This window comes from Phocoena phocoena, chromosome 13 (assembly GCF_963924675.1).
Source record: "Phocoena phocoena chromosome 13, mPhoPho1.1, whole genome shotgun sequence".
NCBI classification, from domain to species: Eukaryota; Metazoa; Chordata; class Mammalia; order Artiodactyla; family Phocoenidae; genus Phocoena; species Phocoena phocoena.
The window spans coordinates 27,685,819-27,974,176 of record NC_089231.1 but is presented as its reverse complement, the minus strand read 5'-3'; the positions used below and the strand labels follow the sequence as shown (position 1 = coordinate 27,974,176).

Sequence of the window (288,358 nt, the reverse complement as noted above, 5' to 3'; positions counted from 1 at the left end):
AACTTAACCCAGTGAAAAGAAGTAGTTGTTTTTCAGGTTTGGTTTCCAGGGGAGGACTTTGGTAACTATGTCTTTCAAAGGTTTCCTGGGAAGTGAGGGTAGTGCCCAGGGCAGAGAGAATTGGCCTCTCTCACCCTCGCTGTGCAGTTTCAGGTCCTGCCCACTCCCACCCTCAGCTCTACGGTGGATCTGGTGAAGGGTTAATGGAAAGTGAGGGTGTCTTTGGCCCTGGCACCTCCCCTGCAGTGTCTACTACTCCTGCTCCCAACCTCTCCTGTCTTGACTTCTGTTCCCATAATTCCCCCTCTGGTGAGTGCCTATAAGGGGGAGAGGCCCTTCCATGGTGATTCATGGAATCAGAAGATTCCTTCAGGTACATTTAATCCATGGCCATGGTTTTACAGAGGAGAAAAGGGAGTCACAGAGAACCAAAGGTATAACAAATGATGGCACTGCTCTTTGAGACTCAGGTCCTTCCCAACAAACACCCCATTTTTCCAAGGAAGGGAGAGGATAAGCAGGGCCCAGTAGTTCCTGTTGCCACTAACCTCTCCCCACATGGTCCTAGCACCTACCCTCCCCTTCTATCCCATGCCTGCCCTGCGTGACTGAATGACTTAGTACAATTGCACTTGCTTACTCATTTCTAATCACATCCTAGGATCTCATGTCCTCATGATGGTAAATAAAAGTGAACAGAAGAAGTCGCCTAATGACCTGGAACATCAAGTTTATACATTTCCCAAATCAGAATTAATTTGTTCTAAATCTAATCAAGTCAGAACCAAGCATTAGCAGATGGCCTGTCCACTTGGCCATTTTCCCCAGTCCCTTAAGGCATAGTAAGTCATTCTCAGGGGCTGGCTTAGCCAAGATGAGTCAGCATCTCCTGTTTGTGTACATGGTCATTATTTTCTCTTTAGAAAAAAAGCCCTTGTCTATAGGTGCAATGGGCATTTCAAGTTGAAAAGCATTGATTAAAAATTCCTTCTCTTCAAAAGACATCACCAGTTTTATACAGTGTCTGAAAACCCACCATTCAAGATATTTCTCAAATGAATGACCCTTTATAGAATGTTAGATGAGGCCAGAATAGCATTTTATTAAGTGATAGTCAATACATCTCAGTGGTTAAGAATTCAGTTTCTGGACTGAGTTCCAATTCTGCTAAGATGAGTTAGCTCTTACTATACCAACATTACTAAAGACAACAACTATAAACTCGGAACCAAAAAAAAAAAAAAAATAGCAAAAACAAAAAAGCCTACCTGAAGGCCCTGGAGAATATACAAAGCAGGCAGAGGGAAAGTGATACTTGAAAGAAGGGAATCATATGAGGTGAGTCTCCTGTTTTTAATGACTTAGCCTGAAAGCAAGCTGCAGTCAATATCCTGAGGGGTGGCTAAGCCTGGTAGAAAACCCACAGTCCTTCTGATCTGAAGAACCAGGGAACAGAGTTTATGGCAACCATAGCTGCTGGAGAATTAGGCGGAAAGGAGAGAAACACAGAGAAGTTTCAAATTTCATGTGTAAACTCTGCCCAATTTTCTGCCTGACCCCTAATCACCCACATACAGGACAGAATTTAAGCAGCCCAGCTAAGGATAAGACAACTGAACTGAAATTAGAGATGGCCCCCAAAAAAACAGAGTTTACAGTTTGAGTCCAACCAAGTTAATTATATGTTAAAGCAAAAATTTTAAACTCTTTGGGAATACAACAAATCCAGCCTCCACAACATAAGAATCACAATATCTGGGACACAACTCAAAATCTCTTGGCATATGAAGAAACAGGAAAATATGACTCATTCTCAAGGGAAAAGAAAATCAACAAAAACCAATCTCAAGGCAAAGATGTTTAGATAATTAGAAAATTACTTTAAAGCAGCAATTTTTACTATGCTAAATGATGAAAATATTATAAGTCTCAGCAGATAAATAAAAACTAGTTTAAAAAGAATCAATGATAACCATCACATCAAAAAGAGTAAAATACCTAGAAATAAATCTACCTATGGAGGCAAAAGACCTGTACTCCGAAAACTATAAGATGCTGATGAGAGGAATCAAAGATGGCAAAAACAGATGGAAAGATATACCAAGTTCTTGGATTGGAAGACTCAATACTTTCAAAATGACTATACTACCCAAAGCAATTTACAGTTTCAATGCAATCCCTATCAAATTACCAATGACATTTTTCACAGAATTAGAATAAAAAATCTTAAAATCTGTATGGAAACACAAAAGACCCTGAATAGCCAAAGCAATCTTGAGAAAGAAAAACAGAGCTGGAGAAATCAGGCTCCCTGACTTCAGACTGTATATTAAGCTACAGTAATCAAAACAGTGTGGTACTGGCACAAAGACAGACTTATACATCAATGGAGTAGAAATCCCAGAAATAAACCCATGCACATGTGGTCAATTAATTTATGACAAAGGAAGCAAGAACATACAATGGAGAAAAAACAGTCTCTTCAATAAATGGTGCTGGGAAAACTGGACAGCTAATGTAAAAAAAATGAAATTAGAACATTGTCTAACATCACACATGAAAATAAACTCAAAATGGATTAAAGACCTAAATGTAAGGCCAGATACTATAAAACACCTACAGCAAAACATAGGCAGAACACTCTTTGACATAAATTACAGTAATAGCTTTTTGGATCCACCTCCTAGAGTAATGAAAATAAAAATAAACAAATGGGACCTAATGAAACTTAAAAGCTTTTGCACAGCAAAGGAAACCATAAATAAAATGAAAAGAGAACCTGAAAGAATGGGAGAAAATATTTGCAAATGATGCTACCAACAAATGATTAATCTCCAAAATATACAAACAGCTCATGCAGCTCAATATCAAAAAAACAAACAACCCAATCAAAAAAAAAAAAATGGGAGGAAGATCTAAATAGAGATTTCTCCAAAGATGACATACAGATGGCCAAAAAACACAGGAAAAGATGCTCAACATCACTAATTATTAGAGAAATGCAAATTAAAACTACAAAGAGGTATCACTTCACATTGGTCAGAAAGGCCATCAACAAAAAGTCTACAAACAATAAATGCTGGAGAGAGAGTGGAGAAAAGGGAGCCCTTCTACACTGTTGATAGGAATGTAAATTCGTACAGCCATTATGGAGAACGGTATGGAGTTTCCTTAAAAAAACTAAAATTAGAGCTGCCATATAATCCAGCAATTCCACTCTTGGGCATATATCCAGAAAAGATGAAAGCTCTAATTTGAAAAGATACATACTTTGGAGGAGGAACCAAGATGGTGGAGTAGAAGGACATGCTCTCACTCCCTCTTGCAAGAACACCAGAATCACAACTAGCTGCTGGACAATCATCAACAGGAAGACACTGGAACTCACCAAAAAAGATACCCCACATCCAGAGACAAAGGAGAAGCCACAATGAGACCGTAGGAGGGGGGCAATCACAGTAAAATCAAATCCTAAAACTGGAGGGTGGGAAACTCACAGACTGGCAAACACTTATGCCACAGAAGTCCACTGGAGTGAAGGTTCTGAGCCCCATGTCAGGCTTTAAACATGGAGGTCCAACAACGGGAGGAGGAATTCCTAGAGAATCAGACTTTGAAGGCTAGTGGAAATTGATTGTAGGACTTCGACAGGACTGGGGGAAACAGAGACTCCACTCTTGGAGGTCACACACAAAGTAGTGTGTGCATCAGGACCCAGGGGAAGGAGCAGTGACCCCAGGGGAGACTGAACCAGACCTACCTGCTAGTGTTGGAGGGTCTTCTGCAGAGGCGGGGTGTGGCTCCGTTTCACTGTGGAGACAAGGACACTGGCAGCAGAAGTTCTGGGAAGTACTCCTTGGCATGAGCCCTCTCAGAGTCTGTCATTAGACCCACCAAAGAGTCCAGGTAGGCTCCAGTGTTGGGTTGCCTCAGGACAAACAACCAATAGGGAGGGAACCCAGCCCCACCCATCAACAGTCAAGTGAATTAAAGTTTTATGGAGCTCTGCCCACCAGCAACAGTCAGCTCTACCCACCACCATTTCCTCCCATAAAGCATCGTAGATAGCCTCATCCACCAGAGGGCAGACAGCAGAAGCAAGAAGAACTACAATCCTGCAGTCTGTAGAACTAAAACCATATTCACAGAAAGATAGACAAGACGAAAAGGCAAAGAGCTATACACCAGATGAAGGAATAAGATAAAACTCCAGAAAAACAACTAAATGAAGTGAAGATAGGCAACCTTCCAGAAAAAGAATTCAGAATAATGATAGTGAAGGTGATCCAGGAACTCAGAAAAAGAATGGAGGCAAAGATCAAGAAGATGCAAGAAATGTTTAACAAAGACCTAGAAGAATTAAATAACAAACAAACAGAGATGAACAATACAATAACTGAAATGAAAATTATACTAGAAGGAATCAATAGCAGAATAACTGAGATAGAAGAACGGATAAGTGACCTGGAAGACAGAATTGTGGAATTCACTGCCACAGAACAGAATAAAGAAAAAAGAATGAAAAGAAATGAAGACAGCCTAAGCGACTTCTGGGACAACATTAAACGCAACAATATTCGCATTATAGGGGTCCCAGAAGGAGAAGAGAGAGAGAAAGGACCAGAGAAAATATTTGAAGAGACTATAGTTGAAAACTTCCCTAACATGGGAAACGAAATAGCCACCTAATTCCAGGAAGCACAGTGAGCCCCATACAGGATAAACCCAAGGAGAAACATGCTGATACACATAGTAATCAAATTGACAAAAATTAAAGACAAAGAAAAATTATTGAAAGCAGCAAGGGAAAAATGATAAATAACATAAAAGGGAACTCCCATAAGGTTAACAGATGATTTCTCAGCAGAAATTCTACAAGCCAGAAGGGAGTGGCATGATATACTTAAAGTGATGAAAGGTAAGAAACTACAAGCAAGATTACTCTACCTGGCAAGGATCTCATTCAGATTCGATGGAGAAATCAAAAGCTTTACAGAAAGCAAAAGCTAAGAGAATTCAGCACCACCAAACCAGCTTTACAACAAATGCTAAAGGAACTTCTCTAGGCAAGAAACACAAGAGAAGGAAAAGACCTACAATAACGAACCCAAAACAATTAAGAAAATGGTCATAGGAGCATAAATATTGATAATTATGTTAAACTTGAATGGATTAAATGCTCCAACCAAAAGACACAGGCTTGATGAATGGATACAAAAACAAGACCCATATATATGCTGTCTACAAGAGACCCACTTCAGACCCAGGGACACATACAGACTGAAACTGAGGGGATGGAAAAAGATATTCCATGCAAATGGAAATCAAAAGAAAGCTGGAGTAGCAATTCTCATAACAGAGAAGATAGACTTTAAAACAAAGACTATTACAAGAGACAAAGAAGGACACTACATAATGATCAAGGGATCGATCCAAGAAGAAATAACAATTGTAAATATTTATGCACCCAACATAGGGGCACCTCAATATATAAGGCAAATACTAACAGCCATAAAAGGGAAAATCGACAGTAACACAATCATAGTAGGGGACTTTAACACCCCACTTTCACCAATGGACCGATCATCCAAAATGAAAATAAATAAGGAAACACAAGCTTGAAATGACACATTAAAGAAGATGGACTTAGTTGATATTTATAGAACATTCCATCCAAAGACAACAGAATACACATTCTTCTCAAGTGCTCATGGAACATTCTCCAACATAGATCATATCTTGGGTGACAAATCAAGCCTCGGTAAATTTAAGAAAATTGATATCATTTCAAGTATCTTTTCCAACCACAATGCTATGAGACTAGATATAAATTACAGGAAAAGATCTGTAAAAAATACAAACACATGGAGGCTAAACAATACACTACTTAATAACGAAGTGATCACTGAAGAAATCAAACAGGAAAACAAAAGATACCTAGAAACAAATGACAACGGAGACATGATGACCCAAAACCTATGGGATGCAGCAAAAGCAGTTCTAAGAGGAAAGTTGATAGCAATACAATCCTACCTTAAGAAACAAGAAACATCTCAAATAAACAAGCTAATTTGAACCTAAAGCAATTAGAGAAAGAAGAACAAAAAAAACCCAAAGTTAGCAGAAGAAAAGAAATCATAAAGATCAGATCCAAAATAAATGAAAAAGAAATGAAGGAAATGATAGCAAAGATCAATAAAACTAAAAGCTGGTTCTTTCAGAAGATAAACAAAATTGATAAACCATTAGCCACACTCATCAAGAAAAAAAGGGAGAAGACTCAAATCAATAGAGTTAGAAATGAAACAGGAGAAGTAACAACTGGCACTGCAGAAATACAAAGGATCATGAGAGATTACTACAAGCAACTATATGCCAATAAAATGCACAACCTGGAAGAAATGGACAAATTCTTAGAAATGCACAACGTGCCGAGACTGAAACAGGAAGAAATAGAACATATGAACAGACCAATCACAAGCACTGAAATTGAAACTGTGATTAAAAATCTTCCAACAAAAAAAAGCCCAGGACCAGATGGCTTCAGAAGCGAATTCTATCAAACATTTAGAGAAGAGCTAACACCTATCTTTCTCAAACTCTTCCAAAATATAGCAGAGGGAGGAACACTCACAAACTCATTCTACAAGGCCACCATCACCTTAATACCAAAACCAGACAAAGGTGTCAAAAGAAAGAAAACTACAGGCCAATATCACTGATGAACATAGATGCAAAGATCCTCAACAAAATACTAGCAAACAGAATCCAACAGCATATTAAAAGGATCATACACCATGATCAAGTGGGGTTTAGTCCAGGAATGCAAGGATTCTTTGATATACATAAATCAATCAACATGATACACCATATTAACAAATTGAAGGAGAAAAAACACATGATCATCTCAATAGATGCCGAGAAAGATTTCGACAAAATTCAACACCCATTTATGATAAAAACCCTGCAGAAAGTAGGCATAGAGGGAACTTTCCTCAACATAATAAAGGCCATATATGACAAACCCACAGCCAACATCGTCCTCAATGGTAAAAAACTGAAAGCATTTCCACTAAGATCAGGATCAAGACATGGTTGCCCACTCTCACCACTCTTATTCAACATAGTTTTGGAAGTTTTAGCCACAGCAATCAGAGAAGAAAAAGAAATAAAAGGAATCCAAATTGGAAAATAAGAATTTAAGCTGTCACTCTTTGCAGATGACATGATACTCTACATAGAGAATCCTAAAGATGCTACCAGAAAACTGCTAGAGCTAATCAATGAATTTGGTAGAGTAGCAGCATACAAAATTAATGCACGGAAATCTCTGGCATTCTTATACACTAATGATGAAAAATCTGAAAGTGAAATCAAGAAAACACTCCCATTTACCATTGCAACAAAAAGAATAAAATATCTAGGAATAAACCTACCTAAGGAGACATAAGACCTGTATGCAGAAAATTATAAGACACTGATGAAAGAAGTTAAAGATAATACAAATAGATGGAGAGATATACCATGTTCTTGGATTGGAAGAATCAACATTGTGAAAATGACTCTACTACCCGAAGTAATCTACAGATTCAATGCATCCCTGTCAAACTACCACTGGCATTTTTCACAGAGCTAGAACAAAAAATTTCACAATTTGTATAGAAACACAAAACACCCCGAATAGCCAAAACAATCTTGAGAACGAAAAACGGAGCTGGAGGAATCAGGCTCCCTGACTTCAGACTATACTACAAAGCTACAGTAATCAAGACAGTATGGTACTGGAACAAAAACAGAAACATAGATCAATGGAACAGGATAGAAAACCCAGAGATACACCCATGCACATATGGTCACCTTATTTTTGATAAAGGAGGCAAGAATATACAGTAGAGAAAAGACAGCCTCTTCAATAAGTGGTGCTGGGAAAATTGGACAGCTACATGCAAAGGAATGAAATTAGAACACTCCCTAACACCATACACAAAGAGAAACTCAAAATGGATTTGAGACCTAAATGTAAGACCAGACACTATGAAACTCTTGGAGGAAACATAGGAAGAACACTCTTTGACATAAGTGACAGCAAGATCTTTTTTGACCCACTTCCTAGAGTAATGAAAATAAAAAACAAAAATAAACTAATGGGACCTAATGAAACTTCAAAGCTTTTGCACAGCAAAGGAAACCATAAACAAGATGAAAAGACAACCCTCAGAATGAGAGAAAATATTTGCGAACGAATCAACGGACAAAGGTTTAATACAAGATGAAACAAGATGAACAAGATGAAAGGACAAGATGAAACACAAGATGAAAAGACAACCCTCAGAATGTGAGAAAATATTTGCAAATGAATCAACGGACAAAGGTTTAATACCCAAAATATATAAACAGCTCATGCAGCTCAATATTAAAGAAACAAAAAACCCAATCCAAAACTGGACAGAAGATCTAAATAGGTATTTCTCCAAAGAAGATATACAAATGGCCAAGAAGCACATTGAAAGCGGCTCAACATCACTAATTATTAGAGAAATGCAAATCAAAACTACAATGAGGTATCACCTCACACCAGTTAGAATGGGCATCATCAGAAACTCTACAAACAACAAATGCTGGAAAGGGTGCGGAGAAAAGGGAACCCTCCTGCACTGTTGGTGGGAATGTAAATTGATACAGACACTATGGAGAATAGTATGGAGGGTCCTTAAAAAACTAAAACTAGAATTACCATATGATCCAGCAATCCCATTACTGGGCATATACCCAGGGAAAACCATAATTGAAAAAGACACATGCACCCCAGTGTTCATTGCAACACTCTTTACAATATCCAGGTCATGGAAGCAACCTCAATGCCCAACGACAGACGAATGGATAAAGAAGATGTAGCATATATATACAATGGAATATTATTCAGCCATAAAAAGGAATGAAATTGAGTCATTTGTTGAGACGTGGACAGATCTAGAGACTGTCATACAGAGTAAAGTTAGTCAGAAAGAGAAAAACAAATATTGTATATTAACTCATGTATGTGGAACCTAGAAAAATGGTACAGAAGAGCCAGTTTGCAGGGAAGAAGTTGAGACACAGATGTAGAGAACAGATGTATGGACACCAAGGGGGGAAAACCGCGGTGGGGTGGGGATGGTGGTGTGCTGAATTGGGCGATTGAGATTGACATGTATACACTGATGATTATAAAATTGATGGCTAATAAGAACCTGCAGTATAAACAAACAAACAAAACAACTAATACTAAACTTTCTTTGGGTTATTTGTATGGAAATATGTTAATATAAATGTTTCAGACATTACATGAAATTTCTAAAAATCTTATATGTTCTGGTATAATGTTATGTCATAATTCTAGTTATTACTTTAAAATGTATATCTCAGAAATAACTAAATTTCCTTGTCAATTGAATCATTATAAACTTTCATCAAATCTTTAACTGTTGTCATTTTTAAGTCTTTTGTCATTTACAGACAGTTCTGTGTGTACTCTGATGCTTTTGCAAAAATGTTCCTATAAAAATGTTTCATCTTCAAGGAATTCATGGAAAAGACTCTGACAATTACAGGTTTCTGGTAACTGACTATACTGCTGAACTGAATGAATAAGCATTTTCAGAACTCTAATGGGAAACTGATGAACTCATTAAATTGTTAACAAAAGATCAAGATAAAAAAATTAATTACATGGGACTGAGTGAACTGATGAGGATGATTATAATTTTTGTGACTGTCTGTTTGAATAAAAAAAATCCCACAAGGACTCAGAGGCAAAAAATATACAAATCAATTTTCACTGCAAAGTAAAGGAGCTGTTACAGTGAAGAATAAAAAAAGAAAAGATACATGTACCCCAATGTTCATAGCAGCACTATTTACGATAGCCAAGACATGGAAGCAACCTAAATGTCCATCAACAGATGAATGGATAAAGAAGATGTGGTACATATATACAATGGAACATTACTCAGCCATAAAAAAAATGAAATAATGCCATTTGGAGCAACATGGATGGACCTAGAGATTATCATACTAAGAGAAGTAAGTCAGAGAAAGACAAATATCATATGATATCACTTATATGTGGAATGTAAAAAAGTGATTCCACATATGAACTTATTTACAAAACAGAAACGGACCCACAGAAAAAGAAAATAAACTTACAGTTACCAAAGGGGGAGAGGGATAAATTGGGAGTTTGGGATTAAAACATATACACTAGTATATGTAAATAGATAATCAACAAGGACCTACTCTGTAGCACAGGGAGCTCTACTCAATATTCTGTAACAACCTATATCAAAAAGGAATCTGAAGAATAGATATATAACTGAAAAAAATAAAAACAGTGTAAACAGAAAAAATAAAACCTCTGTTCTTAAAATAAAAGAATCAATGGAAATTCTAGAACTGAAAAATGCAATATCTAAAATTTTTAAATTAATTTTATGGGCTTATCAACAGAATGAAGAAAACAGAGGAAAGAGTCAGTGAATTTAAAGAGAGATCAACATAAAATATCCAATGTGAAGAGTAGAGAGAAAAGTGATAGAGCCTGTAGGATAATATCAAGAGACTTAACACACATGCAATTGGAGTCCTATAAAGAGAAGAGAGATGAAATAGGGTAGAAGAAAATATTTGAAGAAATAATGACCAAATAATCCCCAAATTTGGTGAAGGACATAAATTTGCACACCTAAGAAACTTACAAACCTCAAGCAGGTTAACTAAAATAAAACCATGTCAAAGAACATTAGAGTCAACCTGCTGGAAATCAGTGATAAAGAGAAAATCTTGAAAGCACACAGAGAAAAGCAACATATTACAAAGAGGGCAATAATGATTCAAATGACTACTGATATCTCATGTCAGAAAGAGTGGAGACCAGTAGACACTGGATGAACATCTTGAAAGTGCTGAAAGAAAAAAAAAACTGTCAGCCCGGAATTCTATATCCAGCAAAAAACATACATCAAATATTCAGACAAAATCAAGATTTTTTCATATAAAAGAAAACTAAAAGAATTTGTCACCAGCAGAGCTTCACTAAAGAAATGCTAAAGGAAGTTTTTCAGGCTGAAGAGAAATTATACCAGATGAAAATATGGATCTTTAGGAAGGAATTAAGGGCATCAAAAATCACGAATATCAATAAAAGACTTCTAAAACTTTCTTTCAAACATATTTGACTATTCAAAGCAAAAATTATAACACTGCCTTGTATTTATAACTTTTGTAGCTGTCATATGTCAGATGTCATATAAAAGAAATGGGGGGGGGCTTCTCTGGTGGCACAGTGGTTGAGAGTCCACCTGCCGATGCAGGGGACACAGGTTCGTGCTCCGGTCTGGGAAGATCCCACATGCCGCGGAGCGGCTGGGTCTGTGAGCCACGGCCGCTGAGCCTGCGCGTCTGGAGCCTGTGCTCCACAAAGGGAGAGACCACAACAGTGAGAGGCCCATGTACCGAAAAAAAAAAAAAGAAAGAAAAGAAATGGGGGGGGGGATAATTGTTGTTTACTACAACAAAATAATTCTGAAAGGAAGAGACTTGTATGTATATTTTTGTAGGAACATCTAAAAAATGTAGAATTGCTGGATAAGAGAATATACACAATTGCCATCTTGACTGATTATGTCAAACTGTCTCCCAAAAGATGACTGGTTGATATATCTACCAGTATTATTGATAGCCCATTTACCTACCCTCAATAACCAAAGGTTTTAATCTAGCTTTAAAATGTTTGCCAATCTATCAAACTCTTAGAGGAAAACATAGGCAGAACACTCTATGACATAAATCACAGCAAGATCCTTTCTGACCCACTTCCTAGAGTAATGGAAATAAAAACAAAAATAAACAAATGGGACCTAATGAAACTTCAAAGCTTTTGCACAGCAAAGAAAACCATAATCAAGACCAAAAGACAACCCTCAGAATGGGAGAAAACATTTGCAAATGAAGCAACTGACAAAGGATTAATCTCCAAAATTTACAAGCAGCTCATGCAGCTCAATAACAAAAAAACAAACAACCCCATCCAAAAATGGGCAGAAGACCTAAATAGACATTTCTCCAAAGAAGATATACAGAATGCCAACAAACACATGAAAGAATGCTCAACATCATTAATCATTAGAGAAATGCAAATCAAAACTACAATGAGATATCATCTCACACCAGTCAGAATGGCCATCATCAAAAAATCTAGAAACAATAAATGCTGGAGAGGGTGTGGAGAAAAGGGGACACTCTTGCACTGCTGGTGGGAATGTGAATTGGTTCAGCCACTATGGAGAACAGTATGGAGGTTCCTTAAAAAACTACAAATAGAATTACCATATGACCCAGCTATCCCACTACTGGGCATATACCCTGAGAAAACCAAAATTCAAAAAGAGTCATGTACCAAAATGTTCATTGCAGCTCTATTTACAATAGCCCGGAGATGGAAACAACCTAAGCGCCCATCATCAGATGAATGGATAAAGAAGATGTGGCACATATACACAATGGAATATTACTCAGCCATAAAAAGAAATGAAATTGAGCTATTTGTAATGAGATGGATAGACCTAGAGTCTGTCATACAGAGTGAAGTAAGTCAGAAAGAAAAAGACAAATACCGTATGCTAACACATATATATGGAATTTAAGGGGAAAAAATGTCATGAAGAACCTAGGGGTAAGACAGGAATAAAGACGCAGACCTACTGGAGAACAGACTTGAGGATATGGGGAGGGGGAAGGGTGAGTTTTGACAGGGCGAGAGAGAGTCATGGACATATACACACTAACAAACGTAGTAAGGTAGATAGCTAGGGGGAAGCAGCCGCAAGGCACAGGGATATTAGCTCAGTGCTTTGTGACAGCCTGGAGGGGTGGGATGGGGAGAGTGGGAGGGAGGGAGACGCAAGAGGGAAGACATATGGGAACATATGTATATGTATAGCTGATTCACTTTGTTATAAAGCAGAAACTAACACACCATTGTAAAGCAATTATACCCCAATAAAGATGTTTAAAAAAAAAAATGTTTGCCAATCTAATAGGTGAAACATGGTAACTCATTTTTGATTTAATCTCTTATCTTTTAGTTACCATTAAGTTTGTCAGCCATTTTTATTTCTTTTCTGAGAACTGTCCTATATCTTATTAATATGTGAAACAAAGGAAACTAGTCTTTATCTACATATGCGCTGCAAATATTTCCCCTCACACTGTCATCTGCCTTTTGACCTTTTTTTCATACAAAATATTTAAATTTTCAGATAGTCAAGGTTAAAGTGAAGTTCTTAAAAGGTCAAATTTATGAAAATTTCATTTTATGGTTTCTAAGGTTTTGTCCAAACTTAGAAAGATCTCTACTTCATGACTCATTTTGAAATCACCCATGTTTCCTTCTAACATATTGATTATTTCAATTTTTACCTTTAGGTAATTGTACTAAGAGGAATATAGATTAAGAATTAAGGACAATAAATGAAATAGAGGGTAAAAAAATAGAAATAATCAATGAAACTAAGAGCTGGTTCTTTGAAAAGATAAACAAAATTGATAAACCTTTAGCCAGATTTATCAAGATAAAAAGAGAGAGGGCTTAAATCAATAAAATCAGAAATTAAAAAGACGTTACAACTGACACCACAGAAATATAAATGATCACAAGCAACTATCACAAACAACTATACACCAACAAAATGGGCAATGTAAAAGAAACAAATTCTAAGACAAATTCCTAGAAATGTATGATCTCCCAAGACTGAACCAGGAAGAAATAGAAAATATGAACAGACCAATTAGCAGTAATGAAATTGAATCAGTCATTGTTTTTTTAAAAAAAAACTCCCAGTAAACAAAAGTCCAGGACCAGACAGTTTCACAGTTGAATTCTACCAAATATTTAGAGAAGAGTTAACATCTGTCCTTCTCAAACTATTCAAAAATACTGCAGAGGAAGGAACACTTTTAAATTCATTCTGCAAGGCCAGCATCACCCCAATACCAAAACCAGACAAAGATATCACAAAAAACAGAAGTTACAGGCCAATAATACTGATGAATATAGATGCAAAAGTTCTCAACAAAATATTAGCAAACCAAATCCAACAATACATTAAAAGGATCATACACCATGATCAAGTGGGATTTATCACAGGGATGCAATGATTTTTCAATATATGCAAATCAATCAATGTGATACACCACATCAATATTCTTCAGTGAAGAATAAAAGAATAAAAATAAAAGAAGAATAAAAACTATATGATCATTTCAATAGATGCAAAGAAAGATAAAAAGCTTTTGAGTGGATAAATTCAGCATCCATTTATGATAAAAACTCTCCAGAAAGTGGGCATAGAGTGAACATACCTCAATATAATAAAGGCCATATATGACAAACCCACAGCTAACACCATACTCAATGGTGAAAAGCTAAAAGCATTTCCTCTTAGATCAGGAACAAGACAAAGATGCCCACTCTGGCCACTTCTATTCAAAATAGTATTGGAAGTCCTAGCCAGAGCAATCAGATAAGAAAAAGAAATGAAAGGAATCCAAATTTGAAAAGAAGAAGTAAAACTGTCATTGCTTGCAGATGACATGATACTATACATAGAAAATCCTAAAGACGCAACCAGAAAACTACTAGATCTTATCAATGAACTTGGTAATGTTGCAGGATAAAAAATTAATATACAGAAATCTGTTGCATTTCTATACACTAACAATGAACTATCAGAAAGAGAAATTAAGGAAACAATCCCACTTACCATTGCATCAAAAAGAATTAAATACCTAGGAATAAACGTACCTAGAGAGACAAAAGACCTGTATGCAGAAAACTATAAGACACTGATGAAAGAAATTAAAGATGATACAAACAGATGGAGAGATATACCATGTTCTTCGATTGGAAGAGTCAATATTATGAAAATGACTCTACTACCCAAAGCAATCTACAGATTCAATGCAATCCCTATCAAATTACCTATGGCATTTTTTACAGAACTAGAACAAAAATCTTAAAATTTGTATGGAGACACAAAAGACCCCAAGTAGGGCTCCCTGGTGGCGCAGTGGTTGAGAGTCTGCCTGCTGATGCAGGGGACACGGGTTCATGCTCCATTCCGGGAAGATTCCACATGCCACAGAGTGGCTAGGCCCATGAGCCACGGCCACTGAGCTTGTGCGTCCGGAGCCTGTGCTCCGCAATGGGAGAGGCCACAACAGTGAGAGGCCCGTGTACCACAACAAAAACAAAAAATTTTTAAAAAGACCCCGAGTAGCCAAAGCAGTCTTGAGAGGAAAAAACTGAGCTGGAGGAATCAGACTCCATGATTTCAGACTACATTACAAAGCTACAGTAATCAAGTCAATATGGTACTGGCACAAAAACAGAAATATAGATCAATGGAACAGGATAGAAAGCCCAGAGATAGGGCTTCCCTGGTGGTGCAGTGGTTGAGAGTCCGCCTGCCGATGCAGGGGACACAGGTTCATGTCCCGATCCAGGAGGATCCCACATGCCACAGAGCAGCTGGGCCCGTGAGCCATGGCTGCTGAACCTGTGCGTCCGGAGCCTGTGCTCCGCAGTGAGAGAAGCCACAACAGTGAGAGGCCCGCATACCACCAAAAAAAAAAAAAAAAAAGAGAAAGCCCAGAGATAAACCCACACACCTATGGTCAACTAACCTATGACAAAGGAGGCAAGGCTATAAAATGGAGAAAAGACAGTCTCTTCAATAAGTGGTGCTGGGGAAACTGGACAGCTACATGTAAAAGAATGAAATTGGAACACTCCCTAACACCATACACAAAAATAAACTCAAAATGGATTAGAGACCTAAATATAAGACTGGACACTATAAAACTCTTAGAGGAAAACATAGGAAGAACACTCTTTGACATAAATCACAGCAATATCTTTTTTGATCCACCTCCTAGAGTAATGGAATTAAAAACAAACAAACAAAAAACAAAACAAAACAAAAAAAGTGAAGAACCATTCAAATGAGAAGCTACTATGTGTATGTACATCTATAAGTTATGCATATATATATATGTGTTATCATATATACATATGCATAGCTATAACGTGTGTGCATGTGTGTGTATACAGTCCTCCTGCTCCTCCTCAAGCCCTGTTGTGATGTGTGGATGGACAACAGCTCTTCCTGCACCATCTGCCCACACTTGGCCCTGATTTACGTCTTTCTGTTCCTGAGGCACTGGGGCCTGACACAGGGCAACAGGAGAGGGTCCCATCGGGCTTCCAGCTGCTGCTGCCCCATCTGCCTCTTTGGAAACTCCTTTCCCAGATCTCCTACTCTCTCTTGCCTGCTTCCAACCACCCTGGGCCTTGTCCGCCCCCCCCCCCACATCAATCAGCCCTCTAATTAGCCCTTGAGCCAAGCTCTGCCGCCCCCTTTGGCCTTTGAGGTTGGGCTGGGAGGCTCACTGGCCAGCCTCTCATGGAGCAGAGTCACATCTTGTCACAATAGGTCCTTGACAGAGGACTTGTGTCAGCATCCTGGCCCATGATCATGGGCAGAGACTCAGTAGGACTTTGCAAGCAACTGATTTTGAAGTCTTTGGAGACCTGAAGACTCCTGGCTTTGAGCTCAGCCATGAACAGGAAAGCTGATGACTCCAATGAGGGGAGAAACCAAAGTCCAAAGATAGGCTATATTTTCACTTGTTCAGACACTTTAGCTTAGGCACTCAGCTCTTCAGAAAGTGTGAACGATAGATTAAAATCTAAACCTGTTCTTTGAGAGCAAGGAGCTCACACTACCAGAGGATGGGCATCCCACAAGCATTTTCTGAGTGTACCATGTCTTGTAAAAATAACAAGGGAAAACAGGTGTATTTTATATTAAGTAATTAGATAACCATGGTCTTGAGGTCCTGTGTGCTAGATGTTGAAGAAGAAAAAAAATGAAAAAAGATGACCTCTGCTTTTGGGGAGTATCATAAAATGGGGCAGACAGGCTAAAAAAAAAAAAAAAAAAGGTTTGCAGCACCATAGATGGACCTAGAAAATATTATACTTAGTGAAGTCAGACAGATACTATGATACCACTTATATGTGGAATCTAAAAAATAATATAAATGAATCTGTATACAAAACAAAAAAAAACTCACAGACATAGAGAACAAATTTATGGTTACCAAAGGGGAGAGGGAGGGTGGGAGTGACAAATGAGGAGTATGGTATTAACAGACACAAACTAATATACATAAAATAGATAAGAAACAAGGATTTACTGATAGCACAGGGAATTATATCAATATCTTATAATAACCTATATTGGAATATAATCTGAAAACAATAACTGAATCACCATGCTGTACACCTGAAACTAACACAATATTATAAATTAACTACACTTCAATTTTTAAATATTTTTTTTAAAAATTTAAAAACTGTGCTGGTTTAAAATTATTTCTGCCTTTTCATATCATTATGAAACCAATCACAGGTGTTCAGAAAACAAAATGCCCATAGAAAGATAAAGCAAAAATTTTAATCCCAAAGACACAAAGAAATATTCTAATATTCATTTGGCTAGCCTAAATAATAAATATTAGATTGAAAAAAGGAGAATATGTCAAACCAGGGAGATAAGAGCTCTTATAAGGAAAGCAAAGGGTGCTAAGAAAGGGGCACAAAGGAGGGGCTGTAAACTATGGTTGAGATAATAAGACCCACACAGACACAGACAAAAATAGTGTTACGATAGAGGGTAAAATGTATGATTCAATTAAGCAAGCACTTATGATGCACTGGTATGCAGACATTGTGAAAATCAATCTGAAATACAATAAAAAATCCAAATGTCATCAAAGACTCAGGTCTTTTCTATCCTTCCACTTTGTTCTCCACATGTTGGCTTTTCATGCTAGTAGTTAGGGCCTTATAATCACAAAGTGGCTACCACAGCTCCAGACATCACATCCTAATACTAGGAAAAAAACAGATGAGGGTTAAAGACTTTCTCTTCACCAGTTTTTCTCTTTTTATCCAGGAATCAAAAACTTTCCCAGAAGTTCCTCAGCAGACTTTCTGTTGTGTTTCATTTGTCAGAAATGGGATATGATGCAAAAGCAGAGGGAGGAGAAAGGATGATAAATATCTAGTAAAGTAGTTTAGAATTGCCATGGGCTAGGCATATTGTCAACTGAAAAAAAAATGGGATTCTATTGGTAGAATACTAACATTCATCTGGTCCAGCCCTCCTTCTGGGTACATGAAAGACTGTAGTCTCCTGCCTTCTTGAAGTTACGTGTGGCCAGATGACAGTTCTTGCCAATGAAGTGAAGAATTTAATTTCTAGAACTTGGGTCTCTGTTCCTCTGTATCGGGGAACCCTGAAGCCTAGTGTTGAGGTGTAGGCATCATAAGACGGTTGACTCTGTCAACCTCATCTCTGAGTGATGTCTATGCCAGGCAGAGTACCCCACCACCAGCTCACAGTGGTCAATAGGGTAGAGTGAGCGGGAAGTAAACATTCGTTGCTTTAAGCCCCTGAGATGCAGGGACTATTAGTTACCACATATAACCTAGCTCATCTTTGAGGCAGGATTGATGCAGAAATTGATACTAGAAGTGGGGAGCTTCCTTTAAAAAAAAAAATTAATCCTAATATTATGTGCCATTGGCTTAGCAGTTTGGTGGTAAATAGGCTGAAAAACTGATATTGGAGACTGGAAAGATGGTCAGTTTTTAACGGTGATAACTTGGTAGACAGATCATATACCTAATATACTTGTTGCTCTAGGAAAAGCGGTTCTAAAAAATTAGAGCATTAGTAGAGTGTGTGTTCATTGTCAAGGTCAAGGTATTACTAGGAAGATATGAACTCAGGAAAGAACTGGCCAGATTACAAGCAGAAGTGAAAGGAAATGAGAAAGTCCCAAATCAGGTCTTTGCAGGGTTGGAGAGGACAGCTTCTCACTTCTCACTCCAAAGAGCAAAAGATAAGGATGAGAGAACTTTTTAATATATAGTTATTCAATTGTTCACTTATATCAGTATAGACTCATATTTATTCTACTCTATGGATCATAACCTAATACTATTGTTATTTATTTTGTTCAAATTTATTTTAGCTTTGGACATTAAGAGTTCCTTCAATTTGTCCCCATCCTTTATTTTAGCACTTCCTTAGTTTCTGGTACTACCAGATGACCCAGACACACCTTGTATTTCCCCTGCCCTGGAATCAACTGCTTCTCTCAAGGATCCCTGATTCCTTATATTGGAGAGTTTTATTTAGAAACCAAGATATGGACACTAGGTGTGCCTGTTGATTCAGGGGTATCATGGTGTCTAGACCGCTACTATCCCAGGCACACACACACATTCATTTTTATCTATATATCTGTATATATACATTTTAAACCAAGATTTCGTACTGATACCTCCAATTCCAATCCAATGTTATAAGGTTCATTCTAGCATTCCCCCTTTCTTAATTATAACTTTTTTCTCCAGCAGAGAGAAATCTGGCTCTCATTATCTACATTAAATCTACTTATTTGTTCAATCTTAGTGTACACATAAGTAGTTTCAGAATCTCTAACCCATATCCCTATGGGAAATTTACTAACTGGAGTACAGTATCTATGTAGAGTTCTTTGTCTTTAACCTTATTGAGTCAAAACTGTTTTCCAAAGTAATTTAAGCTAGTTCTTTATTCTCTCCAGCGGGTTAGGTTATTCTTCTGTAACATATTTAGATGCCTTTTTGTGACTTATATTCCATTTTGGGTTCTGCCTCCATATCCTCATTGACTTCTTAAATTACATACAGTAAAATTCATTCTTTGCAGTGTATAATTCTATGCATTTTGTCAAATGCATAGAGTCACGTGTTCACCACCACAGTCACTATACAAACCGGTTCCATCATCATGAAATCCCCCCATGCAGTTCCATTGTAGTCAACCACTTCCTGAACACCTACCCTTGGCAACCACTGATCTGTTTTCCATTCCTATAGTTTTGCCTATTCCAGAATATCATATAAATGGAATCATTCAATATGTACCCTTTTGAGTCTGTCTTCTTTCACTTAGCAAAATGCATTTAATCCATCCATGCTGTTGTGTGAATCAGTAGTTTGTTCCTTGTTACCTCTGAGTAGCACTCTCTTGTATGCATGTGCAATACTTTATCATTCACTGACTGAAGGACATCTGGTTGTTTATAGTTTGGGGTGAGTATGAATACAGGTGCTATAAACGTTTTCACACAGGCTTTTTGTAAACATAAATTTTCATCCCATTTGGGTGAATACCTAGTAGTGGAATTGCTGGGTCATATGGTAAGTGTATTTTTAACCTTTTAAGAAACTGACAAACTGCCAAAGTGGCCTTACCATTTTGCATTCCCACCAGTGAAGTATAAGTGTCCAGCTGTTCTTCTGATCATCAGCATCTGGTATTGTCAGTTTTGTTTATTTTAGTGATTCTAAAAGATGTGTAGTGCTAACTCATTATGAATTTAATTTGCCTTTCCCTAATGACTAATGATGTTGAGCATAACCTCATGTACTTACTGGCCATGTGTGTATCTTCTTTGGTGAAGTATCCGTTCAAATCTTCTCATGTGGGGTTGATGGTGATGATCATCATCTTCTTATTGTTGACCTTTGAGAGTTCTCTGTGCATTCTGGCTATAGAGCCTCTGTTAGAGATGTGCTTTCCAAATATTTTCTCCTAGTCTGTAGCTTATCTTTTCATCCCCTTGACAGTGTCTTTTGGAGAGCAAATGTTTTTAATTTTAACAAAATCCAATTTATCAATTTTTTAACATATCCTTTTGGTGTTGCACCTAAATACTCTTTGCCTAACCCAAAGTTACAGAGACTTTTCTCTATGTTTCCTCATAGAAATTTTACAGTTTTACATTTAGATCTATGACGTATTTTTAGTTAATTTTTGTATAAGGTGTGAGCTATGGGTCAAGGTTCTATTTACATGTGTATGTATGTATGCAGACATACAACTGTTCCAACAGCATTTGCTGAAAAGACTATCCTCTCTCCATTAAATTACCTTATCACTTTTGTCAAAAATCAGTTGCCTATTTACTTTTCTGGACTCTCTACCCTGTTTCGTTGATCTTTGTAGCTATCATTACACCAGTACCACATTATCTTAATTTCTACAGTTTTATATTTGGTCTTGAACTCAGATAATGATAGTCCTTATAACTTGTTCTCTTTTTCAAAACAAAACCTTGGCTATTCTAGTTCTTTTGTCTTTCCATATAAATTTTAGAATCTGCTTATAGAGATCTACCAAAAAGAGCCCATTGATATTTTGATTAAGATTGTGTTGAATTTATAGATTAATTTGGGGAGAATTGACCTGACTTCTTAACAATAATGAAACTTTTGAACAATGAACACAGTATACCTCTCCACGTATTTAAGTCTTGTTTGAAACACTCTGATCAGTGTGTCATCGTTTTCAGCATACAGATCTGGCATGTGTTTGGGTTTTTTTAGGTTTTTATGTAAGTACTTGTTGGGGGTTCTTTTATGTTATTGTAAATGATTCTGGAATTTTTTAATTTAAAATTCCAACTATTCATTGTTACTATATATAAGTACAATTGACTTCAGTATATTGGCCTTTTATACTGTGACCTTTCTAATCTCACTTATTAGTTTTGGGAGGGGTTTTTTGGTCCACTTTTAAAAATTTTTCTATGTAAGTAACCATGTTTTTTGCTAATAGAGACAGTTTATTTCTTCCTTTCCAACTTGTGTATCTTTTATTTCTTTTTCTTGTCTTATTAGACTGACCAGGACTTGTAGTATAAGGTTGAGCAGGAGTGGTTAAAAGACATGCTTGCCTTCTTCCAGTCTCAGGGGGAAAGCATTCAGTCTTTCACTATTAAGTATGATGTTAGCAATAGTTCTTTTGTAGATGCTCTTTATCAGGTTAGGGAACTTTCCTTCTATTCTTAGTTTGCTGAAAGTTATCATGAATTAGTGTCGAATTTTGTCAAAAGCTTTTTCTGCATTTATTGAAATAATCATATGATTTTTCCTCTTTAGTCTGTTACTTTAGTGAGTAACATTGATTGATTTTTCAAAGTTGAACAAGCCTTGCATTCCTAAAATAAACCACACTTGGTTGTGATGTATTATCCCTTTTGTATATCGCTGAGTTCAATTTGCTAACACTTTTGTTTTAGAATTGTTTGTGCATGAGGGATATCGATCTGTAGTTTTTGTTTCTTGTGGTGTCTTTTTCTGGCATTAGAGTAATACTGACCTCATAAAATGAGCTGGGAAATGTGTGCTCCTCTTCCATTTTCTGAAAGAGATTATGAATTGGGATTAGCTCTTTGTTAAATATTGGTAGAATTCACCAAACCATCTGCGCCTAGAGTTTTCTTTGTTGGAAAGTTTTAAACTATGAATCTAATTAGCTTGATATAGTATTATTCAGATTATCTATTTCTTCTAAAGTAAGTTTTGATAGTTCATGTATTTCAAGAAATTGGTTCATTTCATCCAAGTTGTTGAATTTACAGGCATAGAATTATTCATAATATCCTCTTGTTTTTTTTGTTTTTTTTTTTAAACATCTTTATTGGGGTATAATTGCCTTACAATGGTGTGTCCGTTTCTGCTTTATAACAAAGTGAATCAGCTATACATATACATATGTTCCCATATGTCTTCCCTCTTGCGTCTCCCTCCCTCCCACTCTCCCCATCCCACCCCTCCAGGCTGTCACAAAGCACCGAGCTAATATCCCTGTGCCTTGCAGCTGCTTCCCCCCAGCTATCTACCTTACTACGTTTGTTAGTGTGTATATGTCCATGACTCTCTCTCGCCCTGTCAAAACTCACCCTTCCCCCTCCCCATATCCTCCAGTCCATTCTCCAGTAGTCTCCGTCTTTATTCCTGTCTTACCCCTAGGTTCTTCATGACATTTTTTTCCCCTTAAATTCCATATATATGTGTTAGCATACGGTGTTTGTCTTTTTCTTTCTGACTTACTTCACTCTGTATGACAGACTCTAGGTCTATCCATCTCATTACAAATAGCTCAATTTCATTTCTTTTTATGGCTGAGTAATATTCCATTGTGTATATGTGCCACATCTTCTTTATCCATTCATCCGATGATGGGCGCTTAGGTTGTTTCCATCTCCGGGCTATTGTAAATAGAGCTGCAATGAACATTTTGGTACATGACTCTTTTTGAATTTTGGTTTTCTCAGGGTATATGCCCAGTAGTGGGATAGCTGGGTCATATGGTAATTCTATTTGTAGTTTTTTAAGGAACCTCCATACTGTTCTCCATAGTGGCTGAACCAATTCACATTCCCACCAGCAGTGCAAGAGTGTCCCCTTTTCTCCACACCCTCTCCAGCATTTATTGTTTCTAGATTTTTTGATGATGGCCATTCTGACTGGTGTGAGATGATATCTCATTGTAGTTTTGATTTGCATTTCTCTAATGATTAATGATGTTGAGCATTCTTTCATGTGTTTGTTGGCATTCTGTATATCTTCTTTGGAGAAATGTCTATTTAGGTCTTCTGCCCATTTTTGGATGGGGTTGTTTGTTTTTTTGTTATTGAGCTGCATGAGCTGCTTGTAAATTTTGGAGATTAATCCTTTGTCAGTTGCTTCATTTACAAATGTTTTCTCCCATTCTGAGGGTTGTCTTTTGGTCTTGATTATGGTTTCCTTTGCTGTGCAAAAGCTTTGAAGTTTCATTAGGTCCCATTTGTTTATTTTTGTTTTTATTTCCATTACTCTAGGAGGTGGGTTAGAAAGGATCTTGCTGTGATTTATGTCATAGAATGTTCTTCCTATGTTTTCCTCTAAGAGTTTGATAGTTTCTGGCCTTACATTTAGGTCTTTAATCCATTTTGAGCTTATTTTTGTGTATGGTGTTAGGGAGTGATCTAATCTCATACTTTTACATGTACCTGTCCAGTTTTCCCAGCACCAATTATTGAAGAGGCTGTCCTTTCTCCACTGTACATTCCTGCCTCCTTTATCAAAGATAAGGTGTCCATATGTGCGTGAGTTTATCTCTGGGCTTTCTATCCTGTTCCACTGATCTATCTTTCTGTTTTTGTGCCAGTACCATACTGCCTTGATTACTGTTGCTTTGTAATATAGTCTGAAGTCAGGGAGCCTGATTCCTCCAGCTCCTTTTTTCGTTCTCAAGATTGCTTTGGCTATTCAGGGTCTTTTGTGTTTCCATACAAATTGCGAAATTTTTTTGTTCTAGTTCTGTGAAAAATGCCAGTGGTAGTTTGATAGGGATTGCATTGAATCTGTAGATTGCTTTGGGTAGTAGAGTCATTTTCACAATGTTGATTCTTCCCAACCAAGAACATGGTATATCTCTCCATCTATTTGTATCATCTTTAATTTCTTTCATCAGTGTCTTATAATTTTCTGCATACAGGTCTTTCGTCTCCTTAGGTAGGTTTATTCCTAGATATTTTATTCTTTTTGTTGCAATGGTAAATGGGAGTGCTTTCTTGATTTCACTTTCAGATTTTTCATCATTAGTATATAGGAATGCCAGAGATTTCTGTGCATTAATTTTGTATCCTGCTACTTTACCAAATTCATTGATTAGCTCTAGTAGTTTTCTGGTAGCATCTTTAGGATTCTCTATGTATAGTATCATGTCATCTGCAAACAGTGACAGCTTTACTTCTTCTTTTCCGATTTGGATTCCTTTTATTTCCTTTTCTTCTCTGATTGCTGTGGCTAAAACTTCCAAAACTATGTTGAATAAGAGTGGTGAGAGTGGGCAACCTTGTCTTGTTCCTGATCTTAGTGGAAATGCTTTCAGTTTTTCACCATTGAGGATGATGTTTGCTGTGGGCTTCTCATATATGGCCCTTATTATGTTGAGGAAAGTTCCCTCTATGCCTACTTTCTGGAGGGTTTTTATCATAAATGGGTGTTGAATTTTGTTGAAAGCTTTCTCTGCATCTATTGAGATGATCATATGGTTTTTCTCCTTCAATTTGTTAATATGGTTTATCACATTGATAGATTTGCATATATTGAAGAATCCTTGCATTCCTGGAATAAACCCCACTTGATCATGGTGTATGATCCTTTTAATGTGCTGTTGGATTCTGTTTGCTAGTATTTTGTTGAGGATTATTGCATCTATGTTCATCAGTGATATTGGCCTGTAGTTTTCTTTCTTTGTGACATCCTTGTCTGGTTTTGGTATCAAGGTGATGGTGGCCTCGTAGAAGGAATTTGGGAGTGTTCCTCCCTCTGCTATATTTTGGAAGAGTTCGAGAAGGATAGGTGTTAGCTCTTCTCTAAACGTTTGATAGAATTCACCTGTGAAGCCATCTGGTCCTGGGCTTTTGTTTGTTGGAAGATTTTTAATCACAGTTTCAATTTCAGTGCTTGTGATTGGTCTGTTCATATTTTCTATTTCTTCCTGATTCAGTCTTGGCAGGTTGTGCATTTCTAAGAATTCGTCCATTTCTTCCAGATTGTCCTTTTTATTGGCATAGAGTTGCTTGTAGTAATCTCTCATGATTTTTTTTATTTCTGCAGTGTCAGTTGTTACTTCTCCTTTGTCATTTCTAATTCTACTGATTTGAGTCTTCTCCCTTTTTTCTTGATGAGTCTGGCTAGTGGTTTATCTATTTTGTTTATCTTCTCAAAGAACCAGCTCTTAGTTTTATTGATCTTTGCTATCGTTTCCTTCATTTCTTTTTCATTTATTTCTGATCTGATTTTTATGATTTCTTTCCTTCTGCTAGCTTTGGGGTTTTTTTGTTCTTCTTTCTCTAATTGCTTGAGGTGCAAGGTTAAGTTGTTTATTCGAGATGTTTCCTGCTTCTTAAGGTGGGCTTGTATTGCTATAAACTTCCCCCTTAGAACTGCTTTTGCTGCATCCCATAGGTTCTGGGTCGTTGTATCTCCATTGTCATTTGTTTCTAGGTATTTTTTTATTTCCCCTTTGATTTCTTCAGTGATCACTTCATTATTAAGTAGTGTATTGTTTAGCCTCCATGTGTTTGTATTTTTTACAGATCTTTTCCTGTAATTGATATCTAGTCTCATGGCGTTGTGGTCAGAAAAGATACTTGATACAATTTCAGTTTTCTTAAATTTACCAAGGCTTGATTTGTGACCCAAGATATGATCTATCCTGGAGAATGTTCCATGAGCACTTGAGAAAAATGTGTATTCTGTTGTTTTTGGATGGAGTGTCCTATAAATATCAATTAAGTCCATCTTGTTTAATGTATCATTTAAAGCTTGTGTTTCCTTATTTATTTTCATTTTGGATGATCTGTCCATGGGTGAAAGTGGGGTGTTAAAGTCCCCTACTATGAATGTGTTACTGTCGATCTCCCCTTTTATGGCTGTTAGTATTTGCCTTATGTATTGAGGTGCTCCTATGTTGGGTGCATAAATATTTACAATTGATATATCTTCTTCTTGGATCGATCCCTTGATCATTATGTAGTGTCCTACTTTGTCCCTTTTAATAGTCCTTATTTTAAAGTCTATTTTGTCTGATATGAGAATTGCTACTCCAGCTTTCTTTTGGTTTCCATTTGCATGGAATATCTTTTTCCATCCCCTTACTTTCAGTCTGTATGTGTCTCTAGGTCTGAAGTGGGTCTCTTGTAGACAGCATATATAAGGGTCTTGTTTTTGTATCCATTCAGCCAATCTGTGTCTTTTGGTGGGAGCATTTAGTCCATTTACATTTAAGGTAATTATCGATATGTATGTTCCTATTCCCATTTTCTATATTATTTTGGGTTCGTTACTATAGGTCGTTTCCTTCTCTTGTGTTTCTTGTCTAGAGAAGTTCCTTTAGCATTTGTTGTAAAGCTGGTTTGGTGGTGCTGAACTCTCTCAGCTTTTGCTTGTCTGTAAAGGTTTTAATTTCTCCATCAAATCTGAATGAGATCCTTGCTGGGTAGAGTAGTCATGGTTGCAGGCTTTTCTCCTTCATCACTTTCAGTATGTCCTGCCACTCCCTTCTGGCTTGTAGGGTTTCTGCTGAGAGATCAGCTGTTAACCTTATGGGGATTCCCTTGTGTGTTATTTGTTGTTTTTCCCTTGCTGCTTTTAATATGCTTTCTTTGTATTTAATTTTTGACAGTTTGATTAATATGTGTTTTGGCGTATTTCTCCTTGTATTTATCCTGTATGGGACTCTCTGTGCTTCCTGGACTTGATTAACTATTTCCTTTCCCATATTAGGGAAGCTTTCAACTATAATCTCTTCAAAGATTTTCTCAGTCCCTTTCTTTCTTCTTCTTCTGGAACCCCTATAATTCGAATGTTGGTTCGTTTAATGTTGTCCCAGAGGTCTCTGAGACTGTCCTCAGTTCTTTTCATTCTTTTTTCTTTATTCTGCTCTGCAGTAGTTATTTCCACTACTTTATCTTCCAGGTCACTTATCCGTTCTTCTGCCTCAGTTATTCTGCTATTGATCCTATCTAGAGTACTTTTAATTTCATTTATTGCATTGTTCATCGTTGCTTGTTTCATCTTTAGTTCTTGTAGGTCCTTGTTAACTGTTTCTTGCATTTTGTCCATTCTACTTCCAAGATTTCGGATCATCCTTACTATCATTATTCTGAATTCTTTTTCAGGTAGATTGCCTATTTCCTCTTCATTTGTTAGGTCTGGTGGGTTTTTATCTTGCTCCTTCATCTGCTGTGTGTTTTTCTGTCTTCTCATTTTGCTTATCTTACTGTGTTTGGGGTCTCCTTTTTGCAGGCTGCACGTTCGTAGTTCCCGTTGTTTTTGATGTCTGTCTCCAGTGGCTAAGGTTGTTTCAGTGGGTTGTGTAGGCTTCCTGGTGGAGGGGACTAGTGCCTGTGTTGTGCTGGATGAGGCTGGATCTTGTCTCTCTAGTGGGCAGGTTCACGTCTGGTGGTGTGTTTTGGGGTGTCTGTGGCCTTATTATGATTTTAGGCAGCCTCTCTGCTAATGGGTGGGGTTGTGTTCCTGTTTTGCTAGTTGTTTGGCATAGGTTGTCCAGCACTGTGGCTTGCTGTTCGTTGAGTGAAGCTGGGTGCTGGTGTTAAGATGGAGGTCTCTGGGAGATTTCCACCGTTTAATATTATGTGGAGCTGGGAGGTCTCTTGTTGACCAGTGTCCTGAAGTTGGCTCTCCTACCTCAGAGGCAGAGCCCTGACTCCTGGGCTGGAGCACCAAGAGCCTTTCATCCACACGGCTCAGAATAAAAGGGAGAAAAAGTAGAGAGAATTGGTAGAAGTATGAGGAAAGAAAGAGGGAAAGGAGGAAAGGAAGGAAGAAAGAAAGAAGCAAAGAAGGAAAGAAAGGAGGGAGGGAGGGTGGGAGGAAGGAAGGAAGGAGGGAAAGAAGGAAAAAAGACAGAAAGAAAGATGATACAGTAAAAATAAAATAAAGTATAATATAGTTATTGAATTAAAAAATATTTAGAAAAAAAAAAGGGACGGATAGAACCTTAGGACAAATGTTGGAAGCAAAGCTATACAGAGAAAATCTTACACAGAAGCATACACATACACCTTCACAAAAAGAGGTAAAGGGGGAAAAAATCATAAATCTTGCTCTCAGATACCACCTCCTCAATTTGGGGTGATTCGTTGTCTAAAGGAGGGAAGGAAGGAAGGAAGGAAAGAAAGAAAGAACGAAGGTAAAGTATAATAAATTTATTACAATTGAAATTAATTATTAAGAAAAAAAAATTTTTTTTAAACCATGGACGGATAGAGCCCTAGGACAAATGGTGGAAGCAAGAGTATACAGACAAGATCTCACACAGAAGCATACACGTACACATTCACAAAAAGAGGAAAAGGGAAAAAAATCATAGATCTCGCTCCTAAATTCCACCTCTTCAATTTGGGATCATTCCTTGTCTATTCAGGTATTCCACAGATGCAGGGTATATCAAGTTGATTGTGGAGCTTTAATCCGCTGCTTCTGTGGCTGCTGGGAGAGATTTCCCTTTCTATTCTTTGTTCTCACAGCTCACAGGAGCTCAGGTTTGGATTTGGCCCTGCCTCTGCGTGTAGGTCGCTGGAGGGCGTCTGTTTTTTGCTCAGACAGGACGGGGTTAAAGGAGCCGCTGATTCGGGGCCTCCGGCTCACTCAGGCCGGGGGTTGGGGGATGGGGGAAGGAGGGGCACTGCGTGCAGGGCGGGCCTGCGGCGGCAGAGGCGGCGTGACGTTGCGGCAGAGGCCGGCGTGACGTTTCACCAGCCTGAGGCCCTCCGTGCGTTGTCCCGGGGAAGTTGTCCCTGGATCCCGGGAACCTGGCAGTGGAGGGCTGCACAGGCTCCGCGGAAGAGGGGTGTGGAGAGTGACCTGTGCTCGCACACAGGCCCCTTGGTGGCGGCAGCAGCAGCCTTAGCGTCTCCCGCCCGTCTCTGGGGTCCGCGGTTTTAGCCGCGGCTCGCGCCCGTCTCTGGGGTTTGCGCTTTCAGCCGTGGCTCGCGCCCGTCGCTGGGGTTCGCGCTTTTAGCCGCGGCTCGCGCCTGTCTCTGGAGTTCCTTTAAGCAGCGCTCTTAAACCCCTCTCCTCGCGCACCAGGAAACAAAGAGGGAAGAAAAAGTCTCTTGCCTCTTCGGCAGGTGCAGGCTTTTCCCCGAACTCCCTCCCGGCTAGTCGTGGTGCACTAACCCCTTCAGGCTATGTTCAAGCCGCCAACCCCAGTCCTCTCCCTGAGCTCCGTCCAAAACCGAAATCCGAGCCTCAGCTCGCATCCCCGCCCGCCCCTTCGGGTGAGCAGACAAGCCTCTCGGGTTGGTGAGTGCCGGTCGGCACCGATCGTTTGTGCAGGAATCTCCCCGCTTTGCCCTCTGCACCCGTCGCTGTGCACTACTCCGCGGTCCCGAAACTCCCCCCTCCGCCTCCCGCAGTCTCCGCCCGCGGAGGGGCTTCCTAGTGTATGGAAACTTTTCCTCCTTCACAGCTCCCTCCCACTGGTGCAGGTGCCGTCCTTATTCTTTTATCTCTGTTTTTTCTTTTTTTCTTTTGCCCTACCCAGGTATGTGGGGAGTTTCTTGCCTTTTGGGAGGTCTGAGGTCTTCTGCCAGCCTTCAGTAGGAGTTCTGTAGGAGTTGTTCCACGTGTGGATGTATTTCTGGTGTATCCGTGGGGAGGAAGGCGATTTCCGCGTCTTACTCTTCCGCCATCTTCAAGGTCCCTGCCTTTTTTTTTTTTTTAACATCTGTGAATTCTCTCGTAAGGTCCCTTTTTCATTCCTGAATTAACTAAACAGTACTTTCAACAGCTCAAATTAAAATAATTTTGAACCCATATCATGTGCCAGGAGCTATGCTAGACACTGCCCCAGATATATGGAAGAAAGGTTTCCAGGAAGGGTTTACAGTCCAGTTGAGTACTGTGTATTTACACCTCGGCTCTCGGCCTCAAGCCTACATTTCTACACTCTGCTCTAGGTGCTGAGGCTGGGACTCTGCAAACCACATTTCTCAGACACACTTGCTAGCTGATGGAAGGCACTAGAGAGAGGTTAGAAGATGGGAGGAGGGCTTCCAGTTCCTGTTAGTATTGCTCCAGCGCCTTGCAAAATCTCTAGGTCCAGCCTTCAGCTTCTTTTGGCAATCCAACCTGCGGAACCCCCTCAGAGGTATAGCATCAGCCAGCCGTGTCTCTGCCGCTCCTCAGCCTGTAGTCTGAGCATCAGGCACACGGTGCCCCCTTCATGCATCTGACCAGCAGCTGTGCAGGGGCCCTGCTTCTAAGCTCCGACTGCTCAGTAACCTCACCTCTTCCTTTCTCCCCACCCGGCCCCCCCAAGCTTAGGAGTGGTAGCTACTTCCTGTAGTTACTAATATCTGGGCTATGTCAGAATCTCCTATTTTCTCTTTCATCCTTCAATTTTCTGTATTACCAGCTACCTATATCCAGTCCCCCTCCATGTTCAGCACTTAGCAGGAGTTTCATTTTTCTGGCTGGATCCTTACGTTAAGGAAACAAGAGGTACACAGGAAGTGACAAGTGGCCATGGAAGGGGAACATATCAGGTGGTCAGAGGTTAGCCAAGAGAGTCAAAGAGGAAGGCAAAGGAGAGACTCTCACAAAGGCCCCACTCCCCACAGGAGCCTCTCGTTTCAATCCCTGCTACCATCTGTATGCCTGGCCTCCATCTAAAACCTTGGCCTAAGCATAGATGTGCCTCTTTCTTATGGCTCCTCTCAGCATAGGGAAATAGGCTGGCCTTTTCTTATTGAGACTGTATTATCAAAAAATACAAATAGCTAAAAATGAATTATATTCATCAATTCTAGGATGTACTTGTTTTTACACTTTAACATTTCTGAGATCAGGATACATATTGCACTCAGTGGCATCTTATAAAAAGCTAGAAATTTTTTTCTCTCTTAGTGGTATATAAAACAAAGGTGCATCTTTCAATGACATTTTAGAGTTTATGGAATAAATTATTCTGCAAAGTTTAGTCTTCTGGAGTCATAGCAAATATCTGTGGCAGAGATAGGTAACTATCCATCAACATCTGTTCCCTCTTCCCTGGTAATAAAATTTTAACTTGACCATATGGTTACCACATTTCCAGGCCTCCCTTGCAGTAGGTGTGGTTGTATGACTAAGTTTGGGCCAATGGGATGTGAGTGGATGTGATGTGTACAATCTTTGGATCCTGGATAAAGAAAAGACGAGCCTTAGACAAGACTTAGAGTTTCTATCTTTCCCCTTCACACAAGCTAGACCTTGAACAAGCCAGCTTCAACCTTGAAGGCATTAACAACCCCCTGGGGGAAAGGCTAGCAGAGTGATGATATGAAGGGACCTAGATCCCTGAATGACCATGAGAAGTAAGGCCACCTGCCAGTGTAAACAGCTCACCTTGGGACTAATACATGGGAGAGAAGTCACCTTCTATTTTTTTTTAATCCATTATATTTGGGAATTGCTTTTTTTCCCCAGTTGATTAACCTTTATCTGAACTAAAACACCTCCTCCTACTCAAGGATTGGCTCATCCTTGCCAGCCCCCAACTGGCCACTTTTTTGTTCAGTTTCCCGATTATCTCCTTGCAACAGATACTGAGATTCTGCCCCTGTAGCAGGATATTTTAATCTGGCATTTTGATGTTCTGAGCATTTTGACATGCTTGTCTGGGTTGATTTGCTTAATAATTTTACTATTTCCCATTTATGCTGCTTGGTAATGTAACCATTGTCAATAATGATTACATTTTGGAGACGATTTTTTCCTTCCATCAATAATCACCACTTCAAAACCTATATGGCCACAGTAAAACAGCTTCACCAGGATGAAAACCCATCCTGGCACACTAAACATGTGGGAAGGGAAAGAGAGAGGGAAGGAAAGATAGAAGGAGGGAGGGAGAGGGGAGGAGGGAGAGAGAGAGTGAAGGAAGCAAAAGAACAGCAGATTTTTCAAAGGGACAGCGGCCACAGGAAAGGGTCCTGCATCTTCCCTGTCTACTTCTCTGTTTCCCATCCTGGAGAATCATCCGAGTGGTTCCTCTCTTGGTTTTCCACATGACTAAACCCCACGGGTCTCATCTAATCATACTTAGAGCCGCCTGGCTGCCTCTCCCCAGTTCCTCCATCATCCGCAGAGCCCGGCAGGGGTGCAGACCTGGGCACACCACCCACCCCCTCTCACCTTCCTTCCTCCACACCCACGCCAAGCAGGGGTCTCACCAGTGGCCTGGCTAAGTGCAGGGCTGCCTGGTGGCTCCATACCTCACAGCATGGAAGGTTCCTTCCAACTCCTGGCCTCCTTGATGTGCATCATCCTGATGGGTGAGTCTCCCACTCTGCTCTCTGGTGCATTTTCAGAACAGAATAGATTCTCACAAAATTTTAGGTACGGTCTTCTCTCCCTGAGCTCGGGGCAGCTGGGTTGCCAGGGCCTCCAGGCCTGTGGGGAAGGGAGAGCTGCACTTTGGGAGGCTGTGGTGACAGAAGCCAGAAGTTCAAGTCCAGGCTTTGCCTTGGGATCCTGGTGACTTGAGGCAGTGCCTGGACTCCTCTGGGCCTCAGTGTCCCTACCTGTAGAAAGGCCTCCTGCCCAGGCCTTTGCTGTGAGGATCTAGGGGCATAACGGGCCAGCTCTGGGGAGGGCAGCGCAGGCTCTGACAGACTGGGGGTGGTGTTGTCATCCAAGTGCTTTGCTTCTTCACGGGCACAGCCCCGGGAATGGGGGGAGAGCACATGGCTGTTTGGGGTAAGGGTGGGGTGACTTCACTTGGGGAGTAGGGCAAGTGATCGAGGGCACCCTGACCGTCCAGCAGGAACCCCAAGAAGTGAGTGGGAGCCCTTTGCTGCAGGCTTAAGTATCAATGTCACTTCACTTAAGGTCACTTAGCTCAAGGAGTCGGTGTCCCTGGGAACAGTATTTCTCAAAAGGTGGTCATGGACCATCTGCATCAGAATCCCTGGAGTGGCGTGCATTTGTTAACACGTTCTGGGACTTCCCTGGTGGTCCAGTTGTTAAGTCTTTGCCTTCCAATGCAGGGATTGCGGGTTCGATGCCTGGTCGGGGAGCTAAGACCCCACATGCCTCGCGGGGAAAAAACCAAAACTTAAAACAGAAGCAGTATTGTAACAAATTCAATAAAGACTTTAAAAATGGTCCACATCAAGAAAAAAAAAAAAAAAGCAGGTTCTTCATCTCCACCCCAGATCTGCAGAATCAGAATATGTCAGGAGCGGGGCCCAGGAATCTGCATGTTCAACCATCTTGGGTGATTCTTATGCACGATGCAGTTGAGGGCCACTGGGATGATGACAGACAACCCTCATGAGCCCCTCTGTCCAGGCCCCAATCCGCTCCTCGACCCCGCTCAGCCTGAGACATCCTCATGACTGTGTTCCTGGACTTGGCATCCAGGCCTCCATGTGCACAGCCATTGGCCATCACGTGCCACATGGTGACAGCACTGACATCATGGTGTTCCAAGCTGTTAGTCAATCTTCCTTGGGTGGGGTCCTATCTCCACGACTGGATTATAAACTCCCACTTCTCAGGCCTTTGATCCTTCCTCTCTAGCATTCAACACAGAGTAGAGTTCTGTTTGGGATTGAATACTAACAGCAAGTGCCTACAGAGCTCTTATTAAGTGCAGGGCATTGAATTAGTAATTCACGTAAGCATCGTAATCCTATGAGAAAAGAACTATTATATTCCCTTTTCACAGATGAGAAAACTGAGGCACAAAGTGGTTCAGTGGGCGGTGCAGGGTGAGACTGGGATTTGAACTTGGGGGTGTGTGGCTCAAGACGGGAACACGCCACCACCTCCTGACCCCATACTGCCCACTGTGCCACCCACAGAGCCCTGTGGTGGGGGCTGATAGGGGAGGGGTTTCCTTTTCCCAAGTTGACTTAACTCAGCCATCTTTCTGGATGATTTCGGGTTGGGTCCCACGTAGAGGGTGGGGCTGGAAGAGGTGACCCTGCCCACACCTGGGGCAGACAGGAGAACAGGTCAGACAAGGCTGTAAATCCTGGCTCTGCTATTTCCTAACTCTGTGGCCCTGAGCAGGTTACCTAACTTCTCTGAGCCTCGGGAAATGCGGGTCCCCATCACCTCGTGGCTGCTTGAAGGAGAATTAGATCATGGGCGGAAGGCCCCCAGCACAGTCCTGGCGCTCAGCGGTTGTGCAGTAAATGGTAATGAAACGTTGCTCAAGTCACATAACTTCAAGGGACACTAGGTTTGGGGTTTTTTTGTTTTCGTTTGGTTTATTTCTCCTGCTAAGAGTCAGCAGCTATGAATCAGTGAAAGACAAAAAAAAACTTACAGGAAGCCGGAGCAGTCACATGTTCAAGTACAAAACCCAGACCACACAAACGCTCCAGCTGCGTGCCACGGCTCCCCGGGGAGGTGGGCACACATGGGGGCTATGCAGCCGGGTCGGCGAGGGGACCCCTCTTCTCGTGGCCGGCAGCTGCTTCACCGCTGAGACCAAGGGCTCTTAAACTAGGGTGAGCAGCGTCCCTCTTCCTGAAATCCCTCTGTAGCCTCTCCATGTGGCAGCGGGCCTGGAAGCGGCCGGAGCCCAAGGGGCCTGAGAGCAAGGTGGCCACAGGTCGCAGTCCTATCCCTATCACGCCTCTGAGCACAGGGCCCAGGGCTGGCCTTTGGCAAAAGTGAAGTGGAGGAATTCATCCAGGAAACCCCCCTCTTCCACTTTCCATGACTTCTCCCTCACACAGGCGTCCCCCCTGCCCAGCACCCTGGGGCAGCCCCTCATCTCCCAGGGGCCCTCACACTCTCTTTTGTCTTTCCTTTCTGTCTCCCCCCAGATCTGCTTTTAGAAAGCGGGAGGTGAGGGGTGGTGGGAAGAGCAGTAGTCTGGGAACTCTGGCCACTTAGTGACCTTGGTCCCCACATCTCTGATGAGCTGGCGCAGCAATCACAGAAGCTGTCATCCTCGAGGACTGTCGTGCCCGGCTTTTAACGCCCAGCTCATTTACTCTTCCCCACAGCCCTGCAAAGTGGGGGCCCTTTTCCCTGTTTCAGGGAGGCTCGGCGAGGTCAGGGCACTTCTGGGTGTCACAGGCTGGATATGAACTGGAGTCTCCTGAGTGCCAGCCCAGCCCTTGCCATCGCCTACACCTACGTGCAGTGGGTGGTGAGCCTGGTGCAAAGCTTGGGGCTCAGAGGAACTTACTTGGCTAGCTCTGAACCACTGCAAAAAAACAAACTGAGGAGGCAAGACAATTCACAGCAGTCACCCAAGGACATGGGGCGCTTATCTGGGACACGGGGAAAGGTCAGGGACTGCTGCCGTGGGCCCAAAAGGAAATGGAGGCTGAACGAGCCGGGACACTTCTGCCCCTGCTGACTCCTGCGGCCAGCAGCTGGGACCCAGAAGTCCTACCGGGGAGGAGGAGGGGTGCAGGGAGCTAGAGCACGGCAGGGACAGGTGGAATCAGAACTCCCAAGAGCAGCGCACTGCGCAGACACTGCCCCGGGGCAGGCTCCACCCTCGGCTCTGCATCTCTGTCAGCCCCGGCGACAGGGGCCAGCTCCACAACCAAGTGGCCAGAGAGGCAAGGGTTAAAGGGGAAACAGGACAACCCGAGGGCAGAAGGGGAACAATCAGGCCTTTCACTGACTTGCGTCTCCCAGCTCCCTGGAGCCTGTGGGGTCTGCTTCACACCGATGGATGGAATTCCTGGTTCCGCTTCCTCCTCTCCCCTCTGGTCTCTGCCCCATTCTCACTTTTTCGCCCCCTGATAACCTGTCTGGACTATATGCAGGCCCAGAAGGAAGAATTACTGAGAGCAAACAGGTGCGGGAGGGAATCGGATGAAAGGCAACTGCCCAGCTCGAGCCACACACCTAACTGGGGAGGTCCGGTGGCCAAGATGAACATCTGTCTTTGCCCCAAAACACCCTCTCCTGACCCTTCAGGCGCCGCAATGCCCAAGAAGCCACCCCTGGAGTCATTCGCTGAGAACACCCCTACTAACGTGTCCAGGTATCCCCAAGGAGGGTAGCCCCTTACAGACAGCTGGGCTCATCAGACTGGCTGCCCGTCAGCTGATAATGTCAGCCCTCCTAGGGGGTGGGGAGCAGATCTCTGAGGGGCTCCACCTCTGAGGGCCACAAGTCTAGCCCTCCACGAGGCATCGTCTGTCCGTGGTGAGCACCTGCCTGGCATCATCCTTCTCCCCCTCAATGTCCATGCTTGTTTCCTCCAGAAACCTGTCACAAAAATCCCACCCCAGCAGACCTAATTCTTGTTAAAGCACCACTCCCTGAGGACACCCCCATTGGCCATTATCCCATCACAGCTGCCACCACTGGCTTGCTTTCCTATCTGTGGTCCATGGACAGCGGCTGCCGTATGCTCAGATACAAAATCATAAACAGTTTTCTCGCTAGTTAACATAAATGCGATCACACAGAACGCACTGCACATGAGCTACAGAGAGGCTCCCATGCACATCCCTGCCTCCTTCCTCACCAAGGAACTGGTGGGAATCTGGTTTAGCTGCAGGCAAAACCAAGGCCTCTATTTCTGATCCATCCAGATGCCACTTCTGCCCATCCAGGTTCTGCAGATGTTTCTACTGCCGAGTTCTCGTCCCACCCTGACGCCACTGGCACAGGGCTTTGGGATAATAGGTCCAGGGTGAGTTAACTACCCCTCCGTTGACTCGTGATTATGACTACGTGGAAGCTGGTACCCAGTGCTACAGCCCCAGCCCTCCCTCAAGGTGCATCATCACCACAGAGGGCACGAGGGAGCGATGTGGAGAGTTTAGTAAACGGCTGCACAGGACCATCAAGAGTGGGTGCCTCTTTCCGCGTAGCTGAGTTTTCTCAACAGCCAATGGCTTACTTTAAGTACCTAAAAGCCTCTCAGTTAATTTTATATTGACATATTTCTCAAATGCTTGCCAGGCTTCCTTGTCATTTTTATCCACATATCATTTTTGGACACAGACTTTTAGGTTTAAAATTCTCCTTAGTAAGCGTCTAGAGGCATCATCTGACAAGATGAGCCCACTGAGGCCAGAGAGCTATGCGGACTCATGGTCACGAAGTCAGGGCCCGTCTAGCCAGGGCTACAACCCCAGACAGACGCCTGAGACCCCATGCGAGGGGCACGCCTCTCATGGCAATGAACCTTTCCAAGGTGACTCAGGTCATCCCCGCGAGCAATGTTTCACTAGCCTGCTGCAGTGTCATGATGCCTCAAGGCCCTCTGCACTTACCCCTCCTCTAAAGGGTCCCTTTTGCGCTGTACTTTTATCATTTCTGTCCTGATCGTCACTTTATTTTTATTGAAACTGCCTCCCTGACTGAATGCTGATTATATCACCCCTTGCTGCTTTCAATGGACTACAAACAGAAGACACTTTCTAGCTTTTCAACCTGTATTTCTCAAATCTGGGAAGCTACTTAAACAAACTCGTTAGAATCACGTATAAATGAAAAACAAACAATGGCTGCGCAACGGACAGGCTGTAAACACACTGAGGCAGCCACTGATTGTCACCATAGCTGTATCCCCAACACTCAACACAGTATTGAGCACAAGACAGACCCTCAATAAACATCTATTGAGTGAATAAGTACACGAGTCAATGACTAGCTTTCAGGTGAGTTAAGGGCAAGGCCTGCACTATTGCATGATGTGTGGTCTAAGGTGCCAAGTTGAGCCACGGATGGTGCAGTTTCCGGCATCAATTTCCTGACCCGCCCCACCCCCACCCCGTATGGCCTTGAGCTGTCCGTCCAGAGCCCTTCTCCTTCCCCACCACTGGTTAGCACCACCCCCATGCTCCCTCCTGGTCCCACTCTCTTTGCACGGCCAGTGAAGGAGGGAACTAACATCACTGAGCATTTGCTGAGTGTCAGCACTGTCCGGTTGACCTTCACGTGTGACTTCATTCCATCCTCAATCCTCAATCCTATGAGGAAAGTACTATGTACCCCGTTCTGCGGCAGAGGAGCCTGAGACCTGGGACATTAAGCAACTCGCCCAAAGATCTCCCTGTAAGTGGATGAGTCTAGAAGAGTGCCAGGCACAGACTGGGTGCTTGATACAAGTGAGAATGTCACCCATGTCCAGCCGTACCAAAGCTGGAATGCTCTTCACCGTGCCCAGTGGCCCACCATTGAGAGGAGGAATTTCGGACAAGGGGAAGAATGTGGGCCTCCTGTTGACCCCCGGAGGTTGATAGACATGAAGCAGGAAGAGTAGAGACCCTATCAAAAGGAGCTGTGGTTCCAGTTCAGGGGGCTATCCCTGCCCTGTCCTAAGAGACATGCAGGAGCTACCAGAGGGAATAGTAAATGTCCCAGGAGGCTGGGGAGCTTGGATTCCTACCAAAGCACATGCATTTGCTCCCTGGGTAATTCCTATTGGGACTCCCCACATTCACCTCAAGTCCCCTGGGTGAACTCAAGCAAAGGTCTCTGTGTAAAAGCGAGTCCAGGTGCCCACGTCTTGGAACACCATATGCAGCAGACAAACAGGAAACACAAATCTCCCCCTAATGGGGGCCAAGACCGTCACACTTGGTGAAAGGGCCTCTGTGCACCCTCTCTCCTCCCAGAGCAGAACCCAGCCAGGGAGGGAAGGGCCCTGACCTGTCATCTGTACCACACATCAGATGCTCCCAATCTAGGCTGTCATCCTTGAGCAGCAGAGTCCAGGGACAAGGTCTGAACATGACCCACCTATTGTCGAAATTCAGCCTCTGTTCACTGGTGCCGGATTAAACCTCCCTGGGGGGCTCTGCTCTAGGAGACAGGGTTTTGAGTGAAGTAGAAAGAAATAGCATTATTGCTTTGCCAGGCAAAGGGGGCCACAGTGGGCTAATGCCCTCAAAACTGTGTGTCCCGCCCTGGAGGGGCTAGTGAGGAGTCTTACAGTGTTCAAGGAGCAGTGTTCAAGGATCAGCTCGTGGACACTCTTCTGATTGGCTGGTGGTGAGGTCATCAGGAGTCAGCATCATCGACCTTCCAGCTGGTCTGGGGTCTCCCTGCTTGTGGGCAGCATAAGTTAACTTCTCCCACCTGGTGGCAGTTTCAGTATCTGCAAAACAGCTCGAAGGACTTGGCTCAGAATACTACCTATGGTATTTGAGGAAGAACTAGAGGCCCTTGAATTTGTTTCCTGGCTGAAGTATAATTATTCTGTGTTGCTTGACTGTTTTCCTTTCTTTCTGCATTTTCTCACTTTTCTGATTAAATTGATTCTTTGACTACGGTTTTTCTACAGACGAAAGGCAGGCGGAGGACATGGGTGGGGATCTGTTCCGGGAAGACCTCATAGGGTCCTGCTCAGTTACGCTCCGAGGGGAAGCCTTCCTGCCAGCCCGGGCACCCTCCCTTCTGCTCGCTCTCGGCAATTCAACGTCAACTACTATGTGGCAGGCACGTGCTAGGCAACAGCTGCACAAGTATGACCCCCACACATGTTCCCTGCCCTCCCAGAGCTTCCGGGTGCCTGGACGAGACATACGGTTGAACAGGCAATGCCCATACAGAGGAAGCACTTCTGCCAGCCCTGGGGCACGGGGAAGGGGTGCCAGACCCAGGCTTAGGGCTCAGTGAAGGCCTCCCGCTGTAGGATGACTCAGCTGAGGCCCGGGGACGACTAGGAGGGAGCTGGTGAGTGAAAGGGGCCAGGAACCGTGTTCAGACAGAGGGAACATTGTTCATGTCCCTCATTAGAGCACCTGGCAGGCTTTAGCGTAACTACGGGTTCCCAGATCTGTCACCCTCACTGAGCTGTGAGCTCCAACAGGCTGATAAATTATTCTCTTGCTCTTTGTAGCCCTGGCTCTAATCCCAGTGCCTGGCTTCCAGTGGGGAATGTGTCCGATCAATGATGGCCAATTGATGAATGCACAACAGTAAACAATCCCTGGGGAGTCAGTGCCTGGCTCTGTGATGCCTGAAAAATGCAGGAGGTCAGAGGAGGCTGAGGTCACAGAGGGTGGGAACGCAGGAAAACTGAGGCAGGGGCTGAGCCTCCAGACTGGGAGATGATTTCTGCAGCTAGAAGTACTGACTGAACGAGAAAAACCTTCAGGAAGGGTTTCTCAAATTTGGAACTAGGCCCTTTGATTATTAACAACTGAACAAATGAGCTCTTACTAGGGAAATATGTCAAGTCCCCTGCTTGGGTTCAAAAGCATACTTCCACTTGTCCAGAAGAAAGGAGATTTGGCTTAGAAGCAGACTGTGTGGGAAAAAAAAAAAAAACACCTTGTGGTTTTATTTCATTGCAAGCGCGGCACGATCCCAAATTGAGGTTTCCTATGAGGCACAGCTCACACAACCCGATTCATACCCCACTCTACCTGGCCTGGAACACACACCTGGAGCCCCCGGGGTCAGGACACTATACTGCAAGGAAAGTACCAAGCGGGTAGTGAGGATGGAGAGGGGCAGGTGAAGGACTAGGACCTCTGCCAGAGAAGGGAAGGCTTACTGGGTCCAGGATAGCTATGATGGGATCCCGGGAGGGCCGTCACAGGGAAGGAAGGCGAAGGCTCCAAAGCGCGATGGGCCGTCACGTGAGGGGCAGGAAACATTGGTTCTGAGCAGAAGGAGTGCCTTGACCTGTACATTACTCATAGATGGTATGGGTTCCCTGGAGGATGGTCTGCCAGCTGTGGGCTGCGAAGATTCCTGCCCAAGAAACAAGTGTGGCTACCCCACAGAGCAAAGAACACTGGACTTGGAGTCATGTGATGTGAAGCACGTGAAAGAACCTGGTGAATTGCAAAGCCCTTTGGAAATATAGGGGCTGGTATATTATTCCCTGTAAAGATCCCTTTCCTGAACTGTACCTGGGCACTAGAGGCTAAGCCTGTCCCTCCCTTCTGGAGGAGGCTCCCAGGCCCCCTGACCTGATCCTCCCAGCACTGACACCCATCCACCCACCCCGTTCACCCCACCCCCATAGAAGCACACATCTGCAACAAGACAGGCAGTGACTCTCTAGCCCTCCGTAAGCTGCAGGCAGAGTGCAGCTTCCAGACCTTAGCTCCACCATACTTCAGAGCCTCACAACATGGGAGGTGAGGAAAGTTGAGCCCGGAGGCACTTGTGCAAAGCAAGGAGGCAACATAACAGTCCACCCCTCCCTCAGCTCCCTGTCTGGGCACTGGCCTTTTGGGAAACCCACTTGGGTTGACTGTAGAGGAATCTCAGCCACCAATTCAACACACGAGCTTCAAAACATACCACCGCCTCCCAAGGCCTCAGTTTCCCCTCTGTCAATGGGAGTGTTGCTCTGCTTGGATAAGCCCCAAGTTTTCATGCCCTAGTGCACTAGAGTGCCACAGTGAGGTCAGGCAGTCCTGAGGTTGAACATCAGCTTTGCCTCATCCTAGCTGTGTGACCTCAGGCCTCAAACTCTCTGTGCCTCGGTTTATAACATGTAACCCGGGAATAACTCTGCTTACCTCTAGGATCATTTGTGAGAACTAAAAGAGATACCACCAGGAACTTGCTCAACACAGAGCTGCACAGTAAGTGCCTTTATTATTGTCGCCATCTGGGGCAGGGGTGGGGGGGTGGTCTTGGGACTGTACTGTAACCATGGGATCCCAGGGCTTTTCTGCAGCAGGGCAAGTTTTTTTTTTTTTATTTTGCGGTACACTGGCCTCTCACTGTTGTGGCCTCTCCCGTTGTGGAGCACAGGCTCCGGATGCGCAGGCTCAGCGGCCATGGCTCACGGGCCTTAGCCGCTCCGCGGCATGTGGGATCTTCCCGGACCGGGGCACGAACCCGTGTCCCCTGCATCGGCTGGCGGACTCAACCACTGCGCCACCAGGGAAGCCCCAGGGCAAGTTTTGATGGGAAAGAGGTTGGGGTCACTGGGCCTGTAAGTGAGGTGGGACCACCCTGAGTGAGGCAAATAGTCCCAGGGAAATGGGGGGAGAGTCCAGGCACCTACAAAGTCACGGCAGTCAAAGTCCCAAGAGATGCTTCTCGAGTCCTGCGGTGGTTTTCCAGACTCCCCCCACCCCCGAGGGCAGGGAGGGCGCTTCCCAAGTCCTGAGGTTTCCAGGCCCCCCGAGGGCACGGGCAGGGTCGCTGCATGTCGCCTGCCTCTCGCCCGCCCGCCCGCAGGTGCGCCGGCACAGCGCTGGTCCATGAAGTTGCCGGCCGAGGTGAGTGCGGCGGCGGGCGAGGCGGCAGTGCTGCCCTGCACCTTCACACACCCGCACCGCCACTACGACGGGCCGCTCACGGCCATCTGGCGCGCGGGCGAGCCATACACGGGCCCTCCGGTGTTCCGGTGCGCGGCGGCGCGGAGCAGCGAGCTCTGCCAGACGGCGCTCAGCCTGCACGGCCGCTTCCGGCTGCTCGGCAACCCGCGCCGCAACGACCTGTCGCTGCGCGTCGAGCGCCTAGCGCTGGCCGACGACGGCCGCTACTTCTGCCGCGTCGAGTTTGCCGGCGACGTCCACGAGCGCTACGAGAGCCGCCACGGCGTCCGGCTCCGCGTGACCGGTGAGCGCGCCGCCCGCCTCCCCGCCGCGTCCGAGGGCTCCCTAGGTGCGGGCTCTGTGCTGGGATGGGAAGGGGTACAACAGGCACACCCCTTTCTCTAGAGCAGGGGGTCTCACACCTGGCGATGGCTACGGGCCACCCGGGAAGTTGTTAAAAATTGCCGCCGAATCCTGGCCCCAGGAAGGGCTGGGGGCGGCCTGGGTTGGGCCTTGTAATGAAGCTCGTAGAGAGTGAATATGCCCGAACAGCTCTCAGACTAGGGGGGAGAAAAACAAGGAACGGTCACCTTAAATATGGCAAGGACTGCAGTGGGCTGTGTGCACAGAGGGGGTGCACAGGGAGCCCACCAAGTGCCCGGCACTTCTCTAGACCCTGTGGTATAAAGATGTGGGAATCAGGATCCTAGAGCCGTGGTTCTCAACCCTGGCTGAGCATTGGAATGACCTAAGGAGCTTTGTAAAAATCCCGGAGCCCCCCTGTGGGGGACCCAGGCGTTCTGGGTTGAGTTTGACGCTGCCAAGAACCTCCCATGTGCCCTTGGGCTGGCTGGGCCGCCTCTCTGAGTGCATTTCAGTTTCTTTGCCCTTGTCCGCCCCAGTCCCACAGTCCCAACAATTCAGTGAATCGTCTCAAGTCTAGGTCCTGGTGAGGCTGTCTGGGAGTGAGAGGTGCCCTTGAAATCACTCCAGCTGACTGCCCCCAGTCGTGTGCTACCGCAATAGTAACGATGTTTAGCGAGCACTTGCCCAGGCACCCCACTTGTCGAATCTTCTCAACAGCCCCGTAATGTAAGTGATCCCCATTTTACATGTGAAGAAACTAAGGCACAGAGCGGCAGAATAACTTGCCTAAGGTCACACCGGTACTGGGACACAGGCATAGTGGCGCCGAGTGCCTCTTCCTTCCTCTCCGTATCACCTGCTCCCCCCTGCCTCCCTTCTCCAACGCTCTGGGCCAAGGGGACGGGGAGGCTGCCCCTTGCGCTTGCCTTGCCCTTTGCCTGCCGCTGCTCTGACCGCACTTCGCTTCCTCCCGCTCCTCCTGGGCCGTCGCCCGCAGCCGCCCCACGGATCGTCAACATCTCGGTGCTACCCGGCCCAGCGCACGCCTTCCACGCGCTCTGCACGGCTGAAGGGGAGCCGCCACCCACCCTCGCCTGGTCCGGCCCAGCGCTGGGCAACGGCTCGGCCTCTGTGCCGAGCCCAGGTCAAGATCACGGCCATCAGGTGACCGCAGAGCTGCCCGCGCTGGCCCACGACGGCCGCTACACGTGCGCGGCCTCCAACAGCCTGGGCCGCGCCGAAGCCAGTGTCTACTTGTTCCGTTTCCACGGTGCCTCCAGGGCCTCAGCAATCGCCCTCCCGCTCGGCGCGCTTGGCCTCAAGGTGCTTCTGCTGCTCGGCGTTCTGGCCGCCCGCGCCGTAGCCCGCCGCCGCCTAGGTGGGTGCGCCCCAGGCCAGGATGGGTGCGAGGGGCGGCCGGGGCTCTCCTCCAGGCTGACCACCTGGCATGACACAAGCAGAACATCACTTATGCACCTGTGCATCATCTCACTTTCCTCTCCCTGCATCAAGCCCAGGAGGTGGGAACCAACGTGAGCCCATTTTACAATCAGGAAGCTGAGGCCAGAGAGGTTAGGGAACTTACCTCTAGCCTAGAGTCAGAGAGATGTAGACCCAGACGATATAGCTCTGAGCCCATCTCTTTACCAGCACCCCATTAATGACTCATCCGGAAGGGTTCCGACCAGGCACAGCCTTTCCCAAATAGTACCATTTCATTCGGTCACAACAAGCAACCTGAGCAGCTACTATGTGCTGCAAGGTGCTGGGAATACAGAGATGAATAGGACATGGCTCCCTGCTGGGTGTGTGCTCAGGAGTCAGCAGATAATCGGCATAGGTGCTGGGAATACAGAGATGAATAGGACACGGTTCCCTGATGAATGTGTGCTGAGGAGTCAGCAGATAATTGCAGTCTGCATAGAGTGCTACCAGCCCACGTACTACGGAAGCCCAGAGAGTGTGGGCCTCTCTCTGATGGGGCATCCAGATGGGGGCTGGGAGGGAAAGCTTTACACAAGTAAGGGGAGGCTAAATCGAAAGCTATAAGCAGGTGTGAGCTAGGAAAACAAGGAGCTAATAGTACTCCTAGCAGACGGAACAGCACGTATAAAAGAGTGGAAGCTCGAACTAGCAGGCCGTCTTCAGAAAGCTGCCATCACCCCTCCCTACTGTCACTAAGCAGGATGGGAAATTTGCTCTAGGCCCCAGAGAGGAGACTTCCCAGAGCCTCTCAGACCACCCAGGTGAGTAGCACCAGCCTCAAACTCTCCTGGGATGAAATCCAAAATTTGTCACAGTTGCTCTGGCTACCATCTTTGCTGGGGCCACACTGGCTTTCCGGCAGCGTCTTCAAACCCACCAAGCGTTCTGTGCTTTAGGGGCCTCAGAGAAGCAGGTCTTCCTGCTAAGTCGGCTCCTCACTCCCTGTCCTCCCCGGTAATTCATCATCTTTCAGGTCACTTCTTCGCATCCTGCTGGCTAGCTGTTCCCTCCAGACCACTCTCCTCAGTGGGGCGGGCTGGACAGCGGGGCTTGTAGCCCAGAGGCTACCATGGAGATTCATGCCTCCTCTCTCTCTGTCCCTCACACAGAGTACCCAGTCACCCAGGACGCCTCACCGCGGTAAGTAAGCTCGCCCACCCCCACCCTGCCCCCCTGTAGTCCACCCCTGGCCAAGGGGTGCAGGCTCCTCATGGAGGACAGCCTGAGAAGGAAGAATGGGCAAAGGGCTGGGGCTGGGGTCCCAGCCCTGATCAGGGTCCAGGCCCTCCCTGCAGCCTTCCCCCCTACTTTAGTCCACCAAGCCTGGCAGCCAGACCGGGCCACGCTGACCTGCTCCCCACGTTCCCAGCACTGACTGTGGGCCTCACACTGGCCTATCTTCCGGACCAGCTGCCTGGTGTCCGTGGTGCTGAAGGGTCATTTTTCTGGGTCTGCCTTATCTCTGCACCTAGCTGTGATCCCTGGAGGCTGCATTTCCTCTCATAGTGCCCAGCATTCTAGAACAGATCCACACAAAAGCCACCATTAGGCAATCATTCTCCCAGACACCCTGCTGAAGGCTTTGCAAGCAAAATGTCATTAGAGGTTCTGAGGGCTTGGTTGAGGGCTCACAGACTCAGCTAGGAAGCATTGACCCTGCCCCCCTCTTGGTGTCTGTCCAAGTGAAGGCCTGTGTAGGAGACGAAAGCATCCAATTCCAAGACCTTGTCCGAGATGCTTGGGGGAGGCAGGCGGGGGATGAAAGCCTTCTCTAGGACCCTTTAGACAAGCCTGGGCACTCCCGTAGCGCCGTTCCCACCCAGGCACAGGTCAGCGAATGGTTTAAGCAGACGAGTGGCCCCATCTGAACAGGAGTGGAGGCCAGGAGACCTTTAAGGGCTGTTGACCAAGGCTGCAGCTGGCTAGGTTTCTTGGCTGAAGATGGCAATAGAGAGGGCGGGGAGATGGGGCAGACAGAGGCAGGGATGGCCAGAGTGGGCAGCACAAGCAAGGGAGGGAGCCAGCAGGTCTGGAGCTGGCGCCCCGGGTGCCACCTACTGAGCTGAAGATGGGGGGTGGTGTGTGGTGAGGATCGCACGAGCTCTGTGGACTGTTTATGTTTGAGAGGCCACAAGGATGTCCCGGAAGTCAGGAAAGCGGTTAGGGTTAGCAGGAGGCCCGGCCCGGAGGTCAGGACCCCAGAGATGGTTTTTGAAGCCACAGATGAGATCCCTTTGAGAAGACAGAGACTCTAGGATGCTGTCACCCAGGTGGTCCCCTCCCTGGTCTGCAAGTTCTGCCGCTGCCCTGCCTCCAACCTTCGGTTAATCTCCAGGCCTTGTTGGATGCAGGCCCCCGAATCCCCTCTGGTCCCTCCTTCCGCCCCTTCCTGGGCTGTGGTTTGGGCAGTCAGAGACCCCTTCTGTTTGGGTGGTCAGCCAACTTTCTCCTGTCCACAGGCCCCAAGCTCAGGAGTCCAATTATGAAAATTTGGGCCAGATGAGTCCTCAGGGTCCACCAGCAGCCGTGTGTTCACCTTGAGGAGCCCATTGGCCACCGGCATCCCCTGGACACCATGAGGAATGAAAGCCAACATGTGGCTTGGCTGGGATGGCCCTTCCTGGCTCCCAGGCACCTTGGAAGCCCTAGCCTGGCGGCGCCCTGAGGTCAGGACCCTACTCACAGAGGCTCAGAGGTCTCCTACGTGGACTTCTGTCTCCGAGTCCCAGAGATATTTCTGTCAACGCAGCAGCATTTTACGCGCATGCGCGCGCGCGTGTGTGTGTGTGTGTGTGTGTGTGTGTGTGTGTGTGTGCCTGCACTCGCACATGAGGCCAGGTGACACTTCTGCAAAGCTCGTCTTGCCTTTGCTTACCTAGAACACTATAGTAAAGGAGGCAGGACCCTGGTCAGAGGGGTCTCCAGGCCCAGGCTCCATCCTCGTTCTGTCACCGACTTGCTGTGTGGACCAAGGCACTTTTTTCCATTCTTTGGGTCTCTGTTCGTCCACTGTTGAACACCAACAGTAACAGTCTTCTCTGCTGGCTTCGGGCTGTCAAGGTCTGAGGAAGTAGTGGATGTGAAGGGACTTGGGGCAGTACAAAGCTGTCTACAGGTGTGAGCGGTGTTACAGGCTCCTCCTTGCAGAGCGACCCTGGGACATCTAAACTTGGACAAGCATAGCATCCACACCGGCCTCGCTGGGAGTAAGGATTCCAGAGGGCAAGTCTGGGTCTGGGCTGTGCCACCCTGTGGTCCCAGGAACATCAAATCAGCAACAAGGAGAAGCCCGGTATCCCTGGCCCCTGGGGTCTCCTCTGTGACTGTCCCACACTCTGCCCTCCTCTTACCCCATCGGCTCTCTGCACAGCCTTCAGCTGGGAACTCTGGGAAAAAGGAACAAAACACCCATCATCTCAAAGCATGTGGAATCCACTGTTCTTAAGGACCAAACTCTGGGAGGTGTGAGGGCAAGTCTGGGCCAAGGGTGTCCATGGATAAAGCAGCTGCAGCCCTGACCTCTCTACCACCTGCCTCTTCTCTGGATGTGCACTGGCCAAAAGCACCGGCCATTTCCCATTTGCCCGAGTGTTGCCAGGCTGACTGCAGGGTGCTGCCTTCCATCCTCACACTTGATTGGTTTAGCTCCTGCAGTCTTTGGGGGCAGGGAGAGGGGGAGGAGGCATGCTTGGGACCCAGGCGAGCTGGAAAAAGGGCCACAGAGATATGGGCCTTCAATGGGAACAGACTTCCTTCCCTCCACAACTTTTCCAGACGCTGCAGTGGTAAATTGGAGTCACCTACAGTGAGCATGGGGTCCTCTCTGCTGCTTTCCGGGGAGATGGCATGAAGGCTGAAGGATCTTCACAAGTTAATAAGCAGGGTGGTGGGTTACAAGGCTCCTCACTGGAGCCTTCGCCAGAGCAAAGGGGTGATGGCGGCTCATGGTTAACTTGGGATCCATCCAGGAGGCTGTGTGAGTTGTTAAGAGGTCAGTGGAGTTGGCATTTGTACCTCTTTGTGCAGGGATACTTTGGGCACCTCCATCAAGAGTCCTGTATCGTCAGGGAAGGGCACGGGTGATGTGTCTTATACCATCCGCTTGGTCTTTGAGGCCAGTTCCACAGCCAAGAAAAAGTGATAGGAATTACTTTTTTTTTTTTTTTTGCGGTACGCGGGCCTCTTACTGCTGTGGTCTCTCCAGACGCACAGGCTCAGCAGCCATGGCTCACGGGCCCAGCCGCTCCGCGGCATGTGGGATCTTCCTGGACCGGGGCACGAACCCATGTCCCCTGCATTAGCAGGCAGACTCTCAATCACTGCGCCACCAGGGAAGCCCCAGGAATTACTTCTTATGCATCATTTTGTGCTAGCAGTTGGCCAGGTGTTTGGGGATATAGAAATGAATAAGGCTGGCCTAGGTCGTGCTGCAGTAACAAAGCCAAATCACAGTGGCCGAGAACAATTAGGGTTTCTTCTCTCCATAGCTGCATGTCCGGCACAGATGGGCAAAGAGCTGTGCGCATTATCCTTACTCAGGGACCCAGGCTCCCGGGGATCCACCCTCTCTAATGTGGATTGCTGGGTTGAAGATACAAAGAAAGCTCTAGAGGGTCTTCCACTTGGGGTCATAGTTCACTGGCCAGAACTAGCCACATGCCCCACTCTCCTGGAGGGGCTGGGCAGTGTGACCCTTCACTGCACCTGGAAGAAGGGAAGCCGGAGCATTTGGGAACAGCCCTGACAACTCCACAGGAGGACCCTCCAGGGGTACTCACGCTCGTGAGCAACACAGACTAGTAAGTGGGAAATCACGTGAGGGCATCAGTCTGCTGGTGGTGCTGTGGAGCACGTACAAAGGGGTGAGTGACCCAGTCTTCGGAAGGCTTCCTGGAGGAGGGGACATGGAGATGGTACACACTGGCCACAAAAATGGGGGAGAATGGAGGTTGGGCGGTAAGAAAAAAAAGTCATTCTAAGCAGAAGGGTCGTTCTGAGTAAAGACCAGGAGGTGGGACACAGGGTGCTGTCTAAGCAGTTGAAAGTTGCTGGGGCACCAGGGCAGAGACAGGTGTGGCTGGAGCCGAGGCCACAGCATGGAGGCTCCTGGGTGTGGAGGGCTCGGCCCCAGCAGGGACGAGCAGCTGGAGGGAGTCAGGGCGCCTGCACTGCCTGCACGGCTGCTTTCACTGTCTGACCACTGCTCTGCTCCAAACCCACAACACCTTGGGGCTGGGGTTTCCACCTTCCGACCCTGGGCTCTCAGAGCAGCGTTTCCCAGGTGAGTTCCAAGGATCGCCTGTGTCAGGAACACCTGGGATGCTTGCTCAACTCCCCATCCTCAGCACCACCTGGACCACCTGAACCACAGGCTCTGAGGGCAGGGTCTTTAGACAAATTATCCAGGGGATTTTGTCCCTAACTTTGTATTATGATCATTTTTCAAATACACACACACAGCTGAAAAAGCAAGATAATCACCCAGGTACCCACCACCTACATTCAACACTTACTAACATTTTGCCCTATTAGCTTAATGCACAAGTGTGTGTATATGTTTGTGTGTGTGCGTTTGGCTGAACCACTGAGAGAAAACTGCAGACATCACAGTACTTTACCCTTAAATACCACAGCTGTGTCTCCTGACAAGCGCATTCTCCTGCATAACCTCAAGGCCATTATCACATTTGAGAAAATTAACAATTATTCAATAATATCATCGTACAGCCCACATTCATATTTCCCCAACTGTCCTTTTTTTAGCTTGTTGTTTCCAACCAGGGTCCAGTCGACTCCAGGCGATTTTTAAGCAAGATAGGTTGGAGACTCCCTCTGAGTCAGCCTGACTTGTAAGGGTGCTGGCTGCCAACCCGGTGGTCCTTCCTGCGGTGTTTGCACTCTGGAATAGGGCTTCCTGCGGGCTGAAGCAGCAGCATTCCTCTCTGCTGCAGGGTTTCGGACACAGAGATGGGCCGTGGGGAGGCACAGTTCAGGAGGGACAGGCACAGTTCCTCTACCGATTTGCTCACAGTGCCCAGGCAGCCTCCTGCTCAGCCTCCGGATAAAGCAACTGCTAGGGGGAGAAGGGGAAGGTGGTGAGGGGACTGCACTTGACCATCATCAGACCCCCTGGGCTCACCTCAGAGCCAGGGAGTCCTTCCCAACTCTCCCCTCTCAGAGCACCCAGATGCCATCGGTGGCAAGCAAGGACCAAGCCACAGGCAGCAGGCTCGGTCAGCAGTGTCCTGGGCCTGAGAAGTGACCTAGGAGATTTGGTGTTTTGGAGACAGGACTTGGCAGTGTGGTGCAGGGGAGAGTGCTCTGCGGACATGAGAGGGGCTTCTGACACCCTGCAGCTTCCCTCTGTTCCCAGCCGCCCACCAGGCTGCTCCTGGAGGTAAGCAGCAAGAGGAAGGGCGACTACTGCCCAGGTCCACCAAGAGCCTAGCACACCTTCCCTGCCCTCAAGGAGCTCATGTCCTAAATTTTAAATTGAGATGTATCTCCATGAGAACCGTCCACGAGATAATATACAATGAAGGTAGGCCTGCCTTGGGACAGAAATGACACTGAGTGGGGCTGAGTTTTTACATATATACATATGCCCCCTCACCAGACTGGATGACAGAGCCAGGTGAAGGCAGGGCTCAGCCAGCCACAGGGCCTTCAGGCCAGGGACCTTACAGAACCATGAGTTGGGGTCCTGAGCTTTGTCCCACCTCCAGCCTGGCACTTAGGTCCAGTTCCATGCCCTCCACAACAATACCCCTCATTTTCTGGGGGTCCCTGTGATCGTCAAAGTTCCTTCCCTTCCATGATCCCAGGCAGTTCTCACTAAAAACCCAGGAGACAGGCAAGGCTGCAATTATCCTCATTTTAAAATGAGGCAAAAGTCTCAGGGAGGAAAGTGACCTGGCCAGGGTCACACGTGCTTGTGACAGAACAGCTCTGGTCCCAGCTCCTTCCACACACATGCCTCCTTCTTCCCAGGTTCTCACATGCCTTTCCTCCTCTCCTGTGCCCCTTCCTCTTTGTCATAGTTTATGAGCTAAAGGGAGAAAACACGGTCTGCCAATACAAGGATACAGAATTATTTGGGATTGGAACTCCCTGGTTTTCCAGGGTTTGGGCCGCCAGACCTTCTCTGTCCCCAACTCCCACATGCCAGTGAACTCAGAGGGGCCACAGGGCTAAAGATTTCCCCGGGAGAGGCCCTGTGGGGACACTCACCTCCACACCTCCGCTAGAGGCTGCTGGCTGGGACCTCAGGTGGAAGAGCAGAGAGATGGGGCGGGGAAGGGGAAGGAGGAGGAAGAGGAAGTGAAGGGAGGGAAGGTACAGAGAGGGGCCTTAAGAAAGGTTAAGGAGGACATGTCAGGGAGCAGGTCAACTAGAGCAGGCTGAGAGAGTCCAAGGTAAGTCTGGTCCAAGCCACAAATTTAGGCCATTATTAAAATATGGTGTCCAGGAGAGAGATCAGGTTGGCCCCTCTGACCAATAGGCGGGGAATGTGGGTCTGTCTCCTAAAAGGGTTTAGGCTAGCAAAGGAAGACCAAGAGGGAAAAGGGCTGTCTTCAGAAGAGAAGCAGGTTTTGGAGGAAGATCTTGGCTCCCTATCCTTAGGCGAAGGACTCTCATTTGCCCCATGGTGACATGGACCACTTTGGAGCTGCATTTCTTTGGGCGTTTCCCAGCAAGGAAGCCCACCTGTCTAGAGACAGGTGATTCCTACACTAGTAGGAGGTGGGACAACTTGCCTCTAAGCCACTTTCCAAAATCCTGTGATTCTGTCTGGAGAAGGAAGCCAAACCCAGACAAGGGCGCAAGGGTTGGGGAGACACACAGGGCGCTGTCCCAGGGAAATCCCAAATTTATGTAATCCCAAATCAAATGTGCAGGCCCTCTCACCATACTTTGGCCCATTCAAGATGTGTCTTAATGTAATGGAAATGAACACTAAGGAAGAACTCCCTGGCATTCCAACATGAAGTGATTTCTGGAGCAGACTGACCAAGCTCAGGTTGCACTGACCTCCCTGGCAGCTTGGCTGCCCTCCCAGAGGCGCCCTGCCCCCACCCAGGAACTCAGGCAGTGGAAGCCTTTGTGCAGCTTCATGTACCTTCTCCTACTAGGATCACAAGCACATTACAGACCTCAGGGCTCTCCTGAACTCTCTGGGGTCACCAGGTGGTCCCCGTCTATGCCAATTCTTAAACCCCCAAGTTTTAAGTTCTCTTTGAAACTAGAGGCCTCACCAATTGTGGTGAAATGTCACAGAATATAGATTCTACCCATTACAAGCTTTATAATTTCACATTTTTCTTTTTGTGATTTTTGGATGAAAAGACCTGCCAACCAACTTGCCCAAAATGAGATGTCTACCACACGTAAATTAAATTTGAATCTAGTTTATTTGCAGAATTTTACTTAACCAATTCTCATTTCTTCCTGTGTTCATCACTATATAAAAACTCATCCTTTGTACAAGCAAGTAAAATGCCAACAATGAATAAGAAGTGAATATTGCACATTTAATGACCAAAATAGCTTGTTTTTAAAGGCCACACTAGGCATGTGGGTAGGAAAAAAGAGTTGAACACATTTAAGATGTATTTGCTGCCACTTGAGTAATATAAGCCATTGAAAGAAAAATAAATCCTAAACCTCAGTGCTTGGGAGATATTACATCAGTACATTAAAAGATAAAGTTATAATGAACAACATTCCTTAGTGGTTTCATTACCCCAAAATAGGGTCAGTAGTTTTTTTCTCAAGTTATTGTCATCAGAAATCAGGAACCTATCTAGACTGAAGGAAACTTCAACTACCGCTTCTATAGGACACGTGATGCCTCTATAATGTGAGAGGGTCACCACGGACCAGGATCATCACAGACCAGGACAAGGTCAGCGTTAGTGCCTGGCTGGATGCCAAGAACTTTACCCAGCACAACCCAGATGCAAATGGAAGATGACAGGAGGGAACTTTTTTTTTTAAAGCATCATGCTTATTTGCAGCATCGTACTCTCCACTTTGCTTAATAAGACAAAGTTAACTAAGCAGAAAATTTTTCAGCTCTAAATAAAATTTTACTAGCTCAGAATAAGGAGTAAAGTTGGTCCAAAATGCAGAGCAGACAGTTTTGAAGGATAAGTGCAAAGTGCCTTGTTGTTAGACCTGCAACTGATGATAAACCGAGCTCTGGAGCTTGACTCACCACTGATTGAACGTGCCAACCAGAGGGCACAGCTGCTGAGAGCTGATGCTGCCCACATGTCCAGGGGAGCAAGCTTTGCTGCGTGACCCACACTAGTGTGGCCAACCCCCAAAGCAGAGACCAGGCTGAGGGCACATAACCTAAGGAGGCACACTCTCTCGGAGCCAGCAGGCAAGTGCCACCTTATATGTGTGCCCTGGGTGCCTCATTTGTTTTACCCAAGTCCTGACCCTACTGTTTCTGGGCATGGCCCTCTTCTAATAACGTGGACTAATTTGGGCAGTTTTCCCAAAGGGCAGCCCTGGCAGACATCATGGGGGCAAAGGACTAACTAAAGGCACTAGGCATTTCGTTTGACAAAGGCTGAGGGCTGGGCGGATGGGCAGGGTCAGAGGTGTGATGAGGTATGAAAATTTCCAAAGGTCTGAAGGTCTGTCAGGAGGGGGCAGGAGAACAGCTCCAGCACAACTATGGCCAGAGTTACCAGGAGGCCAGTTTTAGCCCAGTATAAAGCAGAACTACAACCAAGCTCACCAATGGCCACTTGGGCTTGTCCATGAGGAGCAGAACTAGTGACCACAGGAAAGGGCAGAGGAGAGGCTGGAGGATCAGGGCTGGGATCCCTGCTGAGTGGGAGCTGGGACCAGATGAGCTTTAATGCCTCTACTGACTTCAAAAGTCATGATTCTATAACATCTGCTTCGTGCTCCAGAAATTATTCATTTCAGGTTTAAAAATCCAATAGACGGACTTCCCTGGTGGCGCAATGGTTAAGAATCCGCCTGCCAATGCAGGGGACACAGGTTCGAGCCCTGGCCCAGGAAGATCCCACATGCCGCGGAGCAACTAAGCCCGTGAGCCACAACTACTGAGCCTGTGCTCTAGAGACCGTGTGCCGCAACTACTGAGCCCGTGCTCCGCAACAAGAGAAGCCTCCACAATGAGAAGGCCACGCACCGCAACGAAGAGTAGCCCCCATTCGCCACAACCAGAGAAAGACCGTGCGTGGCAACGAGGACCCAAGGCAGCCAAAAATTAATTAAGTTTAAAAAATCCAGTAGAAAACTGTGTCTCACCTTCACTCGAAAGGAAGAAAGGCCATGGACACTCTCACTTGCACAACGTGGATACACTGACTGGGAGGAAGGGGGTTGGCACTTGGTTAAAGAGAGGGTGGGCTGCTCAAGGGTTTTCATTTTCTGGACCCAGCTTCCCCCACCTCGAAGAACTGAGAGACTCAGGCAACCTCGAGGAGGCAGACGTGACTGTGCCAACAGGCTGATCGTGAAACCACCAGCGACTCGTGCCAGGAGCTTCAGGAACATGGAGGGTGGGCCCTGGCCCCATTAAGCTGGGCAGACGCATCAGCAGAACCTCCCTCCCTGGCATCTGTGCCTGCAGCTTTCTGCAGAGTTAGGAAGGGGAGCCAGGAGATCAGGGGGTCGAGTGTGCCTCTCTGGCCCGCCCTGTGTGAACTGCAGAAAGAAGAGTGGAGAAGAGCCCAGGAAGCTGCTCTGCATCCCCATCTGAACCGGAAGCCACTGCTGGCCACGTATGGGCAAAGTCTGCACTAGTGCACCTTCAACGAAGCTCCAGCACATAGGTGCCTTGGTCTTACTGACCCAGGTATCAACATGCAGCACTGCTAACTGTCTCTGAAACATGCCCTGCGCTCTCTGGAGGTGACTATTTTGCCAACAAAAGCTCATTATTCCTGAAAGCCAGTGGGCAGACCGGTCTATTCTTTCCCAGGAGGCTACAGCAACATTGCCACCTTCTGAACTATCTTAGTGTCATTAAAGCAATTTCTTAGCCCAGAGCCTCTCATAGGAACCTATGTGGTAAGTAAACCTTCCACTGTTAAGCGTGAGAGGAAGTACTTTTACCGACCATCTCTGATGATCAAGTTACAGTGTCAAAAAAAACAGATGACATCAGGCATAAAAAAATCTGCATCAACTTTAACAACTGAAATACTTTACAAGATAGTGTGATATCCCTAAAAATCGGATTCTTACCAGCTACAACCAAAGATTGATTTATTTTTTATAATTTTTACAGAGCAAATACATTATAAATATTATAAACCTTCAAAAATTAAGATTAAACATAATTTTCTTTAAATGTATGTACTGTCACTCAAAAATTTCATTCTAGGATACCAATAATTACATCCTCCTCAAAGAAAACAGCACACAGAATATTTCCTCTCATAAAATCTTTGTTGCCAAATCAGCCATGGAACTGTCCACAGCTTCTAAAACGTGTTAACAAGGAAAGCTCTAAGATGCATCCCTCGGAGATGGACACTTAGTGGCCTACAGAACTTGAAGGCTAACAGGGATGATCTTTACCAGAGCATTTCCGTGGGGCACAACTGTTCTGTCCAACTAAAAAGATTCAAAATAAAGAACAGCTCCTACACACTTCCAAATGTTGGGGGAAGCACCGCAAAACGATATTTGTAAAGAGATTATCACTCAGTTAATCTATACCCCAAATCCCCCTGCTAAAAGCTCTCAGTGACTAAGACATTTTTATGTAAATAGCCTCGGGCTATAGATAGCCTACAAGCAAAAGACACGTTAGGCCAGCTGGACAAACAAATCAATTTTGAGCCAACAGAATTATGAATATGATGACAGAAGTCAAGGTGCGAATTCCGGGGGGTGGGGGGGGGACATGACAAGAGCATGCAGATGGCAGCAAAACACGGCAACACTGCAGACAGGCTTTGGTAAAGAACGAACTGTTAACAACAGAAGGCACGTGACGATTAAAAAAAAGCCAAATTTCAGTCAAGTCTCCTGACCTGACCCAGTTTCCACCGACCAGTGTTTCAGCAGGTTTGCTAGCTTCATTTGAGTTTAAATCTGGAGTGATAAAACAAGCAGGAAACAGACAGTCAAGTTCTCTGTCTCTGTCTCTCAACAGCAGGACCTTCAGATATCAAACTTGCTGTCTGCAAAGAGCTGCAAATTTACATGTCTACAGGGGCCAAATAAGACGTGAATGAAGGAGCGGGCTGGGGTATGACCAAAGGGAATGTACATCTACAGTGCACTGGAGAGAGGAAGCCCTGTCTACACTCTCAGCCATGGAGATCAAACAAAACACATCTGTGCACGACATGCTCCCCACAGACCACCAGCATGCGCCCCCAATGTAGACAAATGGCTCCTTCTCTATGAGGACACATGGCTGGATGGAAATGGACTTGTCACCATCTCTACTGTCCACTATAATCAGGATCAAGTGGTCACATTTTACACAACGACTCACTTTGATTCAGCATTCTTATCTCCCTTCTGAGAGAAAAATATAATAATTTAAGCTGGTATATTTCCCCACGTTTGAGAAATGCAGAAATTTTCAAAGCTTTTTTACTTTGAAGGAACACAATTGGGATTCAAAAGTGAGGGTTCAACCCGATTCCCAAAGTAGTTATATCTGGCACAGGAGTCTTGACATTTAAATGAGACAGGAAAAGACAGAAGTGGAGACATACGAAAGCACCCCACCTGGGGTCTCATGAGATGACTGGATATTCGGCAACTGAGAGTGGCTCTCTACCCAAGGAGAGCTTCGTAAGTTCTCTTGCTGGATGAACATAAAAATTACAAAGTCCCTGGAATATTTGAAGAGCTAAGGACACACACATACACATGTGCACATGCACACTTATCTAGCGCCCACCAACTCGCATCTCAGTCAACTAATTCATTGGCCAAGCTGCAGTGAAACTGAGCAAAGTTAAATGTAAACATAAACAGCAACAGGTTTATCAAGAGCCTCAGTGTTACTATCGTATGTTGTCCAAATAATGCACTTCTGGATAGAGACAGTTCACAAGAAGAGCCAGGAAGCTTTTCCCATCTTGGAGGCAATGGCCAGGACGCTTTATAAATTGTGCGGCTTGCAATATCTGATCCTGGTATTCAACGTACTGCTTACTTGACGTCAAGGATTCAAGAGCATTCAGAGCCTAAAAGACACGGAAGGCAAGAGGGTTAACCACATGGATGCATATAACATGATTCCCGCAGGTGTAGCACACCTGCTGACGTCATCAGGTGCAACTGTGAGCCTCCAGGGAAGCCTACAGAACTGGAACTAGATGTCTCAAAGGCGGCACTGATCAACCACAATTAGAAGGAGGCCGGCAACCCAAGCTTCTCTGGCGTCTGCCGCCTTCCACATCCAGCCTTCCCTCTTCCTGGCCTGTGCTGTTTCCCAACCCCTCCCCGCAGAGTGTCACTGCTGCAGCCAGGCTGTCTTCCTGCTTTGTCCTCCCTGCCCCAGTGCCAGCACTGCAGCCCTCCCCGCCAGATCATCTACTGCCTCTCTTCCTGGAGACTCAACCGGAAACCACGGGCATCAGCTTTAATTTGCAGTTGGGTTTGTTCTCAGATTACAAAGTAATGTCGTACTAAACCGTGTAACTAGAAATTCAGAAGAAACCAGTGGCTAAGTGCTGCCAAGGGTGAATGATAAGGTTGTTCTATCAGCCAACAAACACAACGGACAGATCAAGTTCCTCTGGCTTCCGCCCAACAGAATTGACATATTCCCATGCTTCTCTTCGGGAATAAAGAAAAACATTCTTTACTTCCATAATTTTAATTTTTCCTCCCTTCATACTGGGAGAAGACAAGAGAAAAAGACTGTATTTAGAGAAAACAAACAAAAAATCAGAACAACGGTTCTTGGCGGGTAGGGAGTTTTGTTTTCCAGCTATACGAGCTCACCCACCCCTAGCATTCTGAGTGTGAACTGTGAAGTGCCACTCTCCTGCCTCTCTCATTTATGGGGACCACTGCACTAGAGGATATAGATTAAAAGATGGAATTTGCTTGGCTCAGTATATAGGGAGGGAGAAGATTTTTTGAGGATGGTAAATGAACAGGCAGCTTAGAAATAAATTACCAAGTGGTTTAAGACAGAAGTTTTGGGGTTGAAAATCAACAATGGAAGGGATTTTGGTACCAAGCTAACTGCTGTATGAACGGAGTTAATCTAAGAACAAGAATCAGTGGGAACAGGCACTCCCACTAACCATAGCGTCCGTATGTCTCTCTCTTTCTCTCTCTCCCCTTTCTTTTTTAAAAAGAACGGTCTACTTTGACAGTTTGCCTAAGAATAATCATTTTATACAAAGTTGACTTCTTTCCAGTCTGAAAACCCTGATGACAAGTATGTCATCACTTAAGTCTAAAGGAAGGCCGGCAAAGGCTGGCAAGGACTGGGCGACCTGCTGGCCACAGCTAAAGCAAAGCTATGCTCCAGGTGCTGGCGGGCACAGGAGAGCAGACTTCTCAAATGCAGACTGAAATGCATGGCACTGACTTCACAACCGCCCCCTGGGACACTCATCTGCCCACTTGTGACAGCTCTTATACAACATTAGGGATGCAAATGGTGGTTGTCTAATCAGCCGGTGACAAGTATCGGGTACTGTACAAACCAAGATGCCTGTGAAGAACCTGCTGATTTTTTCGCTTCATCTTTGCTCTTAATACCGAGATATCACACTGTACATGGCTGGCTCAGACATGACAATGCCGCAAAAGACAAGAGCTGAGGGGTCTAAGCATTTACCGTGTACAGAGACAGTACTGCAGAGCAACAAGAGCGTGACACTGGACCCAGACAGGCCCAGTGAATCCCAGCCCCAGCCCTCAGGGGCTGTGTGATTTGGGACAAATTACTTAGTCTCCTTCTGTCTCCATTTCCTCATCCACAAAACCAGGATAATAAAAGTTCGTATTGTATAGGGTTGTTATGAGAATCAGAAGAGTTAAAATTTAAACTCGTTAACATCAAGTGAGTTAAAACTTACAACAGTGCCTGGCATGCAGTAAGCACTCAAGAATGCCAGCCATCGTTTTATATTATATACCTTTGTACCTGGCCAGCCTGCTTATGGGTGAAAATAGTTATGGGGATGGGGGACCACTGCCATGTAGCCTTCCATGTTTTCAGAACAAACTATTTTTCACAGCTACCATTTTGTCCATGTCAGCCAACACTGGTCAACCCCCAGACTCACAAAACAGAACCACCGCCTTGGCTCCAAGTTAAAGCCCAGCTAACCTCTATCGGTCTCAACCGTAGTCTCATCTTCTGTGCCTGTCCCCAGCCCCAGCTTGTGACGGGTCAGCACACAGTCATGTCATCAGAACCAAATTCGATCCTAGATTGGCTTGCCCATGGCCTTGCTACTTCTACAAGGGTAGTAATAGGGCTCTGGGCAAGTGCCTACAAAAACTGGTTGAAAATCCGAGGCAGATACACGTTAACCATTTTCCAGTTAGGAGAGCCCGCCAGACAGTATGCTGTGCTGCTGCCGATCATCATCACCAGGTCGTCACGTGTAAAGACTACAGGTACCACCCCCCTCCTCCTGTGGAAAACTTCTAGCCCTTAACCACAAAGCTTTTTACTGACCTGCTGAGCTTTCAGGGTCAGATGTAATTCAGAGCTCGGCTTCAAACGGATCTGATCCTTGGCGGGAACCTGAACTGAAAGAAAGGCAGCCATGCCTCGGGCAGCCACTCGGAACCTTAAGTGTTAGGGAGGGATTAGAAGAAGTAAATGACTATTAAAGTAAGCATTTTAAAATAAATACCATATTTTCTATTAAAAAATAAGATGAACACATCTCCAGACCTACTGTGCTTGTTAGCCTCTTCAGGAAAACTGTAAATATGATCAAGGAGTCTTTATCTGCCCTTCCGTTATCACCACTCAAACAATGAAAACATAATCCAGTCTCAGGAATGAAAGTGCTGGCAGATACAGAGTAACTGGAACTCTCAGCCACGGCTGGTGGGAATGTTAAAAATGGTGCAGGTGCCATGGAGAACAGTTTGGCAGCTCCTCAAGAAGTTAAATGTAGGGTAACCATGTGACCCAACGATTCCACAAGAACCGAGAACAGGTGTTCTAACAAAAACTTGTAAATAACTTTCACAGCAGCACTATTCACAATAGCCAAAGAGTGGATACAACCCAAATGTCTATCAACTGATGAATGGAAAAACAAAATGTGGTGTGTCCATACAATGGAACATTATTCAATCATAAGAAGGAAATAAGTACCAGTGCATGCTAAAATATGGATGAGGCTTGAAACTTTATGGGAAGTGCAAGAAGCCAGACACAAGAGGCCACGTATTACATGATTCCATTTATATGAGATGCCCAGAACAGGATATACATAAAGTCAGGAATCCATCAGTGGTTGCCAGAGACTTGGGGAAGAGGGGAATAGGGAGTGATTGCTTAGTAGCTTAGTAGCTATTTCCCCGTGGTGATGGTTGCACCAACATTGTGAATGTACTAAATGCCACTGAACTGTACATTTTATCATTTTTTTTTCTGGCCACACCGCGCGGCATGCGGGATCTTAGTTCCCCGACTAGGGAACGAACCCACGCCTCCTGCAGTGCAAGCACGGAGTCTTAACCACTGGACTGCCAGGAAAGTCCCTGAATTGTATATTTTAAAAGGGTTAGCATGAAAATTTTATGTGACGTGTATTTTACAATTTAAGTGAATCAAATCACAGTCCTGCTAAATTCTACCACAAACAAAGGAGTATGATGTTAACTGGTTTGGATTGGGTGGCTCCCAAAGTTGCAGCAGGCTATTCCATAAGAATGCTGACATCAGAATAGTAAGAATTCCTTTCAAACCAGATAAGGCCTTTAAAAGAAAACCATGATGCAAATAGTCTTAGGAGATAAACTGGGGCTAGTAGCAAATTCTTTCACACCTTGGAATTTTTAGCGACAAAAACCTGAACGTATTTCTCATTACTTATCCTTCTAATCAGTTAACTTCTACTCATCTTGACTTAACAATTCTGCTAGACGGAGTCCCTCATGGGACCTGGGTTTCCCTGACAAAGTGCTGGCAGTGAAGCAGCTGACCGGGGTATTTTAACCTAACCTTGCACACCGTCACTGGCTCAAAGACAAAAAGTAATGTGTAGTGTGGTCAGGTTACCAAGTCAAAATACAATGAGATACTGCTAAAAAAAAGTCTTTGAACATAAAAGTTGTTTTAAAACGGAAAAAATAAACACCCTTTTTCAAATATAAAGATGTAACCAGGCTCTGATTGTTTTCTTCTTAATCTCTGGGAGGACCCTAGCTCAGCTCCTAAATAGAAAATCTACCAAGTATCGCACCCCCTAGGTACGTGCAGGTGTCTGTGACCCGTTTAGAAAAGCAAGAGCAGGTGCTTCCTCACCTGTTAGACAAGGGCGACTTCCGGCCCAGCCCAATTGCCCTGAGAATCCCTGAACTGAGCCTCTCCTCGGCCAGCAGGCTCTGACGGGCCTGAAGCAGGAGCAGAATTCGAATGACAGACTCCGTCAAGACCGAGTCATTCTGCTCGGTCTGAACCAGGGACAGCTGCAGGACTTGGTGCCACCACAAAAACAGCTTTGCTTCTTCCTGCATAGAGCTGGGGGCGGAGAGGGGGGAGGAAAATCAAATTCAGAGTAGATTCTTTCCACTCTCATTTAACTGAAAGTCCACACATGAGTCTTAAGTGTAAGGGACGTTTAGTACTTTAAAAGCTTAGGCTGACAGGTAATGCTGTTAATAAAGTATTTGGACAATAAAAGAACAGCTGACATTTATTGCCCCTTCTACATGCCAGACAGCATATATGAGCTCGACGTCCTTTCACTTAATCAAGTGAGCTAAACGTTGTTGCCCCTACTTAACGGATATGGAAGCTAAAGGTGGTGTTTCAAAATACCCGTCTTAGGAAATAAAACGCCTGCTCAGAAAATCGGCCCATGCAAGGAAAATCTTCCTAAAATAGGTGTCACTGTACCTCATAGCCTTGTTTGTTTCTTATGTATCACTTGGGTCTGTGCACTTAAGTGGACATTAACTTAAACCCAAATTCAAGCTATCCCAATCCCATGGGTCGGTCGGCTGTAGGCAACCGGAGGGCCAATATACCTTGGATACACCTGTTCCAACCACTGGCTTAAGAGAAGCAGCACTTTCATTTCGTTCCTTAGCGTCTGCTCACTATTTAGACACTGAAGCAAGTAGACATAGAGAGTCAAGTAGCTGCCGAGGGACAGGCACTCCTGCAGAAACTCTTCAATGGTGAGCTCGGGAACTTGAAGGGACACCAGAATGGGGCCCCAACCTAAATTCTGATTGAGGGAGCCTAAGAAAAGAACACCAAGAGGTAGAGAAAGGTAAGAGCAAGAATCAAACTATTTAACTACTCTAATGAACCTTTTCACTTTAAAAGCTTCAGTTCGAGAAAACACCACTCACATTGACCCTGGAGGGCCTGACAATGCCTCATGGCTTAGACTGGAAGCCCTCACTCTAAATGCCTTTGTCCTGGCTGCCAGTGCAGAGGGTATCATGAAGTCAGGTATCATGGCTGCATTTTCATAAATCACCTCTTTCACCATATTATGATCATTAAAATCTCATGCAGACACCGCCTCTCCCAGTTATCTAAGAGTTTTAACTTTACCTGATACCATTTTTAAGTATGCTATGAATACTTATGCTTTTCCGAGGGGTATTATTATTACTCTATCCTTCATAAGCATTTTTTAATTATCAAAGTTTAGTTTGACTAGTATCTTGACAGAAATTCTTGAAAATGTTTCACAAATTGAAAAAACAAATTTGATTTTAGCAACAAACAGTAAATAAATTTGGAGCATGAGTGTTATCCTAATGGTTCTCAATTCTTTGGGGGGAATGGGAGCAGGGTGACATGGTGACACACATAGCACCTTCCACAGGGGGACATGGGAACATGGATTATTCACGTGTTGTCAAGAAAGGGCGTGGGCAGGTTGCAGGCACTTCCTAGCATTCTCACTCCAGTACCCTTCGTTCTCCCCTACTGTGTGCACGATGATGTATATCTGGGTAACAGAGTCGAGAAGTACTGCTCTGAGCAATTCTTTTTAACCAGATCAGGCTGTTTCCAGAATCTGAGAGTTTAGAGGTAGGAAATAAGAAGACAAAGCGGGAGTGGGGGGCGGGAGGGGAGGTGGGAAGAGAACTCCGTAATAGTTTAAAACACATGACAAAATGCAATAAGAGGACATATGAAAAACTTTAACAAGTGACAAAATAGAGAAAATTAATACAGTGGATCATTATTATAAAGATTCTGGTATATAGCATTTGTTTTTAGGACTATGACTAGGCCTATGACATACACAATTTGACTACCATAAAAGGATTGGTCTGACACTCCAAAACCCACATAAAATGAATTAGAGGTTCCCTCCCTTGAAACATGATGGTACCAACATGGGCCAAAATTTCTCATGCTAACTGCACATCTTTATGAAGAAAACAAACTATATTCTGAAACATCAACAACATTTACAGAGATATTAGAACAGTACAATCCCTCAACAGGAAGGGTCTTGAAAGGTATCTCCTTCAGATAAAGCTTTAATCTTCCTTGGAAAAATGGGTCTACTGAGAGCCTGACATGACGGTCCTCTTACCCTCTTTGAAGTAAGCAGTGATGCAGGCTTCCGTCGTCTCAGCCATGTGGCGGACGGAAGCCAGGCTCTGGCAGGCGGCTGTTAACAGGGGCAGAACCACCAGCCCATGCACTTTCTGCCCAATCCAGGTCTGGATACTGCCTCGGAGGAACTCTGCTGTTGGGATAGTCGCGTTGTTCATCATCATTAGGACTTCCATAAAGAGGCTGCTGAGGGCCATGTGGCGGGTCTGGCTGTCCAGATCTGAAGGGGAACATAGCCAACATGTTTGCAAAAGGCTGCTGGTATGACGATGTGAATGTGATAAAGGGAACAATGGTGCTTCAAACTAGCTGCTCTCCAGGGGCCAGAAGGAAAATCCTTCTGTGTTTAGCTTTTAAGGATAGGATGTGGCACATACATACTTTGTAAGAGCAAAGCAGGAACTACTGCGAGATCCTTGGTTACAGCGTGTGACCAAGTGATATTTTAATAAATAGACAAAATACATAGATGTCAGGAGTCATTTGGTAAACTAATTAGAAACAGTACCTCCACCCCTACCAATGCCAAAGTTGTAAATAATTCTAGAATGATTTACACAGAATGAAGGTTATTATTTAAAACTAAATATAAAAAAGTAAGGAAAGGAAAAAACTTTTTACAGACTCCTAACAGAAGCTCTTTTATTTCTTTGTTTTTTAAATAAGAAAAATGGACAGACTGGGTCTTTCCAAAATATTAAAAGGTGAAAAAAAGAATACAACACAAGAAAAAGAGCAAATTCATTTTAAAAGAGAACTGCAAATAAGTGACTGAGGTAGATTCCTTCTTCACATCCAAGAACAGAAAATATTTTTCACTGAGGGTGTGTTGAGGTAACTATTCATCAGGCATAATTTTTGAATTGTACACTTTATTTTTATTTGTTTTTTCTTTTTCGGCTGTGCCGTGCAGCTTGCGGGATTTTAGTTTCCCGACCAGGGATTGAACCCGCGGCCCTCGGCAGTCAAACTGCAGGGCCTTAGCCACTGGACAGCCAGGGAATTCCCTTCATCAGGCATAATTTTTGCCAACTATTTCTAATTCTCCTTGAGTTGGGTTCATTGTTTTAAGGGAATAGAATTGTGGCTTTCTCACCTCAAGTCTTTGGTATTTATGTCAACGCGAGTGGGGAGGTCTTATCACACCCATCAAACCAAATTCACCCACTTACACAGTGTACAATAAACCCTAACTTAATGTTATCATAAGATATACTGATTATCAAGCAAGGAATTTTTAAAGCACTATATGTGTGTGAATCTACTTTTTTATGTATAAATATTCTTGGTAATAAAGGCCTTATCTCTGAATTCCAGGTGAATAAATTTTTTTTCTGATTTTTAAAAAAATTTTATTTTGTTATTGAAGTACAGTTGATTTACAATGTTGTGTTAATTACTGCCATACAGCAAAGTAACTCAGTTATACATATATACATATATATATATACTTTTTTCATAGTCTTTTCCATTATGGTTTGCCACAGGATATTGAATTTAGTTCCCTGTACTATAGAGTAGGACCTTGTTGTTTATCCATTCTATATATAACAGTTTGCATCTGTGAATAGTGATTTTAATCTATCTTTTAGTTATGATTCATGGGAACAAAAAATGATTGCAATAAGCCTCCTAATAGAGCGCAGCCTCTCCCCTTCCCATTCATCATCAACACAGCCAACAAATGTTGTTCTTAAAAACCAGAACTGATCCCATCACTCTTCTGATTAAGGTCTTTCTAGAACGCCCTTCACTCCTTTGCCTGGCTATTATTCAATCTTCATGGCCCAGTTACATATGACCAACTCTAAATCAATTTCTCCAGTATTGCCTGCTAATTCTTCTTTCTTTTTTTTAACTAGTTTGCATATCCCAAGCCGAGGGATATGCAAACTAGTAGATGATGTCAAACATTTAAAAATGGTTGTACCAATTTACTCTGCGATCAGCAGTATATGAGAGTTAACACTGATCCACATCCTCACCAACATCTGGTACTGAAAACTTTTTAATTTTAGCTATTCTGGTGGATGTGATACAGTATGCCATCAAGTTCTTAATTTGCATTTCCCTAAATATTAACAAGGTTTAGCATGTTTTCATATGTTTATTGGTTATTTGAATATTCTCTTTTGTAGAATGTCAATTTAAGGGTCTTGTTCATTTTTTTTACTGGATTGTCTTTTTCTTCCTTATTTTACCCAGTGTGACAATCTTAGTCATTCATAGTTAATGTAATTACTGATGTGAGTGGGTCTAAATCTACTATCTTACTATATGCTTCCAATTTGTCCCTCCAATTCTACATTCCTTTTTCTCTCTTCAAATATTCTTTTAACATTTTCATAGTGGTTATCTTACAAATTACAACATGCATTCTTGATTTTTCAAAGTCTGATGTTAACTGGTTCCCAGACAATGCTAATTTCCTATTACCTTCCCTACTGTTACCATAACCCAACAACACATTACTATTACTGTTTTATAGAGTCAGATTTCATTTAGATTTTCCTATACATTTACCAGTTTCATTGTTCACCCTTAGTCTCCTCCTATTTATCTTCTCTTTATTATCTCTTTCTTTCTAAGCAGATTTTGGTTATATTTTGTGGTTCTTTTTATAATTTCTTAAGCTCAGTGTTTATCTAATTAATTTTCAGCTTTTAGAAATTTTAATATAAACATTTAAGGCCATGAAATTAAGTTTCACTTTAGCTGAATCCCACAAGTTTTGATGCTCTGTTTTTTTAATACAGTTCTAAATATTTTAAATTTCTGTTGCTATTGTTCCTTTGGTCATCAGTTATTTAAAAATTTGCTTCTTAATTTCCAATGTATAGTTTTTTCCCTCCTGGTTATATTTTGTTACTGATTTTTAAGTTCATTGCACTGTGGTTAGAATGTGTGGTCTATCTGATACCAGTCGTCTGGGATTGATTGAGATGTGCTTTAACCCTAGTAATGGGTCAAGTTTCTTAACTGCTCAATGTGAGACTGATACGGTGTGCATTCTGGACTTACAGGGTATATTATTCTCTACATACTCATTACATCCAGCTGTGCTATTCAGACATCCTATAGTCTTACTGATTTTCTGTCTACCTGATCCATCAGTTACTGTGAGACATGGGTCAAAATCCCTCACTGTAAGCAAATTTGACATTTCTCTTCCTAGTTCTGTCAATTTTCACCTTATGCATATTCTTCCTGGTGAATTGAACCTTGTATCAATTTCCAACGACTCTCTTCATTTTTAATAATGCTTTTTTCTTATTTATTTAAGTAATATATGTTTTTTATGTATATATGTGTTTTTCATGCAACTTCAGGGCAGGAACACACACAAGAGATTGTCTGGCTTGGTAATGCTTTCTGCCTTACAGTCCTATCTGTCTCATACTGATAGAGCTGTACCAGCTTTCTATTTTAATATCTAATGTGACTGCCTTGTAGAAAGCTTTCTATATCCTATGCTTTAGATATACTTCTTATAAACAGCTTAAAACTGGATGTTGGGGCTTCCCTTGTGGTGCAGTGGTTGGGACACCACCTGCCAGTGCAGGGGACACAGGTTCGAGCCCTGGACCGGGAGGATCCCACAGGCCACGGAGCAACTAAGCCTGTGCACCACAACTAAAATAAAATTAAAAAAAAAAAATACATAAAAAACTGGATGTTGTTGATTATTAATCCAGTCTGACAATCTTCATCTTTTAACCTGAGCATCTGTCCATTTACATTTACTGATATATTTAAATTTTATCTTTTTATTTTGGCTATTTTTCTTACCTTCTCCACGTTTCTTGCCTTCTTTGGATTGAATAAAATTTGGCCAATCCTTTTTTTTTTTAATTTAATTAATTTATTTATTTTTTGGCTGCAATGGGTCCTCATTGCTGTGTGCGGGCTTTCTCTAGTTGCGGAGAGCGGGGGCTACTCTTCATTGCGGTGCATGGGCTTCTCATTGTGGTGGCCTCTCTTGCTGCAGAGCATGGGCTCTAGGCGCGCAGACTTCAGTAGTTGTGGCACATGGGCTCAGTAGTTGTGGCTCGCAGGCTCTAGAGCACAGGCTCACTAGTTGTGGCACATGGGCTTAGCTGCTCCGTGGCATGTGGGATCTTCCTGGACCAAGGATCAAACCCGTGTCCCCTGCATTAGCAGATGGATTCTTAACCACTGTGCCACCAGGGAAGTCCTGGCCAATCCTTATCTCCTTCTACTAACTTAGAACTTACATATTTTATTTCTATTCTTTTGGTGAATTGCTTAGAATTTTTACCATTCATATTCTATGAAGACATAAATTTATTCAATCTCTTGACCCCCTCAAACAATATTAAAACCTTAGAATGCTTTTAACTCAACCTCCTTCTTAACTTACATATATTTGTGGTCATATAATTTAATGTTAGCTTTTGCTTTTTTAAACCCCTAAATGATGATTACTGTAGTTTTATACAGGCAGTTTTTATTTATATTTACCCACATTTCACTACTTTCTCTGCTTACTTTTCCTTCTTGCAATTCAAGCCTTTCACTTGTGATCACTCTTCTTCTACCTAAAGAACATGCTTTATTTAGTACTTTCTTTAGTGATGTCCACTGGGACAAACACGCTCAGGTTTCAAGGAAAACATCTTTATTTCATCCTCATCTTTGAAAGATGGTTCTTCTTAGTTTACAATCCCAGGTTACAAGTCATCTCCTCACAGCACATTGAAGGTGTTATTCCACTATCTTACAGCTTCCTCTGTTGCCAATGAGAAGCCGGCTGTCCTTGTAAATGTTAAATGTTGTTCCTTTGACCCCGGCGCATCTGCAGTTTCACTACAGTATGTACAGGGGTGAATTTCTTTCTATCTACCCTGCTTCGGATTTGCTGGGTTTAATGAATCTAAGGACTGTTGTCTTCCTTTCTCAGGGCAGGTTCATTTCTAACTCATCCTTACCCTGAGTATGCCACCCTGTGTGGTAATGCACAGGAGGTCCTTTCAGGCTACCATCTTAGGCAGGCCCTGGGCTTTATCATCTCCCCTAATCTAAGGAGTGTCATCAAAAGCCTTCAAGGTAAAAGCCAGCCTCAGTACTCCATCTACTTTTATGGGTTCCTCCTTTTACTTAGTTTCTGACTTCTGAGATTTTCTGCCACCTTGTCAATATGTTTAATTTTTGGTTTCTTAAAAACATTTTATCCAGCATCCTTAGTTGTTTTCAGCAGGAGAGGCAATCAGGATGTCCAGTCCACCAAACTGCTAGGAGCACAGGTTCTCATATGAAGTTTCTTTACAAGCCTACAGGTGATTCTGAAGTGCCCTCCCAGTTAGGAGCCAAAACATCCAGGAATGCTGCTCGATGGATGGTCTCTGGTTATCTCCTAATCACTATATCTAGTCATCTAACTTAGCCCTCAGTCCAGTTAACCTCACACCAGCAACTGACAGTGTCTATGCCTCCTCAAGTTCTTACCACTCATGCCACCCCACCCTGGCCAGTGCTGAGATGACAAGTGTCCCTATGGTCCAGTCATCTCTCTGACCACTGCTTCTCTGTAAACAGGAATGACAGTGTCCCGACCATCTTCCTGATCTCAAGATGCCTTATACACAGCAGGAATTCATTTACTGAGTGAATACATGACTCCACCATAGTCACTTACCAGGTGGTTTAAAAACAATGATATCATCCAAGAGCTTACACATTTCCTGTTCAAGGACTGCTAACGTGATTTTTCCATTTTGTTCCAGGGAGCTGAGGAATTGTACCATCTGGTGAGTGAAGGCTCGGCATTTTGGAACTGCATCCTGACAATAAAAAAAGGATCATTCAAATGAATCCATGCATGCAGTGTTAACTGGATATTCCCTGGGAGCACAGCACTGCACTGCGAGAGGACAGAGCAGTGAGTCATATGAGGAAAGACCCTGTGCTGGGGAAATAAAAATCTTTGGTAATACTTAGCCCAGAACCCACGTTCTCCCAAATCCCAGCAGTAGTTTTTACTACATTAATAACAACATTAACTACACACTAAGTACTTGCCAGGAACTTTTCCAAAAACTTCTATGTTCATTTTCTGATCTAATCCTCACAACACTTTGAAGGCAAGGTATTATTATTTCCAACTCAGGTGAGAAAACCAAGGTCAGAATGGCAGTGAGTTGAGGATTTGAGTTTGTCAGACCTCAAACTCATGCTCATAACTTGCTGCCATTCTGCTGCCAATGACATTCAAATCAGTAAACCCACAGCTCACTGTCGGCCCTCAATCCTTTTCACCTCTTGTTAGCATGTGACACTGCTAGTAGGTAAAGGCTTACCAGAAGAAATAAACGAAACTGAAAGACCCAAGTGGCCAAAATGATATACATCCTCCAATTTTTTCTATTGAGCCATCGCAGGATTCGAGACAGTCCTCAGTAGCACTTATACTACTAGCAGCCCTGAAGAACACTCTGCCTTCTAAAGGACCCACTTAACTTACAAGATGTTTCTGGCTGTCAGTAGGAACGGAAAGACCTGCAGACACTTTTAGGAGCTTCACAATTAACTCAGCAGAAGATTCCTTTGCCAAGATGATGGATGGCTGGTAATGGCTGCTGAAATAACCTAGCACACTCTGATATGACACAATATCCACAAGATGCCACGAGAGTGAGCTTGTCTGTCCAAGGAGAGTAAGTAGAGGAGAATCCTAAAAATGAAACACACATTCCTTTAGTTCCAGAGCTCCCATTTTTTCCAGAAATATGCATCTCTCAAGTTAGGAGTACTCGTGAAAATAATAACCAAAGTTTTGGCAAAACACATTAAGATTTATAAGTATTCAGAACCCAATTTTCAAAGGAACTCTATGATCTGGTGGTAGAACAAGCAATTAAGGAGATGTAAATTGAAACTGATTTTTATATTTGGTGTGGTTCCCTTAGACTATGAACTATATAAGAAAATCAGACACCGGGCTTCCCTGGTGGCACAGTGGTTGAGAGTCCGCCTGCCGATGCAGGGGACACGGGTTCGTGCCCCAGTCCGGGAAGATCCCACATGCCACGGAGCGGCTGGGCCTGTGAGCCATGGCCTCTGAGCCCGCGTGTCTGGAGCCTGTGCTCCGCAACGGGAGAGCCCACAACAGTGAGAGGCCCGCGTACCGCAAAAAAAAAGAAAATCAGACACCTAGTTGAAGGCACATCCCGTATGCCATGCATATATTCACACTGAAAGAGGCACGAGGGAAACAAAAACCACAACTTCATACAGAGTGAGGATCTAGAGAGCCCTGCCAAGTCTTCATCACAGGCTCTCCAAACTTACTGTTTGATCCACCAGTTGATCTTCCTTTGCCAATAAAATCATCATGAAAAGGAGGCAGACAATCATGCTCCGGGTCTCTGGGTGGGGACTGGGATTCCAGGCATCAGAGAGCACACTGACCCAGTTGACCTCACAGAGGACAGACCCCAAAAACAAGAAGCAGCTCTTGGGGCTTCCTCGTTCCACCTAAAAGGAAACAATGTTTTTAGCTATATATCCTAAAAATGTATAGAAATCAATGTTTTCTAAATTATATATCTTTTAAATTATACTTTTTTCCCAGATTATAAAAATCATTCATAACCCTTCTGCCCTCAGAGATTTAGATTATAATATTTTTCCTTCCATGTTCAATGTATGGCACACCTTTCAGCTTGTTTGGAGTTCATTATTTATTCCACCAATTCTTTTTTTTTTTTTTTTAATTTTTATTTTTGGCTGCATTGGGTCTTTGTGGCTCCGTGCGGGCTTTCTCTAGTTGCGGTGAGTGGGGGCTACTCTTCGTCACCGTGCATGGGCTGTTCATTGCGGTGTCTTCTCTTGTTGCAGAGCACGGGCTCTAGGCGCACAGACTTCAGTAGTTGTGGCACACAGGCTCAGGAGCTGTGGCTCGCGGGCTCTAGAACACTGGCTCAGTAGTTGTGGAGCATGGGCTTAGCTGCTCCGCAGCATGTGGGATCTTCCCAGACCAGGGATCGAACCTGTGTCCTGTGCATTGGCAGGTGATTCTTAACCACTGCACCACCAGGGAAGTCCCTATTCCACTAATTCTTAACAGGAAAGGAATGATCTTCCCTAGCTCCAGCCAGGGTGGCAAATCCCTGCCACAGTAAGTCACTGGTGCTCAAGGGAGCCTACCACAGTCCTCAGATGTGCTGGGCAAGACAAAGGTGATATATCTACTAGTCACTGGTTCCCAAAGCCGAGCGTGCATCAGAACCACCTGGAGGACTTGCGTGGGATGAGGGTTCGGGGGGGTGCCCATAGAATTTTTAATGCCCTGCATCTGGAGTAGGAACAGGAATTTGTCTTCCTAACAAGTTCCCAGGTGGTACTGATGTTGCTGGCCCTAGGACCATACTTTGAGACCTACTATATTAGCACATATAATTTTTATATGGCCTTTTTCGTATAATGTTGTGTTATAAATATATCCCCATATCATTAGTCTTTATAATTTTTGATGACCACATAATGTTTAATTATCCAATTTAAAATATAGCGGGGATGGGGGGCAAATGTATTTTAAAGTATATAATCAATATCAAAGTTATCTCTTATAAGCCTATTTCAAGTCTGTTTAAAATAAAACATGGCTAGCTATAAATTTTTCCTTTAAAAAGAAGATTAAAAAGCTCAACTCCATTTATAAAATCGCAATCAGTGGAATTTGATGATTCATGTCTTCCAATTAGTACCATCATTATATCATGCTATTTGCTCGTTTTCCCTTTTAGAAAATGATTCTTCATCCTCCTTTATAATTTGTTCTCTATCTTCACCCTCAACCCCCTCACAAACATACTTTACTATGCCAGCAAGACTCATGCAACAGAAAGGTTCCCAGCTTCTGGGCCGGGCAAAGTCATCTATCATTAGACTAAAACTCCTAGAGATACAAAGTCTATAGCATCCCTTTATAGACCATTCTATTTAATCTGTCATACAGCTAAAGCTGTGCTCTTACTTAAACACTCTCTTACAGCTCGTTAAACAAAGATTCAATTCCATATTCATAATGATGATGAATACCTACTTTGTGCCTGTCTCATAGTCTAAACCTAGCTATAAAATCATTCTTAACTTTGTATTTCACTAAGATGACTGTCCTCAGCTTTCCTTAGAGCTCAGCTACAGAGGAGTGGCTGACAAGAGCAGCAGTGGGTGGGGTCTCCACTTACAGCACTAAAAGATTGCAGTACATTTTACTAATTGTCATAAATAACTATGGATTTGCAGTAATTAAAGCACTTAGGGACTTCCCTGGTGGCTCAGTGGTTGGGAATCCGCCTGCCAATGCAGGGGACACGGGTTTGAGCCCTGGTCCGGGAAGATCCCACATGCCGCGGAGCAACTAAGCCCATGCACCACAACTACTGAGCCAGCACTCTAGAGCCCACGTGCCACAACTACTGAAGCCCATGTTCCTAGAGCCCGTGCTCTGCAACAAGAGAAGCCACTGCAATGAGAAGCCCGTGCACCACAATGAAGAGTAGCCCCCGCTCGCATCAACTGGAGAAAGCCCACACACTGCAACAAAGACCCAATGCAGCCAAAAATAAACAAATAAATATAATTTTTTTTAAAAAAAGCGCTTAAAGTGTCTCAATAATAAATGTGAATTAGGTTATGAGTAAACACAAATGAACTGGTGACTATGAACAAATAAACTGAAATGATCATAAAAAGCTAAGACAAGATTAAAGGGTTTTTTAAAACAAAAACTTAAGAACAACAGAAATGCCTGACTGGTATGCAAGTGACACTACTGTACCCGTTTTCTGACTATTGCTTCTACTGCAAAAACTCCCGCACACTTAGTGGGACTTTTTCCAGGCCATTTCAGGTCTTTTATATGATTATGATGCATTACTGGTTGTTACAATGTACTTCTGTCTCCTACAGCCTAATATCCCCTTACATAACTGCTTAAAGAAACTAATGGTTTGAGTACCGATTTACATCCTACTTTAATAGAACATTTAACAAGAAGCAGTTTTAATGATACTATCCTAGAAAAACATGCATTCACAGAAACGCCAAGATTGAGTGTGACAAAGTGATTAAACTATGTATTCACATGACAATATCACCGAAGACTAGGGGATGACTGTCATATTACAGACAAAAATCTTTCTCTGCGTTTTCTGTAAATGCTGTCCAGTCATCTACCAACACAGTGAAATGATGTCCATAGGATGCTGCTTTACACAAGCACTGTCTGGGCGATACAGAATTCGGGCAGGGTCCACATCGTCATCCACTGCAACTGGGCCTAAAACCCACAGTGAACAGGTTGCTCCCAAAAAGCCAGGCTGTGACATAGAGAGTGAAGGGTTCACCTTGAAGAAGGCCTCCATGAGCATCTGGTCAGGATGCAGGTCCCTCCATGGGAGTTTCTGGTAGGCACTGTGAAAAGCATACAGAATGAACTCTGGCATTTTGGGTGCTGTACATGCTTCACAATAATGTATCAGGTGTAACTGAAGGGCTCCGTCATCACCGGGCAAGAGCTTATCTAAAATTGAAAAAGAAAATATAGCTGAAGACCTTTTGGTTTATCTTTAAAACAAGTAAAAAATTAACACAAAACACAAATTTGAACTAAAAGTCTAAAAACCTAACATTCTCAATAATTACCCAGTTTCAAAGATTTTCACGTACCAGGGAAAAAAGTGATGGCAGAGCAATAATAAAGAATGGTAATTTATTTACCAGGGCAACTGGAAGGAGCAGCTGGTGTGAGGGAGATAGCAGGCGTGAACAGTTTTTCTCTAAAACTCCTAAATATATGACTTTTTAACTCAAATACACTTCCACAACCAACTCTAGGCATCCCTTCAGTCTGTTGCCTTCAGCATAAATTCAGTCTCATGCATTTGACACCTCATTCATTTGGCACCTTGGAGAAATCGAATGTTCCTCAAAAGGAAATGTTCCAGGGACTTCCCTGGTGGTGCAGTGGTTAAGAATCCACCAGCCGGGCTTCCCTGGTGGCGCAGTGGTTGAGAGTCCGCCTGCCAATTCAGGGGACGCGGGTTCGTGCCCCGGTCCGGGAAGATCCCACATGGCACAGAGCAGCTAGGCCCGTGAGCCATGGCCACTGAGCCTGCGCGTCTGGAGCCTGTGCTCCGCAATGGGAGAGGCCACAACAGTGACAGGCCCGCATACCACAAAAAAAGAATCCGCGTGCCAATGCAGGAGACACAGGTTCAATCCCTGGTCCGGGAAGATCCCACATGCCGCGGATCAACTAAGCCAGTGTGCCACAACTACTGAGGCTGCGCTCTAGAGCCCGCGAGCCACAACTACTGAAGCCCACATGCCTAGAGCCCGTGCTCCGCAACGAGAGAAGCCACCGCAGTGAGAAGCCCATGCGCCGCAACGAAGAGTAGCCCCCACTCGCCGCAAGTACAGAAAGCTCACGCACAACAACGAAGACCCAACACAGCCTAAATAAATAAATTTATTTAAAAAAAAAAAAAAGGAAATGTTCCAAATGACTAAATCTTAACCCTTGGTGCAGTAAAACTAGACTGTTAACTGTTATTCAAGTAAGTCACTCTAAAACAAATTTCACACTCTTCTGTGACCTGAATCACTCAGTATTATCCTCACGAGTATCAATTACTTTAGTGCCCTCAGGAGCATTTAGTCTGAAACAAATTTTTTCAGACTTTCTGGCTCTAAGCAAAGGAATGGAATTTGGTCAAAGAAGAGAGAGCCACATACAACGAGAGCAGAAACCTGATGGGAGTTTCTCAACACTGACTTTTGAAAAATGACTAATGAGCATCAACACACGATAAGTCGACTTATCACTGCTAACATTCCTGTGCCCTCAATCCCCAGTCCTCAGGAAACAGTAACGTATGCTTTTAACAACCTTTTAAGACAGGGGTGAAGAGTCGCATTTGTTTAAATATGGATAAAAAAGATAGTTTTGTTTAAATTAGGATGGATACGTAGGAGATGTCTAGGAGGTAATCTCTTAGGACCAGACCGAGCGTCTCTAGTCCCAGCCCAGACACAAATAAGTTCTGTGACCTCAGATGAATTCATTTTGCTTTCCAGGTCCTCATTTTTTCTCATCAATAAAAACAGAGAGCTGAATCAGACGATCTCACTAAAAGGCTATAATTTAATACTTCTTCATCTTGCTGTACACAGTTCTTCTGTTTCCTCTCTCTGAATTGAGTTGCCAATTCTTACTGTTATCTGTGTACTCTCCTATTCCTGGGACACTTTTTTATTTGATATACATGGGCCCGTGAGAGTGCCTGCCCTTTTATACTAAGAAACTAAATAATAGCCTTTGTGACAATAATTTTATGCTGAAATATTTGTCTCACTATAAATATGTTGTGGATGGTAATATGCAGCTAGAAGTCTACCTTTCCAAAAAAAGTGAGTGCTATTAGGATTTCATGTGTTACTCACTGAACCAATACTTTTATCAAGTAGACAACTCAGAGTACGGCACTGTCCTAAGTCTTGGGTTGGGGAGAGATAAAAAGAAGAATGTTTCTGTGCCTAGAGTTTATATCTTATAACAGCGGCGGAGGGGGGAGGGGGAACCGAGAGGAGATCAGATATGTAAAAAGTCAATCAAAAATACTAGATGGGGGGCTTCCCTGGTGGCGCAGTGGTTGAGAGTCCGCCTGGCGATGCAGGGGACACAGGTTCGTGCCTCGGTCTGGGAGGATCCCACATGCTGCAGAACAGCTGGGCCCGTGAGCCATGGCCGCTGGGCCTGCGTGTCCGGAGCCTGTGCTCCGCGACGGGAGAGGCCACAGCAGTGAGGAGGCCCGCGTACCACCAAAAAAAAAAAAACAACAACAAATACTAGATGGGGACTTCCCTGGTGGTCCAGTGGTAAAGAATCCACCTTCCAATCAGGGGACGTGGGTTCGATCCCTGGTCAGGGAACTAAGATCCCACATGCCGCGGGGCAACTGGAGAGCAACTAAGCCCGTGTGCTCTAGAGCCCGTGCGCCACAACTAGAGAGCCCATGAGCACTGCAGCTACCGAGCCCATGTGCTCTGGAGCCCGTGCGCCTCAACTAGTGAGAAGCCCACACACCGCAACAAAAGATCCCGCATGGTTCAACTAAGACCCGACGCAGCCAAATAAATAAATAAATATTTAAAAAAAAAAAAAAAAAAACAACGCTGGATGAGGTACATCCAGACAACGGTATATTATTCAGCACTAAGAAGAAATGAGCGATCAAGTCATGAAAGACATGGAGGAACCTAAGTGCATATGCTAAGCAAAAGAAGCCCATCTGGAAAGCTGCATAATGAATGATTCTAACTATATGACATTCTAGAAAAGCTAAGACTATGCAGAAAGTAAAAGAAATCAGTGGTTGCCAAAGCCTGGGGTGGGGGAGGGATGAACAGACAGAGCACAAAGGATATTTAGGGCAGTGAAACTACTCTGTATGATACTGTATGAAACTACTCTGTATGATACTGTACTACTCTGTAGGATACTCTGTAGACACACATCATTATACATTTATCCAAACCCAGAGAATGTACAAGCCCCAGCATGAATCCTAGTGTAAACATGGACTTTGGGTAATAATGTGTCAGTGTAGGTTCATCAGCTATAACAAATGTACCACTCTGGTGGGGGATGGTGATAGTGGGTGGGGAGAGGGTTATGCATGTGGAGCAGGGAGGAAAGGGTATACGGAAACTCTCTGTGCTTTCTGCTCAGTTTTGCTGTGAACCTAAAACTACACTAAAAAAAGTCCATTTTTGTATATATATAAAATATTGGATGATATACTGTTTTATATTATAACATATATATTATTGCTATATATATTTATACATATTATTATAATATATAGTCTATTATCTGATATGCTATCTACTATATACATTGTATATAAAATACTGGATGACATATTGTTAACTCCAGGACTCAGTGCCACATAAACACATGGTAGCCACGGGGGTGCATCACTCAGATCTCCCTTCAAACAGAACTTGCCACAGATCAGGGCACAGCACCTTTAGCACCTGAGTCGAGGCCATCCTCCTCCCAGGTAGCCCTCAGCCAACAACTAGGCACTGACCTGGCTGCTTCCGCCCAAGGTAGGATCCTCAAAAAAGAATGTTGGCACTAGAACTCCCTAACCAGCTGGCCAATACCTTCTCAGCGCTGCCCTGCAGGCTGAGACTCTTCCTACTCTCCTTTCACGGGTGTTAGGCCTGCCCCAGGATCTGAAGGCTTTCTTTGCCCACCCTTATTCCTCTCCCTCTTATTTTCACAGGCAGTACCCCAAATAAATCTCAGCATTCTGGCTCCATCATGGCGTCTGCTTCCCAAGGATTCAAACTACAACAATGTGCTATAAAGATTTAGAGGCAGGAGAGAAATGTATGCACATGAACAGATATGCGGGAGAATATAAAGGGCCCGAGGCTTCATCCAGGTAGTGGAATCAGCATAAGCAAAGAAGTGGCAGAGGGAAGATCCAAGGACTTTTAGGAACAGTGAGTAGAGCAGTATGGCTGAATGGAATGCTTCCATAAAAAAAAAATCACATAATGTTGAAGTGCTCTGAGCCAGACACATTTGAATGCTGAGCTAAAACATTATTACATTTAAAAGTTTCTGAATAAGAATATAATAGCATACAAACAGAATTTTTGGAAAATCAATCTAGTAAATAGGCAGGAACAGAAATGAGATAGGAAGGACAGTTAGGAGGCTATTGCAAGAATCTGGGTTGGGTGGACCTAATATCCTTACAAGCCTCCCAATACAAAACATTTAGATACACTAAGTAAAATACAACAACTCTGAAAATGCACAGCTACATACATTCAGTGGAAGAAAAGAGGTCAGAGAGACTAGGAAAGCAGAGTATTAAACGTATGCGGAAGCCTCAGTTGCCCTGGGGCTGTTTGCTTATGTGGGGTTTTCAACAGCACAAGGAAACAGAAAACAACATCTTCTAAGGACTACAACCTCACTGAAAGGGCAGATAAGGGGGGAGGGGAACGGATCTTCTCTGCCTTAGCCTGGACTGGGAGTCAGGGAGGCAAGAAAGCTGATTGTGATAATTGAGTATGGGGTTTGATTTCATGTATCTGTGTAGTGTGAGAAACCCAAAGCCAAGGAATTACACAGAGCCAAATGGCAACAAATGCAGATCTTCTCTGGAGGCATACACCCTCATCCTAGTCCTCATGGAATTTCCACAGATAAAGTCTCTCTAAATACAGGCTCACAATAGAAAATTACAAAATACAGAAGGAAACAAGCCTCTGAAGGAACATCAAACAGAAGCATGAGCCACCCCCGAACAGAAACTTGAGATGACGGAATTACTGCATACAGCTCATAAAGGAAAGTAAGTATGTTTAAACATTTTAAAACAATAAAAATTGAAATTTTAAATTAAAGAAAGAAGATGCTATCAAAAAGGATCGGATAGGGACTTCCCTGGTGGCGCAGTGGTTAAGAATCCACATGCCAATGCAGGGGACAGGGGTTCAAGCCCTGGTCCGGGGAAGATCCCACATGCCACAGAGCAACTAAGCCCGCGAGCCACAACTACTGAGCCTGTGTGCTACAACTATTGAAGCCCACACACCTAGAGCCTGTGCTCCACAACAACAAAGATGAGCCACCGCAATGAGAAGTCAGTGCACCACAATGAAGAGTAGCCCCTGCTTGCCACAACTAGAGAAAGACCGCACACAGCAATGAAGACCCAACACAATCAAAAATAAATAAATAAATTTTTTTTTTTAAAAATAAATATGTTTTAAAAGTATCTGGATAAATTTTATAAATAAACATTACTTCTAGAAACTGAAATGAAAAATTCAATGGATTTTTTTTTAAAGCAGACTAGACATAGCTGAAGAGATGGAGTAAGCTGGAAGAGAGATCTCAAGAATTTGCCCAGGGAATTCCCTGGCAATCCAGTGGTTAGGACTCTGCACTTTCACTACCAAGGGTGCGGATTCAATCCCTGGTCGGGGAACTAAGATCCCACAATCCACTCGGTGTGGTCAAAAAAAAAAGAATTTGCCCAAAATGAAGCAGAAGAAAACACACCAAAAAAGTGAACAGTCACAGAAGATAGAATGAGGTTCACCATGGGGGAAAGACAATATTTGAAAAGAGAAAGCCATAACTGATGACACTCAGCACTACCTCCCAAAAAAGATAAGAGGTTACACACTTCACACTAAATAATTGTACGGGTGACCTTTCTTTGGTCAAAGATGACAGCCTACCAAATAAAGTAAAAGTAAATGAAGTAGAAAAGCAGAGGCAAAAGATTAACTGAATTACTTAAGGAAAAGTGAAAACTAACCAGAGACATGATATAACATCTTCCTACCTTTAAAACTCTCGTGCAATGAGTCAATGCAATCAGTGAACAACTGCACGATGCTTGAGGCCACCACAGCATCACTCTCCAGCCAGGGGTAATGTCGTTGGCTGCTTTAAATAAAAGAAACACACACTTAGAAAGGAAACACTATGATTAAATCACTGTATGTCCCACAGTCTGGGGTTTGCCTAAGTTCTAGAAAACTCTGTGTTATGTAGCCCTAAGACACATTTAGAGCACTTTAAAAACTGTAAATTCCTGGAGGTGAATTGTAGCTTTTAATATCAATCATATAATTTTATTTACTTTCCTTCCTAACATTTATTCCAATGTAATTAAGATTCAAAAGTGTGCTATCTAAATAACTATTAAATTAACACCTTTTACAACACATCCAATTTATGCCCGTAAACCCATACTTTGTGTATCTTGGTTACATTTCGAATGCCTTAAGAAGACAGTTTTCTCTACCTAAAGCATTGGGGGTGAAAAGACATGTAAAAAAAGATGGTCAAAAATGAACAGAGAGGAAATAACCAAAGGAAAAACTCTTTATATGAAATTTTTACTTTCTGAATCTGGTATAGAAAGTTCAATATAAAAATAAATTCCATTACTTCTTCCTGGAAATAGACAGGAAGCCTAAATTATGGTAAGCAGTCTCACGGTCACCACAAAATCCTGAAGCTTGTGGATTGTCTAAGGATAGCCCTCTGGAAAAGCAAAGACCCAGAACTTTTTCTGTTTTCCTCAATGGGCTCTTGAAGCAGCCTGGATGATACAAATAATCTGGACATGGCGGTCAAAGCTCTACCCTGGTCCCAGTCTAGCCCTCACCAGCTGTGGGATTTGAGCAAGACATTCAAGTTTTCTGAATCTCAGGATCAGATTAATTCACACTTATGAAAACACTTTAAATACTGTGATATATACTGTGTAATTCTTACAGAACTCTGGACATCTACCTTTTGTTTGTATGCTTTTAGAGGAAAAAGGACTCGTAAGGCAACTCCTTGCATTTGGACAGCTCAACACCTCTGTTTTAAATGCTTGTGAAATAATGCTTTCATTTAGTTGCAGAGTTCATGTTAAAAGAGCAGTTCCCACCCAGTAATTTGAAAGCCAACTTAGTTCCAAAAACATAACTGATACTAGGTAAAATCAAGTTTGCCTCATATTTTGCAGTGTTATATTATCAAAACCTAATTCAGGAGAACAACATCCATTTTTCTGAAATTAAATACCAACCTCATTCAACTTCTTTATTGTGGAAAACTGGAAATGAGTGTCCAGTTTTGCTTCAAAATCAATAGCTCTGATCAAGAAGACTAACAATTCCACAAACAGAAAATGTCTTAAGTTTACTTTGTAAAGAAGCATTCTCTAAATTTAAAATCAGATCTGTGAATCATCAGCTGGACCAAAACACCATCAGAACTTTAAGTCTATAAATTTCAAAGAAATTTGAATATCAGAAAAACTATTTACCTTTCATTGTCCTCTAAAACCAGTATCCATGGCTTAAAGAGCTGGACGATTACTGAATGTAGGGATCTTAGCACTAAAACAAAGCAAAATTTTTAGAGACAAGAAACAAGCCCATCAAATGGAGATGGCCAACAGGCACATGAAAAAATGCTCAACATTGCTAATCATCAGGGAAACGCAAATCAAAACCACAATGAGATATCACCTCACACCTGTCACAATGGCTATCAGCAAAAAGAACACAAATACCAAATGTTGGCGAAGATGTGAAGAAAAAGAACCCTTCTACACTGTTGGTAGGAATGTAAATTGGTGTAGCCACTGTGGAAAACAGTATGGAGGGTTCTCAAAAAACTAAAAATAGAACTACCATATGATCCAGCTATTCCACTCCTGGGTGTATATCCAAAAAAAACAACAGCACTGGGCTTCCCTGGTGGCGCAGTGGTTGAGAGTCTGCCTGCCGATGAAGGGAACACAGGTTCGTGCCCAGGTCCGGGAGGATCCCACATGCCGCGGAGCGGCTGGGCCCGTCCATGAGCCATGGCCACTGAGCCTGCGCGTCCGGAGCCTGTGCTCCGCAACGAGAGAGGCCATAACAGTGAGAGGCCCGCATACCGCAAAAAAAAAAAAAAAAAAAAAAAACCAAAAGCACTAATTCGAAAAGGTACTATGCACCCCAATGTTCATAGCAGCATTATTTAAAATTGCCAGGATATGGAAGCAACCTAGGCGTCCATCAACAGATGAATGGATAAAGAAGATGTGGCATACACACACACACACACACACACACACACACACACACACACACATACACACACACATATACACACAATAAAAAAGAATGAAAATTTTCCATATACAGCAACATATGGAGGGTTTGGAGGGCATTATGCTAAGTGAAATAAGTCAGACTGAGAAAGACAAATACTATATGATACCACTTATATGTGGAATCTAAAAAATAAACCAGTGAATATAACAAAAAAGAAGCAGACTCACAGATATAGGGAACAAACTAGTGGTTACCATGGGGAGAGGGAAGGGGGAGGGGCAATATAGGGTAGGGGATTAAGAGGTACAAACTATTAGGTATAAAATAAGCTATAGAGATATATTGTACAACACAGGGAATATAGCCAATATTTTATAATAACTATAAATGGAGTATAACCTTTAAAAATTGTGAGTCACTATATTATATACCTGTTACTTATATAATATTGTACATCAACTATACTTCAATTAAGAAAAAGAAAAATTAAGTCCACCCTTTGTCAAGATCATTGATAACTATATAGAAAATCTTCTTATCATCTGTATATTCATAAACCTATGGTGATATACGAACAACATATTTAACATAACTAAACATGTTTCAGTTTTCATTTGCTGCAATGAAATTTCTTAAATTGAAGAAGTTTTATTATAACACAATATCATGGACAATTTTATAACATGCATTTTTTAAAAATAAAAACTTAAACATTCTTAATGTGATAAATAATAGAAAGAAAGAGCTGGAGACTGAAACCTATCTCTTTGTACTTCACCTTACAAAGGAGAGGCAGAAACAAGCTGAAGCAAGCACCCACTGGTAAGTGAATATAGGTATGACATATATATGGGTTCACACTTGTACTGTGTATTTCCCATTTCTTCTTCATGACACTCAGATATACAGATTTATCACCAAGTTTTAAATCTCTTAATGTGTCTATTCAAGTCTCTTCTAATGGAAGGTCAGAACACCTAAGCTCCATGTTGCACTAAAGGCATATTACCTGTTTTGCTGCTGGCAGATGGATCTTGGGCCAAGCAGGCCATTTCTGAGTCAAGCAGTCTTTTTACAAGGTAGTCCAAGAGTGTCTTCATATCTGCCATGTAAGGACTCCATTTTGAGAATAAACCAAAACTTTTAAAGTCCAACGTGGATAACCGAAGCTTACAAAAAAAGTTGGAGAGCCACTGTATAGTCTCCATTACCTGGAAAAGAATGACCATTTTAAAAAATGCTTACTGAATATCTACTTTCAGTAGAATACTACAGTAGACTGTGACGGAGGGCTTTGACTTTGTAATCGAGTTGCAAAGGTATATAGCATATGAAAAGTAAATCAGCAGATTTCAAACTCCTTTTCTAAAGCAAAGGAACCATTTTTTCAACTAAATTCATGTGGACCCACATCATATAAAATTGATGAAGCTGAGAGCTCTGTGGGACACTGCGTGAAAACCTGTTCGAAGGAGCCAGTGAAGCAGGAGGGTTAAGGCGGGGAGGCGAGGTACACACAGGGGCTGGTGCTGGGCTGTTCCTGAACAGAGAGGCAAGAATCAGATCTGAGGCATGAGAGAAAGCTGATCCAGCCACAGGAGGCGGGTGGGGGTAGAGGGAATGGAAGATGACTGACAAAGGAAAACACAGGGCTCTTAGAGATAAAAAGATGCTTTGTTAGATATCAATTTTAAATGTGTTCCAGTTGTTTAAAAAACATATAGGGCTTCCCTGGTGGCGCAGTAGTTAAGAATCCTCCCACCAATGCAGGGGACGCAGGTTCGAGCCCTGGTCCGGGAAGATCCCACATGCCACAGAGCAACTAAGCCCGTGCTCCACAACTACTGAAGCCTGTGTGCCACAGAGCCCTCAGGCTGCAACTACTGAACCTGCATGCAGCAACTACTGAAGCCTGTGCACCTAGAGCCCGTGCTCTGCAACAAGAGAAGCCACCGCAATGAGGAGCCCGCGCACCGCAAGGAAGAGTAGCCCCCGCTCGCTGCAACTAGAGAAAGCCCGAGCGTGCAACAAAGACCCAATGCAGCCAAGAAAAAAAAAATTTTTTTAATAAATTAATTTAAAAAAACAAAAAAAACTACAAAGGAAATGGAAAAGAAATGCACAAAAACTTCAGAGACCAAGAGCTACACACCTGCTTGTCTGACAAGAGAACATCCGGAGAGCTTTGAAGCACCGAGGTCTCAGCAGAAGCTGCCCCCTGCTGGCAGCCTGTGGCGCAGCAGCCCAGGGCTCTCAGGGTGGCTTTCCAACACTCGGGGCTCAGCAGCTGCTCAGCAGAGCCTTAGCAGGCAGGGACAGAGGACAGCAAGTCAGCATCCATCACAAACTAACTTTAAACTTGAATCAAAGAACACATGCACTTTACAAATGAATGAGTATTAAATAAAAATCCAAAACAAATTCATAAAGATCTGTGGTGCAATGTTCATTGCAGCTCTATTTACAATAGCCAGGACATGGAAGTAACCTGTCCTGAATGGATAAAGATGTGGCACATATATACAATGGAATATTACTCAGCCATAAAAAGGAATGAAATTGAGTTATTTGTAGTGATGTAGATGGACCTAGAGTCTGTCATACAGAGTGAAGTAAGTCAGAAAGAGAAAAACAAATACCGTATACTAACACATATATATGGAATCTAAAAAAAAAAAAAATGGTCATGAAGAGCCTAGGCGCAAGATGGGAATAAAGATGCAGCCCTACTAGAAAATGGACTTGAGGACATGGGGAGGGGGAAGGGTAAGCTGGGACAGAGTGAGAGAGTGGTAGTGTATATATGACATACGTACACTACCAAATGTAAAATAGATAGCTAGTGGGAAGCAGCCGCATAGCACAGGGAGATCAGCTCGGTGCTTTGTGACCAGCTAGAAGGGTGGGATAGGGAGGGTGGGAGGGAGGGAGATGCAAGAGGGAAGAGATATGGGGATATATGTATATGTATAACTGATTCACTTCGTTATAAAGCAGAAACCAACACACCATTGTAAAGCAATTATACTCCAATAAAAACGTTAAAAAAAAAAAAAAAAAGATCTGTGGTGAAGAGACCAAAGTTAAGAGAACCTATTGAAAGATCTGTCCACATGGACACTTGACTTTCCGTACTCTTGGTAACCCTACTGGTAGTGAGCACAGCCGAGCCATCTGAGCTGGAATCTGGGGGTGGGGAGGGGACTCCCACCTACCACCCCCTGACTGGGGAATGGTAAAGGTGCCATTTTCCTGGCTGGACAATGTGAGAGAGACAACAAAGGACCCATGGTGCAGAATGCAACTGCAGAGTCTAGGCTCTGTTCAGAAGGAGTCTCTTACTCGCCCCTAAAAGTCCACTCCTACACCAGGCAAAACCTAAAGCAACACAGAAACAGTATGCAAAAGTAGAGACTACCAACCAGCACTCTGCTACCTGCAAAACTGACTTCCCAGAGGACAGGAATTATACGCCCTCAGGTCCTTTCCCCCCAGAGGTGGCACAAGGATCAACTAGGACAACAGTGGCTCATAGGGGCTGGTCTAAGGGGAAGGATGATGAGGTCAGCTGCACTAGTGGGTGGGAGGTACCTAGGGGACAGTGAAGGGTCTGTGTCCCAATAGCTACTGTGGTCTGGATCTTAGGGCAGAGGCCTAGAACACAGCTACAGGTATGGAGTCATGCATGCCTAGAAGATGTCAGTGAAGCCAGGGAAAACTACAATGGGCTCACCCACGGCAAATCAGACGAGTAAAGGATGAAGCCCTGGGAACACCGATATGGTGGCAAGGAAGGGATGGAAACCAGGAGGCTGGAGGTTATGGAATCTGACAGAGATGGTAGTGTTTTCTTAAGCCTGTAACTGAATTACTTTTCCTGGGAAATAAAATTTTCCTGCTAAATCCAAGTCAATGGTTGCCTATATAAACAATTTATAATCTCTTTAAAAGGTTTCAGGGAAAAAATCCACAATATATGCGTAACCAGTTTTGAAAATTTAGGGCAAAACTTAGCTATGCAAATATGCATTAAAAATTATACAAGTAGGGCTTCTCTGGTGGCGCAGTGGTTGAGAGTCCGCCTGCCGATGCAGGGGACGCGGGTTCGTGCCCCGGTCCGGGAGGATCCCGCATGCCGCGGAGCGGCTGGGCCCGTGAGCCATGGCCGCTGGGCCTGCGCGTCCGGAGCCTGTGCTCCGCAGTGGGAGAGGCCACAACAGTGAGAGGCCCGCATACCGCAAAAAAAAAAAATTATACAAGTAGGGCTTCCCTGGTGGCGCAGTGGTTAAGAGTCCGCCTGCCGATGCAGGGGACACGGGTTCGTGCCCCGGTCCGGGAAGATCCCACATGCCGCAGAGCGGCTAAGCCCGTGAGCCATAGCCGCTGAGGCTGCGCGTCCGGAGCCTGTGCTCCGCAACGGGAGAGGCCACAACGGTGAGAGGCCCGCGTACCGCAAAAAAAAAAAAAAATTATACAAGTACATTTCCCTACCACCATTCTCCACGTACCCTGAAACTTGCCTTTATAGGAAACAATGAATGTTTTGTAGTGCTTTGAAAATGAGACCATACATTTCAGTATTCTTCAGGTAGTCCAATACATAAGATCATTAACTTATTCATTATACTATTTCTATGATGTAACACAAAGATTTGACATAAAGCAAAATTCAGTTTTCCATTACATCTATAAACAGTATGAAGCTTACATGAAAAAAAGTAAATACTATCTCATTTTTCAAATTTCAATAAAATTCCTGCCTAGTGAAATTTCAAAAATAAAAAAGCCTACACTCTTTATTTCTCCTCTGATCTCCAACACTGACGGAAAACTGCAGGAGGGGGACAGAAACAGTGGGAATTTGGAAAATTTAATGCTGCTTTCTTTCTCTTGGATAATATAAATACAGCGTATCATTATACAGGGATAAAATTCATTTGCAAAAAACAAGAGTCAAAAAATTAGGGAGGAAAAAGACTAAATTTATCCACCATTTTGGAATTATAGAGAAACCAACCAGTATATTAAGCATACTCTAAAGGAGCAACTTCCTCCTCTTCCCAAATCTATAGTCACCAGGGTAAGCAGGCCCACCCCAGTTCAGGACAGCTGCAAAGCAAGGTAAACAGGTGGGTGCACAACTCCAACCCCAATGTCTAAGAGCTGTCTTGCCCAATTAGGGTCCATTCTGACATTTAGGACAATAACTGACCATTTTTACAGACAGCAATCTTTTGGGCATTGTTCATTGAGCACTTTGAGTGAAGATTAGTGATTCTAAACTCCTGCATACTTCCATTATTTTTACATTTTCGGATGACATCTGTAGAATGGTAAATGTCATATTAAACATTCACTGTGATCTAATCAGTCACAATTAAGACACTTACTTTGCATCAGCAGCCTCAGAATGTCACTGTACTGGTCAGGGAACTGGTAGAGAAGAAGGTAAGTCCAGTGCTTACAGAAAAGATTAAATGGCATCAAAATATCTTCATCTGGTTCAAGGCCCCAGGCAGTAAGTGCCAAATGAATGGACTCCAGAAGCCTGGTACGATCAGACAGAGGAGGTTTAGTGGCGTTTAACCATTGCTTAAGATCGAACTAAAAAGAAAAGGAAATAAGAAGTTTTATTTATACTAGAAAATTAATTGAAATAGAGCAAATTGTGTGCAAATTTAGTTTGAAAGTCAAAGCTTACCTAGCATTTAGCTTTTTATAAAGATTGAAACTAAAATTTATATACTTAAAAGAATCTAGGCAGTTCAGTAACTGACGGTACCATTATGCCTCCATCTATACTTCAGTCTCTGGGATTGCAGAGGCAGTTTTCTCAGCCCTGCATGCTTTTTTGCAATTTAAAAATCTTGTTGGTAAGTTTTCCCTACAACACAAGGATCAGAACTTTGTAGTTCTTCTTCACTGGTCATAGTGCCACAAACGAGTGGCCACTTTACGGAACTATCTCCATCTAATGGCCATGTTTCAAAGAGTGCATCAGTTAGTGAAAATTCAGAATATTGATATCATCTTCCAGAATCCCAAACTATAAAACATGGTCTCCCCCATTACAAACTGAGATCAGTCTCCAGGTCCTAAAAAATGCCCAGGTTTTATGACTCACAGATGTCAGAGAAGTACAACTGAAGGCAAAATAGCTAAGGCTCTGAAATTCTCAACTGGTTAAGTAAATTCATTGCCTTGGTCTGAGTTAATATTCTATTAGGAATAAAACAAAGGCAATTTGCTTAGATTGGGCTTATTCTAAATATGAGAGACTCTGACATATTACAACTCAATTATCAAACACAATTAAGGCATACATTCAAAAGAAGGATGTACTAAATTATTACTATGAATATTTCAAAACTGTATGAAGTTTTTAAAGAGAGTTTGGGAGCTGGTCCTTTTTATACTACATGAGTAAGACTGTCCTATATAACAGAATCAGCGCCCCCAGAAGCAGCAGCTCTGGGATGCTATTTGAAGATGATATCAAATGAGAAAACGGCCTGTCAGTCTCCAGTTCACCTGGAGACACAGCTCCGAGGGAGCTGGGAAACAACAGCAGTATCTACATTTCAATGACAACATCAGGACTGAATGACAGCTCACCTTGGTCAGCAGCATGAAAATCATATCACTGTTGTCCTCACTCAGAAACTTCACCACTTTCTCATACAGCTGTATGAACTCCGCAGGCGTAGCGTTGGGAGTAAAGAAAGGTGACAAGAGAGAGCAGAGCCTTCTGTTCTTCAGAATGGTCTGAAGGACTTTTCTGCATTCTGATTTAGTGCCACTTATAAACACCTTGAAAGAATTAAAAAGGGAAAATGTCACTATATTCTCCCCTCCCCAACTTTTACTTAAGCACCCAAGTTTTAAGGAATAGTACATAAGGCAAATAGAATTTTTTCTAAATAAGAATAAGAAACAATCAAAAGAAATGTAAAATCAACATCGATAAACCTGTCACTTCCAATGTAAGTGATATTAAATATTCTGGATAATCCATTCATTTCATTTGGACACACCAAAGAAAATGTTTAAAAGATTAAAATATTGGGATAATCTGAACCTGGAAATTTGCAATGTACCCACCATGACTGCTAAGTATTCAAAGTGATTCTGCATTACGTCAAGAAAAAAAAACTTCTAGGTTACACATTTTATTGAGATGTGCTTTTAATACTTTTCAAAATCTAATTTTTACAACTAATATACACTCAAGATAACCTCACATTCTTGTAACTTGGTTCTAATGTTTAAAAGTACTAGAATATAAGTGAATATTTAAATAACCTCAGTCAGGAAAGCTTTGATAAGCTTGACCAGAGGCAGAAATAATTAAAGGACAAGACTGATAGATTTGAATATATAAAATTTTTACTTCAATAAGGCAAAAAGCATCATAAAATTAAAGAAAAATGACAAAGGAGAAAAACTATACCACATTCCAGATACCAGGTTAGCACTCTGAGGAGCTCTTTCAAAACAAGAAACTCTCCAGCAGAAAACATGCAAAGGACAATACCAGAAAAATCACACACAAAAATTATTAAACAGCCAATAATCATTTGAAAAGTCAGGCAATTGAACAAGTACTTAAAGAAATACAACTTAAAATAATCACAAAGTACCACTTCCCCTATTAGATTAGCAAGATTTATAAAGAATGATCATTCCTAATGTTAGTTCTAATATGGAGAATAATAAACTCAAACCCTGCTATTATAATGTAAATAGGTACAAACTTCCCAGGAGGAGAGTATAACAATATACATCAAATGCTAATCCTTTTGACATAGCAATCATACTTCTAGGAAATTATCCTAGGAAAAATAGCACAATAATTTCACAAAGATATGTAAGAATATTTAGCTCAGGCTTACTGTAGCAAAACAACCAACCTACATAAATATTCATCCAGAGGGCACTGGCTCAATACATTACAATGTATCTGTACCATGGAACACTATATATTAAATACCATGATATAGGTCTGTATTTATTATCAAGAATAATGTCTAAAACATGCATTTGAATGAAAAAAGCAGGTTATAAAACAGCATGTGCTAGTTATTAACTGTGTATTTTTACATATACACACATAAACTAATAGACATAGATACACAAGACAAACTATAATGAAATGTTAGCTATGTAACCAATATCTCCAGGAGATGAGGATTGTGAGAAATTTTTCTTCTTTATACTTTTTTTTTAACATCTTTATTGAAGTGTAATTGCTTTACAGTGTTGTGATAGTTTCTGCTATACAACAAAGTGAATCAGCTATTTACATATGTAAACCCCCGTATGTCCTCCCTCTTGCAAATCCCTCCCACCCTCCCTACCCCACCTCTCTAGGTGGTCACAAAGCACAGAGCTGATCTCCCTGTGCTATGAAGCTGCTTCCCACTAGCTATCTATTTTGCATTTGATAGTGTATAGATGCCAATGCTACTCTCTCACTTTGTCCCAGCTTACTATTCCCCCTCCCCGTGTCCTCAAGTCCATTCTCTATGCCTGTGTCTTTATTCCTGTCCTGCCCTTAGATTCATCAGAACCTTTTTTTTTTTTAGATTCTATATGTGTTAGCATATGGTTATTTGTTTTTCTCTTTCTGACTTACTTTACTCTGTATGACAGACTCTAGGTCCATCCACCTCACTACAAATGGCTCAATTTCATTTCTTTTTATGGCTGAGTAATATTCCACTGTATATATGGGCCACAGCTTCTTTATCCATTCATCTGTTAATGGACACTTAGGTTGCTTCCATGTGCCGGCTACTGTAAATAGTGCTGCGATGAACATTGTGGCACGTGACTCTTTTTGAAATATGCTTTTCTCAGGGTATATGCCCAGTAGTGGGACTGCTGGGTCATATGGTAGTTCTCTTTTTAGCTTTTTAAGGAACCTCTATACTGTTCTCCATAGTGGCTGTATCAATTTACATTCCCACCAACAGTACAAGAGGGTTCCTTTTTCTCCACACCCTCTCCAGCATTTACTGTTTGCAGATTTTTTGATGATGGCCATTCTAACTGGTGTGAGGTGATACCTCAATGTAGTTTCGATTTGCATTTCTCTACTGATTAGTGATGTTGAGCATCTTTTCATGTGTTTGCTGGCAATCTGTATATCTTCTTTGGAGAAATGTCTATTTAGGTCTTCTGCCCATTTTTGGATTGGGTTGTTTGTTTTTTTTGATATTGAGCTGCATGTATATTTTGGAGATAATCCTTTGTCAGTTGCTTCATTTGCAAATATTTTCTCCCATTCTGAGGGTTGTTTTTTCGTTTTTATGGTTTCCTTTGCTGCGTAAAAGCTTTTAAGTTTCATTAGGTCCCATTTGTTTATTTTTGGTTTTATTTCCATTTCTCTAGGAGGTGGGTCAAAAAGGATCTTGCTGTGATTTATGTCATAGAGTGTCCTACGTATGTTTTACTCTAAGAGTTTTATAGTATCTGGCCTTACATTTAGGTCTTTAATCTATTTTCAGTTTATTTTTGTGTATGGTGTTAGGAAGTTTTCCAATTTCATTCTTTTACATGTAGCTGTTTTCCAAACACCACTTATTGAAGAGGCTGTCTTTTCTCCATTGTATACTCTTGCCTCCTTTATCAAAAATAAGGTGACCATATGTGTGTGGGTTTATCTCTGGGCTTTCTATCCTGTTCCACTGATCTATATTTCTGTTTTTGTGCCAGTACCATACTGTCTTGATTAGTGTAGCTTTGTACTATAGTCTGAAGTCAGGGAGCCTGACTCCTCCAGCTCCATTTTTCTTTCTCAAGAGTGTTTTGGCTATTCAGGGTCTTTTGTGTTTCCATACAAATTGTGAAATTTTTTGTTGTAGTTCGGTGAAAAATGCCATTGGTAGTTTGATAGGGATTGCACTGAATCTGCAGATTGCTTTGGGTAGTACAGTCATTTTCACAATGTTGATTCTTCTAATTCAAGAACATAGTATATCTCTCCATCTGTTTGTATCATCTTTAGTTTCTTTCATCAGTGTCTTATAGTTCTCTGCATAAAGGTCTTTCGTCTCCTTAGCTAGGTTTATTCCTAGGTATTTTATTCTTTTTGTTGCAATGGTAAATGGGAGTGTTTCCATAATTTCTCTTTCAGATTTTTCATCATCAGTGTATAGGAATCAAAGGGATTTCTGTGCATTAATTTTGTATCCTGCTACTCTACCAAATTCACTGATTAGCTCTAGCAGTTTTCTGGTAGCATCTTTAGGATTCTCTATGTATAAGTATCATGTCATCTGCAAACAGTGACACCTTTACTTCTTTTCTGATTTGGATTCTTTTATTTATTTTTCTTCTCTGATTGCTGTGGCTAACACTTCCCAAACTATGTTGAATAATAATGGTGAGAGTGGGCAACCTTGTCTTGTCCTTGATCTTACAGGAAATGGTTTCAGTTTTTCACCATTAAGAATGATGTTGGGGCTTCCCTGGTGGCGCAGTGGTTGAGAGACCGCCTGCCGATGCAGGGGACGTGGGTTCATGTCCCAGTCCGGGAGGATCCCACATGCCGCGGAGCAGCTGGGCCCGTGAGTCATGGCCACTGAGCCTGCGCGTCCAGAGCCTGTGCTCTGCAGCGAAGAGGCTGCAGCAGTGAGAGGCCCGCATACAGCAAAAGAAAAAAAAAAATTGTTGGCTGTGGGTTTGTCCTATATGGTCTTTATTATGTTGAGCTAGGTTCCCTCTATGCCTACTTTCTGAAGAGTTTTTACCATAAATGGGTGTTGAATTTTGTCAAAAGCTTTTCCTGCATCTATTGAGATTATTATATGGTTTTTATCCTTCAATTTGTTAATATGGTGTATCACATTGATTGATTTGCATATATTGAAGAATCCCTGCATTACTGGGATAAACCCCACTTGATCATGGTGTATGATCCTTTTAATGTGCTGTTGAATTCTGTTTGCTAATATTTTGTTGAGGATTTCTACACCTATGTTCAGAGATATTGGCCTGCAGTTTTCCTTTTTTTTTTTTTGTGGTACGCAGGCCTCTCACTGTTGCGGCCTCTCCCGTTGCGGAGCACAGGCACCGGACGCGCAGGTTCAGTGGCCATGGCTCACGGGCCCAGCTGCTCCGCGGCATGTGGGATCCTCTCGGACCAGGGCATGAACCTGCGTCCCCTGCATCAGCAGGCGGACTCTAAACCACTGCGCCACCAGGGAAGCCTCTGCAGTTTTCCTTTTATGCGACATCTTTGTCTGGTTTTGGTATCAGGGTGATGGTGGCCTCACAGAATGAGTTTGGGAGTGTTCCTCCTTCTGCTATATTTTGGAAGAGTTTGAGAAGGATAGGTGTTAGATCTTCTCTAAATGTTTGATAGAATTCGTCTGTGAAGCCATCTGGTCCTGGACTTTTGTTTGTTGGAAGATTTTTAATCACAGTTTCAATTTCAGTGCTTGTGATTGGTCTGTTTATATTTTCTATTTTTTCCTGGTTCAGTCTCAGAAGGTTGTGCTTTTCTAAGAATTTGTCCATTTCTTCCAGGTTGTCCATTTTATTGGCAGATAGTTGCTTGTAGTAATCTCTCATGATCCTTTGTATTTCTGCAGTGTCAGTTGTTACTTCTCCTTTTTCATTTCTAATTCTACTGATTTGAGTCTTCTCCCTTTTCTTCTTGATGAGTCTGGCTAATGGTTTATCAATTTTGTTAATCTTCTCAAAGAACCAGCTTTTAGTTTTATTGATCTTTGCTATTGTTTCCTTCATTTGTTTTTCATGTATTTCTGATCTGATCTTTATGATTTCTTTCCTTCTGCTAACTTTGGGTTTTTTTGGTTCTTCTTTCTCTGATTTCTTTAGGTGTAAGGTTAGGTTGTTTGAGATTTTTCTTGTGTCTCAAGGTACGACTGTATTGCTATAAACTTCCCTCTTAGAACTGCTTTTGCTGCATCCCATTGGTTTTAGGTCGTCGTGTTTTCATTGTCATTTGTCTCTAGGTAATTTTTGATTTCCTTTTTGATTTCTTCAGTGATCGCTTGGTTATTTAGTAACATATTGTATAGCCCCCCTGTGTTTGTATTTTTTACAGTTTTTTTCCTGTAATTGATATCTAGTTTCAGAGCATTGTGGTCAGAAAAGATACCTGATACGATTTCAATTTTATTAAATTTACCAAGGCTTCATTTGTGACCCAAGATATGGTCTATCCTGGAGAACGTTCCATGAGCACTTGAGAAGAAAGTGTATTCTTTTGTTTTTGGATGGAATGTCCTATAAATATCAATTAAGTCCATCTTCTTTAATGTGTCATTTCAAGCTTGTGTTTCCTTATTTATTTTCATTTTGGGTGATCTGTCCATTGCTGAAAGTTGGGTGTTAAAGTCCCCTACTATGATTGTGTTACTGTTGATTTCCCCTCTTATGGCTGTTAGCATTTGCCTTATGTATTGAGGTGCTACTATGTTGGGTGCATAAATATTTACAATTGTTGTATCTTCTTCTTGAATTGATCCCTTGATCACTATGTAATGTCCTTCTTTGTCTCTTGTAATAGTCTTTATTTTAAAGTCTGTTTGGCCTGATATGAGAATTGCTACTCAGCTTTCTTTTGATTTCCATTTGCATGGAATATCTTTTTCCATCCCCTCACTTTCAGTCTGTATGTGTCCCTAGGTCTGAAGTGGGTCTCTTGTAGACAGCATATGTACAGGTCTTGCTTTTGTATCCATTCATACAGTCTATGTCTTTTGGTTGGAGCATTTAATCCACTTACATTTAAGGTAATTAGCAATATGTATGTTCCTATTACCATTTTCTTAATTGTTTTGGGTTTGTTTTTGTAGGTCTTTTCTTTCTCTTGTGTTTCTTGCCTAGAAAAGTTCCTTTAGCATTTGTTGTAAAGCTGGTTTGGTAGTGCTGAATTCTCTTAGCTTTTGCTTATCTGTAAAGGTTTTAATTTCTCCATCAAATCTGAATGAGATCCTTGCTGGGTGGAGTAATCTTAGTTGTAGGTTTTTCCCTTTCATCACTTTAAATATGTCCTGCCACTCCCTTCTTGCTTGCAGAGTTTCTGCTGAAAGATCTGCTGTTAACCTTATGGGGATTCCCTTGTATGTTATTTGTTGCTCTTCCCTTGCTGCTTTTAATATTTTTTCTTTGTATTAATTTTTGATAGTTTGATTAATATGTGTCTCGGTGTGTTTCTCTTTGGGTTTATCCTGTATGGGACTCTGTGCTTCCTGGACTTCATTGACTATTTCCTTTCCTATCTTAGGGAAATTTTCAACTATAATCTCTTCAAATATTTTCTCAGACCCTTTCTTTTCCTCTTCTTCTTCTGGGACCCCTATAATTCGAATGTTGGTGCGTTTGATGCTGCCCCAGATGTCTCTGAGACCATCCTCAACTCTTTTCATTCTTTTTTCTTTATTCTGTTCCCTGGCAGTTATTTCCACCATTTTATCTTCCAGCTCACTTATCTGTTCGTCTGCCTCAGTTATTCTGTTATTGAATCCTTCTAGAGTATTTTTAACTTCAGTAATTGTGTTGTTCATCATTGATTGTTTGCTCTTTAGTTCTTCTAGGTCCTTGTTAAATGTTTCTTATATTTTCTCCATTCTGTTTCCAAGATTTTGGATCACCTTTACTATCATTACTCTGAATTCTTTTTCAGGTAGGTTACCTATTTCATCTTCATTTATTTGGTCTTGTAGGTTTTTACCCTGCTCCTTTGTCTGTAACATATTTATTTGTTGTTTCTTTTTTTTTTTTTGATGGGTGGTGCTGTATTCCTGTCTTATTGGTTGTTTGGCCTGAGACGTCCAGTACTGGAGTTTGCAGGCAGTTGGATAGAGCTGGGTCTTGGTGCTGAGATGAGGACCTCCATGAGGCCTCACCCCGATTGATATTCCCTGAGGTCTGAGGTTCTCTGTTAGTCCAGTGGTTTGGACTTGGAGCTCCCACCACAGGAGCTCGGGCCTGACCTCCAGCCTGGGAACCAAGATCCCACAAGCTTCGTGGAGCAGTAAAAAAGAAAAATAGGAGCAGTACAATATCAAAGAATCAAAAACAAAACAGAATTAGAAAGACAAAATTTATATTAGGAAAAATAAAACTATAACTGAAACAACTGCAACAAGGTAAAATAAAACCACAACAGAAGAAAGAAGAAAAAATACTAAAAAAAAAAAGAAGGGTGGGGGCAGGGGGGAGGGGGGAAACAAGCCAAAGGAGAGAATAACAAAGTATAAAGGATAAAAGAAAAATACAAAAATGAAAGATTTATTAGGAAAAATAAGAATATAAAAGAATCAACAGAACCCCAATCTAAAAGAGGAAAAAAAAAAAAAAAAGCCTTGGCTATGGGGGCAGAGTTTAGGCGGGGTGGAATTTAGGCAGGGGTGGGGTTTAGGGTGGGGTGGGACCTAGGCAGGTGGGACTTGACGTTTGAGCATGGGGCGGGGCCTAGGCTCAGGATCCATGCAGCCAGAAAAGGCCTTGGGGTGGGGCCTAGGTGGGGCGACATTCAGGCGTGGGGCGGGGCCTCTGCTCAGGACCTGCGCAGAAGGGGAGAGGCAGCACATGAAAAGGAGGGCCTGTGGAGTGTGGAGTTCCAGAGTTTGTAGGTGGGGCCCTGGGTGAGGGTGTGTAGGTGGATTTTAGGCCCAGAGCGTTGGGTTTCTCCGAGTGTAGAGGTGGGGTCCTGGGTGGGGGTGTAGGGGCGGGGCTTGGGCTCTGCACAGCAGGAGGGAGGCGCCGAGGGCAAGAGGATTAGGCCCGGGAGCCCAACAGGCTTCCCGGTGCCTAAGTGGACAGGGAAAGCGCTGGCCCAGTTCCCTTCCATTCCTTCATGCCCCTCCCCCACCATCTCCCCCAGGGTGGCCCCCATCGCCACTGGACCCCTAACCGTGGGTGGGTCCCACTGGGTGTAGGAACTCCTTCCCTCCTCCAGTCACCCCTCAGGGATGCCGGGCCCGGAGGTCTGGCCTTTACTTTTGCTCCCCCTTCCCTCCCGCTCACTCCCTCAGGACCCGCGTGGCTGGAGGGGGCCTAGGTGAGCAGAAGATCAGGCCCGGGATCTCAGCAGGTTCCTGGGGACCTAAGTGGGCAGGGGAAACCTGCCCACGCTCCCTTTGGATCCTCTGCACTCCCAATCATTCCCCAATTCCCCCCTTTCCCCTCCCCCAGCCACCCCTCAGGGACACCACTCCCGTCCCACCTCCACTTCTCCTCCCCCTGCACTCCCCCCACGTCCCATGTCCTACCCAGTCACTGGGGGTTCCTCCCGTCCCCTTAGGTGTCCATGGTCCCCCTCTGGTGCCTGGTAGGTGCCCTAGTTGTAAGGAGACGCAAATTCCACATCCTCCTAGAACACCATCTTGACTCCGCCCCCTCTTTGTACTTTTTATGCTGTCAGTATTGCTTACAATAAGCACGCAACAATTTTATAATCAGGCAAAAATCTATTCTAAAACATCTATTTTAATATCTGCTCAGTATCACCTCCCTAAAAGTATCCAATAAATAGATACTTATTTAATTGAATTTGGGTGAGAATACATGATTAATTAGTATTTATATGTTTTCCAGCAAGTGGCATTTCTTGCTTTTATGACACACTTCATAATCTGCATGGATACAATGCCCTTGCCCTTGTTAAATATCCATATATTTAACAGTAAGTCAAATAAGTAAATAAATGGTGACTAGCAACTGGGAGGCAGCAATGGACAGGTGGAGCAAGCACGGAATGTTGAGTCAGAAGACCTGGGGTCACTCTCAGCTCCAGCACTCACCAGCTGTACTCCTTAGGCAAGTCACCTAATCTTTTAGAGACCAGTTTTCTCATCTTTAAGATGGGAATGCTATCAATCACACAGAGTCACTGTGAGGGTGAAATAAAATAATGAATCAAAAAGAATTTTATAAACAATAAAGAGCTTTGGTAATACCACTGTTACCAGAAACAGCATAAGATAGAATCTGATGTCTCCCCACAGACTTACATATATTAATAATTTAATATCTCTTGTATGAAAAGCAGAATTCCATACCAACAATTCTAATGACATCTTGAGAAGTCAACAATTCAAAGGGGCTCCTGACTTAGGTAAGACTCTGAACCTATAATATAAGTTTGGAGTCAACCATGCCTATATCTAATGAGGACACTGTAGGGACTCATCATATGTAAATAAGGCTAAAAACACAGGATAACCTTACCTGTCCCAAGATCTCAATGCATGAAGTAAAGAACTGCCTTGTGGGAGGATGACGCTGGGTCTCATCGCTGACGTAATCCACAACAGTAAAGAAGAGGCTGATGCCAACCTTCTGAACCCCAGGGGTGGGGTGTGACTGGTAGGCATTCACTAAGGCCCTGTGGGAAAATGTAGGTAAGGCTATTGGTCTACAGTAAGAGAATCCAGACCCACAGTATTTTCCTGATACTCTACATTTCTCAGGCAGTATTCTTAAGAGTCCTCAGAGCCCCATATGAATGCCACTTTAGAAGTATTTCACGGGACAGCTTCTAACTTGACCCAATAACTTTTCAATACACAGAAGTGATTTTATGTCCTCCTGGGGGGAAAAAACTCAGCCTTTATTAACATTAAATATTTTCATAATTGTATGTAATTCATAATTTATTACTCAATTTCATGTATTATAATATAAATACATATTTTTAAACACAAGAACCTTGATTTCCCTAAATTTTAATATCCAAAATACTGACTTAGGTTGAAGAAAAAGACTTTTGTATAGAATAAGATCCTAGAGTAAAAGATATCTCTTCTAATTCTCACTCTGTTTTGAGTTTCTTTCCTAGTAAAAGAAACATCAACCTCTTGTTCACCTTATCTCCTCCTCCTTCCCAGACCCCCAGCCCCAATCCAACCCACAAAAGGTCTCAACTCCCCTGTCCACACTACCATCCTAATCTACTGGGGGATTAGCTGCTGGTACTAGAACGTGCAGTCACCTCTGCAGTAAAAGGCAGAGTCAACCTCCCCTTTCCCAGGTAATGTCCTGGTGGCTTTGGGAAGAAAAAGGAGAGCTCTAAGAGAAACCACAATGGTCAAATGCAGGTTGGCAACTACACCTGAGAGCCCTAGTTCCCCTGAGCAATTCCACTGCCTACTTTGCTCAATAATCTGAATGGACAATGATGACTTCCTGGGTAAATGTGACTTTAATATAAAACTTAAGCACTACATCTCTCCGTGATTGAATTCTAATGTAATGTATCACCTCCTAATTCAAGGGTCAGCAAAATTATTCTACAAAGGGCCAGATAATAAATATTTTATGCTTTATGGGCTATAAATTGTCACTACACTCAATTCTGCCATTGTAGCATAAAAGCCATACACATTAAGTAAATAAATGGGCATGGCTATGTCACAATAAAACTTTCCTTATAAAAATAGATGGCAGGGCTTCCCTGGTGGCGCAGTGGTTGGGAGTCCGCCTGCCAATGCAGGGGATGCGGGTTTGTGCCCCGGTCCGGGAGGATCCCACATGCCGTGGAGCAGCTGGGCCCGTGAGCCATGGCCACTGAGCCTGTGCGTCCGGAGCCTGTGCTCCGCAACGGGAGAGGCCACAACGGTGAGAGGCCCGCGTACCGCAAAAAAAAAAAATAGATGGCAGGTCAGATTTGGCCCAAAGGCTGCTGATCCCTGTACTAATTAGTGGGTGACTGGTGGGTATAGCAGCATGTATGATTACTGTCAGTAATAACAAATAGTATTTTAAATTATAATGCCCTCAAAACTTACGTAATCAAGTTTTCGGCATGCACAGCGGCTTCCACAATATTAAGTGATGGTGGTTTAGCAGCTTCTGCTTGCAACTGCTTCACTTCTTTTCGCAAAACATGAAGCTGTTGGCTTATTGCTTCATTCTTATGCAAACCTTCAAACTAACAAAAGTTAAAGTGGTCAACAGACTTATTTGCCCCTACAGCTTTCTAGAGCAGATATTTTATTAAAAATATCTTGGGTATTCGATAAAGAGAATATTATTACAACTAATATTGTAACTCAAAACTCTCAGCTGAACCTGAGAAGGATGGGGAAAAAACCGTCAAAAACCTATACGAGAATCTCAGGCTTTTCATGAAGAATCAAACTTGAATTAGTTCATTGCTGGTTCAGATCCTTTTGTAGGCTATGTTCTACGTCACTCATGCTTCAATGCTCCAATTCTGATCAAAAGTAAACTCAGTGTCTTCCACCACTGGGGCTTCTCTTGAAGCACATCAAGCCCCCCTCTGTTGGCCATCCCTCCCCATAATCATAACCCCTCTCTGTTCTCCCAATCCAGAAGCACATATAATTTGACTCAAGACACTGTGGCTGCACGTTTCATCTGCACCAAACATAAAAAGAAGATGACACAAATCTTTTAATAAAACAACTGCCATTTTGAAAGGAAGAAAAGATATATACTTATAAAAGAAACACCAAAAATAAGATAAAATACAAGGAGTGCCCACACCAGTTGCGTGCCTAGGAAAGCACAACTGACTAATTCAGTGGTTCCTAAAAGCCGGTCTTCGATAAAATTTGTATTGGTTCTCAGCAAAGATGTGAAACATAAGAAGAATTTATTGAGCTTTAAAAAAAATAATAATAAATTTATTTCAATTTTTTAAAAACTATACTTTATTTAAGATTATGTCTTTCCTATTTGAGGGAGTTGTTAATATTCCTTTCTCTAATTAATTGATGGTGACCTATATGATAACTGCTTTGTATGTACATTTTTAATGTCCTTTTTTGCCTGTGGACAGATACAGAGAACATCCTAGGCCCAGGTTGCAACACAATGTAGCAGTTGTGGGAGACAGGACAGAGGGACAGCCAAGAAGAGCTCAACCAAGTAGGGGGTCAGGGCTGAAGAGGGCAGTGAAATCAGACTGGGGAGCAGAGGGGCCTGCCTTAGAGATACCTTTAATGCAGGTTAGGGAATTTGGACTTATCTTGCAGGCATGGCAGGAAATGCTGAAGAGACCAGACCATTTAGAAAGCAGGAATTTTAAATCCTACATTCTCTTCACATAGTCTTCCCCAATCACTTGGGTGAGCAGTAGAGTCTACATTTTCCTTTATATGCACCTGTCCAAACCCAGGCCTCAGCCACCACTGCAGTGATTACAGGTATCCTTTGTTTATAAATAATGTAATTACTTAATTCACAAACTTGCTCAAATGAATCCCTTATACCCCTGCCAGAATTATTTTCGTAAATTCCAGATCAAAAGCTCATGAAGGGCAATGGTCCTGCTTGTTTTGCTTTACACAGCAGCCCAGTGCAGCACAACTATGACAGATGGCATGTTGAGCCCCTACTTTTATGATCATGATAATAAGTTTCTTGCACAAAACGCACCAATGTTGTGTTAAAAATCTTTATAAAACTTCTTGTTTTACAGAAAAAATAGGCTGTTACTATGAATCAAAAGGCATAAAAGATGCTTAGCATTTTTTCGCAATAAAGTATTATTTAATTTTTTTTTAAAATGGCATAAAAGTGAATATCCAAGAGCATATAATGTTAACAATTACTTCAATTTTTACTACTGGAGAAACAAAAGATTTTAAAAAGTAAATTACTTCCATTAAACCACATAATGAATCAATACATATATTTTATTTCAAATCTTTCAAATAACAGGCCAATGTTTAATAGCCCAAAATGTGATCAGGAGTATGTGCAGTCAGCTTTTTTGCCCAATATGTCACCAAGTACAGTTAAATTGGGTCTTTGAGAGTCACAGCCCTTGGCTGACCTGGAGAGAAAGCATCAGAGAGGAAAAGAAAGAATCTGAGAGGAGGAAGGAAGACAGTAAGAATGAAGGGAAGTGGAAAGACAATGGGTAATAAAAAAGAGAGGCTCACTTGACTGGGAAACGCAGAGAGACAAGACTAAAATCAGTTTGTAACTTGAACTTTAAAACTTCTACCCCATGTTGTAGAAACTACTGATGCTGAAGAATAAAAGAAAATCAACTAGTTTAGGAAAGTTTAAACTTTCTCACAAAAAAAACCCAATATTATCATAATTTCCTAGTCTACTTATTTTTGTTTCCTACCACTGTTAAAAGTTTTCTTTTCTTACTAGAGGGGAGGTGAGAGAGATTGAATGACTACCGGCTCATAATTACAAGAAGCTGTAGACAATAGAACAAAGCAGCATGCTGGAAGCCCGTCCCCTTGAGTCACTATAAGTAGACAAAGAAATACAAAAGTTGCACAAAGCATGTGCTTCAGTAAGTTGTTAAAATAATGTGAGGCCCTCAGGGGGTCTTTTCCATCTTTCATTTCTAGGAATGAGCAATTTTTCACATGATAATAAATCAGTCCTGGGTCCAGCAAACATGCCCCACAATACCAAAGAACAACAAAAGGAACCCTATTATAAATCACCCCATATCCTCAGGGAATATCACCAAATTATTCGAGGCTTCTGTTAGGAGAGGCGACCACAGAAGAGGCACGTCTCACTTCCCAGAAAATATCTTTGGCTTTTGTATACCCCAAACAAGCTATACATAGTTCAAACATTTGCAGATGGCTGGAAATTTCCAGGGCTTTCCCTCACAGAAAAATTCTACTAAGCAATGAGATATTTTCATGATATAATTTGAAATCTTTACAAAAGAGCCATTGAAATTTATATTTAAAATACGCTTAACATGTTTTAATTTTAGAACTTAAAATTCACACTTGAAATATAAAATTATTTTCCATGAAGTTGATTTTAAAAATTCATCCAATCCAGGAATTCTCTAATCACTGAAAAAGAAGCACTCCTATCACACTAACTCAGAAAGAAAGGGATACACATGTTAATTCAAATGAGATTTGACTGTCATGATCAGCTAGTTTTCAAAAATCAGAGCTGAAAGAGCCAAAGCAAATGGCCTGGCCATTTCCCAATATTGAATGGAAAAGCACAACTCTTGAATTTAAATAGATGCAGGCTTGAATTCCAACTGAGCCACTTAATAGCTGTGTGAGTTTGACAAGTCTCTGAGTCTCTCTGAACCTGCTTTCTCTTCCTCATTCTGTGAAGCTAAGTGAAAAACGTAAGCAAAGCCCCTAGCAGATTACCTGGAATGTGAGAGTGCCCAAGCAAGGGATAAGAAATACTCTGAACAGGGCTGAGAAATAAGGTAGTGCACTGAAGTATGACCAGCCTTACCACTTTCCAAGATCGAATGCCCAGGAGACACTTGTATGAGAGTAAAAACGTAAGTGGAGCAGTGTGTGGTATTTAAGTCAGGATTTTGTATGGAAAGCATTAAACTGGCCAATTAAGCATTAAATTGGCCAAAGGTAAGCAGGATCAAAAATGACTGCCAATTTCTAGTAGGAAAAAGTTCCAACTTCCATGTCTTCCACAGCCAGAGAATATCTTCAGGGAAATTATTATGAAGAGTATGTATCCATCGTTCATTCCTTCAAACACATCCATTTTGTGACACTGACTGTGTGAAGCACTGACAACATAAACATGAAATAGACAAGATCCTGGCCCTCAGGTAACTCAAAATCTGTTAAAGCCTACAGAAGTAATCATAACACAAAACAAGCTGTAATGCAGTCTAACAAGTGGTGTGCTTGTGGCTCTCAATGACTGATTCAGGGGTGTTAAAGGGTACCTATCATGTGCCAAGAGCCATTCTCGGTGCTACTGGTAATACAGATGAATAAGGACAGGAGCTCTATTCCCAAAGAGGTTACAGTCTGGTAGGAAAAACAGCAGGTAACTACAACAGCATTTATGCTCAAGCTGCGATAAGAGGAGGGAATATCTCAGTTTGACTAGAGGAGTCAAGAAAGACCTCAAGAAAAGATGCTGCCTGAACCAAGGAATGAAGGGATGAGCAGAAGCTCAGAAATGAGTGGGGGAGAACAAATAACAGCATATGCTGAGAACAAAGGCATGTCATGTTTGCAGAACAGAAAAGGTCTAAATTGCTAGAAAATAGAAGGTTTGGGGAGTGGGAGAGAGGGTAAATGATGTTGCTAGAGAAAGATTAAGAACAGATTATGGAGGGTCCAAAAAGACATACTCCTTTTAGACACTAGAGAACCAACGTGGGTTTTTAGCCCGGAAATGTGATCGGATTTGTATTTAAAAAGATGAATGGTGGAAAATGAACTAGATAGAAAGACTATGGACAGGAAGGCTGCTGTATTAGTTCAGGGGAGAAGCGATGTGGGCCGACCACAGGGCAATGGCAATACAAACAGAGAAAGGCATACATTTAAAGCCATTTCAAAGGCAGAACGAGTATGACTTGGAAAGCGACTAGATAGGAAGTATGGGGGGACGGGGTGGGGGGAATGTGGATACTGATGCCTCGGTCTCCATCTTGGGAGCCCAAGTAAGTGGAATTACAGAAAAAACAGGTTTGACAGGTAAAGATGAGATTAGTTTAGGACCTACGGAGTTTGAGGTATCTATGGGACATTCATAGAATGTTAAGTAAGCAAGAAGTCTAGACCTGGGACTCAAGAGAGAATTCTGGACTAGACAAACAGAACAGGAGTCATCAACATATGGACTGACCCTTCGGGGGTCATGGACTGTTGAGGATCGACTGAATCTATGAACTCTCCAGGAAAAAAAAATTTCTATACACTTTCAGGGTCTTCTCTGGCCCACTAAAGACCCTTCACAAACCCCAGATTAAGAACTCCAGCACAGACAAAAGGCAAAAGCAGCTGGCATCACAGTGAAGAAGGGAATCAGGAGTAGAACCAAGCACAACCAGCAATCCAAGCGTTGAGGAACCCTGGAGGAAACTGAGAAGTGGCTGGAGATCTGAGGAATCTAGAAGAGGCCTCATGACGTTCAGCATCACCAGACAATAGAATGATGTCAAACAGGATCAACACTACTAATCACAACCATGAGATGGTCACTGGACACCTGTATATAGAGGGGCTACAGTTTTACACTGTAAGAATAACACAATCTACCTTCTTCAGGAATACTGTCTCCCAGTGACAGTTTCTTGATGAGCCACAAACACTCAGAACTCACCTTCCCTACCCCTGACAAACACCTCTCTTCCTACAAACTAAAGTCATCCATTTGTGTAATGGACAGCATTAGACTCAAGTACAATCTTTAACAAAAAATCAGAGCAGGGGCTTCCCTGGTGGTGCAGTGGTTGAGAGTCCACCTGCCGATGCAGGGGACATGGGTTCGTGCCCCGGTCCGGGAAGATCCCACATGCCGCGGAGCGGCTGGACCCGTGAGCCATGGCCTCTGAGCCTGCGCGTCCGGAGCCTGTGCTCCGCAACGGGAGAGGCCACAACAGTGAGACGCCCGCGTACCACAAAATAAATAAATAAATAAATAAATCAGAGCAAACCTAACTGACTTGCTTAGATAAGCCCAAGCTTCATGGTAGCTAGAGTTTTAACTTTCCTCCACTTTGCTCTTAGCCATTAGTGAGTAGCAAAAAAAAATTTTATCTTCAGTTCCTAGAAGTATCAACCAGTAAATACTGCCCACGACAGCTGGAATTCGCAATTACTGTATAATTTTCCAAAGAAATCCTAGTTAAGTCTCAGACTACGAAAGTTGCTTGCTGTCTTTACATTTTTAATTCCCCTGGCACATCTGCATCACTAGGCAAAATAATGGCTGGAGTAGTACTGTTGATACTGATACTTCTAGGAGCCATCAGTGGGAGTTCCCAAGCTTCTGGATTTTCCAAATGACGGGACTTCCTAAACTGAAAGTCAGGGCACTGGGCAACAAGTAAGGCCAGCAGAAAATTAAAATGTGCTTTAAGAAAACTTGGATATTTCTAATGAGGTTATGGCCACAAAACACAGCTATTTTTCAAATTCTTTAAGCTTCTATAAAATCTCCTCTTTTCTTGCTGTGTGTCCTTTCTTGTTTTTTTACTTCTTTCTTCAAGCAATCTTAACATCTACCAATTTTTCTCTTGAAAAGTATTTTTTGTGTTGTCTGTAAAAGCAAAATCTAAGGCATATTCATTTTAATCCCTATCATAGATCATCTTCTTTCTGATCTCCCTCCTCAAAATAATAATCAAAATTATTTTGAAGGTATTTTAGAAAGGTGTACCTTTTTATTTCAGAATTAACGAACTAAAGGTTATAAAAGAAATTTGAATTCAAGGGTTCAGATAAATCAAGACTATGATCCCTTTTTCTGAAAAGGAAAAAAACACAGGTCACTGGTAGGCTTAGAGTTAAAGCTCCCAGGTCTGCCTAGTGGTATTTTCCACCGCAAGACCCTGCAATTTAATAGGAGGTCAAGCAATCAGACCTGTTCTTTGGCTGGGACAGCAAATATTTACAACTCTTCAAACAGTAAGCTATTAGCCAGAATTGGAAAGACATTTCTTTGTACTTATCTCAGTAGTCACTTAAAAATGCATTTTAGGAGAATTCCCTTCTCTATATAGAATTAACAGCCTGACAAAGATATGTAATTTCAAAATATGGAAAAATACCATATTTGTAAAAACACAGATTGGTAATAAAATGTCCCTTTTTTATTATAACTAGATACATTTTCAGCCTTTTTCCCACCAACTCAAACTCCACCCTCAGCTGGCAAACTTTTCTTCCTGTTTTATTATTTTAGCAAGTGATCCTTCTTAAATACCTCTACCTTAGTCTTGCTAAAGCATTAGCAACTGGGGGAATAAAAACACACCAAAAGAAAATTAACTTCATAAGGTACCCGGCCAAAGATATTATCTCAGTATTTAGGAATCTCACATTCCAGGCCAAATTTCTTAATAGACGCATACAACTATGTTGAAAAAAATTAGAAATGAAATTTGAATGTAATAAAAAATATGAGCATAAAAAATTATTTCAAAGAAGACATTTTAAGAAAACAGTCTCCTAGAAAAGACTGATGAAAAATACATTAGAAGTGTTAAAATATGGACCGGCACAAAAAGAAGGGAAATTTTTGAAAGACAACCAAGAGTCAGTAAGATAAATACCCCAATTTGTAAAAGCTAACAAAAAGAGAAGCTATTTTTGTGCAAGTGTAGTCAAGCAACAGGTAGCGCCTGTCTCCAACCATTTCTTTCCCAGCTCACGGAATACTGAATTCTCTTGCAGAAAGAGTACCATGCAGTGACTAAGGAGCATGCACTCTGCAGCTGGAATGCCTGGGCCTTCCTGGTTTTGCCACTCACTGGCAGCGTCACCTCGGATATGTAACTTAACCTCTCTATGCCTCTATTTCTTCATCTGGAAAATACAGACAACAAAGATACCCACCTTATAGTATTGTGGCGAGGATAAGCCAAGTTCTGTAAAGTGTTTAGACTCTACCTGGCATAAAGTGAGTGCTATGACACACTGGCTAAGGCTAACCTTCCATTCTGAAGTCCTTTCGATGTCACAGACCCAACTTTGGCCTGTTGGCAAGCTCCACCCACCTGATCTGCTTTTCACACGTGCCTCCCACCTTTGTCTTCAGTGGCTCCCCACTACCCACAGCATTCAGCCAGAGCCCCCACATGATGATCTTTTCCAGTGTGAGTTCTAACCTTTCCAACGTGAATCACCGCCCCCCCCAAAAAAAACAACTGAAACAGATCGATTGAGCCACTGACCCCTAGGTGAAGTCATGGTGACCCCATTCCCACATTCCTTCTAACTGAATCCAAAGTATCATCACCAAAATCTTTTAACACTAGTTTGAGCCCCTCTCTCCAAGAATCATCTCAATTATTCCCCTTTTCTTTTCATTTCTATCTGACTATCTGTCTTATAAGACTCATCAGCACTTACGGAAATAAGTGATTAGCTTTGTATGTATCTTCACTCTCCCCAGAGCTATTAAATGTTTGGGGACATGGATGACGTACTAAATACTTCTTTCAGTCTTTCTCAATGATATGCCAATATTAGGGACTCAAACGAAACTCTCTGAATTATGAAGACACTTAATCTTACCTGAACTGTTACAACTCCAGCTCCTTGGCACTTCTTGCCACTACTGCCTCTACACTCCAAATGCAGTGTGGTCTGTTCTTCTCGATTAACATACTGCTTGGGCATTGTGTCCAACAGCTCACTGTCCAGCACAACCTGCTGAGATTCCCGAAGAGCCGCAGTTCTGAAAAACATCATCGGTAGGTTAGGAAAAAAAAAAGTCTTAGGGAAGATTTTATGATAAGTGATAAAGGCTTCCAGTCACCCCCAGCCTGCATTAGAGAACGATAAGGCACAAGAATTCCATAGTAACAAAAAACCAAAGGTGTGTGTGCCAAGACTCACCCAAACCCTCTCCCTGGCAGTCAGAGAGTTAAAAAAGGAAGGAAAAGTAAGACAAGTTTTTAGCCAGAAACAAAGCTCCATTTAGAATCTGTGTTATATCAACGTTTCTTTAAATGAACCCTTAAATGCAGAAGAACAAATGAGAATTCCATCCTGATTTAATCATCCTAAAGGGGTACCTTATTTGTAAGTACCAGTGACTTCTTAGATATTAGCAACTCAAACTGAGATGTGGAAGACATGAAAAGCTAGTTGTTTACATGGGTGTCAACACTGTTTTAACTGTATTGATTATTACGGTGACGTGCAGGAGGCCCGTGTGTTGCATGTGCAAACAACACACATACGATACACGACTAAACCAAAGACAACCAAGGGATAAAGGGCCAATAAGAGATTGATTCCCATGGGCTTTGCAAAGATAAACTCTTTCACTTTATAAATAAAACAGACTCTACACGCACTCCTCCTCACAGGATCACAAGGTACAATCAAAACCTTATACAGTTGATCATTCTGTATCCACTGTGAACTCAAAATACTAAAATGACTTTCCCACACTTTGATCAAGTATCTGTGTCAATTTTTAAAAGAATATGGAGAGTTAGAGAGCAAAGCAGTGACAAAAAAGAGTAAATCTCATTTCATTCCCTTTTAACACCATCTTTCCAGTATCAGATTTCCTCAGGGAAAGCATAAGAAAAAAATTTAGCTGGCACTGCTGCCACTCGGAAATGCCCCAAGAAACTGTACAATGTATATAGTCCATGAAAGCACCACATAATTTCCACATGAAATTAAAAGACTTGTCACAACTTGGTTAACTAAGGTAACCAACTGAGCCAGTCTGGTCAAATTACCCTGGTGGTGAGGAGGCTAATGAAGAAGCTCTTCTAGGTGCTACTCATCAGGCTGTCAAAGCAGCAAGCACAGAAGCATGATCCTGGAGGGCTTGTGGTCTTACCTGGCCTGCTGCCGCAGCAGATTCAGGTCTGTGCGTACCAGCTGGATGGCGTCCTTCTGACTCAGGATCGAGGCTGAGGAAATAACTGGCACAGGAGGCCTCACTGGCTGCAGAACAAGGGGAGGTTGGGGGTCCTCATGCTTCCGCAGGTTACTTAAAACCCTTTCTTTAGCTGAAAAAAAAATTAAGTCATATTTACTGAATAACGGCTACTACTAGGTCATAATGTACTACAAAACTAAACTGTTACCTTCATAAAGAATGTTAGAGATCTGAAGAATAGTTGTTTAAATCATCAGAGGCCTAAATGAATAAAATTATCTTTTGTTCCTTCCAAGTTCTGAGGGATCACCCACCAGCCTAATAATACTCTACCCAGGAGCTGGGAGCTCAGGAGCATGTGATATGATTAAATAGAATTCCTATCCTCAAAAAGTCTTGATGATAGTTAAAGACCTACTGCTCACAATCTTAAAGTATCACCCTAGACAGCTTTGCATAACATGCTAAGGTGTTTGGACTTGACACTAGTGTAAAAGGGATCTAGTGAATAACTCGAAGCAAGCTTTAGAAAGATGGTAGCTATCATCTGGACAGTGGACTGGGGAAATGGGGCAGGTAGCCCAGTTAAGAGTTTAATGCAGTCATCCAAATAAACTTCATAGGAATAGAAGAGGAATGGGCATTATGGAATGAAGCTGAGTGAAAAGTCCTACATTAGGCCAAGGTTTGAACAGGAGGGTGGAGAGTAGTAGAGTTAAAATGAATGAAGACATGGGCATGAACTCCTACAGAACTTATATTTATGTAGCCATACAGTCATTCATTCATTCATTTGTTCATTCACTCAAAAACTGATTTACGAATACAAATAAGAAATCATGTACCATATAAGAAAAATAAAGGTAAAAAACGGTAAATCTGTACCATGCAACTTTGCACTAGATTTCACATGATCTCATACTGGTCAATCCAACTTAAATGTTTATATTCCTACACTTAGTACACAGCTGAATACACAGTAGGTGTCCAATAAATTCCTATCTTCCCTTCCTTTCTTTTCACTACACTATCCACATACCACACAGCTCATAGGGACTGAAGAACATGAAGAAAAATGCTGCCATGTAAGATAACAGAGGTCAGGAGAGGTCAAAGGAATTTCAAGTCAGTAAGTTAACAAAGTACTTAAGGGACTACTCTGAATTTCCGATTTCATTCCAGATATAGCATTCAATTTTCTATTCTTGTTAAGAAAAATTAAAGAAAACTTAATAGCCATGACTTTACTTGGCATAAGAAAACTTGTATTGTTTGTAATCCAAACAGATGGAATTTAACATTCCAAACAGGTCAAGTCCAGGACTGTCCCTTATAGCTGGGGTTTTTCCACTAGAACTACCACTCTATGCACAGAATGTAACAAAGCTGGATATTCACCATGAGGTAAGACTCCTGACTATGTTCAAGTCTCTTTCAAGCAACATTAGGTCATGACTCTAAAGGAAAATGGGGGTGGGGGAGGTGGGGAGGGTCTTTTTCTAACCCAATATAACTTATTACAAAAGAAAAATCAAGGGTGGTACTTTAAATCCAAAACAAAAGACAGAAAAAACCTTAATTCAGAGCATATTTAACTATAATCACAACTCTGGACCACAACTGACAAAAAGTTACAAAGCCAACAAATTTAAGAAAAAGAAGTTGGTGTCGTAAGTATACAATAACCTATGAAGAGCTGCTGAAATTTTTCCTACATCACAATCACAAGTTCCACCGTTTGGTATAATCATAATGTAACCTGCTCTCATCTGAGAAAAACCTGAAACTAATTATTTAAAAATCTAGGCTTTAACTTTATTTAGAACTGCAACCTGTACTGATCGCCAGAAACAAGACAAGTGGTGAAGAGCAGGGTCTCTGAAGCCTGCTCTTCAAAGCCCCAGCTTTGTGACTTCAGAAAGTTACCTAACCACCATACACTTCAGGTTCCTTATCTGCTCAATGCAAACCCCAAATAATTAAATTCTAGCTTCTACTTTACATGTTGTAAGTCAATTAAAATATCTTTTTAAAGCATTATGCAGAAAATGAACCACAAAGTACATAATCACTTTCCCAATACCAATTTACAAGAAATACAGGGGACAGAAAAACATTAAACTATACCACAAAGGTATAATTAGCAACATCCAGACTGTGGGGAAACTCCATGGCAAGAGTCATGCCTCAGTGTGGGCCAATGAGATGTAACTGGAAAGTCTATGAGCAACTTCTTGAAAGAGTCCTTAAAAGAGGGAGACTTCCCTACCCGCTGAATGGAATGCAAATGTGACAGCTTAAGCTTAAGCAGCCACGTTGAACCATAAGTGGATGTCAGATGTGAACACAGTGAGACAGCAAGATAGGAGGTGCACGGGTCCTTGAAGGCTTTCAGGCCATAGAGCTACTGCTCTGAACTGCCTGCCTCTAGACTTCTTTTACATGGAAAAAAAATCCCTATCTTATTTAAGTCCTCACTGTTTTTGGAATTTCTCTCATTCAAAGCATAACCTAACCCCAAGTGGTTAACAAGTTAACAATGAACTCCTAAAAAAGCAATTCTCACTGAGGGATACACTTTGTGAACCTTAACCCTCAATGGCTCCGATTCACTCACTCACCCGTTCATTCACTCATTCATTCACTCACTCATTCATTCAAAGGGTCTGATGCGCACTCACACAACTCACCCAACAAAGGATCAGTGAAGTCCAGTGGCACTGACGAACTGCAGGGTGTAGAATGGGACTCAAGCTTGGCCTGCATCCACAGACTAATGGTTTCCTGAAACTCATAATGTATGCGCTCCATGTTCAAATACTCCATCCACAGGTCCTAAAATGGAACCACAGGACTTTAACTTTCAGAGATGAATCACATGTTCACATATAAAACTGTATATTTAACTTTACAGTGAACCCATAAGTTTCAACATGAGGTGGTCCACTCCAGGCTCTCCAAGCACTAGGATAAATCACATTTAAAATGGGCACTCTAGGGAATTCCCTGGCGGTACAGTGGTTATGACTTGGCACTTGAACTGCCTAGGGCCCGGGTTCAATCCCTGGTCAGGGAACTAAGATCCTGCAAGCCGTGTGGTGCGGCCAAATAAATAAATTTAAAAATAAAATGTCTAACAACCTTAGGAATCTCAAAACTTTTTGACTGTGTACCATGACTGGAAAAAATTATTGCAACAGCCTCACTAAATGTATATTTATAAATTACATACATATACTACTGAACTAATATAAGACATAGGTAAAAAAAAAACAAATTTTAAAGAGATAAAAAATAAATATATTGAAAAGAATTGGATCTGGATTATATCAAGCCCTAGGTCCCAATACCAACTTACAGGAAATACAGGGGACAGAACAACATATTAAACTACACCACAAAGTTATAACCAGCAAAATCCAAGCTGTGGGGAAGCTCTATGGACAAACTACACAGTTTCTTCAACAAATAAGTTGCAATTTTAAAAAAAGGATACGGGGAGGACCTACAGATTTAAACAGATTAATAAGAACTATCAACCAATTACAAAATGCCAACTCTGATTCAAACAAACTGTAAAAGTAAATAAAAACAAAACTTTTATGACATTTGTAAGAGCACTGGAAATTTGAACACTGTCTAGATATTTGATATTAAGAAATTACTGTTAATATATTTCAGATATAAATGCTCTTAGGTTATGTTATTATTTTTTTTAATAAATTTATTTATTTATTTTTGGCCGTGTTGGGTCTTCATTGCTGCACGCAGGCTTTCTATAGCTGCGGTGAGTGGGGGCTACTCTTCGTTGCGGTGCATGGGCTTCTCATTGTCGTGGCTTCTCTTGTTGCAGAGCACAGGCTCTAGGCGCTCAGGCTTCAGTAGTTGTGGCACGTGGGCTCAGTAGTTGTGGCTTGCAGGCTCTAGAGCTCAGGCTCAGTAGTTGTGGCACATGGGCTTAGGTGCTCCGCGGCATGTGGGATTTTCCCCGGCCAGGGCTTGAACCTGTGTCCCTTGCATTGGCAGGCAGATTCTTAACCACTGCGCCACCAGGGAAGCCCTGTTATTTTTTTTAATCTTCGTCTTCTAAAATATGTATCAAATGCCCTCTAGGATTAGCTCCAACATGGTGGTGGGATTGGATTGGCTATAGATGAAACTAGACACATGATACAGACAGGCAGAGGGAGAAGGGCATGTCTATTATACTATTCTATTTTTCTGTATGATTGAACTTTTCATTATAAAAGGTAAAATAAGTAAATAGATATGATTGACCAAAAAAATAGAAACAGAAATTCCAGTATTTTCCTCCCACTCTCCAGTGAGCTGTCTTGCATATTTGTCTTGCATAAAATATGTCTGGCATATATTTCACTCTGGTGATGACTATATATTAGAATGGTAGACTGTCATTAGTAAAAAAGAAAGTCAACTATCAATGAACACCAAAAACTACAAACAGTAATAGCTGATGAGCAGATAAGGACTGTGGCTTTGTGCACAATGGTTTTTTTTTTTTTTTTCTGATTTGGAGTGTTCTAAAGGATACCTATAAATGTAAAAATGTTTCAGGCTTCTCAGCACACTCCCATGAAGTCCTAAATCGTTATTTCCAAACCAATCATGGCACAAGGCATTCCAGACTCAGAGAAGGAACACCAAAGTCATCCAGATCACAAGCCTGGATCTTGGATGTACCAAACTGTTTGAGGTGCTGTACCAGATGCTCCTACTGTGTTTACATATCTCCTTTAACTGGGGTCTGGATGTCACTTTCTCCACCTCTGTGCTAAAGTACTATTGACAGAGGCTAACAATTAGAAAAGAATACTGAGAATTAACAATGGGTAAGCAGAGATGTTTCAGAAACCACTAAAAGGACAACTCTGAACCTGAATTACTGATTCAAAATACTAGCTATAAAATTAAATGGCCAGCAGAAACTAACACAACATTTTAAAACAACTATACTCCAATAAAAAAAATTTTGTAATAATAAAAATTTTTTAAAAATCAAATGGCAAGCAAAGACTTTAAAAAAAAAAAAGAAAGCAATTAACCATGTAAATGCTGGGGAACCAAGATAAATATTAAATAACCAAGAAAGCTATGATTAATTTTTTAAAACACTGACCAAGTACCTACTACATGCAAATTCTCAGATAAGGCTTTGGGCTGTGGAGTATAAAGAAGAGATGAGTATGGACCTGCACTCAAAAGATTTCAGGACACCATGATCATCTGTGTATTTTTCCTATTTCTCTGGCCCTATATTCTCAGCCTTATTTCTCTGTGCCTTTCAATGTTACTTCTCAGAGTTCCATCTTCAGTCCTCCTCTTAATCCAAATACTCTATTACCATTACACCCACATTTCCTACACTACCCCATTCCTGAACTCTAGACCTGTATATCCCTTCCCCACCAACTCTTTAATAAGAGCTCTCCTTGAAGCCCCTCAGGCACTTCCTCTTCCAGTACTGTAAACAGCAGCTGCCCAAACTACAAATTTGGAAGTCCTTGTACTATCTAATCTGCCCTACAACTGTATCAATCCTAATTTAAAAATCCTATTGATTCTACTAATTCTTCTTCAATATATATATATTTTTTATAAGAACAGGCTAATTTTATTTTTTTTAATTTTTTTAACATCTTTATTGGAGTATAATTGCTTTACAATGGTGTGTTAGTTTCTGCTCTATAACAAAGTGAAATAGCTATACACATACACACGTTCCCATATCTCTTCCCTCTTGCTTCTCCCTCCATCCCACGCTCCCTATCCCACCCCTCTAGGTGGTCACAAACCACGGAGCTGATCTCCCTGTGCTATGCGGCTGCTTCCCACTAGCTATCTATTTTACTTTTGGTGGTGTATATATGTCCATGCCACTCTCTCACTTTGTCACAGCTTACCCTTCCCCCTCTTCATATCCTCAAGTCCATTCTCTAGTAGGTCTGTGTCTTTATTCCTGTCTTACCCCTAGGTTCTTCATGACCTTTTTTTTTTTTCTTAGATTCCATATATATGTGTTATCATACGGTATTTGTTTTACTCTTTCTGACTTACTGCACTCTGTATGACAGACTCTAGGTCCATCCACCTCACTACAAATATCTCAATTTCATTTCTTTTTATGGCTGAGTAATATTCCATTGTATATATGTGCCACATCTTCTTTATCCATTCATCTGTCGATGGACACTTAGGTTGCTTCCATGTCCTGGCTATTGTAAATAGAGCTGCAGTGAACATTGTGGTACATTACTCCTTTTGAATTATGGTTTTCTCAGGGTATATGCCCAGTAGTGGGACTGCTGGGTCGTATGGTAGTTCTATTTTTAGTTTTTTAAGGAACCTCCATACTGTTCTCCATAGTGGCTGTATCAATTTACATTCCTACCAACAGTGCAAGAGGGTTCCCTTTTCTCCACACCCTCTCCAGCATTTACTGCTTGTAGATTTTTTGATGATGGCCATTCTGACTGGTGTGAGATGATATCTCATTGCAGTTTTGATTTGCAGTTCTCTGATGATTAATGATTTTGAGCACTCTTTCATGTGTTTGTTGGCAATCTGTATATCTTCTTTGGAGAAATGTCTATTTAGGTCTTCTGCCCATTTTTGGATTGGGTTGTTTGTTTTTTTGTTATTGAGCTACATGAGCTGCTTGTAAATCTTGAAGATTAATCCTTTGTCAGTTGCTTCATTTGCAAATATTTTCTCCCATTCTGAGGGTTGCCTTTTGGTCTTGTTTATGGTTTCCTTTGCTGTGCAAAAGCTTTGAAGTTTCATTAGGTCCCATTTGTTTATTTTTGTTTTTATTTCCATTTCTCTAGGAGGGGGGTCAAAAAGGGTCTTGCTGTGATTTATGTCATAGAGTGTTCTGCCTATGTTTTCCTCTAAGAGTTTGATAGTGTCTGGCCTTACATTTAGGTCCTTAATCCACTTTGAGTTTATTTTTGTGTATGGTGTTAGGGAGTGTTCTAATTTCATACTTTTACATGTACCTGTCCAATTTTCCCAGCACCACTTATTGAAGAGGCTGCCTTTTCTCCACTGTATATTCTTGCCTCCTTTATCAAAGATAAGGTGACCATATGTGCGTGGGTTTATCTCTGGGCTTTCTATCCTGTTCCATTGATCTATACTTCTGTTTTTGTGCCAATACCATACGCAAATCAATCAACGTGATACACCACATTAACAAATTGAAGGAGAAAAACCACATGATCATCTCAGTAGATGCAGAGAAAGCTTTCGACAAAATTCAACACCCATTTATGATAAAAACCGTGCAGAAAGTAGGCATAGAGGGAACTTTCTCAACATAATAAAGGCCATATGCCATATATGACAAACCCACAGCCAACATCGTCCTCAAGGTGAAAAACTGAAAGCATTTCCACTAAGATCAGGAACAAGACAAGGTTGCCCACTCTCACCACTCTTATTCAACATAGTTTTGGAAGTTTTAGCCACAGCAATCAGAGAAGAAAAAGAAATAAAAGGAATCCAAATCAGAAAAGAAGAAGTAATGCTGTCACTGTTTGCAGATGACATGATACTCTACATAGAGAACCCTAAAGATGCTACCAGAAAACTACTAGAGCTAATCAATGAATTTAGTAAAGTAGCAGGATACAAAATTAATGCACAGAAATCTCTGGCATTCCTATACACTAATGAAAAATTTGAAAGTGAAATCAAGAAAACACTCCCATTTACCATTGCAACAATAAGAATAAAATATCTAGGAATAAACCTACCTAAGGAGACAAAAGACCTGTATGCAGAAAATTATAAGACACTGATGAAAGAAATTAAAGATGATACAAATAGATGGAGAGATATACCATGTTCTTGGATTGAAAGAATCAACATTGTGAAAATGACTCTACTACCCAAAGCAATCTACAGATTCAATGCAATCCCTATCAGACCACCACTGGCATTTTTCACAGAACTAGAACAAAAAATTTCACAATTTGTATGGAAACACAAAAGACCCCGAATAGCCAAAGCAATCTTGAGAACAAAAACGGAGCTGGAGGAATCAGGCACCCTGACTTCAGACTATACTACAAAGCTACAGTAATCAAGACAGTATGGTACTGGCACAAAAACAGAAATATAGATCAATGGAACAGGATAGAAAGTTCAATATATTTTTAATTCATCCATTTATTTAACTACTCCTGCTATTTCAATAGTTCTTCAAACGAAGACTTTGGAAAAAGACATCCTGCTGGTAACATCCTCTCTGCCACTCCGCATCACCATGTCTTCCTATCAACCTGAGAACTCCCGTTTGTCCTTTAGGGCTCAGTTCAAAGGTCACACTCCAGCCTCAGTCTGAATCAGGTGTCATTTGTGCATGTTTCCACAGCACCCTGTGCATTCCACCCCCACAGTCTTCATCACTGGATGCAATAATTATTTAGTCCCCCATCTGACAGTAAGCACCTTAAAGGCAGAGACTGCATCAAGTTTCTTTTCATCTTTGCTATTAGATGCCTGACACCTTAAAGGCATTCAATAGATACTCACAGAAGGAAGGGAAGAAGAAAAGAGAGGAAGGCAAGACAAAGAACACAGAAGAAAGTGAAAGACACCTACTAGAGATGAAATAGTATATACAGTGTGGAAGCAACTAGGTTTAAAGACCCAAATTGAAGTCTCTCAAGTCTTAGAGGATCCTAAATCCCATCCAATGTTGGGGGTCAATGCCCAGTAGAGTTCAGCCCCTAGAAAAAAGAAACTGGAACAGGAGAGATATGCCTACATACATACATACACACACACACACACACACACACACACACACACACACTCACACAAATGATAGCTACAGAAGCTTAACGAAAACTCAGGAGTTTTGGCCTAAGAAAGACCACAGACATCTTTGCTTGGGTACCAGGGAGAGAACAAATTAGGATATGTGAAGACTAGAATTGAGTATCTCCAAAAGGGCAACCAAAACTGTGATAGCTACAAGTAAGTCATCTCCAAAGGCAAACAAAGGTGAACTCCCTATCTCCATGCTACTAACTTTCTATACAACATATGAATCTTAACAATCTTAACAAATTCTTACACAGTTTTATGGGAGTAGAGATGACTGCTTAAAAGTGTTCAGCTGCTGACGATTTAAAACAAGGAAGAATACAGTCAGAGAAAGGCTGTGTTTACGAGGCTGTAGAAGGTCCCAGAATGAGCTTCAAGCCTTCAGGTGAGGCCATAGTGGGGTCAGAGATTCAAAAGGAAACACTCCTACAAAAAAATCACTTATATGTTGACAAAACCACAAAAACAATGACCATACCAGTGACCCGATTTCCGTATCAACAAGTGGTTTTACCATTAGGTTATAAAAGTAACCAATTCAAATTACAGTTAGATATGCTAAGAGAGACATTGCCATGGTTTTACCTGCTGATTCTGCATCACTTTTGCTAGCCTGTGAATATCATAATGCTTTGGCAGAGAAGGGATATACGTATCTCCTTTTTGAAAATTCTCATCTTCTAGCCATAATATATATACATTGAAGAGCCTAAAAGAAAAAAACATAATTACATAAAATACAAAAAGATGTGCAGGCAAATGAAGTTTCTTACACCTCTAGGAGCACTGGCACTAAAAGATAAAAGTTCGGAAGCACATAACACAGAAAATATTTCCAACCACCACACTCCCAAGAAGGGCCAGCAAGGGAGAAAGGTCACAAATCATTTAAGTACGATGCAATAATTGCTAAAACAAAAGGTGTGAAGAAAGGGCTCTGTGAACTCTCTTACTAAAGAGGGTTAAATACAGTACACAGAAAAAAATAACTGGAGAAGGTGACTTTAACACAAACCAAGGATCTGAACTTCAAGCTTTTCTTTTCTGGACAATCAGTCACAGTGAGCCTTGGTGCTCGGAAAAGTTTAGATAACATTCAAATAAACACCTTTTCTGTCTTTCAGAGAAAACATTAAAAGCCATTTTAAACTTATGCATTGGAAGAACCTGCCAGCTTTAGGCTCAATGACAATCCCCTGCCTCAAGGAATCACAAATAGAACCCATAGCATGTATGCACCCTGTTCCCATGAAGAAGGAACAGAAGAAAGCTAAAAACAGGGGGAAAAAAAATTCTCTATTTTCTGGTAAAAACTTTTTAAAAAATTTAATGATGCTTCCTTTGTTTTTATTTTGTTTTGTTTTTACAAGGAAGACAGTCCATTTAGCTCAGATCACTGGTATTTTAAGCAGTTGTTTGCAGCAACAGGTACCAGAGTAGTCTACAGCACACAAATTACAAAGTACCAGGTGGGGACCAGGAGGTGTGGCTGAGCTTTACTCAATAAAGTGGAAAAATACCACCTTTACCCTGGCAACAGTCTATGTAGGAAGAGACCCTGGGACAGAGCTTTGAGGCTCTTAAACAGGAGGGGCTGGGACGGAGCTCTTTTCCAGCTTGACTCGGTTATATGCCTACTTCACAACATGCCAAAGGAGGGCAAAAGGGAACATCAAAGGCTTTCTTAGCTGATCTAAATGTTCAGAGATAAAGCCTTCCCAATGGTTAAGCCCAGATAAAAATACATTTTCCTTCAAGCAAGAAAGAGACAGGGAGAAATGATTCTGGAGGCTGAGAGAAGCCCTAAGGCTTTGAGGTCAATCAAGCCTGAAGCCTGAGTGCTGGATCGAAACACTGGGTTTCCTCACCAAGACATCTGTATTCACTTTGTATTCAGAGTTCATTATTAAGAGCTGTTTTTATTAAGTCTTTTTTATTTTTATTTTTTTGCGGTACGTGTGCCTCTCACTGTTGTGGCCTCTCCCGTTGAGGAGCACAGGCTCCGGACGCACAGGCTCAGCGGCCATGGCTCACAGGCCCAGCCGCTCCGCAGCACGTGGGATCCTCCCGGACCTGGGCACGAACCCGTGTCCCCTGCGTCAGCAGGCGGACTCTCAACCACCGCGCCACCAGGGAAGCCCTATTAAGTCTTATTTATAAGACTAATATCTCGTTTACATCAAGCTTACAAATGAAAGGTGAAAGAACAGTGTGAAGGGGACACACACTTACCTCAGAGTTCTTAACCTTTTAGGGGATGCAAATATTAAGCCTATTTTTAGAAGCAGTTTTGGAAGATTATGAATCCACCGCACCCCAGGTGGATCCCACAATCCCCTAAAGGGCCTATGAATCTCACTTAAAGAACCTTGCCTGGGTCATTTATTTCTTTTAAAGAGCTATCCTAGCAGGCTTTACTAGTTGTTAACCTGCTTTATCACTTCTTTTGGTTTGTTTCTGTTATTAAATAAAGAAATAGAAGAGGTCACCAGCCCTTGAGTTTAAGAGCTTTCACTCAGACTCCAGGCACTTCACAGAGGTACATCCAAATTGCTGATTCACTCTCATAAGAAACACAAAAGAGAAACACTACAAGATGCAAACCTATAGTCAAAACCACCTTCCATATTCAATCTAACAGGTTAAGAGAATAACATCTAGCAACTGTAACACAAATCAAAGAGCCGGCACAAGTACCTGTGCTGCAAACAACAACATAAATGGCTAAATAGCCATGCCTCACCTCACGAGCTCCGTGTGCAGCTCTGGTGAAGTCAGGTAAGCAGGGGTGCCAGCCTGGGTCGCTGGCAGCCCTTCACTGCCCTCTGCTGGAACTCGGAGGGCCTTGCTCGCAGCGTGGTGGAAGTCAGCCACCTCAGTCAGACGCCTCTTCATTTCTTTTAGCAAACTGATATGAGCAGGGCTTTGAAAAAACCTTCTTCCAATACAACCATCTACGGGTAGCCTTAAAAAATGCAAGCACAGATCACAACAGGATCAACACAAGATGCTCTTTCTATGTGACACAAAATTACGGTCTGTTAAGTCAGTTTATTAAATTAATATATACTATCTCTACCTCAATGGTTATAATGAGGCTCCAACAAGATGGCACATATAAAAGCAGTTTTTAAAAGAACGAAATGCTATGCAAATTCAAGACACTGTCACCACTTAGAGGTACAGAAGAGATTAAAGATAGCCCCTTTTCTTAAAGAACTTGCAATCTGGTAGAAAACAGAAGTGATGAAGAATCAACATCCGTATGTTTCAAAGGGGTGAGTTAAGGGAGTGCAGGTGAACTAGAAACAGAGCTGGAGCCAGACAGCGATGGTCAGTGACAGTGAGCAGCCACGGCCGGCCAGAGTCCCCTCACATCCAGTGGAAACGCTGGCCTCCCCCCAGGCACTGCCTGGCCTTTGTCCACAGCTGCACTACCCATCACCAGTCCCCTCGAACAAGCTCCACCATGGCCACACAAGCAGCCTCAGTTTGGGACAGTCTCTCCCTTTGCAGCTCCAGAAGCTCTCTGCTTAACCTTGCAGGGTCCCAGGGTGTTGTCTTCACCAAACTGGGTATGGGGGGTGGTAAAGAGAGAGCGGCCACAAGATACCCTGAACTCAGAAAAGGTCTAGTCTGATAGACGTGAAACAGGAAAGGAGGGAGGCTCCTAGCCAGAGAATGACTCTAACTCCCATGCCACAGTGTGAGAACACAGAGCTGCAGAGCAATGCAAAGGTGGGAACTGATTCACAGAAACTTACTACTACTCTGGGTACCATACCCATATTGCGGTCCTGGGCGGTGAAGATACAGGAGGAAGAACTTCTGCCAAATGAGTGGCAGAAGAGGATGGTCAGAAGGCGTGACGAGAGCCTGGTGGGCCCAACGATAAATGAGCAGCCTCTGGAGGGACGGGACGATGGGGAGTTTCAGCTGAGCCTGGGCTTTCTACAAAAGAGGCGGGCTTTGAGCAACCATGTAATGACCACAATTGCAAACGGTTACTTCCTAAGTGATTCAAATGAAATGCTGAACATGGTGTTTTCAATTCAATAAGAAAAAAGAAAAGTCATATAAACCTTACTTCTCCGACCCGCTAGCTAACATTTTAACCTTAGTAGCAAGACATGTAGGGCAGCTTTTTTTCAAGAATTTCACAGGCCCCAGAATTGGACTGGGTCTTAAGCATCACCTAGTCTAATCTCATTTCCATGCCTTTCCATTCCTTTGCATGTAAAACACTATAGGCAAGAATAATATAAAAGCCAAAGTAAATTTTATCAACCTCTTGAAAATAGAGATTTTTCTTTTTTGGCCACACTGCGTGACAGGTGGGATCTCAGTTCCCCGACCAGGGGTCGGACCTGCGCCCCCTGCATTGGAAGTGCAGAATCTTAACCAGTGAACCACCAGGGAAGTCCTGAAAATTTAGATTTTAAGTGGGCGTTCAAGAATGATAAATCCCTTGACAGGCTCTGAAATCCAAAAGCAAAGTCTATACTATAGCACCTGAAAATAGAAGGTCTTTAATTCTAAAGCCTCATTCCAGTCTTTCTCACACTTTAGTTAGCCTAAGGATCAGCTAGGGAGTTTTTCAAAATAAATTACTGGTCCCACTCCAGACTCAGAATCCCAGAGGCTGGGGTCCAGGAATCCGATTTTTAACAAGCTCTCTAGGGGATTCTGATGCTTTAAAACAAAGGCAATCCCCTTTACACATACAATGAACACAGCCTCAAATTATTAGGTTGTGACTCTCAATGTTAAAAGAACCTTGGAAAGGAGGTATACACTTCAACTACACCATGTTAAGCATTAGTTTGGTTACTGTGCTTTCCAAACATTCGCAACAAAAGAAAACACAGCAGTCCAAAAGCTACAGGTGAACCCATCAGCATCAAAGTGTGAACCACCTTCTACCACTCAAATGCAGAACTGCTATTTGCACCTTCAGAGCTTGGTCAGGGGTAAATGCAGAGTTTATAACCAATTCCCCTTCAACAACTCTTCGGAGCTGGGAGTCTTCTTCAAAGATGGATTCCATGTTCAGGACTGTCCATGCAAACCAGACCTACAATAACACCAGGTAAAGAGGGGAATGAGCTACTAACTCAGACAGACAAAATACATCCTCACATTCCACAAATAAACATTACAGTTCCTAAAATTAACACATAGTTTTTATACCTATTTCTACTCTTATCACAGATATAAATTTACATGAAATAGGCCATTGAAAACTGTTAAATTACTTTAGAAAGGCTACTTTAGTAAAAGAAGAGGTTTGTTTGCTCAACTTTAGTGCGCAGGTTCTGTATCACGAGCGACAGGAAAGAGGGCCAGATGTGAGCTCTGCCCTTAAGAAGTTTTGCATTCACCAGAGGAGACAAGACTAATATAAGTAACCATAATGTAAAGTGAGAAGTGTGAGTACTGATCAGGGGTTGAGTGCTACGGGAAACCAGAGGAGGTAGGGTGGGATCAGAGAAGGTAATATACCAGAGAAGAGTCTAGGCAGAGACTGGAGGGGAAGGCATGCCTGGGAAGAGAATCAGCTAGGCAAAAGATGGAAACTCCAGAGATGTATGCAGATAACAGCATGGGGTGTGTTTCAGCTGGATCACAAGAGGTATGAGGAAGAGCAGGAGGTAAGCATGTGATACAAAGTTGAAGGATGTTACTACTAATTTAAGTGATAAAACAGAGACATAATGGGACACACAAAGTCTTGAGAGGTGGTGGTAATGATGAAAATAATGCTGCGAATTAATGATAATGATGATAACTATAACAGCCAACACCTAGTAAACACTATTCTAAGTGCTTTACATGTAGGTGCAATCATTATTCCCATTTGACTGTTGAGGACAAAGAGGTTAGCCAGCTGCCCAAGGCACAGTGCTAGCAAATAGCAGAACCAAGGCTGAACTCCGGGTGGTCCACTCTTACTTAAGCGCTCTGCCCTGCAGCTGGGCAGGCTCTGCAGTCAGGCAGTTGGAGTCTTATCATGAGCTGTCTGACCCTGAGCCAGCCACTTGACTCCATAAAACCTCAGTTAACACCCCTGTGAGACAGGAATAGCAACAGCACCACCTCAGCAGAGGGCTACTGTGAGGATTAAATGAAAAAGTATTCTTATGCATAGTAAGTGTTAACAGACGTTAGTTATTTTAGACTATTAGTAACGTAGGTAAGGATGATAACAATATTAAAGTTCAAAAAGATAACAGGGCTTCCCTGGTGGCGCAGTAGTTGGGAGTCCGCCTGCCGATGCAGGGGACACGGGTTCGTGCCCCGGTCAAGGAAGATCCCACATGCCGCGGAGCGGCTGGGCCCGTGAGCCATGGCCGCTGAGCCTGCGCATCCGGGAGGGGCCACGACAGTGTACCGCAAAAAAAAAAAAAAAAAAAAAAAGATAACAAATGGTCCACAGTGGGTTTCCTACCTGAGTGGGTGTGGCCAAGCCCTCCACAAAGGAAGGAGTGATGTTGCCTGCCACGATCCAGCTCACCAAAGAAGAGAGCAGACTCCGGTCACAGTGGTAGCCCAAAGCATTCTACACCAGGGGAGCATGTGGAGCAGAGAGTGGAGGCTTTAAAAAACACAATCGATGAGCTTTTCAAGAATATCAGCAATTACCTTACTACGATGGAAGATTCTGGTAAGACACAGATTTCAATAATTAGTCCACCAGCGGTTACAATCCCAGGCTGCGCATTATAGCCAAATGTAATGAGCAGCGCTCCTCCTGGGATGTCCTTCCTTTGGCTTTATGAGGATCTGCACTTAGCAGACTATGGTTACTGGATAAGACACTGTTAAGGCAGAGCTTTAAAAAGGCAGTGGCCACAGAGCAGTACTGAGAAGGGTGCATGTGGGGGAACCTCCTTAGAAGACTACTATCTAGCTGATGACTGAAAGATAAATTCTCTAACAGGTTTACCTTATGTTGCTGGTAGAGCAATTTCTGCACACAGTCTTCCTGCATCAGCTGAAAAGCTGTTTTACACAAATGGTCCATGAGGAAGAGGATGGGTTGTTCTCGGTACCAAAGATGTTGGCTTATAAGAGCCTGAACCCAGAACTCCAATACAGCAACCGGGCCCACTTCATTGAGCTGTGTGCTTACAGAGATGTGGGCCTGCGGAGAAAGGGCTCAGGTGACGTGAAAGGTAATAACCAGCCTCCCATTTTTAAAACACTAATAAAATAATACCTACCTCCACTACAAAACCCAGATCTGTTGACCTTCTTGGTCAAAAGCACTATGCCAAGTGCTTTGAAATGACCAACACATAGACATGTTAGCACAGGGGTGTTTGATTGGGAAGGCGGGCAAGGGTGTACTTAGGGGCTGACAGGTCCTGACCTGGATCATGCTGTTGAGAAGCTTCACGTTGTCTCCATGGCTGGCTCCTGTCAGGTGCTGTGCCACCTTGTGGGTGACCTGTTGTGTGACACCCTGAGGGACACCGATGTCCAAGTGTAGGAAGAGGAGGAGGTGTGACAGAAACCTGCCGAGCACATAGGACAACGCACTTTACCTTCCAATCGGAAGTCAACAGAATTTCCAGTGGCTAATTACTTATGAGAAACAAAAAATACTGACGTGTCCCATTTTCAAACCAAAGCTCTATTTAGGGATTCTCATAAATCTTCAGGAATTTCAGAAGAATAAAGTTTTCCAGTTTGACGTGGGTTAAATCTACCCATGTAGTGAACAGACCTGAGACACATAAACCCATGCAAGTTAAAGAGCATTAGAGGGAAAACACCCAAAGCGCTGCTCTATCCCCTCCCAACCCCCACTAACGAGAGTAGAGATATCTATAGAATCAGTCTGCAATCTTTCATGGGGTGTCAACTCCACACAAAGTGGCATATGGAACACTGCGGGGCGGGGGGGGGGGCGGGCACGGATACCACCACATTTAAGTCACGGACGTGCCCTCGGTTCCCTGGGTTAACCAGGCTCCTTCCTCTCTCAGGGCCTTTGCCTCTGCTGGGTTTTCTGCCTGAAACACTTCCCCACATCTAACCTGGCAAACTCCTACTCATCCTTCCCAACGCATCTGCAATGTCCCTTCCTCAGAGACTTCCTGACCCCTCCCCGCCACCTAAAATACATCTAACCCATTAACCTCCCTCATAGCACCATTGTTTTCCTTCGTGGCACTTAAAATTGGTAACTGCAGCCTGAGGACGTGACCCCTTCCTATGTGTCTGAGGGCAATGCCCAACCCTCCTGGCTCCCCATCGTACAGACGGTGGCAGCACAGAGGTTACTGCTGAGTGAGGGTGCTTCCCATTTCACAAGGAGGTACAACACAGGCCAAACTCCACTGCAGTAGAAAGGGAAAGCTATGACAGGAGAGGCGCAATGAAGCCCTGTAAGAGTTCAGAGAACAGAGCTAGCGCAGGCATTAGGGTGCAAAGGGAGAGATACAGAGGAGGAAACATCTGAAATGGAGCCTAGAAAGATTTACCTTTACTCAAAATTTAACAACTCCGGGGCGGGTGGGAGGGGTGGGAACAGCCCATTCAATCTAATTTTAAAATCTCTCAAAATTGCAAAAATCTAAAGACAATTTATTAAAATTGTTCCAGGCAGGCATCAAATTGCCTGTGTATCACTTAAGCCTTACACTCAGCTTGTATGAGAAATGGCATTATCTCATCATACAAATAAAGAAACAGAGGCTCTGAAAAGTGAAGGAACTCAACTGTGTTCACACTAGGAGAGCGATGGAGTGAGGACACAACTCAAGCCTGAAAGCCACGCGCCAACCAGATCACAAGTGGTCCCAGACTCGCTCAGGGCCTAGAGTGCTAATTTTTCCAAAAAAGGTCCCTAGGCCCTAACCCATTCCTACTGAAGCAGACTCTCCAGGGGAGGAGCTGGGAACCCATATACTTAATAAGCTCCCTCCCGTGAGGGGAGGAGCTTCTCATCCCCAGGCAAGTCTGCGACACACTGTTTGAAATGACACACAATGGGAAAACTGTAGTGTCGCCCTCATGCCTTTGGACGTACTACCTGTCCCCTGCCATACAGGCCTCCTCCACATCAGGCCTCACCTCCCCCTTCCTCGCTCTTCAAAAGGCTCCAACCAGATGACCTCCTCCCAGATCCCTGGACAGGTATTTTTCTTCCCACCTCTGTGCCTTCACTCAGCTCCTCCCCAGCCTGGTCCTCTCCAGACCCTCCTCTCACCCCCTACGGATACTGAAAAAGCCCTGTCTTGCCATGTCCTCTCCACTGACCCAACACCTACCTGCACTCCGAAGCTCAATTAGAAATGCACCTCTTGGGACTTCGCTGGTGGTGCAGTGGCTAAGAATCCATCTGCCAATGCAGGGGACACGGGTTCTAGCCCTGGGCCGGGAAGATCCCACATGCCGTGGAGCAACTAAGCCCGTGCGCCACAAGTGAACTGAAGCCCACAAGCCACAACCACTGAAGCCCACATGCCTAGAGCCCGTGCTCCGCAACAAGAGAAGCCACCACAATGAGAAGTCCACACACTGCAACAAAGAGTTGCCCCTGCTTGCCACTACTAAAGAAAGCCCACGAGCAGCAACACAGCCAAATAAATAAATTCATAAAAAAAAAAAAGAAGAAACCCACAAAGTCATATTTGTGGGTCATCTCTTGCTTCTGTTCACTGAGCACCCTCTGTCTCCTTTCTGCTAACACATCCTCTCATTAAGGGAACTGTCCTTCCTCCATGCTATAGAGTTGTGGGAGAGAGGGTCTCTCAATACAGAATCCCTATACACCTTCCTCTCAAGACTGGTCAATCCCACTGGTCAAGGTGACAGGCTCAGGGAGAGCACATGAGTAAGTCACACCAATCGGAATCATTATAAGAAACAAGGATAAAGAAAAACATTTGCCTTTCCCATGGGAAACTAGCATGATGCCTGGTTCTCTCTGTAGCATATACTTTCATTCCCCTGGAAAAAGTACAACTGCAAGAGAAGGCTTGAAAGAGAGAGAAGCAGGGCCAAGGGACCTGGGAGGGTAGATAAACAGAAAGGGAAATACTAACCCAGGGCCTCTCAGCTTTGCAACTACTCCCATGTTGGGACGGCAGATTCCTGGCAGAGGCTCTCCTGTGCTCTGTGGGATGTTTAGTACTATCCCTGACCTCTGTGCACTAGATTTAAGTAGCAGCCCCCCTCAATCCCCTTACAACTCCCTCCCCCAACCACCTGCCCTACCTGCCCCACCCCACCAGGCTGTGACAACCAAAATGATCTCTAGACATTACCAAATGTCCCCTGAGGGTCAAAACCCCTCTAGTTGAGGACCACCACTTTAGAATGACCTGTTGTTATCAGGAGCCTTCTTCCCCAATCACATGAGCCAATACATTCCCTTCCTGGTAAAACAAGTGTGCACTGAATTTTCATCATGTGCAATTAAGAATCTTGATTCGTACCCATCCTTAATTCCTTCCCTCCCCCAGCAGCTATTTCTTTTACCCTAATTCCGTATACCTTTACCATATACAGTTGACCCTTGAACCCACAGGGTTAGTGGTACTGACCCCCCATGTAGTTGAAAATTCATGTATAACTTTTGACTCCCCCCAAAACTTTACTAATAGCCTACTGTTGACCAGAAGCTTTACCAATAATATAAACTGTCGATTAACATATATTTTGTATGTTATATGTATGATATACTATATTCTTACCATAAAGTGAGCTAGAGAAAAGAAAATATTACGAAAATCATAAGGAAAATACATTTACAGTATTGTACTGTATCTATTGATACTGTAAGTTTACATCATCTGTTTACAAGATGAATCACCTGTCAGTACCTACATCAATACTGTCTTATATGTTATAAAACACTGTAGATGCTATACAGGCTAACACTACACATCAAAAACGAAAAGACAATGTGAAAAAGAAATTCATATTTATTTACAGGTAGAACAATTCCTGCACTGATAATGAAGAAGCAGCAATATGATTGCTTTATGGTAGCCTAGTATAATCAATACGATTGTTTCACAATCGTGTAGCCTATATACTAATGAATGAATCATTATAAAAATTTTGTGGCATAGAGTATGACAGTCATATTCATAATACAGTATTAGAAACACTGTTACATTTTTTAAAAAAACACTTATCTGTGATGACAGCCTGATACACTTCCTCGATTACGAGAGAGGTATACTGTGCAGTAGTATAATTCTTTGAAAGCAAAGTTATAAAACAGTAAGAAAAACACAGTATTAATTTTATATTAAATACCTCTCACCCTATGCCTATGTAAGGATAGGCTACCCACTTCAATACCAGTCTGGCACAGCATGTGCTACATGATGAATACTTAGGTGATGATGATGACACAAAAACATCTCATACAGTCCTTGCCATACGGTTGTCGGATTTTCACACAAAGACACACATATACACAACAGGTAAGTTTATCAACTGCACAGCATGATGACCATTTATTATGCATTAAGTGGAAGTGGATCATCATAAAGGTCTTCATCCTCATTAGCGTCACGCTGGGTAGGCTGAGGGGGAAGAGGAGCGGTTGGTCTCACTGTCTCAGGGTGGCAGAGCCGGAAGAGGTGGAAGGGAAGGAGGAGAGGGAGGCACACCTAGTGTAACTTTATACAAGTACATCGAAATTTCTAACTTCTTTGCTTTTTCATTTCTCCAAAAATGTTTCTATACAGTATCAATTCTTCCCCCGTTTGCTTTAGTTTCAGTGCTCGTATCATAGAAGGGTCCATGTCATAAAAGAAATCAAAATCAGTCTTGAATAATCAGAACCTTCTGGCAGATTGTCTAATGTTAATGTTTTCTGGCACTGCTTCTTCTACGTCTTCTTCCTCATGATCTGGCACCGGTTCAGAAGCAGTCACGTCGATCAAGTCATCTTCTGTTAACTCCTCTGGTGTGGTGACTATTAGTTCTTAAATTTCTCTAAGATCCAAATCTTGAAACCCTTCCCCCACTCCCAGCCCCAACTTCTTTGCCATATCTACCAACCCTTTCATGATTTCCTTGATTGGTTTTGTCATAAATCATGAACTCATGCACATCTGGACACAGTTTTCCCCAGCAGGAATTTGTTTTGGGCTTGATGGCTTTCATGGTTTTCTATAACAACAATGGCATCTTCAATGGTATATTCCTTCCAGACTTTCAGGATGTTCTATCAGGGTTCTATTCCATAGTGTTGACAATCCTTTCCATAGAGTACCACGTACAATGAGCCTTAAAGGTCCTTATGACCCCCTGACCTAGAAACTGAATTAGAGACGTTGTCTGTGGGGGCAAAGGGACTGCTATGACACCTGCGGTGTTGAACTCGTGGGGTCTGTGTGGCCAGGGGTACTGTCCGATACCAAAAGAACTTTAAAAGGCAGCCCAGTACTGGCAAGGCACATCTTGACTTCAAGGACAAACCATTGATGGAAACAATCAAAAAAAAGGGTTCTCGCTGTCCAGGCCTTGTACAACCAAGAGACTGGCAGCTGGTATTTATCTTTTCCCTTCAAGGCTGGGGGGTTAACAGCTTTACAGATAAGGGCAGTCCTAATCGTAAACCCGACTACATTTACACGAAACAGTATAGTTAGCCTATCCCTTCCTGCCTTCAATCCTGGTGCTTGCTTCTCTTCCTTGCTAATAAATGTCCTTTGTGGCATTTTTTTTTTCCCAGAATAGGGCACTTTCATCTGCGTTAAAAACCTGTTCCGGGGCTTCCCTGGTGGCACAGTGGTTGGGGGTCCACCTGCCAATGCAGGGGACGCAGGTTCGTGCCCCGGTCCGGGACGATCCCACATGCCGCAGAGCGGCTGGGCCTGTGAGCCACGGCCACTGAGCCTGCGCGTCCGGAGCCTGTGCTCCGCGGCAGGTGGGGGCCAGCAGTGAGAGGCCCGCGTACCGCAAAAAAAAAAAAAAAAAACCTGCTCCAGCAGATATCCTTTCTCCTCGATGATTTTTGTAATGGCATCTGGGAACTCATCTGCTGCCTCCTCGTTGACAGAAGCTGCTTCTCCTGTTACCTTGACATTTTTTAAGCCAAATTTCTTTCTAAAATTATCAAACCATCCTGAGCTGGCATTAAATTCTTCAGCTTTAGATCTTTCACCTTCCTTTTGCTTTAAGTTATCATAAAATGACTTTGATTTTTCTCTAATCATATTAGGGTCTACAGGTATGCCTTTCTTATAGCCATCCTGCACTCACACAAAAGCTACATTTTCAATATGAGATAAAAAGGTATTTCACAAAAAGTACAACATTTCAGAGCCTGCTGGTGTAGCTGCAGTGACAGCTTCATGAATTTCCTTTTCTTTTTTTTACAATGGTTCCTACTCTGGATTCATTTATCTTGAAATGACAGGAAGTGCAGCTGCAGACTTCAATCTATGGTACATATCATGCAATTCAACTTTTTCTTGTAATGTCATGACTTTGCTTCTTGGGAGCACTTCCAGAATCATTAGAGGCACTTCATATGGGTCCCATGGTGTTATTTAAGGCACTAAACACAATGAAAATGACGCAAGAGCCGCAAGAGGTCACTTTTTACTGTGATACACAATTTACTGGAGAGACAAACTGCTCAGTCGGAGAAGATTAGCGTCACAAAGCGTGTTAGGCAGATACTCAACACTTGAGCTCACCTTCATGGCAACAGGAGGTGGCTACAAAATTATTACAGTAGTACAGTATGCAGCTGTAATTTAATACTGCACCTTTTATGTCTGTTTATATTTCTCTCAACCATGAATGGCGTCATGTATGGTCTGTGTTTGTGTGTGTAAGTTTTGATAAATCTTAACTTTTTATAATAGATTTGTGTATATTTTATGGTAGTAGATGATAGAATAGACTAGTAGCTACATTTATTTTACACATTCATGACATACTTTTTTCTTAATTTTTTTCAATATTTATAGGCTACATTAGTTCATCTGTGAGTTTTATCAAATTGTCACAAATCTCCAAAAAATTTTCCAGTATATTTATTAAAATATATCCTCGTATAAGTGGACCTGCACAGTTCAAACCCGTGTGGTTCAAGGGTCAACTGTAATGCAAATGCAATCTATATGCCCTAGCATGGCCTTGCCAATATTCTGCTTCATAACTTTGTGATTACCTCAGAAGTCTTATTTTCTCCACAAGATTATCAGTGTCTCATGTGATAAGCACCTCCCTGCGTATCTTCTCTGTTTATAATACTGCCCCATGCACACTGCAATTAAAAGCAACGTGTTTCGCTATTGCTACAACAGCAAAGCCATTTGCTGCTCAAGGTCAGAAGCACTATTCCCAGTTTCATGGAAACCACCACCCTTTTCAATACTAATAAGCTATAAGCAATCCAAAATTAAATGACAAAGGGAAGTATCTTTCATGACAATAAAACTAGTATCATTATTAGAGTCACTGTTCATCACTCTGCATTCTAAAATACGCAGGAAGTTTTCTGCCTCATAAAAAATACACTATTGAAATATCATTCCCTATATTATACTTGAGAAACCAGAGAACATAGTCATTTTGTACTCGCTGGGCTGTCCTCCACTTACTGCTCATTCTTTAGAAGGTAATACTGGCAAGGGTAGAACAAAGGCAGAATCTTATCCAGGACATGGACCACTGTTTTCAAATGCCTCGACTGGACCAGAATCCCCAAGAGTGGGATGCCTTCTGCACAGAACTTCTCAATGCTATGGAAAAAGAAAAAGGCAATGAGCATACGAGGTAGCCAGTTCATAAACTGATGTTCTTCCAATGCACTATCATACTACATGCTACCCAGATTATCTCAGGTCTCCAACCCATTTATGCATACCCAAACTTCACACAGAAATGCTAGAATCAGAACTCTAGAAGTACAAAGGAACTTAAAAGTTCATCTATATTATCATTTTATACGAAAGAAAGGTGAACTATCATGGCCCAATTGACACAGTTTCCTGGTATAGGGTCAAATTGAGGACCCAGGTTTGCAAATTTCTAGTCCAGAGCCCTGGTCACTTTGCTTCTCAAATGGTGCTTCTTCTAAGAGTCATGGGGCTCTCATTGTCTACGTAGTCCCACAAGGTATTATAGCAAAGACTAAAAAATGAGCTCAATCTGTTTGTATAATCTGGCAGAATTTTTCTGAAATCAATGTGGCCTAGAAATTTACTTATTTTTTTGACTCTTCAGAGAATCTATCCTTAAGAAATAATCTCAAATATGGAAGAAAATATGACAGATGATACATGTAAAAATGTACTTTTCAGAATTATTCATAATTGTAAACTCACAGGCATAAATGACAATGTAAATTCTGGAAAAATCCATTCAATGGGAATATTACGGAATTATCTTAAAAGTATGCATATGATGGCCAAGGGCAATATGGAAAAATATTTCTGCTAAAATGGTACTAGGAAAAAACAAAACTTTATACTTCTAACTATAACTACTAGTAAAGAAGAGTTATACTGTACAGACAGGGAAAAAACAGGGATAATGTCACACTAAAATGCTCATTGTGTTGGAGTGGTAAAAAAGAGTGGTTTTTTCCTCCATTTTCCTAATTCTATAGTTTGGTTACACTGTTATAATTCTGGGGGAAAAAAATCTTTTCAAAAAATAAAAGGAATAATGCAAAGATTATGCCCTAAGGGAAACATTTACAATATTAAAAGTAAAAAACAAAGGATATATAAAATTATGCATATAGTACAGCTCTAAAAAAGATCCAAGGAAAACATACTGAATAAAAATAAACAGAAAAATAAGCAATGTTTTATTACGATTAGAAAGATTCTGGGTGATTTTTTTTGATTATTGTTCTCTGTATTATCTATGACTTTATATTCATGTACAACTTATGTCCTTCACACTCTGCCCCCAATCCTAAGCCCATTCATAAGATTGTTTTAAGTTAGTTCTAGAATCATCCCAGATGACACAGTGGAGTTCAGCCCCAAAAAGAAACACTCTCACCCTCACGCCCACTCGGGATTCAGGAATCAGCACTAAACCAGGATTTACTTTAGAGAGGACTCACAGCATATTAGTGAATAAAGAGCTACAGTTCCAAAATAAATACAATTAGAAGAATCATGAAACGATTAAGTTCAGAGTACTACACTCAAAGAATCCACATACCAGACACTGTTCTAAGCATGTTAAACGTCTTATAACTCACTTAAGCCTCATAAAGTAAGTCTGATACTATTATTATTCCCATTTCATAGATGAGGAACCTGAGGTACAGGAAACTGTGAATGACACTAGAGCTACTAGAAATGATGTAAAGAGTGCCTTCCAGGGCTTCCCTGGTGGCACAGTGGTTGAGAGTCCGCCTGCCGATGCAGGGGACACGGGTTCGTGCCCCGGTCCGGGAAGATCCCACATGCCGCGGAGCGGTGGAGCCGTGAGCCATGGCCGCTGAGCCTGCGCATCTGGAGCCTGTGCTCCACAACAGGAGAGGCCACAGCAGTGAGAGGGCCACGTACCACAAAAAAAAAAAAAAGAGTGCCTTCCAAAGGGCCTATATAACATCTCTCCCCTTCCTAGTACATCAATTCTGCCCTCTTTAACTGGCTTTCAAATTTGTCCATAATTACCTGGTGACCTCCATTCACCAACAGGAAACACAGGCTTCAGCCAGGAGAGTTTTGTCAACACTTCCCTTTCCCTCCCCCCCACCTCCACCCAGCCAGACAGATATCTGGTGGAATGAAATATGGAGGGGAGGTGGGGGGTGGGGAGGAAGAAATAGGTGAGGGAGGTTAAGAGGTACAAACTTCCAATTGCAAAATACATGAGTTACGGGTATGAAATGTACAGTGTGGAGAATACAGTCAATAACTATGTATTATTTTTGTCTGGTGACATATCGTAACCAGCCTTATCGGGTGATCAGTTAGAAATGTACAGAAATGTTGAACCCCTATGTTGTGTGACAGGAACTAACATAGCGTTGTAGGTCAGTTATACTTCAAAAACAAATAAACAGGGCTTCCCTGGTGGTGCAGTGGTTAAGAATCCACCTGCCAATGCAGGGGACATGGGTTCAATCCCTGGTCTGGGAAGATCCCACATGCCGCGGAGCAACTAAGCCCGTGAGCCACAACTACTGAGCCTGCACTCTTGAGCCTGTGAGCCACAACTACTGAAGCCCGCGTGCTTAGAGCTCATGCTCTGCAACAAGAGAAGCCACTGCAATGAGCAGCCAACTCGCTGCAACTAGAGAAAGCCTGCGTGCAGCAATGAAGACCCAACGCAGCCAAAAATAAATAAATATATAAAACAAACAAACTCAGAGAAGAAGAGATCAGATTTGTGGTTACTAGAGGCTGGGGGGAGGTGGGGGGGTGGAGGGAGGGGAAATTGGATAAAGGTGTTCAAAAGGTACAATCTTCCAGTTATCAGATAAATAAATACTAGGGATATACTGTAATGTACATGATAACATAATTAACACTGGTGTACATTATATATAAAAGTTGTTAAGAGAGTAAATCCCAAATGTTCTCATCACAAGAAAAAAAAATATCTTTCCTATTTCTTTTTTTTAATAGATCTTTATTGGAGTATAATTGCTTCATAATACTGTGTTAATTTCTGCTGTATAACAAAGTGAATCAGCCATACATATATACCCATATTCTCTCCCTCTTGAGCTTCCTTCCCATCCTCCCTATTCTTCCTATTTCTTTAATTTTGCATCTGTATGAGATGATGGATGTTCACTAAACTATATATTTCATGATATATGTAAGTCAAATCATTATGCCATACACCTTAAATTTATACAGTGCTGTATGTCAATTATATCTCAATAAAACTGGAAGGAAAAAAAAAGAAATACCTACCAAGTACAAGTTCTGGAGATATCAAGACAATGCCCCTACCATGTCCCTTCCATTAAGGAACACACAGTTCCAAAGGAGGAGGAGAAACGATTACACCTTAAGCACCCAGCTCAGAAGGCACAGGTGCTGCAGGGCAGGGGTGGGCGGCCCTTGGGCAGAATCTTCAACACCGTGGGCACTGATCACCTGGGGAAGGTAAGAGTCACTACTCTGCTCCTTAGCCCAGGACATCTCTAATTAATAAGACTCCTGGGCTTCCCTGGTGGCGCAGTGGTTGAAAGTCCACCTGCTGATGCAGGGGACACGGGTTCGTGCCCTGGTCCGGGAAGATCCCACATGCCGCCGAGCGGCTAGGCCCGTGAGCCATGGCTGCTGAGCCTGTGCGTCCGGAGCCTGTGCTCCACAACAGGAGAGGCCACAACAGTGAGAGGCCCATGTACCACAGGAAAAAAAAAAAAAGACTCCTCTCCAAAGCTTAGCTCCTCCATGAGGGTATCCTGCTCTAGTGATCTCTCCTTACTTTAAATTCTTTCTGCCCATACTCTTGAGAGGTTCCAATCTAGGCTGTACATTAGAATCACCTGGAGAACTGGCCCCTAGATCAGTTAGATCAGGATTCTCACTCTCTTCCCTGTATTGGTAGTTTTAGAATCACTACAAAGTGATTCTAAATGGTGGTTAGGATTAAGAACCAGAGCTCTATTCATATCATCCAGCCCATGATTATATTCTTCAGTACTGCCAATTGTTTTATGTCTCCCATGTCCACTAAGCTGTCAACAACCTGAGGACAGCTATCTAACAATTCCATACCTCTCCTATTTCACAGCACAGGCTGAACACTAATAGCTCATAGGACAACTGGCATCCCACTGAAAATATACTGAATGTGGAAGAAGATGTTTAAATCAGGTTGCTAAAAAGGTGTTACAGTGAATCTAAAACACAAGGATCAGAAAGTATCGGCCAAAGATGTTTAAGAAAACTGGATAGGCTAAATAAAATTAATATATTGTAGGAAAATGATCCTTAATGAAAAGGATTTTTAACCAACTGAGAATTCATGCATTCAGTTACTGACTGCACCAGATTCAGTCTTCATCACTAGGGATAAAATACCACAAGACAAATATGGTTCCTGAGTCCTAACCTCATAGAATGTCTCCAATAAAATTAAACAGACAACTACATTATAGTGTGATAAATGCTACAATGGAAGAAACAGACACAGCTATGGGCTCATACAAGAGAGGCACTTGACATGATAAGGCATTTCATCCCCTTGGGTAGGTTTAGGGTTAGCTTCCTTTATACCTGGGAAGGCTGGGTTGGGCTGCCATCACTTTGAACAAAATTCGGTACAAGTGACCAATTATTTTTATTTGATCACTATTCTGAGGAAGAGACTCTGTCTACTGTTGACATAAAAGTTCCACACTGGATGATAGGTATAACTCTCTTGATAATGCAACAAGGGGATTTTCTGTTACAAATCCATGTTATATGAATTTAGGCAGCACTTCCCCATGATAAGCTATTAATCGAGGCTTATTATTTGGCCCTGATTACCCCTAGATAGATTTGATGGAGGCCTCAGACCTTGGGATGTGAAAGATAAGATTCCAGAATCACTGACTACAAGGTTCAGCAACCCTAGAAGTTCAACACAAACACTGTACCTGTGGCCCACAGCCGTCATAGCTAAGGCCAGATAACAGCCAATGGGCATGCCCGCCTTAACAGCCTTCAAGAGAGGATGAAACGTGGGTGACTCTGTCACTTCAGGCACAGTGCTGGAGAACAGAAGAGTTGCACAATTCTGCTGTATTCCATAATCATTTTTGTGCAGTTTTAACCTCAAGATCAAGTTCCAGGCCCATTGGTTAAATGAGGTCTCAGGTGTCTCTCCATATCGAACAATACTGGCCAAATATGAAACCTAAAACATTTATTTTAAACCACATTAGTCACATACACATTAAATCAGTAAGCTCACCCACCCATCTCTTTTTGAGATCAACAATGACATCAAAAGAAAGGACATAGGGCCTCCCTGGTGGCACAGTGGTTGTGAGTCCGCCTGCCGATGCAGGGGACACGGGCTCATGCCCCGATCCGGGAAGATCCCACATGGCGCAGAGCGGCTGGGCCCGTGAGCCATGGCTGCTGAGCCTGCATGTCCAGAGCCTGTGCTCCGCAACGGGAGAGGTGGAGAGGCCACAACAGTGAGAGGCCGGCGTACCAAAAAAAAAAAAAAAAAGAAAAGAAAGGACATAATGCTTACTGGTACTCAGTGTTTACAAAAGTTGGTATGCAACAAATCTTGTGCTGGTAAAAAAATTTAACAACGAGTTGGAGCATAGAGGCCGATTTATAAGGGTTTGCCCACTTTGGTAGCATAAAAACTCCCACCATGGTCAACTTCAAGCCACCAGCAGGTTAACAATCAGACCTGCAAAGTTCCTAAAAATGTAACAATCAGTTCTCCAAGCCGGTATGAGCCAGCACCAGCACACCGCTGTAGCTCAACTCAAATTCCATAATACTAAAATGGTCATATGGAGGCTACTTCTTAAAGAAAAATCTTTCTCCAACCATAGAACTCAATTTCAATATCTTAAATTGCCAGAAATGTTCTTAGGAAACCTAAGGGTAAATATTGTAACTTTATCCACCCAGGTCATTTATAATAAAGGTTTACGTCCTCAATACATAAAAGAAGGAAATACCTGCTTCATACTTTCAGAAAGAAACCCAGCATACGGCTTCTGTGCAAGGTACTTCTGGTACGCCTCAAGAATCATTAAAGCTACTTCAGCATGGACTGCTTGATCCAGATGAAGAGTCCCCTTTTAAAGAGAAAAATCATCACAAACATGTCATCTTGAATTTTTTTGGTTATACCTTTGAACTAAAAGATTAGTCAGGATAGTAAAAAAGAACCTTGGATGCAGAAGTTTAATTTTCCAAAGCTCACACCCCCTAACAATGAAATTATAAAATGACAATAGGAAAAAGAATTGAAATCTTTAAAGAACCACTACACTGCACCAGTTAGGTGTGAGCCCGAGTCATCCCCAATCCCAGTCATAAAAGGTATCTTTGAATGCAACCCCCAACCCCCACCCTAAAATCTCCATAAATACTTTGGGTTACAAGTTTAAGGGCATTGTTAAGAACCAGGAAGATGCTGAATTATTATTAACTAAACAGAAAGATACTTAATAATTTAAGTCTACATTCCCTTTTCTTGTTCTGTCATCAGTGAAAATAAAAAAAATACTCAACAGCACAGGTAAAATACTCCTTCAGGGGCTTGAAGTTGCCTACCAAATTTCCCACCCAATCGTCCTTTACAGCCTGAAGAAATACATTCCCTAAGCCTCCGAGAGAAGAGCACTTTCCGAACGCTAACAAAAGAACAAGGAGAGGGCTTCCCTGGTGGCGCAGTGGTTAAGAATACGCCTGCCAACGCAGGGGATACGGGTTCGAGCCCTGATCTGGGAAGATCCCACATGCCGCGGAGCAACTAAGCCCGTGCGCCACAACTACCGAGCCTGCGCTCTAGAGCCCACGTGCCACAACTACTGAGCCCGTGTGTCACAACTACTGAAGCCCGCATGCCTAGAGCCCGTGCTCCGCAACAAGAGAAGCCACTGCAATGAGAAGCCTGCGCACAGCAACGAAGAGTAGTCCCCGCTCGCCACAACTAGAGAAAGCCCGTGCACAGCAACGAAGACCAAAGGCAGCCCAAAATAAATAAATAAAATAAATAAATTTATTAAAAAAAAGAGTTCCTACTTTAAATGAACGAGGAGACACTCGAGGAGACTGTGCATGCAGCTCTCTGGAAGAGGGGGGCTGGGGCTTCTGTTCACAAGCCAGAGAAGGCGAAGGTGGAGAAGAGCCCCCTGCAGCTCTCACCCACCAGCACTTGAGTGAGAAAAGACCCCGATGAGCCCATGAGCAGACCAGGTGGTCAGGGACACCCTGGAGGAAAAGCTCCCTGGTTTCAGTTTCCTCATCTGTACAACAGGGGTCATGTTCACGCCAAGCACACAAGACGCCTGAGAGGACTAGATGACTCGCTCAAAACAAAAGCTGGCAGATAGTTAGAGAGGGCTGAGTTCTCTTCCATTTTCCCTTTAAAATGTTTAAATATTTTGATCAAGAAGCCTAGGGTAAGAAGGCAGAAAGATCTTAACAGTCAAAATGCCTTGATATTGCATCTTTGGAGACATATGATAGGTAGCAAACTCTTAATAACAATAAACTATTATGAACAAAAACTACCACCACTAACACCTTAACATATGCCTAGAACTGTCCTCAATGTTTTACATGTCCTAGCTTGCTGAAACCTTACAACAGCCCTCTGAGGTAAGCCTGTTAATGTGAATGCTTACAAATGAGCAACTGAGGCCTAGAGAGTTCAGGAAGCTTGCTCAGGGTCACACAGCCAGGAGGTGGCAGAGCTGGGATCAGAACCCAGGCAGGCTGGCTCAGAGCTCAGGCTCTTAACCAGTACACAGTGTTTCGGAAGACAAGTCTAACAATGATACACAATACAAAATGTACAAGGAAAAAGGACCAGAGGTAAGAGTGGCAATTAGGAGGAACTGCAGTAAATATCCAGAAATAAAACAACAGAAACAAATGATCCAAGGAAAAAGGGAAGAATTTTCAGTGTGGAGCAATTTATCTTCACTTACAGGATGCTCACTCTGCAAAACAGAACTAATTAGAGAAGATCTTAAACTCTGATGCAGCTAAAAGAATTTGCAGACCTTGCAAATGATACTCAAAAATGTTAATGTTTTGAGAAAATGTTTCTTTGAAACTGATGTGTGTGGACCCTCCAGTCTCTAGGGAACGGTTTTAATACATACCTGTTCACCAAATCCCCAATTTAGTCCTTCTAGAATAACACAGGCCAATTTATTCTTCACCGTTGTCAGGTTATAATTGAATAACCAATCCCGAATCACAGCTATCTCGGAGGCAGAAGGTCGCCAAAGATACAAAGGTAGTTCTTTAAACAAGTATAAAGAAACCTTATTTAAAAGAAAATGATAATAATTAAAATCAAGACTTAAGGACAATCCTGTATTACTACAATACTATATCATTAAAGTGCTTACAAAATTTTTCTCCAAAAGGAAGTGGGGTTTTGTTTTTTAGACAGTGAAATGAACAACCAAATCAAATGAATATTAAAACTAATGATACACCAAAAGCACATTTTGCAATCCTTTGTAAAGGTCAAGCTTTTTTTCGTATGTAAACTGGTACACTTCCATTAAAAAAAATCACCATAGTAAGATCCAAATTTAAAGTCATGATAAATCAGTGGAAAGTCATTCATTTTACAAAAAGACTTAGCACTTTAAATAATTATTTCTTCTACATCATTTAAAAAATTATTTCTATTAGCTTCAAAGCATTCTAGGAGAAAAAAAGCATTCTAGGAAGAAGATACAAGGAGTGGATGGGGGTAAAGATAAACAAGATCAACCAAGAGTTGGTATTTGTTGAAACTGGATGAGAGGTACATAGCAATTCATTATATTGTTCTCTACTTTTTATATATTTGAAAGATTATATAATAAAAGCTTTTTAAAATCCTGTACAAAAAGTCCATAGCACCACTTTTAAATAACATATCCATGTGCAAATTAAGATAAATCTGGGTTCACTTAATACAGTTTGGTTTAAGTAAGACTAATCAGAAGAGCAGTTCATAAATAATGTCTAGAATAATGCTGTCCAATGGAAATCTAATGCAAGCCACACATGTAATTTTTATTTTTCTAATAGCCATTTTTAAAAGTCAAAAGAAACAGGTAAAATTAATTTTAACAATATATATCATTCAATCCAGTATGTCCAAAACAGTATTCCAACATGTAGTCATCACAAAAGATTACTGAGATACATTATTCTTGTTCATACTAAGCCTTGGAAACCCAGTGAGTATTTTACACTTCCAGCACATCATAATTTGGATGAGCCACATTACAAGGGTCTATAGTCACATATGCTTGGTGGTTACTGTATTGGACAATTCAGCTCTAGAACATATAACCAAGCATTTTTTAGGTTCCTGCACTACTCCAAATTGGAGGCAAAACAAAATTTGAAAGAACGGGAAAAAAAATTTGAAAGACGAGTAGAACGAATGCATTTTAAAAAGATCCTTTCTTTCCTTTGCATGTGTAGTGTGTGTGTGCAGTTAGCTAAATTTTCAGAAGGATTTGTTAATAAAGGTCTTGAATATGCTGAATAAAATGGTAAACTAGCAATCTAACAAATAGAAAAATACTTCTTTAGCCTGTAAGCATCTGACAAAAAGAACAAAATAATGGTACTAGAACAATGAGTATAGCAATGAGATCTGTCCAGAAAACCAACTATCCCCAGCTACACAAAATAATGGTATAGGGGCTTCCCTGATGGCGCAGTGGTTGAGTCTGCCTGCCGACGCAGGGGATACGGGTTCGTGCCCCGGTCTGGGACTATCCCACATGCCGCAGAGCGGCTGGGCCCGTGAGCCATGGCCGCTGAGCCTGCGCGTCCGGAGCCTGTGCTCCGCAACGGGAGAGGCCACAACAGTGAAAGGCCCGCGTACCGCAAAAAAAATAAATAAATAACGGTATAGCATATATCTACACATCAAGAATAAAAGTGAAGCTACCAAGAAAGATCTCAGGGACATTAAAAAGGGAACATTACAAAAACTCTTTGCCAGTAAATTCAACTAGTTAGATGAAATGCAAAAATCCCTTTAAAAACATAAATATATGTATATGTATAGCTGATTCACTTTGTTATAAAGCAGAAACTAACACACCATTGTAAGGCAATTATACTCCAATAAAGATGTTTTTAAAAAAAAAAACATAACTTAACCAACTGACTCAGAAAAAAATAAAAATCTGTATCTGTTTAAAATTTTGAATTCGTTATCAAAACACAAAGAAAACCCTAGGCCCATATGTTTTCACTGGTAAACTCTATCAAACATTCAAGGAAGAATTATAGCAATCTTACAAAAATTCTTTCAAAAACAGAAGAGGAGGAAATGCTTCCCAACTCATGTTACAAGGCCAACATGACCCTAAATCCAAAACCTAACAAAGATATAACAAGAAAATAAAATTACAGATCAATATCTGTCATGAATATATATACAAAAACCCTCAAGAAAAAATATTATCAAATTGAACCTAACAATACATAAAAAGAATAATATATCATGATCAAGTGGTTTTTATTTCAGGAAACAATGATGGTTCAACATGTGAAAACCAGTCAATGTAATTCACCACATTAACAGAAAAAAGGATAAAAATCATATGACCACCTCAATGGATGAAGAAAAAACAAGTAAATACCCATTCATGAAAAAAAAAAAATTCAGCAAACTGGAAGTAGAAATTTCTCAGCCTACCAGAGAGTATAAATGAAAAACCTACAGCTAGCATTATACTTAATGGTGAACTTTGGAACCCTTTCTACTATGATAAAGAACAAGACAAGGATGTCCACTTTTACTAACTCTATTCCATACTGTAATGAAAAGCCTAGTGCATTCAATAAGGCAAAAAAAGAAATGATTAAAAAGAAAGAATCCTAATAAGAATTCCCAACAAAACAGAATTTAAAGAGTGTATTTTAAAATATATTTATGCTTTCACTGAAAGTCAGAAGATCGCTAATTTTACCTGAAGAGGATGTTAGAAAGATGCATGAATTTCACTAACAAAAGCAGAATGTCCTCTGAAGTGAACCCATGTTTCAAATTATAAAAAAGACCAATAGGAAAATATGTTATCCATTTGCAGGTTGTCATCAAAACTTATCTGAGTTCTTTCCTTTGAGATGTCCCCAAAGGCTTGGTCCTTATCAACAACTATTCCTAACCCAGAGCAATACCCACACATCTACATATAGCACAAAGGATTGTTCCTCTCCTGCTGGGCCTCCAGAAAAAGTTACCTTCAGACACACCCCAGGTGTGTCAATGAATATTTAGGTCCACAGCCACAGCTCATTCCCAGGCTCTGGAGCTAGGAACTGATTTCAGACTAGCCCAAGGTCAAAGCAAAAATATTCAAAGCCATCTTGTTCATCTGAAGGCAAGGGGGCTTGAATAAGTTCCTCCAAAAATGTCAGCAAGTTCACAGAACACAAAGGAACCATATATTTAAACAGAGAGTGGGGGCATCTTTTAAAAGATGTGCTCTAAAAAACATTATGGTTCTAATTTGTACACTCACTGTTAAGAATATTTCTGGGCACAATTTATTACTAAAAGTATTATAACCTAATTAAAAATGTAAGTGTGGCCAAACCCAGAAAAACACTTGTCAGAAAAAGGTCATGAACTCAATCAAACTGAAAGAATCATATGACCCACTGTAGACTTCTTTGGAAATCATTCCATTAGATGATCACTAAAAAAGGAGCAACCAAAAACTTGCTGTTTGCAAATGAAAACCCCTTCACCTCAATATAATTGTATCCCAGTGGGATACAATGTTTACTTAAATAGAAAAAGTACCATGTACCGCTGCTATGGAAAACAGTATGGTGTTTCCTCAAAAAATTAAAAATAGAATTAACATATGAACCAGCAATTCTACTTCTGAGTACATACCCAAAAGAATTTAAAGCAGAGTCTCAAAGAGACATTTGTACACTCATGTTCATTGCAGCATAATTCAAATAGGGAAAAGATAGAAGCAACCCAAGTTCCATCAGTAGATGAATGGATAAACAAAATGTGGTATATACATACAATAGAATATTATTCAGGCTTAAAAAGGGAAGAAATTCTGACACATGTTATAACATGCATGAACCTTGAGGTCATAATACTAAGTGAAATAAGCCATACAGAAAGGAACAAATACTGCATGATTCCGCTTCTATGAGGTACCTAGAGTAGTCAAACTCAAAGAGACAGAAAGTAGAGTACTGGCTGCCAGGAGCTGGGAGGGAATGGGGAGTTAGTTTTTAATGGGTACAGAGCTTCAGTTTTACAAGATGAAAGAGTTCTGTGGATGGATGGTGGTGATGGTAGGTAACAAAACAATGTGAGTGTACTTAATGTCATTTAACTGAAAAATGGTTAATACCGTGTGTTTCATGTTGTGTATAATTTACCACAATTAAATTTCTTTTAATGCAAAAATATATATATACTTTGCCAAGTAAAGCATTATATATCATGTATTCTTCATTTAGAAAAAAATATGTCTCATAAACCAATCTGTCACTGAATCTGCTCACTCATGAATGTGATGAAGTATTAGTAGTTATCCGTCATCTATCCTACAGGGATGATGCAGTGACTATAAGATGGAAAGGCCCTGTGCAAACATAAGCCCAGAGAAAGACACTATAACTTCAAACTTTCCTCCTGAAGTTATGACACATGACCACCTGCCGTCAGAAAAATTCATTCATTACAGCCTTATTATAGATGATGAAGAAAATCTTCGGTAAATGTATGTTTTTTAAAATGATACACTCATACAGTACTATTTGGCCGTGGATGAACCTGGAAAACATTATGCTAAGTGAAAGAAGCCAGTCACAAATGACCACATATTTTGTGATTCCATTTATATAAAATGTCCAGAATAGGTAAATCTATAGAGACAAAGTAGACTGTGGTTGCTCAGGGCTGGAAGGGATGGAAGTCTGACAGCTAAATGGTATGTGGTTTCTTTCTAAGGTGATGAAAATGTTCTAAAAATAACTGTGGTGATAGTTACACATATATGTGAATATACTAAAAACCACTCACTTGTATACTTTAAAGAGATGAATTGTATGGTATGTGAATTATATCACAATAAAGCTGTTTTTAAAAACTACACAAAGATTACAAAAGGGATTGTGACAAATGACAGAACTAAACGATATACATCCAGCTCAACTTAAATCACTTCTAATTTTGTTTTTGATTGATTTAAAGCAAGGCTTCTTTCTAAATCAGAGTTGTTTCTTCCAAGAAAAAAACATAAGAATTATGAAGGCAAAACAAAATTATGAAATAAAAACTATGAATTAATTATAAGCTATACTTCAAGTACAAACCTGTTACTGAAGGAGGTGGGAAAGTCACTTTGAGGAGATTAAGAGAAACAACCCACAGTTTTTTATAAGCAGTGGCCAACCCCAAGCAGGCACAGTGAACCTGAGACACAATAAATGTTTTCTTCACCCTGTTGTGCCCGTGTGACTCAGTCATCCCAACGACCTTACTATTTTTCCCACTGCTCCAATACTCTAGGGTTTAAATGAACAAACAACCAAAAAAACGGAAACAAAACAAACAAAATCAGTGTTCTTACCATTCCAACCTGGTCAATGGTGTCTTGAACTCTATCCAGAAGGACAGAAATTATCTCAGGGTGAACAGCTGTGATGGCCCCTAAAAGCTCTCGACCAACCTTCGAAAAAGTTTCTCTGGTGGACAGGGTGACATAAGATACCTAAAGGAGGAGGGGGTGAAGATGGCATTTTTAATACCAATTTATCAATTAAAAAACCTTTCCATACTTTTATTTAGGAGGTTTTCAAGTAAAGTAGAAAGAATCTCAGATGAAGCCTTGGCTCACACCATGTACAAAAAGATGTCAAAACTTCAGAGAGCACAACTTCAGAGAGCAGACTGCCTGGAAGGTGGGGGAAGAGGGCATGGAGGGGAAAAGCAACTGTTCGACAATGACTTTAAGTGCTGGATTCAGAAAGCACTCCCAGAGTCCTCAGAGCAATTAAGTAATCCCTCCATACTAAAACTTTTCTAAATTTGAGGAAACCAATAACATGATGAAAATCAGAATGCATTTCATGGAAATATCTACTCTCTCTAAAAAAAAAAAAAAGTGAGATCCTCAATTACAAGAGCTTCTAAAATATCAATGTTTACAAACTCTTCTTAAACAATGGGTTCGAAACTACAGGTTACAATCCAATCATGCCAATGGCCAGCAGTTTTTGTTTTTAATACAATGGAAGGGAACAGAAAAATAAGAGAGTGCATCACAGTAAGATTAAGTATTGCTTCAATTTCACATATGTGTGCACACACACACACAGAGGATCAGAATGTAGTTTTTACTGTGAGGACTGGTCAAGACACTTGAAATATCACTCAAGAGCATAAATATTACTTTAGCAATGGATCTTGAGAACACCATTCAACATACGTGAAAATATACATCCTCCTCTCAACTTTTACAGACAATGAAGATAGTTTGGAATTCCAGATCCATCTAGGCCTTACTCTCATGCATGGTTACAAAGTACAAGAATAGGAACAGCTTAATAGGATATCTGATCCTGGTAAAGAACTTTAGATTACCCAGTTCTGTCATTCTCAAACTGGAGTATTGAGGGGGATGATAATAAATCTTCAAACATAATTTTACTTAAATTGGGAGGAAATTTTTTTACGAAGATAAACAGATAAATGACAGCCTACAGTGAAAATGTGTATTTAAAAATATATATATATAAAACTCCAAATAATGTTTTGGTAACCATGTGAGTTATGTCCCTCAACTCATGGGGTCCAAAGTTCACTCTCTTCCACCGTTAGGGATGGCTCAGCGGAAAAGTGAAGAAAGCGAGGATCTCATCCCAGCCTATCATTTTACAGATGAAGAAACTGAAGCCCAGAGAGGTAAGGCGTCTTTCATGATGTGAGACAGACAATGAGCAGCAGAGCTAAAACAAAGCCAGATCGTTTAACTCTAGGTTCAGTACTATTTCCATCATCTCATTTAAATTGGCTGGGAAGCCAGGTTTCCATGTTCCTCACAGGGTCAGAGGAGTAGAAATGAGGGGGGCAGGTCCGGGGCAGGTGGAGAGAAAAGTATAGAAACTACAAATGTCAGGCAGTGCCAGACTGTCTATTCCTTACCAAAACTCATACATCAAATGACAAGAGATAGCAGGGGGAAATGGAATGGGTGTGATTCACATTTTCGGTACTCCTTAGAGATGATCTCCTTCCACAAGTGCAGACAATACAAGATTGTCACATTTTTTTTAAAGCAATCACAAAAGAATCACTGGATGGACAATCCAAAAGAAAATGTTTTTAGCTGATTTCTAAAACTTAATATTCTAACCTCATATATCTCCAGAACAATAATTTTTATGAAGTCTTCATCCACATTGGTTCTTCTGGCCTGAGCCATCTGAGCAAAAGTAGTTAGAAGGCAAATCTCTTCTGAGCTATTCATGGAAGAAAGACACTTCTCAAAGTTCACAAAATGTTCTGGGTCTATAAGTTCAAGAAAATTAAAGTGGGGAGAGAATAAACATATATCACTTTAATTACTCCTCCAGAGAGAAAGAAGATATAAAATTAAAAGACATTAAGAAATATTTAAAGATACCAAACATCTTTGTTCCAGAATGGATTTCTATAGGCATCAGGAAGAAGGCTGGGCCAGATGACATTCCAACTCTAATATAATGTTGCCTCAGGAATATTTAACAAGCTTCTGTTTCCTCATCTGTCTCAAAAGTTTACTTATCAGATGCTATGTGACTGGTGAAGTGCTTTGTCAACTGCAAAGCACTGCTACTATCACTAGGCAAGACATCCTCAACAGCACACTTAAACCTACTTGGTAACTGTCAGCCAAATGAATGACAGCCCTATTAATGAAAACTGCAAAGACTAGCAAACTACTCAGTACCAACATGGCATTCCACACAAAAAATACTTGCTTATAAATGGAAATTCAGGGCAAGATATTAGCTATAATCATGACTGAAATACTGATGAATATGATTAACAATATCTATGTTTTGCCTATTCCTCAGAGGGCAGGCTTGATTATCAGCTTTGCCATATATGACAGAAAACTAAATGCTGCAAAGGCAAAGTTGTGTAGAGGGAAGAAAATAGTCTGTTTAAAAAATATATTCCCAATGGAACTTTTCACAGAAAGAAGGCAACAAGCCAACAATTCCTTTCATATGTTTACACATTTGAGAAATCAAAGGTAGTTCATCAAATTTCCAGTATTTTCAAAATAACTCCATGGGGCATTTACCAACCCAATTTTCATTTCCTATCCCCAAACTGGGTTTATAATAGAATTTACTATCCAGAGCATTTGAAGAATAATGGAAATTGGAACCACCATTCTAGTAAGTCAAACGACAGAGCAGTCTTAAATTTCAAAATGATTACACATGAGTACAGAGTAAAACATTCTCTCTCAGTCCTTCTAAAAGCAAAAAGAATAAAGCCATGAAGAGAAAAGGCACACAAGGTAGGAAAGGTGGATGCTGCATATTTTGGCTGTACCTTGGAGGCGCTTCTTACACTCGGCAGGCAGGAGGGCAGTACAGAGCTTTTCCAGATTCCCGCTCCCCACCTGGTGCATGAGGTAGAAGAGCTTCCAGAGCATCTGAACAGACAGTGTCCCGAAGGGCATTTCCGACATAAACAGCCAAATGCCAAGTCTGCATGTTTTCAGAAAAGCAGGAATAATTTTATGTATCAGTCAACTTCACCATACTGAGAACGTAGACAAAAAAATTCTTAAATTCTTAAATCACACTACAGCAATTTTTCTACCATGCTTCAATCATAAACACCTAGAGAATGGATAACAATAACAGCAAATACACATAAAGTGCTTAGTCTATGCCAGGCACTGTTCTATCACCACATCATCTATTTATCAGCTCATTCCATCCTCACTATAACCAAGGCAAGCACTATTACTGACATTATCCCCAATTTACACTTGAGGCTACTAGAACACAGAGGATAATAAGAGGCAGAATTGGGTGTTGAACCAAAGATCCTTTTAACATCCGAGCAACAGAGAGCCTGCTTAGACTGGATGTATGTATGTGTCCGAGCATGCGCAGAGGTATATGTGTACACACAGAGACACGTGCAGCTGGGGGCTGGGGAGAGAAGGGGAATCAAAAGCCCTCCATGACTCCTCACTCATCACCAAATGAAGTTCAAACTCCTTCAAGCTCCAAGTTCAAAGGCTTCCACAAAATAGCTCAGACCCATATTCCCAACCACAGCCCTCTCTGCATTCATATAGACCACTCCTGGACAAGCCTGGAGAGAACTTCCCAACTCCAAGCTGCCACCCCTCCATTTGTGAAGCCCTCCCGTGATGCCCTCCTCAGCACTATTATGAAATTCTAACCATACTTGACTATGGCATTACCCTTTTATCAGTGTTTCTCACACCACAGTGGGCAGAAAAATCCCCTGAGACTTTGTGGAAAATGCAGAATCCTAAGGCCCACCTAAGAGATTCTGAGTTTGCAGGTCACAGCTGGGGCCCAAGAATCTGTACTTTTTTTTTTTTTTTTTTTTTTGCGGTACACGGGCCTCTCACTGTTGTGGCCTCTCCCATTGCGGAGCACAGGCTCCGGACCCGCAGGCTCAGCAGCCACGGCTCATGGGCCCAGCCGCTCCGCGGCATGTGGGATCTTCCCGGACCGGGGCACGAACCGTGTCCCCTGCATCGGCAGGCGGACTCTCAACCACTGCGCCACCAGGGAAGCCCAATCTGTACTTTTTTAGTCACCCCAGATGACTCAGACTCAAGTCGTCCTTAAACCACACATTGAGAAACATAAATGTGTAATTTATGTACACATACTAGTGTACAGCAATTTGAGAGCAGAAACCAAGTCTTTGCATAAACCAGTGTGTAACCCTGAATCTTTTTTTTCATTATCCAGTACCTAAACCAGTATCTCAAAAACAATCAATACTTAATAAATGCTTAATAATATTTTGTTATATGAATTTTATCTCAGTAAAAAAATATAAAAAAGGAAAACAGGGAGGTACTCAAAACTGTTGCTGTATTTTGGGCAAAACTATAATTCAACCAATTATAAATAATGTTTATTTAGGAAAAAAATTAAATAGTGCATGCTTAACCCATGTCTGCGGCCCACCAGGCCACTAGTGGTCCAAACCACCACTGACCTCGACTCTGAAAAGCAACAGCTAGATAACTGAGCCAGAGTTAAAGAAAATTCTCTAAGTTCAAGTGGGTCAGGCGTCTGTCTTATTAAATAATTATCCCAACACCTCACATGGGACTTGATGTTCTTGTATAAAGGATCCCAAAATAATGAGGCCTTAAAAGTAATGTCATAACACAGTAAATATTTCCAGCTACAAAATTTCCTATATGGCAGACATGAAGTAAGTCTGGCTCAGGTCTTTGTTGTCTATCTTTTGGTTTGGGTTTGTTTTGCTTTAGCTTGGGGGTATAGCTACTGTCAGAAATTTCCACTGGAGTGCCAAATAAATTTAAATTTCATGGCTTTAAATACCTGGTTCTCATATGATGTATTTCTAAAATAAACTATACTCAAAAACAATAGCTCTCAGCATTTTCAAATTTAAAACAATTATTTGTGTGAATTACATATATAATACTGCAGGAGGGGCTCACAACTCAGCGTATAGGACCTAGTAAGGAACCAGAGAATTTCCTCTACAAAAGCTTTGCCTCTCATCTAAACAAACACAAGATTGGGTGACAGGAGATCAGAGATGCAAGACTTTTCCCGAGCACCAGGCAAGCTTCAGTGAGCAGGTGCTACTGCGTTGACCCCCTGGCACAGGATTTGGTACACCTTGTGAGACCACCAAATTATGGACAAGAATAATCTAAAGATAAATTTCTAAGCCCAAGTTCTCTTTATCTTAGACCCACACCTTCTGAGTGCCTAAGAATAGTTTTAAGACTTAGAGTCCTGACCTTTCTCTAAATCAGCAGTTTTTCTGTTCCTCATCTGAAACTACACAAAAACAACTACCACCTACATTTGAGAAATCCTTTATGGTTTAAAAAGTCTTTCCACATATGATTGCATTTCATCCTTATACCCATGAGGTCTATGGGTAGGATCGCCATCATCATCTCCACTTTATAGATGAACAAAGTGAGACCACAAATATTAAGTGACTTGCCCAAAGTAACAGTCTTGGCAGACCAGTACTCAAACCCACTACATAACACACATAAATAAGGGGCTGATTCTTCCAATCCAAGAACATGGTATATTTTTCCATCTGTTTAGGTCATCTTTGATTTCTTTCATCAGTGTTTTATAGTTTTCTGAGTACAAGTCTTTTGTGTGAAAATGACTATACTACCTAAAGCAATCTACAGATTCAATGCAATCTCTATCAAACTACCAATGGCATTCTTCACAGGATTAAAACTAAAACTTTTACAATTCGTATGGAAACACAAAAGATCCCAAATAGCCAAAGCAATCTTGAGAACGAAAAACAGAGCTGGAGGACTTCAAACTATACCACAAAGCTACCGTAATCAAGACAATATGGTACTGGCACAAAAACAGAAATATAGACCAATGGTACAGGATAGAAAGCTCAGAGATAAACCCACGCACATATGGTCACCTAATTTATGACAAAGGAGGCAAGAACATACAATGGAAAAAAGACAGCCTCTTCAATAAGTGGTGCTGGGAAAACTGGACAGCTACATGTAAAAGAATGAAATTAGAATACTACCTAACACCATACACAAAAATAAACTTCAAATGGATGAAAGACCTAAATGTAAGACCAGACACTATAAAACTCTTAGGGGAAAACATAGGAAAAACACTCTTTGACATAAACCACAGCAAGATCCTTTTTGACCCACCTCCTAGAGTAACGGAAATAAAAACGAAAATAAACAAATGGGACTTAATGAAACTTAAAAGCTTTTGCACAGCAAAGGAAACCATAAACAAAACAAAAAGACAACCCTCAGAATGGGAGAAAATATCTGCAAGTGAAACAACAAAGGGTTAATCTCCAAAATATACCAACAGCTCATGGAGCTCAGTATCAAAAAACAAACAATCCAGTTAAAAAATGGGCGGAAGACCTAAATAGACATTTCACCAAAGAAGATATACAGATGGCCAAGAGGCACATGAAAAATTAATTATTAGAGAAATAATTATTATTAATTAATTAACTAATTATTAGAGAAATGCAAATCAAAACTACAATGAGGTATCAGCTCACGTCAATCAAAATGGCCAGTATCAAAAAATCTAGAAACAATAAATGCTGGAAAGGGTGTGGTGAAAAGGGAACCGCCCTGCACTGTGGGTGGGAATGTAAATTGATACAGCCACTATGGAGAACAGTATGGAGGTTCCTTAAAAAACTAAAAATAGAACTACCATATGACCCAGCAGTCCCACTACTGGGCATATACCCTGAGAAAACCATAATTCAAAAGACATGTACCACAATGTTCATTGCAGCTCTATTTACAATAGCCAGGACATGGAAGCAACCTAAGTGTCCATCAACAGATGAATGGATAAAGAAGATGTGGCACATATATATAATGGAATATTACTCAGCCATAAGGAAAAATGAAATTGAGCTATTTGTAGTGAGGTGGATGGACCTAGAGACTGTCATACAGAGTGCAGTAAGTCAGAAAGAGAAAAACAAATACCGTATGCTAACGCAAATATATGGAATCTAAAAAAAAAAAAAAAATGGTACTGATGAACCTAGTTGCAGGGCAGGAATAAAGAGGTGGACATAGAGAATGGACATGAGGACATGGGGTGGGAGGGCGAAGCTGGGGCGAAGTGAGAGTAGCATCGACATATATACACTACTAAATGTAAAATAGTTGGCTGGTGGGAAGCAGCCGCATAGCACAGGGAGATCGGCTCCGTGCTTTGCGATGACCTAGAGGGGTGGATAGGGAGGATGGGAGGGAGGCTCAAGAGGGAGGGGATATGGGGACATGTGTATGCATATGGCTGATTCACTCTGGTGTACAACAGAAACTAACACAGTACCGTGAAGCAATCATACTCTGATAAAGATATATTAAAGATGCAAAAAAATAAATAAAAATAAGGGGCTGAGACTATGAGGCCCATGGCAAAAGTGTCAACAGCTCAGAAGGCAGCAGGAAGTGGGGGGTGGGGGGTGGGCAGCAGTTCATGGGTGGAGCCGGGTGGGGCGGGAGGCCACTCATCTCCTCTCAGAGGGCACAGTGCTGCAGCAGAACCTGCTCCCACACTTGGCCAGGAGCTCAGGGAAGATAGTGCAGGATGAGCTGCCATGCCCCCACCTCTGCCTCAAATGTATCCTAGGCTGTAAGCAGCAGCAAAGACGGCATGATCAGAACACAGCCAAGACAGGGGACCCGGACCCAAGATAGTCCTAGACCTTAATACCCACAGAGTAAGACAACTTGCACAATGTACTGAGTGCCTACTCTGCCTCACTGGGGGCACTAGAGTTGGGCATGAAATACAATTCATCCCCTGGTCAAAGTTACCTCAAAAGTTCAGGAGAAACTGAAAGAAACCTGAAAGAGAGATCATTTCAGGCAATACTACACAAAAGGAAACTAAAGCCCAAGAATTAAGCCAAGATAAGAAATAGATGAAATACGTTGACACTATTGTAAGAGTTCTACTTCAGTCAATGACTTTCACTCCAATCTTTCTTACTAGCCAGGGAGCTATTTCTCAACAATTATCATCATACTTCTTACCTTTTGGCTTTCAGCACATGTAGTACAGCTCTCAAAAAGAGCTCATCAAACTCAACCTGTAGTTTCTCCACGGAGTAGGGCTGCAGGGCCAATCCTGAGCCTTGGTTGTGGCTCACATACTGGGCCCAGTGGTCACTCACATAACCAAGGATCATCCTGAGCGTGAGGAAAGACAATGCAGCACTTTGCATGAAGGCACTCAACACCAGCATCTTTACATTACATTTGCAGCATTACTTTATTCAACACGTATTTATTGAGCACTCACTACCTTCTAGGCTCTAAAGAAGATGCAATGGAGGGAAAAAACCCTGCCCTCATGGAGCTTACATTTAGTGGAGGGCAAACAGACAATAAACCAAATAAAGTAAAATATGCAGTCTGTCACATGGTTATAAATGACACTGAGAAAAATCAGTAGGAGAGGGAAATGAAGTTTCTCTGGAGTGTGGGGGAGGAGGGGCCTCACTGAAGAGGGACATGTGAGTAAAGACTGGACGCAGTCTCAGGACTACCTGAGGGAAGAGCATCCAGGCAGAAGAAGCAACCAGTGCGAAGGCTCCAAGGGGTGGTCGGTATGTTGGAGGAACAGCAAGGCAGCCTACGTGCTAATGCAAAGTAAGTGAGGGAGAGAATGGCTGGAGAGGAAATCGAAAACGTGACAGGAAAGCAGACCATGAAGGGTCCTGTACGCCACTGTGAACACTCTGGCTTCTACTCGGAATGAGCCTGGGAGCAGCAGGGTGTGAGCAGAGGAGTGATTTACAAGAAACACTGGCAGCTGTTCTGAGAATAAGCTGAGGGTGGGGTGCACAAGGGAGCAAGGGCAAAAGCAGGAAAACAAGTCAGGTGGCTGTTGTGCTAATTGGTGAGAAATAACTAAAGATGAACTATGGTGGTAGCAGTGAACATGGTGAGAAGAGGCTGGATTCTAGAAATAGCAGGTTTCATTGACTCAAAGGATGCACACCTTTCATGCTTTAATCTCTACAACTGGAATGTCATTAAAACTGATGACATGCCATTATTTGGCAGCATTTTTTCCTTCTTAGTGGTGCACAAAATATACCTTAGGTTTGATGAAAGATGGTGTTTTGAAGGTAGAGATGACAGAATTGACCATCAGGTTGGGTGAGGGGTGTAAAAAGAAAAGCCAGGGATGATACCAATGCTCCGGCCCGAGCAACTGGAAGGATAAAGTTGCCACTTACTGAGACTGACAAGACTGTGAGAGGAGCAGTTTGAGAGGTGGGGAAAGAGGGCCCAGTTGGGGATTATTAAACTATAATGATGATCGTGAGTCATCCAAGTGGAGGTGCCGAGTGGGCAGCTGGATATACAAGCTTACAAGAAAGGTATAGGCTGGAAATAGAACTAGGAATTTTAACTGTATTTAGATGATATTTAAAGACATTAGAATAGATGGAATCCCAAGAAACAAGTTTGGATAAAGAGGTCCAGGGATGAAGCCCTGAGGCATCCAACATTAAGAAGTCTGGGAGGTGAGAATGAAACAACCAAGGAGGCAGAAAATGAACAGCCAGTGAAACCGAGGAGAAACCAGGAGAACATGGTATCCTGGAAGTCAAGCAAAGAAAATGCTTTAAGGAAAAGTGACCAATCATGACAAAGGCTGCTGTGTGAACTGTGTAACAGGTAAAGCAAGATGAAGACTGAGAGGTGGCCATTGGATTAGTTAGTAGCACAAAGTTCATTAGCAACCTTCATTCTTCAGAGCTATTTGGGTAGTGTTGGGGGCGAAAGCCTGACTGTGGAGACTTCAAGAACTTCAACGCATCCTATATCATTTACCTGGCTTTATGAAGTTGAAGGATACGTATCTAAAATAATTAAAGTCAATTACGTTTTGGAAACAAAAGTATGGGAGTGGAAGAAGTTTTACAGTTTTATGGAAGTTTTCTTTCAAGGTAAGGGAGGTTGGAAGAAATAGCAGTGTATTTATATACACTGTAAAGACAGAAAAATTGATGATACAGAAAAGAGGATACAAAATTAATTCAATGAAAAGCAGTGCATTTCTCAGAATTTACTCATATTTGATAGTAAAAACATAAACCTACCTTTCATGCAAATAAATGATAATGCTTTCCCAATTCAAATACAGTGGCCACTGATGAAATCTTTGCAATTTTCTTTAAATGGTATTTTATAGAAATTACAATTACAGTAAATAAGAGAGAAAACAGAGAAATAATAATGCAAAAGAGCTACTGCCAATTTTCCACAGCTACACGACAATTCCCAGGCAAAAGCTAGGAGACAGAAGAGAGTAAAGGAAGGGGAAAGACCCTGTATTTTCTTTGACCTCTCCTTGACCCCTTCTCTCTGGCCAAGTTCAACCCAGCAGCTGCTCTGAGGATCTTGACTCCAAGAACAACTGTCTAGCAAACCAGTTTGAGATTTGAGATAATTAACCAAATATTCTGACTGGAAGTATTTATTTAAAATTCCCAAGAGGTAGACGGTGAAGAAAAAAAATTACTTTTATGAGAAATAAGACCTGAACTATACCACTGCAAATGCCCATCATCCCAATTATACAGTGTCTGTGACTGACCAGGGTGAAAGTTAACAGAAACAGACGAACCAAGAGCAGTATTACCTGATCATATAACCAATTCGCTTGACAAACTGCCTATAGCGTGCTCTATTGAAGGTTTCTAACCCCACAGCCAGAAGTTCCACTAAGGAGTTAGCAAAGGCAAAAATTTTCATCATCTCTTGAGGTATTGTTGTTTCAGGTAAATAATCACCTGGAAATTAATCAAAGAAAAGGAAAAAAAATTATAATTACTATGGAAAAACACTGAAAGATGTGGATGTCAGTATATTAATGAGGAAAGAAAGCCAAGATAGAGAATCCCCATTGCTCTGGCTCCTATGTCAATATAAAATGGGAAACTTGAGACAAAGTGCAAAATTAAAACCATTTATTAAAGCTGGGCTATGTGCAAGCTGGTCAACCTTATGCATGTAAGCACCAGGGAGGAAACAACAATCACAAGAGAAAGGAAGGAAGCCTCAGCACGGTGATGTAATCATCTCTGTATAGTACAGCCAGGCACGGGGAACCCGAATCAGGAGCCTGCACGAGACAGGACTTGATGCTAAGTTCCTGTGTTTGAGCTTGTCCCTACCACATTTTACATATGACAAAACGAATTAGTCTACCTTTTGTTTTAAACCCAAGGAGATGCTGGAAGAGTTCATGAAATGGGAACTGTGATAGAAGGATAACCAAGTCATCTTCATTAAGGAGAATCCAACTAGTCTCAGGGTCTTCATCCTAAGGGAGAAGATGCAGAATCATGTCAGCTGATTTGACCAGATGACACCATGGTCTAGAGTTACAGGAGTTGAATTACCACAGGTCTCAGTGGTACACATGTGGTATTCTCATGAGTCCTCGTGGACTTCTCCTCCAGGACAGAGATTTATACTGTCAGTTCTATTAGATGACCTGTAAATCCCTTAAAATTGCAAGCACAATTTTATGTGTATCTGAGTCATATCCATTCTTCAGTGGCTGAAACCGCTCTCAATTAAATTTCCATCCCAAAGAAGATGAAAAATAATTCCTCTAGAATAGGGATCTTACTATAAATCTCAGTGATTTGACAACATCAATTAAAGCACCATTCACTAAGAGTCCAAGTTATTTTATCCAGAAGCCTCTTCTTGCCCCAAAATTAAGGTCTACTGCCGTACTCAACTGACTTACCAAGAAGCAATTAGCATTTGCTATGGATAACCAAAGTTCTGTTGTCAATTAGTGTTGCTGAAAACAGGATAAAAATAACAGTGGTCATACACAGGGATCACATAGGAGAAATAGCTGGAGTTTTTTGTTTGATACAGAGCACTAAAGTCTCCTTAGAAACCAAATTGATTTGTGTCCTAAGATGTGCTACATTCAAAAGGGAATACTGTAAAAAGACGCAGAGATTCTAAAGAATTATCACTTCAGTTTCAACAAGGGACTAATGCAATTCATTCATAATTTCCTGAAGCCACTCATTTTTACTCTCTTACATGTCCTAAATGGCTAGCAAACAAGAGCCTCAGAAATTCTACCTTGAGCAGTCCTCAGCTCCGGCTATACATCAGAATCAACCATGGAGGCTTTTAAACATTTGGATGTCTGGGTGTGGGCTGGGGCAAGGATTTTAAGTTGCCCAGGTGGTTCTAATATACAGCCAGTGTCAAGAAACCACTGACATGGACAATTCACAGTGCCTTCCACCCATGGCCTTTTCTGAGTCAACAGCACTCCCAGCATTCCCTCCCCAGGCTCCTGAATCCACTCAACATCCAGTGAATGCTAACCAGGAGCCAGACACAATTCCAGAGTCCTTAATGATTACCTGTCTTTAGGATTAAATGCAAGAAACCTACCAGAAAAAAAGACTCCTCTCTTAGGAGAAACCAGTCTTGGAAGAAAAAAAAAACCCTACTCCATCACAATCTTTAAAAGAGCAATTTGGGACTTCCCTGGCAGTCCAGGGGTTAAGACTTGGCATTTCCAATGCAGTGATGCAGAGGACACAGGTTCAATCCTTGGTCGGGGAACTAAGATCCCACATGCCGTGTGGCAAGGCCAAAAAAAAAAAAACAATTTGTACCAGCTCCTGAGAAGCTGTCTCCAGATGACTGTTCAATCTCTAGCAAAGAAGTCTGCATGGCCACATCATTAACCATCATCTCACCACCTCCTACAAGTCCCAGGAAGAGCACAATGAGTGTGAAGGGGCTCCTGCTTCTGAATGAACACCTGGATAAATACAGACATGATCCCACAGCTGCCATGCTGTCATTCTAAGAAGTGTCCACTGCAAACTTTCAACTCCTTTTGAAGAGAAGGGGTTTCAGTAAATTTAGTCCCTGGCCAACCTTGAACAAACACACCAAATCAGGATTTGGACCATAAAACGCATTAGATAGGGCCGATAACTAGCTGGAAAAAAAAAAAAAGCCTCACCAATACACTAACCACGTATATAGTAGAAAGAAAAGTCAATAACTGTTATCTTGAGAAACTGGGGATTTTTTTGTTTGTTTTGTGGGGTTTTGTTTGTTTTGGCCAATGTTGTGCAGCATGTGGGATCTTAGCTCCCTGACCAGGGATCGAACCCGGGTCCCCTGCAGTGGAAGCGCAGAGTCCCAACTACTGGACTGCCAGGGAATTCCCAAGAAACTGGGTTTTGATCATTAAATTCTCACCAAAAACAGAAAATTATCTTCCATCTTCCAAATGAGAAGATCTAGATAAGAAGTTTGTAAGCGTTAAGGCAGAACCTTGGCAAGATACAGCTCTTTGTTATACAGACTCAGAGTATCTGTAGGTGACACCTCAAGCCCAGAAAACTGTTGCTGCATAAAATAAAATCCTAATAGAAAGTGTACATAATACGTAAACACTTCCAGGTTCCAGACTCTCCCAGCTGCACAGGGAGATGGTCTAGAAAGGGTGACAGCAGAGACACTGGCTCAGAGCACAGGCTCTGCATTTAATGACGTGTGATTTGGGACAAATTCCCTCAACCCCACCTGCACATGTTTCCTCACCTCTAAAAGGGAGATGAAAACAGTATTTGCCTCGTGGGGCTGTTGGGAGAATTAAATGGGCTAATACGTGAGAAGTGCTTAGAACGATACTTGGCACGTAAAAAGAAGAGCTCAGAAATGCTTAATCAAAATGCTGTCGACATGATGACTAACCTCTTCTCCTCCCTCATCTACTAGTGTCCACGTCCCGGATGCAGGCCCCGAGGAGGATGGATTCCGCTCACTGGGCTTCATGTGGCACAGGAACTCAGCTCGATTTCTAAAGGACAAGGGAAATCACTCCAATCACCTAAACATAAACACAGAAAGCCCACTGCGTGCATTCTGGATCATCTACTCGCCCTGAAGAAGAGTCAGACATCCACTCAATCTTCAAATGGTTTGAATTAGTAAATAAGAAATAATAGCTGGCTAAAACTCAAGGAGACCAAAGATTCGCTAATCGTGGTGTAGAGACCACAGCCATTCTGGGTCAATAATGATGAGGAACCGCAGAGAAGCAGTTATGCCAGCACAGTGCCCACCCACAGCGGGGCCTCAGTACACCCAGGACCACACAGTACCTGAACTCTAACTGGCTCACAAAGCGTTCAGGAAACATGCTTTACTGAATAAAAAAGGATAATCTGCAGGTAATGGAGAAGCTGGTTTAGGGGGGAAAGTACACCTAAACACCACAGGTAGGAGCAGCCCCTATATCCAGGCGGTAAGAGGGAGGAATCTGGGGGAATTCCTGCCAGCCAGGCTTTCACAAGGTGCTGGCTGGACCTGGCGAGTCAGTGTAACCAGAGAAGTTTCTTCTCTCAGACCATCACACAGCTCTCAGCTCTCTGCTCCTTCCTCTCTGGCCTAACCCCGAAAATTCATCCATTCCCTCCTTTCACCAGGAGCTCTCCTCCAAGACTTCCTGTTTCCAACCTGAGGGGCTCCAGTCCTGCAGCTCCACATGTCCACTGATAGTTGCCACTCATATGTGTCCACTTGCAAACCCCAATGACCTCAAATTCTCCTCCTTACCCAACGGCTCTCCTTTCTGTCTTTTCGGTCTGTTGGGGCTGCCAACACCCTCTCAGTCACTCAGACTCAGAGTCTACAGAGTTAGGTCTGAGCCACCCTTGCCCACATTTTCTTATTTAATCAGCTACTTAATCCTTTCCTGGGAAGATGACCTTCCCGTTCCCCACTTTCTCCTTCCCAAGACCAGCACCAATTCAGGCTGGGGGCAGATAGGCTTTCCTGGATCAAGAGCCAGTGGGAGTAACACAGTTCAAGGTCACCTATACACATCTCTGCCTTCTCTCCCCACTTAAGGATGTGCCCTCTTGATGCTGGATTTGGTTCCAGAGCCAGGAGAGCCAGATGTCTGCAACCGTAGACAATTCAATGCAAGAAATGAGGCAAAAGCACATCTTCTGCCTCCAGTCCATCCTAATCTTCCTTAAATACAACTTTTACCCTTTTTCAAAAACCTTCAATTGCTACAAAGGCCAGACCATCTCAAATATCTGTCTTAATTTTAAGGTCTTCTATAATCAGACTCACCCTAGTTGTTCATCTTTATTATCACCCCCCCACACCCCTTCACTCCAGCCAAGCTGCTCTCCGAACTGCCCCCTGCACAGCTATCCTTCCCTGTACTGTGGGCCACTGCTCACTGTTCTCCCACCTACAGTGCCCTCCCTACTCCTCTCCTGCTGAAGTCAGTTCCATTCTTCAAACCCAGCTCATCCACCTGGAACCCTCTGACTACTCCACTCTACTCTCTTTACTCTCTTCATTTCTACTGCATCAATCATGGCTTCACACAATTTAGCACTTGAATCTCTTTGACTGTGCTTTTTTTTTCCTCTGCCACTAAACCTCTCCTTCTAAGGAAGAGATCATCCTTTTTTTCTCCCCACAGCACCACAATGACATATATGACAGGAGTTGCAAATCCACTAAAAAGGAGGACCCAAAAAAGTTAATCAGTTAAAAAAAAAAAAAAAAAGGCAGTTAAAAGGGTCACTTTGGGACAAAGGGTATTAAACCCAAAGAAAACCTGCAATGTTAAATTTTGGAATGCTGACTCTTCTCTTAGCAATTGTTTGGATCTGGACAGTTTAGGAAGCCAGTTGTTTGATAGAACATTTTCATTTCTACTTCACAAAGCTCTTCCACACTTACTTGACAGGAGACATTAGCAGGGCAAGGGACTGCATAAAATGAAAGACCCCTGATGGGTTATTCAACACTTTGATCTGAAATCAGAAAAGGAAAAGGCATACTATAGAAAACCAAAAACCCAAGTATCCATAATCTTAGTTCACCAGAATTTTGACAAAGGGAGCTGTTAAGGAAGCAAAGATGGAACTGGCACCTCATCCACAAGAGTGAGAACACCTGTGGGTTACCTGGCAGTACTGACTGGGCTGTACTCAGAGAACAGAGGTAGCTGAGCCATTTACATCAATTACCTGAAACAATATGGCTGGGAGGAGTATACTGCTATCTTAATCCAAAGATAAATAAAAACAAAAAATCTTCCTTCTACCTAAAAAGATTCAAATTTCTTGCCACCAGAAATTCTAAAGAAAAGGTAACATGGAGAATGACCTGGAGAATGACCTGGAATACATTTGGCCCCACCCATCTGAGGGGTTGCTATGAGTTAACACAACCCAAAGGCAAGCAGCAGAGATGCCTAAATCGATCGCACAGACCTGAGATCTCTGCTAGTATTAAAGAACTTTGAGATGCTTGTGGCTGCTTTTTTATCTGTACCAACTGTAGTGTGAGATGGATTAATTTAGGACGTTGTGTTGAATATTACAGAAAAAAGTCCTAGCAAGCCTTACTGCACAGAAATTTTACAGAATTAAATACTACTAAACCTACCAAGCCAGACTACAACTGAACTTTTGCAATTCCATCTTAATTTCATCAGTTTTGGCTGGTCCAAGAAGTTGCAGCATAATAACTCCTACGAATACAGACTAGATATATCCCAATAATTTTATTTTAAATATCAATATTTTTAAAGTAGGCTTATTTTTTAAAGCAACTTCTTCAGGAAAAATGTTTAACAAAATCGCCTCCCATTCTCTTCAACATTAGAAGGCCATTCATCATACCTGGATGAAAGGAACAGCCCATTTACTAACACCAGCCGGGCATCGAAGAATATGGTTTAGAAGGAAGAGGTGATCTCCAGGACAGCCAACTCTTTGTAACACTGATACCTAAACAATAAAGGATGTATAGTTTTACTATTTACAAAGACGAATGTTTTTAAGGGCCTAATGAAATCACTTATCCGATATTTAAATACATGTGATCTTTCAAAAGAGTAACCAGACATAAGATATACCACTGACTGGTTGAGTTTCTACCGCAGAGGTACACAGAGGCCTATGAACCTAAGAGCACTGTGATAAAAGTATCATAAGCAGTTTCTCTGCAAACCCAATTTTTATTATCTGGCAAATTACAAATCACTAATGTTCCTGGCCACACGTGAATAGATATAAGTCAAGTAGTTTAATCTATTCCCAGTTTGTAATAGTTTCTCAGATACAAGTAAGTATGCTTAGAACCTCAGCCCATATCTAAGAATGCTAGCATGAACCTTAAAAAAGCACCCAAGGGAGCTCCATTGAGAAACATAACCAGTAAACGAACAACCTCTCCCCACGTAACACACCTGATATCTTTCCTAAAGTTCCCAAATCCTGATTCCTTTCTTTTTTTTCCCTTAAAAAAATTTTTTAAAGTATAATCACAGCATTAAACACAAGATGATAAAAAAGTGATATGAACAACTTTTAGCTCACATACCTATATTCTGAATATACATCTAGTCTTAAATTTAGCATGCTTCCCACATTTCCATTTCCTTCTAAGTCGAAGGCCAAAGATAATTTAACATAAACTTTACCAGAGAGAAAAGCACTGTTTGCTTAATAATGCACTAGATAAGGATAACTTATTTCCACGTCATTTGCAAAGAAAACGTCACTAATATATTAAACAAATTAGCTGAAGAAGCTATTAAAGAAAAACCTATAAGGAAACAGGAGATAATTCTTAAATTATCAGGGAAATAAAGGACAGTATACTATGTCTATTTCCTTACCAATTTCTGCAGCCAGAGAAGAATATCATCATGGAACTGAGTATCTTCATTAACTCTCCTGGTGAACATGAATAAGACACTAATGCACTCCTTTAGCTGACACAGATCAGAGGGAATGCTTTCTACCTGTTTAGAAACTATAAATTAAAAAGAGGATTAAATGAGTCCCATATAAATGGTATTTGTGGGAGAATTTTTAGTGTCTCTACTTAAAATAAATAAATAAATAAACTATTTAAAATATTTAATTCAGATGAAAATCCAAGGAGAAAAGTTACATCAAAATATCTGAGTTTCTACTAAATATGTAAACTGAAAAAAGTATTTAACTTCGTGAAGTATTTCAAAGCAAGAAAAAATTAACTTCATCAAAATTTTTTATTTAAAAATCAGCAAATCTCTGGCCTAGCCCCAGCTGATTAGTTATGAAAACGATAAGGGGGAAGAAGTTTTTTATTTTTAATGATCCTAGTATCTCTCCAAGAAATAAAAATTGCATACATAATACTTATCATATAGTAAAGGCTAATTTCTTTTTCTTTTTTTTTTAATAAACGTATTTATTTATTTATTTTTGGCCGCGTTGGGTCTTCGCTGCTGTGCACGGGCTTTCTCTAGTTGCGACAAGCAGGGACTACTCTTAATTGTGGTGCGCAGGCTTCTCATTGCGGTGCGCGGGCTTCTCTTGTTGCGGAGCACGGGCTCTAGACGCATGGGCTTCAGTAGTTGTGGCATGCGGGCCTCAATAGTTGTGGCTCATGGGCTCTAGAGAGCAGGCTCAGTAGTTGTGGCGCACGGGCTTAGCTGCTCTGTGGCATGTGGGATCTTCCAGGATCAGGGCTAGATACCTGTGTCTCCTGCGTTGGCAGGAGAATTCTTAACCACTGAACCACCAAGAAAGCCCAAGGCTAATTTATTAAAACCCAAAATAAGATGAAAAATTCAGAACATTATAAATGCCCTGATGAAAATTAAACACCCCAACAAAATGGACAAGCAAAAATAAAGTGCAACAGACAGAATGAAAAAGTATTGTGATTATTAGTTTTAGAATCAAAAACTATATTTGGACTTGAATTGGTAATGAACACATAAATTAGGACAGTAAGAGACATTAATGATAAAAAGCAAACTTTTGGCTTCCTAGAGAAGGAGAGAATGACAGCCCACGGGGTAGGGAGACCTGGCACTGCTCCGAAGAAATGTTATTAAGGCAGATCTCAGTCCTCTATTGGGGGAGGTAAGGTAAAACAGCAAGCACAAATTATCCCTTATAATATCCACACACAATAGAATCAAACAGATTGTATCCCTCAATTCTTTTTATATTTTAGACCACAAGAAAGAGTGAGACTTTCATTACTTACACACCTTGGCCTTCCTGATGAATTGCTAAAGATCTCAGAACAGCCGAACTATTGAGTAATGTGTAGATGTAAGACTCCACTTGCAACCGTGAGAGCACAGAAGTGTAAGAATGCAGCGCCAAGGTCTGGTGGAGGTGCTCAGATTTGGCATCAAACAGTTTTTTTAGCTCTCCCAGTGCATTTTCATTCATCTCCACTCTCTGGTAGCGATGATGGCCTGAAACTTTCACTTGATCAGCACAGATACCCTAGCAGTGGGCAAAAGGGTAAGATATGAAGCCAGTTACTCTTTGCTCTTGAAGCCTGTATACAATACACAGGCTTCAGTACCATCTTCAAAGAGCTTACAAATCGCAGTGAGGGAACAATACTACTACGTAGAAAACAATGAAGCTACTATACAACCAGGTGCCAATCACAAAGGCATCACAAGTTCAGAGACGAGAAGAGAAATCCTAAAATGCAGTAGGTGGGGAAAGGTGCAAGAAAACAACAGAGCTTGTCTCTAAGACCCTCATGACTGATGACCTTACCTTCTACTTTATAAACACTGAGGTCAGTGTGATATCCCCTCAACTTTGAGAGAACTCAAAATATCTCTGTACTTACCCTCACCATTCTTTGTGATTCTGCTCAAAACAAACCCCTCCTTTCCAATATTAACCCTCCAACTGTTTTCTTGATTCTATTCTCTCTTTTTGAGTATTTTCAAGTTTCCCTCTCCACAGGATCCTTCCTATCTACAAAGAGATACACAGGTCTCCAAGGAATGACGATTAGGGTTGGGGGAAATCACACGTTTCTCCCTGACATCTCCTCCATCTTCCCTTCACTGCTAAACTTGTCAAGAGTAGCCTTCTCTTCCTCGCCATCCCTCCCAGGCCACTATGCAATGGCTTTCCTGATGGCACCTTGGCCTCCATAGGGTCACATCTTATTACCTTCCCTATTTTCTCATTTCCTCTTGACCTCGTTCCATGGATCATCCTCCCCTTGACACTCTCTACCCATTAGATGTTCCTGGCATTATGCCCAAGGTCACAAGCTAAATGGCCCACAGGCTGAATCTGACCTGGAGACATGACTTGCTTTGGCCTCTACTGTGCATGAGTGAGTGAGTGAGTGAGTGAGAGTGAGAGTGAGAGAGAGAGAGCGAGAGAGAGAGAGAGAGAGAGAGAGAGAGTATGTGTGTGTGTGTGTGTGTGTGTGTGTGTGTGTGTGTGTGTGTGTATTTAGTTGCCAACATTTACAAATCAGGATCCCTCACATAAAAATCCAGATTTCTAGCTTCTCTTAGAAAAACATAAGATGTGGCAATGCTGAACCAATATAACCTCACAGCAACAATCAACTATAACACAAGAGCAGCTCCCCATGCTGGACCAGGCCTGAGCTTACCCAGTGATCACCGTCCCACTCAACCTATTTCACTTCTCCAGGTTACCTGCCCGGCCCCTGTGGGCATATGACACTGTGACTCCTGCACTCAATTACTATGGGCTAAGACAGGGTCAGTGTGGGTAAAAAGAGCAGACTCCAGACCTCAATGGCATCACAGGAATAGCAGCTCCACTGAAAATTCCCCAGGCTCCTGCAAGCTTTACGATACACTAGTCAATATACCTGTACAGACAACTGTTCCTCCTTGAAGTGCCATAGTCGACTTCTGGCATTTTGGCAATCAGACATCAGAGCAAGGAGCTCAGCTTCAGCCAGCAGCAGCTGCTTCCTACAGCGTGAGTAGTTCAAAAGCAACTCATAAAATTCATGCCTGTCCTGATGAGCCATGCTGTCAAATTCTTCTAAATATGATTCAACATTTTCCAGCCATGAACCAGGCTCAAAGACTTTTAGCTGTTCTTCAGTAAATGGTACTATTTCTGGTTGAGATGGGAGCTCCGGGTAGAGCCGCTCATTACGAAGCAAGGGTTTCACTGCCACCAAAGCCGGTATATCCCCAGCAGTTTCAGCTGGCAACTGGGGATACAGTTTTTTCACTCTAGGTGGCTGGAAAATGTCTTTGGCTTCACAAGAACTCTGCAAGCCAACATTTTGTAGCACCTCTGAAGAAAGACCCAAGGCTTCTTGGTCTTCTCTCCTATTCTGAGTATCTCTGACCTTCAAATTTTCCACTTCCTGCTGAATATAAGAAATATTAGATTGCAGTGTGCTTTCCAAAGGTCCACATTGTACCAGTTTATCTTCCTCCATTTCTGTAGTGTTCTCGGGGGGTTCTACTTTGGTTCCAACATCGCCTCCAGGATCGACCTTCGGCTTGACTGCATCATCCCCAGCACAGGCTATCTCCTCTCCCTCCTTCAGACTCTCTGTTTTACATGTCAGGGACTCTTCACTGCTTAGAGTTAAGGAAGTGAGTGGTACATCAAACATTTTACTCTCGTTTTGTCGACTAGCATCATTCTGGGGCTGGGAATCGGTTAACTCCTTTAGATGGTCTCCTTGGAATTCACAAGGTGGGGTAGGGATTTCCAGCTCTCTGGAGGTTTTTGGAAGGGAGACTTCATCAGACTCTTCCCTCTGAAGGGTTTCATATTTCTTCTTTTCCTAAAAACAAGATTTATAATGTGAAATAATTTATAACGTAACAATAACTGATGCTTTCAACATGAGGAATTTTTAAATTGTATAAAAAATCTAAGTTCACTTCATAAGCAATGTGTTTCATATTTCATATTATTCAATTTTGAGAATGCTGAATTTGGGAGATTCACTAGTCTAATCCCTACAGAGGAAGACATGAGAATAAGCAACAAATTATGATTCAAGAATGGAGAAGGAAAGTCTTAATTAGACTGTTCTCCATTCTGCTAGAGGTTAAGTAAGAGAGAACAGTCTCCAAGTATCTTAGGCTTCAACAGTTTTGCATCCTGACAAACATATCTATTCAAATTTCAGGCAGAAAAAGTCAGGACAACTTGAGCAATGAAATAACTATAGTACTGGATTATAACCTCAGAATAAAATCAATATCCATGAGTCCATACTCACATAACTAAATAGATAAACATATATACATATGTTATATGTATCTTTTTTTCCTTAATGGACAAGAAGTGGCACTCTTCCTTACAAAAGTCCAATTAATAAATGTAGATGGAATGAGAAAAACAGAAAATCACGATTAGAACTCCATGGTAATAACTGCCACAGGCAAGAGGCAAGATCTACTAAGTAATGAAAGTGAGTGAAAATTTAAGCAGAAGCAGAATATTGTATAGTCTCAAAGTATCCCCTAAATATTTAGTAATTACAAAGGGAAAAATCGTAAGTTTCGGTGGAGAATCCTGGCAGTCAACACCTTAACCAAGTGATCAGGGTTACTATAACCAGTAATACATCCCCATACGATGTGCTGAGAAGGTTTATCCCCTCTTCAGTACCCTTTCTAATAATGTATAACCTCAATCTAAGCATGAGAAAACACCAGACGAAAACCCAAATTAAGGGAAAGTCTACAAAATAACTGAAGTGCTATGATCATCAAAGAAAAGACAAGACTGAGGAATTATCAAAAGACTGGAGAAAACTATTAGAGACATGACAACTGAATGCAATGTAGGATCCTGGATTGGACACTGGAACAGAAAAAGGACATTAGCAAGAAAACTGGTGAAATTCAAAAAAGTTCTATATTTTAGTTAATAACATTGTACCAATGTTAATTTGTTGGTTGTGATAAATGTTCTACAACATAGAATTTACAGTTACATAACACAAGAAGATGTTGGATGAAAGGCATATGGAACTCTCTGTATTATATCTGCAACTTATTAAATCCAAAATTAATTCCAAAAAAAACAAAAAACAGTTAACCATTTAAAAAATAAGATAAAATAAATTATGGTTTTTTAATGAAGTATCTCTGGCATTAACACACAAACTAGACACACAGGAAAGAAGCCTGGATAAAAAAGAAGAAAAAATATGGAAATATTTATTATTTATTTAAATAAAATTGTTACATCCAAAGAAACTAAAAAATGACTGACTCTCTCAAATACTTCCCTCATTATAAATTTTTTTTTTTAATGTGGGGTGTTTTTTGGCTATGTTGGGTCTTCGTTGCTTCACGCGGGCTTTCTCTAGTTGCTGCGAGCGGGGGCTACTCTTCGCTGTGGTACGAGGGCTTCTCATTGTGGTGGCTTCTCTTGTTGAGAAGCATGGGCTCTAGGTGCACAGGCTTCAGTAGTTACAGCACATGGGCTCAGTAGTTGTGTTTCGCAGGCTCTAGAGTGCAGACTCAGTAGTTGTGGCGCATGGGCTTAGTTGCTCCACGGCCTGTGGGATCTTCCCGGACCAGGGCTCGAACCCGTGTCCCCTGCATTGGCAGGTGGATTCTTAACCACTGTGCCACCAGGGAAGTCCCCACTGTGAAATTTTAAGGAAGGCAAAATCATGGTTACAAAGTTATCAGTGATTTTGGATTATGTTGTCCAGCAAACGTCCAGCCAAAAAAAGCTGACAAGTAAATAGCCAAAAAAGTAAAACATTTATAGGCACCTAATATTAGGAAGAAAAGACGAATGTTTTTGAAATGGAATTTGAGCTCAGCTTGCTGGTAATGAACTACCAAATGTTTACAAATGGTGGTGATGCAAGAAGCAACGTGTCCCTCCAAAATTACTTTAATCTGCACCGTGGATATCAGATTCCGAGAGCAGCCATACAATGCATACAAACCACTTTGTCAAACTGCCTAAAATCATGAATACCAGGAAAGCATTACATGAGCATTTATAAGAAAATGAAAAAGTGGGTCCAATTACACTGCAATGATGTTTAGCACACTAGCTATAATAAATAGGTTTGTCAGATTGAGAGGTCAGAAAAAAGAAAATTAGGAGAGGGAGGCCAATGGTTACTACAGTGGGAGAAATACTGGTGTACTGTTCAGGGCAGAGGCCAAATTTTAGTGAGCTGAACAATAAAGAAATGAAATTAAGAAAACAACTTCATTTATAATGAACAGAGAACAAAATACTTAGGGATAAGCTTAACAAAAGAAGTGTAAAATTTATACTCTGAATATTACAAAACAAAATTTGAAAGAAATTAAAGACTAATAAGTGAAAACACATTCCATTTTCATGGATCAGATCACAATATTGTTAATATGGCAATACTCCTCAAATTGATATACAAATTCAACACCATCTCTATCAAAATCCCAGCTGCCTTTTTTGCAGAAAATGACAAGCTGATCCTTAACCTCATAAGGAAATGCAAGGAACCCAGAATAGATGAAACAATCTTGAAAAAGAAGAACAAAGTTGGAGATTTCACGCTTTGCAATTTCAAAATCTACTACAAAATTACAATAATAAAGACAGTGTGGTTCTAGCACATGGACAAACAAACAGATCAATGAAACAGAACTGAGAATCCAGAAATAAACTCTTTTTTTTAATCAACATTTTTTATTTCTTGTCTTTTTTTTTTCAAGTTGTTGGGAGCTTTTTATTTATTTTTTAACGTCTTTATTGGAGTATAATTGCTTTACAGTGTTGTGTTAGTTTCTGCTGTATGACAAAGTGAGTCAGCTATATGTATACGTATATCCCCATATCTCCTCCCTCTTGCGTCTCCCTCCCACCCTCCCTATCCCACCCCTCTAGATGGTCACAAAGCACCAAGCTGATCTCCCTGTGCTATGTGGCTGCTTCCCATTAGCTATCTATTTTACATTTGGTAGTGTATATATGTCCATGCCACTCTCTCACTTCGTCCCAGCTTACCTTTCCCCTGCCCCGTATCCACAAGTCCATTCTCTACATCACCGTCTTTATTCCTGTCCTGCCCCTAGGTTCTTCTTTTTTTTTTTAACATCTTTATTGGAGTATAATTGCTTTACAATGGTGTGTTAGTTTCTGCTTTATCACGTACCACAATGTTCACGGCAGCTCTATTTACAATAGCCAGGACATGGAAGCAACCTAAGTGTCCATCAACAGATGAATGGATAAAGAAGATGTGGTACATATATACAATGGAATATTACTCAGCCATAAAAAAACGAAATTGAGTTATTTGTAGTGAGGTGGATGGCCCTCTTAGAATCTGTACATACAGAGTGAAGTAAGTCAGAAAGAGAAAAACAAATACCATATGCTAACACATATATATGGAATCTAAAAAGACCAAAAAAATGGTCATAAAGAACCTAGGGGCAAGACGGGAATAAAGACGCAGACCTACTACAGAATGGACTTGAGGATGTGGGGAGGGGGAAGGGTAAGCTGGCATAAAGTGAGAGAGTGGCATGGACACATATACACTACCAAATGTAAAACAGATAGCTAGTGGGAAGCAGCCGCATAGCACAGGGAGATCAGCTTGATGCTTTGTGACCACCTAGAGGGGTGGGATAGGGAGGGCGGGAGGGAGGGAGATACAAGGGGGAAGAGATATGGGGATCTATGTATATGTATAACTGATTCACTTTGTTATAAAGCAGAAATAAACTCTTATGTTTAAGGTCAACTGATTTTCAACAAGGATGCCATGACAATTCAATGGGGAAAGAACAGCCTTCAACAAATGGTGCTAAACAACTGGATATCCAAAGAATAAAATTGTACCCCTATCTTATATCATACACAAAAATTAACAAAAAGGATCATAGACCTAACATAAGATCTAAACCTTTTAAACTTTTCAAAAAAAAACACAGGAGTAAATCTTAGTGACCTTGGGTTAGGTAAAGCCTTGTTAGACATGACACCGAAAGCACAGCAACAAAAGAAAAAAGTAGATAAATTGGACTTCATAAAAATTTTAAGATTTTGTGCTGAAAATCAAAACATGAAGAAAATGGAAAGACAACCCCACAGAATGGAAGAAAATGTCTTCACATCAATTATTATATAAGGGGCTTATATACAGAATAAAAAAAAAGAACTCTTGTAACTCAAGAATAAAAAGATGAACAATCCAATTTAAAAATGGGCAAAGGATCTGAACAGACATTTCTCCAAAGATAATACAAATGGCACATAAAAAGAGACTTAACGTTATGAGTCATCACAGAAATGCAAATCAAAATCACAATGAGGTAACATATCACACCCGCTAAAACTACTAAAGTCAGATAATAGTAAGTGTTGACAAGGATGTAGAAAAATTAGTATCCTCAAACACTGCTGGTGGGAAGCTAACATGATGCTTCTCTATGCAAAAGAGTTTGGCATTCTGAACCATGGTGATGGTGACACAATCTTGGATCATACCAAAAGCCACTGTATTACACATTTTAAATAAGTATAGTGTGTGAATTATAGCTCAATAAAGCTGTTAGATGAAAAGATGGAAGATTTTAAAAACTCAGAGAGTTGAGAAATAAATGAAAAGTAAGGAAGCAGAGATGGGAATGTGAAATAGAGGGAGAAAATTTTAGTTGTCTTTTCTTAAACTGTAAGAGACCTCTGGGGGTGTTAAATGTTAACTGGAAGAGAAGATAGGGAGCTGGAAGTAGGCCAAGGTGGGCCACAAGATCAAGGGCACAGTAAATAAACACACCTCCTGCAACCCACAAGCCACTTCAGGCTTCCTCTCCAGCCTGTCCCTCAGGAGTTTTTAACTTCCCTTTGCCAAGGGAAGTTGTTGCCCAACTCTGACCCCACCAAACCACTTCCTCTTTCCCTACTCCATGACTGCCCTTGCAATTTCAAATTCTTCCCCTCAACTAAACAAAATGAAGTCTCCAGCTGCTACTATCAAACTTGCAGGCCCACATCCAGCAGATCTACCTTCCTGGGAATAATCACAACCATAACAGCAACAGATAATATGGTTAGATAATCAATTAAAGAATTTTTTAAACCTTCCTAATGCTCCCAGAGAAGAACACATAAGACTTTGGGTTTTATTTCCCTTGGGGGTGGAACTCAGTGCTTCTCTGTTTAATTCTCCACCTGTGTTGTTACAGAAGTTAGGTCCAAAGAAGAATTAACCTGGGGTTGCCCCAGGAAAGGAGGTGGGGGAAAGGAGAGGAAAGCTGGTGATTTGATTCAAAGAATGGACTGGCCAGATCAGAGAAGGAAGGCAGAAGGAAAGGATGAACAACTGCGAGACACACAACTGTTTGAGAGGGTAGCAAAGGCCTGCCCCTGCCCCTCACAGATCCCTGGATAGGACAGGATGCCTGGGGTGCATATGCGGAGGGAGAAGGGGTTCACTGTGTTCATCACCAACGCCATGGCCTCTAAGCAGTGGTGAGCTCCCTGTGGCTCAATTCACTTCTCCAAAGCACAGAATAGGGGAGCAGGTCCTGAAAGGTCTACTAGCCTCCAACCTCTCCCCTACCACCAATTCATCCCAAACACCACTATAAGACTGGTCTCCCTAAAACACTACCCTGAACACCACAAAAACAACCACAGCTCTCCATTTAATGAAAGTCTGACTCTTAACTTCGGCACTCAGTGCCTTTGATGACTCAGTTATGATCCTGTCCCAAGACAAAATCTTCAATGACCACATCAACCCTTCCACAGCACATGCTTTACTCTGAACTCTGCGGTGTGTACTTGCCATCTGGCCCTGGTCACGTGCTACCACATATGGTTATTGTTGTGTCCCCCAAGTGACCAAAAATATCTTGAGACCAGAGAATATATCTTATGCCTTTTTGGATCTGATCTGCCTCTGATTTTCAACACTTTGTTCAATAAACATTTCTTGAAACAATAATGATGACTTATAGTTCACAAGAAATTACTGAGTACCAACTGTGTGCTGAGCTCCTAGGTACTTGCACCCTAAAATGAAGAAATTATTGAATTATCCAACAAATGTGCTCTGGCACATTCAGAAATTTATTTTTATATGCCTCACAGAAAGCAAACAGACTATCCAATGAATTCAGAGAAAACTGAACTTTTAAGCCAAAATCTGAATCAAATTTTACACTTAAGATACAAAATTTCATATAAAAACAAAAAAGAAAGCCAACTTCCAATTACTTTGCCTACTTGAGTTAACCAGAGATAAAGATTAGAACCTACTGTATATATAACAATCATTACAGATCACAAAATAAAATTCAAACAGAACTCCACGTGTATCAAGCTGTGTGTGCAAAAATTAGTGCTTACATAATTTTATTTTAACCAAAAGACATGTTTCTTACAACTGAAAATGGCCTAGAGATTAACATTTCTTTATTTTTGATCTCTACATAAGTTACGTACAGGTAGAGAACCAATTTTAAAATAATTCCACAGGAGAAAAAATAATCAAGAAGTTATACAGAAACAGAAGAGTTGTTAATAAACACAGAAAGACTTACTTAACCATACATTACAGTAAATATGCCCTACACTGTTGGTGTATGTGTGGGGAAAAAACCTAAAGAGCACATAACAAACTGCTACCAACAGTTATCTCCAAGAGATGGAATTCAGGGCATTTCATTTCTGTGTTGTATACTTCTCTCTCTGTGTGTATATACTCATACATACACACTTTTTTTAAGCAATGAGCACTTTTGTAGTCAGAAAAAAAGTTTATTTTTCTTTTAAGTTCTGGAAAATAAATGGTCACTTTCCATTCATCACGTGCAGTTCTTCCTCTTTAAACTGTACTAAGTAAAAATATTACAACTCCTTTCCATCCTTAAAAATATTAATGAGCTACTTCTTCATAAATGATAATGGTTCAGTTTTACACACTACATAGAATACTTTTGTGGGATTACTTTATTTTTTTTCATTATTCTGAAAGTATTTATTAGGTAACTACTACAGTATGTTAGGCATAGTTCTAGTACATGGGGTACATGAAGTGAACCAAACAGGCAAAGCTCCTTGGCCATGGGATTACTTTAAATGCAGGGTCTGTTTATCATGAATGTCTGTACCCACGGCACTTAGCACAACGCCTGGCACAGAATAGATAAAAAGGGCCTGGACACATGAGTCCAACTATCAGCTTAAGAGCTCTCAGGGCAATTTTACCCACTCTCCTTGGGATGTACAAGAATGCTTTACAAGTAAAAAGGAGAAGGATGGGGACTATACACTTTGCTGAGAATACAACATCTCCTCCTGGCTGCCACTTCTTTTGTGTTCCTCTTAGCAATCTTGCTTCACGTATCAGCAGCACTTTCCATGCTTGATCTCTTCCTCTTCCTTTCATAGGCTTTTTTCTCTCAGCTTCTGGGACCCCAAACATATCCTACCTCACCCGTCACTCCTCACGCTCCTTTGTTGATTCCTGCGCCTCTCCCCGCAAAACTGGAGTGCCCTTGGGTCCTGTTCTTGTCACCTGTTTATACTACACTCACTCCTAAGGTAACCTAGTTCAGTCTCTGGTTTTAAATAACTACCTATATGCTGATGACCCCAAATCTTTTATCTCTCCCAAACTCTAGATCCACATATCCAATCCATTTGGATGTCTGACAGACATTTATTTCAAAATTAGCATGTCCTAAACTGAACTCCTGATCTGCCCCCCAAAAGCTGTCCTACTCACTGCCTCCTCCCTCTCAGTCACCCCTGACTGTTTTCTCATATCCCAACCAAACCACCAACATAAAGTCTTGGCTAGATCTTCACCACCTCTGCTTTACAACTCTGGTCCAGGCCACCATCCCCTCCTGCCTGGATCACAGCAAAAATCTCTTAGAAGGTCTCTCTGCTTGTACTCTTGCTCCCTTACAGTCCGTTCTCAACAAAGCAAGCACAGTGACCCTTTAAAATAACTTAGATCATATCACTCCTCGGCTTGAAACCCTGAGGTGATTCCATATTTCACTCAAAGTACGAATCCTTACAATGGCCTATAAGGCCCTACACGACCTGGCCTCTTGTCACCTTCCTGACTTCAAATACTCTCCCAAATACTCTCCCCTCACGCACTCCACCCTAAGGATACTGCTACTGCCTTAAAGCATTTGCCCCAGGTGTTCCCAAGATCCAAATGGCTAACTCCCTCACCTCTTTCATGTCTTTACTTAAATTTCACCTTCAGTAAGGACTACCTTGACTGCTTATATAAAAATCACAACCCGGACTTCCTGGTGGCGCAGTGGTTAAGAACCCACCTGCCAATGCAGGGGACACGGGTTCGAGCCCTGGCCCGGGAAGATCCCACATGCTGCGGAGCAACTAAGCCCGTGCACCCCAACTACTGAGCCTGTGCTCTAGAGCCCGCGAGGCACAACTACTGAAGCCTGCACGCCTAGAGCCCATGCTCCGCAACAAGAGAAGCCACTGCAATGAGAAGCCCATGCACCACAACGAAGAGTAGCCCCCACTCGCCACAACTAGAGAAAGCCCGCGTGCAGCAACAAAGACCCAACACAGCCAAAAATTAATTAATTAAATAAACTTATTTAAAAAAACAACTCACAACCCATCCTAATCACCAGTACTCAGCTCCTTACCCTGTTCCTCTTTTCCTTTTTCCATAGCACTTGTCATCTTCTAATATACTACACATTTTATTTATTTTTTTATGGAGTTTTCTGTTTGTCTTCTCCTTCTAGAATGCAAGCTACGTTAAGGCCAGGTTCTTTTTTTTATTTTTTATTTTTCCTCTGTTTACATCCCAAGTTCTTAGAACAGTTTCTGGGACATAGTGGGTGATCGATGAGTGTTTATTCAACAAATAACTGGATCTTAGGAGGCACAACAGGAGCTAAATAATACAGAACATCCCCCAACTTCACTCCTATAATCACTCATGGGAAGGAGGGACTAAGAGGTAGAAATCATCTAGGCCAAGAAGCAAGAGGCGATGGGGATTTAAAGGTCTCTGTTTCTGTTATCAGTTTTCTGGGACACATCTCAATCTATCCTTAGCAATTACAATATGCTCTTACTATTAATGAGTTGTCGGCATTCAGAATTTATTATTAACTGCAAAAAAACTTTCCACGACTATAAAATATACTGCTTCTGCAGAGTAAATCCAATCTAAAAATCTACTGTTCTTAACCCATAATCTACCATGATCAATGAAGTCAGGGTCCTCCAAGGTGGGTGAAACTAATCAGGACTATCTCTTAGGTATCAAGTGATAAGCACCAGATAACCACAAACTAGCAATGTGAGCTCATCTTCCAAATGATTAACATTAAGGAATATAGGTCAGCTGCTGGGTCAAACTATCGAAAGGCAAAAGCACATGACACTCCTCACTTCCTGAAATGAGCCTTGGAACTACTTTATGGTTCCACTAACAGTAACCAAATTACACCACAATGGTAAAGGTTTCATTAATGTAGGACTTCATGATCATAAGCAAACCATAACCAGCACTAAGTAATAAATCTATTTACTCTAAGAGAAGAATCAATTTTCTAAACTGACAAGTATGAGGGCCTTGCTGATGTTGTGGGCTTTTTCCATTTGTTTTCTCATACTATTTAGAGGAAATTTACCAGAGTAAATTCTTCTGAGTGACAAAGCTTGGAAATATTCTTCAATACTGGTATTTTTTCCTTCATTCAACAAACATTAGCAAATGCCTACAAGGGCTGTAAAGGGTATTAGGAAAAAGACAGGTCCCTCCCCCACTGAGTTCACAGTCTAAGGGAGAAGAGAGACGTTAACAAACTAACTGCAAGTGAGATGAGTGACACAAAGGGGTGCAGAGCGCTACTGGTGAGGGCTGGGGGCGGCGGTAATGTGGGTGATGAGAGTGATGAGGTTTAAGCAGAGTCCTCATGAATGAGCAGGTGAAGAGGGACAGGAAGAGGTGTCAGCGCAGAGTAAAGAGCATGAGAAAAGGCCCTAAAGCAGGAAAGGACATATACGGTTGAGAATCAACAGAGATAGTAGTGAAGAACAGAGGCTGAGGAGAAAGACAAAATGCAGACAGTTTAGGGCCTTGAGTCCATACTTTGGACTCTTGGATTCTGGGCAATGGAAAATCTTTGAAAGGTCTTAAATAGGAGAGCAATCATTTTGGGGGTTTGTTTATAAAAATATCAATCCAGCTTCAGTTTAGAGAATGAGTAGCAAGAATGAACTTGGAAAGGCCATTTTAGCAAAAATCCAAGAAATCTTCCTTGGAGGATGGTTGAGTTAGTCAGGATGGAGAGAAATGGGCAGAATCAAGACAATAGTTACAAAATACAATTGGCAAGCCTTAGTGACTGACTAGATTTGAAAGGTGACTAAAAGTATGTCAAGGATTTCTGGTTTGATCAAATACCTCTGGAATTAAGGCCTCTTTATAAATTTTAAAAGATAAAAAATAAATTTATGTTTGTGTAGGGAGGTTGCCCACAATGTGTCAATAAAATGAGCAACTGGGGACTTCCCTGGTGGCGCAGTGGTAAAGAATCCGCCTTACAATACAGGGGATGAGGGTTCCATCCCTGGTCAAGGAACTAAGATCCCACATGCCACGGGGCCACTAAGCCCATGCGCCACAACTACTGAGCTCGCAGGCCTCAACTAGAGCCCACGCGCCCTGGAGCCTGTGCACCACAACCACAACTAGAAGAGAGAAAACCCACATGCCACAACTAGAGAGAAGCCTGCACGCCACAACGAAAAGATCCCACACGCCTCAGCAAAGATCCCACGTGTCGCAACTAAGACCTGACACAGCAAAAAAATAAATAAATAAATCTTTAAAAAAATAAAATGAGCAATTGGTTTTTTTGTTGTTGTGGTTGTTTGGTTTTTTTGCAGTACGTGGGCCTCTCCCATTGTGGAGCACAGGCTCTGGACGCGCAGGCTCAGCGGCCATGGCTCACGGGCCCAGCCACTCTGCTGCATGTGGGATCTTCCCGGACCGGGGCACGAACTCGTGTCCCCTGCATCGGCAGGCAGACTCTCAGCCACTGCGCCACCAGGGAAGCCCGAGCAATTGGTTTTTCATGATAGATTTAAGTTTGATTTTTAATTTTAGAAAATCTGTTCTAAACAAAATAACAGAGAATCCTCTTAACTGACCATTTTAAAGTATTTATAACATTCTAGCTATAGATACACATAGATATGTAGAACAATTATTAAGCTACTGGACTGAGAATTAAGATTTTGGGCTTTAACTTGAGTCTCATACTAACTGCATGACTTCTGGCTTATCATTTAACTTATCTAGACTTTAGTTTCATCATTCATTTTGAAAAAAAAAACCCTACAGATTGAGAATTAAGATTCTGCTCTCTACAGATGGATGTTTACATGTTATACACTACTATATTCTAGGTTCAGGGACCTTATGCATGGCTGACCAATGGCTTTTTACTTCCTCCTCTATTTAGATAGTCCTTTACCAGCCCAATACAATGCAAAATTACTTCTCTTAAAAATGTTTCTGAAATTAGTAGCAAAATGGCTTTCTCCCCGGAGTAATTCCTCACAGACCTGGGTACACTGATGCACATAACTCCACTACAGTTTTTTTTTTAAAGGCATCATAATGAAAGGGATCTATATAAGTCATTTACAGCTTATTAAATATGGTAGCTTTGAACACCAGTCTCCTGCTAAAATCTTGTTCTCATGAGAAAATCCTATTTTCATATCACTTTTAAGTTACACCTGCTCTGGAACATCACCTACTTGTAGGAAAGGAAATTTCCTGTATTTTTAATACCACCTTCATTATTTCCTTAATATAAACTCAGTTTCAGGTAAGCCAAAATTATATATGTCCAGCTATCCACGGGCAGCATTTAATCTGTTCACTGTAAAATAAACGTCATTTCAGAAAACATATGGGTACGAAATGAAAGCCCAGACTGCGCCTGCAAACAAGACAAATCAACTTTAAATCACACCAATACCACACGTTAGTATAATCCAGGAAACCCAGAAAATTCAGATCTGTCCCTGCGGTATGAGTCCCGCTCTGGTTTAATTTCTGGTCATTCGTGCCCCATCATAAACAACCAGGATAATGAGAAATAAACAGCAGCAGCACCACTGTGATCTCGAATTTTTAAACTGAAAAGGCACATCACTACAGCCTACTTTCTGTCTCTATCTGTAAAGCTCTTCCAAAGGATACATTCTTGAGTGGAGGAGGGGTCCCTTCCCTCTTTATGGGAAGAGGGACTGAAAATGTTCACAGATTATAAAGGAGAAAAAGAGAGTTAAAGATGAGACTGGGAAGAGAAAAGCTGCTTCACGATAGGAATCTAGACCCGGGTGAGGAAAGTCAAGAAAGGAGCAGAAAAGGAAGAGCCTAGTGAGGTCACAGGAGGAAAAAGAAAAAAAAAGGCTCCTGACAAAGTCCGGCAGAGAAACGTGAAGGAGGCACAGAGGAACAAGTCTGGTGTCAATGGGTGGGGGGATCAAATACGGGGAGGTGGGGACAGAGGATGAGAGGGGCTCAGGGGACGGGCAGGGTGGGCTGGAGAGGCCGAAGAGAAGGAAAAAAGACAGCGCACCTGCCAGGGCCTGGCGAGGATGGGATGGGCGGGTTCCCTCACCTTGGTTTTAGTCCGGCTGGCCTTGGCCTTGGCCCTGGCCCGGCGCGGGGGCCTCACCGCCTCGGCCATAGACCCTGCGATGGCAACGTCGCCACTTGTTTTTGTCAAAACTCTGCGCTTTCCACAACCTGCCCAGTTCCGGCCTCCGGGCTGTCACGTGATCGAATCTCCACCACTCCCGGGGGAGGGGCGGCAACTCGGAGCCTCTACCGGCAGCAAAGTAGGACAAACCACTCCGGGAGCCCTTTTCACTGGAGGATGGGGGCCCCGCCCCCTTACGTCCAGGCCCCACCCCCTGACCCGGCAAGCGCGCCTGGCTCCGGCCACGCTCGCCAATGGCTTGGGGTCGTCTTGGGTCCCGGCGTTACTTCCCGAACCGAGATCACGTCCTTCTCGCTGGCTCCGCCTCGCCGCACTCGGTCTAGGCTCCGGGAGGGCTCGCACACCTCACCCACGTTGACTTAAAGGAGTCCGGGGAGTGTGCTTGTCAGTCTTGTTTTGACCCTTAGATAAACAGGAGCTGTCAACCTAAATCTCTGTTTTGCACTCGAGAGCTTTGATGCCTATCCAGTTGTGCGCTTCAGTTTCATCCTGTGTAAAGGGGAAAGATGATACTTGCCTTTTCCAGTATAATGAAGATTAAATGGACTAATCGTCAAAGGTGCCTGGTAGCCGCGAGCGTATCTGTAAATGGTAGTTATTTTCATACTGTCCAAATTCCCAGGCAGCAAAGAGACATCTGCGCCCAAGAGGACAGACAAAAAAGCAAAAAGACAAGACCCATAAAAGTATTTTTCATGTAGATTTTACACACCTTCATTTAAAAATTCCAGATGTGAAAACTTGGCTCCATCTCCCTTTCCCACTCTACAATTTTTTTTCCAAAGCGCTTAGTACCTCTTAAAATACTATTATAATTTGCTTTTATGTTTGTGTCTGTCAACCTGGCTAGAATGTAAGATCCTTAAGGGCAGGGGTCTTTGTTTTGTTCCCTGAGGCATCCCAAGAGCCTTCTAGAACACTAGCCTGTAAGCGGTAGGCTCAATAAATTTTTGATGAATCAAATGTATGTGAGTTTTGTCTGATGGTGGGATAAAATAGTTGAGATGGAGGGGGGCCAGTGGGGAGACTATCCAAGAATAAGGCATGAAAAATGGAAAGGACTTAAGAGATGGAGTCTTCACAGTATCTTATTTATGAGCTAACTGAGCATATAAAATACAGTTGTAGGGAGGAAGGGAGACGTAAGAGGGAAGAGATATGGGAGCATATGTATATGTATAACTGATTCACTTTGTTATAAAGCAGAAACTAACACACCATTGTAAAGCAATTATACTCCAATAAAGATGTAAAAAAATAAAAATAAAAGAATATATGGTAAAAATGATGCAAGGGAGACATAGCCCTGGGGAAATAACTGCATTCTGGAAGTCTCAATTATGGGCAGGCATATATTTATATTCTTCAATCTTAGGGAAATAAGATAATTGCAGAAAACTACTTCTTTTTAAAAATCTCCTGTATCCTTATGTATAGATGTCTTATAGTGTTCATACAATATATTTTTAACTGATGATGTCTATAATCATGCTTCTTTCATGAATGCACCTATAACTCCAATTCTGACACTGCTCAAAATAAAGGTTTGTCATTATTTAAAGCTCACAAAGTGCATACCCACAGAATTGCATGATTTAGTTTAGAAGTACATTTAACTGCCCCCCAAAAGGCCATTTTGATGGCATTATATTGATATCAATTAGCGTTTCAGGGGGTGAAGAAATGATACCTTTAATCTCTATTCCTAAAAAGTCAGTCAGTGACCTAGACTGATGGAGGTTTGAGAAGATTGGCTTGTAGATATCATAAAATCTTTTATCAGAGATAAAAATCCAGAAAAAAAAATACAGTTGTAAGCAAATAGGGTAGGGGCATCCCCCAGAGAAAGAGAACCAGGCATGGCTTACTTGACATAAGAGAGCCATTTAATTTTTTTAAACTTTTATATCAACTTCTTTTTTTTGCAGGGGGCGGGGGCGGGTGAGAGGGTAACTTAATCAACATTATACTTTATTCATGTTTCTTAGAGAAGCCATTTTAGGCCTAACCCGTTTTGTAATGTAAGCCTGGCCACAGTGCTTGCCTTTGAACGGGTCTCAGTAGTAATGATCTAAGGGAACAAAAGAACAAAGGACTGTTACCAGGCAAGAAAAGTAACAATAGCACAGATAACAAATCAGCTGTAAAGACTCCTAGTTCTGTTTCAAAGGTAAAGATTAGCCTGAAGCACTTTCTTCAGCTGTTTTGCAGAATTTAAACACCCCCCAACCCTGGCCCCAGCGCTCAACCACCAGATCAACTGGAACCTAAGTGATGATGATGTTGACCTTTTCTGACCCTTCTGATTTCAGTCACCTAAAGCTTGGAATCTGTTTACTTTGGCCCCAATTTAATGTTGAATTCTCCTCTTCTCAAGCCCCTTCATGAATATCCCTTAGCTTAAAATTTCCCCAGTTTTGCTGTTTGGAAAGACACTGCTTTGAGAAAGTTCCCCAGTGTTCTCCTTACTGGCTGCAAGTAATAAATCCTTCTGTCTCCCGATCTCTGGCTTGGTTGTGTCTTTTGGCTCAACACCCACCAAGAGGCAAATCCAGTTTTCCAGTAACACAGTTTCACGTATTTTGATCCCAAATCCTCAACAACAACAAAATAGTTATCCAGCTACTCAGGTTACTGAACCAAACTTGGGTCTGCTCACCCAACACACAGCAAAGCCAATCTACTGACACCCAGTTGTGGTGAAGGTGGGTATAGTGTTTATTGCAGGGCCAAACAAGGAGAACAGGCAGCTCATGCTCAAAAGACCCAAAATCCCCAATGACTTTTAGGGGAGGGTTTTTTCTTAAATAAATTTATTTTACTTATTTATTTATTTTGGCTGTGTTGGGTCTTCGTTGCTGCACACAGGCTCTCTCTAGTTGTGGCAAGCAGGGCTACTCTTGGTTGCAGTGCACAGGCTGCAACCATTGAGGTGGCTTCTCTTGTTGTGGAGCATGGGCTGTAGGCATGCAGGCTTCAGTAGTTGTGGCTCGCGGGCTTAGAGCACAGGTTCAGTAGTTGTGGCACACAGGCTTAGTTGCTCCGCAGCATGTGGGATCTTCCCAAACCAGGGCTTGAACCCCTGTCCCCTGCACTGGCAGGCAGATTCCTAACCACTGTGCCACCAGGGAAGTCCTAGGGGAGGGTTTTTTTAAACAGTGTGAGAGTACATGATCAGTACATGCTCAGTTATCTGATTGGTTGATGGTGAGGTAACAAGGTGATGTTGTTTCAGGCATCTTAATTATCAGTTTTCTGGTTCCATCTGGTCTGGGGTCTCCGTGCTGGTGGTCAACATGCAGTCACCATCTTCCATCTGGTGGGGGTTTTAGTGTCTGTAAAACAACTCAAGGATATGGCCTCAGCCTTGTCTTGCTAGACTGCTTTCCTTTGTTTTTACAGCTTTTCACTTCTCTGATTAAATTTGCTCTTTGAAACTCAGGGAAGGCTTAGGAGGCTAAAGTTTTTCTACAAACAAGGGCAGGAGACACTGGGGAAGGGGGGAAGGAGGAGGTTCTGTTCCCAGGAAAACCCCACAGGGTCCTCCTCGATTTCACTCAGAATGTACCTGCATTTTGTATACCCTGGTATGTGTGTGCATATAAATGTATATAAGATTATCATGAGCAAGACTTGGCAAATATGAACAAAGTCTTTATACCACCATTACTATCCATAACTTTTGCTGGTATTTTTACCAGTCTGGAATACTCTCTGGCCTCTATCAATTCAAATCCTTTTTGGCCTTCAAAGTTCTTCATGTGCCAGTCACTACTTAGCAAAACAGAATTGGCCCTACCTCCACTTCCCATGGTTTACAGCCTAGTTGAGATGCAGACACAATGGATAGATAAGTTGCAATAAATATCACAGCCTATGGGGAAAAGGAGGCATACTTTATAAACTGAAATTGTTAGACCTTAGCAGAATAGTGTAAATAGTTAGGTTTATTGTTCAGTTTTGTCAAAAGAAGTAATTTAAATATATTAAATTTAATACTGTAGTTTAAAACATTTGATGGAATTTAAGTTGTAAGTGGAATCAGTTGTTTAAGGAGGTTTGGTCTATTGAATTTGAGTTGACCAAATGTTAAAGATCCCCCTCGAAAGTGGTTATTTAAATTTATAAATAGAATGTTGAGATTTATAAAGATAACTTGAAGACTTAAGAAAAACTAAATTTTAAAATGTATATGAATTTAATAAATTGAAGATTAATTTTAAAATAATTAATTCAAAAGATTAATTCCAAAAAAACAAAGTAATGACAGATGTCTTTTCTATACATAAATTCTATCTGCAGAAACTCTAAAAAAATTCAGTGTCAGCAAGCAGGGTTAATTACTGGCTAATTAGCAGTGAAGGGTTTGCTACTACTGAGCCCTGGGCAGTAATAGTCAGCATTTCCTGAGCCCTCACTATCAGCCAAAAACTGTTCTGAGTACTTTTCACATAATGACTAATTTGATTCTCATAACAACCGTACAAGGTCAGTAATTTCATTGTTCTCATATTACAGACCAGGACAAAGACTCAGAGAGGTTGAATTATTTGCCTAAGCTCACACAGACAGTAAATGGTGGAGCTAGGATTTGAACCAATGCAGTTGTACAGTATAAATGGACTTTTAAGATAGAAAGCCCATGCTTGCTTTCTCCATGTTTACAATACTTTATACTCATACACTGGGGCCAAGATGAATATCAGAAATATTTCATTTAAAAGTTACTGGATTGGGACTTCCCTGGTGGTCCAATGGTTAAGAATCCACCTTCCAGTGCAGGGGACATGGAATTCGATCCCTGGTCGGGGCACTAAGATCCCATATGCTGCAGGACAACTAAGCCCATGCACTCTAGAGCCCGCGTGCCACAACTACTGAGCCCATGCGCTCTGGAGCCTGCACACCACAACTAGAGAGAAGCCCACGCGCCCCAACGAACGATCCTGCGTGCCGCAACTAAGACCTGACGCAGCTAAATAAATAAATATTTTTTTAAACTTACTGGATTATTCATAAAAATCACAGTGCCAACTTTTGGGGATTTGGTTTACATAATTTTTCTTTCCTTCAAACATTTCTATGATACTTTTATAATATTCTTAAGTGTGTCTGCAAACAACATAGAAGTACACATGATAAAAAGTTAAAACTCCTCTCCCTACAGTTAGTCATTGTTAACAGTTCAGTGGGTACCCTTTCAGACTTTTCCTACCCATGTACAAATATCACACTCTTACATACTCGGTGTCTATGTATAGATTGCCTGTGTCCTCTTTTTTAAATTAATTTATTTATTTTGCTACGTTGGGTCTTCATTGCTGCACGTGAGCTTTGTCTTGTTACAGCGAGTGGGGGCTACTCTTCATTGCAGTGTGCAGGCTTCTCATTGCAGTGGCTTCCCTTGTTGCAGAGCATGGGCTCTAGGCGTGCAGGCTTCAATAGTTGTGGTATGTGGGCTCAGTAGTTGGGGTACACAGGCTTTGTTGCTCTGCAGCATGTGGGATCTTCCCAGACCAGGGCTCAAACCTGTGTCCCCTGCATTGGCAGGCGGATTCTTAACCATTGCACCACCAGGGAAGTCCCTGCCTGTGTCCTTTTAATTCGTAAAATCTTGGAGATAGTTCCTTGTAAAGACAGATAACTCTAACTTCATTTTTCCCTTAATTAATTAAATATTCCATAACTTTATTTAAACAGACTTCTGAGGCCAATAAATTTTTTCCAATTTTTCACTATTTGAAAACAATGCTTACAAGTGACCATACTTACATGTTTTTGTGCATCAGTACGTCTATAAGATGGATGCCTAGATGAGAAATTGCTGATCAGAAAGACATTCTCATTTAAAATTTTAATAAATATTTACCAAATTTCCCTCCAATGGGTTATTAATTTTCACTGCAGCTTTAAGAATTTAAAATAATCTTTAATCTCTTAAGAAAAATCAAAATCAATTAAAAACAAGAACCAGACATTCATAAAAGGAGTATAATTCACATATTATATTATGGCATTCCAAAATTTAATATGACTGTCATTCCTAAATCAGCCAGAATCTAGAACAGTGTTTGCCATAACAGGAGTGAAAACCCCTTGGGTAAACCTTTCTTAAACTTCCTTACAAAATTAGATTCCAGAGTCTCTGTTGCCATCTGGTGGCAATTCTCTATTGGTGAACCCTCCTCTGACAAGATTTCAGAGAAGTGGTTCTTTCTAAAACAATTACTTCCTGTATGTCACTCTGTACAAAACATTAATTATTTCATCATTCATGATTACTAAATGCATTTTTAATTATAAATAAATCATGTTGGACTTCCCTGGTGGCACAGTGGATAAGAATCCGCCTGCCAGTGCAGGGGACATGGGTTCGATCCCTGGTCCGGGAAGAGCCCATATGCCGCGGAGCAACTAAGCCCATGCGCAACAACTACTGAGCCTGCACTCTAGAGCCAGCGAGGCACAACTACTGAAGCCTGCGTGCCTAGAGCCCGTGCTCCACAGCAAGAGAAGCCACCTCAATGAGAAGCCCGCTCACTGCAACAAAGAGTAGCCCCTGCTCGCCACAGCTAAAGCCTGCACAGCAACGAAGACCCAACACAGCCAAAAATAAATAAATTTTTTTTAAATTAAATAATTAAAAATTAATTAAAGAAATAAATAAATCATGTTACTTCTAAAGTATTTCAGTTTTTTGAGACAATTAGCCAGCAGTGCAAATAAATACCAAAACTATCCAGCCACATCTTTTTTTCCCAGCCACATTTTTTAAAAAGACTCTTGTATATGGGCTTCCCTGGTGGCGCAGTGGTTGGGGGTCTGCCTGCCAATGCAGGGGACGCGGGTTCGTGCCCCAGTGTGGAAAGATCCCACATGCCGCTGAGCGGCTGGGCCCGTGAGCCATGGCCACTGGGCCTGCATGTCCGGAGCCTGTGCTCCGCAGCGGGAGAGGCCACAACAGTGAGAGGCCCACATGCAGCATAAAAAAAAAAAAAAAAAAGACTCTTGTATAGATGAGGTCTCTTCTGTTAACAGATTTTTGCTTCCACAGGAAGCAAAACATATAAAACATCTTTTTTTCTATTATCTACCCTCTCATAATCTTCCTCACTAAAAAAAAAAAAAAAAAAAAGTTTAAATAAGTCATAGAAACAGTTACTTGCACCCCAAAAGTATCAGACACTGCAGGTGTCCCACTCAAATCCCCTTGGCACTTAACATTTCTGAGTATGCAGACCCAAATTCCAACTATTATCACCTCTTTGCCTCAGACATCCCTTTAGCCACATGTATGACAGGCTGAAAGTACCAGGGAAATAACATATTTTCCTAAACCAAAAACAACCCTCAACCAGGAACAGATATATAAATTGGCATATAAATACACAGATTGAATTATATCCCCCGAAATTCACATGTTGAAGTCCTAAGGCCCAGTAATTCAGAATGTGACCCTATTTGCAGATATGATGTTTACAGAGGTAATTAAGTTAAAATGAGGTCATAAGGGTGGGCCCTCACCCAATATGACTGGTGTCCTTATAAAATGGGGGTATTTGGACACAGAGACACACATCTACAAGACAAGGAGAGAGGCCTAGAACACCTCCTTCCTTCACAACCCTCAGAAGGAATCAACCAGGCTGGCACCTTGACTCTTGCCTTCTGGCCTCCATAGCTGTGAGACAATACATTTTTGTTATTTGAGCCACTCAGTCTGTGGTACTTTATTATAGCAATTTCAGCAAACTAATACAAATACCCAGCTCCCTCACCTCTCGGGTGGAATAACTCTGAGATACATGTTCGGTGCTATTTCCTAGAGTACCCAGTGGGTTTCAGCTCGTTTCCCCACTATGGCAACTGGCTTGATAACACACTCTTTATTCACTTCCTTCTCTTGCCTTTTTCACTTCCCATTTTACTGGTGTGTTTCCTGGGTTCACCTCCTGCATAAACTACTTGATCTCAAATCCCTGTCTCTGACCTCCTTCTGGGGAAACCCAAACTACGACAGTATCAGAAAGGGTATTCAGATGTCAGGCTGGGATTTTAGAATTAGAGCCCTTCCCAGCCAGACGGCAACAAGGATCTCACCACTTGTGGAAGTAGAATGGTGATAACCTCTGAGCCGAAGCATCACAATTATTGGAGGCCTCATCTGTGGTGAATTAGGATGAATTAAGGTAAATTTGAGAGATATGGGGTCAAAGGTAGTTACAAGGGCCATAGGGTAGGTTGGTTGTTATGACTGCTGTTGGCACACTGGGAAAACTTATAAACTCAGGTCAGTAGGGACTAATAAGAAAGCCAAACGGCCTCTATGGTAGCATTTCAAGAGATACATTTTGTAAAATTATAAAGGAAACATGAACAAAAGACAATGTTACTACTAAACTATTTTAGCTTTCTTCAGACCCCCTGAGTCAGGCAGGCACATCAGCAATCCATCATACAATGGAATTGGTACATTCTGGAAAAAATGGGGCAAAGCCAGAGAGCCAAATACGTCACACAGAAAGGCAATGCAGACATCTCCATCACCTCCCTCACTGCACCTATGCCTCTCCTTCAGCTCAGACCTGTGGCCTCAGAGGAAGTTTGCTTCAACCCAGTTGGTGGAGAAGAGCAAAAAAATTCAGATCTGATTCAAAAATAGGTCAGTTCTATATGTTAACTTTTGTTAGTCTTTATGTAGGTTGCTGCCACACTACCACCCCACTTAGAAGTGACTGTGAAAACCCACGGTGAAGAAAGATACTCCCAGTGGATAGCACATCAAGTAACACAGCTGGTCATCAAGTTGGCGTGAAGGGAGCTGTAGCCCAAGGTAAGTATATTCATAGACTCCTGGGCAGTGGTGCATGACTTGACTAGTTGATTAGGGAACAAGATTAGAAGACTGAAGATAATGGAATGGGCAACAAAATGTGTAAATGTACGTGTCTTACATCAGTGCCTGCAAGAGAGTACCCATCAAAGAGGAGATGCAGACCAACCAGGTGGCTCGGATGACACATCCAGTGGCTTCCAGCCAGCCTCTGTCCTAGGCCACCCAGTGCTTACTCTATGGACTCATGAACAGAGTAGCCATGGCGGCAGGGATGGAGACTCTACAGGGGCCCCCACAGCTCAGTGTCTGACCAGTTATCCCCAGAGGCTGAAGCTGGGCCCTAAATATGCTATTGTCCCCCAAGGAGATCAACTGGCCCCTTGGTGGCAAGCTGATTCCACTGAACTCCTTCCACTCCGGAAGGAGCAGAGATTCATCTCTAGCAGAATTGATTCCAAGAAGAGACTCTCCTTTTTTTTGCCAGCAGAGCCTTGGCCAGTAACATCATCCCAGGGCTAACAGTATCTGAGTACCATTATGAAATTCCACATAACATCACCTTGGACCAGTGTTTATCAAATCACTTTTCATTACCACTCCCCTAAGGAGCCTTTTGAAACATTTTTTTTCCTGATTGACACTCCCGTGAAGTTTTAATACCACAGATAAACTGTATTTCTGTTTATGTGCTTTACATATAGCTGTGCTTTATACATAAGAAGAATAACATTTGTTTTGCCCATCAAGAACCAATTTTCACCCACTTGGGAGCAATACTGCCCCTGTTGAGATGCATGCCTTACACTAAGAGCTTCACTCTACAGTGAAGGTGGTACAACAGTGGGCAAATGTCCATGTGCTCCACTTTGCCTACTATACACCACATCACCTAGAAGCTGCAGTACTGATGGAATGTCAGAATGGCATTTTAAAGGTGGGGCAGCTTGAAGATAATTTGCAGCGTTAGGGTGCTGGCCTTAAAAATGAGGTACGGGATGTTTTTTTGTTTTGTTTTTATTTTATTAAAGTATAGTTGATTTACAATGTTGTATTTAATTTCTGTTGTACAGCAAAGTGACTCAGTTATACATACATATATATATATATTATTTTTCATGATGGCTTATCACAGGATATTGAATATAGTTCCCTGTGCTATACAGTAGCACCATGTTACTTATCCATCCTATACATAATAGTTTACATCTGCTAATCCCAAACTTCCAATCCTTCCCTCCCCAACACGCCGCTCCCCCCTTGGCAACCAAAAGTCTGTTCTCTATATCTGCGAGTCTGTTTTTCTTTTGTAGATATGTTCATTTGTGTCATATCTTAGATTCCATATATAAGTGCTTCCACATATGGTATTTGTCTCTCTCTTTCTGACTTACTTTGCTTAGTATGATAATCTCTAGGTCCATCCATGTTGCTGCAGATGGCATTATTTCATTCTCTTTAACGGCTGAGTAATATTCCACTGTGTGTGTGTGTGTCTGTGTGTGTATATATATATATATATCACATTTTCTTTATCCATTCCTCTGCTGATGGACACTTAGGTTGTTTCTATGTCTTGGCTATAGCAAATATTGTTCCTATAAACATAGGGGTGTATGTATCTTTTTGAATTATAGTTTTATCTCTGTATATGACCAGGAGTGGAATTGCTGGATAATATGGCAACTCTATTTTTAGCTTTTTGAGGAACCTCCTTATTGTTTTCCATAGTGGCTGCACCAATTTACATTCCCACCAACAGTGTAGAAGGGTTCCTTTTTCTCCACACCCTCTCCAGTGTTTATTATTTGTAGACTTTTTTTTAATTGGGTTATAGTTGTTTTACAATGTTGTGTTAGTTTCTACTGGCGAAGTAGAGTGCCCTGTGCTATACAGCAGGTTCTCATTAGTTATCTATTTTATACATATTTGTGTATATATGTCGATCCCAATCTCGCAATTCATCCCACCCCGCCTTTCCCCCTTGGTCTCCATATGTTTGTTCTCTACATCTGTGTCTCTATTTCTGCCTTGCAAACTGGTTCATCTGTACCATTTTTCTAGATTCCACATATATGCGTTAATATACAGTACTTGTTTTTCTCTTTATGACTTACTTCACTCTGTATGACAGTCTTATTATTTGTAGACTTTTTTTCTTTTTTTTGCTGTGGGTTTGTCATATATGGCCTTTATTATGTTGAGGTAGGTTCCCTCTATGCCCACTTTTTGGAGAGTTTTTATCATAAATCGGTGTAAATTTTGTCAACAGCTTTTTTTGCATCTATTGAGATGATCATATGGTGTTTTTTTATTCTTCAATTTGTTAATATGGTGTATCACATTGATTGATTTAGGTATATTGAAGGATCCTTGCATCCCTGGGATAAATCCCACTTGATCATGGTGTATGATCCTTTTAATGTGTTCTTGGATTCTGTTTGCTAGTATTTTGTTGAGGATTTTTGCATCTATATTCATCAGTGATATTGGTTTGTAATTTTCTTTTTCTGCAGTATCGTTGTCTGGTTTTGGTATCAGGGTGATGGCGGCCTCATAGAATGAGTTTGGGAGTGTTCCTTCCTCTGCAATTTTTTGGAAGAGTTTGAGAAGGATGGGTGTTAGCTCTTCTCTAAATGTTTGATAGAATTCACCTGTGAAGCCACGTGGTCATGGACTTTTGTTTGTTGGAAGATTTTCAATCACAGTTTCAATTTCATTACTTGTGATTGGTCTGTTCAGATTTTCTTTCACTTCCTGGTTCAGTCTTGGAAGGTTATACCTTTCTAAGAATTTGTCCATTTCTTCCAGGTTGTCCTTTTTATTGGCACAGAGTTGCTTGTAGTAGTCTCTTAGGATGCTTTGTATTTCTGCAGTGTCTGTTGTAACTTCTTTTTTCATTTCTACTTGTATTGATTTGAGTTCTCTCCCTCTTTTTCTTGATGAGTCTGGCTGAAGGTTTATCAATTTTATTTATCTTCTCAAAGAACCAGCTTTTAGTTTTACTGATCTTTGCTATTGTTTTCTTTGTTTCTATTTCATTTATTTCTGCTCTGGTCTTTATGATTTCGTTCTCTCTATGAACTTTGGGTTTTGTTTGTTCTTCTTTCTCTAGTTCATTTGAGATTTTTTTTGTTTCTTGAGGTAGGATTTATTGCTACAAAGTTCCCTCTTAAAACTGCTTTTGCTGCATCCCATAAGTTTGGATTGTTGTGTTTTCATTGTCATTTTTCTCTAAGTACTTTTTGATTTCCTCTTTGTTTTCTTCAGTGATTTCTTGGTTATTTAGTAACGTATTGTTTAGCCTCCATGTGTTTGTGTTTTTTTACATTTTTTTCCCTGTAATTTATTTCTAATCTCATAGTGTTGTGGTTGGAAAAGATGCTTGATATGATTTCAATTTTCTTAAATTTATTGAGGCTTGATTTGTGACCCAAGATGTGATCTATCCTGGAGAATGTGCTGTTTTCAGATGGAATGTCCCATAAATATCAATTAAATCTATCTGGTCTATTGTGTCATTTGAAGCTTGTGTTTCCTTATTAATTTTCTGTCTGGATGATCTGTCCATTTGTGTAAGTGAGGTATTAAAGTCTCCCACTATTTTTGTGCTACTGTCGATTTCCTCTTTTATAGCTGTTAGCATTTGCCTTATGTACTGAGGTGTTCCTATTTTGGGTGCATATATAATTGTTATATCTTCTTCTTGGATTGATCCCTTGATCATTATGTAGTGTCCTTCCTTGTCTTTTGTAACATTCTTTATTTTAAAGTATATTTTATCTGATATAAGTATTGCTACTCTAGCTTTCTTTTGATTTCCATTTGCATGGAATATCTTTTTCCGTCCCCTCACTTTCAGTCTGTATGTGTCTCTAGGTCTGAATTGGGTCTCTCGTAGACAGCATATATATGGGTCTTGTTTCTGTATCCATTCAGCAAGCCTGTGTCTTTTGGTTGGAGCATTTAATCCATTCATATTTGTTAATTATTGACATGTATGTTCCTATTATCATTTTCTTGATTGTTTGGGTTTGTTTTTGTAGGCCCTTTTATTCTCTTGTGTTTCCCACTTAGAGAAATTCCTTCAGCATTTGTTGTAGAGCTGGTTTGGTGGTGTTGAATTCTCTTAGTTTTTGCTTGTCTGTAAAGCTTTTGATTTCTCTGTCAAATCTGAATGAGATTCTTGCCGGGTAGAGTAATCTTGGTTGTAGTTTCTTTCCTTTCATCACTTTAAATATATCATGCCACTCCCTTCTGGCTTGTAGAGTTTCTGCTGAGAAATCAGCTGTTAACCTTTTGGGAGTTCCCTTGTATGTTATTCGTCATTTTTCCCTTGATGCTTTCAATAATTTTTCTTTGTCTTTCATTTTTGCCAATTTGATTAATATGTGTCTCGGTGTGTTTCTCCTTGGGTTTATCCTGTATGGGACTCGCTGTGCTTCCTGGACTTGGGTGGCTATTTCGTTTCCCATGTTAGGGAAGTTTTTGACTATAATCTCTTCAAATATTTTCTCTGGTCCTTTCTCTCTCTCTTCTCCTTCTGGGACCCCTATAATGCGAATGTTGTTGCATTTAATGTTGTCCCAGAGGTCTCTTAGGCTGTCTTCATTTCTTTTCATTCTTTTTTCTTTATTCTGTTCCGTGGCAGTGAATTCCACCATTCTGTCTTCCAGGTCACTTATCCGTTCTTCTCAGTTATTCTGCTATTGACTCCTTCTAGTGTAATTTTCATTTCAGTTATTGTATTGTTCATCTCTGTTTGTTTGTTCTTTAATTCTTCTAGGTCCTTGTTAAACATTTCTTGCATCTTCTCCATCTTTGCCTCCATTCTTTTTCCGAGGTCCTGGATCATCTTCACTATCATTATTCTGAATTCTTTTTCTAGAAGGTTGCCTATCTCCACTTCATTTAGTTGTTTATCTGGAGGTTTATCTTGTTCCTTCAACTGGTACATAGTCCTCTGCCTTTTCATTTTGTCTATCTTTCTATGAATGTGGTTTTCATTTCACAGGCAGCAGGACTGTAGTTCTTGCTTCTGCTGTCTGCTATTTGTAGACTTTGTAATGATGGCCATTCTAACTGGTGTGAGGTGGTACCTCATTGTTGTTTTGGTTTGTTTTTCTCTAATAATTAGCAATGATGAGCGTCTTTTCATGTGCCTATTGGCCATCTGTATGTCTTCTTTGGAGAAATGTCTGTTTCGGTCTTCTGCCCATTTTTTGATTGGGTTGTTTGTTTTTTTGCTATTGAATTGTAGGAGTTGTTTCTGTGTTTTGGAACTTAAGGCCTTGTCAGTCACATCATTTGCAAATATTTTCTCCTAGCCTGTAGGTTGTCCCTTTGTTTTGTTTTTGGTTCCTTTGCTCTGCAAAAGCTCATAAGTTTGATTAGGTCTCATTTATTTTTACATTTATTTTTATTGTGAGGTATGGTTTTATATGGTGCTTATATTGTCACAATATGGTACTACATGTTCTGACTCCAAAAGGTAGAAAACACATGCCTGGGAACCAAGAGGTAAGACTGGCCTCTGTCACCATAGCTTACACTGACCCACTTGGGGAATTTGTGTCCCCATCCTTTCAACATTATGCTCTGCTGGACTAGAGCACCTGGCTCTAGGTGGTTGGCAGGGGATACATCTATCAATGGTCATAAAAAGAGTTCCACCAAAAGTACGGCTGATACCTGGTCATTTGGGGGTCCTCATGCCAGTAGACCAGCAAGCAAGGAAAGGAGTAACTATCTCGGCAGGAGAAGGTGATTACCATGAGGCAAGGAAGAATGTATCTGGAACTCAGGAGTTTCAATGAGATGCCTCTTGGTGTTGCCATGCCTGGTAATAAACATAAATTGCCAATTTCAGCAGAATCTGACAAGAGCCTGTTAACCAGGGGCTAAGACCCCTCAGGGATGAGGGTCTGGGTTACCCCACCAGTCAAGCAACCTAGACAAACAGAAGACTAGCCAATTGTGAAGGGACTATAGAATATGTATTAGTTTGATGAGGCTGCCATAGCAAAATACCACAGACTGAGTGGCTTAAACAATAGAAATTAATTTTCCTGCAGTTCTAGAGGCTGGAAGTCCAAGATGACAGTGCCAGCAGAATTGGTTTCTTCTGAGGCCTCTTTGGGTTGCAGATGTTCTCCCTCTTGCTGCCTCTTCACACGGTCGTCCCTTTGTGCACACTCACTCCCAGTGTCTCTTCTTTTCCTACAAGGACACCAATCACACTGGATCAGAGCCCCACCCCAACGGCCTTACTTCAACTTAATCACCTCTTTAAAGGCCCTATCTCCAAAACGGTCACTGGGGTGCTGAGGGATAGGACTTGAACATATGAATTTGGGGGAATATAACTCACTCCATAACAGGGTGGTAGAGGAAGGAGATGATGAATATCAGTTATAGACTCAGGACCATCTGTAGCAGCAGGGACTAGAGCTCGTCCTACTAAACTTCCTGGGGTGTGTGTGTGTGTCTTTTGGAAACTGGGACAAGTGGTGACAGGATGCAGTAAAGTGCAGGTGGGCATGGGTGGAACTGAGCCGTGCAGGGGTCAGCACTGCCAGCACCCCATCCACTTCCCCTCAGTACCTATCACTTCCTCACATGCCAGCCCAACTTCCAACTGCCAGGAACCATGTGAGGACTCTCAGCCTGCTGGAACCCACTCTGCTGGTGTTCATGGTAAGATAGAAATGCCAGAGAACCAACACCTCCTAGGAACAGCCCTCTACCTGTGACTGGTGCGAGCTGGTGAATGACTATCCCAGCTCCCTCCCCCCAGGTGAGCTATTTCTGAGGTGTGGGTCCCACACTGTCACCCAAGAGTCCCAGCAGCTGAAGTTCATTGCCCACAGTGGTAACTTGCTTGATAATGAACCTTTTTCTTTGCTTTCTTCCCTTCGCTGTCTTACTTCCCCACTTCCATACTGGTGCATTCTGGGATCACCCCCCAGAAAAAGTACCTGCATTCAAATCTTTATCCCAGGGTCTGCTTCTACTGGAACCCAAATTAAGGTGCTGACAGTCTGCAGAACAGCTCGTACTTACTAAATTCATCATGTAAACTTATTTGACTGGCTTCCCTTTACACTCCTACTTCTCTCTCAACTGGTTGTTTCTCTAGCTACGGTATCTTCTTCTAGGCCACTAGTTCTTTCAAATTTCTACTATGTGTCAAGTTCTGGGGATGTAGCAGGAAAAACAATAAGAGGGACCCTGCTCCCGTGGAGATTACAGTCTAGGAGGGAAGCCAGACTTTGAACAATTAATTTCAAGAGTGAACCCTGTAATAACAAGGAAAATGTGAGAGTTGGGAAGGAGACAGCAGTGGGATCCCACCAAGCCTGGAGGCAGGGAACATGCTTCCCCGAGGAAGGGACCCTGCATCTGGCACCTGAAGGGTTAGTAGGAAGTGGCTTGGTGCCAGTCTCCTCCTGGCTTCCCTGACCGGCAGTTTGTCCTTCTATGGTGGTCTAATGATAGCAAATGTGACAAGGGGTCAAATAGAGCTTGGAAGAGAGATACAATTAACACAAAAATGCAAAATAAATCCCAAATCACCAGGAACCTTTATTTTACTTCATATTGAACTGGAAGAGCAATAAAATAAAAATATTTTCAATTCTTAAGACATTTTTACATCAGTTACACTGACCAGTAGAGAGAAAATTGAAATCCCTATGGAATTGCTAACAATAAATAAAATACTTAAAAATAGAATGTTCTGAGTTCAAAGGAAAATTTCCTAAGCCTGTTCAATCTGGGGAAGTCAATGACCCTTTGCAAACTCCAGTTTTTCAAAAGGCTATCCAACTGATGCAAGCTTCTGGTCATGATAAGAAGCTGCCACTTTCAGCAGCACCTTATATGAAAAGGGGAAGCAATCGATCTTCCTTCAATCACTTTGTCCATAGTTCTGGGGAAGCTATGCACAGAGCAGAAAAGGAAGGTATCTGCTCTTTGTGGTACCAGAATTTCACAACATCCCAAATAAATGCCAGTGCTATTTTAACTTGTCATTAACTAAAATGTACCATTTGCTCAGTGTGAGAATCTTAGTCCAATCTCCCTGCTGTTTGTGGGTGACCAAAAGAAGACCCAAATATTTGGGAAAGGGTAAGATTGACACTTTAAATTCCAGGATCTAGCAAGGGAAAGATTCTCTGTGAAGACCAAAGATTGAGTAGTGGCTTTGTAGGTCTAAAATTCTCTTCAGGGATAAAGTCAAAATACCATGTTTCATTGATTTTAGGATATACTTTTCCCCCCACACTTTAGCATCTCAGATTCCAATGGGCTTGGCCATTAATTGTCACAAGTGTCAACTCCCCCACTGACTTTCTGAGTGGTATATAAAGTAAGGGGATGTTTTACAACGAATGGTTTCTTAGATGAGATTAAATATGGTGCTCTGTAGTTCAGTACACACAGTGAGCCATATAAAAATAAATCTGACATTTTAACCCTGGTAACTTTCCCAAGTGAAAAGATGCTGACAAAAACATTTGGCGTCTTAAATTTCAACATGCCCATCACAGTCTCAGGAAGGGTTAGAAGGATGGTGATGTGGGATGAGCTTGTACTCTCCTTCTGCGTCTGTCCCTAGTCAGCTGAGAGAACTATAAGGAAATCGATTTCACACTTCTGGGACTCAATTCCTCATCTGTAAAATGAGAAAGTGTTATCAGATGGCCTCTAAATCTTCCAGCCAAAAAGGAAGGTGATTTTAAATCTTACACCACTGAGTATGTGTCACTGTGTAAATTCCATAGCCACGCTGCCCCCAAAAGGCAAAGGAGCTTCTTGAGTTGCTGAGTTGCTGGCTCAGACTTCTCTGCAGCCATCCCTGCCCCAACCCCCAAGAGTCAAGGCTTCAAATCCACAGACTTTCTTGAATCAAGCAGAAAACGCAATTCATTCACAACTTTAGTAACTTGATTGGAAAAGGATAATTTTTCAGTGTTGGGCAATTTGCAAACTTCTTTTAAAAACTGGAGAACTCTACTACGTTAAGTTGAACTAAATGTCTACCATAAATTTTAAAATATCAAAAAATTATAGCAAGGGTTCACTTCAAAGTCTTCATGATTGACATAATTTCTACAGATTCTGCTGCTTTAAGTGCCTCCTTCCAAGCCACAGAAGCGCCAACCACAAAAAGCTTTGTTTTCTGAAAGAAAATAATAAAGAAATTTCATTTGAATTAACTATTCATATCAGCACCCTGCTCCTACATTGAGATTTTATTCAACAAGAACAATGTGCTTAGCCAAGGAAAACAAACAGTGAGAAATGGGTATTCCAAGTGATGAAAAATGGAATAAAAATGTTGCTTTATGATAAATAACACATACATTTATATTTTTATATACATATTTTTAATTCAAAAGTCACAATCTATCTTTACCTAAACATGTTAGAATTAAAAACAAGAATAGCGGCTAAAATCAACAATTGCAGAACAAATCACAAATTCCTAAAGACTCCTATTTAAATGTCAATTCCAAAGGTTCAAACTATTTTAAGTGTTGTGATGTCACTTGACTAATTTACTAATAAAGGTAGACTCCCTCTTTAAAATTCTCTTAAATTCAGTCAATTATACACGTTTGATTCCTACTCCTTGAGCTGGCACAGACACTAATGAGGCCCAATGAAATGACCAAACTTCAGTAAATGTGTTGGTATTGGCATCTTACATTCAAACAGCAGCTCTGAGGAACTACAGTTGCTGGCTCAAATGCTATTATTAAGCAACTAGAATATATGCTTTACCCAAATGGGTGAGGGAAAGAAAGGAAGGAAAAGAGAAACAAAAAGAAGAGAAGAGAAGGAAGAAAGTGGGGAGGGAAGAAGGGAAAAGAGAGGAGGAACAGGTGGGGAGGAATGAGAGAGAGAGAAAGGAAGGGAGGAAGAAAGGAAGCGGGGGGAAAGGAAGGGAGGGAGGGAGGAAGGAAGAAGAGAGAGAGGAAAAAAGGAAGGTAAAAAATAAAAAAGAAACTCCTGGAGCTGCTGATGCCCCACCACATAGCCATCACTGCATGGTGTTCTGGAGAGCAGGTTCTACCTTTGAACACCACGTCACTTGATTTCCCATGTTCTTGCTCTACCTCCACAATGGGCTGGGCCTCTTTCCATGAGAAAGAGAGAGGCTTATGAAATGAAGCAGAGGTGATGACTAGCTGTAAAGACTACAATTTGTTTGTTGGTCAGAAAGGTATATATAGTTAGAGGATGAGGTTTTTTACGTCTTCAATATCCACTACCTTTTGCAGCAAAGTTCCTTAAATATTATAAACACACTTCTTAAGCAATGTAAAGACTTACATGTAAATATAAATCATACTTTCTGATTATTTCCGTCTAATCAAGAAAACCATGGCTTCTGTCCTAACAGCTAATTGGCCATAAGTCACAAAGTGGGTGGTTTTAGAGGAGCGCAGGCAAGTAATGTTTGATGTGCCCACTTCCAAGCACTGACTTTGTTTGCCTGCAGTGATGTTATAAAGAAGCTTCAAAGACTTCAAAAATACAATCACCAGTCTAAACACAACTTGATTCTGTGAAGATGAAAGGTTCTTACCATTGAGGTTACTGATAGATCAAACTGTAGTTATCAAGCAAAGAATAATCAGGGTCATCTTCAAAGGGCAAAACACAGAGCAACATTAAGTTAACATTTTTTCATGATAATGTATTAGCCCTTTTCAAATCAAGGCATCCCACTCAGAGTCTGGTGACTGCCATTTTGTAAGAAGAAAATATATCTGGCAACAAAACCTACAAATAACAGTCATAACTACAAGTCAGAAAACATATTGGAAATCCCTATTATGATTTCTTTGCCATTTTTCAACCATGGCCAGATAGCAGTCCCCACAGTAAAATCACCTTCAAAAATGGACAAAAGTAAGTCCCACAGTACCAACTGGTAATTATAAGGTAACAAGAAATCAATTAACTTAAATCCTTATCTAGTTCAAAGATGTAATTTCAGCCACTAAATTTTTCAGTCACTAAATTTTTGCCAAGATGCTAAATGCAGCCCAAGATGTCTCTTCCCTCTTCCTTTGAACATAGATAGACATATCTTTCTTTTATTCAAATAATAGGTATTTGTTGAGCACCTACTATGTGCCCAATACTGTGTTATGTTTTGTGACTGATTCAGGAGAAAACAAAGTACCTGCCCTCAAGGATCTTGTAATTATCCAGGGAATACAAATTAACAAAAAGCACTAAGTGTGTGGTTCTCCCAGAGGTATCATAGGAGTTCAGAGAGAAAAAGAGACCAGGGTGCTCAGTGAAAGATCCAATTATAGGCAGTGTACAAAATACATAATATTAGGTTACATGTTTCCAGATATCTTCTATAAATTACATTTCTGTGTAATCCAAAGGAAACTGTATCTCAGTTTTGCTGTTCTCATGGTCCAAGTTGAAATAATCTCTTAGTAAGAATGCCTTATAAGTTTCTTTTGGTACTTGAGTAGCTGAATTCTCTTGGATAAGCTATAAAATAGACCACGAATTACCAAATTCCACTCTGTGACAAACAGTATTATAGTTTCTAATAATACATTCATTCTCTTGGAAATTTGATTCTATTTATTCCCTTCTTTCCTTTTATTTCAAAATTCTAGCTACTCAACCTTAAATAAAACCTGACCTAAGATTTCAAACAGTCTTTACCTGGTAAACTTTTAGGAATTGGGAGAGGTCTTCTCCTGTAAGAAATGAAAACCAAAATCTTTCAGATAAGTTCTTGTTATCTTTCTAATTTTCTACTTCACTCTACAAACACTGCATGCTAATCAGATCGGGTTTCTGCTCTGGAGGGTTAAGAAAAGTTCAGAGGAAGCAAAAGCTCTGCAGCGCTGACCTCCTGGATCCAGGCTGCAGACATTACATTATTCTGGGGAGCAGGACGCACAGAGCCCTGCCCCACAGCCCAGAAATCTCAGTCATGTGGGCAAGAGTTCCTGATCGCCTTGATAAAAAAATGGAAAGTCAAACAGTTCCTACCTTGCTGTCAGGGTTAAAGGAACTAACTCAAAGTTACTGCTTTGAGCAGCGCTTGGCATTCTTAAACAGTGGTGATGAACTTGCACACCCCCTCAAACACTCCCTTATCTTTTCAAAAACTGGACTGAAAATTCAACAGCTTAGACTCCGAGGTGACTGTATGTGAAACAGAAGTTTCTCTTCCCTCAGGATCCTTTATATCAAGGCAGCAAACTTTTTCTGTAAAGGGCCAGATAGCAAACGATTTAGGCTTTTCTGGCCACACAGCATTTCTATCTCATCACTACTCAGCTCCAATGAGAAAGCAGCCGTAGACAGAATGGAAACAGATGAGTGCAGTCATCTTCTAACAAAGCTCTACATATGAACACTGATGTTTGCATTTCATGTAATTTTCGCATGTCACAAAATAGTATCCTTTCAATTCTTTTCAACCATTTAAAAACATGAAAACTATTCTTAACTTGCAGGCCCCACCAAAACAGGTAGGTCAGACTTGACTCACAGGGGGCCAGAGTTTTCCAACTCTTGCTTTCTACAAGAAAGGTATAGGATTCATGCATGAGTAATAATAATTACACTCAAGCATGATACAATCCCCCTCGAACTATGACTAGTACAACCCATTTAACATTTGTCCTAAAAATGCTATTTCCAAAAACCTAGCACTCACTAAGCAAATGCAATGGTAGAGATATGTTCTGATTCTAATACGTCCATATTAGAATTGGAACACTAAAAATAAAAATGTTCTTTAGAAGTACTTTTCTTTTTTTTTTTTTTTTTTTTGCCACACTGTGGCATGTGGGATCTTAGTTCCCTTACCAGGGATCGAACCCACGCCCCCTGCACTGGAAGAACAAAGTCTTAACCACTGGTCCACCAGGGAAATCCCCAAAAGTACTTTTCTACATGTGAAAGAAAGCTGGATATTACCTTGCCAAGTCAGACCCCGTAGCCTTTCCTGGTGGGGCAGCATTCTTCTGGGGGCAGTAGAAATTCTCGTACATGATGGGTGCTAGGGAATCATCAAGACATAAAACATTAAGAGGCTGATGACTTCCATTCTCAATGACCTGTGACAAGAAAGACTAATAGAATTGCTTAATTAACCCCCCACCCTACAGCTCCATTCACCTGGTGGAGTCTGTCCAGTTTTGCGTTGATTCACAAAGTACTCAATGTCCTTCTCAATGCTGCACACTTCTAAACTCTTACGGACTTCTTCATACATCTAACAAAAAGAAGATAAATCAAGGTAGAGGTACATGTCCATAAAAATGGTGACACAGCTTATTAAAATAGGAGGTTTGATGAATGGCTGTTTTCCAAATTTTGCTTTGAAAAGAAAAAAGAAGACATTCCCAAGTCCTGGACTCAAATAAAGGGATTTCTCTGATGCATATCTGCATTTAAATTTTTTTTAAAGATGACAAAAAAATATAGATTTTCTTTTTTGTAGCAGCACAGAAACCTTGGTGGAAAGATTTTTTATGTTTTAAACTACTGATGGGACAAAGAAAATAGATACCAAGTCCCATGACCAATTCTACACACAAATGCAAAGACAATTGGAGAAAAGTTCTTCCAGTCAATCCTACTTGTTTTCTGGGTGTTTAATTATTCTTCTAAAGTGAATGTCCCATCTAAGCGAGGGTGGCTATTTCTTAGGAAAGAAAGTGGTGATAATTTGATTCATGTCCCCCTGAGACCTGGGAACCCATGACAATTGCTGTGTACAAGTTAAATCTGGATCACTAATGGCCCTGGAACACTGCTGAAGTAAATCCTGAGCTCTGGAGTGACCGTTAGCCTGGGCATGGCTCAGTCTGCTAGCCCTTGGTGCTGTCCTGGAGTGACCCCATTTCAGACCGGAGCAGTCTCTGGGACTCACATTCATTTTGTGACATCTCTGTTTTCCATAAATTAAACTGCGTTTGGGTCTCCCTTCTCTGCTCTCCTGCTCTGACCCTTTATTTCTTAGAGAGAAAGTCATAGTGCTAAAGTGAAACAAGAGTCAGGCAGGTTAGGTGTTTATCTGGGTCCATACTCACCGTGTGGCCTTGGGCCAGTCACTGTACCTACCTGGGCCTCAAATGAGGGGGGTGAACTAATAAATGTTTATGGTTCCTTCCACTCTAATGAATCTAACATGCAAAGCATCCTCCGTGGATGCCTCTGACTTACGTTATCGCTTGTGACACATTGTTGTGACAGCTGATTCATGTGTAACCACAGTGCATTCCGAAAGAAGTTTATTCGTTCACATTCTTGAGTCTCAAACACCTATAGAAACAAAACTACATGTACATATGCAGAGAAAGGGGCCATTTGTCTAGACTGGCTATGACTTAAGAAACAATTTCAACCTTGAATTATCTGTAAGCTTATTGTCTCATTTAGTGTACTCCCACCCACCACCAAGGAAGCTCATAAACTCTTACTCAGGCAAAGAATGCAAATGATTCTAATAACATATTAACACAAATAGGACTGGATATAGTTCTGGAGGTAAGAGGTGATGATGAACCTAAACGTCAATGTTCTAACCTGAATTCCAGCTCACATTTCCAACTGCCTAATGGGCATCTGTACCTGGGCAGCCTGCCAGAGCCTCCAATTCAAAGAGTTGTCCTCCTTCTCACCCCCTCCCAGAATGAATGAATTCAACTGGCAAGATGGTCACAATTGTTGAAGCTAGTTGATGAGTACATGGGAGCCCTTGCACTTGTCTTTTATCCTTGTGTATGTTTGAAATTTCCTTAATAAAAAAGTTGTTTAAAAAGTCACTGCCTGAACAATAGTTTTTGGATATAAGCAAATACAACTTATGGAAAATCAAACTATTCTATAAAGTGGATGCTATAGTATTCAACAGTGGATGTTATATATTAATGTATTTTTTAAAGGTTGACTACAAAACTATTACATTTTAAAGCTTCTTATAATGTAAAACTGTATACATATACAAGAGGAGAGAGAATAGCATAATGAATCCCCATGTACCCATCACCAGCTGAAACACTTATCCACTCACAACTGACTGTTTTACCTATTTCCCTACCAACGCACCTACTCCCTGGAGTATTCTGAAGCAAATACACTATTTCATCTATAAATATTTTATTATTCATATACAGTATATAAGTACTACATATGAATATTACATTATTTTTATTATAGACTATTTCACGTAGACAGAATCATAGAGAGTGATATTAGGAAGACTCACATACCAACCACCCAGCTTTGTCAAAACTTTTGGCCATATTTGCTTCAGATTCTGTTAAAGCCTCTGTGTGCTTTCTTCAGTCTCTACCATGTTCCTCCTCCCCCAGAGATAACCATTATCCTAAATTTTATCATTCTTATGCAGATTTTGACAATATGTATGTATCCATAAGATGTATATGATATTGCTTTGCATGTTTTAAAACCATATAAAAATGCTCTTATTTCAGGCTTTTCCATTAGATTGTGGAATTAAGGAAGTAAAGCAGAAAAGAGTGTTTTAGGAGGGACCCACAGTTTCAGGTGCTAAAGACCGGTCAAATAAAATTAGAAACTGCAAAGGCACGCTGGACCTCACACCAAGGGGACCACTGGTTCCTCTGGGAGAACAGCTGCAGGGGAGCAGACCCCAGACACAGCCACTGGGACAGGCAGGACAATGAGGATGTGGAGGCAGCTCCCCCAGGAAGCCTGGCTGTAAAGAGAAGGGAGAAGCAGCAGTGGCAGGCTTGAAAGCTGGAAGGAGCTGAGGTGTGAATGATAATAAAAGTCCACTGTGAAAGGGAGCTGTGTGCAAGGGGGTGGGGAAAGCCAGCTGGAGGATCCTGAGCCCAGTGGTGGCAGAGCAGCCCTTTACCACTATCACAGGAGAAGGGAGGGTGGTGAAGATCAGTAGTTCTCGTGCTTGAATTCACAGCAGAGTCACCTGCAGGACTTATTAACATGGAGACTGCTGCGCCCATGCCCAGGGTTTCTGATTCCAGAGGCCTGGAGTTGGTCTGAGAACCTGCATCTCTGCATCCCTAACAAGATCTGCATCTAACAAGGCAATGATGTTTGTACAGGTCCTAGGACCTCCCTTTGAGAACCACTGGTAAGGAAAATGTGTAGACAGGGTAACAGAAACTTGAGGAAGTTTCCAGGTTGTGTCTTTATTTTCTCTGGGTCATTGTGAGGCATGTGCTGAAAATGAGGGGGGCAATGGTGAAACAAAAGGTGTGAGAATAAAAAACTCTAGGTCAGCCCTCCTGCCATCTGCATTCCCCTGTCACAGAGCAAGTACAGGTGAGGCTCTCGATAGGAAATCAATGAATCAACTGTTAATTGATTCAGCTGCTTCATACCCGTGCGAATCAAACATCAGAGCAAGGCCATGAACAGAGTGGGACAGCATGGTCAGGATCGGGAAGAAGCAGAAAGACAAGGTTTGGGGGAAAGCATTCCAATTCCTTCCACTCTCCACTTAAATTCCAGATTTCTAATTTGCCCTCAAGTAATTCTACAGAAGTAGAGGAAGGAAGACCCGCCCTTCGGGTTCCAGGTACCTCGCAGGCCTTGATGTGTTCGCTCTGCCACTCTTCACGGATCTTATCCAGAGTGTTGATGTGCAGCATGTACGCCTTGTCTGCAATGGAGGGGAGGGGCCTGGGTCTGGAAACTGGATGGGAGGGGGCTCGCAGACCCATGAAAAATAAGCAAGGTGGGCATCACATTCCTTATAAAGAAAAACCAAGCAATTAGCCAGAAATGCTCCAAGGAAGGAAAAGTGAAAGCTGACAAGGAACCTCAGCCAGGGTTTCCTTCCACCTCTTACCATTTTCAGGAAAATTAAACAATGAGGGGTGCAGAAAAGTGAACTACCAAGTTACTTCAGTTTTGGATTTAGAAACTTAAGCAGCCATGGCTGTGAGAGGCTTGTCTCCGGCAAGAAACTGTGGCTGGGAATTAGAAGCCTTTGCAAACACTTGGTTTGGATTTTAGACTTCAGTGATGACAAGGCCTCATGACTTGGTTGTTTCTTTCACAGCAGAGAAGAGTTATCAGGGCTGAAAAGGGGTTTTAAGATAGATGTTCCCAATAAATCGGAGTGAGCACCTGGTCACAAAGCAGCTGCCACTTGACCCCCCCTCTCCCCCCCACCCCCACCATTCAGTCACCTGTCAGGCGGCAAGACCTAAGGCAGCCAAGGCCAGAAACCGCTGCCTCATTTGCTTCCTCCCGCTCTCCCAGGTTCCCATATACCCTCCCTTCCCCCCTCTCTTCCTTCCCTGTTTCCCCCTCCTTCCCTTCTCATACCTTGTTAATCCTACTGTATATGTATATATTCACTATTGTATGCTATATAAAACCGCCTTTCTCAGACAGATTTAGGATAACATAAGCCCCACCACAATCCTCCCCCATCCCTGGGAGCAGACCCATCACCTGAGTCTTCTACTGCAGTCTTTGAAGTTGCCAGTTTCACAAAAAGCTGTGAGGACAAAACAGAAACAAAAACAAACAAACAAAAAAGAGGTCAGGAATGCTGGGCTAGGCTTCTAAAGGCAAAACAGATTTTAAAGCAATGACTGAGAAGAGACAAGTTGTAGTTCAAGTCTAACCTATATTTCTCTCATGAGTTAATCATTCAACTTGCCCTCTAATCTTAACACCATTGGAAAATAGCCATCAAGCATCTTGCCCTACATCTTCCTAAAAACATATCCCTCCCTACCTTCTGATTGCTGACAATCTTATATTCAGATTTTATAAAATTAAATTTATAAAACACCCAAGCAGGAGGCAGCCTAGCTATAAAGAATACATGAGCTGAGTTTTGAAAAAAAGATGAAAACATCAGAACCCCCTCCCCTGTGGCTATGCTCCTCTAGCTCTTCCCCGACCCCCAAAATAGGACAAGGGTTTTTCTGGCTCCGAGGACTCTAATTGCCTGAAGGAGGGTATTGCCAGGAGCTCAGAGTGCAAGTCCATTTTTTTATTAAGACTATTAATTGGCTTTAGCTTGATATATGTAAATCTCGGATTTTTCAGGCTGTCTGCTCTCCCAGGTACCTTTTCTTGTTGCTTCGGGTTCACCACATTGGCACTCCGGTGGACAGCCTGCTCTGCTTCATCTTTGTCTCGGCATTTCTGCTCGTAGTTCTTCTTTGCCTTTGTAGTTATGAGCCAAAAGAGGATCAAAACAGATAAGCAGACGGTGACCCTAGCCCCCCACGCCCAGGAGAGAAGAGGGCTCACTGATTAGGGCTCTGATCACCACTAGACTGGGGGCACTCAGAGGACATGCTCTTTCTTGTCCATCTTTGGAAGGTCTCTCCAGACCTTTTCCAAATCATGTATGTAGTGGCAACCTGATCAAGGAAGTAACGACTCCTATTTGGCAAAAACAAAGTACATGAGCTTTAAAAATTTACTGAAACAAAAGATGGAATTTGAAATAGGCAAAATCAAACACTTATGTAACTATAGGACGTGAATATGTAATATTCATAACCCTCAGAACTTAGATGCAATCGCTTGGTCCTGGTAACTATAACTATGTTTCAGTATTCTAACATGCCTCCTCATAGCATGTGGACAGTGGGGAGGGCATCGATCCCATCATTTCTGTAGCTCAAGGGTAGTCATGTTCCTTCTTGATTTATAGAATTCTGTTTTAGCCAGTTTAAAAGTAGGCCGTGGTCTCTCCTGTGCTACCATGACTATCAGCAGTGTGAAAATAGTTCACAAACTACAGTTAGTGAATCAAATAATTTTCTGTTTCAACTCTTGAAGCAAAGACTTAACTTATTCAAACAAAGCAAAGCTGTGAATCAGTTGGCTCATAAATAAAAATGATACTCCCCCCAAAAAATGCTTGACTAAGAATCAAGACACCTTTGCAGAGATGGTTTGTGCTCACCAAATATCTCACGTGCTTTCCTACATTTCTCAGCATCCCTTGCAGTTCAGTTGGGGTTAACCTTTCAGTAAACAACCTTATAATTCTCTCTGCTACACACACAGAAACAAAAGTTCATAACTTTTCTTAATTACAAGCACATAAGATATTCATGCAACAATTCTTTTCTTATGCAACAATATCTTATAGACACTTCTCTGTATCAAGCATGAAGCCTGCAGCTGAACACTTTTTAAAAAAATTTTTATTGGAGTATTGTTGATTTACAATGTTGTATTAGTTTCTGTTGTACAGCAAAGTGAATCAGTTATAAATATACATGTATATCCACTATTTTTTAGATTCTTTTCCCATATAGGTCATTACAGAGTATTGAGTAGAGTTCCCCGTGCCATACAGTAGGTCCTTATTAGTTATCTATTTTATATATAGTAGTGTGTATATGTCAATCCCAATCTTCCAATTTATCCCTCCCCTCCTCTCCCTGTTGGTAATCATAAGTTTGTTTTCAATATCTGTTAAGTCTGTTTCTGTTTTGTAAATAAGTTCATTTGTGCCCTTTTTTTAGATTCCACATACAAGCAATATCATATATTTGTCTTTCTGTGTCTGACTTACTTCACTCAGTATGACAATCTCTAGGTCCATCCATGTTGCTGCAAATGGCATTATTTAGTTCTTTTTTATGGCTGAGTAATATTCCATTGTATATATGTACCACATCTTTTTTATCCATTCCTCTACTGATGGACATTTGGTTGTTTCCATGTCCTGGCTATTGTAAATAGTGCTACAATGAATATTGGGGTGCATGTATCTTTTCAAATTATGGTTTTCTCCAGATATATGCCCAGGAGTGGGATTGCTGGATGATATGGTAGTTCTATTTTTAGTTTTTTAAGGAACCTCCATACATACATTCCCACCAACAGTGTGGGAGGATTCCTTTTTTTCTCCACATCTTCTCCAGCAATTTTTTTTTCTTTTTTTTTTTGGTGGGTGGGTACGCGGGCCTCTCACTGTCGTGGCCTCTCCCGTTGTGGAGCACAGGCTCTGGACACGCAGGCTCAGCGGCCACGGCTCACGGGCCTAGCTGCTCTGTGGCATGTGGGATCTTCCCAGACCGGAGCACGAACTCGTGTTCCCTGCATCGGCAGGCAGACTCTCAACCACTGCGCCACCAGGGAAGCCCTCTCCAGCATTTATTGTTTGTAGATTTTTTGATGATGGCCATTCTGACTGGTGTGAAGTGATACCTCATTGTAGTTTTGGCTTGCATTTCTCTAATAATTAGTGATGTTGAGCATCTTTTCATGAGCTTTCTGGCCACCTGTATGTCTTCTTCTATTTAGATCTTCTGCCCATTTTATGACTGGGTTGTTTTTTTTGTTATTGAGCTGTATGAGCTGTTTGAATATTTTGGAGATTAATCCCTTTTTGGTCACTTCATTTGCAAGTATTTTCTCCCATTCTATGGATTATCTTTTCTTTTTGTTTCTGGTTTCCTTTGCTTTGCTGTAGCTGAACACTTTTAATGGTTGTAAATACATACACATACATATATAAATGCCATAATTTTCTTAACCAATCTCTACTGGTGGACATTTACCTTATCTCCCATTTTGTATAACATAAAAATACTCTGATTTTTATTTTGGGTAGTGTGAATTTACAGGTCAGATTCCTAGAAGTGTAATTGTTTTCACTAATTCATACTCCTATAAACATGTACGTGAGGGTATATGGCCTCATGCTCTTACCAACACCAAAATAAGACAATGTTTTTAAACTTTTCTAATACTAGAGTTGAGAATGTTGGCATATGCCTTGTTTTATTTGTATTTATTTCATTACTAAGGTGATATGTCATTTCTACTTCATGTCTTTTACCTACATTTTTTTTGGAGCATTCTTCATTTTAATTGATTTTTAAGAGTTCAGTCTATACTAGGAACACTAACTAGTTATAAATTATATAAGTTACTAATATTTTTTCCCATTTGTTATCACGTATAAGATGATATTTTTTTCTTTTGCTCTAAAGAAGTCTTAAATTTTTTTATACTTTTTTTTTGACTGCACTGGGTCTTAGTTGCCGCACACATGATTTTTTAGTTGCAGCTTGCGAACTCTTAATTGTGGCCTGAGAACTCTTAGTTGTGGCATGTGGGATCTAGTTCCCTGACCAGGGATCAAACCTGGGCCCCCCTGCACTGGGAGTGCTCAGTCTTAGCCACGGGACCACCAGGGAAGTCCCAAAATGTCTTAAATTTTAATGTCAGTTATCAATCTTTCTCTTTCGTGCATTATTTTTTTAATATGACATATTAAGCACTTTTTCTCTGTTGTTACATAGTCCTCATAATAATATTTTTAAAGGTTACACAATTTAATCTTTCTCCATTTTTGTCACTAAATCATGTACATTGTAGGTAGTGAACATGGTAGTGCATTTTGTTTTTCTTATTTTGGATGATTTCCTAAAGATAGAGTCTTAGATTCTTAGCATAAGATTGATGGGCTATGATCATATTTATGGCTCTAAAAGCATATCGTAAAATATCATTTTAAAAGGTTATATGGGCTCCAGAGAAAATGGAGCAGATGTACTCTACCTTATTCCTCCATACAAGTATAACTAAAACCCCTGGACATTCTACATAAAACAAACATAAGATTCTGAAAGGTGGAGAGAAGAAGGCAGATTAGCTGATGTCCTTGATCTCAGACAGAAACCTAGAAGTGAGTACCCTGGGTTTTCTTTGGGCCTCTTATATCACAGAATGAATGCCAAAGCAGCAGATAACCAAGAAATGCCAGTGGGCATAAACAAATAAAAAAAGCCCCAATGAAAACCTCCCCTCTCTAGCCAAAAGACCAGAAAAGGGGCAGCACAGCAGGACAGAAGCCTCCACGTGGTAGAGCAGCCAAACACCACATAAAGAAACCATGCCCCCCTCCCGCCCACCACACATCCAGCAAAGGCCAAGTGGGGAGTCTAGACTTCCACCCTCACCAGGCTATAATGCAGTTCCCAACTCCCCTGCTGAGGTGGTATCAGAGAAGGACCAATAGGGGACTGGGACCTTCATCCCCACCAGGAGGTAACAAAGCCCCACAAGCCCCACACACAGAGCTAGTGGAGACTCTGTGGGGAGCCTGGACTTCCACTACCCCCAGCTGGCAGTAATGAGGTACACCCCCTCCCTGCTGCAGTGGTGTCAGAGGAAGTCTAATGGGGATTCAGAACTTTAATCAACCCCCAGTAGTAACAAGGCCACACTGACCCTATGGTGTCAGTGGAGGCCAAGGTGGGGAACCTGGCCTGGAACCCCTCATAGCAGTTATGTGGTGGCACTTCACCTCAGTTGCTCGAGTGGTGTCAGAGGAAGCCAGCTAAAATAGAAGGTTTAAATAAGATCCAGAGTCTTGCAACAGAATACCTAAAATGTCCAAAATCAACTGAATATCACTTATCATACCAAGAACCAGGAGGATCTCAAACTGCATGAATAAAGACCATCAATAGATGTCAACACCAAGAAGACAGAGATGTTACAATTATCTGACAAAGATTTTAAGGCAGGCATCATAAAAATATTCAATAAACATTTGCAAACACACTTGAAACATGAAAAAATAGATAGTCTTAGCAAAGAAAAAGAAAAGCTCAGCAAAGAAACAGAAGATATAAACCAGAACCAAATGGAAATTTTAGAACTGAAAAATATACTAAATGAAAGGATGGATGTATGAATGGAAGAGATAGAAGAAAGAATTGGTGAACTGGAAGATAGTACAATAGAATTTACCTGGTCTGAAAAACACAGAGCAAATAGGCTGAAAAAAAAATGAACAGGACCTCATGAACCTTTGGCACCATAACAAAAGATCTAACGTTCATGTCCTTGGAATCCTAGGAGAGAAAGGTGGGCTGAAAAAGTACTTGAAGAAATAATGACTGATGAAAAGAATGAAATAATGCCATTTGCAGCAACATGGATGGACCTAGAGATTGTCATACTAAGTGAGTAAGTCAGACAGAGAAAGAGAAATATTATATGATATCCCTTACATGCGGAATCTAAAAAGAAATGATACAAATGAAAATAGAAACAGACTCACAGACTTAGAGAATGAACTTATGGTTACCAGGGGGGAAGGATAGTTAGGGAGTTTGGGATCAACATGAACACACTGCTATATTTAAAATGGATAACTGGGACTTCCCTGGTAGTCCAGGGGGTAAGACTCCTCGCTCCCAGTGCAGGGGGCCTGGGTTCAATCCCTGGTTGGGGAACTAGAGCCCACATGCATGCTGCAACTAAGAGTCCACATGCCACAACTAAAGATCCTGCATGCTGCAATGAAGATTCCACATGCTGCAACCAAGACCTGGCGCAGCCTAAATAAATAAATATTTTTTAAGAAAATAAAATGGATAACCAACAAGGACCTACTGTATAGCACAGGGAACTCTGCTCAATGTTATGTGGCAGCCTGGATGGGAGGGGAGCTTGGGGAAGAATGGATACATGTATATGTATGGCTGAGTCCCTTTGCTGTGCACCTGAAACTATCCCAACATTGTTAATTGGCTATACTCCAATATAAAATAAAAAGTTTAAAAAAAAGAAAGAAAGAATAGCTGAAAACTTTCCAAATTTGGCAAAAGATATAAACCTACAGATTCCAGAAGCTGATCAAACCCCTAACAAGATAAAGCCAAAGAAATCCATGACAAGACACAGAGGTGAACTTCTGAGAACTAAAAAAAGAAAATATCGTATCTTAAAGCAGAAATGACACCTTATCCATAAGATAAAATCAGTTTGAATTACAGCAGCTTTCTTATCAGAAACTATGGAGGTCACGAGGAAGTGGCACAACATTTTTCAAGTACTGAAAGAAAAGAACTGTCAACACACAATCCTATACCCAGTGAAGATATCCTTTAAGAATGAAGAGGAAATCACTAAAGGAAAACTAAGAGTAGTTATCACTAGCAGACCTACCCTGAAGAATGGTTAAAGAAGTTCTCCAAGCAAAAGAGAATTATAAAAGAAGAAACCTTAGAACAGCACAAGAAAAAACACACACCAAGCAAAAAATCAGTAAATACAATAGTCTTTCTTTCTCTTCTGAGTTTTCTAAATTACTTTTGACAGTTGAAGCAAAAATTTTAACACTGTTATGGCTCTAAACATAGGTAGAGGAAATAGGAAAATTATATTTCAATAAGGCTTTCTCTGTAATTGTGAGAGAGATTTCCCCAGATTGCTCAAAACATAAAAGTTCTGGGAGCAATCATATATCAACCAACACCATTTCTGCATTACACTGACATCATTCCCTATTTATCAATCGCTTTTCAGGTGCTCTGCATCAAAGAATAAAATATGCAAAACAGACTGAATACGCCATCAACATTGGTGACATTTTCTTTTTTGACCAAGTTACCAGATATGATGTCATAGTCATAGAATATCATGATGATACTTCTGTACAAAGATGGAGTCACAGATGTTCCAGTAACAGAGTTTCATTTTTAAGAGATTCATGAAAAGCTAGAGTGAGGTCCCCAGCAACTTCTCTTAGTTCTATCTTGTTAAGCATTTTTAAAATAAATTACTTAAAGTAAAGGAGGCTTTTACTATTTGCAGATATCTTAAAACTCAATAAAAATAGGTAAGAAATCAAGATTCAAAACAGTCTTAACAGGGAAGAAGATTCAAAACAGTCTTAACAGGGAAGAAGATCAAACCCAACAAGATAAAAGACATCATAAAGTATACATGTCCTGGTCTGAAATATTTAAGTTGACTTGCTATACCTTCCCAGGTTGCCAGAAAGATAACATCATTGTATTTCTTCTGTCTGATTTCATCCTCAACCTTTCCAAGGCCTTAAATAGAAATTCAAACCACCAAAGGCTGTTTTCCCTAAAACACTGCACTAATGTTATTTTCAGGAATATGTTGATACATAGCACAGGATATCAGAAAATATCACCATTACAAAAAAAAAAGGCAACATAGTGAGACTCACATCCATGGTTTTCTTGAATTGTAAGCTCTTTTGTTTATGGGCAGCATCCATTATAAGCTCCGTCTGTGCAGAGAGAACAGGCGCTATTAATAATCAAAACCAATTGTTAACACCAGCTTATCTTGAGGGCTCAGTGTTCAACGTGGCTTATCTCAATTAGTCCTCACACAACCCAGAGGGTAGATGTGCTATTTATTATTACTCCCATTTCACAAGTAAGGAGACTGCAGCACAGAAAAGCTGAACAATTTGCCCACCTTTGAACCTGGGTGGCCACTAGCCACTACTGAGAATCACTGATCATCTTAGAGTATCCTCATCAGTAAATCTGGAATCAAGGAACTTAGATTTTAAAACTTTGTTAAAGCACCATTTATATTTTAAGAGGGGTCTTTATTCTGTAAGCCTATGTCAGCACAGTTAAAGACTCAGAAACATTCACTTCTGTGGTATCTGTCAATGGCATGTCCTTCACCAGCAAGGAGCCCAAGCAGTATGAAGGGAAGAAGTGCTTGTGGGACAGCTAAAAGAAGTTGTTCCCCTACTCTTTACCCCATCTAATCTAGGAAAGGTAAGCTACTCTTCAAGTTGCACTTGGGAGCAACTTCTTTGTTGTGGCTGTGATGTTAATACTTTTATTAGTCAAAATAATGGAGCTAATAATAAAAATGTAGCTCTCAGACATAATAGTAGCTCCCATTTATTAAGCACTATTATGTGCTAAGCAACTCTCATGCATCACAACGACTGTGAGTACTCGTCCCCATTTTCTTGACAGTAAACTGAGATGGATTAACTCACCCAAGGTAATACTCTCAACAAGTAGCAGAGTTGGGATTTGGGCACAGCCAGACTCCTGTGCCCTTGTTCCTAATCATTATCCAAAACTATCATTATCCTTATGATAGCTCTTTAAACCAAAAAGGCCAAGAAATGCAATAATTCAAAATGAGCTATGGCATTGCTCTTATACAAAATTATATAATCCAAAATAATGTTGAAAATGATATTAAAAGATTTCTCTTTCTTCTGGAAAACTAAGTTTTTGTCTGTTACCATAGCACACAAACATGGATGGATTTTCAAGATATCTGGATGGAAGGTTTGGGATGGTCTCACTTCAAATATGAACTTTGTGGAATACACGAAACTCCCTTGGGGGAGCCCCAAGGGACCCTCAGGGAACAGAACAGCCATCTTCCAGCCCAGATGAAATTGAGGGATCAGGAGGTAGCTAATGGTCCCAAGGAGGCTCCAAGGACATGGAGAACAGACAGGGCTCCAACGTGACCCGACAGGGAAAGACGCATGGGCAGCTCCCTGCCATCAAAGACAGGGAGCTGTGTGGCTCACGTGAGCATCTATGTGCCTCTGCCAGGAGGGGCAGGGTTTATTCATAATAATAAACCCTGATTTTCCCAGGCTCCACAGAGCAGATCAGTTAGCAATGTCGGTCCATCCATGGTCCTTCCTACTCCGAATATACACACTGCCATTCTTCCTGTTTGGGAGCTGCTATTAATTTATAGTTTATGGCCCAAACCAGGCCTCCTTATCTCCAAGTTCTACATAACACCTGCTTCAAGCACCTCTCGCGTGTCTACAAAGTTCTACTTCATACCATTCTTCTCTCTGCCTTCAAAGATTCCTGGCACTTGTATGTCGGCAGGATCTTAGAAAGCAGCAGTCCAGCTCTCATCTGACAGGTATGATCCCCAGGGCCCATGAGGTGATATTGCTCAAGGCCACTCAGTGACACCCAGTCCAGCTCTGTCTGCTATACCACCTTGATTTAAGTCTCCTCATGTCCATACTCACTTGTAGGGTGGCCTATTCATAGTGACCCCAGAAAGTCACGAGTTCTCTTTCAGGACTCCTTTTTTTTGACCGCACCATGCAGTACGTGGGATCTTAGTTTCCCAACCAGGGATCGAACCCGTGTCCCCTGCAGTGGAAGTGCAGAGTCTTTACCAATGGACTGCCAGGGAAGTCCCCTCTTTCAGGACTCCTTGGGGAAGTTTTTCTTCTAGGACTCATTCTTTCTGCTTAGACCAACTCCAGTTGAAATTTGATTATGTTTTGTTATCAATAACACAAAATAGTGCAAAAACACAATCCTCTATGCTATCAAGTGGGGAGAAGCAAGAGGGAGGGGAAAAGGAAGAAGAGATTTATAAATGACCCAAGTGACCCTGCAGTAAATTACTGACAGAGCTGCTGAGTGGTCTGTTTGGCTACATACATTCAGACTGTACTCTGAAAACTAGAAGTGAAAACTTACGTGACCAAAGAGGTTCCCTTTGGAGACTGCTCTCGACACAGGCAGAACATTCTGCTGTGATCGTCCCTATCTTAATATGGGCGCCAAAGGAGAGGATGACTGACCACATGCTGCCTTTGTCAGGCTTAGGACGTTCTGGGCTGGGAAGGAACTCCAGCACCTAAAATGTCAAGCCTCCTGAGAGTGGCTCTGAAGATCCCTCTCTGCCTGCCAACCTCCAGGGGTGAGAGACTCCTCTCACTCTGCCCTCACCCACACTGCCTTTCACTCTGCTGGCTTTAGCTTCAAGGTCGCTGCCTCCAGAAGGCCTCCCCAGACCTATAAATTAGGTTAAGTGTCCCCACTTCATGTTCAGCTGGCACCTTCACTTCCCTACCTTTTAAGGCTCATCACACTTTGTCATGATTACTGTCACGTCAGTCTCTCTAGCCATGCTCTATGCTGTGTGGGAGAGATGGCCATGGCCGCATTGGTTACCACCCTCAGAAAACAGTAGTTCTGTAAGTGAGTTCACCAAAACTTCTACCAGCCATTCCATCTGTACCTCCCCCGTCCCAGTTTGCTAAAAGAAACTGACTGATGGATTTCCTGGAAATGGCTTAATTAAGTGAGAGACCAGCGCATGCAGGGTTTGACCAGTGAAAATGAGAAGTTAACACTAACACATTTTCTCCAAAAGTTTGCTTTTTTTAAAAAAAAGGTATCAGTACAGAAGTGGAACAACCCAGAGTTCATTGCGACACAAGTAATTACAAATTTATTAATGAACTTCGGACTCTGCAAAGAAAGCTCAGAAGGTGTTTTCCTGCTCTTGAGAGCACACAATATAGGGAATTTGGATGACAGTGGTGGAAGGAGCCCAGGCGCCTCTGTTGCTTAAGAGAATTCAGAACAGTTCTTCTAGCTGTGAGAACTTGGTCTTTGTAACCTGCTAGGAAGGGAAGTTTCAGAAGCCTTGCAAAATTAACAAAACTCTCCCTGAAATAACTAAGGCAACCGAGGGCACTTAAGAATGTGAGGAAATGACCCTCTTCTCCTCTTAGGGGAAATCATGTGTGCAGAGACTCCGGTTGTCTAAGGCATTTTGCTTCTGAAAAATTGTAAATCCTTTGGAGAGGCAGGCAGGGCTGACAATGTCAGCCAAAAAGAGTTTGACCGTCCAGTAGATGGGTGTAATATACATATTATTTTTGCTCTGAAAAGTACTTTAGGTCAGATGCACCCCCTCAAACCTCATACATGAAGCTTGAGTTTGTGTGAAAACACCTGACATGATGTTCCTTAACTGTTGGTTTCTACCCTTCCTTCCTATAAGAGGTATAGCAGTTAAGAGCGGCTCATGAAATAACAATATATGTAAGGCAGTCAGGCTCTTAAGATACTGCCACCCACTCTGAATGCCAAGTGGCCACAAAGGAAGCTGGAATTAGACTCTGATTTAGAACCACAGGCAAAGTTGCTGAGATTGAGGTAGGAGTAGAGCCAGCTGTTTACTGAATACACACTGCAGACTTCCAGACACTAAAGGGCCAAGATGAAGAAAGATGTCCAAAAAGTCCATGCAGAGCTGTATGGAGAGATCTGGGTGGGAATGTTTGGATGCCAAATAGGGAAGAGCTTATCCCCCACGTGAAGTTCATTCACACCCTGGAGACCAGATGTTAAAAAAAGTTCTTGGGACTTCCTTGGCAGTCCAGAGGTTAAGACTCCGTGCTTCTGGTGTGGCCAACAAATTTAAATAATTAATTAATTAAATGTAAAAGTTCTGGAAGGGCCCTATCTGGCTGCCAGGCCAACCTGAATGTACAAGTCTTTAAGGAACAAAACAGAAGGAAGTCAGAACAGTGGTCTAGTCTAAGGAACACTTTAATATAAATCTGGACTTCTTTTCTTGATGCCTATAACTTCCCAAATGTTTACCAGTTTTATTAACTCTTGTTCACTCCCATCTCCTTCCATATAATTGGCCAGAATAAACCCTATAAATGAAAAAGAGCCTGTAAACATCTGCTTTGAGGCCAAAAAGACTTGAATTTCCCAGGGCCTCAGTTTCCCTATTTGTAAAATAGGGTGGTTGGACGACATTATGGTCTCCAGGGAGAACATGGGTCCCCTCCACTTCTTATCCTCCCCTTACTGCCTTGTCCAGGAGGAGGAGTATGGTCTGAGAGCCTACCACCTTGGTAGCACATGCTAGACCCTTATGAAGACAGAGGGGTTCCCCTTTCCAGTCATAGTTTAAACAGTGGCAGCAGATATAAAAAGAAGAGGAAAGCAGGCTGGATCCCTGACTCTTACAGCAATTAAAAAAGAACTGCCCTAACGTGCAAATGGGCACAGAGGCATCACCATCTAGACTGAGTGCCCGTATGGTTCCCAGTAAATAATCTCATAGGTTAAAAGAAGAGTGTGGGTGCTTGAGGGTAGGAAATGGGTCAAGGAGTTTAATGAACAAACAAGCCTGGAAGAACGGCAACATCTTAACACATACGTAAACCCGACCTTTTTTCGCTGTAACTTTTGCTTTTCCCTGAATTCTTCCATCTTCCTGGCCTCTTCTCTTAGAGTCTGTGCAAGCTGAATGTGACTTTGTGCCACACTGTCTATTTCTGCAAAAAGAATTTAAAAAAATAAACAAGATCTACACATGTCTGAATTCAAACCAAAGAAACTATACAAAAAGTTTAAATACATACAAAATGCTAGGGCAAGTGGTAAAGTTAACCTGCTTCACTTGGTCACCAACATTTATTGAGCCCCTCCATGTGCCCAGCATTGCCCTGGCCACCAAGACCGAGCTGGCAAACCTTTAGCTTAGCTTCCTACCACTAACTGCTACTAACCTAGTATATGCCCAGGGCCAGGGAGAAGCTCATGGAGCTTGCATGCCAGCACACATTACTAAACCCATTACAATTTCAAATTCGATCCTATTTCTCATTACATGACTCTAAGGTTCTTTCCATCTCTAAAATCTCATGAGCCCGTAAGAAATTTATCTCTGGATAGAAAGATTATTGGTGTTTTTCCTTTTATTTTCTTTGTAATAAGCATGGCTTACTATTTTAATAGAAAAACCGAAATGCTTACCTTTCTTGTTCTAAGAAAACAAACTGAAGATGGCATTAAAGCTAGAAAGACTGACAGATCTGACCTAAGAAAAAATTTTAAACTCGCGTGTGTGTCAAATAACCTTGAACGAGGTTAGAAGGTACATGGCAAACTGGAAAAAATATTTTCAATTTATGTAACTAAGGGCTTTCACAAATCAAAATAAATATATATACTCCAGTATTTTTTAAATGGTTAAAAACCATGAAATTTTTAAAAAGATTGGCCAAATAGCCAGTAAACATTTGAAAATGTATTCAGCCTTAAAACGACTGAAAAAACACAAAGCTTTAAAACCCTGAAAACTATCACTTTTTACCTTTCAGTTTGGCAAAATTTTTAAAGTGTAAAAATTCTTGGTATTGGCAAGCATGGGGAAAAACAGCATTGTTGGTGGGGAAAACATCAGTATCACCTTTCTGGAGGAAATGTGGTATTTTGTAGAATAAAAATATTTTAAATGTAAGAGTGAGACAGATCTGCATGAACTGAAACGGAAAGATGTCTAGAACCACTCAACTAGCTAAAGAAACATGTTAAGCACATACTGTGCCACATTAAAGTCCTTAGCTTGGAAGCATGAAGAACAGAAGGACTTAAAGTCTTAAATTCTGAGTAACAGGCCCAGGGAATACTAGAACTGGACAGGACCCCTGGAAGATCAGTGCCAGGGCCTCACCCTGAGCTTCCAGTGTGAGAACCACTGCCCTAACTAAGTCAAATGTACATCACAACGTGCAAGTGTGGACGGTTCTCCAGCTCATTTCAACTCTGAAGGGCTATTCCTCACCTTAGGAGTTGCTCTGATTTTTTTTTTTTTTCACCCAGTATGAGATTGCTGTTCAAATTAAAACTCACCTTTGATGACAGACACATAGCTTGCCAAAGACAGCAAATACATTTTTAAAGAATCACTTACGTAGCTTGAAGACGTCAAGGGCCCGCTTCAGGGTGCTTAAAAAAAAAAGCACATCTATAATTTCGGTTCTGGAAATTGGCTGTATAACCTTATTATAATGCCATTGTATGTTTCTCCCAGCCCACATCTTAACTGATAGCCTATGGTCTGATCTTTGCCTGGGAGCTTGAGAAGACACCAAAAGATCAAGACTTCTTCAGTCCAGTTTCCTCTCTCTTACCCTTTCAGTCCCAGGCACAAGCATCATAAATGCTTCACTGTCTACCTGGGTGGAGCCAGATGCCAAAATTCTTTTTTTTTTTTTTTTTTTTTGCGGTACGCGGGCCTCTCGCTGTTGTGGCCTCTCCCGTTGCGGAGCACAGGCTCCAGACGCGCAGGCTCAGGGGCCATGGCTCACGGGCCCAGCCGCTCCGCGGCATGTGGGATCTTCCCGGACCGGGGCACGAACCCGTGCCCCCTGCATCAGCAGGCGGGCTCTCAACCACTGCACCACCAGGGAAGCCCCCAAAATTCTTTATGCTTCATTTCTCCCAACAATAATATGGGAGTTATGGTCCCTTTCTCATAAGAATACCAGTCATTCTTTAAAGTATGGTAATTAGAAATATGAATACATAAAGGAAGGATTCAAACTGTGGCTCCTGATCACCTCCTTTTTCATCCATTCTTCAATCAACACATACTTACTGCACATAAACTATGGGCCAAGGCATTGCATTAGATGTTGGTGATTCAACAGTACAAGACAGATATTGTCCCAGACTTAAGAGTCTTAACAGAGGAGACAGACATTAAACACATTGATTTAGTGTTCCACCGCTGATGAACAAAATACCACAAATTTAGCAGCTTAAAACAAGACACATTTCTTACCTCACAGTTTCTGTGGAGAAGACCAAACTCATTTTTCATCCTTCTCCCAGTCTCCCCGCTCTTTTCCCTCATAACCCATGGCTCCTCCTCCCTTATAGCTCGCCCTTGCCCATGGTTTTAGTTCACCCCCATCCTACACTTCCTTAATAAGCCTCCTTTTAGGGCTTCCCTGGTGGTGCAGTGGTTGAGAGTCCGCCTGCCAATGCAGGGGACACAGGTTCGTGCTCCGGTCCGGGAAGATCCCACATGCTGCAGAGTGGCTGGGCCCATGAGCCATGGCCACTGAGCCTGCGCATCTGGAGCCTGTGCTCCGCAACGGGATAGGCCACAACAGTGAGAGGCTCACGTATCACAAAAAAAAAAAAAAAAAAAATTAAAAAAAAATAAGCCTCCTTTTAAGGTGAAGTGGCCCTGGGGATTTTCTTGCTCACTGTCGCCTTCATGGAAGTGTATCTCACTGGGCTCACTCCAGCCACTCAAGAAGGAATGGGACTTAGAGTGAAGTCATGGTACCCCAGCCCCTAGCCACAACAGCATGGGATCATGGATCATATTCTATATGTATATATGTAGGTGGAAAGTTCTGCTATTTTGCAAACTAATAACCCTTGTATCTTCCAGCTAGCCCCTTCTTTTAGCTACACCTCATTTTTCTCACTCTGTTTATTTGTCCCAAAACAAAGCGTTCTTATTTCTCCCTGCCTTTTCTCACATAAACATTCCCAGTTATTACAAACACACTAAGCAGAAAAACATAACTGCACAGTCTCCATACACTTTATCCATCTTACGATACAATTTTTCAAGGAATGCAATGCACTAGAAAAGTGTCCATATCCAAACAAATGCACAAGTGGCCCAGAAGGATGAATGAGCCCCACTGGAGAGCAGACTTATGACTGGAATTAGTGAGAGAGAAAGATGGCTATGGCTGCAGATACAACTAGAAGTCTTCCCGATAGTGAGTTGTGGAGTTGGAAAGTGACTTAGAGATAAAGTCTGTTCAGGGTCTAAAATTTTTCTCCCACCCTAAGTGACTGCCTTAAAACGCCACTAAAATAGCAGCCCCAAACTCCCTTTAGCTTGTCATCGGCTTTGTTGTCCCACACCATCACTTTATTGCTGTTTCCCGTGTTCAAAACTGATGACAATCTGAGGATAGAATCTGAACCTTGGGGATGGTGTTCTCTCAACGTCCATGCCCTCTTCTCCCTGGTGTTCTCCTTAACTGTGGGAGAAGAAAATATTCTGCCACCTTTTAATAAGCACTTTGGCCTTAAACCCTAACAGGGCCCATCAGAAAGCTGAAGTCTCTCAAAGTGGTCGATGAGGTGAAAAAATCCTATTTAGTCCCTGGACAAACAAAGTCGTGCACTCTCATCTAGGGCACCTTCCTAAAGATCATCCTGGAGGTGACAAAAACAGAAGTACCTGAATGGCCTTTCACTTCCACCTTGGAAACACAGTCCCCAGGTCTCATATCCTGTTGCACCTTCCTCTCTGAGGAATTCTTAGAAGGAAAACTGACGGGCTTTCGTCACAGAAGAGAATGGCGCTATAGTCTCTTAAAGGATTTACCAAGTTTAAGTCAAATGTGCAAGAAATATCGCTTTGGATCAGACTCATTCTGCCAAATATATTTTTCAAGAAGTACTATGTGAGAGAATATGGCTATTTTCCATCACATCACCTAAAATTTTTTTGGATATCTTCCCAAATGGCTTATGCTTCTTTATGAATAAACAAGTTTTTGGATCAACTGACCCACTAATCTTCCTTGAAAGTATCTAAACCCTCCTTGAACAACAGTGAAACCTACCTAATACTATGCACTTCTGACCTTGAACATAGAAATGTTTTACACATTCAAAAAAGAAACTAAACCAAGCAGGAAAAGAAAATAATCCTTAAAATTTAAAACAAACAAACTTAACTATATATAAAACTGTTTACATAATCACACAGAAAATAGTATTTTATATGACCTTAGAACACAGTGTTCTTAGTGGGATATAAGGTCAAGAAGAATTGCAAAAAGAACTGCAAAGAAATGTTAAGTTTCATTCAGAAGTTTTATTGTTAGTAGCAGTTTTATATTATTATTTTAAAACATTTTACTATATATTGTCATATAAAGCAAATAATTCTGCTAATATTGTCAGGAACCAAGATTTTTCAGTGCAAGAGGAAATAAATATAAAATGAAAGAAGTTAAGTGAACTGTAAAGTTAATTAGAATTGGAAATATCAATATGAACTCAGGCTTTTAAAATCTGTCCCCTGAAAGAGCCTAGAAACAGTGACACCTCTGTGACAATGACCAACACTAGAACTCAGAGTTTCATCTCTAAATATGGTTAATCATGAAAGGAAAACCTGGAGAAATATGTGGAAAAATAGCTGACTCCAGGTTTAAATTCACCAAAAAACTACATTAAGAAAATATGACGAGTATAAATAATTGTTAAATCTGGGTGATGGATTCACAGCCATTCATTACGTTTGTCTTTTTACTTTTCAATGTGTTTTAAATTTTTTCATTTAAAACATAAAAAATATATAGAATATAATCAACAAACAAATTCTCCTTGTACTAATGTCCTATGTCTGAGGGTAACAAGTTTTTAAGGTTTATGTAACTGTTAATATTTTAAATCTCTCCCAATGTTTTCCTCCCCCTCAATAATCCAATACTTTGTAGTCTGGGATAAGCGAGTGTGTGTGTGTGTGTGTGTGTGTGTGTGTGTGTGCGTTTTAGGATCAAGAGAAGAGAAGGGGAAGGGCAATGTCTTGTCTGCTCCCTATACTACCTCTGAGGGGACACAGACCTCAGGGTGTCTCTGCAGCTGTCTACAGCACAGCCAAAGCAGTGTGCATGTCAGCATGAGGTGTGATTACATCTGCAGAGATCTTCAAAGGTCTGCCTAAACAATTTCCCCCTAGTCTCCCTCAGTATGCTATGTTAGAGAAGGAATTTAGAAATTTCCATGTGAGTAGGACTGGCTACATAATTTGTGAGGCCCACTGCAAAATGAAAATGTGTAGGACCCCTTGTTTATAAATCACTAAGAATTTCAAATAGTGACAGCAAAGAGCATTAAACCAATTATGAAGCCTATCTATGTGTGAGATCCTATATGACTGCCCATGAAGCCAGCCCTGTATACGAGGGAGTGTGTTCCTAAAGTAGGCACCATGTCTGGCCATCTCTGTATCCTCAGAGTATTCAATGAATGATGGAAGAATAAATAATTGTGGTAAAGAAATCTCACACTGGTGGTGAGAACTATGAAATAGTGCAAAGAGAGTCTCTTGTAGCTATCACAAACTATGGGTGTGTTTTATACACACACACACACACATATATATATATATACATATAAATAAGACAATAATACCCTCTCTATTAAACTCCTAGCATAAAATTATATATAATTCTACCTATAAAAAGTATACATAGGAAAGGTCTTCAAGGAAAATTTAGAAAATATTAATGGGTTATGGCTTCATAATTCATTTCAGCTTTCTTTCTATTTTTCTATATATTTTTCACAACTGGAAATTAAAAAAAAATTTAAAAAATTTTTCACACTTCACCCTACTGGCCAGCTCTGCCTGCTGAAGTGATGGGGGCTCCTGAGTGGTATCAGTCAACCTAGAAACCAGAAAGAAATGTGGCACCTACTTGGTCTCAGACTGTCCACATGGCTTCTTCCTAGAGAGGCTAAGCAGATCTTTGCCATATTTCTCTTCAATTGATGCCCTAAAAGGAACATAAAAGAGGGTTATGAGTCCTTCTCAGGGCTGATTCTTATTTCAGACATATGGCACTTCCCTTGAAGGCAAAACTGTACCCTTGACAGTAGAAGCTCAGATATGACACAATTCTCTAAAATGTGAAACTCCCCTCTACAGAACCGGGAGGAACTGTAAAAGAACAGTGGCCTTCATCTCTAAGGTGTTCTTCTCCAGCAAAAAGTCTCTAGCTTGAATATTAAAGCCAAACCAAGCATGGCCCCTTGACCAATACTGGCTAGCACATTACAGAATAATTTTCAAAACTATGATCCATAATTTATATAAATAATCTATATAAATCTATATAGATATAAAATATACCTTTTTTAAGTGGAGTAAAAGATATTTCCACGAAATGCTGCAATCCTAAGGCCCACCCCTCCCATCTTCTCTAAGAGTATCCTTTAACCAACCTATAGAGTTCCTCATTCATAGTCAATTCAAATACACAGCTAAACCATACCAAAGAGAGAGGAATTTCAGAATATAAACCCTGAAGTTGGCATGTCTCACAAGAACATCTGCCTGTTACTCGGTGTGGCACAGGTCTGTGTAAAGCACAAAACATCCCCCACTTACCCCCTTCCCCTAGCCTCACGGCCCTCTGTCACCATCTCCACTTTGTGTCCCAGCCCCAGCCTTATCTAAACCATACTATCAGGTTATGGGCCTTTAAGCTCATCTACCCCACTTTCTTCAAATTAAAAAAAAAAAAAGTATATTATGAATACATTCTCACTGCAAAAGATTCACACAACACAAAGTCATATGGAATAAGACACAAAAAGTCCCCCTTCACGCTATCCCCCAATCCCACTCCTCTCCCCAGAGGGAGCCACTGCTAAGCTTGGTATGTACCTTTCCAGTCCTTTTCCTGCATTTACATACCTATATCTCACAAATACACAACTTTTAATGGTTACATAATTGAGATCATTCTATTATTTGCTGTTCTGTTTCTCACCTAGTAATAAATACATCATATAGAGCTTTCCTTATCAGTACATGCTACCCACCATGTTCATAATATGGAGTTTTCCACAGTTCAGGGTCACCCTATTTGTTTTTTCATTACTGCCAAAAAAAGCTAAATGAACATCCTCAGACAGATATTCATGGGCATCTCTGAGAATGTTTCTCTAGGCTAGGACTTCTGAGAAAGTTGATTTACTAGATCAGAGGAATATGTGTTTTAAATTTTAGGAAACAGTGCCAAATCGCCCTCCAAAAAAGCCTTCTCAATTTATATTCCCAAAAGTGTGTAAGAGTCCCATTCCCAGAAACCCTCCCCCACACTGGATATTATAATTCCTTTTTAATTATTACCAGTCTTTAGTGACAGAGGTTTAAAAAAACTCTCATTTTAATTTGCTTTTCCTTGATTTCTAGTGTGATTATGCATTTTATATATTTATTGGACATTTGTATATATTCTTCTATGAGTTACCTACTCATATCATCCCAATTTTTTTTTTTTTTTTTCCTGTACGCGGGCCTCTCACTGTTGTGGCCTCTCCCGTTGTGGAGCACAGTCTCCGGACGCACAGGCTCAGCGGCCATGGCTCACGGGCCCAGCCGCTCCATGGCATGTGGGGTCCTCCCGGACTGGGGCATGAACCCGCGTCCCCTGCATCGGCAGGTGGACTCTCAACCACTGCACCACCAGGGAAGCCCTATCCCAATTTTTTAACTGAGTGTTTTGTCTTTTTCCTATTATTTTGTAGAAGTTCTTTATTATGAATATCAATACTTATTCTTACATGCTATAAAGTTTCTCCCACTCTCATCTGTCCTTTCTAAATAACGACCTTATCCATTTTATTAAAATGATACATGCTCACTATTCAAAAATAAGGAAAAAGAAAAATATATAGAAGAAAGCAACAAACTGTCCAAAATTCCACCAACTAAAAATCATTAGTATTAATACCAGGTGATGATTGTAATGGACATTTCTTTATGCATATATGCAGGCAGGAAGGATGGACAGACAGGCATGAGTAATTTTAAAAGAATGAGACTATATTCTACATGCTATTTAAAAATAAAGTATTAAGCCGGATTTTATTTAAATTTCACAGAAGAAAAGAAAACTGAAAGGAAGCTGAAGGAATTGCTGAATTTCAAATAATTGTTTCTTTGCCACAGGAAAAATCAATTCCTAAAATATCCTTCTAAAGCTAAAAAGGAATTTATGAAAATAATTAAGGAGATTGAGACATTAAAATATTTTAATGACCTATTTCATTTTTAGACAGCCCACCCGTGAAAGGATGAGATGATTAGCACTATCGTACCTCCACCTCCTCCTTGATAATGTTTACATTATTTTTACTTCATTTGTGTCTATAACACACGCTGTTCTCCAATCATAATTCCCCCAGTTGTGTAGTCTTAACTATTTATTAAAATGGATGTGATGCTCACCACCAGTCCTATTACCATAGCTTTTCCATCCCTAAGACTTGTATTTTGGTTCAGTTCTTCACTTTGTGGTCTTTTGGCTGAATTTCATCACTTTGTGACCTTTTGACAAAATGGCTCAGAAGGGAGGGCATCAGTATTTCCTGAGTTCTTTCATATTTGAAACCATTTACCTGTGGCCTTCACATTTGAAATTATTATTTTTTACTTTTTATTGAAGTATAGTTGATTTACCAGGTTGTGTTACTTTCAGGCATACAGCAAAGTGATTCAGTTATACATATACATATATCTATATATGTTATTTTTCAGTTTCTTTTCCATTACAGGTTATTACAAGATATCGAATATAGTTCCCAGTGCTATACAGTAGGTACTTGTTGTTTATCTATTTTATATATAGTAGTGTGTATCTGTTAACCCCACACACCTAATTTATCCTCCCCCCACCTTTCTCCTTTGGTAACCATAATAAGTTTGTTTTCTATGTCTGTGAGTCTGTTTCTGTTTTGTAAATAAGTTTATTTTTATCTTTTCTAGATTCCACCAGTAAGTGTTATCATAGGATATTTGTCTTTCTCTGTCTTACTTCACTTAGTATGATAATCTCTAGGTTGATCCATGTTGCCGCAAATGGCATTATTTTATTCTTTTCTACGACTGAGTAGTGTTCCATTGTATATATGTACTACAGGTTCTTTATCCATTCATCTGTTGATGGACATTTAGGTTGCTTCCATGTCTTGGCTCTTGTAAATAGTGCTGCAATGAACCCTGGGGTGCATGTATCTTTTCAAATTAGAGTTTTTGTCTCTTCCAGATATATGCTCCAGAATGGGACTGCTGGATCATACGGTAACTCAATTTTTAGTTTTTTGAGGAACCCCCATACTGTTCTCCACAGTGGCTGCACCAATTTACATCCTTACCAACAGTGTAGGAGGGTTCCCTTTTCTCCACACCCTCTCCAACATTTATTATTTGTAGACTTTTTGATGATGGTGTGGCCTTTATATCTGAATGACAACCTCGCTGGTGTAATGAATGTTCTTAAACTTTCCCTCAGAACTCTGCTGAACTTGTTCCATTGGCTTCTGTCATTGAAGAGAAACCCAAGGCCATCCGGATTCCCTGCTGCTCATTCCTATTTCAAAAACTTGGTTCATTTCTTTCCTAGAGACTTGAAGTATTCTTTCTTTAACTAAATAACTTAACCAGGATGAATGTTAATGCTGATTCTTAAATAATCATAATCAATATTGATTACTGTCTATCAATGTTTCCTGGTTTATAGTGTGTGCCCTTCAGATCTATTTAGTTTTTCTACATTCCATGAAATTTTTCCTGGATTCTCTCTCTGAATACTTTTATTATTCCCTTTTGGTAAATTTTCTACTTGGGATCAGTTATGCAGATTTTGGAGTGGCTTTGTCTATCTGTTCTTGAGTTTGGGGCCCTGGTTCTTTTGCTCTTTTTGACTTCATATCTTCCTTCCTCCCTCTCTCCCTTCTTCTCTCCCTCCTTTTTTTTGGCCGAGGTAATTTGCATGGCTGTTGCGTCATTTGGGTTTATCTTGCTCCTGGTACTGTGGGCAACCCTATCTCCTTGCTCTGAAACCATGCATGTGAATTCTCTTTTCTGCCCTTCTGATTTATACATTACCTTCCCCTCACTACCACAGCTTGAGCAAGAATCCTGTGTTTTCTTGGGCCTCTACTCTTGGATTCTATTTCTAAATTTTTTGCCCACTCCTGATAATGTAGAGTGAAACACACCTGAAACTGACTCTAGTTGTAAAAAAGGATGCATTTTGGGCTTCCCTGGTGGTGCAGTGGTTGAGAGTCTGCCTGCCGATGCAGGGGACACGGGTTTGTGTCCTGGTCCGGGAGGATCCCACATGCCGCGGAGCGGCAGGGCCCGTGAGCCATGGCCGCTGAGCCTGCGCGTTCGGAGCCTGTGCTCCGCAACGGGAGAGGCCACAACAGTGAGAGGCCCGCGTACTGTAAAAAAAAAAAAAAAGGAAAGGAAGGGAAGAGAAGAGAAGGGGAGCGGAGGGAATCCTCTAAAGCATGTCAGATCCCCCCAGGCCACCAAGCCCACCACCCTGCGGAGCACCACGACTGGCCCCTGCATCTTTCCCACCACCGCAGCTCAGTGGTCTCTGAGCCAGGCTCTGCCTCCCTGTCACTGCACAGGCCCTGCTTGCCACCCTCCCATAGACACCTGGGTGTTCCTCCACTGACCAAAGCCATCTCTTCCTCGAGTTAAGGGACGCTTCAAGATCTCCTCCTCCATGACGCTGGCCCTCCGTTTTTGCCAGTCGTCCCAAGCTCTCCTCTCCTGTGAGGTCTTTCAGTATCATACGTATCACAAAACTTAGTATTTTATTATATTTTGTTTGCTGTTTCATTCATAAATCTTATCTCTTGAACGGCTTCCTAAAAGCTTTAGGACAAAGATATCATTTACTTCTTGGGGATCGTTCCATAACTTTACAGCAGAGGGTTTTGTGGACCATTAAAAACAAAAAAAAACAGTAAACTGTCCTTGTCTGTGTGGGAGTGTTTTGTCCATCCTCTGTCTTCAGAGAGAAACAACATGTACCTTTCTTTTAAAAAGTCTTCAAACTCTTTGCAGTTCTTGCGGCCATTGTTCAGATGCTGGATGATGGTCTCATAGCCAATGTTGCTGAGTATGTCTGAACTCTGGTGAGAAAAACAACACTGTGTGAGACGGGGAGCATGGTGACGGCAGCCCCGAGGCCTGAAGTGTGGACAGGGCAGGACACAGGGCAGCTGGCCATGGGGAGTTGCTGAAACACTTACCTCCAAGGCACATGTGACCAAAAAGGACAAAATAGAAGAAGTTCAGAGTGCATGTAGCTATGGAAGAGTTTTTAAAATTATGAAACTATAGGGCCACGAAACAGGAAGGAAGTGACAGAGGACTGAGAGGCACATGGACGAGGGAACTGGCTGGGCTTGGGGCCCCTCCCTGGGTCCCCACATGCCCTGATCAGGCCAGGCAGGGAGCAGGAACTGAGCCCCCTTCCAGCCTTCTGCTGAGTGACCCTCTATCCCACGGAGGGAAACTCAGTTACACCACAGGACCATTTTAACCAGGGATACACAGTGTTCATTGTGTCCTCACACCTGTCACAGAGCTTGACCCTGACATCTCTTCCCAAAGCCAAGAAGCCTGGTGTGAGGGTCGAGGGCACTGTTGAGCCATGCCCCAGCATTGGGAGAGGGAGGCCGGCTTCCCACTGTACCAGGAAGCTAAGCCCAGCAGCCAGCAGGCCCCGAAGGGCTGGCCCCACTTTGGGGGAAAGGAATTTTTTTAAATTTTAAGCTAGCCATTTATTCCTATTTTATTCTACTACGTGCTCTGGAGTTGGAGGAAGCTGCCTGAGTCTCCCAAAGCAGTAGTCCCGGATGCAGTATATTTTAAAAATCAAAGTCCCCTCAGCTCCCCAAACCAACAAATCAGAAGCTTTAAAGAATACCCCTAAAGTGTCCCCTAATGCGGCTGGTTTCCTGGTTTCTACCCTCCAAGTGCATATAATAGGTGGTCTGATCCAGACTCCAGTCCCTTAGGGAGGTTGGTTAGGCTGCCACTGGGTGTGTCCTGGGGAGCTTTGAACTGACCCAGCCCCAGCCTAGCCTCCCTACACTCCATCTGCTGAGGAAGGTTCTTCTGTGCCATGGGGTGGGGGTGGGACCCCCTGAAGATACCTCTCTGCCCAGCCCTGGACATTCGAGAAGCAGAATTTCTCTCTTCCATTTGCTGCCACTCCTCATGGCCTGGCTGAGCAGACAGGGATCCCAGAGAGACCCAGCAGGACCAAGGCCTGAGGCTGATTTCAACCTCAGAAACTTAACTAGCCATAACTCACACTGCATTTTAAAAAGTGGATTATTATAAGTATAATAAATTTTACACATGGGCATACAAATAAATCTTAGTTAGAAATACATTTAATTCTATGGGTTCTGGCTACTGTTTGAGGATAGATTTCGGCCTGGGGAAGCCTAAAGAAATAGCCTCCACCAAAGCTTCATTTCTCCACCCACCCCCTCCACACACGCCCTTCTGTCTCAGCGGGGTAGGCTTCTAACTGCCCCCCTGAAATGCAGTGCTCAGTGGCAACTCTAAGACGATGCTTACATTATCCCCTCCTGAATCTAAATTCAGTCCCTCCACCCCCAAGGTTTCTGGAAGCCTTTCCTGAATAGCCCTAATGCTCCCTCTTCTGGACTCTCAGACTGCCCAGCTTCTGAATTTGCTGTTTGCTACACACCTTGTGAGTAGCCTTGTTGGCCCAACACTACTGCAAGTGCCTGAAGCTTCTTCCAAGTCTCAGACCAGTCCTGCACACACACACACACATCTAAAAAGTTTAGCTTAAGATTATGCAAACCAAAGGTCTACAGTAAAATTCTGTGGGATGTAAATGTCTATTGTGTTCCCAGCCAGATGCATTAGAAGAGAAGGATGAAAACAAAGGCTCCTGAGTGAATGAATGGGTACAAAGGGTCAATGTCAATATTGGTTTGTGGACGGAAGTGCTTTGATCTTCCCAGAGAAGTACACTTAGGTTCTGTTTTTTGATATTCATTTGGAAAAGGTGGTTTCCTTTTTCTTAATTAAGGGTGTGGATACTCTTTGAACTGGGCAGGGAGGGTGGAGCTAGAACAAGATTTCCTGGAAACAAACCAAATCACCAGGCCTCCTCCTGGCCACGAGCCTTGAAAAACCACAACTGCTGCTTCAGAGGAGTGACTGGACTCCAGAGGGAACCAAGAAAGAAAATCTCCAAGAGAAAACAAAGAGTGCCTAAGTCCAAGTGCCAAGAGGCAGGGGATTTGGCCTGGAAACTCCTTCCCATGCTACTCAGAAAGCACTGCTGAGAAGCTCTGACTGGCAGATGCAGAATAAGAGGGCGAAGCAGGAAAGAAAACTGCGTGAGCACCAAGATAGCACAGCAGATTTGCCACCAAAAATGAGTATGCCAGGGCTTCCCTGGTGGCGCAGTGGTTGAGAGTTCGCCTGCCGATGCAGGGGACACGGGTTCGTGCCCCGGTCCGGGAAGATCCCACATGCCGCGGAGCGGCTGGGCCCGTGAGCCATGGCGGCTGAGCCTGCGCGTCCGGAGCCTGTGCTCCGCAACGGGAGAGGCCACAACAGTGAGAGGCCCGCGGACCGCAAAAAAAAAAAAAAAAGGAGTATGCCAAACACATAACTCCACATCCTGCTTCACAGTAGCCCTGACTTCTGTCCCCTAGTTTCCCCATGCTGGTCTCTCCCCATCCTCCAAATGGGCAGTGTACATTTATACCTCAGGACCATTGCACATGATTTTCCCACAGTGGGAATGGCATTTCCTCCATCTTCACTTAAATCCCACCTCTGTTTCAGGGCCACTTCAAATCCCAAGTCCTCTCTGAAATCCTCCTCAAATAATTTGTCCTACAGTCTCCTCTTCCTCTTCAGAGTACCTGGAGTGTTTAATGACGTCTCCTCTCATTTGGCTTTTATTATATATTATTTTGTGTCATTAGTTAATATCTTTTAAAAATTAGTTAAAGCGTATCTGGATTATACCCAACCTTTATCATCCACAATAGCTCCTACATTAATGGTGCTTAAGAAATGTCTGTTAATTGTATGCCAACTACAGACAAGGTACTAAAAAGTTTACAGAGTCAGCATACGATGGAGTTCCTGTAATCAAAGAGACTATCGTTCACTTTGGGAGTCAGTAAAAGACACACACATAAAACAAATGTGTATGCATAAAAAAAAATGAGAGACTAAAACAGAGTATAAAAGTATACAGAGAAAATATATAATGAATGAGGTGGAAAAGAGGAAAATAGGCTAGAGTCATCAGAAAAGAGAAGACGTAAGATTTAAATTGAATCTTTTAAAGTGACTGGAATTCACACAAGAAATCAGAAGACATTTCAAACCAACTGACAGTGAAGAAAACAACACATCAAAATTTATGAGATGCAGAAAAATAGTGCTTTTTCTACAGGGAATTTTCCTCTAGGGAATATCTTCGTATAGGGAAACTTGTAGCTCCAAATGCTAATATTAGACAAGAAAAAAAGTTTTTAAAATTAACGACCTAAGCTTTCACTTTATGGAACTACAAAAAGAAGAACAAATTTAAATTTGCAGTAACTAGAAGAAAGGAAATAAAAATAGTAGAACACAATGAAATACAATAGAAATGGCCAAACAGGGACTTCCCTGGTGGTCCAGTGGCTAAGACTTCATGCTCCCAATGCAGGGGGCCCAGGTTCGATCCCTGGTCAGAGAACTAGATCCCACATGACGCAACTAAGAGTTCGCATCACACAGCTAAAGATTCCGCATGCCACAACTGAAGATTCTACGTACCACAACTAAAGATCTCACATGCTACAAAGATTCCATGTGCCACAACCAAGACCCAGCGCAGCCAAATAAATAAAAATGGACAAACAATAAAGAAAATTAATGAAACCAAAAGTTAGTCCCTTGAAAAGCTTAATAAAATCGGAAAACCTATAGCTGGGTTGATCAAAACACAAGAGAGACAGAAAGAAAAAACACAAATTATCAATGTCCTCAATCTGACAAAGGACATCTACAGAAACCTAGAGCTAACAACTTAATGGTGAAAAGACTGAATACTTTCCTCCTACCAAGGAGGAAATAAAGCAAGAAAAAGATAAAGAACATACTTGTTGGAAAGGAAATAGTACAACTGCCTTTATTTTCAGACAACATGATTGTGTTCACAGAAATTTACTCCCCAAAATGACTAGAACTAATAACTGTAACAGCATTGCAGGGCACAAAGTCAATATACAGAAATAAATTATATTTCTATATACCAGTAGCAAAATCATTTAAGTGGCATCAAGGATATAAAATATTCAAGAATATTAAATATTCAGGATATAAATATTTATTCAGGAATAAAATATTCAGGATATAAAATATTCAGGAATAAATGCTTAAATAAATTCAGGAATAAATGCTTAAAAGGTTATACAAGATTTCTTCACTGAAAATTACAATGTTTTGCTGAAAGAAATGAAAATAAAGGTAGACCATGTTTGTTGATTGAAAGAGTAAATATTGTTAAAACATCAATTTTCTCCAAATTGATCTACAGATTCAACACAATCCCATGAAAATCCCAAAAGTCTTTTCTGTAGAAATTTGCCAGTTAGCCTAAAATTTATATGGAATTAAAGGACCTAGAACAAACAGTTTTTTTACATACCACCTGACTTCAAAACTTGCAGGGAAGTTATAGTAATCAAAACAGAACAGTACTGATCTGAGGACAGATAAGTAGATCAATGGAACAGAATACAACCTAGGAATAGACTCACATGTCAATTGACTTTCCAAAAGGTGTCAAAGCCACTCAGTGGGAGAAATGACAGTCTTTTCCACAAGTGGTCCTGGGACAACTGCATAAAGCTGGGGAGAGAAGAGTCTTTGCTCACTGCCCCCACTGCTCCCACTGCACACAATGCACACACAATTAATGTGCGATGGGTCACAGCCTCAGATGCAAAACCAAAATATAAAGTCTTGGTTTATTAGTATAGGCAAATACCTTTGAGGCCTTGAGGCAGGAAAAGATTTCCTAGAGAGGACACAAAAAATACGAACTGCTAAAGAAAAAACTGAAAAACTGGACTTCATCAAAATTAAAAACCTCTGCTCATCAAAGGAGATTATTAAGAAAATTAAATGGCAAGCCACATGCTGGGAGAAGATATTCACAATACATATGTCTGTCAAAGGACTTGTAACCAGAACATATAAATAACTTCAAATTAATAAAAATATAAGCAACCCAATAAAAACTGGGCATAATACTTGAACTTCATAAACACTTCATAAAAGATATTCCTTTGGCCAAAAAACTCATGAAAAGTAGCTTAACATGACAGGGAAATTCAAATTAAAGTCACAATGATACCTGCTTCATGCCCACTAGAAATAGCTGAAATTAAAAAGTCAACATTGAATGTAGGCAAGGATGTTGAACTATCAGAACTCTTATTCTAGGAGTGTGAAAATGGTACATTTTGAAAAAAATGGAAATTTCTCAAAAAGCTAAACATGCACATATCATATGACCCAAAGTTCTACTCCAAAGCATTTACCCAAGTGAAAGAAAAACATATGTCCACAAAAAGACCTCTACAAGAAGGTTCATAGGACTTTTACTCACAATAGCCCCAAACTGGAAACAACCCAATGCCTAACAGTCGATGGATGATAAACAATGTGTGGTATATTCATACAATGGAATACTACACAGCAATAAAAAGGAAAGAACTACTGACACTGAAACAACATGGATGAATCTCAAAAACATTATGCTAATGAAAGATGCTAGATGCAAAAAGTATTTACTGCATGATCCCGTTTATATGAAGTTCTAGGACAGGAAAGCAGTTCTAGGACTTACTTCTATGGTAAAAGAAGTAAGAACAGTGACTGCCTGAGTCAGGGGAGAAATTGAGGGTGGACTGGGAAGAGCCATGATGGAACTTCCTGGAATGATGGAAACACATCCAATCAAGATCTTTCCATAGAGGTATGAGTTGTACAGGAATATGCAGTTTTCAAAACTCGATCTGTGTGCTTCATCTTATGTAAATTACACCTCAAAAAATTAAAAGCCCCCAAAAAATTGATTAGGAGTCAGAAGAATAATGTGAGGGAGGCAGTCACTAGAAGGAACAGAGGTAGATAAGCCTTGAAAACTGATCCGGTCTTGGAGTCCCGGGTGAGGCAGGGAGATGAAAAAGAAGGAGGGGCAGATCCAACCACCCAGCAACCTCCCAAAGACCCAGAATGTAAGGTTTAATAATGCTCAAATTATAAAGAGGTAAATAGCATTCAAGTTTTTTGTTTGGTTGGTCGGTTGGGTTTTTTTTGCATTCAAGTTTTAATCAGTGGATTAGTATTTTAATCATAAAGCCACTTAAGGGACTTCCCTGGTGTCCAGTGGTTAAGAATCCGCCTTTCAATGCAAGGGATGCAGGTTCAATCCCTGGTCAGGGAACTAAGATCCCACATGCCGTGGGGCAACTAAGCCCATGTGCTGCAACTACTGAGCCCACGCACCACAACTACTGAGCCCACACACTCTGGAGCCTGCATGCCACAGCTAGAGAGAAGCCTGCACACTGCAACGAAGATCCTGGGTGCCGCAACTAAGACCCAATGCAGCCAAATAAATAAATTAATTGAAAAAAATAAATAAAGCCACTTAAATTTCTTTAAGACAAAAATTTTGCCAGGTCCAGCAATGAGCACATGTGTGCCGCATCCAGGAGATGTGTGATCCAAAGAATAATAAAAACAGTCTTGCTGTGATGCCAGCGGCCAGTCCAGACCAGGTGGTGTTGTGGGTTCAGAGAAGGAAATCTCCGTGGGCTGCCTGGTGGAGGATAACTCCACTGCTGCCAGCTCCCCCAACCCACCCCTAACACTCAGGTCTGGTCTCCCTCAATCCAGGCACATGTACCCCTCCTTCCTGCCCAGCCCTGAGGCTCATGTTGCAGGGGCCTCTGAGAACTTGTTTCCAGAGACCTTTTCTACCATGTGGCCACTAGGCAGAAGGGGAAGGCAGAGGGGAAGCAAAAGATACCTGCAGCCTCCAAAGCCACCATCAGAATTATGGTGCTACCACCAGAGCGTCCCCACATCCAGTTCTGTGCTGCACCTCACGTCCATCCTATCATGGCATCTGCTACACAGTTTCAGTTTCTCTAGATGTGGGCTCCAAGGACCACCTGTGCCAGAATCACCCAAGCAGCTTGGTAAACGGGCAGTCCCCCAGTTCTCACCCCAGACCTGCTGATTCTGAACCTTGGGTGGGGGAGTCTCCACTTCTTACACTCTTCCAAGGACTGCAATGCCATTTGAGAACTGCTGCCATAGAAATTACAAAAGATGATAGAACAATCATGGCTCCTGCCTTGAGGAAAGCAGGAGACTTGCATGTGAAACTAGAGAACACAGCAGAATGGGGCAGGAAAGAATGACTGTTAGTAAATGCAAAGGAGAAGAGGCCAGGGAAGACTCTCCATGGTTTGCATTTCATTTTATAACCTCCAATTTTGAGTAAAAAATGCAAATTGGCATTGGTGCCCTTTGGAAGCCCAGAGAGCCCCATTAGAATGGGGAGAAGGCACTGACTTTGCATTACACACAAAGGTTGAGTTTGTTTGAAGACTGGCCATGGGATGTGTTAATGTACTATACTTTGCATTAAAGGACCACAGTATGCTCCATATAAACACAGTGAGACAGGAGCTATTTCCACGTTTACAGCTGGAGAAAATAAGACACAAGGAAAAGGAGTTCTCCTTATCACTTCCTCCAACCACAATGAAAGATCTGAACTCTCAACCAACAATATTATTCAAATCTCCATTATTTATTAAAAGCTATATGGCAACAGAAGACTTGGGATAAAGACCAAGGACTTCATTTTACCTCCCTCTGTTCTCAACCTTGATCTTTCTTTCCTATCTCTTTTACTAGAAGAGGTAAAACTAAATGGATCAAACTCACCTTATCTGCAAATATGGATTGCTTATTGTTAATTAATATTAATAATTCGGGCCAATATACAGTGAATGTTTGCTGTGTTCCAAATAGCATACCAAGTATTTTGCATGGGACATTTTGTTTAATTCTTGTAACAATTCTATGACATAAGTATAACTATTATCTTTATTTTACAGGACAAGAAACTGTGGCTCTGTACTCTGAAACCACTCGACCACACAGCTTCTCTTGTTTGAGGATAAGAACTAAATCTAACTTTTTGCCAGTCAGCCTACTTCCCTACAGTTCTAAATGGGACATACGCAGGCTTTAACGCCACACTTGGGTTTGAGCCCTCGTTCTACCACACACAAGCTATGTGACTTGGAGCTAAGTAGCTCAATCCCTCCTTACTAGACTATAAAATGGGGATATTGGAAGGACCAAATGAGATAATGTGCTTTGAGTTTATCAAGTGCTTCACAAACTAAAGGAATTAAGGCAGACACATCAAGATTTTTCAAGACCAGGCCACATAAACAAAAAAGCATATGTGTTTGGACAATACAATTTTTTTTTTCACTGAAAGCAGACAACAGTGAAATAAATGTAGCTGTTAGCTATTCAAAAGTAAGTATGTCGTCATCTGAGGAAGCAGCTGGAAAGGTGTCAGGGATACCTCAGCAAAGGATATGGAAACTGCCATTTTCAGGCATGAAAAACCTAAAGTCAAAGTCATTACAATGGTTGTGCCCTTAAGCCTTCTCTTAAGCAATAATAATGGATTGTGAAGGCAAGAATAAGACCCCACCCCAGTTCCCAAGCCAGCCTTGTTCTACGAGCCCACAGCCCCAGCTCTGTCTAGACTGGATCCACACTTGACATTTTCACATGTCTAAGTGTCCCTCCTGTCAAGTCAGCAGGTCAATTACAAAGGCAACTCTACTCAACTGAAAATACTTTAAGTGAAAGATAAACCGGAGAAAGTGTGCAATGCAAAAACTCCACATAAGGAAAAAAAATGACTAGAAGGATGTGCACCCAAATGTTGAAAGCAATTCTCTTCTTAGCATGCTTCCATATTTTCTACATTTTCTATAATATCCTTACATTGCTTTTATAACCTGAAGTCTTTCTCCCTACATCCATCCCTTAAAGATGGCAAATTGAAGTCTTGTTTCTCTCTCATCTGTTCCCAGGCCCCACTAAAATAACAAATGATCCACAGCAACAGCAGAAAATAGGAAAGGGCCCAATGAGGAAAGTGCACATTTGTAGGAATTTCTGTAATATAAAAAACAGATAGGACTAGATGGGCAGGGGTCAGAAGCCAGTATTCCAAACTACACAAAACAGAAGAAAGTCCACAAACATTCCCAGCAAAGCCCTAGAAAATCCCAAGCTCAAATCAGCAGGGGCTGAAACTGGAGCAGCCATGGAAATACCAGGAGGGTGTCTGTAGGACACTGGGAACCCAGCCAATGCCCTGCCCCAGAGCAGCTAACTCTGAATTTTGTACCAGAGCCACAGCTGGTGAGGACTCCACCCTGCAGCAGGCTCCTCGCAAGGGCACAAAGACCAGAACGGCAATGGGGCACTGTCCCTAGGCACCATCAAAGCTTGCACACTAAAAATTGAAGAAAAAAAAGGTTCTGCACCATTATCAAGTCCTGTAAATACCCTTCACTTCCAGGGTAACACCTTTCCCACTTTCTTACTCCAGACAGAGGCAAAAATATCAGAAATTGTCATTATTTTTAGATTATATAATTATCTACTTGGAAACCAGAGATTATCAAGTGAAAAGCTAGGAACTGAATTAAATATTTTTTTAAAAATCAACAGTTTTCTTATATATCAATAATAACCACTTAAAATGTAGTTTAAAATACAAAATCTTATTCATAATGCCAATAAAACCTATAAAATACCTAGGAATAAGCCTTTTTGAAGGAAAACTATAAAACATTACTAAAAAAATACAAAGATCTCAAAACATTTAGAAATATATCCTAGTCCAAGATGGGAAAGTCCAATATTGGAAAGATTCAATTCTCCCCACATAAACCTATCAAGTTAAAATAATTTCAATCAAGGGACTTCCCTGGTGGCGCAGTGGTTAAGAATCCGCCTGCCAATGCAGAGGACACAGGTTTGAGCCCTGGTCCAGGAAGATCCCACATGTCACGGAGCAACTAAGCCCGTGCGCCACAACTACTGAGCCCACGTGCCACGACTACTGAAGCCCGCGCCCCTAGAGCCTGTGCTCCTCAACAGGAGAAGCCACCACAGTGAGAAGACTGTACACCACAATGAAGAGTAGCCCCCACTCACTGCATCTAGAGAAAGTCCACACACAGCAACAAAGACCCAATGCAGTCGAAAATAAATAAATACATTTCTAAATAACAATAATTTCAGTCAAAATCTTAATGGAATTTCTTTTTAAATTTAAGTTTATTCTAAAACCAACCTAATATGACCCAGCAATCCCACTACTGGGCATATACCCTGAGAAAACCATAATTCAAAAAGAGTCAAGTACCACAATGTTCATTGCAGCTCTATTTACAATAGCCAGGACATGGAAGGAACCTAAGTGTCCATCAACAGATGAATGGATAAAGAAGATGTGGCACATATATACAATGGAATATTACTCAGCCATAAAAAGAAATGAAATTGAGTTATTTGTAGTGAGGTGGATGGACCTAGAGTCTGTCATACAGAGTGAAGTAAGTCAGAAAGAGAAAAACAAATACCGTATGCTAACACATATATATGGAATCTAAAAGTAAAAAAAAAGGTTCTGAAGAACCTAGGGGCAGGACAGGTATAAAGACTCAGATGTAGAGAATGGACTTGAGGACACAGGGAGGGGGAAGGGTAAGCTGTGACAAAGTGAGAGAGTGGCATGGACATATATACACTACCAAATGTAAAATAGATAGCTAGTGGGAAGCAGCCACATAGCACAGGGAGATCAGCTTGGTGCTTTGTGACCACCTAGAGGGGTGGGATAGGGAGGGTGGGAGGGAGACGCAAGAGGGAGGAGATATGGGGATATACGTATACATATAGCTGACTCACTTTGTCATACAGCAGAAACTAACACAACATTGTAAAGCAATTATACTCCAATAAAGATGTTAAAAAAATAAATAAAGCAAAGAAGAATTTTCTGGGGAAAAAATTTAAAAACAACCTAAAAAGAATAAGTGAATGAAAATAGACCCTAAAATGTTGAAAAGATGAATAAGTGAAGACTTACCCTACCATGCAAAAACGAGTATAAGTAATCAAAAATTTTCAAAGTACTATGTTATGACATTGTGAACTGATAATCAGGTAAATAAAATACAAACAACAGTCCAGGAATGGCCTTATGTATGTATGGGGATTTAATATATGATAAAGGAAGCATTTACAACCAGAAAGAAAATGATGCCTTGTTCAATAAATATTACTGTAACAATGACTGTTCATTTTGCCAAAAACTAAATATAGAGCCCTTTCTAACACAGCACTCTAAAATAAATATCTGATGAATTAAAGATCTAAACATGGAAATCACAAACATGTAAAAAGAAAATATAGAATGTATATATTTTTAAAATATTGAGGTAAGAGATTTTTTTCTAAGTATGACTCCAAACTTAGAAGAAAAGACTAACAGATTAGCCTATTCTGAAAATAAGGTTTACCAAAATTGACACCATTTGAGATAGAAAGCTGAGAAAGGCCAATTTCCTTAGAAGAAACAGAGAAAGTAATCAAGGAGCAGAAAAAAGCAACAGAACTGGATGTTTTCACAGGAGAATGGAACTCTACCGAATCTTCAGGAAAAAAAACATATTCCTAAGGTCCATAAATTGATTGGGAATGAAAGACAATGTATTAGTTCACTTTATAAAGCAAGTATAAAACAATACTTAAGCTCGATAGAGTATAAAAAAAAACTTACTAATATCAGTTATGAATATTAATCAAAAAGTACTAAATAAAATATTAGCAAAAATAATCCATTACCACATTAAGAAGAGACTATACCATGACTGAGTGGGACTTATTCCAAGAATGAAAAGTTGGTTGAATATGAGGAAATTTATTAACCTAATAAGTCATTTTAATAAATCAAAAAGAAAAATCATCTGGATAGCTACATGTAAAAGAATAAAATTAGAACATTCTCTAACACCAGATACAAAAATAAACTTAAGATGGATTGAAGACCTAAATGTAAGACTGGAAACTATAAAACTCCTAGAGGAGGGTGGGAGGGAGGGAGACACAAGAGGAAGAGATATGGGGATATATGTATATGTATAGCTGATTCACTTTGTTATAAAGCAGAAACTAACACACCACTGAAAAGCAATCATACTCCAATAAAGATGTTAAAAAAAAAAAAGAAAATAAGAAAAAAAAAAAAGAAATACAAGGAAGACAGCAAATGCCAACACCACAATTCTTCCTCAGGAATTTGTCATCTTGTCTGTCATCTTAAAGGGTGCCCTATTATACTGTTCACATGCTGTATATTTGTTAGTCCTACTTTACAGAACATCACAATGGTTCTTTTGTTCTTTTATTATCTTATATATATATTTGGCATTAAATTTGATATCGTGAAAAATAAAAAAATAAAAATAAACAAATGGGACCTAACTTTCCTTTGCATGGCAAAGGAAACCATCAACAAAACCAAAAGACAATCTACTGAATGGGAGAAAATATTTGTAAATGATATGACCAATAAGGGGTCAATATCCAACATATATGAACAGTTCATACAACTCAACATCAACAAAAAAAAAAACCCGATTAAAAAATGGGCACAAGAACTGAATAGACATTTTTCCGAAGAGGAAATGCAGATGGCCTACATGAAAAGATGCTCAACATTGCTAATCATCAGGGAAATGCAAATCAAAACCACAATGAGATATCACCTCACACCTGTCAGAATGGCCATCATCAAAAAGAACACAAATAACAAATGTTGGCAAGGATGTGGAGAAAAGGGAACACTTGTACACTGTTGGTGGGAACACAAATTGGTGCAGCTACTGTGGAAAACAGTATGGAGATTTCTCAAGAAACCAAAAATTGACCCAGCAATTCCACTCTTAGGTATATATATGAAAAAAAACCAAAAACACTAAGTCGAAAAGATACACGCACCCCACTGTTTCTAGCAGCATTATTTACAATTGCCAAGATATGGATGCAACCTAAGTGTCCATCAACAGATGAATGGATAAAGATGATGTGATACACACACACACACACACACACACACACACACACACACACACACACACCAAAATATTACTCAGCCATAAAAAAGAATGAAAATTTTCCATGTGCAGCAATGTGGATGGACTTGGAGGGCATTATGCTAAGTGAAATAAGTCAGAGGAAGACAAATACTGTATGATATCACTTATACACTTATATGTGGAATCTAAAAAATACAATAAACTAGTTAATATAACAAAAAAGCAGACTCACAGACACAGAGAACAAACTAGTGGTTACCAGTGCGGAGCAAGAACAGGAGAGTGGCAATACGGAGATGGGGGTTGGGAGATACAAATTATTAGGTATAGAACGGGTTGCAGGGATGTGCTGTGCAGCCCGGGGAATATAGCCAATATTTTTTTTTTCTTTTGCAGTACGCGGGCCTCTCACCGTTGCGGCCTCTCCCGTTGCGGAGCACAGGCTCCGGACGCGCAGGCTCAGCGGCCATGGCTCACGGGCCCAGCTGCTCCATGGCATGTGGGATCTTCCCAGACCGGGGCACAAACCTGTGTCCCCTGCATCGGCAGGCGGACTCTCAACCACTGCGCCACCAGGGAAGCCCTATAGCTAATATTTTGCAATGGCTATAGATGCAATGTAACCTTTGGGAATTGTGGATAACTATGTTGTGCATCTGTAAATTGTATGGCATTATGCAACATCTATACTTCAATAAAAAATAAAATTAAAAAAAAAAGAAAATCATGACTTTCTCCATAGATGTAGACTGAATAATGGACCCCAAAGATAGCTAGGTCTTAATCCCTAGACTCCATGAATTTTATCTTTTATGGAAAAAGAGTCTTTGCAGATATGATTAAGTTAAGGATATTGAAATAGGGAGATTATCCTGGATTAGCTGGATGGGCCCTAAATGCAATCACAATCTAAGAGACAAGCAGAGGGAGATTTGACACAGAAAAGGAAAAAGCATGTGACCATGGAGGCAAGATTGAGTAATGTGACCACAAGCCAAGAAACTCCAACAGCCACCAGAAGCTGGAAAAAATGAGGAATTGATTCTCTCCTAGAACTTCCAGAAGGAGTGTGGCCCTGCTGACACTTTGATTCCATCTCAGTGAAACTGATTTGGGACGTCTGAACTCCAGGACTGTAAGAGAATACATTTCTGTTGTTTTAAGCCACCAAGTTTGTGGTGATTTGTTACAGCAGTCGCAGGAAAGTAACGTAAGGCCAAAAAAGATTTTGACAGTATTCAACAACCATTTCTGATTTTAAAAGAAAGTCGAGAAAATAGGAATTGATGGTACTCTCTTAAGATGAATATACTGAATATATATTCATGCCCATATCTCCACTACTTTATACTGGAGGTATTAACCAATACAGTTTGAGAAGATAAATCAATTAGAAGCATAAGAGTAGGAAAAGAAATAAAACCATCTTTACTTGCAGATAATATAATACAAATAGAAAGATTCTGTCATTAAAATGTCAGTTCTTAGTTAATTTTAAAACACAATGCTGGGGAATTTCCTGGTGGTCCAGCGGTTAGCACTCGACACTTTCATTGCAGGGGCCCTGGTCCGGGAACTAAGAACCCTCGAGCCACGCAGTGCAGCCAAAGAAACACAACATAATATTATCCCAATAAAAATACGAACAAGTAATTTTTTTTTTTTTTTTTGCAGTACACGGGCCTCTCATTGTTGTGGCGGCCTCTCCCGTTACAGAACACAGGCTCTGGACGCACAGGCTCAGCGGCCATGGCTCACAGGTCTAGCCGCTTCGTGGCATGTGGGATCTTCCCAGACCGGGGCACGAACAAGTGTCCCCTGCATCGGCAGGCAGACTCTCAACCACTGCACCACCGGAGAAGCCCCAACAAGTAATTTTTTACATAGTAAACAAAGTTCACATGGAAAACATAAAAATACAAAAATAGCAAGGAAAAAACTGACAAAAGTTATGAGGGAAACCAGCCCTACCAGACATTTAAACATAATATAAATGCTGCATAATTAAAACAGTGTGGTACTGGTGCATAAATAGCCACACAGACCAGTGGAATGGAATATAAAATCCAGAAATAGACCCAAGTACACAGAGAAATTTAATATATGCTAAAGGTAGCTTCTCACATCACTGGGGCAAAAATGGAATTTTTCATAAGTGGTTCTGGGACAACTATTAGCCACTTAGAAAATGATAAAAATAGATCCAAACCCCATACTATATACAAGAAATTCAAAATAGATCAGAGATCTTAATGGAAAAACATGAAACCATAAAAGTACTAGAAGTAAACATTCAAAAAGGTTTTCTAATCATAACAAAATCCAACTGCAATAAAAGTTTCATAAATTTTATCACCTAAGGAATTCCCTGGCCGTCCAGTGGTTAGGACCACACACGTCCACTGCAGGGGGCATGGGTTTGATCTCTGGATGGGAAACAAAGATTCCGCATGCTGCAGCATGGACAAAAAAAAAAAAAATTTGATCACCTAAAAAGAAAAACTTTTCAAAGTAAAAATAACAATTAAGACACACCTCTTAGATAGCCTCATCCACCAGAGGGCAGACAGCAGAAGCAAGAAGAACTACAATCCTGCAGCCTGTGGAACTAAAACCACATTCACAGAAAGATAAACAAGATGAAAAGGCAGAGGGCTATGTACCAGATGAAGGAACAAGATAAAACCCCAGAAAAACAACTAAATGAAGCAGAGATAGGCAACCTTCCAGAAAAAGAATTCAGAATAATGATAGTGAAGATGATCCAGGATCTCAGAAAAAGAATGGAGGCAAAGATCGAGAAGATGCAAAAAATGTTTAACAAAGTCCTAGAAGAATGAAAGAACAAACAAACAGAGATGAACAATACAATAACTGAAATGAAACTACACTACAAGGAATCAATAGCAGTATAACTGAGGCAGAAGAACGGATAAGTGACCTGGAAGACAGAATGGTGGAATCCACTGCCATGGAACAGAAAAACAAATGAAAAGAAATGAAGACAGGGCTTCCCTGGTGGTGCAGTGGTTGAGAGTCTGCCTGCCAATGCAGGGGACGTGGGTTCGTGCCCCAGTCTGGGAAGATGCCACAGGCCACGGAGCAGCTGGGCCCGCGAGCCATGGCCGCTGAGCCTGCATGTCCAGAGCCTGTGATCTGCAACAGGAGAGGCCACAACAGTGAGAGGCCCGTGCAAAAAAAAAAAAAAAAGAAATGAAGACAGCCTAAGAGACCTCTGGGACAACATTAAACGCAACAACATTCGCATTATAGAGGTCCCAGAAGGAGAAAAGAGAGAGAAAGGACCAGAGAAAATATCTGAAGAGATTATAGTCGAAAACTTCCCTAACATGGGAAAGGAAATAGCCACCCAAGTCCAGGAAGCACAGCGAGTCCCATACAGGATAAACCCAAAGAGAAACACGCCGAGACACATATTAATCAAATTGGCAAAAATGAAACACAAAGAAAAATTATTGAAAGCAGCAATGGAAAAATGACAAATAACATACAAGGTAACTCCCATAAGGTTAACAGTTGATTTCTCAGCAGAAACTCTACAAGCCAGAAGGGAGTGGCATGATATACTTAAAGTGATGAAAGGGAAGAACCTACAACCAAGATTACTCTACCTGGCAAGGATCTCATTCAGATTTGATAGAGAAATCAAAAGCTTTACAGACAAAAGCAAAAGCTAAGATAATTCAGCACCACCAAACCAGCTCTAAAACAAATGCTAAAGGAACTTCTCTAAGTGGGAAACACAAGAGAAGAAAAGGACCTACAAAAACAAACCCAAAACAATTAAGAAAATGGTAATAGGAATATATATATCAATAATTACCTTAAACGTGAATGGATTAAATGCTCCAACCAAAAGACATAGGCTTGCTGAATGGATACAGAAACAAGCCCCATATATATGCTGTCTAAAAGAACCCACTTCAGACCTAGGGACACATCCAGACTGAAAGTGAGGGGATGGAAAAAGATATTCCATGCAAATGGAAATCAAAAGAAAGCTGGAGTAGCAATACTCATATCAGATAAAACAGACTTTAAAATAAAGAACGTTACAAGAGGCAAGGAAGGACACTACATAATGATCAAGGGATCAATCCAAAAAGAAGATATAACAATTATAAATATATATGCACCCAACATAGGAGCACCTCAATACATAAGGCAACTGCTAACAGCTATACAAGAGGAAATTGACAGTAACACAGTAATAGTGGGGGATTTTAACACCTCATTTACACCAATGGACAGATCAACCAAAATGAAAATATATAAGGAAACAGAAGCTTTAAATGACACAATAGACCAGATAGATTTAATTGATATTTATAGGACATTCCATCCAAAAACAGCAGATTACACTTTCTTCTCAAGTGCACATGGAACATTCTCCAGGATAGATCATATCTTGGGTCACAAATCAAGCCTCATTAAATTTAAGAAAATTGAAATCATATCAAGCATCTTTTCTGACCACAACACTATGAAATTAGAAATGAATTACAAGGAAAAAAACATAAAAAACACAAACACATGGAGGCTAAACAATACGTTACTAAATAACCAAGAGATCACTGAAATCAAAGAGGAAATCAAAAAATACCTGGAGACAAAGGACAATGAAAACACGATGATCCAAAACCTATGGGATGCAGCAAAAGCAGCTCTAAGAGCGAAGTTTATAGCTATACAAGCCTACCTCAAGAAACAAGAAAAGTCTCAAATAAACAATCTAATCTTACACTTAAAGGGACTAGAGAAAGAAGAACAAACAAAACCCAAAGTTCGTAGAAGGAAAGAAATAATAAAGATCAGAGCAGAAATAAATGAAATAGAAACAAAGAAAACAATACCAAAGATCAATAAAACTAAAAGCTGGTTCTTTGAGAAGATAAACAATATTGATAAACCATTAGCCAGACTCATCAAGAAAAAGAGGGAGAGGACTCAAATCAATAAAATTAGAAATGAAAAAGGAGAAGTTACAACAGACACTACAGAAATACAAAGTATCCTAAGAGATGACTACAAGCAACTCTATGCCAATAAATTGGACAACCTAGAAGAAATGGACAAATTCTTAAGAAAGGTATAACCTTCCAAGACTGAACCAGGAAGAAATAGAAAATATGAACAGACCAATCACAGAAAAGGAAATTGAAACTGTGATTAAAAATCTTCCAACAAACAAAAGTCCATGACCACATGGCTTCACAGGTGAATTCTATCAAACACTTAGAGAAGAGCTAACACCCATCCTCTCAAACTCTTCCAAAAAATTGCAGAGGAAGGAACACTCCCAAACTCAATCTATGAGGCCACCATCACCCTGCTACCAAAACCAGACAAAGATACTACAAAAAATGAAAATTACAGACCAATATCACTGATGAATATAGATGCAAAAATCCTCAACAGAATACTAGCAAACAAAATCCAACAACACATTAAAAGGATCATACACCATGATCAAGTGGGATTTATCCCAGGGATTCTTCAATATGTGCAAATCAATCAATGTGCTATACCATATTAACAAATTGAAGAATAAAATCCATATGATCATCTCAATAGATGCAGAAAAAGCTTTTGACAAAATTCAACACCCATCTATGATAAAAGCTCTACAGAAAGTGGGCATAGAGGGAACCTACCTCAACATAATAAAGGCCATATACGACAAACCCACAGCAAACATCATTCTCAATGGTGAAAAACTGAAAGCATTTCCTCTAAGATCAGGAACAAGACAAGGATGTCTACTCTCACCACTAATATTCAACATAGTTTTGGAAGTCCTAGCCACGGCAATCAGAGAAGAAAAAGACATAAAAGGAATACAAATTGGAAAAGAAGTAAAACTGTCACTGTTTGCAGATGACATGATACTATACATAGAGAATCCTAAAAATGCCACCAGAAAACTACTAGAGCTAATCAATGATTTGGTAAAGTTGCAGGATACAAAATTAAGGCACAGAAATCTCTTGCATTCCTATACACTAATGATGAAAAATCTGACAGAGAAATTAAGGAAACACTCCCGTTTACCACTGCAACAAAAAGAATAAAATACCTAGGAATAAACCTACCTAGGGAAACAAAAGACCTGTATGCAGAAAACTATAAGACACTGATGAAAGAAATTAAAGATGATACCAACAGATGGAGAGATATACCATGTTCTTGGATTGGAAGAATCAGTATTGTGATAATGACTATACTACCCAAAGCAATCTACAGATTCAATGCAATCCTTATCAAATTACCAATGGCATTTTTTACGGAAGTAGAACAAAAAATCTTAAAATTTGTATGGAGACACAAAAGACCCCGAATAGCCGAAGCAGTCTTGAGGGAAAAAAATGGAGCTGGAGGAATCAGACTCCCTGACTTCAGACTATACTACAAAGCTACAGTAATCAAGACAATATGGTACTGGCACAAAAACAGAAATATAGATCAATGGAACAAGATAGAAAACCCAGAGATAAACCCACTTACCTATGGTCAACTAATCTATGACAAAGGAGGCAAGGATATACATACAATGGAGAAACGACAGTGTCTTCAATAAGTGGTGCTGGGAAAACTGGACAGCTACATGGAAAAGAATGAAATTAGAACACTCCCTAACACCATACACAAAAATAAACTCAAAATGGATTTGAGACCTAAATGTAAGACTGGACACTATAAAACTCTTAGAGGAAAACATAGGAAGAACACTCTTTGACATAAATCACAGCAAGATCATTTTTGATCTACCTCCTAGAGTAATGGAAATAATAACAAAAATAAACAAATGGGACCTAATGAAACTTAAAAGCTTTTGCACAGCAAAGGAAACCATAAACAAGACGAAAAGACAACCCTCGGAATGGGAGAAAATAGTTGCAAACGAATCAACGGACAATGGATTAATCTCCAAAATATATAAACAGCTCATGCAGCTCAATATTAAAGAAACAAACAACCCAATGCAAAAATGGGCAGAAGACCTAAATAGGTATTTCTCCAAAGAAGACATACAGATAGCCAAGAAGCACATGAAAAGCTGCTCAACATCACTAATTACTAGAGAAATGTAAATCAAAACTACAATGAGGTATCACCTCACACCAGTTAGAATGGGCATCATCAGAAAATCTACAAACAACAAATGCTGGAGAGGGTGTGGAGAAAAGGGAACCCTCTTGCACTGTTAGTGGGAATATAAATTGATAGAGCCACTATGGAGAGCAGTATGGAGGTTCCTTAAAAAACTAAAAATAGAATTACCATATGATCCAGCAATCCCACTACTGGGCATATACCCAGAGAAAACCATAATTCAAAAGGACGCATACACCCCAATGTTCATTGCAGCACTATTTACAATAGCCAGGTCATGGAAGCAACCTAAATGTCCATCGACAGATGAATGGATAAAGATGTTGTGGTACATATATGCAATTGAATATTACTCAGCCATAAAAAAGAACGAAATTGGGTCATTTGTGTGAGACGTGGATGGATCTAGAGACTGTCATACAGAGTGAAGTAAGTCAGAAAGAGAAAAACAAATATCGTATATTAACGCATGTTTGTGGAACCTAGAAAAATGGTACAGATGAACCAGTTTGCAGGGCACAAGGTGAGACACAGATGTAGAGAACAAATATATGGACACCAAGGGGGGAAAGCCACGGGGGGATGGAGATGGTGGTGTGTTGAATTGGGTGATTTGGATTGACATGGACACACTGATGTGTATAAAATTGATGACTAATAAGAACCTGCTCTATAAAAAAATAAACAAAATAAAATTCAAAAATTAAAAAGAAAAAAAAAGTAAGTTGAACTATATGCAGCATGATCCTATAAAAAAAGAATGAAATTAACAACATAAACATAATTGAAAAAGTTAGAGAATATAAAATGTAGCAGAATAACAGCTAAAGTACTAATATATAAATAATTCTTTGAAACTGATTGAAAAGAACCCAAAAATGGGCAAGAAATATGAACAGATTATTTACTTTGGGTGTATGTGTACCTTAAATATATAGAAAAATATACAAGCTTACCCATAAAAAAGAGAAGTGCAAATGAAAACAACTGAAATACCATTTCTCATCCATCAGAATGACAAAATTAACAAGTTTGACAACACATTGTGTTGACAAGACTGTGGGAAACAGCCACTCTCATATATTGCTGGTGAGAATGAAAATTGGTTCAAACTTTAGGAGAGGAAGTTCAACAATATCTAACCAAACCACGTATGTATTTACCTTTATCTTTTTTTTAAGATTTTTTTTTTTGATGTGGACAATTTTTAAAGTCTTTCTTGAATTTGTTACAGTATTGCCTCTGTTGTATGTCTCAGTTTTTTGGCCTCGGGGCACGTGGGATCCTAGCTCTCGACTAGGGATGGAGCCCACACCCCCTGCATTGAAAGGCAAAGTCTTAACCACTGGACCACCAGGGAAGTCCCTGTGTTTACCTTTTGATCCAGCTATCCCACTTCTAGGAATGTACCCCTAAAGATACACCTCCAGCAAAACCAAAATACATATGCACAGGTTATTCACTGCAGTACTGTTTGTAACTGGGAAATTTTGGAAACAACCTAAATGCTCATATATAGGAGAGTGCTTGATAAAATATGGTACATCCACACAATGAAGTTTTATGCACCTATGAAAAAGAATGAGGAATATCTCTAAGAACAGATATAGCATGATTTCCAGTCTATATTTTAAAGTGAAAAAAGCAAAGGGCAAGTTTTTATACCATAGAAATTGGCAAAGGCTGCAAATCCCAGTTTTTATCCACTGGAGACCCAGCTGTTAACCATTTAGCAGCACACCACCTGAAGGGATTGGGAAATATAGCAAGCAGGGTAAGGCTAGAATAACCTTGTGACATTGGAATGGAACTGGAGGTATCATTATGCATACATACATGTATCTCCTTACTCTGTCTGCTGAGAGAGCCTAGAAATATGACATGTAGGGTCAATGAGCATAACTAGAGCACAAATCCTGGTTTCTAAATACTATTCTCTACGAAAAGGAACTTGGGCTCTTTGGAGAAATGGAAGATTCCAGGACTGGGGCAAAAAAATGTCATACTAAGCCTGTAACATCTTGTGCCAGAAAGCATGGAAGTGCTCAAAGAATGATGGGGATATTTCAAAAGGACACAGGATCCAGGATAAGAGGATCCAGTTTAAAGGGGATCCCCACTGTCCAAATCTAGGACAATCTGAGCATCAAGATAAATTATTGTATAATAGTAACATAACCCATTGAACAAAATAAGAATCCATAAATCCATACTAACAGAGAAAGAGAGAGACAGAGAGGGACAGAGAGAGACAGAAAGAGAGACAGAGGCTCTTCCTTCCAGTAGAATGCCAACTTTATTATGTAGATGGAATTAGAAAATCACCATACAAAGACTTGTACATGAATGTTCACAGTAGCTTTATTTGTAAGAGCCAAAAACTAGAAATAACCCAAAAGTCCCTTAAAGGTCAATGAATATACAAACTGTGATATGTCCATAAAATGGAATACTACTCAGTAGTAAAAAAAAAACAGACTATTTACAAACGGCAACATGGACGAATCTCAAAATAATTATGATAAATGAAGGCAAAAAAAGAGTACTTGTTGTGTTCCAATTACATAAATAACAGAAAATACAACTAACCTACAGTGACAGAAAGCAGATCAGTGGTTGCCTGGAAGAGGACTGATGAGGTAGGAGGGATTTCAAAGGGGCAAAGGAAAGTTTGGGAGTGATGGATATGTTTACTATCCACTATCTTAACTGTGGTGACAGTTTCACGGGTGGAACACACATGTCAAAACTTATTAAAGTGTATACTTTAAACATTAGCAGTTTATTATATGTAAATTATTCTTCCATAAAATTGCTAATATTCGAAAATCACTATTTAGGAACCATCCTAAATAGTTGATTAAGAGCAATAATTGGGGCTTCCCTGGCGGCGCAGAGGTTGAGAGTCCGCCTGCCAATGCAGGGGACACGGGTTCGTGCCCCGGTCTGGGAAGATCCCACATGCCGTGGAGCGGCTGGGCCCGTGAGCCATGGCCGCTGGGCCTGTGCGTCCAGAGCCTGTGCTCCGCAATGGGAGAGGCCACAACAGTGAGAGGACCACGTACCGCAAAAAAAAAAAAAAAAAAAAAAAAAAAAAGAATAATCAATGGATGTTAAAACTAACGGATGAAAGTTTGAGCAAAGTGGTATGTTTACATATTTTCAAGGTATTTTCCTGTAATTACAAAGAGGAAAGCAGTAATTTTACAGTGGAGAAACCTAGAAAACATCACTGGAGTAGGCTGAATAATGACCCCCTAAAGACGTCTACAGCCTAATCCCCAAACCTGTGAGTACGTTTCCTTACGTGACAAAAAGGACTTTACAGGTGTGATTAAATTAAGGATCTTGAGATGCGGAGATTATCCTAGATTATCCAGGTGGGCCCAGTGTAATCACAGGGCTCATCATAAGAAGGAGGCAGGAGAGTCAGTCAGAAATGTGAAGAAAGGTGCAGAGGTCAGAGAGAGAGATTTGAAGCTGCTGTGCCGCTGGCTTAGAGGAATGGACCACAAGCCAGTGAGTGCAGGCAGCCTCAAGAAGCTGCACAAGGCAGCGGCTCTAGAGCCTCCAGAGGGAACCAGCCTTGCTGACACCTTGATTTTAGCCAAGTGAAACTCATTTCAGACTTCTGACCTCCAGAACTATAAGTTCATAAATTTGTGCTGTTTCAAGCCTCTAAACTTGTGGTAATTTGCTACAGCAGCAACAGGAAACTAACACAACAACCTTAACCACAGGGTCAAAGTTAACACAACCAGTAACAGGACACATAAATATCACATGCCCCTGATACTGAGAATAACACAGCATCACTTCTGTGTAGCTCATGCCAAAAACAGCTTGAATCTAATCATAAGGAAACAGGCAAACTCAAATTGAGGGACATTCTACAAAATAACTGTCCTATACTCTTCAAAAATGTCAGTCATAAAGAACAAAGACTGAGGAACTGTTCCAGATTAAAGAAGACTGAAGAGACCGGACTTAATGCAACACAGAGTCCTGGATCAAACAAAATGTTTTCTTCTTTAGTTATAAGGACATTACTGGGACAACTTAAATAGGGTCTATATGCTAGCTAATAGTATTATATTATCATCATACTGTGATTAAGCAGGAAAATATCCTTATATTAGGAAATATACAATGAAGTATTTGTGGATAAAAGGAGATCATGCCTGCAACTTTACTTTTAAGTGGTTCAGAAAAAATAAATGTGTGTGTATATATTTTATGTGTGGATAGATACACAAACATCTATATGTATGTGTGTGTACATATATATGTATATGTATGTGTGTGTTTTATATATATATATATATAGAGAGAGAGAGAGAGAGAGAGAGAGTGAAAGAGAGAAAACGAAGTATTAACATTTGAGGAATCTAAGTGAAAAGTAAATAGAAATTCCCTGTACAATTTTACAACTTTTCTGTAAATCTAAAATTCTCTTTCAAAGTTAAAAAGTTCCCATAACAAAAGACACTCTAAACAAAGTAAAATGACAAATTGAGAAGAACAGAAATATTTATTTATTAATTTTTTTTTAATTTTTATGGCTGCATCGGGTCTTAGTTGTGGCACGTGGGATCTTTCGTTGTGGTGTATGGGCTCTTCGTTGCGGTGCGCGAGCTTCTCTTTAGTTGTAGCATGCGGGTTTTCTCTTCTCTAGTTGTGGCGCACAGGCTCCAGAGCTCGTGGCTCTGTAGTTGTCGTGCAGGGGCTCCAGAGCACATGGGCTCTGTAGTTTGTGGCATGTGAGCTCTCTAGCTGAGGCGAGTGAGCTCAGTAGTTGTGGCACACGGGATTAGTTGCCCTGCGGCACATAGGATCTTAGTTCCCTGACCAGGGATCAAACCCACGTCCCCTGCATTGGAAGGTGGATTCTTTACCACTGGACCACCAAGGAAGTCGCAGAGTAGAGCAGAAATATTTAATCAAGGATTAATGTATACAATGAGCACCTAAAAACAATCATATAAAGATGAACAACCAATTTTTTTCAAATAGCTAAGAGATATAAACAGACAGTGCTCTTAAAAAGAAAAACAGGGACTTCCCTGGTGGTCCAGTGTCTAAGACTCCGCGCTCCCAATGCAGGGAGCCCGGGTTCAATCCCTGGTCGGGGAACTAGATCTCACATGCATGCCACAACTAAGAAGTCTGCATGCTGCAACTAAAGATTCCACATGCTGCAACGAAGATCCCACATGTGGCAAGCAAGATCCTGTGTGCTGCAACTAAGACCCAGCACAGCCAAATAAATAAATAAATAAATGGATAGATATTAGAATAAAGCAGAATTACACATAGAAACATAAGAAGATATTCACCATATATTGTTACAAGAAAACTGAAAGTTGCATATATGAGCCCATAATAGGTGAGCTTATATATGTTAAGAAAAATGTATAACTTCATTATATATAACAGCAAAGAGAAAAGTCTAGAAGCAGACATACCTCACATTTACTAGTGGCAACCTCTATTTCTGAACTGATTGGATTCCTATAACAAAATTGGACATAAAACTACAAACAAGTTCATATTTTACTAAATACAGATTAATTCATATTATGCATGGTGAGATCATGGCTTTTTGAAGACGATTATCCCTGTAAATTTAACATAGAAGGCATAAGATTTAGAAGATGTCAATATTCAGAAAGTTGGCTGTCTGACATTACTCATCTAACCTTTAACATGATCCAAATCTCACACATGTGTGTGTGCGCACACACAGACACACACACACACAACCCTCAGGGCCACGAGACATTTGACTTACAAATCCCCTGGGAGAGAAAATATGAGAATTGAAGATAGGTGTTTTAATTCATAGGGAACACCAGACCACCCCCCAGAACACTGCTAATGTTAGTGCTACGGCTTTTCTAGTTAATAAAAATAAGTTAAAGGTTTGTAGTTTACCCTGAGAGGTGCATGACTATACACATCACAGGGTAAAAACCAGTGATGGGTCAGTGCCCAGAAATACAGACCCCAAAGTCCTCTTCCTGGTCCACGGCATTCCAGAGAATTCCCAGACATGCCCAGGACACTGTCCAGGCCTGGGAGGCAAGCAAGTACCAGGAAGAGGTTGCACCTGAAACTGAAAGTAGGTCCTCAAATATGGGACCAACAAAATCCAAGGGAACAACAAACTCTAGCAGTCCCGCCAGGAAAGCCAAGAAAGCAAGCCAGTTCAAAAACCAAATGTACTGCCAATCCTGCCCAAAGCAAATACAGCCAGGAATCCAAAGTAGGTCAAACCCAGGGGAATGGCCACAGTGACTGCACCAGCGGACTCGTAGCCCTTCCTACTCCCGGTGGGAAGTTTGGGCCCAATCCAAAAACATTCCCAACAGCCTCTGACACGCTTCATATCACACCCCCACTGCGATACAATTTTGAAGGGCTTTAATCTCTATCTACTACCCTTCTGGTTGACCCACCAGGCAAACTGGGTACTCAAAGGACAGTAAGTTTTGAAGTCTTAAGACAATACATAACTGTGAAGATTCTTAAGTGGTCTCATCCCTGCTGCATTCACAGCTAGGATGCATTTCACAGTGGCTAACTGGCAAACCTCAACTTAACTCCTTATCCTGTACTCAAGTAATCCAGATATTCAATTGCCTGGATCTTTTTCTGTGACAATTTATCTGAAGTAAAGGAACTGCAAGTTAATAGAAAATATTTACTGTTAATAACTTTCTTAAGATAAAACCTGGCCTCAGTGCATTCATTCCTGTTCAGTTTCCTCCATCTTATCTCCATCTCTGAAACCCTAATGCTTAATCAGAAAAGTTCTCAAGAAAAATTCCCTTATATTCTCTGGACTTCGATTATCCAAAGCAAAATTAGACTTATAATTTCTAACAAATTTTGAACCAAAAATGAATCAGGGTCAATTATCAATTGATCAGAAAGTATTGCTAATCAGAATATCCCATTTCCTAAACAGTCTAGGTAATCGAAGAGTCTGTTTACTCTCCCACAGGGTTTCAGCCTTCGCATGCTGGTGTATCAGAAGACATCTTAGAGCTCAAGTAATCTCCGTCCTTTAACCAATGAAGAAACTGAGGCCCAGTCATAACATTCTTTTCTTTTTTTAAAAAAATTAATTTATTTTCAGCTGCGTTGGGTCTTCGTTGCTGCACGCGGGCTTTCTCTAGTTGCCGCGAGCGGGGGCTACTCTTCGTTGCGGTGCGCGGGCTTCTCATTGCAGTGGCTTGTTTTGTTGCGGAGCACGGGCCCTAGGCACACGGGCTTCAGTAGTTGTGGTGCACGGGCTCTAGAGCACAGGCTCAGTAGTTGTGGCTCATGGACTTAGTTCCTCCACGGCACGTGGGATCTTCCCGGACCAGGGCTCGAATCCATGTCCCCTGCACTGGCAGGCGAATTCTTAACCATTGCGCCACCAGGGAAGCCCCCAACATTTTTAACTCAAGTAGAAATACATAAATGCAAAAAGTGTTACTCAACCAGCAACATGCAAATAAATGCAATAATCTCCAAATTTGCACATCAGGCTGATTAACTTTGATCCTGAGGAATAACACCAAGTAATACACTTTTTTCATTCCAGAAATCACTCATCCTCTGTCTCAGTGATTCAGCTTTCCCTGACCCCTGAAATATGTGACTCTTGGTTCTACTTGTTCCTACTGACTATAAAATAGACAATTTGGGTTGACCTTGAGGCTTTTTCAAAGTTTTAATTTAAATTTAGTTAAGTTGTAGGTTTAGTTTATTTTTAGTTTCATCACTGCCATTTCACTGAGGCCAGCCCAAGTTCAGTATATTGAGGGTTTTCTGTACTTCCTGTCCATGAAATTTGGGAATGAGAATGTTTTCATATTCAAATTTCAGACTTACGTGTGAATTAAATGTCAGGATTTTAGAAGCGAATAAAAAGTAGTTCTTCCAGTACATGTTCATCTGAGTCCACTGCCTTTTCTCCTTTTCTAACTCACTGATTTCTCATCCAGCTTGATCCAGTGAACATCTTGCATGAATTTGGAGCACAGAGGATATTCAGGTATATTAGATGTGAAACACATGTTAAAATGACATTCAACTGAGCTGGATCTGACTCACTTATGTCCATGAAAACCTACACACAGATGTTGATAGCAGTTTTACTCATAATTGCACAAAACTGGAAGCAACCAAGATGTCCTGCAATAATAGGTGAATGATAAACAAACTGTAGTACATGCATACTATGGAATATTATTTAGCAATAAGAAGAAATGAGCTATCCAGCCACAAAAAGACATAGGAGAATCTTAAATGCATATTGCTAAATGAAAGAAGTCAGTCTGAAAAACCTACATACTGTACGATTCCAACTATATGACATTCTGGAAAAAGCAAAACTATGGAGACAATAAAAAGGTTGGCGGTTACCTGGGGTTCAGGGGAGGCAAGGAAGGATGAACAGAGGATTTTTCAAGTTAGTGTAACTATTCTGTATAATACTGTAATGGTGGATACATGGCATCACACATTTGTCAAAACCCATAGAAAACGAAAAGTGAACCTTAATGTAAAGTACGGACTTTAGCTAATAATATTGGTGCAGCAATTGTACACACTAATGCAAGATATTCAGGTGGACCCAACGTTAATCACAAGAGTCCTTAAAAGAGATAAGCAGAGTGATGTGATTGCTGGCTTTAACAAGAAAAGAGGGCCAGTGGCCAAGAAATGAGGGCAGTCTCTAGACACAGGAAAAGGCAAGGAACAGATTTTCCTCTTGAGCCCCCAGAGGGAATGCAGCTCTGCAGACACCTCAACTTTAGCCCAGTGAGATTCCTGCCATCCAGAACTGTAAGATGATAAATTTGTGTTGTTTTAAGTCACTGAGTTTGTGGTAATTAGTTGTAGCAGCAATAGGAAACTCATACACTCTATTTCCTTCACAGCTGTCACCAAGATCCTTAACTGTATGATACGTGTATTTGGCCACCATGGGATTCACAGACTAGAATATAAACTCCTAAAATCTCGTGTCATATCTAGCACAGAGTAGGTGCTCAGCAAACACTCATTAAAGGCAAGATTTCTCACCCCAACCCTAACAGGTATCATCATCCAGATGTTTCAGATGCAGACACAGAGACTCAGAGAGGTAACATCACTAGCCCAAAGTCACACAGCAATAGCATACGTAGCCGAACAGAGATTCAAAGCCACATTCACCCAGTGCCAAAACCTGTGCCACTGGGCCCTGAGGATAATACTGTGGCATTAGCCTCATGACAGAAGTACAGAGATCCCTGTGGGGGCACAGAGGAGAAGCACTGTCAGGGCTGGTAAGACCAGGCCTCACAGAAGGGGAGACATTCTGGAAGACTTGAGGAGGAATTTTCTAGGTGGAAAAGCAGGGATGGAGGTGGTTATTTTTGTTTAGGTAATTTGAACTTTTTTTGTCCATTAAGTAAAATTTAGGACCCATGGGAATGGGAGAATAAGGAAAGAGGAAGTTTAAAGTGTAGAAACCATTAACAGAAGCTGGTTTGGGGCAAAAGGTCCCTAAAACAAGCTCCCTCTGGGTGTAGGGCCTTGGGGCATATGGGTCTTTGAAGCAGACTTTCTTTCCCTTTCTTCCTCTGAACCTTGCAGGATGGGATGCCTAAACCTGTGCTGTCAGCTGACTACCCTGTCATAAGATAAAATCAGACTATTCCAAACTTTTGCTGCAATGTACAGCTTTCTGCGTCAGCACTTTTTTCATATTTGGAGTATTTCCTTAGGCTTGATTGTCAGGAGAGGAATTACGGTGCCAAAGCCTATGATTGTTAAGACTAATAACACATGCAGCCAAATTCTTTCCAAAAAACTCTACAGTGTTCCCTGTCACCAGCAATGACTAGGAGTGCTCACCTCCCTGCATCTTCCCCAGAGGAAGGCACTGCACTTAACACATATTATTTTTAACTTGCTAATGTGATAGGTGAAAAATGTAATCTCAGTACTGTTTTAATTTGGATATTTTATTATTAGTGAGGTTGAACATTTTCCATATTTTCACTTTTAGATCTTCACTTATGAATTGGAAAGATCACTATTAAAACAGTACAAGACCAAAAGGTGGAGAAAGCACACAGATAAACAAGTTTCTACTGCAAGGGAAAACCTGATCTTTTTTGGCTACATCTTTCTTGTTGGATAAGTACCTAACTGAGCCTTAGGTGGGCTTCCTCCCAAGCCTGACTTCTCCAGGAGCCCCCTCTCCCACACCTTCCCCTCCTCCTTCTCTCTCTGCAGCAGAGATGTGCTCCACACTCAGGAGACCTTCTGTGAACCCACAGCTCCAGCAGCCATGAAGGGGCTGGGAGAACAGAGAATCCCGAGGCTGTGCTGGGTCCACTTTCTATCTCCTCACCAACATGAAGCTTGTAGCTGGTCAGGGAATTCCCATGGAGCCCCACGTATGTTCTCCCAGCTTCCCTCTCCCATCACTCCCAGCCCACCCCGAGCCAGGGCCTCCCTTCTGCTGTGAACTGCCCTTTCCCAAAGTGCTTACCATTTCCAAGGGATCCCTTCTGCCAGGGAGGAGCCATTCCAACTAGGGTGAGGCAAATAATGACAGGACCATGCAAATACAAGATTTTCTTTAAAATTTTGTTCATTGTGGGGTTTTTTGCATTAATTTTGATTTTTAAAAATACTGCTTTAAAGTATTATTTATCTTGATTCCTGAGGGTTTAGGGTTTTTTGGCATCCCCTTAAATGTTATGCCCAAGGCAAGTGCCTCACTCTAATCCTGGTCCTGCCTTCCTCCCACCAGCAGGGATGCCTCTGTCCAACCAGGACCTCCTTCAGTCACATTAAGGTGCAAAGAACTCAGCCACTACATTTCTCGGGTGGGGAGACTTAAAACTGTTGTAAATTTACAGAATACCTGATTATCCTACAGTGAACACACTAGGAAAAAAGAACATCAAAATCGCCCATAATCTTGAAAACCAGAGATAACTTCCATTTACATGCTTTTAAAAAACACAAAAATGCTGAGTTGAGGGGAGGAGCAGCTTTATAATCTGCTGTTCCTTACAAGGATCATAAATATGCTTCTTCAACAGCTATGTGGACAAGCTATACAAGCATATGTCTACTGCAAAAACCTCCAGAAACTTACTCTATAACTTACCCCTGGAGGTTGGGATTTGAGGTGCTGAGGGAAGGACTCTGATGTTTTAAGTTTTCGGTTTTTTTTTTTTTTACTATATATGCACCTGTATTGTTTTGCTATTTTACAATGAGCATGTGTCACATGCCTACTTTTAAGAATACCAATAGGGACTTTACTGGTGGTCCAGTTGTTAGGACTCCATGCTTCCAACGCAGGGGGTGTGGGTTTGATTCCTGGTTGGGGAACTAAGATCCCACATGCCACGCGGCAAGGCAAAAAAAATTTTTTTTTTAATTTTAAAAAATACCAACAGAGGGCTTCCCTGGTGGCGCAGTGGTTGAGAGTCCGCCTGCCGATACAGGGGACACGGGTTCGTGCCCCGGTCCGGGAAGATCCCACATGCCACGGAGCAGCTGCGCCCGTGAGCCATGGCCACTAAGCCTGCGCGTCCGGAGCCTGTGCTCCGCAACGGGAGAGGCCATAACAGTGAGAGGCCCGCATACCACAAAAAAAAAAAAAAAAAATACCAACAGAAACTCAAAACAAATGACTCATTGTATCTGCCAAATGGTTCTCTGCTTACAGGGCAGATGGCAAGGAGAGGTGATGGTGAGGGTCTCGTCGTTTCACCAGTGTGTGTGGGAGCAGGAGGGGGTCTCCCCTGGACCTGAGTCCCCCTCTAAGGGGAAAGCCTTGGCCTTGGCACAGGCAGGTAATGAGGCCCCTTCCCTGCAGGCTGGTCCGTGTCGCTCTGGGTTTGATACTTTTATTCTACGGTCTAAACAGGTGTACTTCTTCTTTTAACAATTTTTTTCTTGTTAAAAACCTTTTAATTCTTTATTTTAAAAGTTACACTTATTGTATAAAAATGGAAAAGTACAGATAAACTTTTGAAAATAATTATATTTTTCATGTCACATGAAATCCCAGAGAAAACAATAGTTAATATTTTGCTGTACAACTCTCAGATATTTTCCTAATGACACATGACTATGTTTTCATATTTTTTTAATAAAAATGAGGTCTTATTTTACAAATTAGTAACTTTTTTAACTTAATGTATTATAAATACCTTTCTTGCTGCTTGTTTTAAATCATAATTCTTAGGGATTAGGAACTATATTTCACTTGTTCTAACAATTCCTTAAACTTTTTAAAGTGATCTCCACTCATCATTTTCATTAATGATCTCAATTTAAAATATTAATTTAACTGCAAAAAACACTACAATATTGCCATACTAATACATTACTGACAATTCCACCTCTTCCATCTGAGACACGATGGCCCTAGGATTGGTCTGGCCAGATAGTATTATCATCATTGCACAATAGGAAGCTCAAGCCCAGAGTGGTTAGTGGGTGACTTCCAGCAACCCATTTAGTCTGAGACAGAGTGGTGTACAGACCCCAAATGATATGTAGCCCCGGCCGGGAGGGCTGTGGCTACCCTTGACTGCCAGCCTCTCCCTCCCTACTTCCTGTTCTCTCCAAATCGATAACAATTCCAGGGCTTCCCTGGTGGCACAGTGGTTACGAATCCGCCTGCCAATGCAGGGGACACAGGTTTGAGCCCTGGTCCGGGAAGATCCCACATTCCGCGGAGCAACTAAGCCCGTGCGCCACAACTACTGAGCCTGCGCTCTAGACCCCGCGAGCCACAACTACTGAAGCCCACGCACCTAGAGCCCTTGCTCTGCAACAAGAGAAGCCACAGCAAAGAGAAGCCCACACACCGCAACAAAGAGTACCCCCGCCCTCAGTAACTAGAGAAAACCCGCGTGCAGCAGGAAAGACCCAAAACAGCCAAAAATTAAATAAATGAATAAATAAATTAAAACAACAACAACAATTCCATCTGAATAGCTGAAGTCTTGTTCACTCAGCCTCTCTCGGGGCCCCTGCCTTTCCAGGCTTCCAGCTTCCCCTTCAGCAACTGACCCCCCCGCCACACACACACACACAGGACTCATTTCTTTGCCCTCAGAGAGCAGACAGGCTCGTAGCTTGCTGAGCCTTTGGGCTCTGGGACCTTTTGTTTAGTTTCTGCAGAAGGGGCTGTGTGGCTCACAGGCAGGTGCCTGGACCTGCAGCATGTCTCCTCCCTGAGAGCTGAGGATGCCCAGGAGGAACATGCGGGTCCCTCATACACAGACTCCCCAGGAAAGGGCAACACCAGCCTAGGTCTTCCAGGGAGAGGCCTGCCGGCCAGGAAGTAGCCCTGAGCCATGGCTGGTCAGAATCAAAGCTGACCACTCTTCTGAGCAGGAATTATGTGGGAATCCTGATTAAACAGGTAGGTGCTAACATAGGACAGGTGGATGAGGAAGCCTGAGCTGGGGCAGATAGCCCACAGAACTGGTCAACTGTCCAGATCTGGTCATCAGTAGAGAAGCTGTCAAATGCCTGAGAGCTTAGGTCTTTCTGTACCCTTAGTTCAGGACCTGACTCTCTCAGGATCAAGAAAGCCATGTCTGTGTTTGACAACAGGGTGTAGCCTCAGAGTAGCTTCTAAGAGGTGGAGCAACCAAGGCCTTGAGCAGTGAAGGAACTGTATTTGTGGCCATTTATGAACCTGTCACTTTAAGCAGCTATTCTTTAAATAGAAAAAGTAGTGTTCAAACAGGAGTGGAGATTCAGCAGTGCAGGGCAAGAGTGGAGAGGAAAGATGGTGGTGACTATTTTCTCAGCATTTCAGCTGGCATCCATCACGCAGCAAAACTAAGCCTGAAAATAAACTAGGCTCCGGCCCCTCAGAAGATGGCCAGACTATCAACTGTTTTCACTCAAGCAAGATCTTCAGGTACAGGTGGAGTCTCAGTCCACCTACCCTAAGCAGCTTATTCAAGTACTTCTTCCAGCCCTGTGCCATGCCATAGCCTCCCTTGAGGTGATCTGGAAACACAGATTTCCCCATCTTATCACGTACCTGGTACCATCTCACCACTTTTTAGGGACTGGTACCCCAACTGAGCCTGCCCCATAATCCTGCCCTGCTAAGCCACTCATTGCAGCATGAGGAAAATAGATGAGCCTGTTTCCAATCAGTGTGTTTGCCCCTTAACAAAAGTGTAGGTCCCCCGAGGGCAGGGATCAATCTTCTCCTAACTTTACAAGTCCACACACATCTCTGGCTTCTGCCAATGTTCTAACACCTGAGGGTTCATACAGAAAGACAATTAAATACTGAGTAAAACTCTACCATTAAAAAAATATCAAAAAAAATAATTCAATGTTTATCAAGCTTTCAGCATGCAGAGGAGTTTTTAAACCTTGACATGCAATAGATAAAATTACAAAAGATTAGCTCCACAAACTTCACTGTATAAAGTGTTTTCAAAATACATATACATATTTAAGTACAATGATCATTTTACAGATGAGGATACTAAGCTTAGGAAGGTTGAGTAATTTGAACAAGGGTACGTCCCTCAGATTGAAAGGAGCACAGCCAGGATTCCAACCCAGGAATGTCCACAGCAAAAGCTTGAGTGCATGAGGAACGCCCTTCACTACTGCATGCTAGTTACTGGAGGCTAGAAGGTGTGAATTACACACACAACTGCGTATACACATACTCATATATACAAGAATATACATACAAATATTTGTAGCAAATGACAAAGAATATCTTTATCATTAAAAAAAACTTATGTAGATTTATGAGTAAAGCATGAGGAAGGAAATAAAACCATATGTAGAAGGGGAAACACAACAAGAAAATAAACAATGTTCACCCTCCCTGGTGATTAAAAACACAAATGAAAGTTTAATAAGGCATCTGTTTTTGCTTATTAAACGGGCAGGGAAAAAACCACACTGGCCATGGCTGATGTAGTAAAACTGATTATCTTCACATATTACTGGGGATACTGAGACTATGTCTGCCCTTTAGGAAGTCAGGTTGGTTCTATATATCAAAAGTTTTTAAATGTTTTTAATGTCTGTTAATAAACCCTATTTTCAGTCATTCAACAACTATTACTGTGAACCCATTATGTACTAGGCATTAACCCAGGTACCGCTCGAGGAGCCAGACAGACGTGTGGGCTCTGACACTGTGGGTGGCCGTGCCAGCCCTGGAATGAATGGCTGGGGGTTTCGTGTGCAAGATAAACATTGTCTTTGTAGAGGCCACTATTGTTTTGGGCTTTTCTGTTACTCATGGTTGAACCTAATTTTATATAGAAGGTAAGTGGGCTTTTACCAGCCGGTGTCTGATTTCTTAATGGAGTAGGAGGCAAGATCATCAAAACAGAGGAAGAGGGCTTCCCTGGTGGCGCAGTGGTTGGGAGTCTGCCTGCCGATGCAGGGGACACGGGTTCGTGCCCTGGTCTGGGAAGATCCCACATGCCGCGGAGCGGCTGGGCCCGTGAGCCATGGCCGCTGGGCCTGCGCGTCCGGAGCCTGTGCTCTGCTACGGGAGAGGCCACAACAGTGAGAGGCCCACATACCGCAAAAAAAGAACAAAAAAAAAAAAAAGAGGAAGAATGTAGAAGGTAAGTGGAGATCTGAATAGAGAGGAGAACAAAAGCAAACAAACAGAAAAGAAAATAAGAGGTGTTGGTGAGGATGTGAAGAAACAGGAATCCTCTGCACTGTTGGTGAGAATGTGAAACCGTACAGCTCCTGTGGGAAACATGTGGCAGTTCCTCAAAAAGTTAAAAATAGCATTATCATATGATCCAGCAATTATACTTCTGGGTATATACCAAAAGAATTGAAAGCAGGGTCTTGAAGAAATATTTGTATACCCATGTTCATTGCAGTATTATTCACAATAACTAAAACATGGAAGCAATTCAAATGTCTATTGATGGATGAACGGAGAAGCAAAATGTGGTATATTCATACAATGGAATAATATTCAACTTAAAAAGTAAGGAAATTCTGGGCTTCCCTGGTGGTGCAGTGGTTGAGAGTCTGCCTGCCGATGCAGGGGACACGGGTTCGTGCCCCGGTCCGGGAAGATCCCACATGCCCCGGAGTGGCTGGGCCTGTGAGCCATGGCCACTGAGCCTGCGCATCTGGAGCCTGTGCTCCGCAACGGGAGAGGCCACAACAGTGAGAGGCCCGCGTACCGCAAAAAAAAAAAAAAAAAAACAGTAAGGAAATTCTGACATATGCTGCAACACAGGTGAACCTTGAGGACATCATACTAAGCGAAATAAGCCAGTCATAAAAAGACAAAAACTCTATAATTCCACTCACATGAGGTACTCAGAGTAGTCAAAATCACAGAGACAGAAACGTAATGGTGGTTAGCAGGGGCTGGGGGAATGGAAAATGGGGAGTTACTGTTTAATGGGTATAGACTTTCAGTTTTACAAGATGAAAAGAGTTTAGGGGATGGATGGTGGTAATGGTTGCACAAGAATGGGAATGTATTTAATACCACTGAACTGTACACTCAAAAAAGGCTAAGGTGGTAAATTTTATGTTATGTGTATTTTATCACAACTTCTAAAAAATGTGGTAGCAGACTAAAAAAGGCAACAAAAATTAAATATGTGGAATTCAGTTGCTTGGCCCCTGAATATTATGTATTGTACAGGGGGTGGAGGGTGGGGTGGTGACTCTTTAAACATCAAGTAGGTGAGACTTCAGTGTTCATTTATTCACTTGTTAAACATTTATTGAGCACATACTCTGTTCTCGGAACTGTGTCAAGCTCTAGGGACACAGAGATAAATAAGAGAGAAGTTGACCATAGTCCACCAAGGAAGGCAAACAAGGAAAGATGGTTAAACATAGAGTGATAAGTATATTGTTAGAAATGTGCAACAGACTTGCAGAGAAAGTCTCCTCCCCAAGACCTGGAGGCTGGAGTAGAGGTCAGTGCAAAGGCTTGGGAAGGGAGCCAAGCAACACCTCCCACCAACCTCCCTGACCCCCAATCCCCCTGGGGTGCAGCAAGTAGTCTTATGTGGCTGCACCTCACAGAGTGAATGCCGAGGGTGTGAGGCAAGGGTCAGCCATCCTCTGTCACTACAACTTTTCTTATTTTTTGTTCTGTGTGTGTGTATCTCCCTCTCCTAAAATATAGTTGTAAAAACAGTGATGTCACTGAGGTATGTGGCACTTACTACCATTCTTGGGGATTTATAAAAGCACTTGAAACTGGAAACTACCCCTATAAACAAACAGTAATATGTTTAAAGAATGAACAGTGATCTATGAAAAAATATTTAAGATCATTGCAGCCTTAAAAAAAAAAGAAAAAAAACAGTAAGGAAATATAGCATTTAAACACCTAAGAATACTCTTTTGCTTTACCTTCACAAATATTTAGCTGTGATCAGTTCTGTTAAAAAAGAAAGTCTTCACTTGGTTTCTAATCCCCTAATGCAGTCCAGTGTGACTTGGTTAGTGCTAATGCAACAGCCATATCTGACTGGTAAGCTGGGAGGCTATGTAACAGTTCCCAAAGATAGATTCTCATGAATGTTACGGGTTCATGCACTGGGGTTTAAGTTGCTCTGTGCTGCCCTGAGCCTCCTTACACATACAAATAGTGTAAAGCATTTAAGGCAAGAGCATTAGGGTCGACCGGGGAAAAGCTTTCCCCTTCTCATGAAGAAAAAACCCCTATCACATGTGTTAAAATCCGCTGCTTGTCTAACCTTCAGCCCAAAACTCACAAAGTAATACAGCTAATCCCAGAAAGCAAGTTTAAACAAACAAGCCAACAGTTTACTGTGTCTTTAAAAAGCCTACTCTGCCTACTTTCCTCACACGCATGCTGTTTGAGAAGTAAGAAGCCCCTGATTCTGAGGGAGGTTCCGAAGCCCTTGTTGGAGGCTGTGAGACTCAAAGCAGCTATTTGAACAGTGGTGTCCAAAGTATCTGGTTTCCTGCTGCCTGCCTTTTCTGGAGTGAGATCACATAGCTCTGCAGTCTTCATGGATTTTCACAACATATAAGAGTTTTAAAATTCCTGGCAACCATATCTTAATTATTCTCATTTATCTAGATGGAAAATTCTAATAGTTCTATATTTTTAAAAATTACAATGGCTGTCATTCTATGAAGCTAACCAACAGTTCCTACTCTTACTTAAAGCTCCTTTTTTGTCAAAGCTGGAGATTTCTAGCACAGGCGAGGAAAGAAAAATGTCAGCCACGTCTTACTCAGATGACCTTTTCATTAACACTGAAACTTAGATGATATTGATGCTGTAACAAAACATGTACCAAAATGGACAATCTGATTACATTTAGGAGATAGTAAATGAGAATTACAAATATTAATTACAAAATTACCTATTAGCTGTACAAATAGAGGTACTTTGGATATTGTATATATTTAGAAGTAACAATATTTTGTTTTCACTGGCTGATGACACCTATAGTTGCTTTTACCAGAAAAATCCATAAATTAACATGCAACCATTTACACTTATACCAAGTTTGCACAAACCAAGTCTTTCTGACTTTAGAATTAACTTTAACTATGTGTATTTATCTGTGCATGTGTTCCCATAATGGGTATCTGAGACACCAGACTCAGAATTCTACATTCACTGTGTAAGTCCAATCTGAATAAACTGTTTGTGGGGAAAAAAAACAAACCTGATATACTGGAGCATTAAAAAAAAGCCTCTGATAAAGATGAATAATGTCCCCTCAAAAACAGGAATTAGAAAGACCAGGAAGAGAACTTCTGCTGTCAGTGTCCTTGTTCCCACAGTGATCCAAAGCCATCCTCCACCTCTGCAGGAGACCCTCCAACACTAGCAGACAGCAGAAGCAAGAAGAACTACAATCCTGCAGCCAGTGGAACGAAAACCACATTCACAGAAAGACAGACAAGATGAAAAGGCAGAGGGATATGTACCAGATGAAGGAACAAGATAAACCCCAGAAAAACAACTAAATGAAGCAGAGATAGGCAACCTTCCAGAAAAAGAAGTCAGAATAATGATAGTGAAGATGATTCAGGACCTTGGAAAAGAATGAAGGCAAAGATCGAGAAGATGCAAGAAATGTTTAATGAAGACCTAGAAGAATGAAAGAACAAACAGAGACGAACAATATAACTGAAATGAAAACTACACTAGAAGGAATCAATAGCAGAATAACTGAGGCAGAAGAACCGACAAGTGTCCTGGAAGACAGAATTGTGGAATTCACTGCCACGGAACAGAATAAAGAAAAAAGAATGAAAAGAAATGAAGACAGCCTAAGAGACCTCTGGGACAACACTGAACGCAACAACATTCGCATTATAGGGGTCCCAGAAGGAGAAGAGAGAGAGAAAGGACCAGAGAAAATATTTGAAGAGATTATAGTCAAAAACTTCCCTAACATGGGAAACGAAATAGCCACCCAAGTCCAGGAAGCACAGCGAGTCCCATACAGAATAAACCCAAGGAGAAACACACTGAGACACATATTAATCAAATTGGCAAAAATGAAAGACAAAGAAAAATTATTGAAAGCAACAAGGGAAAAACGACAAATAACATACAAGGGAACTCCCATAAGGTTAACAGCTGATTTCTCAGCAGAAACTCTACAAGCCAGAGGGAGTGGCATGATATACTTAAAGTGATGAAAGGGAAGAACCTACAACCAAGATTACTCTACCTGGCAAGGATCTCATTCAGATTCGACAGAGAAATCAAAAGCTTTACAGACAAGCAAAAGCTAAGATAAATCAGCACCACCAAACCAGCTCTAAAACAAATGCTAAAGGAACTTCTCTAAGTGGGAAACACAAGAGAAGAAAAGGACCTACAAAAACAAACCCAAAACAATTAAGAAAATGGTCATAGGCACATACATATCGATAATTACCTTAAACGTGAATGGATTAAATGCTCCAACCAGAAGACACAGGCTTGCTGAATAGATACAGAAACAAGACCCATATATATGCTGTCTCCAAGAGACCCACTTCAGACCTAGGGACATATACAGACTGAAAGTGAGGGGATGGAAAAAGGTATTCCATGCAAACGGAAATCAAAAGGAAGCTGGAGTAGTAATACTCATATCAGATAAAATAGACTTTAAAATAAAGAACAAAACAAGGAAGGACACTACATAATGATCAAGGGATCAATTCAAGAAGAAGATATAACAATTATAAATATATATGCACCCAAAATAGGAACACCTCAATACATAAGGCAACTGCTAACAACTATACAAGAGGAAATAGACAGTAACACAATAATAGTGGGGGATTTTAACACCTCACTTACACGAATGGACAGATCAACCAAAATGAAAATATATAAGGAAACAGAAGCTTTAAATGACACAATAGACCAGATAGATTTAATTGATATTTATAAGACATTCCATCCAAAAGCAGCAGATTACACTTTCTTCTCAAGTGCACATGGAACATTCTCCAGGATAGATCACATCTTGGGTCACAAATCAAGCCTCAGTAAATTTAAGAAAATTGAAATCATATCAAGCATCTTTTCTGACCACAACACTATGAGATTAGAAATGAATTACAAGGAAAACAACGTAAAAAACACAAACACATGGAGGCTAAACAATACGTTACTAAATAACCAAGAGATCACTGAAGAAATCAAAGGGGAAATCAAAAAATACCTAGAAACAAATGACAATGAAAACACGATGATCCAAAACCTATGGGATGCAGCAAAAGCAGTTCTAAGAGGGAAGTTTATAGCTATACAAGCCTACCTCAAGAAACAAGAAAAATCTCAAATAAACAATCTAACCTTACACTTAAAGGGACTAGAGAAAGAAGAACAAACAAAACCCAAAGTTAGTAGAAGGAAAGAAATAATAAAGATCAGAGCAGAAATAAATGAAATAGAAACAAAGAAAACAATAGCAATGATCAGTAAAACTAAAAGCTGGTTCTTTGAGAAGATAAACAAAATTGATAAACCATTAGCCAGACTCATCAAGAAAAAGAGGGAGAGGACTCAAATCAATAAAATTAGAAATGAAGAAGGAGAAGTTACAACAGACACTACAGAAATACAAAGCATCCTAAGAGATGACTACAAGCAACTCTATGCCAATAAATTGGACAACCTAGAAGAAATGGACAAATTCTTAAGAAAGGTATAACCTTCCAAGACTGAACCAGGAAGAAACAGAAAATATGAACAGACCAATCACAAGCACTGAAATTGAAACTGTGATTAAAAATCTTCCAACAAACAAAAGTCCATGACCACATGGCTTCACAGGTGAATTCTATCAAACATTTAGAGAAGAGCTAACACCCATCCTTCTCAAACTCTGCCAAAAAATTGCAGAGGAAGGAACACTCCCAAATTCATTCTATGAAGCCACCATCACCCTGATACCAAAACCAGACAAAGATACTACAAAAAATGAAAATTACAGACCAATATCACTGATGAATATAGATGCAAAAATCCTCAACAGAATACTAGCAAACAAAATCCAACAACACATTAAAAGGATCATACACCATGATCAAGTGGGATTTATCCCAGGGATTCTTCAATATGTGCAAATCAATCAATGTGCTATACCATATTAACAAATTGAAGAATAAAATCCATATGATCATCTCAATAGATGTTCAGAAAAAGCTTTTGACAAAATTCAACACCCATCTATGATAAAAGCTCTACAGAAAGTGGGCATAGAGGGAACCTACCTCAACATAATAAAGGCCATATATGACAAACCCACAGCAAACATCATTCTCAATGGTGAAAAACTGAAAGCATTTCCTCTAAGATCAGGAACAAGACAAGGATGTCCACTCTCACCACTAGTATTCAACATAGTTTTGGAAGTCCTAGCCACGGCAATCAGAGAAGAAAAAGACATAAAAGGAATACAAATTGGAAAAGAAGAAGTAAAACTGTCACTGTTTGCAGATGACATGATACTATACATAGAGAATCCTAAAAATGCCACCAGAAAACTACTAGAGCTAATCAATGATTTGGTAAAGTTGCAGGATACAAAATTAATGCACAGAAATCTCTTGCATTCCTATACACTAATGATGAAAAATCTGACAGAGAAATTAAGGAAACACTCCCATTTACCACTGAAACAAAAAGAATAAAATACCTAGGAATAAACCTACCTAGGGAAACAAAAGACCTGTATGCAGAAAACTATAAGACACTGATGAAAGAAATTAAAGATGATACCAACAGATGGAGAGATATACCATGTTCTTGGATTGGAAGAATCAATATTGTGATAATGACTATACTACCCAAAGCAATCTACAGATTCAATGCAATCCCTATCAAATTACCAATGGCATTTTTTACGGAAGTAGAACAAAAACTCTTAAAATTTGTATGGAGACACAAAAGACCCCGAATAGCCAAAGCAGTCTTGAGGGAAAAAAACAGAGCTGGAGGAATCAGACTCCCTGACTTCAGACTATACTACAAAGCTACAGTAATCAAGACAATATGGTACTGGCACAAAAACAGAAGGATAGATCAATGGAACAAGATAGAAAACCCAGAGATAAACCCACTTACCTATGGTCAACTAATCTATGACAAAGGAGGCAAGGATATACAATGGAGAAAAGACAGTCTCTTCAATAAGTGGTGCTGGGAAAACTGGACAGCTACATGGAAAAGAATGAAATTAGAACACTCCTTAACACAATACACAAAAATAAACTCAAAATGGATTTGAGACCTAAATGTAAGACTGGACACTATAAAACTCTTAGAGGAAAACATAGGAAGAACACTCTTTGACATAAATCACAGCAACATCTTTTATGATCCACCTCCTAGAGTAATGAAAATAAAAACAAAAATAAACAAATGGGACCTAATGAAACTTAAAAGCTTTTGCACAGCAAAGGAAACCATAAACAAGATAAAAAGACAACCCTCAGAATGGGAGAAAATAGTTGCAAATGAATCAACGGATTAATCTCCAAGATATATAAACAGCACATGCAGCTCAATACTAAAGAAACAAACAACCCAATGCAAAAATGGGCAGAAGACCTAAATAGGCATTTCTCCAAAGAAGACATACAGATGGCTAAGAAGCACATGAAAAGCTGCTCAACATCACTAATTACTAGAGAAATGCAAATCAAAACTACAATGAGGTATCACCTCACGCCAGTTAGAATGGGTATCATCAGAAAATCGACAAACAACAAATGCTGGAGAGGGTGTGGAGAAAAGGGAACACTCTTGCACTGCTGGTGGGAATATAAATCGATACAGCCACTATGGAGAGCAGTATGGAGGTTCCTTAAAAAACTAAAAATGGAATTACCATATGATCCAGCAATCCCACTACTGGGCATATGCCCAGAGAAAACCATAATATAAAAAGACACATGCACCCCAATGTTCATTGCAGCACTATTTACAACAGCCAGGTCATGGAAGCAACCTTAATGCCCATCGACAGATGAATGGATTAAGAAGTTGTGGTACGTATATACAATGGAATATTACTCAGCCATAAAAAGGAATGAAATTGAGTCATTTGTTGAGATGTGGATGGATCTAGAGACTGTCATACAGAGTGAAGGAAGTCAGAAAGAGAAAAACAAATATCATATATTAACGCATGTATGTGGAACCTAGAACAATGGTACAGATGAACCAGTTTACAGGACAGAAGCTGAGATACAGATGTAGAGAACAAACGTATGGACACCAAGTGGGGAAAGCTGCGGGTGGGTGGGGATGGTGGTGTGCTGAATTGAATGATTGGGACTGACATGTATACACTGATGTGTATAAAATTGATGACTAATAAGAACATGCTCTATAAAAAAATAAATTAAATTAAATTAAAAAAAAAAAAAGAAAGTCCAGGAAGGATAAGAATGGAGGTCTAATCATAATATACTACTTAGCTTTAAACTAAACAACCTTTACATGCTGTGGGAATTCCCTGGTGGTCCAGTGGTTAGGACTCCATGCTTTCACTGCTGTGGGCCAGGGTCCAATCCCTGGTGGGGGGAACTAAGATCCCACAAGCCGTGCGGCCAAAAAACAAACAAAATAAAGCAATCTTTACATGCTGTGACAACATAAATAATGTCTATATTTTTTTCATTATAAGCCTTTTGGAAATATTTGGATATTTAAGGAATGTGCTTGCATCATCTAGATTTTTTTAAGGCTTGTTAACAAACTTTTGTTTCCTCTTTACTTGTTCAGATTTTGTTTTATATATTTCAATAAGAATTTCGTATTTTCCTTAGAAGGTAGGTCCCATGCCTCTTATTAAATTTTAAAGAAGCTAAAACAAGAAAAAAGGATTTTGATAATTATTTTAAAGATAGACCCCAGTGGTTGCTCTAGGAAGAATGAACTGGAGGGGGCAATCGTCAATGTCTTTGCCTTGCATTTTGCCACCAGGCAGGACAACAGCCCTCCTGGTGTGTTTCTAGGGACTGGTTTCCAAAAGAGAGGATTAAAAAAGAAAAGCAACAGCCTATACATTGTATGAAATAGCACATGGGAAAAAAATAAAAGAAAGAAAAGCACATGGGGGGCTTCCCTGGTGGCGCAGTGGTTGAGAGTCCGCCTGCCGATGCAGGGGACACGGGTTCGTGCCCCAGTCCAGGAGGATCCCACATGCCGCAGAGCGGCTGGGCCCGTGAGCCATGGCCGCTGAGCCTGCGCGTCTGGAGCCTGTGCTCCGCAATGGGAGAGGCCACAACAGTGAGAGGCCCGCATACAGAAAAAAAAAAAGAAAAAAAAAAAAAACCACATGGGGTGAGCATGAAGGGTCTGTGTGATAACCTGTTTTCTTCTTTGTTTATTTAAGAAAAAAAGCACCCACCCATACTGTATAGAGAAAAGTCAAGGAGCAAAGCCAGATGCAGCACCAGCTCAAGCTCTGGTAATACCCAGAATGACCAGATTCCAAAGTGGCCAGAGGTTTGAAGCAGAGGGACAGCCCTGGGTGGCCGGGGGCAATGAGCAAGCTCCTTCCCCTGGTCACTCACCAGGCAGAGCAGAGAGGCCGCACCCACTACAGGTGTTGGGGTGGGAAGAGTGCAGGACAGACAGTAGGAAGCTGGTCTGGGCCAAGAGCCGTGAGAATCAGGAAGACCAGGTCAAAATATAAGGGTCTAGAGGACATCCAGGGTCAGGCTGGGCCTCACACCCTTGTGAGGAATGTGGGGCTCTCCTGTGGCAGGACATCTTGCTCTTCTGGAGCAGGTTCTACAGTCACCTGTGCAGGGCTACATGGATCACAGGCCAAAGGCTGGGACTTTCCCTCTGCGGCCTCCTTCCCTGGAGCCCTGGAAACCACATCCATGGTCCCCGTCTTATTCCGACAAGGTACCACCAACATTAACCAGAATAAATAACAGCACCGCTTAGCCACATGACTGCTGGGAGGGAAACAGCACACAGGCGTTGTGTCCGAGTCAGGCAAACTTGGTTGGGGACGATCCCAGTTTTAAAGAACACTTGAGTATTCTCTTTTCAAACAAATCCACCGAAAGGTTCCTTTAACTAAACTCTCCATGGGGCATTTGAATAAGATTGTTTGTAAAGTATGCGCTGACTTATACCTTTTCAGGAACATCTACGTAATTTAACCATGGGTCTCTCAACTTTCATGGAACATTCCTCTCCTGGCCCTGTGATGGCTCCTGTGAGGGTTGAATCCCTACATCTCTGCCTCTCTTTCTCTGACCCCTCTCTCTTCCTGCCAAAATACAGGTAGTCACCAAGAGTGCTTCTCTGGGGACCTCTTATCTCTTGATTCTTTCTCGAGTAACTGTCACCCATTTCCTTTGTCACCTCTGTGCTGATAATAGTTGACAATCACAAGTGCTCACTATGCGCCAGGCACGTACTAAACTCTGATTTAATCCTCACAACAGTCCTAGAGCGTAGACATTGGTATTGTCCTCATTTTTCTACATGGAAAAACTGAGTATGGGAGTTGAAGTAATCTGCCCAAGGTCACCCAGCTACAAGGGGCAGACCCGGGATTCAAACCTGGCCAGGCCACCTCATAGTCTCTGCTTCTGCACGTTATGCTGTTCCGTGCACTCTCTTGCTTGGACACCCTTTCCAAGGTACTGGGGCCATCTCCACCAGCCCCTCAAACCCAGAATGTTGACATCAGAGCACACTCACTGACGTGTTTGTACTGGTTGTTAAAATATTAAAATACCCCCAAACCTTGCTGTCTGGCACCCTGTTCCTTCCCCAAGACCTCCCCATATCCAGCAACCCTGGCATGGTCCTGGGGGTGGGGGCCGGATGGGGGGTTCAGGATGCTCCTGGCCTGCCTATTGTCAATACCGCTTCTGCTTCCTCTTCCTTCCCTCCCCACAAACCAGTTCCTCATCTGACTTCCTTATTTCTGGGGTCCGCACCTCATTTTCCTGTTCACCTTACACACAGCTCCCTTCAAGCTCTCCTTTCCTTTCTCCTACTGCCCAGCTTCAATTGGTGACCCTGTCCTGTGGCTCTGACTTCTTCTACCCTCTGCCATTCTTCTCATCTGTCTCCTGTCCCTTCCCTATGATTTCCATCCTGGAACAGACCCTTTCTACCCTGGCCCAGTTTTCTTCACTCCTGCTAGACTCTCCCATCCCCTGACCCCTTTGCCCTCTACATCCCTGAGGACACGCATTCAAGACCAAAGCCCGCCCTCCCTGCCGGCTTCCTAATGAGGAATCTACCTTCAACCCAAGAGTATGGTCTTAACCACTGCAAATGCCACCTCTATACAGAGAAGGTATTTTCCTAAATATTTATTAAATTCACTCAACTGATACCCACCTTGTTTCCAAAGTTTTCTACCTTAGGTAATCACAACCTTCTTGTCCTTGAAGCATGAAAGTTATTGCCATCTCCTCAGTAATAACAACAGCCTTGCTCCCCACCCCCACCCCTGAGAGTGTGAGAGCATCGCAGGCAGCCCCTGAGGTCTCCAACAGTTTCCCTTCTGCCCCTTTTCTCCCAAATCCAGCCTGACTGTCCCATCTCCCTGATTCCTGAGCATCCACATGCAAAGCACCATCGCAGTTCTGGGGGCTCAGTGGATGGTGGGAGCCAGTGCAAACCTCCCAGGAGCTCATGGTTGGAGATGATGGAGAAAGATATCCACATGAAGAGTCAAATGATGTCCCATCATCTACCTCTGGCAGTGCCAAAGGGACACTCTCGCTGAGCACCAGCCTCGTTGAAGGCATTCACTAAGCAGGTCTATGCAGAGTCCTGCTCCACTATTTAATAGCTCTACAAACTTGGGGAATGTTGCTTAACCTGTCTGCCTCTCAGTTTCCTCATCTGTAAAATGGGATACTCAGTAAGGGTAGTTGTGAGACTTAATGAGTGGTATGTGTAAAGTGTTTAGAACAGTGCTTGCCACAGACTCTATACACAGTAATATTAGCTATTACTGTTTTTATTATTTGACATAAAGTATAGGAAATTAGAGATGGAAGATATCTTTGCAAACTATCTCTCAGGATCTCATATCTTCTGAAAGTAAAAGCTCAGAGGGGAAAAAAAGAAAGTAAAAACCCAGAAATTTCTCTGCCTTGGACCTTCACCCTACCTCTAACTCCCAACACAGATCTCACGCCTCCCCCCTTCCCTAACCACTCCTGCAAGTCTGCACTGGGAGCAGCTGGGGGGCTGCCTTCCTATGGCCTGGGAGACCTCTGAGGATGGAGGCCGCAGCTCTCACCCCACTACATACCCTGTCAGCCTTACAGACCCACTGTACTCATTCAACAACTATTTGCTGAGAACCTACTGGCATCAGCCTGTGCAAGGGGCAGTGGCATTGAAAGCCAGCACAATAGCTGTCCACAAGGTGCTCACATGCTTGTAGGCCCCCAAACTCAAAACCATAAGCTGACAAATGCTATGAAGGAACAGAACATGTGCTATTGGGTGCAGTCAGGAAAGGCTTCCCTGAAGAGAAGACACTGATCAAAGATCTGAAAACTGAGTGTTACACTATTTTTTTTTTAATTTTCAATTTTTTATTTTTTCTTACATCTTTATTGGAGTACAACTGCTTTACAATGGTGAGTTAGTTTCTACTTTATAACAAAGTGAATCAGTTATACATATACATATGTTCCCATATCTCTTCCCTCTTGCGTCTCACTCCCTCCCACCCTCCCTATCCCACCCCTCCAGGCGGTCACAAAGCACTGAGCTGATCTCCCTGTGCTATGTGGCTGCTTCCCACTAGCTATCTACCTTACATTTGGTAGTGTATATATGTCCGTGCCTCTCTCTCACTTTGTCACAGCTTACCCTTCCCCCTCCCCATATCCTCATGTCCATTCTCTAGTAGGTCTGTGTCTTTATTCCTGTCTTACCCCTAGGTTCTTCATGACACTTTTTTTTTCTTAAATTCCATATATATGTGTTAGCATACGGTATTTGACTTTCTCTTTCTGACTTACTTCACTCTGTATGACAGACTCTAGGTCTATCCACCTCACTACAAATAGCTCAATTTCGTTTCTTTTTAAGGCTGAGTAATATTCCATTGTATATATGTGCCACATCTTCTTTATCCATTCATCCGATGATGGGCACTTAGGTTGTTTCCATCTCCGGGCTATTGTAAATAAAGCTGCAATGAACATTTTGGTACATGACTCTTTTTGAATTATGGTTTTCTCAGGGTATATGCCCAGTAGTGGGACTGCTGGGTCATATGGTAGTTCTGTTTGTAGTTTTTTAAGGAACCTCCATACTGTTCTCCATAGTGGCTGTGCCAATTCACATTCCCACCAGCAGTGCAAGAGTGTTCCCTTTTCTCCACACCCTCTCCGGCATTTATTGTTTCTAGATTTTTTGATGATGGTCATTCTGACTGGTGTGAGATGATATCTCATTGTAGTTTTGATTTGCATTTCTCTAACGATTAATGACGTTGAGCATTCTTTCATGTGTTTGTTGGCAGTCTGTATATCTTCTTTGGAGAAATGTCTATTTAGGTCTTCTGCCCATTTTTGGATTGGGTTGTTTGTTTTTTTTGTAAGAGCTAACACCTATCCTTCTCAAACTCTTCCAAAATATAGCAGAGGGAGGAACACTCCCAAACTCATTCTACGAGGCCACCATCACCTTGATACCAAAACCAGACAAGGATGTCACAAAGAAAGAAAACTACAGGCCAATATCACTGATGAACATAGATGCAAAAATCCTCAACAAAATACTAGCAAACAGAATCCAACAGCACATTAAAAGGATCATACACCATGATCAAGTGGGGTTTATTCCAGGAATGCAAGAATTCTTCAATATATGCAAATCAATCAATGTGATAAACCATATTAACAAATTGAAGGAGAAAAACCATACGATCATCTCAATAGATGCAGAGAAAGCTTTCAACAAAATTCAACACCCATTTATGATAAAAACCCTGCAGAAAGTAGGCATAGAGGGAACTTTCCTCAACATAATAAAGGCCATATATGACAAACCCGCAGCCAACATCATCCTCAATGGTGAAAAACTGAAAGCATTTCCACTAAGATCAGGAACAAGACAAGGTTACCCACTCTCACCACTCTTATTCAACATAGTTTTGGAAGTTTTAGCCACAGCAATCAGAGAAGAAAAGGAAATAAAAGGAATCCAAATCGGGAGAGTGTTACACTTTGAGGGGAAGTAAGGCAGGTCTCTGTACCCTGCTTTTTCCCACAATGCCTGTCATGGGACCCAGAAGTCCTTTATTCTACCCGAAGAACTCCCAGGCCTCTTCAAGGGGACAGCTGCGAGGTTGTTCACCTTCTCTGTGAAGCTGAGGGGGGTGGGGGTGGGGGCGGTGAGCTGCACCCTACAGGTGGGCAGTGCCCCAGGAGAACCTCAAAATCTCCAGGAAAAGGGACTTCACAAAGCAGGGTCTAAACTGTGTCCCGAAGGTTACAGGGCCAGGTTTCTCTACCCAGCAGCTCTAGATAGGGGCCAGGAACCTGCTAAGCAGCTATGAGGCTGAATGGGGGACAATCAGGGTCTCAAGTAAGGAGCTGGGGCGGCTTGGCAGCAGTGGGTCAGTCTGGAGACGTGCTGACTTTCTGCTCCTGCCTTAAAGGGATGAGGGCGGTTCCTCCAAATGAGGGGGTACAGACCCTTGAGGGGCACCTGCGCAGTCAGATGACGGGGGGAAGACGACTGGACAGAGGGAGAGGGGCAGGCAGAACTGCTGCCTCCTGGTTGGGCCCGTCCTCGGGCTCAGATGTCCCCACCACCTCGCAGGGTCTCACACACGCACCGACCTCCCCCTGGGCGGAGGCAAAGGCAGGAAGAGGCTCAGGAAGCGGAGCTGCAGAACCCGGCAAAGCTTCTGCTAGATAACACCTCTAGGGTTGTCTGCCGGGGCGAGCCGGGAGCTAATGGGGCTCGGACAGGCTGTACGTTTCCGCGGACCTGGAAAAGCCGATCAGCCTGGCGAAGTTCACCCCACGTTCTGCGCCCCACGTCCCCCCAAATCCGCTCACAGCGCAGCCTCAGGGGCCACCGGCGACTCTCCCCGGACAGGTGATTCCTCCTTTTGGGTTTCGGTTTCCCCATGAGATGAGGGGGTAATGTCCCGACTCTAAGACTACACCCGTCAGCAGTGTCCGGGGGCACGGACGGCCGAGGGGGAGCCTAGGAACCGGATCCCGGGGACCCGCGGGCGCGCGGTGGGCTGGGGGAAGCGCAGAGAGGGGCCGGCGGCGGTGCCTCCCCTCGCGTTCTGCCCCGGAGCACTGGGCAGGCGCCCACGTCTCCCCTCGGAGCCCCCGTTCCCGAGCCCGGCGATGGGTCGCTTACCCCGCCGACTTACCCAAAAGTTCCCCTTGAACAGTGAGCCCGTCATGTCCGGCGCGCGAGGAGAGGAGAAAGCCAGAGCAGGCGCGCTGCGACGCGGACTGTCAGGGCCAGCGGCGCGTCCCGCCCCCGAGTCCCGCCCCCGCGCCTGCCCCGCGCAGCCCCGCCCCGCGCCGCTAGCACCAGGCACGCCGCACTCGTCCCGCGCGTAACGGAGGGGCTGCCCGCGGGTTAGAGCCCTGCGGCGTCAGCCTTCAGTTAGTCAGCCCTACATTCCCCCTCCTTCGGGAGGCCTTTAAGGATTGGAAGGAACCGGTCCTGTCGCCTCCCCAAATTCGGCTCTGTTCCTGCCCACAAGCCCCCTCCTCCCTCGACCCAATTCCTCACGGAGAAATCCAGGCTTGCGCGGTGGTGGAAGGAGCCCCCGCCGGATCGGAGGTGGTCGCGGGGACAGCGCGTCGGCTCTGTGAAGCCTGGGCACTGACAATGCTAGCGGCCGCGTCAGGTGTGGACGCTTCATCTAGTCAAGTGCAGGACCCCAGAGGCGCCCGCCACAGACAGACAAGCACGGTTTAGTCTCAAAGTCATGGAAACATCACTGATACTGTTTCCCCTTGACTCTAGGTCCCTCAGTGGGGTCCTTACAAGGCATCCGGGAACTCAGCTCCTCGCGACCCTTCCGCATCTTAGGACCCAGACCCAATACCCTTTTCCACCAATCCCATTCCAGAAGTAGGAGCCCGAACTTCCTTCCTCTCCCTCCACTTTTGTAACACAACACACTGATAAACATAACCCAGGGCAAGTCAGACCCATCCGGGCTTTGTAGTAATGCGGCGCTCTGGGACAAAGTACTGCCCTGTGCTACATGCCCTGAACCAAAACTGAAGCCCAGAGGCTGATTGACTTGACCAAGATCACAGCGTATTTAAAGTATGAAGAGCTCGGTTACAGCTCTTCCAAACAGAATCAGAGCCCAGGATAGAGGCCATTTCTGGGACAGATCCATTCAAGGAGGGGAGGATGAAGGTCAAGAGTGCCAGCCCAGAACCTCACGCCTGGAGAGGCAAGCTTTGCCTCTGAGCAGGTTCTAGCTTGGTCCAGAACAAAAGGACAATTGCTGGGGTGATATGAAGGACAGCTGGTAGATTCTGCCTGGTAATACCTTGCCCCCTCCCCTGTGATGAAATCCCACCAGTAGAGTCATCGCAACAACAAGGATAGAGAGGTGGCCTCCAACCCTGGGTCACTCCGAGGACATGCATTCATTCATCTCTTTGTAAAGCAGTTAGGTTAGAAGGAAGAAAGGGAAGCCTGACAGCATCATAAAGGGCAGCAGAGGCCACAGAGGGCACCAGGGGGACAGGCTAAACAGCAGGAGGGGTAAGAAATAGTGACAACTAGGGAAATGAAAGACGCTGCAGTGCCACAGGCAGCATCAAAGCTTTTTCCTGGGAGTTTTGAATATTTTGCAACAAATATTTTAAATACAATTCTAATTGTCTAAGTTTTCATTTTTAACATTTTTTTTAACATCTCACGGAACATTGTACTTGATTTTCGTAGCTCAAACCCAGTCCCCTGGATTTTAACTCTCTTCCACCACCCGGTGGCAAGATTGCAAATTGCAAATGGTTGTCCGCGCTGCCAGAAAATATTCCTCATTCATTCCTCATTTATTAATAACCTCATCACCTGGACAGGTGTTGGGAGTAAAAAGACAAGTAATATCTGTACTATATCCAAGGGTCTATAACAACTTGGGGACATTTTACTAATGAAATTAAATAACACTACTACAGCAACAATGGAATGATGAAGTTTAATGATCAATACATTTAAGATAAACCACTATTCATGTTTTGGCATCTCTTCCAATAATATACATTTCCATGATTGAGCTCTTACTGTACATAAAATTTTGAGTTTTGCTTTTGTAACTTAACAACATTTCATTAGTATTTTCTAAAGTCCTTTAACACACTTTTCCTAACAAAGTTTGATAGCACCTGGTACGGGCCAAACAAGACAGATACTCTTTCATGTAAAAATTGAAAGTCTCTGTGAAGAGAAATTTGGCCATGTGATCAAATTTTTAAATGCTCTTATTTATTTATTTATTTATGTTTGGGCCGTGAGGCTTGCAGGATCTTGCGGGATTGTTCCTGACCAGGAATTGAACCTACACCCTCAGCAGTGAAAGCAGAGTCCTAACCACTGGAGTGCCAGGGAATTCCCTAAATGCTCCTGTGTTTTGACCCAACAATTCCATGTTGAAGAATTTACCCTCCAAATATCCTTATGTGTGCCAAGTGAAGTATGTACAGTTATTTATAACAGCATGGTTATTCTGCCAAAGATTTTAAAGAACTAAACGTCATCAGTGGAGAACTAGCTCAATAGATTGTGATACTGCTATACAATGAAATCATATTCAAGCATTAAAAAAGTGAGGAAGCTGTGTTTTGATATGGGACAATCAACAGCTATTAAGTGGGAAAAAAAAAGCAAAACAAACTGCCATTGGGTGAGGAGGAAAAAGAATAGACACACGTTTTAAATGGGTTTCTTTGATAGGGGGATGGGGCAGAGGGGCATAGGCAGGAAGACCTACTTTTCTTCATGCCCTCTGGACCTCTGAATTTATACAAAGTGAGTTTATTTCAAATCCCCCCAAAATTAAAAAGAAAAATCTTCAGTGTCATTTTTTAACTTTTGCGTAATTTCCTATCAAGTGGATATATCAATACTTCCTTAGCATTTTCTTAATGCTTTTAGAAATATTACTGTGATAAATATCTTTCATAAAAATTTTTGTTAAAATTCTTCATAATGGAATGTTCATAGCAGCACTGCTCACAATAGCCAAGATATGGAAACAACCTAAATGTCCATGGACAGATGAATGGATAAAGAAGATGTGGTACACACATACAACAGAATATGACTCAGCCATAAAAAAGAATGAAATAAATGCCATTTTCAGCAACGTGGATCTAACTAGAGATTATCATACTAAGTGAAATATGTCAGAAAAAGACAAATATATGATATCACTTATATGTGGAATCTAAATGACACAAATGAACCTATCTACAAAACAGAAACAGACTCATGGACATAGAGAACAGACTTGTGGTTGCCAAGGGGGAGGGGTTTGGGGGAGGGATGGAGTGGGAGGCTGGGGCTAGTGGATGTAAGCTGTTATATATGGAATGGATAAACAACAAGGTCCTACTGTGTAGCACAGGGAACTATATTCAATATCCTATGATAAACCATAATGGAAAAGAATATTTTAAAAAAGAATGTATATATACATATAACTGAATCACTGCTGTACAGCAGAAATTAGCAATGAAAATCAACTATACCTCAAAAAAAATTCCTCATAGTTGCATTACAGGTTAAATAATATAAACATTTTTAAGGTTTTGAAATAAAACTGTCAAATTGTTTTCCAGTAGTTATGGAGAAAAAGGAGGCTTCCCCAGAAGGAAATAGGGATCTTTTCCCTGAAATAGGATAAATGGATGGTGAGCGGCAAAAATAACAAATGCCCACTAAAATCACCAATTTTCCTTCACACTTTAAAAAAACCGGTCTGCATTCCTCTTCCTCCCCTCCACCAATTCCTCTTAGCTGTTCCTTCTTGAAACACTGCTTTCTTCTCTTCTCTGCTCTCCTCACAAAGCCACATTTCCCTATCACAATTAAGTCCCAAATGCCCCTGTGTGGTCAAGACCCTCCCTTACCCTGATCTTTCCCACTTCACTCCCCGGCTTCCTCCCCTCTCCTCACCCCAGGCCAGTCAGGCTTTTCTGCTGTCCCAACTTTGCTCCTCTTTTGCAGGCTGCCTGGGTGCTGCTCTTCTTTCTGCTCAAGTTCCATCTCAGCACCACTTCCCCACCTTCTCCAGCCCTCAGTGTCTTCTCACTTCTTGCATTTCTAGAAATTGTCATCCTTGTCACACAAACTAGCCCTTAATGAAATATAATTTATATCCTATGTTCTTCTCTAATTTCTGTTCCTCTTGGATAGCTTACCTCCCCAAGAACACTGAAAAGCACCTCAAGATAAGGATATTTTCTCAAGTACTCTCATGGATTAGACAATGATGGAGCCAGCCAGGGAATTCAATAAGCTCTTTCTGATCAGCAACAGCAGAACCAATTTTTACTTCAGTTCCCATAGTCTGATCCCTTCCTTCCAGGAGACGGGAGCAAACCTGGCCAAGGAGGTAAAGCCAGGATCTGAGGACCAGGACCTGGCCAAGCAAAGGCCATGGTACAAAAGCAACAGAGGGCAGGAGTAAGCTGTGTTATTAGGTCTGCCAAGTCAATGTCAAAAGCAGAGAGGATGGAATTCCTCACCAGGATTAGAAGCCGAGTAGACTGAGGAATGGAACAGAGGGCCAGAACAGGACAGGAATAGAATACAAAGGGAAAACTTCCAGGAGGAGGCTTCAGTGCCCAAGGGCTACTAGCTGCATGGATCAAAGCAAGGGTTAGGGTGAATACCATTGTTGGGGCCCAAGGCAGACCACCCGCAAAATATGCCTCAGTGGCATACTGATTTTGAGTTAAAGTTAATTAAATTGCAAATGGAAGAGGGACACTTGACCATCCTGTCTCCCTGAAAGCAGGAAATAAATCTCCCATTTGAAAGGTGCCCTCCCTGTACTAGGAGGTTGAAATACATCCTTATCACCAGAGATATGGAATTCAGGGCCAAGAAGCCTGTATAAACAAAACTTGTTACTGTAATTATTTCATCTACTACCCCAAGCCCAAACTCTGTTTAGACTCACTTATTAAGCACCCAAAGCCTAAGTTTCTTTGTCCTGACAATTCCTATCAAATTTATTCTTTGTCTAAAAAGTATAGACACCACCCCTGGTGGTGCAGTGGTTAAGAATCCACCTGCCAATGCGGGGACACGGGTTCGAGCCCTGGTCGAGGAAGATCCCACATGCCGTAGAGCAACTAAGCCCGTGTGCCACAAATA

At 41.7% G+C, this 288,358-nt stretch overlaps 3 protein-coding genes across 3 annotated transcripts; 1 reads left to right on the top strand and 2 right to left on the bottom strand.

Annotated features, from left to right (window-relative positions):
• Nucleotides 1-32,786: 32,786 nt before the first annotated feature.
• On the top strand, nt 32,787-47,124 carry SIGLEC15 (sialic acid binding Ig like lectin 15). Its single transcript, XM_065890483.1, has 6 exons — nt 32,787-32,838; nt 41,989-42,048; nt 42,653-43,036; nt 44,096-44,476; nt 45,693-45,723; nt 47,043-47,124. Exons 1-6 carry the CDS (start codon nt 32,787-32,789, stop codon nt 47,122-47,124), a joined length of 990 nt encoding a protein of 329 aa, XP_065746555.1.
• Nucleotides 47,125-57,602: 10,478 nt separating this feature from the next.
• Nucleotides 57,603-182,181, bottom strand: EPG5 (ectopic P-granules 5 autophagy tethering factor). Its single transcript, XM_065889424.1, has 44 exons — nt 182,113-182,181; nt 168,318-169,259; nt 166,699-166,942; nt 165,328-165,464; nt 164,327-164,434; nt 163,380-163,453; nt 161,367-161,472; nt 158,820-158,934; nt 158,251-158,401; nt 155,628-155,783; nt 150,380-150,537; nt 149,187-149,341; nt 147,402-147,542; nt 141,927-142,091; nt 139,767-139,886; nt 138,717-138,976; nt 133,747-133,887; nt 126,531-126,675; nt 126,105-126,302; nt 125,607-125,717; nt 124,110-124,232; nt 122,943-123,109; nt 121,902-122,123; nt 119,744-119,867; nt 112,996-113,140; nt 110,264-110,435; nt 108,976-109,138; nt 100,777-100,919; nt 99,218-99,374; nt 89,624-89,818; nt 88,399-88,612; nt 85,161-85,309; nt 84,018-84,219; nt 82,231-82,303; nt 80,749-80,852; nt 74,713-74,888; nt 71,651-71,836; nt 70,824-71,033; nt 69,999-70,143; nt 64,320-64,562; nt 62,782-62,998; nt 62,057-62,272; nt 60,248-60,362; nt 57,603-57,785 (listed from the first exon to the last, which is right to left on the bottom strand). Exons 1-44 carry the CDS (start codon nt 182,179-182,181, stop codon nt 57,603-57,605), a joined length of 7,740 nt encoding a protein of 2,579 aa, XP_065745496.1.
• A 16,426-nt stretch (nt 182,182-198,607) lies between these two features.
• PSTPIP2 (proline-serine-threonine phosphatase interacting protein 2) lies at nt 198,608-283,434 on the bottom strand. The gene is made up of 15 exons (XM_065889859.1): nt 283,368-283,434; nt 232,058-232,158; nt 226,917-226,994; nt 222,359-222,393; nt 220,831-220,937; nt 216,048-216,110; nt 209,150-209,248; nt 208,523-208,568; nt 207,643-207,722; nt 205,274-205,372; nt 204,224-204,320; nt 204,023-204,104; nt 202,754-202,788; nt 201,645-201,702; nt 198,608-200,231 (listed from the first exon to the last, which is right to left on the bottom strand). Exons 1-14 carry the CDS (start codon nt 283,398-283,400, stop codon nt 201,653-201,655), a joined length of 1,005 nt encoding a protein of 334 aa, XP_065745931.1. The 5' UTR covers nt 283,401-283,434; the 3' UTR covers nt 198,608-200,231; nt 201,645-201,652.
• Between the last annotated feature and the right edge of the window lie 4,924 nt (nt 283,435-288,358).

Coding starts and splice junctions, on each gene's coding strand:
- EPG5 (XM_065889424.1), bottom strand. CDS start 182,181: ATGGCCGAGGCGGTGAGGCCCCCGCGCCGGGCCAGGGCCAAGGCCAAG. Junction 161,473..163,379: donor CTGCTAATGTCTCCTGTCAA/GTAAGTGTGGAA, acceptor CTTGTCCTTTAG/AAATCGAGCTGAGTTCCTGT. Junction 64,563..69,998: donor CATTGTTTTTAAACCACCTG/GTAAGTGACTAT, acceptor GTTCCCCTTCAG/ATCTGGACAGCCAGACCCGC.
- SIGLEC15 (XM_065890483.1), top strand. CDS start 32,787: ATGGAAGGTTCCTTCCAACTCCTGGCCTCCTTGATGTGCATCATCCTG. Junction 42,049..42,652: donor GCTCAACACAGAGCTGCACA/GTAAGTGCCTTT, acceptor GCCCGCCCGCAG/GTGCGCCGGCACAGCGCTGG. Junction 44,477..45,692: donor CGTAGCCCGCCGCCGCCTAG/GTGGGTGCGCCC, acceptor TCCCTCACACAG/AGTACCCAGTCACCCAGGAC.
- PSTPIP2 (XM_065889859.1), bottom strand. CDS start 283,400: ATGACGGGCTCACTGTTCAAGGGGAACTTTTGG. Junction 232,159..283,367: donor TGTTCAAGGGGAACTTTTGG/GTAAGTCGGCGG, acceptor TTTTCTCACCAG/AGTTCAGACATACTCAGCAA. Junction 207,723..208,522: donor GACTGCAGTAGAAGACTCAG/GTGATGGGTCTG, acceptor CCTCCATTGCAG/ACAAGGCGTACATGCTGCAC.